Source organism: Sarcophilus harrisii, chromosome 1 (genome assembly GCF_902635505.1).
Source record: "Sarcophilus harrisii chromosome 1, mSarHar1.11, whole genome shotgun sequence".
Lineage (NCBI taxonomy): Eukaryota > Metazoa > Chordata > Mammalia > Dasyuromorphia > Dasyuridae > Sarcophilus > Sarcophilus harrisii.
In genome coordinates, this window is record NC_045426.1 from 464,149,276 (window position 1) to 464,437,633 (window position 288,358).

Genomic DNA, 288,358 nt, shown 5'->3' on the forward strand with positions numbered 1-288,358 from the left:
ATGGTGATCAATACTTTAAAAAAGTAGGGGTAGATTGCTTATGTCAGACTCAAAACACAGTTCTTATGCTCCTGATTGAGATTCCCCTACTTCTACACTCTCTGCCTCATCTTCCTGAACAGACTAGTCTTTTGCACTTTTCCTTTATTCATGAACTTCACATCTATTCATGTGTCCTTAGATCACTACTTCTGCTGTGTCCTTCTACTTGTTTTGAATGCCACCTTGGCTATTTCTATAATTGGACCAACTAATTCAGACTGATTCTTTGCATTGCTTTCTGATTTCAACAGATTTCCATGCAGATCTGACCATAATATTCTCTGATTCCTCATCATTTTTACATTAAAATATTTACATGTTCAGAATTTAAGGTCCTTTATAATCTGGCTCCAGATTATGCTCTTTATGCTTTAGCCAAACTGGCTTTCTTCCCTGTTTTTATATATCTGAAGCTATGTGGAATACCTGGAATGCTCTTTCTTCTCACTCCTTTGTGTTGAAACTCTAGTATTTGAGTTAATACTATTTCCTTCAGGAGATCTCTCCTAATTTCCCAGGTTAGTAATCTCTTTTCAATTCCAAACACACACACACACACACACACACACACACACATTTATATATTTGCATATAATCTAGATTTATCTGAGAACATTTTTAGCAGAATGGTTTTTGAAGGCAAGGACTATCTCACTTTTGGATTTGAATTCATAGCACTTAGTATAGTAGTACATGGAATGGAGGAAATAAATATTTATTGATTGAAAAGATTGCCCTTTCTATATGATTGACCACTTTCTTCTCAACTCTCTGTTGATATTGCATTTTCCATTATTTCTAACCAATTAGCCCAGTTACCAAAAGAGAAATGTGTGGTCTTACTTCTTTTTCTGGACATTGTTATAGGATTCAGCAGCAGTCTTCTGTTGTACTTCAATTATTCAAGTCTACAAACTGGAGATAGGTGACACCATGGGTGCACTGGACTTGGAGTCAGGAAGACTTGAGTTGAAATTCTGGTTCATATATATTTGCTAGTTATTTTATCTGAGTAGATAAATTAACCTCTTTCAGCCTCAGTTTTCTTATCTTGAAATTAGGGATAGTAACAACTTCCTTCCAGTGTTGTTGTAAGGATAAAATGACATATTTGAAAAGCACTTTCTAAAACTAAGAACTAGATAAATTCTATCTAAAAACTAAAATAAAACAATCTCATTTTTTTGTCATATAAAATATAGAAAAATGGGGAAAAGAGTTTACTTCCATTTTCACATCCAATCACCCACTGACAGCACTAGTAGATGAGAACAGAGGGTCATTGCAATTTAGGAATAAAAAGCATTGTGGACAGTCTGAGGGTCATCATTTAGCTACTACTGCTTTTCTGACATGAGAAAAGAGTTGGCTTATGGCTTTGACAAACTGGCATTTCAAATAGTTCAAAAATTGATCAGAGGATGCTTTCCTTATCAACCATATTGCAAATTTTCATTTCTTCCCTAGTGAGAATTTTTTTTTAATGTATTCATTTGCTTCTAGTTCTTATTAGCTGAGCTTTGGACTATCTGTATTGCTCTAAGCCCTGACTTGTAGTAGTTTCCTGATGCGGAAAATAACTCTAAGATCACTTTAGATAATACAATATTAACTTTCCTTCTGGTCCCATTCCACTTTTTTTTTTGTTGCATATCACAAAGTGAAATATGTGTTCAGATCCCAATTCTATGTATACACTGTGTGACATTAGGCACATCACTTAACCCCTCTGATCCCCAATTTTATCATCTGTAAAATGAGAAGGCTGGATTATGTGACCTGTAAGATCTCCTACTGTTCTAAATTCATATCTCATCTACTTTTGTAACTATCCTCTCATTCACTTATTATTAATCTGTATTCAACATACAGCTTTCAGTGACTTGAAGGAATGAGTGCAAGTATTAGATGTTGTATTTTGAAATTAATGAAAGGAGTTCCTTTCTCTCCATTTTGTAGGGATAATCCATATTTAGTTCATAATAGTGATAGATATTTTTTTCAAAGTATATACTTGTTATTTTAAAGAAGAAATTATTCTCTGGGCAAACTTTATTAACGTATTTATAACAAAATAGGAGGAGGGAAAAGGAATAGGACTTAAAGTAGCAGCACAATCACCTTCATCACTCATTTAGAGATTTCATTTCCAGAAAGGGGGATCAAGACCTGATTCCCAGGGATTGTATGATCAACATTCAGAAAGAGTGGGAAAATGGAGTACATTCTTGTTCTCCCCACAATAGCCCATCACAGGGTTTGTCTCCAACCCTGTCATACCTGCACTTATGCATCATGTTCTCCTATTATGTCTTGTTTCTCCTCTTTGTAAGCTCCAAACTTCCTTCTACTGATCTGAGCATTGGCTGCATAAAACAATTATAATCTACCCATTTCCTGGACATCTGTGTAAACAGAGGAGGTGTCATGAAAGTGCCATCTGCCCCACCCCCATCCCTTTTCATTATTTGTGCAACAGAGAAATTCAGAAGGAGCAGTCAGAGATGGCTTTTGATTTTTATTCCTGATTTTATCATCTTTTCTCTTTCAAACTTCTCTGTAATTCTTGAAGGCACCCCATCATCCTTCCCTTTACTCAAGATCAAAAAAACTTTGGTGTTATTTTTGACTTTTCATTCCACATTTACCCACTCCCCCCGACCATCAAACCCCATGGCCAATTGGTTGTCAAATCTTATAATTATTATCTTTTCATCTCTTGCCCAAACCATAAGTAATCTTATGTTTCTCCCCTTTCCAATCTATCTTTTCAGTTGCCAAAGTGATTTCCTGAAGTGCATGTCTAACTATGAAACTGCTCTACTCAAGAATCTTCAAGTGACTCCTGATAGCATTGGATGCTATCTTATCATTTAATATTTTTAAAATAAAAATATATTTAAAATTTTAAAATATTTTTAAAATTTAAAAAAATTTAAAAATTTAATATTTAAAAATATTTTTGTACAGTATGTATAATTATTATTGCAGTAGTATATCATTTATAAATAAGCAAATATGCATATATTAGGGGTATTGATGAGAGCAAGCTAAAGAAGTGTTTGGAGACCCATGATTTGGACAAGAAAGAAAAGACCAAAAAAAAAAAAAAAGAGCTAGTAAATATCTTAGAACCTTTCTGAATCATGAAAACTATTAATTCGGATCTTCCTAATTTTTCTCTTCATCAGTTTAGAGTCTGGTTTTACATTATGCCTTTTTGGATGTATGGTATGTCTTTAATTATATGTACTACTAGACGGAAGAAAAAAGATATAGATCAGAGAAGTAATATAATAGCATTGATCTATTGTTAATTAAACTAGAAAAATCTGATCCTTGTTGAGGTAAATTAAGTCATTCTTTGATTCTAATCCTATATTACTATTTCAAAAAAAAATTACAGGTATCCATCAACTTTTATTTTTTTGTTGGACATGATGAGAACATGGGACTTTGACTGAATAGTCACTACCTCTTCCTCTCCACCCTCCCTTCCTACCCAGAGCTCAAATAAATACTCCTTTACCATCCCACAGAGCACTGACATGATTTGTCAACTATGGCAGTAATTTGAAAAGTAAATTGACCTTTGGCCTCTTTTCTAGCTCAAACGAGCAATAGTATTATTCTTGCTTATCCAACACATCCATCGTCTTCCTTTACTGGAACAATTATTTGTGCACTTTCCAAAAGATGTTAGGACAGAGTAAAATGAACAAAGACAGAACCAAAACTTTTAAAGTCAGTCTATACTTGGCTGGAAGCAGATCTCATTTTGTCAGTCTCTGGATTTCAATTTGGAATATGAAAGTAATATATTGTTTATTTTTGAAGAATTATTTTTCTCATCTCCATTCTTCTAAGGGTTGGGTTGCTGCAATAAAATAATCCCTTAGCAAAAATAAACTTGATCTAAGATAAATTGCCCATGAGTTAATTTTATAGGATCTGTCACTACACATGCTTATTATCTAAGGATTTAGTGTATTTGGTCACTAATATGGTATTTTACACCTTCTAAAAGGATGGACATAGTATGATTAGACGTTGCAAGTCTAATCAACCCTCAAATTGTATCATCCTCACCATAACATTAAGGACATGTAGAATGACATAGAAGAGTCATCCAGAGGCAGCTGTGTAGTACAGCATATGGACACTTAGAAATGGACTTAAGAGAATGAGTTCAAATCCAACCTCAGACAATAGTTGTGTGACTCTAGGTGAATCATTTAACTTCTGTTGGTATCAATTCCCTGTGCTGTAAAATGGGGATAAAAATAGCATTTATTTCTCAAGGTTGTTGTAAGGACAAAATGAAATAAAATTTGGAAAGCACTTTGGAGTGCTATATAAATAATAGTCATTACTAGCAAGTCATTACAATGGGAAATGAGCAGAATTAGATTTTCTTTCTCCCCATATTATGATCAAATTTGACCTAAAATTTAGACAGTGTTCTTCATGCCTGAAATTGGGGAAGAATAGTTTCCAAAATTCAAGGACGTCTCACTTTTCCTTCTTTTAAGCACCACCTTAATTTACTTTGTTCCAAATCAAGCATTTGTGAACTGAGAATATTGGAGAAGAATCTGTTTCTTTAAGGTGGTGTATGTGTGTAATGTGTGAATGACATAGCTGAATAAGCTATGACAGAAAGGAAACAGGAGATAAAATGGTGCTCTTAGAGTGAGCTTGGTTTGACTTAGATGTCTGGCACATTTATCATGTACAAGCCATTGCTGAGGATATGCTATAATGTTTACCTGCAAACACTATTGGGCAACTGATGGTATGGTGGATAGTATGTTGGACCTTGTTAAGAAGATTTTATTCAATTCTTATTTATTACATATTAGCTCTGGGACCCTGGAGGAGTCATCTGATCTCTTATTGACAGTTTCCTCATCTGTCAAATAGTGATAATAATAGCTTTGTTCTCTCAGGATTGTGAGGACTAAATAAGATAATTGTAAAGCACTTACTACAGTGATACATAGAAAATACAATATAAATTTAGCTATTACTATTATTATTATTATGTTTTTGTTGCACTTTGGCTCCTTTGCAAGTTTTGTGCTTCTGAGAATATGGTTCCATGAGTACAAGCCATATACTATCACTAGAAATATCAGTGTTGAGAGAGATTTTGTAGTATTTAATGAAAATGCAGCGGCATTCATCTAATATCTTTTCAATTCTGGGCCCAGGTTATAATACACAACCATATCCAAGATATTTATCATTGGAAGTAATTGGGAATGGTTAGACTAGAGAAAATATTTCAAGGATGGGAGCAGGGAAAGAAAAGGGAAATAAATCTTCCTTGTCTTCAGGTATGTGGAGGACAGAAGGAAAGATTTGATTTGTTCTCTTTGGTCCCAGAGGGTAGGAGAAGATGCAAATTGAGTATGATGTTAGGAAAAACTTCTTAATAATTCAATTATCCAAGAATGAAAAGGATTGCATTTAGGAGTTGTAGGTTTCCCCTCCCTTAAGGAATTCAAACAGATTACCACTTATTAAATATATTAGAGTGGACACTTTCTTCAAATGTCTGGGCTGTATTAGACAGCCCCTAAAGATCTTTTGAACTCTGAAACTTGGTTATTTTTACTAATGGACTTCAATCAATTGCCAGTTCAAATTCAAATTAATATTTAGGCAACATATATTACAGTGAGGCATGAATTAAGGAAAAATACAAGGCAGCAGCATTTAGTATCAATTTAAGTATTTGTTGAATTAATAATTATAGACAAATTTCTTTTTATTTCAAAGGGAAAGATATAGTATCTTTAAAGCAATCATGGGATCATCTCTAAGTAAACAAAGTTGACTCAATTCTCTTTCCCTGTGTGTTCTATTAAGTACTTTGTTTCTTACTGAATGAGTACTCTCCTACCAAATATGTATGCCCTTTATGGAAGGAAAAAAAAATACTGCAGTGAATTGTGTTGAAATGATCCTGATTGAATGTCTTGTCAAAATGTACCCTGATTTTTGAATTCCTGCCAAACATATTTGCCTTCACAGTGTTATCCTTGAAATGTCCTTGATCAATGAAATGAGGTATATCTTTTAAATTGCAGCCTGCACAATTGCCTCATCTCTTTGAACTCAGTGGGATAGATTGATCATAATGGAGCAATTTCAAGTATGTGCTCCTTTGTGTTCTAAGATTACTATCTGCAAATTAACTGAAATGATTAGTTTCTGATTGGCTGATACCCCATCATTTATGCAGATATTCAAGGTGGCATCTGACCCTTGTTTGGAAAAATCAAATGACAGGCAGCAAGTAGGACTTTAAAAAATACTCAAAGACCTGCTCAGTAAGGTGATTGGAATTCAGTCATTCTCAATAGAGCTATACCAAAATTATCACACTCACCATACACTAATGGAAATATATGTCCAGAATTTTTAAAATGACTTTCCTTCAGGTTAGTGCGGGACAGTGTGTCACAGTAGGTAATCTTGGAGGCTGGAAGCCTTGAATTCAACTCCAGCCACTGAAACATGCTATTGGTGTGAACATGGACAAGTCCCTTCAAGTCAGGTCATTTCATATCTTGTCCCAGGGAAGCTCTCTAAGGCTAAGTTACAGAGGAACTGCTGCTTTGCATTGATAGAGGGAGTGTCCGTATTGGGAATTTCTTACATTAGTGAAATTATAGAGTTGATGCAATAATAGAGTAAAAAAAAAAAAAAAAAAAAAAAAAAAAAAAAAAAAAAAAAAAAAAAAAAAAAAAAAAAAAAAAGCCCAAAATCATCATTAACAACTACCACTATCTTCTATTTATGCTTTTTAATTTATAAGGAATACTAGAAATTCATAAATTCTCTCTAGCAGAATATGTCTATGGAAGTAGGTACTTTTACCCATTTTTCTTTGTAAACCCAGTTCCTAATACAATGCCTGGCACATAATAAGCATGTAAATGTTTGTTAAATTGAATTGACTTAAGCCTTGAAAAAGTCACAACTGTATTCAATTTATCTAGGGTTTATTAATGGATCAGTTTGCAAAAATGGTTTCCAAATTGTGTTTTTTTATCAGTTTGAGAATTTAATGATAATCATTCCAAATGTATAATACTTAAATATACTGGAAAACAAAAGCCCATCAAGTACTACAATAGAACAGGGATGAATTTCTCCAAAAATGTCCTCATTCATACAAAGAAGGTAATATAAAGTTTCCTTTCCATACTTTCCAGATTTATTTTGGATACAACTTAACTTTGAAGGAGTGAAATAAGCATTTATTGTCTACTATGTATTAGGCACTGTGACAAGAGCTTAACAAATATCTCATTTGATCCTCCCAATAACTAAGGGACAGGTGCTATTAAGATCTCTGTTTTACAGATGAGAAACCTGAGGCAGACAAATTAAGTGACTTGCCCAGTATCATACAACTAGAAAGTATATTAATTTGAACTCAGGTCTCCCTGACGAAAATCCCAGCCACCTAGCTGCTTTTGAGAAAAGGGCACTACAAAACACCTAACTTTTAGCCTCAAAGCACTAACCAAGAGAAATTATGTAGTATTGGCAAGAAGATGGACTTGAACTCTAGAATATAAGGGTTTGAATTCTTCCTCACACTCTGTGAGAAAGGGTTTGAATTCTGCCTCAGACCCTGCAAGTCACTTAACTTCTTTCTGAACAGAAATCTCAGTTTCCTTATTGGTAAAATGGGGAAAATGTAACCTGTAGTATTGTAGCTCATTATTTTGTGTTTTTAAAGAATAAATAATATAATGTCTATAAAGCACTTAAGGTTCTTGATTATTAATACTTATCAATTATTAATACTTATTACTTGTTATTAATATGTATTTGGTGCAAACCATTAGAGATCTCTGAAAAAAAAGTTGGCTAAAATAATCAGAGTTAAGAGTAAAATTTAATTTAGAAATTATTTTAGTTGTTTATAAAGTGAAGGGATTGGACTAAATAGTCTATTTAAGGTCCCTTCCTGCTTTAAATTTATGGTCTTATGATGTTATTCTTTTAAAAAGTGCTTTTATCTCACCTATTTAAAATAGACCTTACAATAAAAAAAAAAACAACTTAGTGAAAAGTTTAAATTGAATACAGAGATATAAATACTACTTACATTTCTTTATCCCCAGTTTCAGAAGGGTGGAGAGTGAAATGAACCAATGGTTAGAAGTCTCTGCTGATTTCTGAAAGTCTATGTGAAAGATAAAACCTCATAGCCTAATGAGTGGGTTTACACCATAATATTTACTTTTTCAATTATTTTCATCAAATGGATGAACATTCAATTTTCAGGAAGAGGGAGAGAATTCCTACACTGGACACTGAATAAGTCATACCTTCCCTGGGATTTAGTTTTCTCAGGACTAGAGAGCCTTTATAGTCCCTCCCAGTTATAAATCTCAGATCATTAGTTTCCTTTTTAAAATTTTGTTATTTTTGGTGAGGCCACAGGGAATAGAGAAGGTGAAGATTCCATTTGTAAACAAAGCAGTTACAACACCATATTATTATTTTTTTAAAATACAAAACCTATGCAAACACATAAACACCCATGCCTACTGTCCTATTTCCCTCCAACTCAGGAATGGCTGGGTTCAATGACGCTAGAAAGAATAACACCTAACATAACTGAAATCTCTCCTAAAATGGAAATGTGAAAACTGCAGATAATTTCAGTGTTAACAGTGTTAGATTTCTTCAAATAAAAAGACTAGCTATTTTGAAATAATGCCTTTCCTGTAAAAACATATAAATATTTACTACTGATGAGTCATGTGAAAGACTTGCAAGAGATGTCAGAAATAGAAGCTCAAGACAAGAAAAAACCCAATCCTGTCAGGTAAGTGTGAAATAAGCAAAGAAGTAGAAAGCTATTTGGGGAGTCTGGATGAACGTCTTCTAGACCGGCAGGAAGATGTTGCTATAGCTACAATTAAAAATACTGATGCTCAGAATAATGAGAATTTAGTAGAAATTCATTGCAGCAGAGTTTAATCCAGACTTCTTCCAATAACTTAGATGTTGTGAGGTAGGAGGTTAAAAGATAAAGAGAAAACACCATCAAGAAATGGCTGCACCAGGAGCAATTTATTAGCATAACACTTTTTTTTTTCAAGATTTCATAACAACTGAAGTATGTACAAAGTCTTACAGCATTTACACCATAAAAAAGTTTCTTATTAGCTGATGAAGTATATAAGGTAGGGATGCGATGTACTTCAAAGCATGAATATGATAATAATGAAGCAGGCCACTGTACTTTCAACTTTTTTGCTACCACACCACAACTGTCTGCTGAATGACAGTTCATTAAATCATTGGGAAGACACAAGATTGTCTTGAAAGGAGACTGGGAGTGGGGAAGGAACAGGTCTATGTGTTGCACTAACAACCATAAGGAGAAGGGAAAAGAAAAAAAAAATCTACATACTGTTGTGTTTCTACATTTTCCTAGAGCTGTAACGGACGTTCACAGCCTGAGATATAACATATGCAAGACAACATAATCACACCTTTTCAGATATAGTTCAGCTACTGAATGTCTTTACTTTTGAATAGGAGGCTTTATGCTAATATGGCTGTGTGTTTCCATTTTTTTGTTCATGAACTCTTCAAATAGGTCTAACCCCACCAGCCCACCCTTCCCCTCACAAAAGAAAAAAAATTAAATATGGAAGGATGTATTTGATAATTTTTTTTTTTTTTTAAGGGAGAAAAAGGCATTTAGTATCAGCTTTAGGGTCCAGCCATTCCTGTCAAAAGTTTAAGACTGGGAATCTTTGAATGATCAACAAAACGTTGCTCCACCTCTCTACCCCCTCCATAGCAAATATCCTTCTAACCACCACCTCCTCACTTTATTCATCTGCTAATGTAAAGGCTCATTTTTTCTTGGGATCAGGCTATGTAGACCCAGAGGTATTTCTGTACTGACTCAAATTCAAGGCTTGGCTAAATTATTTCTCATAAAAGAAATGCTGAATGGTTTGTGCCTCCGTTCTACAGTTCCAGGATATGGCATGAAAATTTCAGGCAGAAATGGATAAGTATCTTACTTTCCATTCTATTCCTCCAGAAATTCCCTTCACCCTTGCATAGGCCAATGCATCATTTTTGAGATGAAATCCACTTCCTCCCTCACCCCATTCACTTGTAGGCTAAGTGGGCATTATTTTAAAAAATAATTACTTAAAAAAAAAAAAAAAAAGATTCCATTCCCAACTCAAAAGCCGGTAATGTAGGTTGACAAATTTTAATTAAGACAAATAAAGGTGGGCTATAAAAACACAACAACTACATAAATATTGAAGAAGTCATTATGCCATTTTCATGTAAACAGTTCTGAATAGAATGAAGCCCTAACTAGATTCTGGTCTTAAACTTTTGGCAGATAATGTATATTATGCTCAGCCAGGCTCTGCGGTTATTGTTCAAGTGGAAGCCAGATCAGTTCACATGTTGACAGGCATGCAACTTGAAAACATTGCACAACGGGCAACACAAAGAGATTGGAGAAGTTTACGCAACTTCAAGTAGACTTCACAACCCTTCACAACGGACTATTCACAGACAAAAGATCCGGTCCTTCCTCATCTTAGAGCGTGGAGTCCGCCTCCCCCCTTCTCTCACACGTGAGACACTTTCTGGGACTCTCTTGCTTGCTTGATGCTGTACAACCACTTGATGATGCGGGCATTTCTCTCGATTGCAGAAATGCCATAGGGCACACGGTCATTGGCACTGTCATCGTTTCTAAGGTCGCTGTTGCTATCCTGAGACTGTTCACAGTCTGAGCTGATCATGCTGGCACTGCGAAAGTTGAGGGATATGATATCGGAGTTAGCCCTTGCAAAGTTTTCCATGCCCAGGTTTTCCAGCTCTTCTGGATCCAAGCCGCAGTAGTTAAAGAATCTCTCCACGTCCGCGTCGACTCGGAAGTACCTGTCGCTTAAGTCTGATTTGGACCGCTGCAGGGAGGGCCTGCGGCTGACGCCGCCGCTGGACTCCACCGTGTCCATTTCGGGAGATTTCATGGCGGCAATGGCCGCCACCTTGGGTTTGGGGGGCAGCGGGGGCGCGGAGCTACTGCAAGGTATTGCTTTTAAAGGTTTCACGCTGGTCACTTTGCGAATGTCCGATGAGCTATGGGAAACGTGCAGGAAGGACTCCGCTGAGTGTTCCAGCAGCCTTCTGCTGACGTTGGAGTTGCTCTCCTGGGGGCTGCCGCGGCCTTGGGTGGGGTAAACCCTCAGCGATTCCGCGAATGAGTGTCGGTTTAGTTCTGCTGAATCCGACCTGTGGGGGGGCCAGTTTCTGGCACTGTGTTTGTGACCTGAGCCTGAGCTGGAGCCCTCAGAACTGTTAATAATGTTTTTTAGTATCTCCAGTTTTAAGTTCTCCCTTTGCACGCCGCTCTCAGTCTTTGCATTGTTGTTAAACACTTTCAAGGTAGGGCTGCCCAAGGCTCGCTTCGCGGCGGGGCAGACAGGTGGCTTGGCGAGCACAGCGGGCTTTACAGGCTCCTGTTTGGCATTAATGACTTCTTGGCTCTTGACATATTTTGCCTTATCGGCTTCTAGTCGTTCCACTGCGCTAAGTCTTTTGGGATTAGGCTCCGCTTGCCGGCGAAAATAGTCCGGTCCTTTGTTCAAGATGCGGAGTGGGACCGCCGAGGTGAACGTCACGGCTGGGCTGACAGGTTTCACCATGCTACCTGTCTGAAGGGTCTCTGTAGGCATGTTGGGTGGTCTTTCCCCCGCAGCCGTTTTGGATTCTCTTCTGGGCTCTGCTGAACGGACTTTGTAGAAACATATACATTAAGCACGAGGAATAGTGGATGAATCTTTGGAATCTGAGTGTTAGCAGTGCCTCATCTCACCGAGTTCATTAAATGCTACTGTGTTTCTCTCTCTCTCTCTCTCTCTCTCTCTCTCTTAAAGGCAGGCTCGTGTGCGAAGGGCCACCAGACACAAGTCCGTTTAAATCTGCTCTGCTGATTCCTTTCTTCTCACTGAAGCATGTGGGAGTCTCTCTTCCGAGGGCTTTGTGCTCAGCGACAGTCAGGGATCTGAAAAACAAAATAACCAACCACGGGTTAGGATCGGGGTGTGACATCATAGCTATAGCAACAGAGAAACTCTGTAGACTCCTTTAGTCACTGGCTGAATTACAGCCCCAGGCGATGCAGTCAAAGCGGAAGCATTAGTACCATCACACCTTGGGATAGTGTGCATCAGCTTCAAACTCGGGATTAAGGGATGAGTGCACATATGCATCTGAGCCAGCCCCTGATTTAATCAATTCTACATTGACAGGCTGAAAGGAACAGTGGCTCAATCAAAACTAAGCAGCGATTCCAGCTGTTTCTCCAGAAGCAAAGAGCTTCCTCTGGGCTGGCGAACAAAGACGCTATGGATGGCCACTGGAGTCCCAGTGGTATCTCATCTCATAACTTTTTAAATGTCGCTCTGTTTCTGAAGGAAATCTTAATTTGGTCTGGATTGCCCTTTTCATTGCCTATAATCCATTCTTTTTTCAGTGGAAAGAATGATCCCTCTCACTGACCACTACCAATTTCTTTATCACACATAAAAGTAATCACTTCCTTTTCAAGTCTCTCAAAAGCAGAAATAATATGTCAGAGATTCAGACAGGAGGGAAAGATAGAGTGTATTAAAGCATCTCCTTGTTATCCACACACATTCTATTTCAGCTCTGAGCATTTTCTCTGGCTGTCCCCCATCTTTGTAATGTTCTGGCTCCTGGCTTCTTTCAAGCGCCAGCTAAAATCTCATTTAAAAAAAGTCTGTCTCAACTTCCCCTGAATTCCAGTACTTTCCTTCTTTTTCTTCCTGCTTATGCTAAATAGAGCTTGTCTCTATTTATTTGTTAGTTGTCTCACAATTAGTTTGTGAGGTCCTTGGAGGCACCTAATGGTACTAAAAATTAGTAATAGTAGCAGTATAGTGCCTCTCACTTAAGTTGACACTTACATACATGAATCAGCATGGTGTCCATTTAGGGTAGAGAGCTGGCCCTGGAGTCTAGACGACCTGAATTCAAATTCTATCTCTCATATACACTGGTAGTATGATCTTAAACTTTCAGTGGCCAAAGAAAATATTTAAATAAAGGAGTTGGTAATCTCTTTTAGTGGGAGAAAACTTTAGATAGGAAATTCTCTAAACTGATGAAATCAATCCATCAAGGATTCTTTATTAAGGTTCTACAACTTTCCATGCATTGGCGCTACTGAATACTGTACTTGTACATGTACTTTTGCTCCAGTACATATACTGGAGAGTACAAAGACAAAATTATGATAGTTCCTGCCCTCAAGAAAATTACAAGAACATAATTTCTATGCAATGTATAATTTCAATACACTATCTCTGTGGGGTTTTTAGATTTTCAATGAAAACAAGTGTCCAAACTTATTCACTTGCCCAATCTAAACTAGTCCTTTCCCTTGAAAAGCAAGATTATATCTTAATTTTAGTCCATCAAATATTACAAACTGTTTTCTTTAAATATTTTTTGGACAAGAAATTTAGACTGATTAAAATGTCAGTTATAAAGAGAAACATTTTCCTACTTGGAACAATTGCAAATATGTGGACCAACTCTTTCCTTATTAATAGAGGATGATTAATTACTATGTTGTTCCTTCCCACAGCACTTGAGGCTTTTGGGATCTCTGAAACACCCCTCTTCCATGAGGGCCCTTTATTTGTGAGTTCTTTTGGGGGTTGTGCCTAGAATGGCCATGCCATATTCTTTCTCTAGATGAGCTTCTGACTCTATGGACTTTGCCTTGATGTCCCTGTATGGGTACCTTTATATACCCTCTCCTTCTCCCCACTCCACTCCAGAACTGTTTTCTCTCATTAGAATATAAACCCATTGAAGGCAGGGATTGTCTTTTTTATTTGTATTTGCATCACCTATGCTTAGCACAGTGCCAGGTATACCACAAATGCATGATAAATGTTTACTGCTTGCCTGCTAACACCAATCTAAAAGCAACATTTGCTTTATATACTTAAATTTCAAAACTCCCTACATTATGATGATCAAAATCTTAAAATATCAATCAAGTATTCCTTGTTTTCAACTTGGGTAAGATTGAAGGATATCTACTTATGGGAATAGCATGTAGCTTCCTCAATAATGTGTTATTAAAAAAAAAAAAAAACAACAATAACCCCATAACTACAAAATGTAACAATTAGCAACAACCCAGCATAAAATTGCTGTGAAAGGCATCTTAACATTTAAGTTAATACACAATGCCCTGAAACTTATCTTTCTCAGCTGGATGGCTTCATTACCTATCTCTAGGGTTGGAGGGTACATGAAAAAGAATCTGTATTCCAAAGCAACTGGTTTCATTTTCAATGTAATAAAAATGGTTGCTTTGGCAAAAGAAAAAAAAAGTCCATTCTCTTCTCTAACCCCTCCCTAGGGTTTTCTAGATTTGAGTTACTTTGATCTTATATTTTCCCAAGATACAGAATCAGTGACTCTTATCTTCCTAAGAAAGTTGATTGCTATCACCTTAATGCAGGGTTATAATTAGGGAACTAAAATTTAGAAGATTGAGGCATTGAACCAAAATGTCAAGTAACTGTTTACCTACTCAAGTAAATACAGTGATATTCATTTCACATAAAAATGCTCCATTTCCATAGTAAGGAAAGAAAAAAAATGCTTATTACTATTAGCAAAATTAGAAACAACTGATTTCTCTCCTTGAAGTCTTCTGAAATACATTCTCTAAATACAAACCATCATTTTTACTTTGATGATAAACTAGACACGATTTCAGTAATCTGCTCAGGGGCCTGCTACACTAAAAACATTTTCCTATTCAGGGTCTAAGGAGCCCCAAGGCAACTTCTGCATAAATGATTTCCCCTGAATTTGCAATTCCACATTGACATTTTAGTTCAGTTTAAAAAGAAACCTCTCCTCATTAAGCTCAGAATGTTGTTTGTTGGAACAGATTTGCAATGAAACTTAGAAAGCAAAAAAGAAATTCTCCCCCAGAGAGTCAGCCATCAAGTCACTATGTTGTATTTTAGTTTCACCTGGAAAAGTTGTGCCCCATCTTAATATTTCATGATACTGAAGAGATTCCAACTTTTCTTGAGGAAAAAAAGAGAAAGATGACAACAGTAAGCTACTGTGAGAATGAAAGACCATCGTTACCACAAAGGGAGCTGCAAACCTGGATATAGAAGGACACAGGAAGATGGAATGCTGAACAATGTGGCTATTCTCTTGCCCAACCACTAGGCTGTTATAGCAAGGTACCATGAAGGGATGGTAAAGAGACTGACATGATTAGTGCTCTCCAATTAACCTGCTTTGAGGAGAAAATATTAAAATCCATTGAAATTTATCAGTATTCATTCTAGTTTTATTTGATGATCATCCATACATGGTGGGATGAAAAAATTCTTCACTCTACAATCAATCTACTATGATTCTCTTTCCAAATTTAGTTGGGCTGTCTTTGGACAGTAGATAAGTTATGAAATTTGAAGTAGCTTTGCAAATCTGGACCAATCTGCCAGAACTTATCCTCCAAATGGAATATTATATGACAATCTAGAGTTACCCCTATGCTATAAGATGGCACCAGAGGACAACTGTTTGTGGACTATATTTAAAAAATAAAAAATTACAAAAAGGCCTGTCATTAATGATTTTACTTTTTTTCTTCTTCTCTTGTTCTGGTTATTTCATTGGTTTAATCAGAAAACCCTGATTGTGATTTAATATTTGGACCATAAGAATAGGAATAGTATGGCCTTCAACTTCAGAACAATAATGTAGTGTCAGAATGCTCATTTCTCAGTTGCTTCTCTTTTCAAAGATAACATTTACCCACTTATGCAGATTACAGAAATGTTATAAGGATTAATAATAATTCAGAAAGAGATTGGAACTCTGGTGTTGCAGAGAAAATGAGTTTTTCCTCTCTTGTTTTGTTTTTGTTAGTAATAGTTACTCTCCTTCTCTATAGTAGACTGAATTTGTAAGGGGTCATAAAGTGTACAGATGAGAAGAGTGACACAGAAGAAAAGCATGCTATAGAATTATGAAACAGAATCCCCGATGCCTGGTTTGTTTAATGCTTCATGTTTTAGGAATGATTTAGTGAACAAAATTAGAATAGTTACTATGTTTAGTCCAGTTCTAGGTGCTGAGGGCAATTAAATAAAAAAGAGAATCCTTAAATCTTTAAGGAGCTTATATTATATTGAGGAGATACAACATATACATGGAAGAAAAAGCCATGAGTGGACATTGCAGAGAGCTAGATTAAGATTTGATAAAAAGAAAATCTTTTTTTACCATTCAAACTATTCAAAACTGGATCAGGAGACAGTGGTTACCTCACTAGAAGTATTCCAGCAAAGGCTGGATGACCACTTGTGGCTGTGTTTCATTATAATTTGGATTAGATGTCCCTTGAACTGTGGCATTTTAATTTTCATATCTCCACAACCTAGCACAGTGACTTATTCAGGCACGGTAAATGTTTAACTGAATTGCAAGGAAATCTCCTTGGCTTCAGGGGAGACAACAGGTGGCTACATTCTGAAGTGATCAAGGAAAATTTCATTACCCTTAAGATGGCCCCTGAGGGATGGGGTGGATAAGATTTTTAGACAGAGAGGAAAGAGAATTCTCTGCATGCTAGGGAGCAAATCAACAAGCAGATGAAAATTAAATAAAACGAAACAAACTTCCAAACAATTGAAAAGGACAATGCTCTTCCTCTGGAAGTAGGAGAACTATTAATTCCTCATTACTGGAGATCTTCAAGCAAATGTCAAATACTTATAAATATTTCTATTCAAGCCTGAGTTAGATTAGAAGATTTCCTCCAGCTGGTTTCTTCCAGCCATGCCTTTTGTGTTCAATTTTTTTTCAGGCTAGCACCTCCACTTACCATCTAAGAATGGACTCCATCCACAGAGTGACCTCCTGGACTTTAACAAGCTAGTTTTGACTTTACTTCAATGAATTTCAGGCATCCTTTGTACTTCTGGGACATCTCCAGAAATATTACCATGTCCATATACATATTCTTCCTACTTTCAGGTTCCAGTTATGTGTAGTTTCTACTTCTTAAAGTGTAAGGTCATTGAGGGCAGGGACTTTCTTGCTTCCTTTCATTGGTATCTCTAGCATTTAGGGCAGGCTGGCACAATATAGATGTTAATCCATTATTTATTTATAGCTACCTCCTAAATTCTGTCCAATGCTGAGATTCTACTGCAGAAGCAATTCAAAGCATCCACCACTGCCTGGTGACAATTGTAGGACACAGCCTCAGATCCAGGTGAAAAAGACATTGAATGGCTACACTCGTTTAATTCAACACCCCAAGGTACAATCTGAATTGTGAGCCTACTAAAATTCTGATCACTACCTCAAATTTCTAGTATAACTGAATGTCAAGCACAATTTACATTTATATAATTGGGATGGCTATTTCATTTTGAGGTAATTTCACAGAATTTTAGGGCTTGAATGGACTTTAAAGAGTATTTAGTCTGTCTCGTTTTCTAAATGAGTAAAAGGAACCCAGAAAGCTTAATGAATTTATCCAAAAATCAAATAATGTTGAACTGTTATTTGCTTATTAATAGTTCATTAATTTGCTTGTTAATAATTAAATTTTGGCATAATCGTCTAACTTGCTAGACGCCAATCCCTTCTATCTATCTATATTCTTTGTTGTTCCAGTTTAGACAAACAGATCCAAAATCTTCATATTATAAGCAAAGATAGTACTCAAAGTTATTAGTTGAACATTTAAAAACAAACATTTGAATTACTCTAAAATTAAAAAAAAAAAAAAAGGACAAGAATGTTCCATTCTACAACTTAGGGGTCCTATTTAAAATAACCACGAAAAAAACAGCCTATGTTTATTGAATACTTAATAGACAGAAACACCATGCTGGATGTAGCAAGCAAGAAGGATAGGGTATTCTTTCAGGTGATCTGAAAGAATTTATAATCTATATAGGGAAATAAAACACATGGATTTAAAAAGCTAACTAAAGAAACAAAGCCGTGCATTGGTGCCAAATGAAAGAGCCAGATAATAAGTGCCTCTGAAGTTTGGAGATGGATGAGAATGTCATATTCTGAGGTGGTCAGGGAAAGTTTCATTACCTTAAGAAAGCCCCTAAGGGATGGATAACATTTTAAATAGAAAGGAAAGAGAACCAACTACCTGCATTCTGGGGATGGATGCTGGTTTGAGCAAGTTAATTAAGCAACCAACCAATCAAGAAACATTTATTAAACACTAATAGTATCCTAGATGTCTTAGTGCAATTTAAAGCATTAAAACTTCCAAAATAGAAATACTACAAAATTACAAAAGAACATAATTTAAAAGTCTGATTATTAGAAATGTAAAAATATTCATTTTATTATTAAAATTCAGCATAGCCACCATATTTGTGCTATATACATCACTCAAGTTGATTTTTGAACTTTGTAAAAACTGTCATCAATTGCTGCTCTGTGAAGGAAAGTATTGCATTTGTAATTTTAGCCTTATGATCATCCAAAGATTGATAATTTGATACAAACATGACTGTTTGTACATGACCCCACAAGAAAAGGGCTAACAAAGATAGATCAGGTGACCAAGGTAGTTAAGCAAGAGCATATTCTGTACTGATCCATCAGTCTGAAAAAGTGTCATCTAGAGAGTGGTGCACAATCAAAATGCTCCATCTTGTTAAAGTAAAAAAAAATTTTCAAATTCACAGAATCATGGAAGTACTTTTAAATACTAGCTTTTTTAAAAAAAAGTTTCAAACATACTTCTAAAGTTACTGAAGCTTTAAAATTTCATTCATTCTTATGGGACATTCTATATAGCCCTGGCCGAGGACTAGGTCAAAGTATGACAATCTAAACAAAAAAGGGACATTGTCTATGATCATCATGCAAACTGAAGTCATGTTCAAAAACTAAGTTTTCTGGGATGTGATTTACTTTGTTAATAATGACTCTGAGAACTTTGAGGAATCTATAGAACCATTTCACCTTACATGAGCAAATCAATCCATTCATGATTTAGAAGAAAATAGGAATGGAGAAGTTTAATGACAGAACCCGGTTCTTCCTAAAGCCAAGTCCAGGAGTACTCTGTTTATACCACTCTTATTCTACATTCTATCACTAACCTTTATAAATAGTATTTGCTTCTTTCTCAAAGCCATGGATTCATCCTTGACTTTTCTCCTTCCACTTCCACATGCAAAATCTTCCATTAACCCAAATATATAATTTTTTACAGCCATATTTGAATACAACTTCGTAGACAATATTCCTCTTTTATTTTCATCATCATATTTTTTCTTTGTCATTTCTTTTTTTCCTATCAGTTGATATTTGGCCTATTACATTAGCATTCCTATTTAAATTCTCCTTTCCCAGTTAAAAGGTATTTTTAGACTTACGATTTTATTTTATAAATGCCATTCTTTTGTAGAAAATTTCTTTTTTCTCTCATAGGATAAAATCCCTATTTCTTAATCTAATATTTAAGCATTCTCCCAATATGGCTCCTGCTTAGTTTTCCAAACTGTTCCCCTTGAATATCCTATTCTTGGTCAATGTCCAAAGAATATTCTAATTTTTGGTCCAGCTCAGCTGGTTTAACTATATACTATAACTATATATATAAATTATATATAATATATGTATACTTCATCTATACCTCTCTTTAGTTAGAAGACATGATATAAGTTGAGAAAAGTTTAAAATACCACCTTTTGCATTAAACTACTAGTGAAAGGGCATATGATGCACTACTTCATTTTATCAATGATGCATGTTTGCCATTAGCTATGCTAGTCATGAAATCACAGACCTCTGAAAACTTAAAATATTTTATTCTCTGGTGCTTCCAACCCTCCCCATGGAATCTTTCACTTTCATTTAATTCCACAGCTATTGCCTACTATGTTAAATGATGCCTATTTTGGAATAAATACCCATTCTGTTAATATTGGATTATTTGAATTATATTTCCTTAACATCAAAGTGAAATACTTATGAAAGTTAATAAAGAATTATTCTGATCAAAGTATGACAATTCATTTTGCTGAAGAGAATATTAAATAGTGTATCCAACAGAATTAATGGAAATCAATTACATTTTCTCTGTATCTTCATATAACTTACTACATATGCACACTATAGACCTATTCCTCATGTCACTTTGTATGCCTAGATATAGCCTGGAATTTCCTTACTATTAAATTTTTATACTTAAAACTATTAAAAAAAAGTAATATAGCATTGCATAAAATTTCTAGCTGGGGAACTTTTGACAAACTGTTAATAATATTCTGGTTATCACAAAAAGAATAAACTCGCATTTCAAAGCAAAATATACCTAAAATTTACTGGCCAAAGAAAATAAATGTCATCCCTTTTGGGAAATTTTCACTTATCTATTCTAATTAACAGAAGGTTTCTTCTATCCTCAGTATCTCCCCTTGCATTTTAAAAACATTCCCCTCTTCCTACTGGCACACAATCAACAAGAGTAACTTGTAAATTCCATTTGCAGTTGAAGAATAACTTGCAAGGAATGCAAAAGGGAAAGAGAACAAAAGTCAAGAAAAAATGGAAAAAGGACAATAAACCATAAGCTAAAATGGGAATGGATTTAAATTCACACTCTGTAAACTGAACAGAAGCTACAAAGCCACAAGGCCAATCAACTGGAAACAGTAAGTCAAAGCCACCATCCTTTTCATGACCTTAACTTTTTTTTTCAAATACTAAATGATAAGTATCTTCTTCTTTCTCATCTCCATGGCAAAATCCCTCATCCATGTTGCAATCATCTACTATTCTGATAACTAAAACTTCTCCTTACTGACCTTCCTAACCTTCCCCTTGGCAATTCAATTTGAAGTCACAAGTAAAATAATGTCCCTTTCTTCCTACTACTATCTCTGTGTTCCCTTTGCATCTGGTAGATTAATATTATTTTCCTAAAATCATTTAAAGCTCTTGTGTGTCTTTAAATTTGGCACTACTAAGCTCTTTTTGTGGTAGCAAAGAATTGGAAAAAGAGAGGCTACCTATCAACTGGGGAATGGCTGAATAAGCTGTAGTACACAAAGGTAATGGAATATTATTATTTTATAAAAAACGATGAACAAACTGATTATAAAAAGGCCTGTAAAGATTTACACGAACTGATGCTGAGTGAAACAAGCAGAATCAGGAACACATTGTACACAATAACAGCAAGAATGTGCGATGATCACCTATGAAAGGCTTGGTTCTTCTCAGGGGTTTGGTGATCAGAAGCAATTCCAATAAACTTTGGACAAAAAATGCCATTTGCATCCAGAGAAAGAATTAAGGAGACTGAATGTAAATCAACACATGCCATGTTCACTTCTTTTTTCTGTTTTTTTTTTTTTAATTTTTCCCATAGTTTTTCCCTTCTGCTGATTTTTCTCTCCCAACATGATTCATAAAGCAATGTGTATTAAAATAAACTTAGTATAATAATAAAAAAAAAACCCAAATTGCTTCATTTAAAAAAAATGGCACTACTAGACACTCAGCTTGGGAACTTCCATCCTGAAGCCATGCTGTCTTGACTGGAAAGACAGAGCAGAAGCACATGGCCTACTGTCTCCAGCTTGCTCAAGACACCAAATCAAGACACTTCCTAATCACCTATCACGGATATTGTGTTGTCAATCCCTTGTCATCTCTGCAGCTGAGAGAACTCTGGTCTCTTGGGACTAACTCTTAGAAATTCAGCTTTCTTGCAAATTGACTTTTATTCTTTTGCTGGACACTTGGTCTCCGAATGATAAACTACCTACTCATCTGTACCAAGACTGATTCCTGGCTCTGACTCTTACCCATGGGTTTGCTCCATCGACGATTCATCAGGCACGCTGATGCCTTTTGACTTATCACAATCTCCCAATCTCAGACATCTGATATGGATCTATCACCTGCTGTCCTGGTACCAACAATCACCTGCATTAGCATTTGGTTTCAGACCAGCATTTGGTTCATTGTACAATCAGAGCATCATCAGCTTAGAACTGGAAGGCACGTTAGAAATAATTTAGTCCAACCCTCTCATTTTAGAGATGAGGAAATGGAGACCCAGACATGAAGTGGCTTGTTACAGGTCATAAAGGAAATTGGTGGTAAAGTGGGACCAGAATTCAAAGCTCATAACTCCAGTGCTCTTTCTTATAAACCACACCAATCCTCTATATTTTAATTATTCCATTACTGTCAAATGACAGTGCTCATACTAATTCACATAAAAGTGAGAGGTTACTGCTGGGCCATTTTGACTGAAAAGTTACCTTCACATGACCCCATTTTGTATTGTGCCTGCATTTCAATTGCATTGGAAATACAGGGCTTCTGAGATTAAAGTCAGTAAAATGTCCCATGTAAAAAAGTAAAATCAATTCTGAAACCAGGTAACTAGAAATAACAAGCCACATTCCTACATATAATAACCATTAAATACATGTTCATCTTTATAATTTTTCTACTATTGTCATCTTATATCAGGAGATTAATTTTCTCTTCTTTCTTTGTTTCTTCTCTTTCTTTCTTGGCAAGCATTTTGTCCTAAGTTGTGGATTTGGGAATAATTTAAATGAAGATGTTTGTTGTTAGATATTGAAAATGAGATGAAAATTCAGAAAAATTACCCTCTGTTTTGAATTTAACTTTTTTTCTCAGGCATAAGGTGAAAATACTCTGCCATTTCCAAATGACAGTGTCATAAAACCGACAGAAATGGCCAAATAGCTTCCTTTTAACCTATAATTACAGAAATAAAAACTGCAATGTAGCTAGAGCCAAATGCCATTTAGAAATATTAGAGGAACACAATGAGCTTCTTAATGAAAACTACTACATATAATTAAGAAGCAGGAGTGCTAGAATTCTTAATGAAAATCCAACGAGTAGCTATATCTGGACAAACATAAAAAAGGCCATTGCTGCCAGGCATATTGCCATTCTATGCCCAGCTCTGTGATATTTTGTTTGTCAAATTTTTCCCATCAAGTAGGTCTTATTATTTCTTGAATATATAATGAAAGTCTAAAGATCCTTTAGGCAAATATTATTTGAGAAAGGTATTCATCATTCTCATGTGAGCTTATGTCTACCTCATTAATTGATTTGTCATTAATCTTATTGTTTTTGTCCTTCATTCTCAAAGAGGACCAAGACATCAGGGAGGGGATGCCAAGGTATGCAAGTGAATTGGATTTAAGTGAGGGAGGGCTATGCAAGGTCACCTGCCTCACTTTTTCTTCCAGAGCCATCTCGGTCCACTGGTCAGATATAAACCAAGATGACTAGAATGTTCTTTGCTCAATATATTATTTAAGTACAACTCATCATGGAATTGTAACAATTGAAAAGGTTTTTGTTTTGAAGAGTCTTTTTCTATGCTGGGTCATTTTAGTCGAGTCTGAATCTCTGTGACTACATTTGTGGTTTACCTGCAAGGTACTGGTTTGCCATTTTCTTTTCCAGTTCATAGATAGAGAGCTGAGGCAAACAGGGTTAAATGACTTAGATAGGTTAACCCAGTTAGTAAATGTCTGAGACAAGATTTGAACTCATCAAGATGAATCTTCCCGATTCCAAGCCCAGTGTTCTTTCCTCTGCATCACTTAGCTGCTCCTTTCAATGGTGTAATAATGTTTGCAAAGACCTTTACAAATATTATCTCATTTTATCTTCATAACGAGTCTGAAGGTAAGTGTTATTATTATTTCCATTTTATACATGAGGAAATTGGGGAAAATAAAGCTTAAGTGGAATGTTTACATGACTAAATAAGTATGTGAGGATGAATTTGAACATGGGTCCTCCTGTTTAAGGGCTGGTGCTTTATCCACTGTACTACTTACTGTACTATCTTTTCTATACAAAACCCAAAAACCCTTGATTTGCATGATCACAATATATAAATTCCTACAACACACATTCTCTTATTTCTCATATCCTTTATCTCTCTTGTCATTTGCATAGTGTTTTTTAAAATTTTTATTTATTTTACTTTTTATTAACTGCATTTCCCAGAATGTCCAAATTCTGTAATAGGCTAAAAAAATCACCCTTTGCGCAGAAAGTCAACGTTGCAGCTTATATAAGCTCATTTTAAAAAGATATGGTTCACTATACTCAAGTCCTTCGCTCTTCTTGTCCTATTAGGATGAAGTGAGAATCCTTGGTCTTTCAAGACTATTCCAACAGACTTGCAAACCCTGAAGGCTCCTACCACTCAAGGAAGCCTTTATATATGGATATCTGTTCTCTTAGAACAGTCTTGTTAAATCTGGAGAGACTTATCACCAATCTGGTCACAGGAGATGCATTTTTTGGCAAAAATAAAAGAAAAATATCAGCTAGGTTATAGAGGAGACCAGAATCTATTTTGTAGAGAGATTATCCCCACCCAAGGAGCTTACTGACCATTGAAATACACAAATAAATTTTCTGGCAGGATGGATTTCAGTAACCCAATTTTACCATTCTCAAGAGATAAAATTAAGCATTACAAATTCTATTCTAGGATATTCTTATTCTTTCTCTTCTCTTCAATCAGGAAACATTCCTTTTGCTTTAGTTATTTTCAAGTGAGCCAGCAGTATTCACCTCTCACTCTTCTTTCTTAGCTTCAACGCTCCTCCCTGGGAAACCACTTAAAAAGTAGTTCTGATTCTAAAAGTTAACTTCCACCTTAATTGAAGAAGAATTTCACAATATCTTGCAGTATTTAGATTATAAGTGCTGCTGTAGGGCACCACCATTTCCAAACTAGTGACTAGGCCTCATGTTTATAGAATTACTTTAACTATCTGAAATCCTTAGTTATATGGGCAACTGAAGGATATTCTACAATGCTTACAATAACTAATACACAAAATCTTTAAAAAGATTTTCAAGTTTCTAATAAATAAAGGCAAAGAATGAAATGTGCTTGAGACAGATAAATGAGTTACAAGGAAAGTGTGATATGCTTATATTTGAGGGGAAAAAAGTAAGGCAGCTTTTTATAGGTAGGACAGTAGTTCACAATGGACAGTTTAGAGAAATGAATCAAAATAGTTACTATATTATAAAATAATAGACACTTGTTAATATATATAATATTTCACTTGTCCTCAAATGGTACAAATTTGATTTATTCAAGTCACAGTTTGTAGACAACTCTAATACCTTTAAAAAAAACAACTTTTAATATCTAACTTTTGGATATTTCTTTGATCACAAGCCCCTATATCAGCCTAAAGGAATGGGAAGGAAATGTAAGTCAAATCAGAAAACCATATCACTTGCTAAAAACTAAAAATACAGTGACAAAGATAGTAAAAAAAAAAAAAAGAAAAGAAAAAAAAAAAAGAAATCTATTATCTTCCAATTTCCTTTCTCTGAATTATCTCTATCACTTTTTATTATGCATATCTTATTATTCTGCTACAGACCCTAACACACAACCCTGCCCCAACAATTCCCTCGTTCCCCCAAAACAATACGTGTCTTTATTGGTATGCAATGTAAAGTTCAACACAAGAATTTATTACATCCCTCTTAGATTGCTAATGTTTATCCATTTGAAACACTGAGTATACACACATACACACACACACACACACATATACAAAATTTTTCCTCTTTGGAGAATAGTATGTGAATATCCAGGAACTGCTTATTTACAATTTTGCTAATGCATCAAAACCACATTGTGCTTAAAGATGAACAGAGAAGAAAGTACAAATCAATAAAAGATTGGATTTTAGAGCAGAACCAATAGGATTACTATGGAGTGTAACTGATACTTGTTTAGTTCTTTTGCCAGTCAACACTAAAGATTCTTTTTGCGTGTCTTGGACTGCTGTAAGCAAGCACATAAGTGGCTATTAGAACAACCAGTGCTTTTCTGGAATGTATTATGAAAACAGAGGATACCCTTTCCAATGAGAACATGTGAACTGGGTTTTAGGATAAGAACTGAATGAAAAGGGGAAAAAAAATCAATGAAAAAATTTGCAGATGTTTAAGAAGATGGAAACACCCACCTTATTTTATGGGAAGGCTTAGCTATAAGGAAGCTAGGTAATACAGTAGAAAGAATTCTGGACTTGAAGTTAGGAAGGCCTAAAATCCAGCATCAGGAACTTACTTCATTGTGCCAGGAAAGTCGCTTAACATTTCCAGGCTATATTTTCCTTTTCTGCAAAGGAAGGTATTGGATTCAAATGACATTTAAAGTCCTATTTATCTCTTAAGTGTGAGAACTCTAACTCCAAGTCCAGCATTCTTATTCCCAATAACAATAATTTGAAAGTGTATGAAAAGGTGATGTTTATACTTATTATATCTTCACCTTTAAGTTTTAGTTTTTTGGATTCAAACATCTTTGGTCAAAAAGAAAAGCAAATCAGAATCACTGCTATGCTTGTATAGGTACTAATGAGGAGGCAGATGTAGAAAAAAAAGGTAAAAAGCAATTAACATAGAGTAGAACATTGGGTGGTGATTAATTCTCCTTTGTATGGCTACCCTATGGCAATCATCTCTTCTGCCAAAGATCATTTTGCTTAAAGAGACCTTAATCACCAGTTATTGCTATTTCCAGAAAGGGAAAAAAAAGGATATTTAGAATGGTGGGGAAAATATTTGTCAAAAGGGGTAGGAGAGGAAGATCAATATGAACTGAAAAAAATACTGTAAAGTTCAGTATACAGAAAAAAAATTTTTTGGCAATTCTTCTAATCATACGTTGTTTGTTTTATGAGATTTTCCTAAAGGCTCCAAGATATTTACTAAATTTTTAATGGAAAATAATTTTTCTTCTATCCTTGGAAAGAAATTAAATGCCTTCTAAGTAACAGAAAAAATAATAACTTAGACATCACCCAATCCGGTAAAAATATGACACAATGCTTACAGGGCCTGAAGAGAGAATAAAAATGGCATGTTAATTGAAATTGTGATAAATTAACTCTTTCATGTCATTAGAGACATGAACAGTTAATAGAACATGGAAAAATACTCCAGCTGTTCAATAGTAAAATCACATTTCTGGAAAGCATTGAAAGGATTAAGGTTTATATATTTCTGAAAGGAACATTATCTAGGTAAGCCAACAGGAGGAAGAAAACAAAGAGTTCACAGTAATTCTCAGCAGAAGGCAATAGGAATGAGGCTAAGAAACTACTTATAGTCTTAAATGTATCTTTTGGACTGTTATAAAAACAGTCTAGTACAAATGACACTGTAAGGATAATAAAGTAAACTTGAAATTTTGTACAAAGTTAAAAATGGCCTCTTGGATAACAATTAAGACTTAGCAGGGAAGATTAATGACTAGAAAAGAGCAATAGAAATATGTATATATGTATATACACACAATACATATATATGTATGTCTATGTGTGTCTTGTTCAAGAGAAATAGCTCTAGAAGAAAATAGTGGAAAGTAACATAGTATATTAACAAAGCAAGCTCCTATATGTGAATATATGAACCTAGGGAAACAGTGAAAAGTATTTGTGTAAAGATAAAAGGAAAAAAGAAACAGATATATTATTATGGGAGCATATGATAACTCTCCTCTCTAGATGAAATATATAGTATTTATATATGTATGTGTGTATATATATCTATATCTATATAAATGGATAGATATAGATATATTTCAAGTTTGGCAAAGAGTCAAGATATAACAACTACTTGGAGTTCAATATCTGCTAGAAACTCATTCTTCTGAAAGGAGAGAATCTGACAAATTCTGGGCTTGTCTTGTTAGTTATTTCATTTCTTAGAAAATGAAAGAAGAAACAAAAGAAATCTTATGCATTAGTCTCAATTTATACCAACTTTGCTTAAGATGTATAGAAATCTTAGGACAAAGTAGCTTTGCAATCCTGGACTTTTTAAATAGTCAAAGAGTGCTGGATATAATTAGGCATATTTTAGAGTTTAAGGAAGTGCATTTTTTTATAAGTTCACAAAAAATACAGATATTATCTTTTCTTAGGCAGATTAAAAAAAAATCATAGACAAACTGAGTGTGGTAGCAGCCCTCTGTAATTCCTGCTATTGAGGAGGCTGAGAGCTGTCTTGAGCTCAGGACTGCAAAGCTTCAGTGGGCTAAACCAACTGGGCTTCTGCACTAAGATCTGTATCAACATGTTGTCTAAAGAGAAGTACATAGACTTATGACTGAAATAGAAAGTTAAACCCCCCATGTTGATTAGGAGTGTGATCAGGTCAGTGACTGGCTGCTACACTTCCATCCCTGGTGAGATGGAAAGACCAAGACTATATTAACTATACCAGAATAACTTTAGTTTTTAAAAGATGATCCTTTATTTACATGGAAAGCTTGGGAAAGAGAGCATCATTAAAAGAAATTTGAAATTTCCTAAAGAAAGTTCATTCCATTCCCTTTCTTTTGTCTGTTTATCTAATTTATACTTATTAATAGAAAGGCCCTATAGGTTTTCCTGCTAAATTCATACCACCACCTGGGCAAAAGATACTGATCTTCTTCCATCTATCTGATCTTTCCTGCAGTCCAGGCCAAACTCTTATGAGTTGTTCAAGATCTCTTCCAGAAAAGTTTGCAATAGGTTGATGCAACTAGCACATTGTCACCTGTAGCTAGGAACATCTGGGGAACATCAGCATTCACAAAGAAGTCATTTTTTTTTTTTTTTTTGACAGGGGAGACTCATGCCATAGTGTGAAAAAGCCTATAGTGAAGAGGTATCTTATACAATGTGAACAAAATGATGAGCTTGCTATTCACACTGCAATTAAGCCTTCCCAACATGATCCAAGTATGGTCATCTATCTTTAGCTGTACCCTAAGGATTTCCAGGACATCCTATTTTCCTGCAGCTGAATCTTTCTGATGTGTTATCTCCTTCCATTATGGTGTAAGTTCCTGGAGAACAAGGATTGTCATTATTTCCTATCTGTACCCAGAGTGCTTAGCATGGTGTTTGGTACATTAGTAAATTCTTAAATTTATTTTCTTTTTTTCATGCTAAGAAAACTGGAAAGAGGTCTGGCAGAAATTAGGTCAACATTCTATGCTATATTCCACAATGATTTCAAAATGAATAAAGGACTGAAGTACTAAAATTTATACCATAAAAATATCAAAAGAGAAGTAGATCATAAATCTTTCACTGCTATCAGTAAAAGATGGATTCTTAAACAAATAAAAAATAGCGGGAACTACAAAAGATAAAATAAAAATCCTGGTTACCTAAATTGAAAGACTTTGGTACAATCAAAATTAATATATCAAGGACAAAAAAGGAAGCAGTCAAATCCAAAATCAAAATCTCCACATCAAATTTTTTTGGATAAAGGTTTGGTATTCAAGATACATGGACAACTAAGAGAAAGCCATAAGATGAGAAGCTTCTTTCTTTCTTATACTCTCAGTAAGGATATCCTCAATTTGTGCAACGATAACTTGAACTAAGACTTTGTATAGGTCGGAGAATAGGCTCAAGTAGATAGAGCACTGGACTTGAAGAAAGAAAAACTTGCATTGAAATCCAGCTTCAGATACTAGCTATGTAACAATGGACAAAGAAATTAATCTCCTTTTGTCTTAGTTTTCTCATCTATAAAAATGACAATAATAACAGCACCTACTTTGCAGGATTGTTGTGAGAATAAAATGAGATAATTGTAAAATTTAGTAAAGTGCCTGGCACTGTAAATGTTTTATATATGTATTATTATTATTATTATTATCAGAAAGCAGCATATTGGATAACATTGGAACTTATAGTGAGAAAATTAGCATTCAAATACCACATGTAGACCACCATGTGCAAGTTATTAAAGCTCTATGAAATTCAGATTAATTTTTAAAACAGGGACAATTTTATACTTTTAGAATTTACTTCATAGGTCACTATGAGTGGGGTTTAAATGAAATCATGTAATATATCCTTTGTAATTAAAAGTGATATATAAATTTTGGGTCATATTATAATTTGTTGCCAGTACAAAACTGAGTAATACTGACTTTAACATGATAGCATCCATATGATTTACTAATTTCATGATCTCTTCTGACCTTAATTTCTGTGTATAATATGTATTATAAATTTAATCATTATAACTACAATTATAGTCCTTGTATATATTGTCCTTTTGGTTTTATGTTCCTTGCTATGCTTCTCCTATTCCTTTGATTCCTCGATATATGTTTTTTAATGGCATATTAATATTCTATTATATTAATACTCAATAATTTTTAAGTAATTCTCTAATTACTAGAGACCTAACTTACTATTATTAAAATAATCTTGCTAGGAATGTTTTCGTAGAGATATGTTTGTTCTTATCAATAATTTTCTTGAGCACTCTTCTCTAGTGTGTAATTATAAGGTCTAAAGGCATGCATAATTCCATAATATTGCTAAAAATGTTGGAACAATTCATGAATCTACCAGTAACTAAAAAGTATGCCACAGGCATGACTGGCAAAGATTTTAGTTTATTATATATAAAATAAAAATTTTAGAAATGTAAAAATTGTATTATTATTTATTGTTAAAAATAATTTTTTATTATCTTTGATATTTTGTGAGTATTAAATGATTCTCAAAAATTCTCAGAATCTTAATAATCTGCATTTCTTAGATAAGAGATTTTGAACTTTTTTTTTAATGTGGTTATTGAAAATGTATATTTCTTTCTAAGACTGCTTGTCCATATCTTTTAACCATTTATCTGTTGAAGAATGGGAGCTCAGACTTTTAAAGGACATATGAAAAAAGATGGAAGAAAGAGTACATAAACAAGGGCAGAAACAGAGGAGGGGCACAGAGAGTGCCAGGAAAGCTAAAATCCAACATGAGTGGAGGCTTGTGAAAAACACTAACTCCAATAAAAGGGCTTTTTTGGTCGAGTTGGGGGGTAGTGAGGGGTTGTCATGGTGAAGGGAACAAGAAAAAGGATCAGACCAGTTACTTTGTATGGATGGGAAGATTATACAGGAGAATGGAAAGAAGGCAAAACTATTCAATGCTTACTTGTTTCTGATTCTTTTCCACTCAGGGGAATGATCTTTAGATAGGGAAATGACAAAACAAAAAATAATTAACAGGGATTTAAAAAGCCAGATAAGCAAGAAAGATTGAGTTCAGAGGTTCTAGACCTGGGGACGAGGATATCTACAGGTAGATTTCAGGGGGAGGGGTCTGTGAATTTGGATGGGAAAGAAAGTATATTATTTTCATTAACAGTTTATTAAAATTTATCATTTCCCTTAATTATTTAAAAATATTCTGAGAAGGGGGCATATGCTTTATTAGACCGCCAAATGGGTTCATGATACCAAAAAAAGTTAGCAATGGCCAATGTAGATGTTATGGTGATTTCATTGAGTTTTGATGAATTGCATTTTTTATAAATAACAAAAATAACTTAATTTATAGTACTTTATAGTTTACATAGTTTATTTGATCCTTACAGCAATCTTATGATATAAGATCAGATAAAGAAACAGATTCTCTGAGAAATTAAGAATTGTAGAAGGGGCAGCACTGTGACTCCAATTTAGGCCTTCTTTTTCAAAATTTAGCAATTTGAAATAATTTGGAAATGTGGTTGCTGAATAAACCAGTGGAAAACCAAAGAGGCTCCAATGGACGGGAAATGGACAAAAGTCTCAGTTTCCAAGAAAAGGAATAAAGGTTCATTCTCTGATCAAAAAGTTGAGAGCAGTGATTCTGACCTTAATTCTTGGAAAAAATCTGAAGCACATTATTAAAGTAATAGTTTGTGAGGACTTGGAAAAAGGAGTTGCTAATTACTAAGAAAAATCATGATTTAATAACAAGAAATGCCAGACTGACAACCCCATTTATAATCTGAAGGTCTTCCTGTACTAGTAACAAGATCAAGGGAATGGCCTGGATGTTCTAATATTATTTAGATTTTAGGTAGGAAATGAGAATGGCTAAAATGTAAGAGAAGATACTAAGAACATAACTATAAGAACTTAAACCAGACCTTGGATAAATAAGCTATTCATAGTGAAAATGGGAAATGGAAAGTGGATTACAATTATCATAATTGCAAAATCTATTTCAAGTTAAAAAAAATCTTTTTTTTTCTTTTTTTTGGAGAAAGCACAATGAAGGTCTAGGACCTCAGAATGGATTCAGAGAATGTTCTATCTGTCAATATTAGCAGGGAAAATGAAAAACTATTAAATTGATGTTTTTCTTAGACTTTATCAACCATGAGTATGAATCTTTAACCTGGAAAAGATAGTAATAACAATGTTAACAGGAAACCGAAGTCCAAAAGAAGAAATAGAGAGCCCCAATTTATTTTTTAATTAGTGTAAATCTCCAGGTCCAGTTTAATTAGATCACAGTGTTCTTGCTGATTAAAAAAAAAAAAGTTTGTAGGTAAACTCTAAGAAATTATTATAATAGAGGGTAGTTTCAGAAAGCTAGGGAAAGGGCAAATTCTATCCTAAATTTCAAAAAGAGGAAGAAGATGAATTCTAAAAACTAATGATAACAAATAATTTTATATTAATATTTGGTAAAATTCTGAAATGATCACTAAAAGCCAACAAGAGTTTCCTAAGAATTATGAGCCATGACCAAAATTATCCTAACACATAAAACTTGGCCAGTGGATTTCCTTTCTAGTTAGGTTACTAGGCTCGTAGAGAACTATAGATATAGTTTATCTTGATTTTAATAAGGCATTTAATAATTTCTCATTATGCCCTTGACAAGATGGAAGAATGTATATAGGAAAATGCAAGTACAATCAGTAGCTGGTTGAATACAAAGGGCATATGTAATATAATATAATATGTAATTATATTATCTCTAAGACATACTGCAGAATTCTGTACTTCACTCTGTCTTATTCACCATTTTTGTTAATCACCCATATGATGACATCAAAATTATGCCCATCAAATCAGTGGGAAATACAAATCTGGAATGGATAGCTATCACCTTATGTGAAAGAAATAATATTTTAGAGGAGTGAGTTTTTATGAAATGATCAAAATAAGATAAAATTTAATAGTGACAAATTTAATTTTCCACATTTAAGGTAAAAAATATATGTAGAAGATTTGACTTTAAAACAATTTAACTGAAAAAGAAATGGGGACATTCTTGACTATAACAATACACATGGATAGATGGTTTTTAAAAACCTATTTATGTACCATTTAAAATTTTATCAATATATTATTAATGCATTAATTGCTAATATATTAATTATTATTATAATATGAAAATTCATTTCTATAGAATTTTAAGATTTATTCACTACTTTTCCTCCTGTGAGGCAGGTAATCATACAAGGATCCTCTCAATTTTCTAGATGAGATATCAGGCTCAGACTAATGAAACAATTTGTTCAAAGTCATATAAGCTTGTAGTGGAATTGAGACTTCATCCACCCAGTTCTTTGAAGAACAAGGTATGTAACTATTCCAATACACCATTGCTGCCTGGGGTAAGATTTCGTACCAGGCAGATCACATGTAGAGTATTATGTTCCATTACTGATCCGTAATTTATCATAGACATTTAAAACCAGAGTAAGTAAAGAGAGTAACTTAAATTGTGAAAGGTCTGGAAAGCACATCAAATGAACAGTAGAATAATTCTTTCTACTATTTCTACTTCGGATATGCTATCTGGACGTTTTCTTTATATGTGGGGAAAGAGACTCCTTTCTTGTTGCTCCCCAGAACAGAATCAAGACTAATGAAAAGGAAAAGTAAACTTAATAAAGAATAATTCTGAGAGTCATTAAAACATTGGAATGGGTAGCCTTAACAAGTAGTAAGCTCACTGTCACTGCAGATATTTAAGCAGAGGTTGGATAACCATCTATTAAGGATATAATAATGTAGACTAAATGATCTTTAAGCTGTGATAAACCATCCAGCTATAGCATTCTTTTAGTCTATACATCCTGCATTGAAGAAGTTAGACTAAACTTTGATATTCTGTTCTAGTAACTCTAAGATTCTGATCTATCAATTGGCCATGGTCAGACCACCTTTCATTTTTTTACTAGTACATTTCCATAAATATTTCTGGAACGCTATTTAATATCCCTTTAAATCCTGAGATTCTATGATACTTTAAATGTTCTATGATACTTAAGATGGTACCAGTAAATCTAAAGTTCTATGTTTATCATTAAATTGGCACTAATAAAGCTAGATCATGTTAGCTGAGATTTCACTTCTGCTTAGTGCATGAGAGGCTCCCCATCCCAGACAGAATTTCAGGACATGGTCAGAAAATGTCACATACTGAATGAAATTGAATCTAAAAAATCAACATAAAAAAGATATGATTGGTCTTCTGTACAAATAACTTCTGAGATGTAGTTTATAAAGATATTGCTTATGAGATTACTTCCCCAATCTCCCAAAAACCATTAAAATGACTAGAATGCAATCAGTGCAAGAGGAGATGTGATCTAATTAACTGCAACATAACTGAGCTAATCCAAGAGAAGATGGTGGTCAAACGGAGTACAGAAAGGAAACAACAAATAGAAATGTGTTATGGGTATCCTTCCATCACTGGGCAAGAAGAGGATGCTTATTCTAATCACTTAAACAAAAATATTCCTATTATGGAATACCATTATGGCTCCCACACAATCACAAAACTCTTATTCTTTTGGTATTTATTATCTGATTGACAACCTTTTGATCTAGAATTTAATATTATTGCATGGACATATCAATTGAGAAGAAATATCCTGGAAATATATGTGGAACCAATTATCTTTCATAGAATTATAGATCCTCAGAGTTGAATGGGACTTCATAAATCTTTTGTCCTTAGATAAACTGAAGTAAAGTACAGAAAACCAAACCAGAAGGACAACATATGCAGTGACTATAGTAACAAATGAAAACAAACTCAGATTAGCTCCAGTGACTAATCTTGGACCTGGAGAACCTATGATGAAATATGTTTCCTTCACCCAGGCATAGAGGTAAGGGGCTATGGCTGTAATCTCCTGAATACACTGTCAAGACATGATTTTGTTCAAGTTGATTTTCTTCGATTTCTTTTGTAATGATCAATGATAAGGAACTTACTGCTTTAGGACTTGACTTTATTTTTTTTTTAAATAACTATTCATACCCAAAATTTTCAGGGTTCTCTCTTGCTCTTATTCTCTTTCTACATTCTCTTGAAGCATGAATTCAGCTCTCATGGATTCAACTATCATCTTGAGAAAGATAATTCAAAATTATATACATCCATCTTTCCTCTCTTTCTTGAGTTAACCTAATCAACTTTTGACTCTTGAACATCACCCATTCCACATACTGAATCAATTATCATATATTATGGATCCCATCTTCACAACATCTCATATGTTTTTTTTTTTTTTTTTCCTGCTCACATAGCAATCACTCTAATTTAGGCCTTTATCACCAGTTGGTTAGTTTATTGCAATAGCTTCTTAATTAGCCTCCCCGAATCCAAGCTTCTTTCTTCCTTTAATTCCCATTTCTACATGGTTGCCAAATGGATGGCTTTAAAGTACAGATCTGTTCGTGACATTTGTTATTCAAGAAGCTTCATAAACTTCTTATCACCTCTAAGATAAAGACAAAACTTTCCATTTGGCACTTAAATGTCCCTCACATCTAATGCCAACTTGTTTCCAAGATGCTGTCAATCTATGATTATATTTTACTTCCTCTCCCACATGATGCATCCTATCTCAACTGCTTTATTTACCATTCTCCAAACGTGACATTCTATATTCTCTCTGCATTTTCACAGGTTGTTTCTCATGCCTGTAAGAGATTCCATTTTCACTACTCCCTCTGAATCTTTAGCTTCGTTCAGACTCAGTTCACCTAAGAAATCAATCAACAAGCATTTAAGAGTCTATTATGCACCGTGCTTCATGTTAAATACTACTGTAATAAAAGCAAAAATGAAATAGTACGTGTTCTCAGAAAACTTGTTCTCAATGGCGTAGAGGAAAGGGATAGCACATACATATAAATATGCTCAGAATAAATCCTAAAACAATAGATTATGAAAAGTAGCTACTAACAGTTGGGAGATGAATCATCAGCAAAGTCCTTATGAAGAAGGTAATTCTTGAGCATAATGTCCTTCAAGATTTGCCTCCTCCATTCCTGATTCACTCAGTTGTGATTTTAACTCCTGGACTAGAAATCCAAATTCTCTTTTCTGACAATCTCCCCAAACTACCTGAACCAAATTGAATTGTTTAAAGAATCAATAGAAGGGTTAGAAAGATCACCTTACAGTTTTTAGTTGCTTGTCCAGGGAACTTGTCTCCAACTCTACTGAAAGTATTGGTTTGTTCCCACAAAAATTACATTAAGTGAGCATTAGGTCTTTTGGCATGTTTGGAAAGATGGGATAGTCATGGTTGGGAGTGTGGGAGGAATGGCTTACCTGTCTTCCCTATGACTAATTTCCATCTTCTCTGTGAGAGCATGGAAAGCCTATCTCTATTCCCAATGGGAAGAGCTCCCATTAAAACCGTGCAGATTTGCCAGCACATATACTACAGTAATGGTCTCTAAAAATATAGTTTTGCTACACAACTCCATTACCAGAAGTTCTTCTTCTTGATTTTTCTTTATCACATTCTTCCATCCTCCAACTTCTTGACACAAGTTAAGGTTCCCTATGGCTCTTCAGATTCTTTTCCCTCTTTGTATTCCTCTAGAAGCCCTTTTTCAAGTCTTTCTACAAACTTCATTCTCCCTAATGAGCCACAGTAGACAAGTACTCCTCTAGTTCAGTTCTTTCCCTCTTTTAGCAAGTATGAGATATATACATATTTTGTGCTAGATATATCCAAACTATAAAATAATCAATTGAAAATCTGTCTTAGAAATTTACTTCTTTGAGAGTTCAGTCAGTGTGAATCAATTTCCATAATGTTGATCCTTTGAGTAAACTAATAAAAATAAAATTTCTGAATCTGGAAATTTAATGCATGGCAACCTCACTAAGATAACACATAACCTAAAAAGCTTAGCTTTAATAGTCAAAGAGTCTTCAACTCATCTTTCTTTCTTTGTCTCTGTCCTTCCTTCCCTTCCCCTTCTCCCATATTTCCTCATGAACTTGAGAGCATAAGTGATGATTGCAAACTGTTAGAGTTAAGAGTCTGACTTCAATTTCTTGTCACTAAGGTGCATAAAAAAGTTAAAATTGATTTGGTAGGTATGCATAGAGTTCATTTTATGTTTAAGATCATTTCTCCATTGAAAAAACATTCAGAAAACATTTAGTTAGCAATTGTAGTTGATAATAAGTCAATTAAATTATGCAATCCTTGCCTAGGAACCATGAAAGGAAGGTAGGGGGTCATTAGCTTAGCAGGGGAGTAAAATGCCAGCCACAATTTTATCTTGGAATGTCCCCCTCTAACATCACATCTTTTAGATTTATGAATTTTCCCCTCCATTAGCTGAGAATAAATCTAACTCTTCTGTGACATTCTCCTTTCTTCATTGATTTCTAGAGAAGATATTGGCTCTTTGCTTTTATTTAATGGCCTTAAAGGCAGACAACAGTTTGCTTTTAAAACTTTTAACTACTTTTTTTCATGAAACATTCTCTATATCACTTCAACTAGATGAAGTATACCAAGAAATTCAAAAAGGTTGTTTTTCCTTCTGAATACATTAATGGACAAATATTTAAACTGATAACACAACTATGAATACGAAATTACTTCCGCTTACTGACTCTTCATAATGGTTTGTTACTGATAGTCCTATGAAATTTAGGCTTACAGACAGAATGAAAAGGCTTTGCCTGAAAATTGTCCGCCTCTCTGATGAAATTACTTTTCAATAATGATATATCTTAAAGTATTTGACAAAGAACCACTTAACATTCATTTTATTTTTCCTCAGTGCCAGATACTTCTTCAAACACTATAAGAAAGCATGAAGTAACCCAACTGCTCTATCTCTTTTGAAGAAAAGTGGCCCATAATTCCTAATCCATTTCCCTGACCAATGAAAGGAAAAAAAAAAAAAAAAAAAAAGAAATGTTATCTCCCACAGAAGGGAAGAAATCTACTCAGCAATTTTAAATGGACAATGAAAATTGACTATTAAATATTGCCCTTATTCCTAGGATGAGAACTAGAACCTATACTTATTTCTTCATGAAAATAAAGGACTAGATGAAGAAGAAATATGGAGATGCTAAGCGATTATTTTTTAGGGTTAGACAGCCAGCAAATGTCAGAGCTTTATTCTTCTGATTGTAAATTTACAGTTCTCTACCTATACCATGTTTGCTTTTAAAAGATCTTTTCCCCCAGGATGGTCACTGGATTTGTTCTTATATGTCTGTCTTTTATTGCCTAGTTTTTGTTAAAAACCAAACATATACTAGTAGGATCAGTAAGGGGTAGGGTTTGTGGCCTTGAAAAACAGAATGTATCAAAAGACCCACTTGCTAATAAAGTTCAAGATTTTGGTCTCACAATCACTTTTCTTTAACTCATATATTTTTTTTTTCAATGTCTATTTCAATATGGGGCACACCAAAGAAAATACTCTGCCCTTTTACTATATTCTCAGTCTATTTATCTAATATATTATCTATCCATTTATACACCTGCCCCCAAAGTTAAATGTAGGTAATAAAAGTTATGTGGACACAAATTTTGAACTAAATTTATAAACTTAAAAAAAAAAAACCCAACTTTTTTTTTTCCTTTAAAAGAATGCTTAGACTCCCAAACCTAGAAACCTACCTACTTAGTTGAACTATACTAGGACAGATAGTGCCCCTGTAGAAAAGGAAGGAGGATGTCTAAATATTTAGAATACACTGTGAGAAAGATAATTTACTTGGTCAATAATGGTTCTTACCTAGAAATAATAGTAGCCACTGTAGCAAACAAGTACTACCCAACCTAAGAACTTTTAACTTATAAAAAGACTGGAAAGGCTAATGAGCCCAAAACTTAGCTTACCTACAGCATGAAGGAATTCACATAATGGAATGGAAGGAATAGTGAATTTAGAGAAAGAGGATGTGATTTCAATTCTAGCTTTTCTACTTAGCAGGCAATTTTACCTCCCTTATCTTTGGTTCCCCATCTGTAAAAATTAGAGGGTTGATCCACATGACCTACGATTATAGCAATTGTATAGTTTGAGGATTCTATCTTCCCTCAGGTACCATAATCTCTTCACAATTTGGGGCAAAGGAAACATTATAGACCAATTAACTGAACTATATCCTTCCATTCTCACCCCGTACCACAAAAAACACCCTTTCAATGTGAACTCTTAACAAGGAATAGCCACTTAAACTGGCATACTAATTGTCCTGCTATCTGGGGACTGTGGGTTAAATGTACTTTTGTGGGCTTACCTGGAAAGCCAAACACCAATTGTAAGATTGTTTTCATAGAAAAATGTGTTCCATGTTGCATAGTCAAAAGTGAATGTGGTAGCACAAAGAGGGATTTCTCCTGTCTTATCTCTCCGTCACTGAACTTATAGTGACCACAGACAGACTGACCAAGAGCAAGAAGCATCATGGTAATAGTTTTCTGAGCACTCTAGGGAACTTGTCACCTCTTCCCCTACTGCAGCAAGGCCATCCATGAATATAGAATATCATTCCAATTAGTCTAAGACTGTTATGGAACATCTAAACCCATCTCTGCCAGCACTGACACCACTAGTCTTAGATGCTGCTTTAATTTGGCTACAGGTACGTTCCTCCTGTGCTTTTGACATTGTGCTGAAGTTTGGGTCTTGGATACATTTTTTTAGCTTCTAGTTATTTCACTCTAATACCCCTGAAAAACCTTACTGTCTTCTCCCCTTCTTCATACTCCTGGGGTTGGGAATGAAGATGGACTAGAGGGAATGGCTGATCCCTGATGATCAGTCATTGGATTTTATATCTCTCCTTGAATGTGAAATGGAGGATTTTATTTGCAGGGATTTTATCCTGAAAACTCTGGCTAGGCTGTATACAGACAGAATGAAACTTATATGGGAGAGTGTGTTGTGAAAAGGGATGGGAGGATGGTAGAGATACAATAAAGGGCTCAGTCACTGTCTTGGGTTCAAATGATGCCCTCTTAACAGGCCTTTTTCAAAGATTTTTCTAAGATGCTAAATTTTCAAGATTCCCATAAATAGGTTCCACCCAACTTTCTCAGATTTTATCTCCCGTTTTTTACTCTCTTATGTACTCTTGTCAAACAGGATGATCTCTTTCTCCAGTTATTCACTAAGCTTATTAGAGAATAGACTCTAATCATAGTACCTTAATTGCCTTTCTTTCCCTTCTTTACTTGTAAAGCACAACTCAAAGGCCATTGCCTCTACAAAGCCTTCCAGATTGCCTGATTTAGGAATAATCCTCCTCCCAGAAATTCCACTTAACTTTGTATTGTAAAAATATGTGCATTCATCACGTAATACACAAAACACACAGATATTTAAGGCAGTTATCTTCTGATTTAATTGAAAGTTCCATAAGGGAAAGGGTTCAGTGTCATATCTAGACTTAATCTCCTTCCCAACCCCAAGGGACACAAAACAATAGATGCATCATCATCATCATTATCATTAATCTCCACTATCACAAAAACAATAAATTATTACCTAACATTTATATAGCTCTTACTATGTGCCAGGAATTTTATAATGATTATTTCATTTAATCTTCACAAGAACCCTAGAAGGCAGGTGTTATTATTATCCCCACTTCTACATATGAGAAAACTGAGGCAAACATAGATTAGGTGATCTTACTAGGGTCCATGCTGCTAAAAAGTGTCTGAGACTGGATTTGAATTCACATTTCCTGACTGCAGGCTTGATGCTCGATCCATTATGCCATCTAGATACTGCTAAATAAATATTTATCTATTGCATTTATGTTCCATTAAAGAAAAATAGCCCCTGACTGTGCATGTTTAAAGCCCAAACTTTTGCCTAAACCTATGAGTTTGCTTGGTCTTTTGGTTCTAGACTTGTATAGAAAGACCTATCTCACCACCATAAAACATACATATATATATTTACACACAGACATACACATATACAGATAAATATCCATTTATCTTTCTACCATATGTAGAACTAGGTCATACAATGGATAGAGCACAAGGTCTGGAGTCAGGATGATCGAAGTGCAACCTCAGACATTAGCTGTATGATCCTAGGCAAGCTACTTAACCCCATTTACCTCAGTTCTTTATCTCTAAAATGAAGAAGGAAATAAAAAATCACTCCAGTATCTTTACCAAGAAAAACCTCAAATAGGATAATGAAATCATTGAATAATAATAATACTATCTCTCCACTATGGCTACTGTTATGTTCTAGCCTCTAGGCTAAAACAACAACAACAACAAAAATAAAAACAAAAATGACTGGCAGAGTAATGAAACCTGAGAAAAAATATAGTTTAGTGTGTCTTGACATACTAATGTATAAAACTGGCACTACTTTGGGAATATAGTTTAAAATAAACTGACATGACCAGTAATGGGGACACAGGCTTATAAATCCATCATCTCACCAAAGGGAGCAATTCCTCCAATCACATACATTGCAATCCATCCCAACTTTGTGACCCCGATTCTCTAAAAAATGCTCTATATCAGAGCTACCCAACATCTTGAGAGCTCAAATCTAGACCTCTTGACACCACATATATTATTTAATTTTTGCTCAACTTTTGTTATTGTTTGGTCATTTTAGATATGTCTGACTCTTCATGACCTCATTTCAGGTTTTCTTAGCAAAGATACTGGAGTGGCTTGACATTTCCTTCTCCAGATCATTTTACAGATGAGGAAACTGAGGCAAATGGGATTAAGTGACTCACCCAGGGTCACATAGATGGTGTCCAATGCCATATTTGAACTCAGGAAGATGAGTCTTCTTGACTCCAGGCCAAGGATTTTATTCACTGCAACACCCAGAGACTGTCTCTATAAGACTACTTTCTCCAAGAGTATTCTTTATGCTACTTCTATACAAGTCTCATGTTGCTGAGTAACTTTTCATTGTTCTTTAGGTAACCCACAATTACAAGTCTGGTAAATTTAGTACTCCATGATTTGCAGAAACGTTAATACCACAAGAAAAATATTGAAATTAAAAATATCAGGGCAGCTAGGTAGTGCGGTGGATAGATCATAGGTCTTGGAGTCAGAATGATCTGAATTCAACTCCGACCTCAGACATTTAACACTTACTAGTTGTGTCATCCCAAGCAAGTTACTTAGCCCCAATTGCCTCGCAAATTAAAAAAGAAAAAAATAATAAAAAAATTTAAAAATTATTTTAGGAAAATAAGGTCTTTAAAGTACTAAACCAATATAATTCATCTCAATGTTCTCCACCTGTTTAATTCTGGGCCCAGAGTATAACATACATTATGTTAATTTTCCTTTTTCATGATTATATTTAAAGTTAAATTTTTACATAGAGAGCTTATGATGAATTTAAGCATTTGAATAAGTGATCTTTCTACATTCTTAAATAGATAACACTAAAAACAAGTTGGGCAATCTGTTAATAAAGCACTGTAGAGTGAGAAAATTATTCAATGTCTATAGGCCAGAAATACATATATACAGATTATTAAAGATGGTTCCCCATTCCCCAATTCTATAATGGTTATAGGGCACAGGCAGTGCTGTATAAAATTTCTTTTTTCCCCCCTCTCTCTATCTCTTTCCTTCTTCTTTCCTTATGTCTTCTCCTTTTATTTTCTTGGTATGTATGGAGTGTCAGCACAAGAAAGCTAAAGAATTCTGGCTACAAAATTTCAAATATATGCAGGTAGTGAAAGACAAAGAAAGGGTAATTTAATCAGTTTGGATCATGAACAACAGCCTACGGCAGGACTATAAACCAAACTCAATGGCTGATTTTCTGAAATTATTTTGGTAGTATTCCTTCCCTGCCATTTTAATCAACTAAAACAGCTGTGTAATGAATGCATTGTTTCTCTGAAAATGCTCTGATAGCTGAATGAAAAAGGTTTGTTTAAATTGAGCTCAAGATCTTTGTTAAAACTAAGAAATCAGGCAGCAAACCAAAAAAGAAAGTATTTAAATAACAAAATCATCTCCAATATAGCAGTAAGACCAGAAAAATTAAAATGTAAATTTTAAAAATGCATATTGAACAATTAGGTTTTCTCCCCTCAATGCTATTCTTAAAATGAGTCAACCTGAAGAATTTTTTAAAAAGATATTTTAGAAGTTGCTTTAAACACCAGGAGCAATTTTAAAAAAAAGATTACTATTTCCATATTGTTTTCAATTTCCAAGTACTCTTGTTATATGATTATAGGGACAATGAATCATTTTTGTATTATGTTATTTCTTGGAGGCAGCTAGGTGGCATCTGGAAGACTGAGTTCAGATCTCGCCTCAAATACTAGCTGTGTAACCTTGGGTAGAACTTAACTTCTGTTCGCCTCAGTGTCCTCATCTATCAGTACCTTCCACAGTTGTTGTGAGAATCAAATGATATAATAATTGCAAAGTGCCTGGTACATAGTACTTATGATATAAAAGTTAGCTATTATTATTCTTAGCATCTCTAATATCTACTTATAAGAATTCAGATTAAAATCTAAAGGTACTACATATTAGCAATTCATCAGTACTAACACATTCGTTTTAATTCTCAAATGTCTATATTTTAGTCCAAACATCCTTAATTTGATTGGCAAAATTAACAGCATGTATGCTATTACACTAGTTCATCAAGTGAAGAACTGCAGAATTCCAAACGTTCTACAATAGGAATTAGACAAATGTAACTTTCCCTATGCTATTGCATGCCATTCATTCAAAAAAAAAAAAAAAATCAACACACAAAACAAACCTAAAAACTGAACAAAATCAACCCTTAATTAGACTGAAGATGAGCCACTAATATTTTTCTTAACTCTCAATAAGACAGGATAGGACATTATTTTTTTTCTTTTACTTCATTTAGATGGGAGTTAGGTTACAGTGTTTTTAATAAGGGGAGTACTACAAGGAAAGACAGGTATGGGGAAACAACCAGATTGATGACTAAACAAAACAACAATAATGGAAAAGACTATTACAAGAGCAGTAACGTGTATGGTGTTTTATGATATGAATGTGTCTGCTAACAGACCACTAGACCTATTCAAATTTTTTTCTAACTGTAGTGGCAGGTTCAATTCAAGACAATAATAGTCAAGAGATTATCCTTAGAACCATTAAAAGAGAGCATAATTTTGAAATATAGAATCACAGAATAGTAAGGCTGGAAGAAATTTATAGATCAGGTGGTATAACCATATGGTCAAAATGATCAAATTTCTGGCAATCTGGTTCATTATTCACAAGAAAACAAAATAAAAATACTATTATGGTGTTTTTATTTTGTGCAGGATAGGTCAATTTAGGGTGGCAATAGGTTCAGTAAAACATTGTAAAAGCAATGAAATGACATCAAAACAATAAGTCAAAAAGACTCCTTGAACAGATGCTGAAAACCCAGAAAATTAACACTTGAAATTTAAGCAAATTTTTGTAAGCCAACCCCCCCCAAAACCAAAAAACCCAAGCCCCCACTATATTCAATAGAATCCATTTAATTGAATAAATAAATGTTTAATAAATAAGTGAATAAAAAGCATTTATGAAGTGCTTACTATGTATCAAAACACTAGCTGTCTTGAAGCTATCTTAAAAAACATGTTCCATTATCTTTTAGCCCCCAAATGCACCCAAGTTTGCAACTCCAGAGTCATCCTTGATTCCTCTTTGTCATTTACTCTGGCAATCCAGCTTGTTGTCCAGTCTTTTCATTTCTATGTCTATGAAATTTCTAATATATACTCATCCTTCCTTCCACTCAAGTAGGTGGAATATTGAGTTTGAATCCAGCCTCAGACTTGTCCAAGCTGTTTGACATATGCAAAGTTATTCAACATCTCTCAAATTCATCTGGAAAATGGGGATAAAAATAGAACCCATCTTTCAGGGTCATTGTGAAGTTTACATTTAGAAGCAAAGTAATTTATTTGTAAAGTGCTTTATAACTTTAAAGTGCTATATAAATAGTAGTTCTTGTGGTCAACAGTGAAGCAATAGCTTTCTAACTGTTCTCTCTGACTTAAGCTTCTGATCTATCAGCTGCTAAAAGGCTTTTTCTAAAACACAGGTCTGATTATGTTACCCTTCTACTCAATAAACTTCAGTGGTTTTCTATTAATTCTAGAATCAAATATGATTTTTTTTTATGTTTGGCAATCAAAACTCTTCACAAATTGGTCACTTTATAATCTTACATAGTACTTTCCTCCACACATTCTAGGCTCTAGTCAATCTTGCTATTCTTAGTCTATCATTCACTCCATCTTCTTTCTCCACACTATTGCACTGTCTGTGGCTCATTCCTAAAAAGTTCTCACTTTCACCCCTAAGAATACCTGGATTTCTTTAAGACTTAGCTCAATTGCCAAATTTGGTGGGAGAGCTTTCCTGGTTCTTACTAGTTCCTCCAGCAACTAGTGCTCATTCCTGAGCTTAATTTATATTTATTTTGTGTTTATATTATATACATATATTATATATATATATATATGTATTATATTATTTGTATTTGTGTTACTATATTTGTATACATATTATTTTGTATTTATATGTAGACAAATATAGAATGTGTGCACATATGAATGTATATATAAACTCTTTATATATTTCACCTTCGCCTTTGTATGTTCACCACTAAGCACTGTGCCTGGCAAAAGAAATTGTTGAGAATTAGCAAAGCGTATAATGACATAAAGGTAGGCTGAATCAAGATTGTGGTATCATTGAGACCAGGAGTTTATACTGTATGCATTAGCCAAAAGCTTTTTTGAATAGAGGAAAAGAGATAAAGCTTTGAAAACAGGTAGGTGCAGTAGAGCTGGGGAAAAGGGAAGAATATGGGAGACAAAACCACTAGGATTTGGGCAAGCAATTGGATTTATGGGCTGAGGAAGAGAACAACTCCAAGTTATTTTAAATTTCTGAGAAAGTTTTTGCTGGGAGGATGATGGTATCAACAGATAAAGATGGTAAGAGAAAGCTTAGGCTTCACTCATAAAATATAAGAAGTGAAAGGGACCTCAGAGGCCATCTAGTTCCTCTGAACCTGAAAAACAATGCCTTTGACTTTCCCTTAAACAATGGCTATTTCTACAATTGTTTAAATCTGATTTTATATGTATAAAAAGTGCTTTTTTTATAATTTTGTTAATGTAGGTCCTGGGTTTGTTTAAGAAAAATACTACACAACTTTATTATATCTTTAAAAGGAATAGCAAGTAATCCTTAACAGACTTGCAATTTTATGTATGATCATATTCTTCCCTATTCTACTGTGTTTTGGAAATTTTTTTTATTTCTTAAGTTGCAAATAAAATAATTAAATTTTTAAAAGATATTTTCCACCACAGGAGGTTTTTTTGGAGGGATGGAGGTGTCTTCGAGAGTCCTTTGCCATTTATAAATGAATAAAAATACAAAGAATGACAAAGAAACCAATAGTATTAAAATGCAATTATAAAAATATTTTTTAAAAATAAGCTTATGTTTCAGATGAAGAAACTAAAGCCACTTCTAGCCATATGAAAAATTCTCTAAATTACTACTGATCAGAGAAATGCAAATTAAGACAACTCTGAGGTACCACTTCTCACCTTTCAGATTGGCTAAGATAACAGGAAAAGATAATGATAAATGTTGGAGGGAATGTGGGAAAACTGGGCACTAATACAACTGTTGGTAGAGTTGTGAAGTGATCAACCATTCTGGAGAGCAATTTGGAACTATGCCCAAAGGGCTATTAAACTGTGCTATCCTTTGATGTAGCAGTGCCACAACTCTGTGTCTTGAAGACATCATAAAAAAAAGGAAAAGGACCCACATGTGCAAAGTGTTTGTAGCAGCCCTTTTCGTAGTGACAAGAAAATGGAAATTTCAGTGGATGCGCCTCAGCTGGGGAATGGTTGGATAAGTTATGGTATATGAATGTAATGGAATATAATTGTTCTACAAGAAATGATCAGCAGGCTCATTTCAGAAAGGCCTGGAGAGACCTGCATGAACTGCTGCTGAGTGAAGTGAGCAGAACCAATAGAACACTGTGTGAGGATCAATTGCGATGGAATTGGTTTTTTCCAACAATGAGATGACTCAAGGCAGTTCCAATACACTTGTGATGGAAAGCCATCCACATCCATAGAAACTATGGAAATTGAATGTGGATTGAAGCAGAGTATGTTCATCTTTTTTTTTTTTTTTTTTTTTTTTTTTGGTGCTATTGTTTGTTTTCTTGTTTCTTTTCTTATTTTTTTCCCCCTTTTGATCTGATTTTTCTTATGTAGCATTACAAATATGGAAATGTGTTTAGAAGAACTGCACACATTTAACTATAGTGGATTGCTTGCTGTCCAGGGGAAGATGGAAGGGAGAAAAAATTGGAACACAAAGTTTTGCAAAGGTGAATGATGAAAACTATCTTTGCATGTATTTGGAAAAATAAAAAGCTATCATTAAGAAAAAAAAAAGCTGATGAATCCCAGATTACCAATACAGCCAATAATAGGTGGTCTTATCTTTTGCACAGAAATTTTTAATTAGGGGAAACTCACTTAAAAGTAGCCTGTTCCAGTTACTGGTGGTTTTAATTCTTAGGAAGTTTTTCATAACATCAAATCTAATTCCACTGAAGAGCCCATTGAGTTTTGGATATGTTGAGTTTTAAGCAGCAGAGGATGATTTTCATAAAGATTTCCAGCAGGCAATTAGAAATACTGATTTGGAACCCTGGGAAATGATTGGTTTTTGAAATATAGATTTAGGAATCATTTGTATAAAGTCTGATAGTGAAAGGGAAAAGATGACTGGGGCAATAGTTTGAAGTAGTATTAGAATTACAAAAGTTCATCCAAATAATTCTACCATTGCATGCCCACACACAGAAAATGAAAAACTTTGAAATGACATCAGAATTAGACCTGAATAGCTCCTCACATCTAAACATCCTTACTTTAAAAAAATAGATTAGGAAATTGAGATCAAGAGAGGTTCAGGGACTCATAAGGTATACAGGTGGTTAATATCAGCTGTGGTATTTCAATGAAAGGTCTTCAACTTCAACTCCAGTGCTCTTTCCATCGTATCACTGCTTTTAATCTTAATTCCACAAATCAAGCTTAAATCAGAAGACATTTTTACAAAATATATGAGTGAAATAAAATTCAAGCATTTGAGTTTATATGCATTTAAAATAGATTTATTAAAAAAGGATCTCCAAAAAATCCTCTTTTGTCTATACAATCTTAAAGAAATTCTTGTATATATCCACTTATATTCTGACATTCTCCAGACCTTGGAGGATAGTTTTCAGCCAATCCCATTATCTAACTTGGTAAATTTTACATATCCTGAAGGGATAGTCTTGAAATGCCAGATACTTAATCATACAGCTCTTATATAACATAAAAAAATCTCAAAAATATTGCTCTTGCCCTCTTTTTAGCACTAAAGCACTTATCCTTATCTATAAATGAAATGCTGCCACTTCTGGGATAGAATCCAAGTAGTTACCACAGCAAGAGCCCTGATTTGGTACTAAATTAAAGAAAAGATATTCACCTGTTGAACTGCTTAAAGCACTTTGTAAAGCTGTCTGGATTGATTCTTGGTAGGTGGTACTTGAAAGTAGTGGGGAGTACTCTCCTATCCTTTTTAGGACTTAAAATCTGAAGAAAGCATCTTTCAATGTGTTATAGTTTATTGGATAAGATAAGCAATAAAAGCAAGATTAGAAAAAACCAAAAGGAACACATAGTTTAAATAAAACATTTAATTATTTTCCATTTTTCTACAGTAAAATCTTGCCAATGAGAAACAGTATGTCACACTTATTTTTAGGGTGTCATAAAATATTTACATACAAACATAATTTTTCTTACTGCTATAAATATATTCATCTTATCTTCCTTTCATCTCACCATTCCTTCTTCAAAGAATTTTTAATCAAATATGGGATATCTGGTGGGTAGAATCATTCTAGAAGTCTGGAATTAAGGCTTTTAGATTTGCCTTTCTTACCTTCTTACTCGTCTAATGAATGCCACTTAATTTCTCTGTTTTGTAGATCAGTTGTACAGTTTCAAGTTCTACAACCTGCGTGGCTTTCAATTTGGGTTTTAATACTGCTGCACAGAACCAAGACCACTTCTAGTTTCAACTTATAAGTTTCTTGAGGATAGGGGACTGTTATGATTCTTGGCACAGAGTAGGTGTTTAATAAAAGTTCAAAAGTTACAAAAGTAATTGCCAAATAGTATATTTTTATAAGGACATCTGTCTAGGTGGTTCAGTGGAAAGAGTGCTTGGGTTGGAATCAGGAAGTTCAAACCTAGCCTCAGACACTTATTAGCTGTGTGATCCTGAATAGGTCACTTAATCCTTTTTGCCTTAATGTCTTCAACCGTAAAAGGGGCTAGAGAGGGAAAGAGCAAGCTATTCCAATATCTTTGTCAAGAAAACCCTAAATGGAATCGTAAAGAGCCGGACAATAGTATTTATAGTGTGTAATGAGCCATTTACAAATTAATCTTCCGATTTTCCTGACAATCACACAAACTAAGACATAAACAGAGATTGTTTAATTGTCATGATTACAATGTCAAACTGAATATTGGGAATGATCATTTTGAAATGAATGAAATCTCCCATTGACTTCCCTAAATGTATAACAAAAGAGATTGCTAGCTAAGTAACTTTTAATGGAGTGTTTCTTCTTGGCTGTATCAACCTGTTACTGCCTTGTCTAGCTGGTATTGGCATTTCCATAATGACAGTGTACACTCATTCATCAAAGGGGCACAGGAAATTGACTTAGAATACATAGTAATTAAAGAGATGGGGAAATAGAGAAGAAAAATACTGAATTAAATGACTTGGTGTATAGGCAATCTTATCAAGCTAAAGATTTAGTGAAAACTAAGCAGACATTTAAAACAAGTTAAAAGGCACAGTTTTTACATGTTTAATATGTAATTCTTCAAAGATCATGACTAGTATATGCACATAGAATTCTTACTAAAACATTTTTTCTATATCCATTAACTTTTTTTACTATATTGTATAATTGCTTCTTATGAACAGATGATTTTTATTTTCATTAGAGAAGGGAATACCTATTCATATGGCACCTACGAAATGCCAGGCATTGTGTTAAGCACTTTACAACTCATTTGATCCTCACAACTCTTCGAGTTAGGTAGTTATTATCTCCATTTTATAGATAAGAAAACTGAGGTAAACAGAAGTTAAACAGCTTGAAATAAATGACCACCTGTAGATAATCTCTTTAGTATACTAAAAGACTTTGGGGTTAACTAAAGAAATTTAAAAAATATGAATCTTTTCCAATTCAAAAGATCTCTTTAACATTAGAACTAAAATCTAGTCTGACTGATGTTCTAAAAGCTTCCAAAAATGATTCTTCTGAAATTATCACTTTAACTATCAACAAATCAAATTAACAAGCATGTATTAAGGGCCTATGTGCCAGAAACTGTGCTGGCAGACACTTTCAGAATATTCATGATATTCTTCTCATGGAAAAATAACTAGTCAGTGGATTACCCAAAATTCTGAACGATTCTTCAGAGATCTCATATGTCTGATATTTACTCAAGCACTTAAAAAACTGAGGTCTCTTGTGAGTGATGAGACTAAGAAAAATGTTGAGAATGAAATCTTACAGACTTACTACCTGGGAAAAAAGACTACATCTCTGTTTTCTTTTGTTCCATTCCTGGGAGTTGGGGCCCGTTCTTATGCCATTAGGGAGTGAGTTTAAAGAATCAACTCCACTCTATTCTCAAATCTATGTCCAGTTACCACCAACTGAAAGGATGATAATGCTTTTGATATAGGCCAGCTCATTTATTTCACTGAGGTTCTGAGTATCTATTTCACTTAAGAGTTTCTAATTGGTTTATCTGCTATTGATTTTTCTCCTTTTTGCTTTAAGGGATTCTAACCAGAATGGCATAAAAATGCTATAAAACAAACCTGCCAAAATAAAGGATCTTTTCTTTAAGTCATCCTATTGGGGACACAGGAAAACACAACAATAACAAAGTATTAGTTTGTTCACTTTGTTTTCTTCAAATACTGTAGGAAAATAAAGCTTTAATAGAGTAGCATTTTTAAAAAGTTTTAAGTGAACTTTATGAATATAATGAATGCAAAGATTTTTCTTCTATAATTAACTCCACCATCCATATTTTATGTGTAGATTTCTTCTCCAATTCTAGAACTGGGAAGTTATCAGCTTAAAAATGAACTAAGTTCTTGAAAAGAATACATTAGGTAGCAAATTTCTGTTGCTCAATAAGAAGTCAATTAAACACTTGACAAATCTTGTTTCCTTTATTTCAGCTCAAGTAGATTGCAGAATTACCCTGGGAAAGGGTGTCCAGGAACCACAGTGTTACCAAAGGCAACAGAAATAAAGAATTGGATTGTCCACAAAAAGTAGGATCTTTTGCTCTTAGGAATAATAGTCTGACCATTTCCCTTGTGATCTTACAGAGCTGATGAAAAACCAAAGAACCTATTACAGAGATTTAGAAACAAATTCTGGGCAATGAGCCAATTCTTTGACGCATCTCCTCCCAGTTATAACTTTTGTTCAAAGAATACATGTTATATCTGCTCAAGGACTCCTGAGAAAGTGAACTTATACTGGCAATGATAAAAGATTATACTTTTTTTTCCCTTTCCTTCTTCCTCAAAGATGAACCAGAAGGGCAGATTGAGGTGTTTTTCATCTAATAGTTTCCACTACTATCTCTTGCTTGGACAATAATGGCTATCATGGCATGTTTAGAAGGATACAACTTCTCTTAAAAAACAAATAAATAAATAACAACAGCAATAAAACTCAAGGAATTCGATTTGCCTTCTCCTTTTACAAATCCCACAGGGAGAACCAATTTATATATTATTTGTTAGTTTATTTATATGACAGGCAATGGCAAAGACAGGCTGACAATCATAGAAGCTAAGAAGGAAAAAAACATGATGAAACAGCCATCATCACCACTACTACCAATTAGGCTGGGTAGTGGTACACTCTGGGAACCCTTGCCTGAAGAAGATTGTTGGTGGATTTCTTGGGCTCAGGAGCACCAACGGAGTGAACCCCGAGGAGCAGATAGCCATCACATTGTCTAGAAATAGATGAACTGGACAGAAAAATGAAGGTTAAAATTTCCAAGTTCAACAACATTGGGATTGGGTCTTAGGAATGGCTGCAGAACTTCCAGCTTCAACAAGCTGATTTGCTTTACTATCCTATGGCAATTTCACAGTATGACATAATCTTGTGGTCTGAAGGGACTTTGAAGGCCATTTACTCTAATATCTAACCAAAAATTCTCTTTTTGACACCCCAAACCAAGGAGTATCCAGTCTTTGTCTGAAGACCTCCATCAGTGGGAAACCTATGACTCTCAAGATAATCCTTTTAACTCTGTGGAGGATGGTTATTGTCTCCTTGTGTTAAGGCCAAATTTATTACTGTGATTTCTACCTGCTGCACACTCACAGCTATACCTTCTAGTTCCAAGCAGAACCAGTGTAAGCCCTGATTTCATTAGGGAGTCCTTAAAAAGGCTGTTATGTTCTCTCTAAATCTTCTCTTCTTTCTAAATAATGGGTATATTTCTTCAATCAAGTCTCATATGGCATGAATTATAGACTCCACCTTTGTGGTTGCCTGTTTCTAACACACTCTCTAGTTATCAATCTCCTTTTTAAAATATAGCGTCAAAAATGAACACAGTGTTCTGGATGTGTTTTGGCCCAGGCAGAGTACAACATTTCTATTCTTTCCTTAATCCTGAGTGATATAACTCTCAATGCAACCTACAATTATTTTGGTTTTGGGGCTGCCATATCACACTGACTCATATTAAGCTTGTGCAGGAAAACCTCCAGACTCTTCTTTATCATTTTTTCTCTCTTTTCTTTCTCACCCCCACATCTCTCCTACCTTGTATTTGTGAAGTTGATTTTTTTTATATAAATCTAAGATTTTACATTTTCCTAATTGAAATTCATCTTAGGGGAATTCTTTCAATATGCTGGCCTGTCAAGCATTTTTTGAATATTGATGTCATCCTGTTATCATTTTGTTAATATATGTATATTATTAGTTAATCTTCCTACTTTTCTGCTAATAAGTATTATCCATAATTACAATATTAAGTAGCATAAGGCCAAGTATAAATGACTGGAGACCTTTCAGGTTAACATCAAACCAGAAATAACTTCTTTTTTGGATTTTCTTATTCAAACTAACATATCCACTTAACTATACCTCTCCATGTTATTTACAAAGAAAGCATGAGAAATTTTGTCAAGTACTCAAAGAAGCCTAGTTATAAAATAGTTTTCAGCTTCACTTTGACCTATCAGTCTAGTAACTTTGTCAAATATGTCAATAAAATTAATCTCATATGGCCTTTTCTTGAGGAAGCCACATTGGATCTTTGTGCTCATTGCTTCCTTTAATTCTTTCCATATATTACAGACGTTAGCTATTAAGATTCATGTAAAGGCAAGTGAATAACATGGGAGAAAAAATTTAAAAGTGATAAGATTCAAAAAGCATATAAAATAGAACATCAGTTAAGTTTAAGAATTTCCAAACCTGAGTGGTGGAATAGATTTGTATATAACCCTGTAAACATCCTTTTATTACTGATATAATTTAGAAAATATTAGGGTGTGGAATGAGAAGGACTTAGGTTCAGATATATAATCATACAAATATCTTTTTTAAAGAAAAAAATGGTATAATTTAAAAAATGCTGAGCTTGGAGCGAGGAGAGCCTAGCTTCACATCTCACCTCTGACCCACACTTATATAAAAAATAATTAACTTATGCAGAACCATATATCTCAAATATCTATAATAGTGTGGTCTAGTTTTGGTGCTTACTACCTGAAAAAAAATCACTAAGCTGTCTAGACCTTAGTTTCCTTATTTGTAGAATGATTAGACTAGATTCCAACCAACACTTCTACCTTCTCTAAATCTATGATCCTATGTTCATGGATAGACTGTGATCTTTGTGCTTAAGAGAGAACCCACACCATATGTTCCCCCTACTGAGGAAATCACAGCTCTTGTGTATTTTTGCAAGTTACAGATATGTGATCTTTTACAAAGAAAGCTTTTAACTACATGAATAAATGGATCCCAAAGTATTCATTGGATATACAATATAATAAAAGAATGACTACACAGTATGGACAATTGAAGGCCAGGAATTTAATCAGATTAGGGTCAGAGTAAAAGTTCCATGGTGTACTGTTACTAACATGGGACATATTGAGGCATCAGATACCATACTCTTTACTGCAGGAGTCCCTGGTCTGACTAAATCATTCATATATAAATGAGGCTAGTTTTTTCCTAGAGAAACTAGTAGAGTACTCCCAGAATTTCCGGGTATATGATTTGCATTCATAGAGCATTCAATTTTCTTGTCCCAGGAATGGAAGTAAACAAATTAACAATTAAAGTAGCCTTTAAAAAGCTGGGGGAAGACAAGTGGATGAATCACAAAATGACTTTGTAAAAAATGTTATCCTTAGGATGAATCATCGGTTGAGACAAAATTAGAGATCTGTGATTTATTCAAACTTTGCTAAATTCTTATTTTTAAAAAAATTTTCCCATTATAGGGGAGGATTCCTCATTAGAAAATATGATGGTTTAAAATGTCTTTGTGTTCTTATAGGTAGAAAGCTATTTATAAATGCCTCAGGTTCAAATATTGTCTGTCTCCCATTTAATTTCAGGTTGCTAGGTTTTATTACCTGTGCAATGTTGGGCAACTAGTAATTACTTAAATTCTTCTTTTTAAATTACTTAAATTCTTGCTGATTAATTGATTAACCTCATTGGACACGTTTCTCCATCTGTAAGATGAGAGAGATGGGCTACAAGATGTCTAAAATCTATAATCTTATTTATTTATTTATTTTGCTGAGGCAGTTGGGGTTAAGTGACTTGCCCAGGATCACACAATTAGGAGGTGTTAAGTGTCCAAAATCACATTTGAACTCAGGTCCTCCTGACTTTAGGGCTGGTGCTCTATGTACTGTACCACCTAGCTGCCCAAAATCTACAATATTATAAACTAGATGTACTGGCATGTTTCTCTCCCAAGATTCAAATACAATGAGAGACTTTTTCTGGTTCCACCTTTCTGGCTCTCACAGAAGTTGATGTAATATTCTGAAACTTAAACTTCTTATAGCATTTTACTGTCTGGTTAAATTGTTGGAGTGGGGAAAAGGGGACAGAGGGCTGAGTCATAATAAACATAGTTTTAATATATTTAATATGTTTAAAAAGTAATTTTAGAAAATATCTAAAACTACAGTTACTCATAGAAAATTATTTTTTTTGGGGGGGCCTAAAATATATATTTATGATAACTAGAATTTAGTTCCTAGGAATCAAAGCTATTGTATGTAATGTTTTAATATACATATTTTAATGAATATTTACAAATGTACATTTTAAGCATATACCTATTAGGCTTAATGCTGTCTGTTGAATAAGACCAACCAACAATAAGTAAGACCTCTACAACCAATCTCACTTCACAGAGGCAATCCATCTTAAATTTGGCAAGACTTTTGATTATGTTTAACATTACACTGATAAACTGAGAAAAAAGACAATTAGTCTTAGTATATTAATGTCATAAAGGCTACAATTTTCATTAATGATGAAAAAGAGCAAATTCATTAAGTTGGCAGATGACATTGAAATGCACCAAAGCAAAGTCCTTTAAAATTCTAGAAAAAGAAAGCAAAGAAAATAGGAGTAGACAGGAGGTGATGAAATAACATGACCTTGTACTCCCCCTGTCACATTTTAATGTATTTGAAATATTGGTGGTTTACAGTTCTCAATTGATGGTTTCCTCTCCTTTGTATTTATTACTGAATCTCCAATTATGCAGTAATTATTGGCATGAAGACAAAAATAAATTATGATACACAAAAAATTAAGTCGGTATTCAGTAGGAACTCAAATTCTTGATCACTACTACTAGGCTGAGTGAGAACAGTTTTTTGTTTTTTTTTTTTTTTTAATTTTATAACTGAGTGAAATATTTGCCTGAAAGTTACAACCCTAGAATGATATTTTCTATAACAATGTGTTTGGCAACATTAATTTTAAAAAGTAATTCCTGACTTTGAACTGTAATTAGTACTATAGCAAAAAAGGATAGGGACTGGTAGAAAATACTATTCCTAAAGAGTAATTTCATTAAAATATAACTTGGGAAATTTAAAAAAAAAAAAGATACAGCTATAGCTGTTGGGAAAAATTTCCAAATACCCAGCTATCACTGCCAAAACGATTTTGGAATCAATGCTAGAAGTACAAAATATGAGTATCCAAGTCTTAAGAATCTAGCCTTGGAAAGGTAGACATAATGTCTCATGCCTTCAATTTTTTTTGTATAAAATCAAGCTATATATTACCTGCAAAAATTAATGAAGAAATGTCTGCCAACAGAGACATTAACTAAAAAATTTTAAGTGCTTCCCTACTGTTCTAAAATTCATTTTCCAAATAGATTTTTATAAGTTCTTGGACATAATAAGTACTTAATAAATGTTGGTTGAATTGAATTATATTGTACAATTCGTATTCTGCAATACCTGGATCATCTGGTCCTGTCAGGAATGATGAAATTTTCTGTGATTCTTCCCTCTCCATTCTCCCCCTACCCAATATGTGAACTTTCAGGATAACTGAAACCTGGTAAATGGTAAAGCTTTATCATCTGTACCATTTCTGATATTTCCCTGAATTCTTAAACAGATATTAAATTTAGTCTTTTATTGAACAAGAAAAATTTATTATTATCAATTTCAATTCCTATTAGTACATAATATACAAGTATATCTGCTCTTATGGTTTTCTGTGCTCTCCCTCATCATTTGGGGCTATTATTCTTTTCCCTATTATCACTGTGCCCACATATCATGAATTCCATCCCAAATAACTTTCAGTTTGTTGTAGCTGATCAGGAAAACAAATAACCAAGTCTGGTATTACCTATTGAATACATGATAGTAAAGTTTTGAGTAAAGAAGTAAATGAAGTACATGACTACAGTATAGGAGAATGTGATAGATAAAAGTTCTAGTATTTGGAGGTCTTTTGCATTTCTTTTCAGTGTCAGAGTTGTGTCAGAGGATTGAGAAGTAAAATGTTACGGGGTGTAAATGTGTGTGTATGTGTGTGTGTCCTCACGTAAGAGAATACTAAATACTATGTGAAACACAGAATGTAGTGAGGAAAGGAGATAGTATTATTATAAGAATTATGTTTGTTCATTGCGCAAAAGTCCAAAATTTGTAAATTTTGCCCTAGGAGGAACTGCTACAGCCAAGTTATAGTGACCAATAAAATTTTAGAGGAAAAAAGCAGAAATGATACCTCTTCTGAATAATTGTGTTGATATGACCCTAACTCTAAGAAACTTATATGCTGTTTACTGCAAAATAGAGTCTGTCCCTACAAGAATATACTTCATTTCTATTTATAGTGATAACCTTTTATTTGGAAAGCAATTATCAGCAGTCTCTCCTCGCCTTAAAGTGTTTGGCACAATTTTACAGTTATTGTTCAAATGGCATTTTAGCTGCCAAATATATAATCAACTTTCTGATGTAATTTTTTATTTTAAAATGGACAATGATAAGGTTTTTTTTTCCTTCTTCTTTCACCTAATTTGATACCCCCTGTTAAATTTTAGTCAAAAACATGAGCTAATCATCATGTTTAAGTACCAATACATTTCAAGATAGGTTCTGAAATAATTAGACTTCAGAACTCTAAATTCTTTATGAACTAAAATAGAGTAGAAAGAGATTTTAGATTATTATGATGGGAGCTCTGTCAAATGAAATGCAATTTATTTTAAAATATTAAGCTACCTATATTTATAATGAAATTAAATTTTAATTTTGCATGAGTAAATTCAACTTGGGACTTGGAGCAAGAATGGATTTTGAAAATGTAGCCAAATGTTCTTAAGTTACAGATGATAAACTGAGGTACTGAGAGGCAAGGTGACGAAACCTATGTTTCACAGGTAGCAAAACATTATAATTGAGATCTCTGGATACTTCCAAATATATAGTACATTTGGAACATTTTACAAAATCCTAGGCCCTCCAAAAATTTCAATTATATTTTAATAAGCATCATTAAGCTGTATCTCAATCCTATTCATTTTGGAGGTCTCTAGAATAATTGTTAAAAGGCATATTTCCCAAAATAGAAATGTTTTAAAGGTTTTTTGTTTTTTTTCTATTTATACTTGTATTCTCTCTTTAGTTCCTAATTATAGGTTTATCCTGTTCTCTGCTCTGAACAAATTATTTCACCACCGCTTGATTTTCACCAAATAAATATAAAAGTATCATTATCACCTACTTCAACAGTTATTTGTGGATTAATGTTCCCAAGCAGCAAATATGCAAAATAAATGCCTAGGAAAATATAAAGGACATAATCCTTTCTAGTATCAAATCAGATAAGAGGAAAGATTACTCCTTTGGAAGAAGACTCTTGTGAAAATTCCCATTCTGGCAAAACTGGGACTTCTTTGATTTTTTTTCTTCCTAGATGGCATTCTAAATATCTCTAGGTCCTCTAATCCCACCCTAACTGCAACACCCACTCAAGATCCATAACATGTCATTTTCAGGACCTGTGTTTCCTCATTTGTGTCTACCTCAACTTTAATAGCAGAAAACTTAGTGAGTTGCAGTTTACATGACAATCCGTGGCAGACAGCAATATGATGAAGTGCCCTCTCTATTTCCCTGAAATTTCCTTGCCAGTCCCATAGCCTAAATATACCTTCTGTAGAAATAAGAACCATAAAAGATCACTAATGTTTCATTTAATATATCACTGGTAAGTCCTACTAAATAATAGAAGAAAGTAGTTCATCAATACAGCAATGTATCTTTCCTGATACCTGAAAGTGAATTAGGTGTGAATAACTTTCAATATAAATACTGGCAGATAATTCAAATACAGGATACCCCAAGACAACATTGGGATGAACATTTTAAAGTAGAGAAGAAAGTTGTATATTTCATGTTAATTTTCTAGAATTTTGCATCTCTACTTCTGTTTGCTACCATTCTTGCTAGATATTTTTAAATACTTGGAAGGCACGAGGAAGTTTAACCTAGGCTTGTACTCTTCTGGATTCCCAATGCATACTAGAGAATATAGGACAGCTTGATCAATCAGTCAACATTTAAAAAATACCCACTATATGTCAAGTGCCATGATTATTTACTTCTACTTCTTGGGATTTATGTAATCTTAAATGGAGACTTACATTCCAGGTCTTTTCCTACAGTCTCATTCCCAATTGCAAAATACAGAAACAAACAAAAAAACCCTATTGTCTCTTTGATCACTGAAAGCCACAGAGGACCCTATCAAATTTCATTCTGGTCCAAGATTATTTTTTTTCTTTTTCTTTTCTTCCTGAATTCTGTTTCTGCATGTAGCTAAAGTCATATTAAGGAAGAGGGCTTTATTACTGCAAGGGACCTCAATGTTAGTAATATTTTCCCCATCATAATATCTATCTTCTTATTGCCCCTTTCCTTTTATGAGTCAGTACTTTTCAAGGCAGGAGAAATTTAATCTATTTCATGAGAGTTTCATTTAGGGAGACTGTCGATACCCTAGGACTACTGCCTTTCATATGGTTCAATAACTATAATTTACACATAGATGTTACTTCTTCATTTAAGAGAATAATATACCATGAACTTGGAAAAATTAACTAGTTTTATTGCTGGGATGCTGTTAAGTAAACTGCTCAGAAAACATTTGAAAAATACTTTCTCCAGATTTAACATGAGAACCCATGTCCATTAGAATGCAAATTCCCTGTAAAGTAGGGAACATTTGTTCTTTGTACTTATTTCCACAGTACCTGGTGTATTTGCTATCGTTTTTCAGTCATGCCTGATTCTTTGTGATCTCTTTTTGGTTTGTTTGGTGTTTTTGTTGTTTGTTTCTTTGCTTGTTTTGGCAAAGATATTGCTTTGCCATTTTCTTCTCTAGCTCATTTTACAGATGAAGAAATTGAAATAAACAGGTTACATGGATTGCCCAGAGTTACACAAGCTAGTTAAGTGTCAGATTTCAACTCAGGAAGATGAGTCTTCCTAACTACAGGTCCGAGCGCTCTATCCATTGTGCCTGACTGACACATAACAGGTACTTCAGAAATGACTGGAGTTTGAATGAATGATTCATCAGCAGGTAATGCTCCTAAGTTTTCTTAGAAACTCACATGCCCAAAAAAGAATTAACCCTGAAAGTTACCCAAAAGGTAATGGAGAAGCCTGCAGGGTAGGCTGTAAGCTATCACCAATGATCATTATGCACCTGCTCAAAAGTAAAAGAAAACTAAAAGGGGTGGGGAAGCATTATATAAGAAGAAAAGATAAGGTATACTCCATGAAAAAATCTACAAAATTAGAGAAGAACATATAGTGGAGAAAATTTGGAAGACAACTAAGGGCAAAGCAATTCTGTCATCATGATATACTACAGACCACATAAAAAAAAAGGAAATAAATCACAAACTTGGTACAGAAGTAAAATAAGTGATGGGAAATTTCACTTGTCCAGATACTTGTGAAAGATCTCTGATAATACAGAGCAGCCCATAACTTTTTGACTAAAACTTTTTGAGTAAATATTATTCTGGAACCAGTTCTCACTAACAAAGAGAGACTCATTCCCGAATTAGACGTGGTAGGAACTGGGAGGTTCTCTCTTACCTAGCATTTGTGAGAAAGGAATATAAATCTGGGGATAGTCTGGCATGCAACACACATTTCAGGGGGAGTAAGGCAGATTTCATACAATTCAGAGAAATGATTGGAAGGGCAACATAGACTAAAATTTTACAGAGCTGTTACCCCTGAGAAGGATGGGAAATTCTTAAGAACAAAATGCTCAGGATCTAGGGAGAAACAAGTCCAAGAAGTAAGAAAATGGAAAATGATGTGGGTTCAACATGGAACTCACAGAAGGTAAGTCAAAGAGAAGACAAGGAGTAAAACAGGAAAAATACAATAGTGTTTCTTGATATAGGAAGACTGTTGTCAAAAGTGCTAAATTTCAGAATAAGATGAGGGCAAGGAAGAAAGCTAAACATAATATTTTGTTCCTATAGGTGGAAAAAGGAGGATCAAGGAAGGAATGAATCATGGTCCCGGGATTATATGTATACATGCATACATATGTATATATGTATATATACATACATATCTGTAACAGAAAACACATGGAAGGCAGAACTCCTATTTTTATTTTGCTTCAGTTTTCACTAACAAGATGGATGGATTTTTGGAAGGGAAGAGATGATCAATAAAAAAACAGAAGTCAATATGAAAATGAAAGCCTAGACAACTTAGAATTATGGAGGTGACAAGCTTTCATTGTTTACTATCCTGATTAGATCATGGCTAGAACATTGTTTTCAGTTCTGAATGCCACAGTTTAGGAAGGACATTGATAAATTGGTGAACATCCAGAGGGAAACAAGGAGAGTAAAGTGAAAGATCTTGAATTTAAGTAAGTCACAAGAGAAGAACTTGAAGGCACTGGGGATTTTTAGCCTGGAGGAGACATATTTCAGACAAGACTTGATAGCAGTGTTAAAATATCTGAAAGGATTTTATTTGGGGTTAGAATTAATTTTGTTTCATTTGTCCCAAAGGGTTGTATCAGAGCAACGCCCAGAAGCTGCAAAGAAGCAAATTTAAACGATATCAGTTAAAACTTCCTAGCAGTATGGATAGTTCTAAGTGGAACAGGTTGTGATAAAGATTCTGCATTCCCCCTCACTATAAGTCTTTCAACAGAGACTAAAAAGGCCTTTTTTGATCACTTGTTGAATGTATCATAATGAGATTCCTCCTCAGATATAGGTTGGACCAGACAATCACTGTGGCCTCTTCCAACTTTAAATTCTATGATTCCACAAATGCAAATCATGCATTTGATATATACCAGCTAAGTGACCACATCTCATGCCTCAGGTAACTCTCTAAGAGGCACAAATGTTTGCTGGAATTAGTTTCCATATCAAGGAGATCTTTTACATTGATAATATCAGAGGTGGACGCCCACTCCTATTAAAATGATTTTTTAAAAAACCACATACTGTCAATTTGACTTCTAAATTTAAAAAGTTCATCAAAGTTAAACCACCACTGCACCTATAAGAAGTGACAACTGATGGCTTAGATAAACAGATAGTTGTTGAATTGGTGGCATGAGTTACAGAAAATTTATATGCCTTTAAAAACATTTTTCCTATGGTCCAACTCTTTTGGCACAAAGATATTCAAAAAAGAAAGAATGCTTTATTGAAACTTGATTCAGTGTTTTATTTGCCATATGGAACATGTATTTGTTAAGACCATTTTCTAATAATGAAAATAATAACTTGTTTAAGTTCTGAGTCTGAATGGATAAATATTGTTTTCTTCAGTTTTCTTCAATTGAAAGAAAATCATGATTGGTAAAATTGGTGAAATGTTGTTTGACTATAAAATGAGACAAGAAACACTCAAGCATAATGGCCCATCATTAGAAAATTGTATCTACTTAAAACTCTTTATAATTATCTTATTTACTTTAATATGTCCCCATCTACAAATTGAGAATATTATTTTTAAAAGGTACTTCCCAAATTTAATCTCCCATTTGTTCTTTCTCTTCTATATCACCTCACCCCAGAATTAGGAATTACAATGATGGCATAGTATGAAAGATTAGTGGTGATAAAATTACAGAAACCTATGGAATATACCAGCATTTGGGAAAGAATGTCACAGTTTTAAGAAGGAAAACAATTACATGATGTGCAGAAAATACTATTTCATCTCTTTCTCTCCCCTCCATTCCCTCCTTCCTCTATCTTGTCTGTGCCTCTCTTTTCTTGATCCCCATAAATAAGGGTACAAAGAATCAGAGAAGTTAAGTGAAAGTTCATAGAGCTAAGAAGTGGTAAAATCTGCCCAACAGAAAGCACACAAATGGAGTTCAAGAGCATGCTCTACAATATGAACATTACAGTAAATGACTACCTTTTTGCCTCAATTTCCTGATGTTTTAAAAGAGGGGAATGAAGTGATGGTTACATGGGGGCCATGAAGAAGTGCCAGTGGTATAAGTAGATATATATTCAAATTTTGCTTCTGCTATTTTTTGTGTAATCCTGGACAAGTTCATCTGAGCTTCTGGACTTCAGTTTGTTCATTTATACAACACTGAACGAAATCATCTCCCATCCTTTCCTGCTCTACTTCTAAAATTTCTGTTTTCTTTTTTATAAAAAACGTTTAAAATTATATAATATGATTCTCTAAAATGAAATAACTTTGTTATTCTTGGGAAAGACGAACAGCTTTAATTTAAAAGAGAAGTAGAATACTTGTTTTGGAAGATTGTTAGGTGGTGCAGTACAGAGAGTACTGGGCCTGGAGTTCAAATTTTGCCTAATAAATTTAATAGTTGTATGACCATGGGAAAATCACTTCACCCTGTTTGCTTCAGTTTCCTCATCTATAAAATGAAGTAAAGAAGGATATGCAACCCACTTTAGTACCTCTGCCAAGAAAAATCCCAAAAGGGGTCACGTAGAGACAAGACTGACGAATAAAATGAATGTTTCTTGCTCTAGCATTAAAAATAAAGGAAAGCAAATTTGTTCTCATTCTTCTACCCCAGATCAACTTGTTTTACCCTCATCCTTCCTTACCACCGTGACACCTTTCTAACTCCTCTGGGTTAGGAGTACAGAATTATCATTACTGTGATGTACTTTCCAATCTTATAGGGATGTGCTAGAAATAAATTGTGGGATATAGCTGCTGCCAGGTCTTTTCTTTCCTAGAATGACAAGGGTTGAAGACACAAACTTGTAAGGAGAAAGTAAATTTTATATATCTAATACCACATTTTCATTTTATCTAATACCAATTTTCATTTCTGTGCAGATGACCTTTTTATCATTTGCAAAGCCCATCTTCCTTTTGTTTTTAATTATGAGGGACTGCTAGCAGCAAAAGGGGCAGGTCATCTGTTTTTCAACTGGACTTGTCACTGACTACTTTATGAGTTACAAGTAATTTTCTGATTTAGTTTAAGTGACTTAGTGAATCATTTTGTGGAATTCAATAAATAATGATGGCTACAAGGGACAGTATCAGCCGGATATTGAATGTTTACATAGTTTCCTTTTACCATTCTTCTTGTTCTTCAAGTGAGGATAACATGAAAAAAGATAGTTTTTTGATCTAAATTATATTTTCGAAAGCACTTGTTTTCATGGGTCATAAATCCAACATACATTATTTTAAGAAGAAATAACATTTCCATAGGTTTGTTTCCAAAGTAAACATTGTCAGTTTTATATAATTTACGTGCTGATTTATTTCATAAAGAAACAAGGAATTATCCTATTTGGCTCACTTCTATAGAAACTAAGGTGTTAATTTTTTTCCTAATCTAAATGATGGTAATATATGTTTTACAAATTAAGACAAGGAAAAGAGAATGGGAAGAAGGAGAAACTACAAAGTTATTTTAAGTATAGAAATAAACATAACAGTTTTTTGCTAATTTTCCTATATTCTAAAAAAAAGTATAAATTGAACATGATGGAATCACATAGACTGAAAGCATAAATACATAAATATCACTATTACAACATTATGATGCCCACTTGCATAATTATCTTCTTTGATACTAATTGGCAAAAAGAATCACTTATTTTTGATAAGGACAGCAAAATCTACTTTACTTGTCTGGAAGAATGGAAAAGGGGTGCCTGTAAAGTGGCTTATGACAAAGCTCACCATGTCACTTACCTGCTCAAGATTCCTCAGTGGTTCCCTATTACTTTTAGTATCCCAAACAAGTGTTCTTTTTGGAATTTAAAGACCCTCATGACCTGATCTCAGTTTAATCTTCCAAATCTATCATATGCTTATTGGATTTAACATATATTTCTACCATGTTTAACATATATTGGACTACTTGCCACCTAGGGAGTGGAAGAAGGGAAGGAAATTGGAATACAGGGTTTTGCAAGGGCTAATACTGAAGAATTGTTCACGCATATGTTTTGAAAAATAAAAAGTTTTAATAAAGAAAAAAAACCAAATTTATCATATGCCAATTCTCATCAAGCCTTCTACAATACAATCAAACTGGCCTACTTAATGTCTCTCCCATATAACATTCCATCCTCCTCTATCCCCCTTGGCCCATGCTGAGCCCAAAGCTTAGAATGCATTCCCTTTTGTCTCCTCTTGACTTCTAAGAATTCTAACCTTCTTCAAATTACAGCCTTAAGTACTTTTTCCTATCCCCCATCCACCCAAGCTGTAGCTAATACTTTCCCCTCACAAGTTATCTTTTGTATATTTTCATATTTACTCAGATGTGTATCTACTGTGTCCTCTGATTATTGCAAACTCCTTGAACAAAAGGACTGATTTATTTTTGCTTTAGATCCCCAGGACTAGCATAGTGCTTATAACACAATAAACATTTATTAAATGTTTACTAATTGGAACTCAAAGTCTTCAAATGTGAATATGGAAAACTATCTTTACATGTAATTGGAAAAATAAAATACAATTGAGGAAAAATAAAAGGAAAAAATGCTTATTGATTGATTTCCAGTGCTTCTTATTGAATTTCAACTGCTAATGACAGAGTACCTATTATTATGGGCCAAATATCAAAATGTCAGTATAAGTTTACAGATTGACATTAAGGGGGAAAAGGCATGATTCATTTATTAGAAACTTTGTATTCAAAGAAACTGCTGTAGTTAGACTTACACTGTATTTTGGAAAAACAAAATGAAACAAAGCATGACTGTACTTTGAACCCTTTTCTTTGTAACTTTATACTCCATAAGTATTGTTTCTTGTTTATCACACTATATCCAAGGAGTGTTCTTTCTCTAGTCTATTTCCCTAAGAAGCAATCTTCCCCAGTTAGACTCATGCTTAACTTTGAATACTTTATCTGATAATCCAAATCTGGTTTCAATTTGCCATACTTTGTTATTGAAATGTATTTTACTATGGTAGAGATAAGTAACAGTACAAATCTGTAGTTCTGCATTAGTGTATTTAGGTTAGTAATTTTTGGTGAAATGGGAACAGGAAAAAAAAAAATCTGTATTTTTAGAAACATTTGAAGTTTTATTTAGGCAAGCAATCTCTCCACTAATGCAGTTTGTAGCCTATTTAAAACTTCTCATCTCACAGAATTCTTTTTCGTTTTCTCCTTAAAATTCTCCACAGAAAAGCTATACAATGTGATAGACATTCTTCCCCTCCCCCCTTAATATATCAAAAAAGAGAATATTAAGAAACCCTATATGTTATGTCCATTACTTGTGGTCAGATATTTTCTCCTTCAGTGAATTTGACGAGCTCTCATAGTATCAATTTTCATCTTTAAGCCAATAACTACCATATCTATATAACCAGACCTAAGCTCTCTCCTGAATTCCAGTTTCAAGGTGTCAGCCAGCTATCTGCTACTTATCTCTACTTCTGCATCCCATCAGAATCACAAACTGAACATCATCATCTACCTCACTAAACCTATTCCACAACAGACATTTCAATTTTGGTTGCAGTTGCTGCCATCTTTCCTAGAAACCCAGACTTACAACTCCAGCGCCATATTTGACTGCTCCCTTTACTTCCAATTATCTGTAAAGTCTAGTTTGCTGTATCTTGACAATATTCCTTCAAATCCATCCTCTTCTATACTCACATTGCTACCATTTTAGTTCAGGACTTCAATAATTCTTGAGCTACTGTAACAGCCTCTAGAGGCTTCTGTTCTTCATACAAATTTCAAATGAAAGCACAGATCCAACCATGTCTCTTTCCTCCTAAACACACAAAACACATGCACACACACACACTTTTTGTCCAGGAAGAACCAAGTTCAAACCAGCTTCAAGATACTCATTAGCTTTGTAATCCTAGTCAAGCCACTCAACCTGCTTGTCTTGGGTTCTTCAACTAGAATGGGGATACTAATAGCACATAACTCACAGTGCTGTTGGGAGGATTATGAGATAGCGTTTATTCATTTGACACATAGTAGATATTATATAAATGCTAATTTGCTTTCCTTCCCATTTTCCCACAAAATAATAAGATATATAACTTAGATATAATATACTACAAAATAATAATACATACTATTTATTTAAAGTTCTCATCCATCTGACTGAGATTTAACTTTTAACTTTTTTTTAGGTTTTAGTCTTAGTTCACATTCCTCTCCTTACATCATTTCAGCAAGATGGATACGTAACTGTTTTTGATATCATCCCATTCTCTTCTGCATGGGTGTCCCACTCTCTTCCCCTACCTTCCCCCATGTCTAGTATATATTTCTTCTTTATCTCTTGCTTACAGATAACCTTCTCCTTTACTTCAATAGTGAGACACCATTTCCTCCATGAGACCTAGCATGGTCCCACCACCATTGATGTGAACTGAATCTCTTTCTCTGTCAAGAAGAAGCCCTTCTGGAAATTTAACCAATTCTATACCTATTGGTGTAGAGTGATTATGAGGATGGAACTTTTTAATCTATCTCTCAAACCTTGGTGCATCTTTAAACAATTTTTGAGATACTGATCCGCATATCTTTTTAAAAAAGTAATCTTTTTATTTTCAAAATACATGCAAAGATAATTTTCAGCATTCACTCTTGCAAAACCTTGTGTTCCAAATTTTTTCTCCCTTCCTTCTTAACTTCCTTCTTAACACCCCACTCACCTAGACGGCAAGTAATCCAACACTGCACAAGAAAAATCAGATCAAAAAAAGGAAAAAATAAGGAAAAAAAAGGAAGCCAACAACACAAAAAGGTTGTATACTATGTTGTAATCCACACTCAATCCCCATAGTCCTCTCTCTGGATTCAGATGTTAGAATTCTATTTGCAATTCACCTGAATCACTTCATTGTTGAAAACAACCAAGTCTATCAGAATTGAACATCACATAATCTTCTTGTTGATCAGCATATCTTTAGACAGGTCTGAAATCTGGTCTGCTAGGTATATTCCTTGGGCTCCTGGAGCCCTCCTTTTTGAGTTCATGCCTTTATTTCTCTAGTCTCCATGAGAAGCCCTTCTGGCTTAGTCCTGAAGAGAACTTAGTAAAGATCTTATTCATAACCAGATATTTTTAGAGGAGTCCTCCCTTCTCATAGTGCCTTTTCCTTGCTTAGCCTTCCCATTTCCTCTATGAATCTAACCTACTAATCATTGGCTTACTCCCACCTCATGGAGTATTTCCTTTCTCTTAGTTAATTGTGAATTCCCCTAGGGAACTTGTCTTTTTCCTTGCTAACGATATGTTCTCCCAAGTCTATTTCATATTTGCCACTCCTGGTGCCTATTTTATCTCTTATTTTGAGTGTAAACTCTTCTCTTAAATAAACCTTCCTCTTTGCAAAAAAAAAAAAAAAAAAAAGGCCACTGTGAATTTTTCACATATTTACTTTGAATAAGGTGTTGCTACTTTGACCTCATGAAACTTATTACTTTGGAATTTGTAGGATGTAGGTTAGAGACTCAATATTTTGCAAATATCACGCAACTCAGGATATCCTTAGAACAAAGATTTTAAACACAAACTAAAATACATAGGAATATAAACAAAGCCACTTATATTGAAATACAGTTGATAACAAGTGAAGAAGCCACTAAGATACTAATTTTTAAAATCTGTGAATCCCAGGTTAAGAACCTCTAAAACAGAAATATATCCATACTTAAGAAGAAGTTCAGAACTTAAACAATTTACAAAAGTAGTTTATCCTGAAAATTAGTCTTAAAGGCTCTATCAGTAGCATAAGAGAAGCAAAGAGCTCAGAACAGCAGGAATGGGAATTTTCCAGTGACCTGAAGACATCATCACATTGTGTTTGTGTTTATGTCTCTTGCCAGGCCAAGTAATAGTCCCAAGTACACAAAATGCAGGTTGATTTCCATATGAAAAGAGAAGAGGGCAGTGCTGGTAAAATGTCTTTCTGTCCTCTAAGTCATCAGATATATAAAGTGAAAAGATTAGATTAGGATTATCTCAATGATATCTGCCTAAATGCCTTTCAGTATTTTAAGAATCACTTCTATTTAAATTATTTGCGCAGAAATCTACTTGATTAGCCAAGAGCAGTCATTTGGGAGGTGGGGCAGGTAGGAAGCTAGCAATAAGTAGCCTAGAAAATGGTTATGGTTACTCTATGATATTAGTCTGCCATCAAAGTTAGCCATGAGAACTACCAAAAAGCATTTTAATGTATTGAGGGATCATATGGAAACAATAAGGGAAAAACATTTTATAATGATTTTAAAAGATTGGCTATCAATGAAAACAAAGGTCCAGTCCAAAATAACAAATATATTTTCTTTCTTTTTTTTCTTCTTGTATAATAATGTCCATCAGAGAAGGACAAAAGGGGGAAATATTAATTACTGTTAGTAACATTTTTCTCTTATCAAAATTGCTAAGTGGGGAGTTTTTTCTTTCTTTCTACCATATCATAGTCCAATTTATTCTTTAGTCTTCATGGATCTCTGCATGAGAGCCATTAGTTAGTTGGACTAAACTATTGAAGATCTGCTCTTGACAAGTAAAATATAAAGAGCGAAGATTTGGTTAAGTTGTACTTAATGGGAAACATCAGAAGGTACTCAAAAGCACAGAAGTCTTTTTGCAGTGCAAAAAAAAAAAAAAAAAAAAATCACTAAGAGCATAAGTACTTCCAATTAAAACAAAAAAAAAAAAATCTGTTAGGTTAGAAAGTTTGATTAATTAACACACTCAGTAAGAAGACAAAGGAATACTAACAATTTCATAAAGACAAAAAAACTGGTAATTAAACTGGATTTTGTCTACCTGAAAGAAGTTCAGCTCTTCTATTTCTGTCTTTTGCAACTCTCCCCCTCCCCCCCAACTCCCTCTTCATGTAATAAATTTAAATGGTCACCACAAATTATTTGGCTTTAAATGACTATTTAGATAAAGAAATGAATAAAATTCTTATTAATGTAGGAAATAAATTCAAGGAAAGAAGCATCACCAATCTAATTAGAATCATCTTTACCATTTTGTTGTAGCTCCATTAAGCACAAATGATCAGAATTCTATATTCATTTCTTTGGGGCTCAAATTTCCCATTTCCTTATTTGCCTACAGTGAGATCCACTTGCATGCCTGGAGGAAATTAGAACTGAATATAAGAGTAGTAAGACTTTTTCTAGCAGATATTTTTGAAGAAATGAAATAAATGTGATTCATTTGGCATGGTCTGGTGATAAAGGAAAATATTTAGCAATGCGATCTATTTATACAACATTTGGGAAGCAAGAGACTTGCTGAGGTAGGAACAAAGAAAGATGTCATGAAAATACTGAAGAGAGTCATGAAAACTGAAGAGAATGAGTTACCAAGCTTCAAATCTGAATTTTAAACCCACAGAAAAGGAACAATTTCCATCTCAAATAGGAAAGCCTGACTTAGATTATGGAACTCAAGTTTCATGGCTTAAAGTTATTCATTTGAGGAATAAAGTAAGGCTAATGGAGGAAAAAAGAGGAAGAGGTATTCCTCCTCCTCCCCCCTAAAGAATTTCTGGTCTAGGAAACTATAAACCTGACATGCTGTGTCAGTAATATGAATAGACTAAAGGAAAGTCAGAAGATTGAGTTGAAATGAAATATATATCCCCAGGAGGCAATGGGCTTTTGGTTTCTCCACTGACAAATGGCATTTTTATAGTTGGATAAATCACTGACCCAAGTCATTTAAAAAACATTTCAAAATGGTGCTTGATATGAGGCCATTTTGTTCTTATTGTTCATGGTGTCATTTAAAAACCCAGGGTCATAAATATTTAAGTTTGGCATTGATAATAAAAGATGACCTGATTATTTTTGAGGAAAGAAAGATATTAAAAATTTTTTAAAACTATAAAGAATATTTATTTATATCTCTTTCAAATTGCCTTAGAAGTTCCTACACAAAAATTTACTTGAACTCTTAAAAAAAAGAATTGGGAAAGACATGAGATGATGAGCACAGAATATAAATCATGGGGAGTAGCATATTAAAAAGTCTTAAGAGTCAGGAAATCTGGATTTTAGTTAGGTTCTGCTGTTAACAAAGAGTGTTATCGTTATCACTGATTCAATTAGTTTGGGGAAGGCTATTTGGGATAGAAGAAAAAACTAGAATAAGACTCAAAAAACTGGATTTCAATTCTAACTCTAAAGCACCAACTGTTCAAATTCTATTATTCTAGATAAAGTATACAAGTGCAAACATCTTTAGATTTTAACAATAACGTATAAGCAACTGGAGCATATTATACTAATCCAATCCTATGACAATATCCAAACTTAGCCAAAATCTCCAATTTTTTTTCAAGTCCTGTCAATTAGATATGGGAAGATAATATCTTTTTATGAAAAGAGTGTGTGTAAGGGATAGAAAGAGCTATAATTGTTTATATAGAAGATCCCTACATCTGGAGAAACATAGGGAGTTTTTCTCCAACTCTTAAGATTCTGGGATTAAATTTCTTTTTTCTACTTTTGCAGTTTCTTGAATCATAAAAAATTGTAGATGAAGATGTACTTATATTTCGTACTAAAAGTATAATACGTTTGAAGGACACTAACTGATCAGCTATTATAAAAATATATCTAATATATGGTATAGCTAAGTCAATTCTATGACTTTTGCCACTGAATGTTATCAAACTTTCATTCACTTTGAGAACTAGTTTTACCCAATATAACTTTGCTCAACAAAGATAAGAAACATGGAGAAACCTGTAACTTAAGAATTTGGTTTCATAAATTTGAAACTATGTCCCAAAGGTTATAGAACTGTACATACACTTTGATGCAGCAGTATCTCTAATGAGTCTATATCCCAAAGAGATTTTAAAAGAGGAGAAAGGACTCACATGTGTGAAAATGATTGTAGTAGCCCTTTTTGTAGTGGCAAGAAACTAGAAACTGAGCAGATGCCCATCAGTTGGGGAATGACCAAATGAGTTAAAAATATATGAATGTTATGTAATATTATTATTCTATAAGAAATGATGAGCAGAATGATTTCAGAAAAGCCTAGAAAGACTTACATGAACTGAAGTTTAATGAAATGAGCAGAACATTGTACTCAGTAACAAGATTATGTGATGACCAACTGTGATGGACTTGGCTCTTTCCAACAATGAGTGATTCAAGGCAATTCCAATATACATATGATGGAAAGTGCCATAAACATCCACATAGAACTATGAAGAGTGAATGTAGATCAAAGTACTGTATTTTGTTGTTGTTGTTGTTGTTTGTTTGTTTGATATGTTTTTCCCTTGTAATCTGATTTTATTTTTTGCTCAGTATGATGAATATGGAAATATGTTTAGAAGAATTATATGTGTTTAACCTATATTGGATTGCTTGCTAACTTGGGAAGTGGGGGGAGAAAGGGAGAAAAATTGGGAATATAAGCTTTGGCAAAGGCGAATGTTGAAAATTATCTTTGCATGTATTTGGAAATAAAATATTACTGAAATTAAAAAAAAAAAGAATTTCATCTCATATTTCTAGTTTTGCCTAAGGTGAACCACATACTCACAGTAGTAGAATGAGTGGCATTTTTATGGGAATTGCTACCCAGAGATATTGAAGAATAAGACTAAAAGTTTGCATTATTGTACCTTATCTGATTATTGTTATATATTCTAATTGGCAGCATGAGAAAATTCAGCTTAAATCTGACTTTGCTTTTTAAATGGTAACTCATTTAATTCTTCATCTAAAAGCAGGAAAAGACAAAAACTTAGACAAAGATCTTTTTGCTTTGACATGTCAATCACAAAATCTATATAGAAAACAAGGGACAAGACGACATAGACTTAAGGTTAAAAGAAAACTTAGTGATCACTTGGACCAACCTTTTCATCTTAAAAAAGAAGAAAAGGAAACTCAGAGGGTAAATGATTTACTCGAGATCATATAAGTAATAAGATTCCAATTCTAATCCTCCAACTATAAGTCTGATGCTTCTCTTCTCCACACTACAAAGTTTGTCTATCCCTCAATTGAAAACAACAATTTCTCTGTTTCACTTTTGCTTGGTCTTGCAATGACAAAATATAAGTTTCCTGGCAAATAGTTGAAAAATCTCAGAATATATTTAATTATTGAAATTGTGGGAGGAAAAAAAAAGAATTATCTTTTGAATTCAAGTGAAACTAGTTTATTTCTGCAAATAATATGATTAATTATATAGAAATCCCTGCAAAAATAATTTCATTAGCATAACAACTATGTTGTAGTACACTAATTAATTAAACTTTAAAATATATACTATTTATGTTAATTTACAAACATCCAGAAGTCAAAATTAGAGCTAAATAATATTAATTTTACAAAATGCTTAATTATGTAAAAAGTGGTGATAACTTAAAAATTATACTAACAAAAAAAGATTCATATTAACATAAACATGTCATGGTTACAAAACATCTTATCTGTGATTATATATATAAATTTTAAAAATTTCTTCAGGGCTTAATTCCTGATCTGTAGAATGAAGGGGTTGGATTAAATGATCTCTAAAGTCTCTTGTCTTCATAGTGATTAATATATGAATCATTCTTTATAACTACCTGAAGTAGATAATACTATTATCACCATTTTATAGATGAGGAAATGGGCCTTATAAGTATTAATGGATTTAGGATCATAAATTTAGAGCTGAAAAGACAGTTAATAAGCATTTATTAAGCACTTACTATGTCCAGGCACTGTGATAAATGCTGGGGATATTTTTTAAAAATGGGGAGGGGCAGCTAGGTGGCCCAGCTCTGAAGTCAGGAGGACCCGAGTTCAAATCTGCCCTCAGACATCTAACACTTCCCAGCTGTGTGACCCTGGGCAAGTTACTTAACCCCAATTGCCTCTGCCAAAAAAAAAAAAAAGGCAAAAAACAGTCCCTACATTCAAAAAGCTCATAATCGAATTGTGATAGGAGAACTCATCTATCCAACTCCTTTTTGCATAAATAAATGACAAACTTAGGATTCTAGGGGTGAGTCAGTTGCCAAAGATCACTGAAATTTGAATTTACATCACCGAGTATACTTAGAATTAATGGTATTTCTATTACCTTCTTAAACAAATGTCACAACTTAGACTCAGGCTTTGAATGAGTTCAGGATATTTTCCATTCAAACAGGATGCATCCCATTTCAAGCAATCAAGACTAGAGGCCCAGTGATATTAAAATCATGGAGATTTAAATTTGCAAATGCCAAAGGTAGAATTGGAACTCAGGTCCTGTGACTCTAAATATAGTGGTCTTTTAATTGAACCACAATACTGTATACAAACCATGTCAAGACAAGCTGGAAGCCACAGTTGCACCAGAACCAGCTCTTGGGGAGACTGGGAGGAAATTCAAGTAAGAAATAAGAGGGGAAACAGAAGATGATTCTCTTTCCTTAACTCTATTGGTTCCCTACTAAAGTGCTTTAAATTAAACATGACTTTATTATATTATAGGATATAATCACATAGAGCTTTTAATTCTTGAAATATGTAAAATGTTAGCTTTGAAAAGTCATTTTATCTAAACCTGAATAAAGATGACTCTAATGTAGACTATGGTTAATTTAGAGTTATAAGTCTGATTTATTGGACAAGTAAACAAAGATCCAGTTTTGAATCTGAAAGAACATACCAATTGATGAAAAGGTTAAAAATGACATTTAGGTATTTCATTGCCATCTGGCAATAACAACAAATTCTGGCAGCAAGTTCAGAGACAATTAATATATTTTAAAATGAGATTCATAGACTTCTATTAATAACAAATAAAACATCCAGGTGCATGAACAATTAAATTCATGACAGCCATAGCAGGAATGCTGAACATGATGTATAATATGCATCTAAGACTTTAGGGAAATAAACTCCAAAAAGTTCAGAAAGAATACATGCATAATCTCATAGCCTGAAACTCTAAAAGGGAAAGTGGCTCAAGAAGGAAGAGTAACTTTCAAGATAACATTTTGACTACATTGCCAAAGTAATTTTGATTAGAAAGAAAGAAGGCTCCATATTAGAAATAAGAAAAATGTAAATCACAACAGTCCTGAGGTTTTACTTCACACTTTAAAAATTACCAAAGATAAGAAAAGATGGGGATGGTTAATATTGGAGGGATTGTGAGAAGACAGGCCATCACTGCTGGTGGAGTTGTGAATCAGAACCACCATTTTGAAATTATGCAAATAAAATGACTAAACTAACAGAAATTCTATCACTAAAATATATATATATTTGGTTTATATAAACAAAATAACTATGGCAGTACATTTTATAATATCAAAGATTGAAAAAAAAGATGTTCTTTGATAGGGGTACAAATGGGGTTAGCAGTTAAAAAAATATAGTATACAAATGCAGTGGATAGTATTGTGCTGTGAGAAAAGACAAATGGGATGCATACAGAGGAGTATGAAAAGCTCCACATGACCTGATGTAGGATGAAGTAAGGAGAGCCAAGAACTCAATATAAATGACTACAACAATGTAAACATAATGAACAACCACACAAAAGAAATCAAAAATGAATGTGAAATGTAAATTCAAGCACAGCCTGAAAAAAGAGATATGGGGAGATACTTCTACTCTACCTCTACTTCTTTGTACAGATCGAAACTTTACAAATACTATACATATTTTCAGAAATTTTTATGTATTGGTCAATTTTATGTTTTTTTTTTTCTCTCTCCTTTTCTTTTTGTAATATGGAATGGCTCTCTAGCAGCGATAGGAGGAGATATATTGAGGGAAACTACAATGATATAAAAAAAAAATCAACAAAAACATAAAAAATAAGCAAATTCAGAGAAAAAAAGAAGAAATGGGGCAATATCTCAAGATTCCATTGAGGCCACATAAGAAGTTCTTCAATGAGCACTGATTTTAAAAATGGATAGGTTCAAAATATGCAACCAAATATAATATAATCTTTCTAAGAGCAGGAACAGTTTAATTTTTTGACTCCGTTATTACTAGGACTGTACAGAGTACATAGTCACAATAAATACATGGTTGTTGATTAAGTGAGTGATTAATTAAAGTAGGGGAGGGTAAAAGGAGCAATACATAAGAATGACAGGACTCCATAAGAATAATGTTAAGAAAATTAAAGCTCAACATAAGAGAGTCTTGCAAAATTCTCTCAAGACAGAAAAAAAGGGGCTTAAAAATGTTAAGCTGCTGTGGGAAAAAGGAAGACCAAAGAAGGTACAGGACTTTAAAATAATAACTTTTGGTAAAGGGCAATAAAACTTAAAAATCAACAACAGAGAGGAAAAATGAGGTAGATGAGAAGATGTTGTAAGGTGGTATTATATAATAGGAAGATCCTTGGACGTACAGTCTGAAGATCTGATTTGAGTTTCTTCTCTGCTAATTATTAGCTAGTTACTTCTCTAAACCTTAGATTCCTCATTCAAGAAATGAGGTATTTTCATCCAGCTTTAAAATCTCAGATCTCTTGGTTCTACTTAAGTAACATGAGTTATGTAGCTAGGATGAACAACATCTCCAAGATTATAAATAGGATTATGGAACCACTATGAAAGATTTTAATGATATCATGGAGAATAGGAAAGGTATAATAATTTAAAATAATAAAAATTAATTATATATATACACACACACACACACACACACACACACACATATATATATAATTAAATAATTTAAACCAATGGGATTGGCAACCTGTTCTAGTTGAATGAGACATCATGAAAGAATAAGCTAACAGAAGGGGAGAAAATGTAGATTTATGCAAATATAAAAGGCAGTTGTAGGAAAGAAACATTTATATAGGGACCATTATGTGTTGGGCAATGTGTGAAGCTTTTTTTTTTCTCTACAAATATGATTTCATTTCATCTTCACAAGAACCCTGCAAAACAAGTGCTATTATTATCATTTTTTAAAAACACGTTAAGAAGATAAATAGAGGCTAAGTGACTTGCTCAGGATCACACAGCTAGCAAGTGTCTGAGGCTGGATTTGAATTCATTTCTTCCTGACTCTAGGCCCAGCACTCTATCAATTGTGCCATTAACTGCGTAGTAGAACAAGAAAAGAAATATAGTTATTTAAAAAAGAGAAGACATGCAAAGTTTATAATTAGAGCCCTGTTGAATTTAGAGGTAATTAATGTATTAAGAGGAAAGTCAGACAACTAGAAGTCAATAAGGTGAGAATATTTGATGCACAATATATATCAAGTTCCATTTTCTTTGGGAGAGGGGGTACTAGGCAAGAAAGAAAAAATTGCTGCCTATTCTGAGTATTTTTTTTAAAAATGGTACAGGACGGGCACAATTATGCAGATTGCCACATGCAATATAATTTTTAAAGAAAAAATAAAGTACATATGAAGAATGAAATATCCTCAAATAAAAACATATTCCTAAGAGAACTAATTTTATGTCAAAGGCAATTTATTATCAGAACAAAAGTTGATGGAAATCTGGTGTCGGTTCATAAGAGCCAACTTATCTGCCTCATGCTTCTGTAAATGAAGTTTCCTCATATCCCCAACCTTTATATTTCTGTTTTCTCACAATTGCTTTAACCATTTAAAAGTTATTGAGATTTTGAGTCTTGGATTTTTGTTTTGTATACTGGTACAGAGTTCATGTTCTTAGAAGTAGCCTGAAGGGTTTCTAAACTAGTAAGTGTGTTTCCATGGTTACAGACTGAATTAATGAGTGAAATCCTTTCACACATTCCAGGTAACCCAATGACCAGGCAATAGGTTAAAAAAAAATGCTCCAGGTAAGATTTTGGCTTTACAGTATCTTCCCATTCAACTCAACATTTATTACATAAGAATACTGTGCATTATTACAGATGATTTTCAAATGTTATTTTGGGATGGTAGCAGCTTTTGTCTCAAAGAATAACTAGACAGTTATGTATTTATGTTCTCAAGTTCTCTGGGTTCTCTGGGACTCATTCTTATTTTCCTCCCCTATCATCACATTCATATGCTTTGTCTGTTTTAGCAATGATATGGTGCTAAAGAAACCCATCCACAGATTCTACCTTAATTCCATTTGAAGAGTTACACTAGATGAGAATATAATGTGCCAATCTGAAATCCTTGGCTGAAAAAATGAGACAAAACTTGGAGTGGAGAGACTCTAATGAACAATCTTCAACAAAGCCAGTGAAATTGACTATGCTTTGTAAAAAAACAGGCACTTAAGATTTTAAAAATGAAATAATATCTACATGGATAAGCTTAAGTGAATTGGAAGTGTCTACAAAAACTTCAAGACTGGGGAGGATCTAGCACGATGAAGTGGAAAGAGCACTTAATTTGGAGCAGAGAACCTGGATTTAAATCTTACTTAGACAATCCAGCTTTCATCTTGCTGTCTTTACTTAGGGGCTGTCCTCTTTACCTGAAATGCGCTCTCTTCTTACATCTGCCTCCTGGAATCCCTGGGTGACCTTTAAGATCCAGCTTAAATGAAAAATTTTACATGAAACCTTTCTTGATCCCATGAGGCTACTTATAAAATATATGTGTATGCATATATACATACACACAAATACATTTATATAACACAATAAATACAAATATTGTATGTAAACAAATATCATCTATAAACATGTATAAAATATAACATAAGTGTTTTATATACACATGCACATACACAGATACAGATATATATACATACCCTCTAAATATCTTTGTCATCAGGGACTGTTTTGCTTTGGTCTTTTTATAGCCAGATCTTAGCTCAATGGTTGGAATAGAGTAAGTGCTTAATAAAGATTTACTGATTAATTTTTGATTGACTAATTGATTGATAGTCAAGTCACAGAATTTCTAAAGTCTCAAGTTCTTCATCAGTAAAAAGAGGGAACATTAGGTAGATTATCAATGGAAGGGATCCTAAGTTATCTAGTACAAACCCCTCACTTAACAGATGACACCCCAAGAAGTTCACTGCATTGAGAAGCCAATGAGAGTCTTTTGGGAAAATATTAAAAACTCTTCAGCTAAATCTATGCTATTATGATGCAATAAATGAAGGATATGAATGGGTTTCCTTTAAGAATTTTAAAAGGAAAAGGTCAAGTATATGTTTTTTTTCTTGTCATTTTAAGCAACAGTTATGTCTGGAGGTATGAGAATTACTTCCCTTGTTATATTATAAGAAGGTACATTTTTTTTAAAGCTTCATTAACTTTCCAACCTGTTAGGGGACTATGTGGTGTGCTGGAAGTATAGCATTCATAAACAGTCTTAGGTAAAGATCTAAGAATGCTAAGACTCATCAGTCAAATCGACATAAACAGTCTTAGGTAAGGACCTAAGAATGCTAAGACTCATCAGTAAAATCTTTAAAACCAACAATTCTTGTCTGCTCACTAGCAACATTTAGACTGTGACAGATATTTCAGGAAAGCTAATTATTTCATTTTAAATTAGACTTCATATCGTAATGAGTCTTGTGGGAAAACAAACAAGTTAATCTTCCTCTGTGACAAAATAAGACTCTTAAGATTCTCAATGGAACATTCTAAAAAATGTGATGATGACTTAGGTTTTATTTTTATTATAATAGGCCAAGTGGGGTCTGTTGCCAAGAAATAAACCTAAGAAATAAATTTGAACTCAAACCTTTTTCACTCTATTCTGACTCTTATCTACTGTACCAGCTCTTTAATAGAGTCCTTTACCCAAAACAATGCTATGAAGGGAATAGTACAATTATTTTATATCCATTTGCCAGATGAGAATACTGGAACTCAGAAATGTTCACACAAAGAACAAATATGAGTCAAATTTGATTGTGGGTCTTAACTAATTAGTTCTCATTCTACCTAAGCTACTTCTCAAATAAAATAGTTTATAAATATCTAAAAAATGTAAGAAGTTCCCTATATTAATATGAAAATCTGAAATAATTCATAATCTAAAGGCTTTCTAGTAATTGGTAATTATGCTTGCTAGAGATTGCTTTTATTCAAGTAGCATCCATAATTTACAGTAATTATGGCAAAATATTTTTCTTGGAAGAACTTCATCCAATTGTCTTAAAGTTCTTTGTTACCATAATGTTGATGCTCTTTGGAGGATTAACCAGTTTATAAGAGTTAGGTACATTTTTCTTTATTCTAATAATAATAAGAATTTTCTACAATGCCCATAAGAACTAAAGAACACCCGTGTGTATTAATAGCTTAGTATACTTTGTCTATTAGAATTCTAAAACTTAAGTTTCCTATTATATATATATATATATATATATATATATATATATATATATATATATAAATAAAATCCTCAAATGAACAAAGTTTCTCCTTTGTTAATTTTAATTTTGGTTCCAGTTATCACAGAAGATAAGGATTTTTATATCAAAGGCAGTGTGGTAGACTGGAATGAACAAGAGATTTATAGTTAGAGGGCCTTGATTTGAATCCTAGCTCTATTACCTACTCTCTGAGTATAAATTATTTAAGTTTTCTGAAACTCATTTATCTCATCTGTAAAATGGTCAGGGAGAGGGGAGCTGGAATAGATTTCCTCCAAAGTTCCTTCCAATTTTAATTCTATTATCTTATGTGAGATTAATACAAATTGTTGCAGCAGAAAAAAAAAATCTCACAACGAAGAACTTTCATCTGAGCATTAACAAGAGTTTAAAAAAGGAAAACGAGCATTCATAATAACAAAAATGAATAGTTTTCTATTCTGATACTATTTGTTGCCTTTCTAAAAGAAAAATAACAGTTGTCAAACTAAGGCACTAAAATGGAAATCATTTCCTAACTAAATAAAGGCCTCCTCAGATAATGTTTAAATGTTCAAACTATAGAATATAATTCATTTCAAGCAACAATATTCTAAAAATAGATTTATGCTGTAGATCACAATGTCTGGATAATAGGAGTTTGTGATATGCCTTTTATCAGAATGGAAGGACTTTATTTCAAAGATAGCAAGTTTGCCAAAAAAAAGAAATTATCTACAATCCTGATCTCAGAATTTCTGATGCCCTGGCATACTGCATATAGGAACATCAGATGTTTTATTATTAGGAAGGAAGACTCCTTTTTTAACTTAAAGGAAAAGATATCAGTTGCAATAAATAAATAATTTTAATTTCTATCTGCCCCTTGTCCATAGTAAGCTCATCTGATTGCCATCTTTAAAACTTGAAAATTTTACTGCAGACTTTTCACCAGTAACCAAAAGAATATTCAAGACCTGCTCTCTTATCTTGTCAAAGGTAATATTTATATACATGAGAATTTAAAACTCCTCTAACAAGATAAAATGTCACAAATTTATAAGGGATGAGATTTATAAGGGAACAAAGTTGATGCACACTGGCACCACCTTGTAAGCCCTCTGATTAAAAAAAAAGGGATGCTAAAGGAGGAAAAAAAAAGATCTTGATGGCTTTTGGAGAAAATATTATTTCACCTTGCTATAGCACTCATAACTCCTTCGCCCTTCTTTTCCACTCCAAGGACATCACTGCATCAAGGATGAAGGCATAATTTTGAATTGTTGTTCAGTTTTCTAGTAACCTCCATAAAAAATTCTAGTGTACTCAATCAATACTGTGCCATAAACCTCTCTGAAGTTTAGAAAGTGAGAAAATATAATTTGGTTTGTTAAAAAATATTCTTATTCATAGCAATCCATAAAAAGTAACTACCCACATACACAAATCATTTCATTTTGACAAGCTACTCATGTCTGCCAAAAAGAAAGTGAAAATAAAATAGAAATCTTGTTGCAGTAAAAGAGAATAGAATTCTGTACCCAATGGAAGGTTAAGTTCACAGGGTAGAGAATTCTATGTGGAAATGTCTGTTTATGTTCTTACTTCTCAATATAATTTGTGGATTACCAGGGAAAAGGATCTTTCTTTTTAATCTTGATGCTGCTGCTATTGGGCAATTATTAAATCAATCAATTAGCCAAGAGCTGGATGAGGAGGTTGTACTATGTGGCAGACACAAAAAAGCCTGGTTCTGATAATGAACTCCCAATGTTCTTACTATTCCTTCAAAATTGGCTGTAATAGTTATAATTCTGACAAATTAAAAGGCATCTGAATTGGATGTCTTGCATTTCTTTTCCTGGAGAGTTCACTAGCATTGACAAAAATATCATATGATTCACATGTGCATGCCTTTGATTTCATTAGCATAGGGAAATCTAGATAAAGAAAGTGACTTGATCAGTATAGATCTCGACCTACTTTGAAACTAATTAATCATCAAGAATTTATTAAGCACATACAAAAAATGGCATTGTTCTAGGGGCAGAAGAAAGAGAAAAAAAAAATGCAAAAGACCCTGGCCTTCAGGTGCTTATATATTTTATTAAGGGAAATAATCCACAGTGTGTTGACATACATACATATATGCATATTTATAGACAAATCTAAAAATAAAAGTATATTCAACATATAAGGTAATTTGGAGAGTACTAGGAGTTGAGAAGGTAATGCTTGAACAATTTTGAAGGAAATGAGGTTCTAAAAAGTACAGATGATATAGTCCTTCAGAATTTCCTTGGCTCAAGATGAAAATTTAGATGGCTTGCTTGGGTCACACAACTAGTAGACTTGAACTTGCATCTTCCTACCTCCAGGTTTCTCTCTATCCATGCTATCCACTCTGCCTCTAATTTACATACAACAAATATGATTATGAAAATATACAATTTCAATTAAAAGCATATCTTTAATTATTATCTTCAGAGATGCTCATCTGCATTTCTAACTTGGTTTCTGTAGGTAATGCTTTCAAAGGCACTATTTTTGGGAACTAGACTCTTTCAGAATCTACACTGGAATTCACAGGATCCTAGACTTAAGAGTTAGATCACACCTTAGAGGTCACTGAATCCAAGTCATATCTTTACAGGTGAGGAAGCTGAAGCATATAAAGTTTAAGTGAATCATCTAGCTTGGAAGCCTTTGAGATAGGATTTGAACTCAGGTCTTCTCAATTCTAAGTCCAGCAACTCTACCCACTATACCATTCCACATTTTTTGTTTTGTTTTGTTTTTTAATTTTTTTTTTTGATTTTTTAAATTTTGATATTAATTTTTAATTTTAATTGTGATTTCTTCCTCCAGTACCCAACTTGGAATCTTTGCTACTAGCAGAGGTATGCTGGAGCCAGCATGAAGTAGAGAGCTAACTTACATTTTCTTATGAATATTTACACTTTGGAAATTGGTTCATGCAATGTATAAATCAGGGCTGGATTTGCTGTTTTGATGATTGTTTAGATGGACTCAAGAAAGTGATGGAGAAAATGTTAAAACAGATTAAACTTAAAAGTGCATCTTGTATTTTTTTTCCAGGAGAGCATATCAGCATAAACAAACAATTATACTCACAAAATATAAAATTAAAAAGACCTAGGGGAACTTCTAATCCAAATTCTTCAATTTGTAACTAACACTAAGTAACTTATCCAAGATTATAAAGCTAGTTAATAGTGGGCAAAGACTCATTTGAAATCCAGCTATTTTGACTTCCAGACCTGTGTACCTTTTACTACTATAGTTCTTAAATATAATTTAAGTGGTCTTTCTTAAAGGAATCCCAAAGCATATGATTTTGTAAAGAAAAATTAATTTGTAAAGCAAGTGATCAAATTTCTCATTTTGTGAGCATATGCCTTTATAGCTGGGTCTTTACTATTAGAGATATATTTTTTTTTAAAAATCTGTCACCTCTGTGATAGCAGGGACAGTATTTGGTATCTCCTCCAGAGTAGAGGCCTGAAACTCTGAAAAGGTGTGATTGAATCAGACAACAGAGCACTTATGGCTAATTACCCATTCGATGTGAGATAATGGCTCTCTCTATATATATATTTAGATGAGATGGTGATGTGATAGCTCTCCTCACCATTGGTGCTTGCTGAATGTTTGGTGGTGAGGTAATGGTAGGCAAGGACTGGAGAGCTGAAGGAGAGAGGTCAGAGGCATTGTGCTACAGGATGAGGAGGAGAGAGGCTGGAGACTCTGGACTCCAGAATCCAGGATACATCTTTGGCAAGCTGCATGGCAGCTTGCCTGCCTCCTTCACTTTCTCTAAAGACCAAGAACTTTGATTGATCCTGACTCTGGCTGACCCTGAGGCCCCCCAGGGAGCTAGCTAGCCTGGACATTATATTCCAGTATCCAACACAATCTGTTGTACATATCATGTTCCTAACAAATGTTTGCTGAATATCCAAACCTCCCAAAGAATCTAAAAAATCTAAAAAAAAATTGTACTTTAATGATGTTACTATTACTTTAAAAACAAACAAAACAGAGATATATTTTGATAAAATTTGCATAAATAAAGGCAAATATAATTTAGAAGTGTTTCACCTATTATCAAAACCTACCATGAAATAAAACATGGAAGCTCTTTCAAATAATACAATAATATTGCACAACCATTTAAGACAGAAATATGTCTCCTCTGTGGAACATCACAAGATTTTACAGTTTTCCTACTTATGTATTAGGATAATTACTATTAAAGTGGAAACTTATTAATTTAAGAAGTACAAGAGTCCTTGTCAGAACTTCAAAACTAGGAACTATTCAATAGCCTTGAAAATAAATCTATCAACATGAGACATAATATATGATGTGCATAATAACACTATGATACACATCGATTTTTCATCCAGAGCTCTAAAATACTTGGCAATATATTTTTATTTTTACACATCATTTTATTTCAATTAGAAATGAGCCACTGTGAATATTCTTGAACTTTAGTAAGTGGAAAACTCTTTCAGGCCTGAGAATAATTTTTTATAGTAAATATCTATAGAACTGCTTCCTTGTTTAGAAACAAGTTGTCAGTGATAATTCTTCCCAGAATGACTGACCTGCAAGTTAATCAGCTTTCTCCTGACATATCACAGAATTTAGATTTATCACTCAATATAAACATTTGAAAAATATTGTCCTTGTATCTAAGGATTTGTACATGGTAGGGCAAAGGGATCTTTGGTTGGTATCAAATAGAAGCAGTCAAAATTCCATATTAGTAAGTCACTTAGTTTTCCAGGATCAGGAACTATATAGAGAAATAGAAAAGGGGATGGAAAAATATGGCCCCAATCTCCTTTAGAAATAAACTGCTAGGGTGGTTTCAGATAGGTCTGGAGAAACTTACATGAACTGATGCTAAGTGAAATGAGCAGAAGTAGGAGATCATTATACAGGGCAACAACAACAAGATTCTATAATGATCAATTCTGATGGACGTGGCTCTTTTCAACAATGAGATGATTCAGACTGGTTCCAATGATCTTGTGATGAAGAGAGCCACATACACCCAAAGAGCGAGGTCTATAGGAACTGATTGTGGACCACGATATAGCATTTTCACTCTTTTTGTTGTTGTTTGCTTGCATTTTATTTACTTTCTCATTTTTTTTTTCTTTTTGATCTGATTTTTCTTGTGCAACAAGATAATTACATAAATATGTATGCATATATTGGATCTAACATATTTTATCATGTTTAACATATGTTGGATTACTTGCAATCTAGGGGAAAGAGTGGGGGAAAGTGAGGGAAAACTGGAACACAATGTTTTGCAAGGGGCAATGTTGAAAAATTATCCATGCATATGTTTTGAAAATAAAAAAGCTTTAATAATAATAATAAAAAAAGAGAAACTGCTTATCTTGAAATCAGTTGCTTGGTAGGAATATGGCATAGCTCACAATGCTCCAAAGGGAACACAGAAGAAACTGGTTAAAAATGTATAATTTATCTGGTCAAAGAATCACCAGTTCCTCAGGAGAGACTATTACCTGAAGGAAATACTGAATTTTTCTTAAAAATTAATGTATGTGATATTAAACTAAAAGTAAATCTTAGGAAATAATAGAGAAGGAAGCAAATGATTCTTGAAACATAATGCTCAAGTGCTACATTAAAAAATATTTCTAGTGGAGTTAAGCACATGACGCAGTAAGATGACGGGAAAGCTGAGATAATGACTTAATTGCCAACTCTGTTTTAATAGAGACCACTCCATGAGGCTCAATAATGATGCTGACACTCTTTATAGCAATACTGTGGTAAAGATAACTCTTGGAAAATTTATGTGTATGTCCTACAGCAAGAAATAGGGGCTTGACTATCCTTGACTGAATAAAAACTGGATTACTTAGAAATTGAATGCCATTTTAAATTACCTCAACAGTGGCTCAGGAATTCTCTAGTGCACTCTGACTGCTGCTTCTTGAAAAGATTCACATTAATAAGAGAACACAAAAACTCTGATAATTTAGCCTAATTGGAGGGTTAAAATGGGAATGTCAGGAAAAGGGACAAAGAGGAAAGGTCAATATGACTGGGAAAAATATGCATAAACACATTAGTAACAGGATTGGGGAAAGTTTGATGTCTTTAGATATTCTTTTAAGTGCTTAATTAACAATGAGAATTCATTACAGAATAAAGTGGTGTTTGAAGAGACTGCTGGCCTTCACTCAGAGTATTTCTGCTTTCTTAATAAGACTCATTGTTTATCTCCCATCTCTAACTCCTAGTAACATCACACATACATATACATATAAAGGATACACTTTTGACTTTATGGCCAAATAACCACAAATTATGAATTAGTATAAACTGAATTAATGAAGTTTCACTGTACTGAAATTCAAAATTTCACCTGTGAAAATTAAAATAATTAAAAAATAATAATAATAAAGCTCCACCTGTGGAGCTTTCCTTGTGAATGACGGCAAGAATGCCATACAAAACAAGACAACAAATTTAAGTTGTACTAAATAATGGATATAAAGAGAAATTTTGTAGAAATACCCCTAGATAAGGGGGTAACTAGTAGATAGAGTACTGGATTTGGAATCAGGAAGATTCATTCTCATGAGTTGAAATCCTTCCTCAGACATTTACTAGTTGTGTGATCCCAGCAAGTCACTTAACCCTGTATGCTTCAATTTCCACATCGGTAAAATGAACTGGAGATGGAAATGGCACACCACACTAGAATCTCTGCCAAGAAAACCCCAAATGGATCATAAAGAGTCAAACATGACTGGAATGACTCAATAACAAAAAGTAGAGGTGACCTTTCATTAAGAAGAGTGTTCTAGGGAAATTCACATAAACTTCTAAGTTTAAGCATTTAAAAGAAAAAAGTCAAATTCACTGAATTTAGATTAGAATATGTTTTGAGATGATTGGGAATGGGGCTCCAGAAAATTTGAACAAGTGGATGCAACTGAAGATGAAATTAGAAAAGCATTATTTTTCCTTGAAAAAGGGAATTTCAAGAGAAAAACAAACACTATTAGAATTGGCCTCTGTAACTGACTGACCTAAAAATTTGGCTTATTAGCTGAAAGCAGATAGAAATTTAGATCAACTTTCAATCTGGAGAAGGCACTGTTTCCAGTTCAAAATTTCACAATGTAATTGTTTTATGTGATATACACAAAAAAGGGTATTTCAATTTCATGGAACAAACATTTATGTTATTTTAAGCAACAGATGTGTACCTGAAAAACTATATACAAACACAATTTTTTTTGAAAAGAGGAAATCTGATCTTAGTTTGGAAAAATAGCATGGAAGTTCAATATTTAGAGTAGAAGAATAATTTGATGAATGAAGAATCCTTTCATAATGGAATTACTCTTTAAATTCATATTTTGGAGAAAAACTTTATTAGATTCAGATATAATTTCCTAAATACTATTAAGATAAATCATATTTTTACAGCTACCTTTAGGAGAAAAATTTTTTATGTTTTCACATAATACAAATAATCCAACCCAATTTTTACTTTATTTATTTCTGCTCATCCTTCTTTTACTTTCCTAATTCTATATTACTTCCTTTTTTACTTTTCACTGAAACAACCATACTAGTTCTAAATAACATCACTGACTTCCAAATCTAAAGAAGTTTTTGCTGCCTAAAGTGATATTTTCCTTATGGGTAGTGGTGTTTATTGAAAGTCTAAGGAACCATTTGCACATTCCTTACTTCACAATCATAAACACAGTTCTTTGGTTTACAACTTTAGTTGGATTTATAAAATAGAATATGAGCTTCTTGAGAGAAGGGACAGTTTTCATTTCTGCCTTTGCATCTTAAGCACTTTGCACAATGCCTTGCACATATGTAGTAGGTGCTTAGTATATGTTTCTTAAATGTTGAGTGACTAACTTGCTTCCTTTCCCTCATGGGTTATATTCATTCATTCACCTAATATTTTCCCTCAAAGATGCCATTCATCTCTTGGTGCAGCACAAATGGTTTTATTTGTTACAATCCTATTTCCCAGAGGTCCAAAACCAGGTTACGTGGCATCTTGCCCAAATCTTTACATTCATACTATATCAGATCACTATAGGTAACTAGCTTTTTTTTTTCATTCTTTATTCCTCTTGGGAGACCTGTATTGCATTAAGTATAACTTCTCAGTTGTAAATTCACTTATTCTATACCTCAATGACACATTTTTATAGGATATTAGAGTTATTTTATAAAAAATGCTTGTAGGATCGGAGGTCATGCTACTGAAACTTCCTAGAAGATATACATGAACATGATGTTTATGGTAGATCTAAGTTATGTATTAATCATGTCAAGATTGGTCCTTTTCTATTCATATGGTACCAGGATTACCAAAGCCATTAACAATGGCTTTACATGCTATATTATCAATTAAATCTTGATTCCATGGTTGGTTACCCTGGTTCATACAATAATTTTACTTCTTTTGGGGGAAAGTATGCTCAGGCCATAGAACTGTGCTGTCACTAACTATATCATGTGATCATTCATTTTTATGTTTCCCAGGATACTACATTCTTTTATAGAATATGTCAGGATACAGAGAATCCTGAATTATTTAATGATAAAAAAAATTTCACTTTTTTCAGAGAGCGTTTCCTAAAAGTGTGAGATTTCAGAGTTCTATAATGAGGAAATGAAAAAGAGGACAACACAGTTTTTGCCCTAAAAAGTACTTATAATCCATTTGGGGAGGCAAAGTAAATTGCCATTCACAAATAAATAGGAAAAGCCACATACTAAGAATTAGCATTTCTATGGTGCTTTAAGGTTTATGAAGTGCTTTACAAATATTTTCTCATTTGATCGGCATGACAACTCAGAGAGGTAGGTAGCTTTTTACAGATGAAGAAACTGATGCAGACAGATTCAGTAACTTGCCTTTGGCCAGTTCATAAGTATCTGAGTCAGTCAATAAATATCTGCTTTATTGGCTGAGCCACGTAGTTAGTTACTTCAAAGCATATTGATAATTAGGAAGGAAATCTAAAACAAGAGAACTATCAGAAAGCAGGTTTTTCTCATTTGATCTTCATGACAACTCTGAGAGGTAAGTGCTATTATTCTCCCTCTTTTACAGATGAGAAAAATGAGGCAGACAGATTCAGTAACTTGCCGATGGCCAGTTAATATGTATCTGAGGCAGTTAATAAGTATCTGAGGCCAAGTTTGATTTCAGGTCTTCCTAGCCTAAAATCTAATGCTTTACTGACCAGTTACTTTAAAGCATATTGATGATTAGGAAGGAAATCTAAAACAAAGGAATTATCAGAAAGCAGGTTTTTTCTTTTCTTTTTCTTTTTTTTAAAGCAATAGAATTTCCAAAAAAAAAAAAAAAAAAAAAAAAAAAAAGAGAAAGAGAGAGAGAGAGAGAGAGAGAGAGAGAGAGAGAGAGAGAGAGAGAGAAATGGATGTTATCTGAGCTTTACAGACAAAAACCGCACAAGTACTTAAGTGGGCATGAGCAATATATATATATGCAGAGGATATTAAGACGGATGGTGTGAAACAGAAAAGGCAGTCAATAGCTGAATAATATGACTCATAAGACAATCGGCTTATGGGAGCTAGGTTAGAGAGAACCTTAACTATTTGGCTTTTTAGACTGAATCTTATATAATTATTGTGTTTGAGACAGACTACCCTGAGAGCTACTTGAATTGAAGGCAAGAAGACCACTTTATATGTGATTAAGTTAAGCCAGGGAAGAGATAGTGATTGGGGAAAGGAGAGTAAATATGAAATCTGAAACAATATAGAAAGAATCTGCATGACTAAGCAGTTGAATAGAGATTAGGGGGAAAGGAGTGAGGATCCTTTAAAGGAAAAATAAAAGATATCTGATATTTAGAGATAATAAAGTCAGAAAGATATTGTCATTGACATTCATAGAGATAATTGAGAAATTGTACCTATTAATGAGAAAGGATGAAGCTAAGTTAAATTGTCAAACTGTCTTAAGGACAAAGGAAGGCAACATAGAGATTTAGAAGTTATCTATGCAAAAGTAGTAACTAGATATATAAAAGTAGATAAACTTTCAATGAAAGTCCCTTAATCTCATGAGTTTTCTGAAGGATGAGAAGGGAAGTCTAGCAAGAATTTTCCTGTTTCACCTGCATCCTTGAGAATAGTCACAGAAAAATAGAACAGAAAAAGAGCAAACATTTCCCAGAATTCTTTCCTACTCTATTAGTAATTATTAGATTGAAGGGTATACTGTTAAATATTATCATTAGCATCAGTATAAATTTACCCAGTAATCTACATTATAATAGCCTGAACACAGATTTTTTACAGGGTCAAAAAATGCAGATTGATCAAAACAACTTAAAAGATTTAAATCTCCATTATATCAGCTTTAAATCTATACTTCCATCTCTTGTTTTTAACTTTTCTCACTTTTTTGCTCATTGAATTGTTTTGCTTGGTTATTTAACTACCTCTTCTGACTTGTCTCCTTGGAAGACTTAATTGAAGTGTATCATAACTCTCATCTGTTGAGCCTGACATCTCCCTTAAAATCCACATATTCCAAATAGCTGGAATGTCACTTTTCCTATTCTTTGCCTCTTTTCTCACTACCTACATTCCATTTTTGCCCCTATCACTTATATGAAATTATTTAAAAGACTGAAATAACTAAAATAAATTTTAAAAAATCTGTAGGTTTCTTATGTTATTTCTTCCCTCTCCCTCTCCTATTAAAAATAACTTTTTGAAGATTTAAAAAAAAAAATCCAAACACTTTAAACATGCTAAATAATACTGGCCAATTTAGCAATTTATAAAATAGTAAATAAATTTAACCAATCAATCTCATTCTATTCGATAATAACAGTACTTTAGTATGAATTTTTCTTTGAGGAGTAGTTTTCTGTGGTAATTTCATTGGGTTGATTCATCCTCTTTCTGCCATTTTGCTAGATACCTAGAAAACCAACGTCTTTTCTTAACTAAAGAGAAGAAAGACCCTAAAATTCTTGTTCCTCACCCCCAAACCTGCCCCACCAGAATTTTCACCCTTTTTTCTAAAAACAAACATGGAGAAATGCCTGGCTCAGCAGGAGCCTCTCATTAACATGGCCAACTTCCCTTTCTTGCAGGGAACTCCCCTAGTCAGAGCCAACTGTGAGCACTGCAGGGGAGCCTGTACCTGACTCTACTGAAGGAGGCTCAGCTTTAAATCACTCCCCTGCCAAACAGCTGCCAAACAAAGAGGCAAAGTCTCAGCTGCTAGAAGGGAGAGGTAGATGAGTCACAGAAAAGTTACTTAGGGTACAGACTGCCTTTGGCAGCCATTAAAACATCCTGAGAGAAGGAAGGACCAGCTTTAAGAAGCAAAGTAAAATATAGAGAAAAGAAAAAAAAAGTATCCCTGGGAAACCACAATTTAATTTTGCCCAGGACCATTTAAACAAAATCTACAAATGTTGTTCTTTCTTGGATGTTTCCTAGGGAACTAGCTCATACTGCATAAAAGATTAAATTCATCCCCGAATTTCTCAAAAGAAAAATACTGTATCTAAGAGTTTGACTAAGATTGCATAAAATGCTTAAAAAGAACCTTTAAATATAATGGGTGAATAAAAATATAAGAAATATTTATGTGTCATTATGTTCAAATCTTGTCTCTTATATTGTTGTTCCAGTCATGTCTGAGTCTTTGTGATTCCATACAGGGTTTTCTTGGCAAAGGTACTGGTGTCATTTTGTTTTCCAGCTTATTTTATAGATAAGGCAACTGAGACAAACATGATTGAGTGACTTGTCCAGGGTCACATAGCTAGAGTCTTAAATGCATAAACCAGAAAAGGTGGGCATCTTTTATAGCTGGATAAAAACATCACCCCCCCCCCCAAAAAAAAAAAAAAACCAACATAATTTCATTAAAGATGTTCATTTGTTCTTCGGCATCTTCAAGTTAGTTTTTATTCAGAAAAGCCCCCTCTAATGCTTCTAAAAATAAAAATCATATTGGGTGTAGTTCTTTTTTTCTGTTTGTCTTTCTCTGTCCCTGTGTCTGTCTCTGTCTCTGTCTCTCTCTTTTTGTCTCTGTCTTTCTGAGACTTCTGATTTCACTGAAGGGAATTTTGAATAAAAAAAAAATCTCTACAAATAGAGAAAGACTTTTTTGCAACTGCCTCAAAGAGATGCTTGGGGCAATTAGATACTAGGAACTTATACAGATAGAGTCACTTAGCTAGCAAGATCCCTCTTGAAGAGTATAGGAAACTTGAACTTAATATACCTATTAGCAATTACATTCAATCAATGAAGGACCTGTAATTTATAAAGCATGGAGTACTTCCTCCACCAAAGCAGAGCTCAACTCAACTATTATTTAGTAGTCCTTCCTAGCAAAGAATCCCCAGTTAATAAGCAAATAAGTGTGAGAGACAGGGCAGTGGATAGAGTGCTGGTCTTGAAGTCTGGAAGAGTTCACATATAGCCTCTGACTCTAGCTGTGTGACCCTGGACAAGTCAAGTCACTCGATCATGTTTGTCTCAGTTACCTTATCTGTAAAATAAGCTGGAAAATGAAATTTCTTTGCCAAGCAAACCCTGAATAGAATCACAAAGACTCAAACATGAACTGGAAGAGACAAGATTTGAACTTAGGCTCTTGGCCTAATGTTTACTAAACTACTTTCTGTATAATAGAAATAATAAGTAATACTCCTACAGCTATATGTTTGTGTATACATACATAGCTGTATACATGCACATACATCATGTATATGTGTATATATATATATATATATATATATATATATATATATATATATATATACTCTTTTTGGACTTTATTCTTAGCATTACCGGAAAGTAATTTAGACACCTATGGAAGCAACACTAAGTGGTATGTATACTAACAGCCTTAAAGGAGTTAATACATCTTCCTAAATGCCTAATTGACTAAAAGAGGGTAATAGAAGCAGCAGGAGAAACAAAGCTCATGAATTCTCAATAGTATCCTTTTGAGATTACAAACTAATGTTTTTATTTCCATCCTATATAAGGGGGCAAACATATGTGTAAGTTATCAAAGTAATTTTCTAATTACTTCATACTTTTATGCCACAGATAGATGGGAATCAAGTTTCTATAACCTCTATAAAATATTTTATTCTCCTAAAATTATTTTTACACTTGTGCCTCTTAGGAATATGCAAAAATATATACTGTTACAAATGCTTAGGTCCATTCAAAAGCAGACTATATATATTCGATCCAGTGTCTAGTGTAAACAGAGGGGTAAGAAGGACAGAGCAAATTAATATACCAAAGAAGTATATTCAAATCTTTCTTCTTCAGTATTTGACTATATATAGAACATTGTGCTATGTAGATAAGGCACAGATCCTTGCTATCAGGCTTCACAATCAAATGGAAAGATAAAAAATATTTAATTTTTATGATTGTATCCATAGAAGTCCACTTAGTAATAATAATAATGTTAAACAATAAATAAGAAAAGAGCATGGCTCAGCGCAAAGAACAGATTCTTCTTTTGTTGTTGTTGCTGAGGCAATGGGTGTTAAGTGACTTGCCCAGAATCACACAGCTAGGAAGTATTAAGTGTCTGAGGCCAGATTTGAACTGAGGTCCTCCTGATTTCAGGGCTGATGCTCTATCCATTCTGCCATCTAGATGCCCCAGAACATTAATTCTTAAAGTTAGATATCCTGGGTTCAAATTGTGTCTCTGATGTTTACTTTTTGTGTAACCTTATGCAGGTCAAATCATGTTACTTCTGAGTTTCAGTTTCCTCCTTTGCAAAAGTGAGAGGGTTGAATCAAATGCCACTAAAGTCAAGTCAAATAAATAAGAATATGTTAAGTACCTACTAGGTGCTAACTGAGGATACAAAGAAATGCAAATATGATTCCTTCTTTTCTAAAGCTACTTTACACTACTAAATCTTCAAATTGTCCTAAGACTGTTGGAATAATACATAGACAATGTGCTAACAATTATAAAATATATATAGAATAAATTGGAGATGATCAATAACAAGGAAGGCACAACATTAAGGAGAACCCAGAAAGGCTTCCTGTAGAAAAAATGTTAGCTGTGACAAGATGGAAAACCAGATTTGAACAAACCCAATAAAACTAGGAGGTGAAGAGGAAAAAAAAATCCAGGCAAGGAGACAGCCACTCAAAAATATAAAAAGTTGGGAGTCTGTTTCTTTTAGCTTTAAATCTACTATTCTTTAATACTGGGATTTATATGACACTTTAAGGTTTGCAAGGCTTTTAAAATATATTATCTCATGATCATCACAATGACTCTGTTAGATCCCATAGACAGCAATCTCCCCATTTTACACATAAGAAAATAGACTCAGAGTAAAGTGATTTGCCCACAGTCAAGCATGGAGGAAATGCCTGAGGCAAGTGGTTTTATGAATGTGATATGAATATCAGATGATTTTTTAATTTAGTACTTACATAAGACAACACATCCATGAATGTTTACTTCTTTCGTGTTATACTGTTTTAATCTGCAGTTAGAATCTAGAAAGTCTATTTTTTTTCCCATTAAATTTTATTTTTTCCCATTCAAGAAATATTTTCTATGCCTGTATTATTGTGGGGGTAGAAAGAGAGAAGAGAGAGAACCTTTGTAACAAATTTGTATAGTCGAGCAAAACAAATTGCTATAAAAACCTATGTCCAAAAAATGTCTCCTTCTGCATTTAGTCTATCATCTCTTTGTCAAGAATTGTACAACATGGTTCATCATCAAGTCTTTGGAATCAAGGTTAGTCATTGCATTGATCTGCTAAACTCTTTCAAAGTTGCTTATTTTTACAGTGCTGCTGTTATCGCATAAATTGTATTGTTCTACTTCCCTCTGCATCAGTTCATTTCTTATGAAATCTATTCTTAGTCTGTCTGTCCTCAATGCAGCTGAAACCCTGATGAGTGAGAATTTCCATTTAGCCTAACTATATGGGCATGGTTTCTCCATTTGTTCCTTTCATACATTTTTGTTAATTATCCTTATTTCTTGCATGTTGGCTAAGTTTAATCAGTTAATAATCAGTCAATAAACATTTGTTACATTCCTACTATATGCTGGACATGGTACTAAGCTGTAGTTATTACAATTACTAAGCAGGAAAAGTCATCTGACAATAATTTAATACAAATAATTATACAGCAATATAATGCAAACAATATAATACAAAGTAATAACACATTAAATATGGGCATGACATGAAAGTATGTTACAGCAAAGCTCAGTAAATTTTTGAGAAAAACTGCCAATTAAATTAGAATATTCTGTAGTCAGCTGACAAGCAGCTGAGCGCAAGAAAGAAAAATGAATGGGTCTGAGCTGAGCATTTATTACTTTTTTCTTCATCTACGCTACTAAAGATACGAATAACACCACCCAAGATCTTCTGATTGTATGAGAGTGAGTAAAAATGCCCACAAATGAACTGGAGAAACCTGGAATCTATGGTCTATAGGTGACCACTTTTGATCAGTTTCCTCAGCCCAGGTGGAAGGGAGTCATTAATTATAAAATGACAATCTACGTTAGAGTTACAGGAAGGTAATATAGAATGGAAAATAACCACATCTAGTACAAATCAGTCTCCTCCCTTATCGTGTCTGTTTCCCCTCCCCACAACAGCCTCTTTATCCTCTCACACTGTGGATATCTATCCGTGGGGTTGAGCCATTGTTCAAGGATTTCATCCTACCTGGAACGAAGCATTTCTCTCTCCTCTCAGGCTATCTGAATCCCTTATGATCTTGTTCAAGTACCACTTCTTCTATGAAGCCTTCCTCAATAACTGTTCCCACCGTCTCCCTCCTCAGAACTCCTACTACATGGCACAGCTTCACATAGCATGACATACCATACTGTTTCCCAATTATAAATTTAGTCTGCTCAATAAGCTTGGGGCAAGAATGAGGCTTTATGCTTTACTATATTATATGTTAAATCAACCAAGTACTGCCACTTATTTTGTGTGTGCATTATGCACATAAGTTAAGTGGCAGGACTTTGTTGATTTATACATTTTTAAGAAAAGGATTATCTTTAAACACTGAGGTTTTGTTAACAACTATAAAAATCAAGGAGATCCTAGAAAGTTACATGCCAATGTTATGAATATTACCAGTGATAACCAGATTGCTTAAGGAAGGGAATGGATGTACTGCTTAAATATCAGAGGAAAAGGGGTATAACGTATTCTTGTTTTTAGGTATTAATGATATCAGTGTTGGAAGGAAATCAATATTCCTGCTTCAAAAAAACAGAAAATCTTAAGACAAACATACAACATGAATAATGATATTTACCTGCAATGAAAAAGTTAATGGCAACCAGATGTAATGGAAATTCTTCTCATTGAAATATGCTTTTGAGAGCTATATCTGAAACAAAGAAACAAAAAGAACTGATATTACTTTTGGTTTATTAAAATATGTACACATTTGGCAAAATAAACTAACATTCAAAATTTGCCAGAACTATGGAGGGTATTTTGTATATTAACAAATAAGCAAAAAGAATGGCTTTCTTCTTTATCATTTGATTTTCTACCCAGATGCCTCAGTAGCCAAAGTGTATTTTTCTGTGTGTGTTTTTTTTTTAACTGGTTGGCCCTAATTGTGCTTTTTTGGAGTCAAGCAAGTTGAATTTCTCTTCAATAAGATAATGATCGCTCAAAAATTGAATATGAGAAGACCTTCAATAAGAAAATTAATGGAAAAGTAGGTTGGATGGTGATGTAGCAAAATCAAAGGATCACATATGAGTAGCCCATTCATTCCAATGTGAGGAGATATAGAAGGAGGCAGCAAATGCAGTGTTCTGTGGAACAAGAAATGCGAAGCTCTGGAAGGAACAATCCATACCACTGGTATACAACAGTGCTATCTCACAAAGATGAGATCACAGTAACAGAGAATTTGGAGACTATCATGTTCCCCTTAAATCTTCTCAAGGCTAAACATAGCCAGTTTCTTTCATCAATCCACACATGGCATGGTTTAAAATTCCTTCACTATCCTGGTTACCCTCCTGCAAATTAATTCTAACTCATCAGTGTAAACACCTTTAGAATTAGATATGGTACTCCATTGGTGGGTTAACCAATACAGGAAGGCATTCACACTCTTTATTGTATTCATTATACTTCTGTTGATAGAGTCACAGAACTCTTCTAATCTCTTAAAAGCAGCACAATACCTTGTAGTTAGTAGACACTTAATAAAATTCTTGTTGAGTTTTAAGGGAAAAATCAATGTGAAAAGGCTGGCATTTGAGGTCTTCTACAACCTAGTAGAAATGACCTCACATACTAGGGGCTTGTACTTCTCTGATATATTTACTACAAAATATGTTCATATTTTTATCTATTAAAATTTAATCTGGCTATTTGACTGTAAGCCATGGTTCCTTGTTAGATTATAAGTTCCATGAGAGACAGGCCATATTATCTAAACTTTATATCCTTAATATCTTTATAAATGTGAAGGGCACTTTATTTAATATCGACTACAAAAGTTTTGGGGACACTTAGGGGGGAAAAGAAATAATTATAAATAGTTACTAAGTAATAAGGGCAAGTGGGATGGGGTAAGGTTATCCCAGGACTTTTCTGCTCAGGCCAGAGAAAGAAATAAATGATAACTGAATATACCGATATCAAAGTAGGCACATAAGCCAGCATTAATTCAGGCCTAATTCTTATACTCTACCCTCATCTATCTCTCTGTTCAGTCAAACTGGTCTACTAGGTTCCTTACATATGACATTTCACTTCCCAAGATTTTGCAATGGATATTGCCCACTATGTATTCTCTTCTCACCTGAATCTTAGGATCCCTGGTTTCCTTCAAAAGGGATAACACAAGTGATATATAAGGGAAAGTGCTAGACCTGGATTATGAAACCCTCAGTTCAAATCCAGTCTGACACTTAATAGCTGTATAATTCTGGACTAATAACTCTGTCTCAGTTTCCTCATGTGTAAAATGGGAATAATAACAGTATATGGGATTATAAAGAGGATAAAATGAGATCATATTTGTAAAGCACTTTTCAAATCTTAAAGTATTTTATGAATGCTAGCTATTATTGCTAATTCAGAGCTTAGAGACTTTCTACATGAAAACTCTCAAAATTCTTTTCCTCCCAGCTGCTAGTTCACTAACTCTCAAAATTACCTTCTATTCATCAGGTATATTTTAAATGCACATTTTTTAAGTAGAGATATTGTCTCTCTTATGTAACTTTTCTTAGGGTGAGGACCTAATTTTGTCTTTGTATCCCCAGAGCTTAACAGAATCTGATACTACATGCTTCATAAATATTTATTAAGTCAATTATTGATTGAATATATAAGACCAGGAACCATTAAACAATAGACAAATGGTCAAAAGATATGGGCAAAACAATTCTCAAAAGAATTGAAAAGTAAAAACAATCATATGGAAGCTTGTTTCTAATCACTCTTAAGTGAAATCTAAATCAAAATAAATCTAAAGTTTCACTTCATGCTCAAAAAATTAGCAAAGATTACAATGATGAGACTAGTCAATAATGAAGAGGTGCTCAAAACAAAACACTTCAACCAATCAAACAAAAAGCCCAAAGCATATGTTTTTACTGTTCCAGCTGTGAATTAGTCCAAGCATTCTGAAAATCCATTTGGAGTCATGCTAACAAAGTGACTCAAATGTCTACCAACATTGACCTAGAGGTCCAATTGCTAGGAATACACCCCAAGGAGAGCCATGACAAAAATAAAGCCTTCACATACACTAGTAATAGCACTGTATTAGCAGAGAATTGAAAACAAAGTAGATGCCCATTGACTCGAAAATAACTAAAGAAATTATAGTTCTTAGTAATATGTGAAGCCAACTATTAAGAATTAAGGGAAGAATGAAAAATCATTCATTAAGTTTTTAACCATGTTCTAAAAACTATGCTAAGTACTAAAAACACAAAGAGAAAGGAACAAGAAACTGATATAAACAAAAGAACAAACCAGCAATCCCTTCTCTCAAACAGCTCATATTTTCTAATGGGGAAGACAACCCAGAAAAGAAAAATCAGCTGAAGGGTCTATGTAAAGACTTGGAAATCTGTATGACTGCTCAGCAACAGAGCAGAAAGCAAGGTTCGCTGATCCTGAGGTAACATCAGTAAGTCTTATGACAGTTTTTGGTGGGGAGGGGTCTCAAGAGAAGAAAAGTAGGGCAGATGGTAAGCCTACAGGACCTTAAGAGTATGTGGTAGTACCATGATCAATTCTAATGGACGTGGCTTTCCAACAATGAGATGATAACAGTTCCAATGATCTTGTGATGAAGAGAGCCATTTACACAAGAGACAGGACTATGGAAATTGAATGTGGTTCACAACATAGTATTCTCACTCTTTTTGTTGTTGTTTACTTGCATTTTATTCTCTTTCTCATTTTTTTCCTGTTTGATCTGATTTTTCTTGTGCAGCAAAATAATTGTATAAATATATAAAGATATATGGGATTGAGTATATATATATATATATATATCTACCATGCTTAATATATATTGGATTACTTGCCATCTAGGAAGGGGATGAGAGAAGAAGAGGAAAATTGCAACACAAAGTTTTGCAAGGGTTAATGTTGAAAAATTACCCATGGTTCATGACCTAGGCATAAAGAATGAAATTATTAATAAATTAGAAAAACACAGGATAGTTTACCTCTCAGACCTGTGGAAGGGGAAGGAATTTATGACCAAAGAAGAACTAGAGATCATTACTGATCACAAAATAAAAAATTTCGACTATACCAAACTGAAAAGTTTTTGTACAAACAAAACTAATGCAGACAAGATTAGAAGGGAAGCAATAAACTGGGAAAATATTTTTACAGTCAAAGGTTCTGATAAAGAATTAACTTTAATTTATAAAAAATCAAACCATTCTCCAATTGAAAAATGGTCAAAGGATATGAACAGACAATTCTCAGATGAAGAAAATGAAACTATTTCTAGTCATATGAAAAGATGCTCCAAGTCATTATTAATCAGAGAAATGCAAATTAAGACAACTCTAAGATACCACTTCACACCTGTCAGATTAGCTAAGATGACAGGAAAAAATAATGATGATTGTTGGAGGGGATGCGGGAAAACTGGGACATTGATGCATTGTTGGTGGAGTTGTGAACGAATCCAACCATTCTGGAGAGTAGTTTGGAACTATGCTCAAAAGGTTATCAAACTGTGCATACCCTTTGATCCAGCAGTGTTACTACTGGGCTTATATCCCAAAGAGATCATAAAGAAGGGAAAGAGACCTGTATGTGCACGAATGTTTGTGGCAGCCCTCTTTGTAGTGGCCAGAAACTGGAAACTGAATGGATGCCCATCAGTTGGAGAATGGCTGAATAAATTGTGGTATATGAATATTATGGAATATTATTGTTTGGTAAGAAATGACCAACAGGGATTTCAGAAAGGCCTGGAGAGACTTACACGAACTGATGCTGAGTGAAATGAGCAGGACCAGGAGATCATTATATACTTCAACAACAATACTATATGATGACCAGTTCTGATGGACCTGGCCATCCTCAGCAACGAGATCAACCAAATCATTTCCAATGGAGCAGTAATGAACTAAACCAGCTACGCCCAGAGAAAGAACTCTGGGAAATGACTAAAAACCATTACATTGAATTCCCAATCCCCATATTTATGCCCACCTGCATTTTTTATTTCCTTCCCAAGCTAATTGTACAATATTTCAGAGTCTGATTCTTTTTGTACAGCAAAATAATGGTTTGGTCATGTATACTTATTGTTTATCTAATTTATATTTAAATATATTTAACATCTACTGGTCATCCTGCCATCTGGGGGAAGGGGTGGGGCGGGGGGTAAGAGGTGAAAAATTGGAGCAAGAGGTTTGGCAATTGTTAATGCTGTAAAGTTACCCATACATATAACCTGTAATAAAAGGCTATTAAATAAAATAAAATAGAAAAAAAAAAGGAAAAAAAAAAAGAAAAATTACCCATGAATATGTTTTGAAAATAAAAACCCTTAATAATAAAAAAAATATATATGGTAGGGAAGAGTGACAGATTCACCAAAAGGAATAGAATTAATGAATCCAATCTCATTGAAGTCATGTGAGACAATTAAGCATGCCTATGTATTTTGGGTGGCAGGGATAGAATGAGATAAGAAGGTATGGGAAGCTTCAGATTTTTAAGAATTAAAAAATGAAATACGCAGAAAAAGGGGGGTAAGATAATGTCTGTAATAATGTAAGTGGAAGAATAATGTAAATGGATTTATATGCAATCACTTGCATGTCATGACATCACCTCCTCATGGCCATCTTCAAGAAGGAAGGACAAACAACAAGGAGGAATAATAATAATATCCCCAAACTGATTACTATATAAGTATTAATGATCAAGACAGATGCAGGAGAACACATGAGAAAATGTATCACTTTACCCTGCCTTAAATGGAAGAAATATGGGAATGAAACATTCCATCTACAGTCAAACTTGGTCAATATGCTGTTAGTTTTGCTAAACTGCTTTTTTCCCCATCAAACCTTGATTTTCAATTCTTTTGTTATAAGTTGATGGCTCTCTGGACAATGGCGGGAGAAGAACATTCAGAATCAAAGATAAAAAAAAAAAAAAAAAAAAAGATAGGGTTATGGCCTAGACCAAAGAAAACAAACAACTAAAAATTCTAATTCCTCTGTGAATCCAAGGTGGAAAGAAAAACACAAAGATTTACTAGCTAAAAAGTAGAAGAGAATTCTGTTCCATATAAAGTTGAGGGGAGGTGAAGAACTATTTAATCTTGATCTTGTTAAATGAAATTGAACAAACTGGTTAAATTTTAAAAGGGGGTTAGAAATGGAGCAAGAAGTCAAGTATGAGATATGCACTGGAAAAATGGAAAAAAAAAAGTTTGGTTTTGGTTTTCACATATTAACCATGGTGGCAAAGACAGTCACTAGTTAAAAGTAATATTTTTTTTCCTTCAAATAGAGATTTAAAACTAAATAGAAGTGGCAAACAAGCCAAACAATACTTTTCCCACTTTATCAATAGCCGGTTTCATTTCATACTGCTAGAATAGCTAAACATTTATATATTCTTCCATAATTCAAAGAAATAGTTTGTGGTTTTCAAAGTAGGTATAACACTTCTACATCACAATTCAAAAATACTACTTCAGGTGCTCATTTTTCAACTGACCCACAAATAACAGTTAAGTCAGGGTTCATTACTATGACCTCCCATCCATGTAACAGCACAATGCTCACTTAATGAGAGCATCAACAAACAGTAATGGCTCATTATGGAGCTATTGTAGTGTTCACTAGACAGAATAACTCTCTTAATGACTAGTATACCCTTAGCTACTTTAAAAAAGAAAATAAGGAAAGTAATCTAGGATCTTCTAATAATTATTACTATACTTTACTATTCTTTGAAAAAAAAATACGGAGCAACTAAGTCATTAAATCACAATAGCTTAAGTAAGGGCAAGAGGAGGGAGGTAGAAATGCAACAAAATTTGCATCTTTATATAAAAGCTGCTAGGTGGTACAACAGAGGATTGAATATGAAATCAGGGTAACCTGAGTTCAAATCCAGCTTCCAAGGCTAAATCTTATTGCCCCAGTATGTCTCGGTTCCTTTTCTGCTAAATAGGAATCATAGCCATCTATTTTTTATTTATTTAGATTATTTGGACTAGGTAAAAGAGGAGATTCTTTGCCTTAATTGCTACCTAGTCTAAATCACTAAATGGATGCAGCCTCAGTCAAACTGAGCCTTATTAAAGAAATTAATTTAAAAGGGTCAAGGTCTTCCATTGCATAGAGGGCCATCTCTAGTCATCTCGATCTATATCCTGTCACTGGATTCAGGTGACTCAGGAAGGGAAAGTGAGGCTAGTGACCTTGCACAACCCTTCCTCATTTATATGCAATCACTTACATGTCATGACATCACCTCCTCATGGTCATCTTCAAGAAGGAAGGACAAACAACAAGGAGGAATAATAATAATATTAACTACTGCCCAGGGCTACTGTTAAGGCAAAAAGGAAATGTTTGTAAAACACTTTGTGAAGTCATATAAAGCACTATATAAATACCAGCTACAAAACAATAGCTATTATTATTATTATTGATAATCTCAAGTACAATGTATGAGGGGAAAAATACAGCATCGTACATTAAGATTTCTTCCTGTTGCAAAGTCAAACTTAACCTCTTTGTAACTTGCAAAATCAGAAAAATAAAAAAAAAGAGGGAAGGAAGAGGGAGCAAGGAGTTATAAAATTATCTGATCATATAATTAAAATTGATAGGAAAATAAAATTAAAATTTCACTTTTTATAAAAGAATAACTCACATTTATATCTAAAATATATATACACACACATATATATATATATATGTATATATATATATATATAAACATTTAAATTCAATAAGACAAATATTTACTATGTGCAAAGAATTGAACAAGTTAGGTCCTGTATATAAGAAAAAATAATGCTTGCATTCTAGAAAGGATAAAAAATGTACACAAATAAATAAATACAAGGAATTTGATAGGCTAAGTGCTGACAGTGAATGAGGAGTCAGTCTTAGAATCAGGAGAACCCGAAAACCGCAATTCAATTTCACCATTCACACATTCTGGATGTGTGACTTTGGGCAAATTACTCTCACTAATTCAAGAGCATAAAGTTCTAAGCCTTCGAGAAAGAGATATAATATTAAGTACTGTTGTATAGTATAGTATAGTATAGTATAGTATAGTATAGTATAGTAAAAAAGGATGATTGCATATGAAACTGCAAATCTATTATATACAACTTGCTATTCCTTTTAAATATAAAAGTTATCACACAAATACATTCTTTTTCCTTTTTTTCTTCTTTCCTACTACCTTAGAGATGGATACCATTAGACAAAGATGTATATACATACAAAATGTTTTTATATTTATATATATGCATATGTATAAAAATTATTTTATCTGTATTTTGGTTTCATGAATTTTTAAATATTTTGAGAAGATGTGTGTGAACTTCACTGGAATGTCCCCCAAAATTCATGTCCTTTCAAAAAGGGTTAAGAACCCTTGGATTAGATAATTCCTTAGATACCTTCTTTTTCTTTGATGTTGTGGCCATAAAGGCCTGAATTAGGATGCTAGTCTTAGGAAAAGGAGACAAATGAGAATGCTTGGAAAGTAAAATGCATGAGGTTAGCAATGGACAAAATTGGAGGGTACAAGGAAGATGAATGCAAAAAAAAAAAAAAAAGATAGAAAAAAGAAGAATAAAACATTATTTGGGATTTAAAAATTAGTTAAAAAAGAAGGCCTTAACAGAAATAGTTATTTGAAAAGATGTTGGGCAGAATAGAAAATAATAAACTCCATAACAGGCATGTTGGATCCCAAATAGCAAAAGGACATCTAAGTAATAACTGGCAAATAGCTAGTCTGATTTCCTCACAACAACCCTGTGCCATAAGAATTATGCTCATTTTATTTCCTGAGGAAACTGACATTCAGAAATAACTGAAGTAGCCACAGCTACTTGGGACATAAGTTTTAGATAGGGGATTTTAACAAATGTGCTCTGAATTCAAGTCCGGTGTCCTTTGGCTATACAATTACCACTCTAACTTTTTATGCTCATCTAGTCTATATTAAGTCAGAAGTCATGACAGACATTCTTATTACATATCCCACAGTAATTTTGTATGATTCTTAATTTTTTTACATGAATCCTTTCAGTATTAATAAATGTTAGAACAAACTGATGTTTTAGTCCTAAAATTAACTGCTACTTTAAATTTGGTGGTTTTAACTATATCTAAATTCAACTAATAGCTTTAACAAAACAGAGCATCTTAATCAAAGTTTGAATATTCTGCTATAATTGCTACTGATTTCCTAAGTCTTATTGAATTTTTAATGAGAAGCTATAAAACAGTACATTAAAAAATCAAATACAGAACCAAACTTTAAATGTTACTTACAGGAAACTTGAATAGTTTTAAAAAAGATTAACTACATAAGGAAACATCTTCAATACAACAAATATTTTAAAAAATGCTTTGTGTTCTCTTTGCCAAAGATATATCTCAATTGATGGATAATGAAAATATCTCCAATCTCCATGTATCTTCTCTTTAATTTTAACTCTATCAGTATTGAATATATCCTTATTCATTGTGTTCTGGGAAGCCTGCACAAGTAGCATTTCTTATAGAAGAAGTAGAATAGTAGTAGGGAATCATGGATGGACTACTGCATGCTGGAGTCAGAAGATACCAGGGCTCACATCCCACCTGGAACAAGTTTAACTTCTCAGTTTCCAATTCTTCATCTGTAAGAAGGAAATAATAGCTGGAGCACTTTACTTCATGAGGTGTCTTTGAGGAAACATATATAAAGTGCTTTGCAAACCTAAAGGCAGGTTATATAAAAATCAGATATTATTATGTATAAGAAAACATACAATTTTCAAGGTTTAGACCAAAAACAAATCAGCAAAAATACAAATCAACTGAAAAACATTTATTAAGCACCTACTGCAGATACAATGTAAACATTAGGATGAGAAATATACCAAAATGAGATTGTCCCTCCATATTCCCTTCAAGGAACTTATGTTTTCCTGGAAAGATACAACAGTTAAGCAAATAAAGATACAATTAGATAGCTAGATGGATGGATGGATGGATAGACAGATAATTAGACAGACAGAAAGACAATTTTGGGAGAAAGGAGGCACTGTCAGATACTGAGAGGTTTCTTGAAGAAAATGTTACATGAACTTTGCAAGTTTACTCTGAATGAAACAAGGGTTCTATAAAGCAGTGGAGGGAAGGGAGAATATTCCAAGCATGAGCATGAGCAAGGTCCAAATAGAAGCAAAAGATGAAATGTTGCTTGTAAGGAACAGCAAGCAGGTCAATCTTGCTGGGAAGTAACCAGAAGAGAAAAATAAAGTCAGATGAGGAATTCCAAAGTTTATCCATTAAAGGTAGTGGAGGGCCAATAAAGCTTCAGTGGAGGGCCAAATGGTTGCATTTGGAATTTTAGGATATGAAATTTTGAAACAATGTAGAAGAAGATATATTTGAGAGGGAAGAGACTGGATTTAGGAAGACTAATTATAAGGTTATTATAGCTGGCTAGTTGAAAGGTAATAAAGATATAGGGTGATGGTTGTGGGAACAGAGTAAAAGGGATAGATAGATATGAGAAATGTGAAGGAAGTGGAATTGCCATAAATTAAATTTCATATTATTATTTACTTTATTACAATAGCTTATCAAGATTCTTTTCCCATTCCGTTTATTCATTATGTTAATTCTCTCTCAGTTTTATGTCATATATGCCCCCTCCTCTATTTCATTATTAAAAATTCTGAACAGCACAGGACCATGGACAGATCCCTGAGGACAGTCTACTGGAGATCTCCCTCAAAGTTCTTATTGCCTTATTAATGTTTAGTTAATTAGTTCTGAACAAACAAAATTATATTATTAATTACTTAATCTCTTTCTTTTTTGAGTTTAATATAATTATATTTTATATACTGATGTTCACTAATATTGCTATATTTGCTCAAAACATTTTCATTTCACAAATACACTTTTATCTTTCTTGCATGAACATTGTGAAGCATAGAGAAACGATTCAGCATGTTTAAGAGGTTTATTTTCTATAGCCCTGTTTATGAAATGCAAAAAAAGATTCCAGTAAAGAAAAAATATAGTTTATACGTCATACTTCTAATACTTTTGAGTCTAAGAGTAATCAAAATGTTTATCTTTGCTATTTTTGAGAGACAATATTTTACTAATGACAATCCTCTAGAACTATGTTCCTTTATGAGGTTAATTAGTTTTAAAAGATATTTTTGTGCATTATACTTTCAAGTCGCTGTAATATGAAGTCAATTTTACATTCTTTAACCATATAACACTTTATGAAATGGAAAAATACCCTAATACATGGAAATTTCCATATCAATTAGTACTGATTTGGGGATCTCAAGCATACTTAATTCAATACTGATATGCCCTCAAAAGCAGAGAAATTTGCTTTTGAGTAATCTAAAGTATTCTGCACAGTTTAAGTTTAGATTTGATATTGTGCAGCAGGGGAGAAAATTGTTGACGATTTTCTTTTAAACCAGGCTACTTCTTACAGTAATCAGAAGACGACGATTAAGTAGCTACTTCAGAAGACAAAGGAAATAGAGAAAGATGACTGAGGTATCGATACTGTTCTCTTCATTACTACCCATTTCAAACTGTTGATACACAGAAAGTTTGCCAGCCAAGTATAAAGAAGTAAAGCATCTCATGGCAAGAACAAAAGGCACAAAACATAAGAACACCAGGAAGCAACTATCATCACAATTTCTATGCCATCATCCATGCAGCCATGTAATCTTATTAAATCACAGAAAAGCACAGTCTTTTAATCAATTATGCTGAAATGGTAACTGAGTGCCATTACTAGAGTTACACTTCTAATTTTTACATCGATCATACTTGACATGATGAAACTAAAAAAATTCATTTTTAATGTCATATAAAATGCTCAATTATGATAATTTTCAGTGAAACTTAGTAATTTTAAGATCTTTTTTCTCAAATGTGTTAAATATGAAAAAAAAACCCCACCAAACTATGACATATAATCTATTAGACAAATATGGACTTTCAAAGAAATGAATATTTGGAGAGGGAGGGTATCACAGAAAATGTTAACATGGAGTTTTTAAATACAACAAAAGATATTTTGGAAAGTACATATATTTTAAACGGAGTTTATTAAGCAGTTATTTAGAAAGTTCAATTACTTTGTCGCTAAAGAAAAAGGGAAAAAAAAATTCCTTACACCTTTTGGATTTTAGCAAAGCTTTTCACCGTTACCAGACGCATGGTGGCAGACAGCCAGCTGAATGACTGGTGACTCAAGTTTCTGTGGACTCCACAGTCTGATAAAGACAAGGGCATCAATTTTAAGTTGTGACAGCCAGCTGTAGCTGTAATCTATTTTTATATAAAACTGGCAAACATGTAGGGAAGATAAGGTTTCAGGCAAATACACAGTTTATCAATTGTTTCTTTTCTCCCCGTATTGTAAATTAAATATGTTGCCTTTAAATACGACATTTTTAATCTAAGGAGTAAGGCCATTTAAAAATGCAGTCTAAGAACAAAACTGAAATTCAATAATAAATTAAAATAAAAAAAATGTATGGAAAATGTTTGAAACATTATTCAAAGTGAGTGACAGGAACCCCACCTTCCTACTCTCTCATTCCAACTCTAAAGGCAATGTCTGTCCATATCAAAACAAGCCCACGAGCCAAAATTTGGCTCTTGGAAATAATATACACAATGAACCTTTTCTCCTCTAGATTGGGATATGCAGAAACTCACTATTTAATTTTTTTTAAAGAGCCTCTTAATGGAAAATACAAAAAAGATGAAACAAAGAAACAATCCAAAATGAAGGCTGAGAGCATCTCTGAAAATATAACAACAGCACATTACTTCCCATTCTTCAGTTTCTTAGGATAGTTACTGCCTTATGTGTCTCATTAGAAAACATTTCACAAATTTCCTCTGACCCGTTGTTATTCAGAGCAATCTTATCTCAATATAAACAGAAGCAACCAGAGATGGACATGAAGCGGCAAAGATACCTGAATCCATGAAATTACTAGGATTACCAAAACAAAAGAGGACCAATAAGAATTCCTCACATGCACATGCACCCTAGAATTCATGTAAAAACAATGTTCCCACATGAATATACTCGATATTTTCTCAAGTATTTTTTTTCCTGGGGGAACATGTTTAGTATCAGAAGCTGTACTACACATGCGATTAACAAAAGCAAGATCAAATTAAACAGATGACATGATTAACAGTATTCATTTCATGCACGGCTGTGCTTTATGGCATAGATAAAGACTGAAAGTAATTACCATGAACTGAAACTCCTCCACTGACCCTGCTTGCTGCTAGCAGCCGTTCACTAGTGATGTTTTACAACAAAGACCAATGCCTTTCTTCCATCAGTGGCTTTCTCCTTCTTTTATGCTACAAGCTAAGCACCTCTACCGTTGCAAGAACACAGTACAGTACCTCTGTATCTATGTCTCTAATGCAGCATAAAGATTACTGTGGAAACCTATCAAACTGGCAAGCAGCAATGTTAACAGCCAATAGGAAAAAGGCACATGTAGAATCTAGCACATGCTCTCTGAGGCTCAGATACTGTCACCACGGCTTAGCAGCCTGTAATCTAATTATAGCCATTTGCTAGCACAGTGCTATTGGAGCAAAGCACATGAGCAAATTAAATTTTAATAAATTAGACCTCACAGACAAAACAATCATGATTGTGTCATTTGGAGGGCTGTCTCACCTTACAATCTATCAGTGATTTTAAAGTGCTTCTGCCCCCCCCCCCCCCACACACAATGTAAAGAAACAAAGTGATTAAAACACATGCAATCTAACACCAGCGTGGTCAAATTTAATCTATTCCCATGTTGAAACTCAAATATAAAAATCCATATTGTATATATACAGTCATTAATGCAATAAAATCATATTTGGATTCAATTTACCTTGATTAGCAATTTGATGATCATTTGCACAAGTACAAATCAATTTTCCTTCTACATTGTTTGAAATGTCATGCAAATTTCTGCCACATTGGAAAAGTCAGAATTCTGACTTTGAAATTCTGAAAACTTAAATCATGGACTTTTATATCTTATTTCAGAGAATTTTAAAGATAGGTAGGTGCTTGGAGATCTTCCAGTTCCTCTTATAGATGATGATGAAACTGAGACAGAGGGAGGTGAAATAGCTACGGAGGCAACATTCAAATCCCAAGTCTTTTCATTCTTAGGCAACTCATTCTCTCACTATTTATTAAGCATCTACTCTATGTAACCATTATTTTTTTTTTCTAATATACCAAGAAGACTGACTTGAACAGTCCTGTAACAAAATATTTTTCTAACAAGCATAAGTAAGCAAAAATTCATTAGGAGTTAAGATAAAATCAAAACTTTTTTTTCCCTTTAATAAGGCATTATACAATTTCCTGATATTGGACCTGTTCTTTGTAGAACTTAAATAATTAAAAGGTAAGGAGTGTTTTAGTTAATGAAAAATTTTAAATTCATTAAATTACTTTTAAAACACTTATAAAAATAGCCATTAATTTTTACTAGATTCTATGTTCACTCAAGTTTACCAAATTAAAAATCTAAGATCAAACAAAAAGAGTATCTTGTGCAGATCAGGAATTTCTTACTTTGAATAAAGATTACTCAGTATTATGGCAGTTTTTTTTTTTTTAAGATTCTTTATCAATCGTATCCAGTAATATTAAAAACATTTCTGTTGTCATGTTACATTTTTCAATGATAGGAGCAATCAATTTGTTATTCCTTATAAGACTTGGTCATGAGAACCTTTTTGTTTTTTACTCTATCAGTTAGATTCAAATTTATTGGTAAAATTAAAATGTCTAAGCAAGTTATCATGTTCAACAAGACATTATTTGGTCTATGAAACACTCAATCATCAAATTAGCAAGCATTTGGAAAATCCTTATTATATGAAAACACTACCACTAAATAAGGTTACAAATACAACCAAATCTTTATGCTCAAGAAGTTTACGTTGCATAGGGAGAGACAATATAAACCTATAAGAATACCCAAAATATATGCAAAGTAATTTTCTCCTTTTGAAGAGATGGAGAGGGAGATACTAGATGCTGTACGGATTAAAAAAAAAAAAAAAAAGAAACTTCATATCAAAGGGGTTGCTTGATCAAAACTTTGAAGGAATTCTCAGAAGCATGGATGAAGAGGGTATACATTCCAAAAATGGGGGACTCAGGCAATGCAAACTCTCAGAGACAAGAGGTTGATTATAAGGAATAGCAAAAAGGTTAGTGCGACTGGACCAGATCACCAAAATAGGGAATTTTGTATTTGATTCTACTTGATGGTCATTGAATATATTATTTTTTGAAAATCACTTTGGCAACTGTGTGGTAGATGGATTGGAGGGAAAAAAAAATCACTCACAGCAAATAGACAAATTAAGGGGCATTAATTTAGTCAAAAAGTGAGGAAAGTTGAAAGTAAAGAACAATTCTGTGAGTAGAGGGAAGATTATACAAGAAATGCCATGGAAGTAAAATCAAAACTTGCAACTGACTGAATGTGAAGTGAGGGAATGAGCTTTTCCTACCTTTATGATTAGAGTTGTAGACAAGTAGACAATGAGGAATGCTGACTCTGCTGCATTCCATCCCTCTCTTAAAACTTGTACATTAAAAACTATTCTGGAAACCATCAGTAATAGAAGCAGCATGGTCCCTGAACTCTGTGAAAAACTATTAAAAAATACAGGTTATAAACTCTAGCATGAAAAAAATGCATAAGAATGCAGTCAAACTAAAAAATATAATTGAGACAAATCTATAAAAAGAAATTCTGTTCTGTTACTATGGAGTACTCATCTATGGAAATTATCAAAGAATAGTCATCAGGAGGAAAAAATCCAAAAGGAATTGACGTCAGTAATTTTGGCCTAAGGCACAACTCAATCAAGGCTTCCAGTATATAGACTAGTAAAACTCCTAGGCATTCATGTAGAAAATATCTAACAATTCTGCTTTTCCCTTGAGTTAAAAAAAATTGCCAACCTGAAAAGACACCATAAAAGCTATCTTGGCAAATATATCAAACCTGTGTTTCATGAGACACTCTGAAGCAACTTTCCAAAAGAACAGAGTCTGTTCTTAGGTCAAATCTTTAAACATGTCAAGATCACCAACTTTTGTTTAACAAAAATACTGAAAAAATGCTTTTATCTATCTCTACTTTCACCCACTCTGCTCTCATACTAGTCAGGTTCCCATAGTTTTCCTTAATTTTTATCAATGAATCATAGGATCAAAAGTTTCTAATTGCAAATGACCACTAATGCCATCCAGTTCAACCTAAAGTCCAACCTAAAATGTTGCCTAAAAAAATCGCAGGAGTTTGACTGCTATACTTTCCCCCATTTTCTTGTGACTGTAATTCTCTCTTATTTATTTCTTTCACATCCAAATCATTAAACATTTTGGCATATTTGGCAATAAGATGTGTACACATACAGACAATTCCTAACTTAGAGCATAAAATATTATCAGCGATTTAAAGCTAGAAGCAACTTTAGGAACTATCTAATCCTCTCTTCAAATTATAGCTGGAGACATTAAGGCCCAGAGAGATTAAGTGATTGCCCAGAATTAAAGAGGTGATATATAATGGTGGCAAAATTTGAACATAGGGCCTCTAACTCTAAAGCCAGTGCTTTATTTATTTATTTATTTAGCACTTTGTTTAGAACTCAGAATTATTTTTCCTATGTAAATGATGGCCAGTCTATAAACTGTATTTAGACATAACACTAAACATAAACAAAAACATAAACTAAATAAACACATAACACTAAAATTATTCTTTATCTTTTTGTGTGTCACTACAGCTTTTGGTAGTCTGGTGAAGCCTGTGCAAAATTTCTCAGAATAAAATGTTTTTAAATGCATAACATGAAATGTATAGGATTACAAAATAAAACAATTATATTGGAATAAAGTTATCTAAATACTAAAAAAGAAAAAAACCAAATTTATGGACTCCAGATTAGGAATTTCTGATTTAAAAAAAAATAGGTTTTATGAGTAAAGGGACTATGTATTTCATCAAAATTTTGTATCATTACTGGACCCACAAATTATTTAGCATTTATTTTAAACATATTTAGTATATAATTTACATGTTGCCTCCTCTAGAGAATGCAAACTTCTCAAAAGCAGGGGCAGTTTCCTTTGTCTTTGAATCCCCATTTCCTAGCATATATAACAGGCACTTAATAAGTGTTTGGAGACTGATCTTATAACACTTTGATTTCTAGGCATATTTTGGATAAAGCTTTTAGAGGCAACCTCATAATTGAACTTAACTATTTAATTTAATTCTAAGTTCAAAAGATTTGACTTGTGAGTTAGAGATCTCTATCAGTAGAAGGAATTTCTACAGAGAAAGCTACTTTACAAAGATGAAATCACAAGACCAAAATGAAACATTTTAGAAGGATAAGATAAGAGATCAACAGGTGACACAAATAACAGGTAAATGAGTCAAATCATAAAAATTCTTCAGTGAAAGTAATCTCACCATTTTCTGCTTTTAAAATTCTCTGTCCCTCCCTCTCTCTCTTTCTGCCTCCCCTTCTCTTAGGCCCCACTACTGAAACACCACAAATAAACAATGCAAAGAAAATGTTACCTTTCATCACACAGAGATATCCAATCACAGTTTGCAATTTTATTTATTATTTGTGTTTATTTCTTATATCTCTTTCTGAACTGTAAGCTACCTAAGCAGGGACATTACCTTCTATTTCATTTATAAGTTCTATACGGCTCAGTGCAATGACCTAGGCAACAGGGAAACTCAAGAAATGTTTGATGAATGAGAGAACAAATTAAAACCTATGCAAATGAGTCTCCACTTCTTATTTATTCATATAAACATAGATAATTCATCAGGTCCAAGACTATAAATTCCACAGGGCAAAGCTTATATTTGCTTAGTTCACTTTATTGCATCTAATACAGTACTTAATGAGGTACAAAAAAGGACTCTTAACAGGAAAAAAAAAATCAAACTACTAAGTATGAAGCAGTCACCTGTTACATTTCTCCATCTAGTCTAATCCCTTACTTGGGTCACCATGCATTTCTTCTCAGATCTGAGTAAATTCTATTTTTAAAGACAGTTGTGAGACTGCTTTTAAAAGCAGCCAAAACATACCTAGGGATTGGGGGGGGGGGGGGGGGGGGGGGGGGGGGGGGGCGGTGCTATAGGAGCCATTGTCAAACACTTGTTAAGTGCTATATATATATATATATATCAAAACAAAAAGTGGAATTCAAAATCTTACAAAAATAAATGTTGAAAACTATCTTTACATGTCAATGGAAACATACTATTGAGAAATATAAAGATAAAAAAAAAGAAGACTGCATTCTGGAGGGGGAGGCATCATATAAAGCACACTATAGTGTTCCTGAAAAGTGGGAATTGGATAATGGGAAAGGCATTAATATGGAACATTCCTTAGAATATAAAACAATAACCACAAAAAGGAGACCAAAAGAACTCCAAATTTATAAATCACAACAGCAGAAGAGAGAAGATAATGACATTTTCACCTGATCAAAAAAATGAAGAGCAGTACTTGCAAAAGCTTGGTGTGAGATCCAATTAATTACACCAGACCATTCCAAAAAGCTCCAGCCAAGAAGGAAACTGGAAGCAAAGAAACAACCCAAAAAGAACTATAAATCTATTAGTGTTTGTCTGACAAACTATTTTCATCATTAATGACCTCGGGTTCACTAAATTTAGGCTCTGACATCTTTTATTTGAAGAAATGGAAATAGTAACAAAGCAAACCAACATGGAAAGTACAGCTGCAATAGACCAAGTATGCATGGGGGAAAAACAGCCATACTAGAAATTACAGTTTTGAAAACATCGATGAATCAACTTTTAAGATATCTGAAAGAAGCAAAGATATTGAACAAATGGGGAAATTATGGCCACTGTGGCTATAGAAAAAACGTGTTTGAATCATTTCTCAAATTACCAACCTATATGCCAACTTTTCTTATAAACTCTGTGAAAGTAAGATCTACTCATATATTTCAACCTAAATGAAAATGAGAAGACAAATGGTTGAACTATAGTAAAAAGTAGATCTAGTTCTATAATAATTTTAAACTGATAATTTTAAACTATTTTACTTGAGAGGATAAAAGATTCTTTTTTAATAGACGCCTCAGCATGCATGTTTTGAGATCTACAACAATTGTTGACAGAACAGATAATTTTTTCATTGATTTTCTTATTAATTCAATTGATTAAGAATTTATTATGTATCAATTATGTGCCAAGCACTGTGGTAAGCACTAGAAAAAATTTTAAAGACATAAACAAAATAGTACCCCATCCTTAAGAAGTTTACATACTACTGGAAGAAAAAAATAAAAGACCACTGGAGATGGGGAGGGTAACACAAATGGTAGAAAGAAGCCAAGAAGTTTCAGTTTAGCCTCAGAAACAAGCTTCTAAAAGAATTCTGGAGTGACACAATCCAGAAAAAAAGACAGAGTGAAACAAATTTCTAGTGCAAGAAAGTTTTCAGGAAAGATCTGACTCACTTAGATAAAAGGGAAGTATAGCGCAATACAGGCAGTGTCTGGACAAGGTAGCAGGAGGCTCTGAGTCACAGCACAAATCAGCAACCAAGGCCCCTTACTTTGGTCCTGGTGATCTGTAAGAACTCCAGCTCCAGAGCAACAAGCAAATTGCCAGCCTAGGATCCCTGGGCACAATGGATGCAACTATACCAGGCCAGCCCAGTGCAGTAGGCAAGTTGCCAATGCCTCAAACCACAGAGCTAAAAGCCAGTGACCAGGCCCTCTGCCCCCAGTGCAAGAAGGTTGGGACAATGTCCTTTCTGCTGCAAGAGCAGAGTAAACTTAAAAATGAGCCAAAAATTGAAAAGAGCCTGACCATAAAAAGGTGAAAGAGAAAATGCAAACACAAATTCAGAAAAGATCAAACTACCTACGTGTGTGTGATACCCCAAAGGAAAATATAAATTGGTCTCAAGTACAAAAACCAGTCTTAGGCAAGCTCAACAATCAAGTAATAGAGGTAGAAGAAAAACTGAAAAAAGAAATGGTATGTATACAAGAAAGAGTAAGAGACTTGGAAAAGGAAGGGCAAAAATGGACAAAAGAAAACAATTCCTTAAGAAAAATACAATTAGTGAAATGTAAAAATACTTCACTGAAGAAAACAACTCCTTAAAAAAGGAGAATTAGCCAAACAGAAAAAGAGGAATAAAAGTTAATTAAAAAATAATTCCTTAAAAATTAGAATGGGACAAATGGAAGCTAATAATGACTCTCTAAGACATCAAGAATCAGTCAAACAAAATCAAAAGAATGAAAAAATTGAAGAAAATGTAAAATGCCTCATTGGAAAAATGAGTGATCTGGAAAACAGATCTAAGAGTGAGAAATTTAAGAATTACTATGCTTTCAAAAAAAAAAAAAATCCCAATAGCATTTGTCACTTTAGTCATCAAGAAAAACTGCTCTGATATCCTACCAGTGGTTCTCAAACTTTTGTTTTCAGTATCTTTATCCTATTAAAAATTATTGAGGATCTCTCCAAAGCATTTTTGCTTAACTGGGTTATATTTATAGATATTTACCATATTGGAAATAAATACTATTTTTGAATTTGTAGACCCTCTACAAGGGTTTCAGAGATCCCCAGGATTCTCCAGATCATACTTTGAGACCCACTATAGACCATGAAAGAATTCATTGATCATTACCTTAAAAAAAAAAAAAAAAGATCCCAAAATGAAAATTCCAAAGAATATTATGGCAAAATTCCAGAATTATCAGATCGAGGAGAATTTATTGCAAGCAACCTGAAAAAAAAAAAAAAAAAACAATTTAACTATTAAAGAAGCTATAATCAGAATTACATAGGATTTAGTGGCTTCCACATTGAACTGGAAGGCTTAGAATCTGATATTCCAGGAGACAAAAAGAGCTTAGATTGTAAGCAAGAACCAAGTACCAAGCAAAATAAAACAATCTTTCTGAGAAAAAGTAGACAATGAAATAGAGAATTTTTAAACTTTCCTGATGAAAAGGCTAAAGCTGAAAAGAAAATTCAACTTTCAAATAAGACTCAAGAGAAGCAAAAACGTAAACAGAAAAGAAACAAAACAAAATATATTATTCATTTGGGTTATGTTGTTTACATCCCTATGTAGGAAGATAACACTTATAACTTGAGAACTGTATCTCTATTATGTCAGTTAGAAACAATGTACATAGTCAGAGGCTGTAGATACAAGTTGATTTGATGTGATAATATAAAAACAATTAAGAGATGAAAAAAAAAGTATATGGGGGGGGAAAAGGAAAAGGGAAGGAAGAATGGGGTAAATTACATTACATGAAGAGGAACAAAAGACCTATTACATTAGAGGGAACGAAGTGAGGGAATGAGCATTATCTGAACCGTACTTTCATTGGATTTGGCTGAAGAGGGAATAACACACACACACACAGTTGGCTATAGAAATTTATCCTACCCTATAGGGAAATAGGAGGGGGAAGGAAAAAGAAAAGGTGTGATTATAAAAGGGTGATTATAAAACAAGGGCAGACCAAAAGAGGTGGTAATTAGAAACAAAATACTGGTAATAAGACACAGGTTGAAAAAAGAGTATAAACATGGAGAAAATAAAACAGAGGAAAATACGAAGTTAGCAAGCATAACTAAATGTGAGTACCCATAAAATAGAAGTGGACAGAGAAGTGAATCCTACAATATGTTATTTACAAGAAACATATTTATAGAAAATAAATACACATAGAATAAAGTTAAAAGGATGGAGAAATAAATATTTCAGCTGAAATATAAAAAAATAGCAAAATGCAATCCTGATCTCAAGATAAAACAAAAGCAAAAATAGGTCAAATTAAAAGAGTTAAGGAAACTACATTCTGCTAAAAAATACTATAGATAATGAAGTAATATCATTAACATATATGCACTAAGTATTCAAATTCTCAGAGAAGTTAAGTGAGTTACAGAAAGAAATAGACAGTTCAAGTTTATTTCCATTCCAACTTGGTATATTCTTAGTGAAGGAAGATTAATAATAAAACCAATATCTCACATTTATATTTTTCAAATTGTTTTCTATTTTCCTCATAATAATCCTATGAGGAAATGTAAATATTATTATACTCTTCCTGTGTGTGGTGAAGTGAAGCATATAATTGTTTAGTGATTTGTACAGAATCATGGTTAATAAGTGGTAGGGCTAGCTCTCTAATCCAATCTACCATTCCAAATGCACTTTTCTATCCAGTAAAGCATCCAAGATGGATAGTTTATTTTGTATCCAATATACAATAATTCCATATGAAAAGAATATAAGATTTCATTTTTCTTAAATAAACAAAAAGAAATTTATTAGATGCCAAACATGCTAGGCACTAGGAATACAAGTAGAGAAAAAAAAAAGACAATGTTGACTCACAACAAACTCAAACCTTTATTGGGGAGGACAATAAATCAAAGAAAGTTGGGCAGCAATGAAGATGGAAAGTAACAGAAGGCCTAAAGATTCAGTAGGGAGACTGATGGCAAAGCCCAGTTCTTAAGAGTGTATATCAGTAGGTCAGATAATAGACAGCAAGGGTCCAGTGAGTATTGAAGTAGGACAAATGGTAAAGCTCATTAGATCTCAGTGGCGGGGCAGACCTTCATACTAGAAAACATAATACTAGTTATTCCCATTTCATCCAAGTTATATGACCTGGCAAACATTATTGATGGATTCCAGGAAAGTGAGGGTCAGAGAGAAAGGAAAGTGGGACTGACAATCCCACCTCATCATTCTCATCTCCCTGAATGAGTTCTAAGCTAGGTCTCAAGAAGAGAACTGGTCAGAGTAAGGATAAGGATTAAGATTAATGTTGAAATGGGGAAAAAAAGAAAAAAAAAAGAACATGTAATAAGAGAAATGTATTACTTTATAAACCAAATAATTAGAGATTTTGATGCAAAGATTTATGCAGAAGATGGTTTATTTCATTTCACTTTTAAAGTATAATGAATGCTTCATACCAAGTAAAATATTCATTAAAGTAATTGGCTTAGTTCAACCTCTCAAGGCTACAAATTGGAAATGTACACATTACTCTCTTTAGAAAAGCATATTTTTGATTTACATGTCCTCCAAGGCAGCTCAATTTTATTCAAAGAACAGGTTTTTTTCCCTACTGTAAAGCTGAACAGTCTTTCATAGATACTTCATGCAATCACTCTTAAATCTGAATGTGTTATCTGGTATAAATACTTTCCTCCCTGTACATTTAAAAAAGTTTTCTCCCGCAGTGGGAGATATGTTCTTCTGAAAATCAGAGTTGGACTTATTCATATAATTTAGTTTGCTTAGGCTAATTTCACAAATCTAGAAGTGCCTATTAGTTTATATATATTTGAAATGCACAAGGAAAACTGATCATCTAGTCTGGGATTAACTATGTTGGACTAGAAGTTACCAAAACACTTGTTTTCATGTTCTGGAAAAACCATGCAAAGCATAATTTTTTCATTCAGAATTAAATATGAAAATTGCCTGAAGGTACCTAGATTTCATTTGAGCTTCACATGCTTAGCCTTGTCCTTCTCCAAAGTAACAGGTGAGTAGTGAGCTTTATAAGATATTCCATCTGGCAGAATGAGGAAGAAATCAAGACCAAGAAGGAAAAAATATTCGAAGTATGAAAACTGAGGGAGAAGAACTATGTCACATTACTCTGCTATTGTGCTATCTGTCAAAGAGGGAGATAGAATTAGAAAGCAGAAATAAAACCTTGTTTACATTCTTTGTACCTATATAGTGCCAAAAGAAGCAGCCGATTCATTTAAACACTGGCCTTTATACTGATTAAAATGTTAAGCTGTATCTTAGATGAAAACTATAGATGATATGCTTATCAAAATCTGCAGGTTACAGAAAGTGATACCAAGATGAAAAAGCAAAAGCCCACTGAAGGAGTCCAAAAATGGACTGAGAACAATAGTCTAAATCTAACACGAAATTTCAGAGATAAAAAGAAGCATGATATGGGCTATAACTTTAAGTTCCATTAATAGCAAAGTTAAAGACAGGGTAAAAGTGCCTGGGTTTTTCGCCTAAGGTGCAAAAGTTTAAAGGATAGAGATAATATTCTTCCTCCTACCGCTCCCAGCAGCTTCACCCTAGATCATATCTTCCCCAACCAACCTCACCCTTGATGAAAACAGCCTCTTCTTACTGCTATTAACACTCTTTGGCAGCAGATACCCTAGCATCCACATCCCCATATTGGCTAGTCTTCTGCACCATAGAAACTTTGAAGCTTCCCAGACCCACATCTTGCACTATTCCCCTTATCCTAGGAGATAAAACCCAAAACTCAAGTGGCACTTATTGCTCTGATTAGCACCTTAATCAGAACTAAGGAGATAATATAGTTCCCCTGTATTTTTTACTAGTACAACATATTTGGAATATTGCATTCCACCATGAGCATTAAATTTTAATAGTCATTGACTAACCAGAGAGAAACCAAAGAAGAGTAACCAGCATGTTAAGGCAATTCATAAACTTATCATATAGTATAAGGAATAGATGAAAGAACCATGGATATTTATCCCTAAAAAAGACTTGGTGAGGGATTGGGGGAAATGATAAACGTCTTCATATAGTTGAAGAACTGTTAAGTGAAAAAGAATTAGACTTATTCTGTATAATATTTAAAAGCAATAGAAACACTGGATGTAAGGATGGAAGTTCCAGGAAGGTAAATGATAGTTCAATGTATAAGAGAGTGGTCCAAAAATATAATATATAGTTTTATAAAGCAATGAGTTCAAGATTAGAAATACTGAGGCAAAGGTTCATTAGGCAGACTAACAATTTTCAAAATTAATCTACAATTTTACCTTCAGATTTAGATTAACATTAGATTTTTGACAAGATAGAGGGAAAATAGCAAAATTAAGACTTTTGACTGATTTTTTTAGTATTAGCATAAACTTCTGTTTCTGCTAAGAGGTTGCAGGAGTGTAAAAAAAAAAAAAAAGAAAGAAAGAAAACTGGCCGAAAGCCTTAAATTTGCCACTTGGGAAATTATAACATCTTATTTTGATCAAAGTGATTCATTTTAAATAACAGAAAAATATCTGGTTTTGGTTATAGCTAAGTAGTGGACTTTTGGAAATACTACCTACACACACACACACACACACACACACACACTTTCTCAGTTCTTTCAACTGTGTCTGACTTGCTGTGCCATATTTGAGGTTTCTTAATAAAGAAAGTGGATTGGTTTGATATTTCTTTCTCCAGTTCGTTATTTTTTTTTTTAATAGATGAGGAATTGAGGCAAATAGAGTTAAATGACTTTTCTAGGGTCATACAGTTAGTAAATGTCTGAGGACAGATTTGAACTCGAGAAGGTGACTCTTCAGACCTCAGGCCTGGTGCTCAATCCACCGTACCATCTAGTTAGCCTTCCCCACTTCTGCCATACATATCCATGGGCTTACATAGGTATATATTTGATAATGTGTGTGTGTGTGTGTGTGTTGTGTGTGTGTGTGTGTGTGTGTGTGTGTGTGTGTGAAAAAGTACTTCTATTTCAATAATATTTGACATTTTCTGTGGTCCTGGTCCTTTCTGTAACAAACTTGATTGTCTCACAGTCCTTTCCACTTCCCCCCCAAAAAACAAAAACAAAACAAAACAAAAAAAAACAAGATTGGGGGTTAGAAGATATATTCTGAGAAAATATTAAATGAGCACAATGCAAAGGAATCCTAAAAGCATTATACACATAAATCCACATTGAAAACCTTGAGTAATAAATAGCATAAATTTTATTCATACAAATTGCTAGATCTTTGAACAAAATGGATACCTCAGTAATGACTATTTCAGATCATCATTCATTATGAAATCAATTTGGAGTCTTTTTGAATCCTAAGGGTTTAGTGCCTGCTCCAAGTAATTTGGAGTCACACTTAAGGACTCTCAATCTTCAGAGTACCCCTTGCTATTGTATGCCAAGACAGTCTAACAGGAGAGAAAATGCGCACTTGCTACCAATAATTAATTATCTTTCCCTTTCTGGCAAAAGAAATAATTATTCAAAAGGCAATATATTTTTTAAATGTAGGAAAGTAAAACATGCAAATAGAATTAATATATACAATGTAAAACTTATAGCCAGAATTGATATAGTGGTTTTAAATTTCTGAAATACTTTACCAATATTATCATATTTGATCCACTTTACAGATGAGGAAACTGAGGCAGGCAATAATTAAATGACTTTCTCAAGGTCACATTATAAGTATCTGAGTTCCAATTAAGTCTTCCTGATTCTAGGTCTATTGGTCTCTCCACTATGCTACCTTTCTGCCTATATAAAACTAGAATTGTGGCTGGGAAAAAAAATCCAAACCTTTAAGGGAAAGCACTTCCATGTTGAAACATGAATTTGTTGGTTAATTCATTGTCTGAATAAAGTTAGTGCCTTACTAATGGGCCACAGAAAGCAGATAAGGGATTGGCAGATTCTCTGCTAGGCATCTACTTCCAAGAAATACAATAAGTTGCAGACACAATATTTAGACACATATTTTTTGAAGTCAGAAGACTTACTGGGCAGCATAACTTAAAAAGGTATTCAGTGAAGATGAACTGGCACAATTCATTTCATTTCACAAACCATATAGAGTCAAAGGGTGATACTGGAGAAATCAATGAAAGTATATATTAATAAATACTAGAAAGAAGGTAAAATTTGGTGAATTCAAAAGATAAATTAATGTTAATTTTTAAAAACTGCACAGTGGTACAATTAAATAATCTTTCTGAGAAATGTAATGTATTATTTTCTAGTTTTCTTTTGTTTCAGTTCATTTGATTTCCTATGAATTCTATTTTCCTACAGATGGAAAAAGGTCATCTTGAGTACTTAGTTTAATGGGAAAATAAAAACCATGTGGACTGGAAAAATGAAAAGACCAAGAATGAAATTTTGAAAAATGTCATGACATACAAAAAGAAAATTAAAAATTAAAAAAGGTACAGTGTGATGACCGCATATTTTAAAATCAGCTGGAGTCAGGAATTCAGGTTAAGGGAAAATCTTCAATCTTTATTCTCAGTAGAGGTGAAGAAGGATCGGAGGTGAAGGAGGGATCACAATAGCAATGTGTGCAGCTGCGTCAAGAAGCCAGCCAGACCAGAAGCCAGCCAGCCTTCTCTTTCCGCTCCTCTTTCCACCCCTCTGCCTCCACCCACCAAAATCGTCATTTCCTATACAACACATCAGGACTTGCACAAAGAGTGGGCGGGGGCCATTCTTTCTCCAAGCATATATATTAATAGAGTATGGTCCAATTACTATTTAGCCTCACATGCTTGGGACCTCAGTGCATCAACTCGAGCTTCAGCCCATTACAGTACAGTATAGACTAAAAAGAATCTTCTTACTTCCATACTATCAAATATATCAGTATCTCTATGGCTCACTCACCAGTTCCTTGATTTTGTCATATTTGCATTCTACAAACCCCTAAGCCACCACTTGAAACCTATCGATAAAATATAGGTATCTTAACCAATTGATGGTAGACTTTACAGGAGAAATTTCATATTCAATTCTTCGTGCTAAAGTATTTCATAATTCCTGAAAAAGAGAATTTATCCATTGTTGATAAATAATGTTGAAAATTATATTTTTGGCTCTTTTCAACAATTCACTGATTCAAGGCAATTACAAGAGACTTGTGATGGAAAATGCCATCTGCATCCAGAGGATTATGGAGACTGAATATGGATCAAAATTAATATTTTCCCTTTTTTCTTTGTTGTTGTTGTTTGTTAGTTAATTTGTTTGTCTTTTCTTTTTCATGTTTTTTCCTCCTTTCATATGATTTTTCTTGTACAACATGAGAAATGTGGAAATATGTTTAAAAGAATAGAACATATTTAACCTATATCAGAATGCATGCTTGGAGAGGGAGAAGGTAAGAAAAGAGGGAGGAAGAAAAATTTGGAACATGCAGTTCTATAAATATGAATGTTGAAAACTACATGTATTTGGGGAAAAATAAAATATTAAAGTTCTACTTATGGTATTTTAAAGTTTTCAAAGCACATATATAAAAGTTCTTGGAGATTCCTAACAATCCCGTGAAATCAATACTTCAGGTATTATCCCCATTTTACAGAAAAGGAAGCTGAGGCACAAAAATGGCAAGTATCACAAGATTAGTCCCACAGCTACTAAATATCAGAAATAGGATTTAAATCTAGGTCTTTCTTATTGTAAGCTCATCTTTCTCTCTATTAGTCAAACTTCTCAAGAAAATAAAACATCTCTCCTTCATCCTAATTTAGCAATTTGAGCTTCAGAAACTTTAAAATCCAAGAAAAATAGTCTGGTATAGGGAGCTTTTTTAGGAAAATAGAATTTTTGACAATTACTCTTTTCTATCTGAGAGAAACAGATTAAACCTTTTTTTAAAAAGCTTCTCCAAAGATCTAAAATGTAAGGATGTAATCAAGACATCAGGTGCACAATTCATGCTCCCACCATCAAGACTACCAAGGATTGGGTAGTAAATGCTTCCCCTCCCCCCCACTAATGCAATAGCTACTTAGTGCCATTTACTCTTATTACAGAATATTTCAGTGACATTAATTTAAAAGCTTTCCATAAAATTCAACCCACAAACCAGTTGTGTAGGTTGGATTCGAAATTTATGGGGGAAAAACACCAAAAAACATCATGTTCTGTCTCCTATAAAGTGGAATTTAAAGCCCCTCTTAATTAAAGAGCCTGTCTGCAGTACTATTCAAATAGTATTACCCAAAATGAAAGCATTGATTTGGCAAAGATCACGAAGGAGCCATTCAAGAAGAATGTATTCTAACACCTAAAATTTAAATCATCTTGTGATCTGACTTTCAACATAAAATAAAATACAAATTCTGGGAAGTTTCATTAAGGTGGATAATGTTCTTCAAATTACATTCAACTTTAAAACTAATACACAAGATCAAAATGAAATCAGAGGATATACCCCCCCCCCCACCTTCATACTGTGTCTGTTATCACTTATTTCTTATTTAGAGAGAAAAAGTGCCTTAAGTAAAATGAATATCTGCAAAAATGATCTTTGAATGTTAAAAAAGGCATTCCTAGAACATTCTAAAGTGAATTTTTAAAGACAACCATACTGTGATTTGTCTGTAACACATTGATCCTGAAACTGCATTATTTTGTTGGGTAGAGATATTATGGAGATGCAGAGGGGATCAGTGCATAAGAGAACCAGAAAACATGACTTTAAGGTCTGCCTGTGACCCAGGCAGACTGTGACCAAAAGCAAGGCAACTGACCTCTCAGTGTCAGACAATTCTTTAAGCAGATAAGCTGTTGAAGGGACTGACAGGCGTTGCTCACGGAGAGCTCCCTATACCAATGAAATCATAAGCCCATGACAAGAAAATGTTAAATGCAAATAAAGCTGTTGGTAAGTGACAGGAATATACATATATTTGTATCTTGAAACTCTTCTGACATTTTCATTTTCAGGAGTTTTAATTCCCTGTTCTTCTAATGATAGAAAACTTTCTAGCAACATGACTTTTGTTATGGTAAAGTAAATATCATATTACAAATAGTGATATTTTCAGCAATTCATTCATTATAAATAATAGCACTGACACTAGAGTTAGGAAGACATAAGTTCAAATCCAGAATCAGATGTGTACTAAGTTAGTCACTTAACTGCCAATTTCCTTAATTTTAAAATAAGATGATAACACCACCTATCTTACAGGGCAATTGTGGGGCTCATATGCAGTAATGTTTGTAAAATACTTAGTCTGATTCCTGGCACATGGTAGGTGCTTAATAAATGTGTATTTCTTCTTCTTCCATTCTCATCATGGTCTACCCTAACCTAACAATTTAACAACTGATTTTCCCCTCTCCAGGAACTCCTTTCCTTGCATCCTTTTTGCATTATTGCTCATCTTTTTGAGTAACAACTTTAAAAAATATCTATTAATTTTGCTTATACTAGTTTAATCTATTGGGTTCCCAGTGTCTTGACTGGAAACTAATGCACTATTTCTAAAAAATTCGAGGAATTCTCCATTTCACTGTCTTCCTCAGCACTTTTACCCAACTGTGATATTTGTATCATTTTCTCCCCTGCTCCTAATCCTCTCTTGCTTTGGTGCTATGACTAAATTGATTCAGCCTTTGCTCCTAGAAAAGATATATCAATCTATTTCTATTCGGTCCCATTTTCTTGACCAGAGTACCAGTCTTGAGCCACTAATGCCCTATGTGTTCTGCCTCCCCCATTAGAATTTAAGTTCCTTAAAAGCAGGGGCTGTCTTTGCTTTATATACATTTGATTATCTATCTATCTATATATATATTTATCTATATCTCCCAATGTTTGGTACTAGTAACTACTTAATGAATGCTTATTCATTAAGTGGCTACCATTATCTAACACTAGTCCAAACTGCTTGGTCTAGTAATAATGTGCCCTTACAGTCTAGCTCTGGTCCAATTTCTTTTCAAATTTAGCTCAAACTATTCCTATATAGAACATACATTCCAACTAAACAGAACTATCCACAATCCCCTTAACATATTCCATACTTTCCTACCTCCATATTTTTAAGCATGAAATTCTCAACCACTATGCTGTCACTTGAAATTCTAATCATTCTGTTAAAACTTAATTCAAATGTCAACTTCTCCCAAATCCTCCTCATTTCCCCACCTGTAAGCTCTACAAGGAGAAATTTAATATTATTTGTCTTTCTTTGTCTCCTTAGAGGTTAGTACAGTGTTTCGTATACAGCAAGTATGTAATAAAGGCTCATTGATTTCCTGAAAAAGATTAATAAGAGCTATTGGAATTCACTGAGGAAGATGACATGGACAGGTCTACACTTTTAAAAATTAGTCAACTTGGAAGGTGAGTGAAAGGGGGAGCATCTTGATGTGAGAAGACTAGTTAGAAGGCCTGCTGCCGTAGTCAAGGTGAGCAGTGATTAGGACCTTAACTATAGTAAGTAAACATATTACACGTTTTGAAAGAAGAAATGACAAGATCTGGAAAATCATGAAATCTTGAGAAAGTCAAAGGTGATACTGAGGTTGAAGATTTGTGTGTATGGGGGAGATGGTGGTACTCTCAGAAAAATAAGGAAGTCTGAAGAGAAAAGGGTTTGGGGTTAAAAGATAATGAAAGCATGGTGAGACTGAGATGTCTACAAAACATATAGAAGGCAACTAGTGATCCAGAACTGTGTAGCTTGTCTAAGAGACTAGGGATGTATATGCAAGATTTGAAAGTCATAGGCACGTGGATGGTAATGGAACTCATGGTAACTGATGAGCACATTATGTGGGACAGTCTGGAGCAAAAAGACAAGAAAGTCTATGTCAGAGCTTTGCTGATAGGAGCTAAATGGATGGAGAAACAATAAAGGAGACTGAAAAAGCCTGGTGAATAATCAATCATTAAAAATGCCTTGAATGTGCTTGTCAAGGACATCATCTAAGTCATGAGACCAGGTGATTGGGAGGATGGTGTTGCCTTTGACAACTTTATGTTAGCTAGGAGGGATCATGAGAGAACAATGCCATGAAACCCTAAGAAGGAGAGAGAATCCAGGAGAAAAAAAATCTTGCAGAAAGGATAAAAAGATCAGAGTATATAGAAGTGATGGCTTTGGCAAGGAGAAGGGAGAAATACAGGAAGATCTTAAGCATAAAGAGTGGCTCCCTTGTGACAAATTTTGGGAGGAAATGGCCTAGGCTCACAGTATGAGCAAATATGGATGGGTTTCAATTTATGGCATTGAAGCAAAATTCCTGAATCATTTAGAGTATAGATTCATTTAAGTATTGAAGTATGACAAACAACCATATGTAATATGCTATATTAAGTGCTAGAAAGTAATAAAATTAGATTAATGGAAATGAAAATTTAAAAGAAAAATATCTCTGGTCTGGTAAAGATCGTGGCATCCCCCAATCTTCACAAGTGATTGGCTTGTGATTTACCCAAAGAAAGTGGCTCCCCACTGTAAAGGGCTGAAACTCTTGAGTTGATGCACTGAGGTTGGACAACTGAGCACTTAAGGCTAATTACCGATTGGACAATACTCTATAATCATATGCTTGGAAAATGGCCCTTCCCACTATGCTGTGCTGGCTCGATAATTGCTACATACAGAGAATTGTAGGAGGGACTAGAAGGTGGAGTAACACTGGCCAGAGGCACTTTTGGGAGGGAGACAAGGGGAGAGGTCCTAGAGATCCTGCATCCATCCAATTCACTTCTACCTTTAAAGACCAAGAATAAAGACCAAGGACTTTTGCTTATCCTGACTCTGGCTAATTCTAAGGTATCCAGGGTGCTAATGCAGTCATCGCACCCCACCTTTTTTTCCCCCTGTAGAAGTGCCTCTTGTTATATAGTAGACATTAATTTCCTCTAAGTTTTCGAAAGAAGTGGTTAAGGAGGGATATGAGGTGGAAATTAAGTGACTATTCTGGAATATTAACCTCAAGCTATACCTTTTCTTTGTTTAAGAGTCCTACAAATATGACCTGAAATTACCTAGGAGCAGTAAAATTTGCAGACAATGGAGTTAAGATGTCAATTTGGACATCTTATTTCTAACCTAGAAATGCCTAATTTAAAAAAATATTTCTTGGCAGAGTATGGAACATTTTTTCACTTTGACGACACTTAACAGGTGCTCAATACTTGTTGGATTGAACTGAAATAATGTTCCTTTAAATAATAAACAAACATCTGGGGGCCTATTATGAGCCAGATACAAACACAAGACCTACTTTGAGTTCTGACATAATAAAAGAAGTGGGAGAGCACTGTCAAATTATTTTTAAAAGATAACAAATTAGCAAGATAGATAATTTAATGACAATCTAAAATAGCATTTGCCTAGATATTTTAGGATAGATAAAAGGCATATTTCCTTTTATTTTATGACAATTAAAATGCTTTTTAAATAAAGTGATCATAAAATCAAATGATAACATGTAACAAAGCATGTGTCATGTTTCCTAACAATTATGTACTTTAGAATGGCAGAGTTTTTTTTTTTTTCCTTTTTTTTTGGATGAGGGAGGAAAAAAGAGGGACTAAACCTGAAATTTTATTGGCACTAGAAACATCTCATGAGGAAACTTCTCCCAATACAACTAATCTGCAATTTATAGAGCCAGAGAAATGTCCAAGGCATTGAGGAGTTATGTGACTTGCTCACAAAATAATTCATCAAAGTGAATTCCACAAAAAAAATCACAATGTTCTAGTCCTGTGAAACTTACCAAGTTCATGAACTAAATGTAACATGCAAATAATTTATAATTTCTAACTCACTTAAAGGGTAGTCATATTCTATATTTAAATAAAAAAATTCATTCACTCATCCCACAGGGGCTCAAATAGGACAACAATAATAATGCATGTAGCTGAACTATTATATATATAAAGAAATATAAAAAGAAAATAGTTTACTCCAAAATCAGGTGCTATGATAACAGGATATAGCTCCAAGAATAATTTTCCTCTAGGTAGAGCCTTTGAGATTCAGAATCTCACTCAAGGAAATGACTTCAGAGGTCAACCAATCAAACTGGTATCTAAGCAGGGACCTCTCTCTCTATAGCTTTTCTGAGAAGCAATCTGCCAGCTGCCTCCTGAAGACCTCTAGTGATGGGACTGCCATTATATCCTGCCGAGGTTGGCCACTCCACTTAGCACAGTTTGAAACGAGTTTCAAATGAATGCATCTTCCATATACTGTTGCTAGTTCTGGTCTCTGAGATTTAGCAGATAAAGCTAATCCTGCTTCCACATTCCAATCTACTGTTGTGGTTTGTCCTTCATTTCCAAAGAGGACAACCCTCTAAATACTTAAGGATAGTTATCATTTCCTTTAATCTTCATTTACCTAGGGAGAAAAAAATCCTCTAGTTCCTTCAAACTATTCTGGTTTGACATGCCTTGCCAAGATCCCCTCACTAGTCATTCAACCTCCATTATCAGAAAGGAACAATCATTTGTATGTTTCCTATGTGCCATACACTGTGCTAAGCACTTTTTGTTTTTTAAACAGAGTCTAAGTGATTTACCCAGAATCACACAACTAATTTGAACTGAGCTATTCAGATTCCTAATTGTAAAATGAGGAGAAAGATGGATGAAATGCATTCTGGCTCTAAATCCATAATCCTATAAGTTTTAATCCTCCATAAACATCTTTGCATTTGTCCCTACCCTTAAAATGTTATGCAAAAGACATCAGAACATCTCATTTCCCTTATTCTGGATGACAGACTTCTTTGGATGCAGCCTAAGACATCTTTGGCTGCCAAAACACACAGCTGATATACTGAATTTGCATTCCCCCAAAACTCCCAGGACTTTTTCAAAAGAACTACTATTGATCCAAACCTTCCCGATACATATAAATTATTGAGGTAATCACCAATTTGAATTTAAAAGAATTCCTGGTGGAGCAATAGAGGAGGATCTAAAACATGAGAAAACAAAGCAAAGCAAACCAGGAATTCAAATCCAACAAGATGAGTCTGGTAGGGTTGTGCCAGGAATGGAGCTGGGATTTCAAGCCAGGAAGGAATATAGGTCATCTGGAGATCATCTGTCAGAGCTGCCATAGAATTCTTTCACTTTATCTTAACTTAAAACGTTGCTATTTCTTGTAGGGCTTTGCCTCTTTTTGTTGTTGTTGTTGAGGCAACTGGGGTAAGTGACTTGCTCAGGATTATATAAGTAGCAAGTGTCTAAAGCTGGATTTGAAGTCTGGTTCTCCTGACTGCATGGCTCATACTCTATCCACTGTGTCACCAACTGCCCCTAGAGCTCTGCATTCTGTTGTGGGGAAAATTCCTTGACCACTCTGTGGGTGAAACCCACATATAATAATATGAATATGATATATAATAATAATATGAAATAAAGTATTATTATAAGTTATTATTGCATATTATGCAATTAACTCCTTTTGGAATAATGAGTGAAAATGATTTATTTTGGCCAGACAATTCACCTTAGGAATCATTTAAATCTAATATCCTTGTTTTACAGATAAAGAAAATGGAAGCTGAGATGTTAAGTGACTTGCCTGTTTTATAAGTCAGAGAATGAAATACTGTTGGCTCTCCAGTGTTCTCTCCAATATGTAACATTGAAGGTAAAACTCTTATTTCCTTCTTAAAATATAGGAGTAAAAATATCTGAGTAATTATTGTATATGACTGTAATTATTGTATTGACTGTGACTTCCAATTTAATTAAAAACTAAGTGTTGCTTTCTGATGATCAAGGGTAGCCCATCTAACTCACCAAACCCATGAAATCGGTCACTTAAGTGGTACAATGAGGACTATGCTGGACTTGGGAGTCAGGAACTCAAATCCTGCCTTAGTTTTCACTCTCTTATGTGTAAAATGGGAGTAATAATAGCACTTACCTTATACAGTTGTTCTGAAAATTAAGTGAGATGACATATGTAAAGTCCTCTGCATTCTTTAAATATGCAAAACATAAATGCTAGTTATGTCAGCTATGAATGAATTCAAACTTACTTTAAGGCAATATCAATTAATGTCCCCCTTTCCTATCAACCAAATCAACTCCAAATCCTTGCAGAAATCGTTATTTTGGAAAATTCCTACACATCATATTTCAAGCATCTTTCTTCAGTGAAAATCATTTTCCTGCTTATTTTTGCCTTTCCAAATTCTAAGTGATTTTTCAGAAATCAATTGCTAATAATTTATCCACTGAAGGACAAGAATTTCCAGGCCTAACAGCATGGATGAGAAGGCTAAATTTTAGGATGGAGATAGAGAAAAAGAAGAGTCAGGAAGAGGAATAGAACAGAGGTCTACCAAAGAAGCAAATATTTTATGTGGACCTTCAGTAAGAAGAACAACCCAAGATGGCATATGTTTGTTGCTGAAGCAAAAGGAATGGGGAGAAATCAGTAATTTGGTAATGTTGTCCCTCTGCTAATTATTTCCTATTTATCCTGTATTTAGCTTGCTATATATATATATATTTGCATAGTGTCTCTCTTAGTAAATTGTGAGCTCCTTGAGGGCAGGGACTGTATTTTACCTCTTTTTGTATCCTCAGCACTTAACACAGTGCCTGGCACATAGTAGGTAAAAGGTTCTCTGAAATTTATTGTAGTTGTTTGATCCCCACTTACAAAGGGAGAATAATAGTATCTATGCCCCATGGTTGTTGTAAGCACTACATAACTATAATTATCATTATTATTATTATTGTGGGGTAGAAGGAAATTTATTTCAAATTGACTTTGGAGAACAGAAGTGTTACTTTAGCTTGGTTAGAGGCAGACAAATCACAAAAGTAGAAAGGCTAGAGTCCCAGATATCTTTCATACCAATAATAACAATAACAACAGATATTTATATAGTGCTTACTACTTTACAATTAGTCTTTCAATTGAATTTCACAAAGTTGGGAAATAGATACTATCATTACCCCCATTGTACATATGAAGAAACTGAGGCAGGTTAGAAGTTAAATGACTTATCTAGCGTCCCACAACCAGTAAAGAATCTGAGGCTGGATTTCAACTCAGGCCTTGTGACTCCAGGCTCACCCTTCCATCCATTGCACCACCTAGATGAAGAAACTAAGAAGGTGAGATTTATTTTCTCTGCCTTCACCCTCCAAGAAGTTCTTACTTCTCCATGGGACTTAAACTGGTCCAAAGGGCAAAACCCACAAAAAATAAAAACAAAATTGCATAAAAGTGAACAGCTCTCTAAGTATAACAATGTCCATTATGGGTGCTCCCTGCTCACTCTTACTTGGCTGATTCAGATGGCCTTATACATCCATCAATTACTGTCTAGTCTCTCTGGATGCTTAATTGATCTTTTCCTCTTTGGTGGAAAATTAAGTGTAGTGAACCCTAGGGCCAGCAGAGGGCAATGACTGCTCTCCTCTGATAAAGTTTCTCTAAAGTTCCCAGGACATAGCAGGGAGCTGGGTTTGTTTTCATGGAAGTGAACTCACCCTTCAGACATTGTATAAATGTGGCTTTAAATCAAACTGTAATTAGATTTTGCTGCATTTAACAAAACCCCTCTGTTACTCTTCTTCCCAAGTCCAAGATAGGAAATAAAGGTATTGTATTTCTACCACTTCATCCCAATTTTATGCTTCTTCATTTTTAAGCATTCTGGTCTACCTTATACCTGTAATTTTTATAGGGGTAAACCCAAGGCTTGAAAGACAGTTACTATATTCACTTAGCAGTGGTTCCTAGATTATCTAAAAATTCCCTGCAGCTAAGTAGTGAAATGTCAAAGAAAATATAGGGGAGATTTTTTTTTCATCATATTAATAATGTATAACAAGATACAATGGGGAAATAAACAACAAATTATTATTTACTATAATAATAATAATACAACAAATTATTATTTACTATAACAATAATAATCTCACACACCTATTAGATATTTTAAAATCCATAATGTATTTTGCTCACAGCTCTAGAATAACAAATTTGCCTGTCAAAAGGGCAAAAAATCAGAAATCTGCTACAAACCTCAGGCAAACTATATTTTCAAGTAATTTCCCCCCTTGTTTTCATTCTCTATCCATGGATATTCAATATTACATAAGTCTTATTATGCCATTCACTTTGGAATTTCTGTCCTAAGTGAAAATACAATACAATACAATAAAATACTTTAAGTTTCAAGCATCTTCATTAATTATCTGTGATAATTTTAACTATAATTTTAATTTCTAGAAAGCTTTAATTAAAACCAGGAAAGGCATTTTTCAGAATTTGCTGATAACCGTCATGCCTTTGTTTTCTATACTGTTCTAAGCAAACTAAAACTCATGGGTAATCCATGGAAATTTATAAAAATATATGTATGTAGGTATATATAAGTATATGTAAGAATATATATATACAAATATAAATATGTGAAAAAATACATGAAAACTACTATTAATCTACAATAGACTATCTTCTAAAAACTATAAGTGAATAGTTTTAATATATTTGGAATAAGAACTAAGCCTGTAATTTCATGGGTAGGTAACTCCCAAGTAAGGAAATTCTCTTCCACGACAGGTCAGCTAAAGAGGATAGAACTCTGATTCTATAGTTTGGAAAATATGAGTTCAGATGTAGCCTCAGACTATGTGATCCTAGGCAAGACACTTAACTTCCATTTAGTCCAATTTCTTCAACTGTAAAATGTGGCTAATAATAGCATCTACTTGCCAGAATTGTTGTGAGGTTAAAATGAGATTATATTTTCAAGGTGCTGGACATATTGTAGATAAATGCTTACTTGCTTTCTTTTCTCTTTCCCTGTAACTTAGAGGCTTAAGTTGTGAATTGCCTGTGTTTGAGAGGTTCAAAGTAAAGACTGTTCCAGACTAAATTATAACTCAAACTATAAGATTCATAAAAGAATCACTAGCATACAGTTACTTTTGAGCAAGACAAAGCTATATAAATGGTCTATTGCATATTGTTGAATGGGAAATTCCTCTCCTATGAAGTTTCTGTCCTCAAACTGAGAATGTTATAGTGTTTATCCTTATTTGCAGTAATAGATATTAATGTTTTTAAGTCTAGAAACATGAGCATGCCTTATGTGTTGTTCTATAATAGCCACATGTAATGATCTACTTTCAGAGTCCTTCATTTGATTTGCACCTCAATTAGCCAAAAAGTATCTTTTAAAAAAATCACTTTGTATCACTTAAGAACACAATTGATTCCTTTCAATTCAAAAGACAGCAGAAAATATCATAGTCTTTTTTAAAAAATGCTAATAAAGAGTGAAATGCCAGGATGTATATCCTTCATATATTATATAGTTGCACTGGGAGCGCTAATCCCTAAATATGAAATAAAAAGTAATCTTTCAAATAAAAATAAGGAATAATTTCTTAAAAAAGAAATAAAGAAAATAAAACTACAACAAAAATAACAAATGTGAAAGAAAGCATTTGAAATGAGGAAGATTAAAACTATTTGATTTCTTCAAAACCCAAAGGTTATGCAGATAACTCCCAGAACCAACTCTCCAGTCCTATGACTGCCCTGAGCTATTGTGATGCATTACCATTTACTTTTTGGATGCCAATAAACAGATATACCAATGCCATTTCAAACTCAAATAAATATAAAACTGAATCAATTTTCTTTCTCCCTCAAAACTCTTTTCTGAACTTCTCTATTACTCTTGGATATGCTGCCATCTGGCCAGTTATTCAAAACCACAACAACTTAGTATCATCCTCAACTATTTGCTCTTACCCTACATATTGAATCCATTACCCAATTTTATTTCTATCTTCACAACATCTCTATTATATGTCCCTCCTCTTCCCATTCACACAGCTACCAAATTAATTCAGAACTATTGCTAAAGCCTTCTCATCGGTCTCCCTGCCTTATATTCTTTCCCCAAGATAATCCTCCTTTTCAGTTGCCAAGGTGATTTTTTCTAAAGTGCTGGTCAGATCATGTCACCCCATCTGCTCTGTGAGCTCCAGTAGCTCCCAATTATTTCCAGGATCAAATTTAAAATCCTCTATTTGTTTTTTTTAAAGTCCTTCCAACCAGGCCCCTTCCTACCTTCTTATACATGACCACCTCCTACTACAATTCAGTAATACTAACCCTGTTGTTGTTTCTGGAACAAGATATTCTATCACCACCACCATGACTTTTCACTGGATATCCCCTCATGAATAGAAGGCTCTCTCTTCTCATTTCCAATTTCTGGCTTCTTTAAATACTCAGCTCAAATCCTACTTTTTTAAAAGACATTTTTCTAATTGCCTCCACTCCTCAGAGTTCACCTCTCATTTATACTGCTTATATTTTGTATGCATAGTTGTTTGCACATTGTCTCCCACATGTGAATGTGAGCTTCTCGAGAATAGGAATCCTGTTTTTTTGACTTTCTTTGCATCCTTAGTGCTTGGCATAGTGCCTGGCACATAACTGTGCTTAATAAATGCTTACTGACTCACAGAGAGAAAATGAAAATAAAATAGAACAGTTTAAAAAAAAAAACATTTTTCAGAGCAATTAGATGGGGTAGTGGAGAGAACACTGGTGCTGATGTCAGGAGGACCCGAGTTCAAATCCAGACTGATACTTAATACTTATTAGCTGCACAAGTCACTTAACCCTAATTGCCTTTCTTTAAAAAAAAAAAGACAAAAAAACTTATCTCTAGTCAAGTTGGCTCCCTGATCTATTTGCTAGATCATCCAGTTCTCAGACATTTATTTACTCTAGCGAAATGTTAAAGTTCATATTGTTTTAATAATGTTCAAAAGATCCAATATGAAACACTATTTAACTTAAAATTTAATTTAAAAAGTTAAGTGATTTTTTTCTACCCCCAAAATGCACAAAATGTTAGCCAGGAATCCAATAGAAAATTCCTCATTCTTTTCCCCTCGTAAAGTCAGAGTCCCCTTGCAGTCAGAGACACCAAGGACAAGGATACCATAGCAAGTCTATGATAGGAGGCATCAAGTATGCAAGGCAATTCCTCAGGAAAACCACCAAGGTATCCAGAATGCCCAAGAGTAGGGACACTTGGAGGTTCTCTGATGCAAAATCTAATAATCTTCCTTATACACAATTTAGTAATTTTCCTAATGATAAAGATGTGTTTATTTATACAACCTATAGTTGTATGCATGTATCTAGTCAATTCTCAAATCAAGCTTTAGGTAATCCTGGTAAATTTTTATGTGTATTTATCTACTGTTTGCTAAAATAAGAGAAATAACATGCATATAATATACTTCAAGATTTATAAAGATTTTGCACATATGCTCATTTGATTCTCAAAAATTGTATGAGATACATGCTATTATTATTGTCTCCATTTTACAGATTAGAACTCTGAGACTGAGATATGTTAAGAGACCTTCCCAGGATTTATATGAGGCAAATTTTTCATTCATGTTTTTCTGACTCCAAATATTAAGTTCTATTCATGACCCTACCTCAATTAAATATTGTCTTGGCTTCTACTTAGATTTCTTATGATGACATAGAGGTGACTGTAGATTCCTAAGAATAAGGTTCAATGGGTTCCAAAATGCTAAAAAATCTTCAAGTCTGGCACAAAGCCATGCTTGAATACACAATCTGTTAGTCAAAAACCAGTTTTGGTGAAGGTTGGATAGTCATTACCAGTAGGTTAATCACTAGGTGATTAGTTAATTAATGGTGGCAAATCTTGGAATAAAGGAAAATACAACCTGGTCCTCAGTCTTTTGTAACTCACTTTCACTTCTACAACAACTGAATGGCAGAAAAAGGCAGGAGAGAACATAAACCATCACACCATTTTTACTCAAAAATATTAACTTAGATCTTGGGTACTTTAAAGGTGAGAGCCTTGACTAATGCCCAAGATTGCGCATACTAATGGAAATCATGTAAAATTTACATCTTCAAACTAAATGAAATTGGAAGATCCAAAAATGGAAAAATGTGCTTCATTGTACTTAAGGGAGGCTTGGCTAGTTTGAACAAGCATTCAAAGGCGAAAAGAAGGACTATTAAGAGGGATATTTGGTGATCTCACAATGAAGTATTTTTGATGAGTTTTTCTAAAAATACTATGAAAATAATTGCAACTTAAATGCCATTTGTTGCAGAGGATAAAAGAGTAGGTAATTTTATGAAAAAATGAGTAAGACCATCAAAATTAAAGCAATATTATTTTATTATTTGATGGCCTCAATGGAAAGGTAGACATGGGAAGGATAGCAAAAAAAAAAAGGCACAAAATATGGCCCATGATCAAGATTTGAGAGAAGACAAAGATTTATAATAAATACAGAAGTCTTATTCCATATAATATGGGCAAATTCTCAAAACATACCAAATTGAAAATGATGACAAAGTATTTTGAGGCATTATACCTTAAAAGACATAAGACAAACAATGGGGGAAAGAATTCTGGAAAGAGGCAGAATAAGTTGATAAATTTTAAACTCTCCAGATTTCCCCCACAAATAGAACAAATTTGCACCTCAGGGAGAACAGAAACTGGTGAAAAATCAAGAAGATTTGGGGCAGACCAGGGGTCTTCCAAGTACAAACTAATAAGATCTGAAGAAAGACCACAGGCCAGGATTAACCCATATAAAGTGCAAATACCTCCAGGCTAGCTCCTCAGAAATATCAAGTGGGAACCCTTTGGATTAACTGGGTATGACTAAAACCTCAGCAAGAACCACAAACTTTCATCTCCTGTACACTTGTGGAGTCCATGTCTTCAGTCCCAGAAGACAGAGTAAAACTTGGCTGACTGGGAACCCAGGCCCAGCTGTGCTGCAAGGATGGGGTCCTGGGTCAGAAGGAACCATCACCCTTTGAGTGCAGAAGCAACAGGGCAGGGACGCTGGTTATATGCACTTATAAGAGGGTGGAGCTCCTGGTTTGGGAACCAGGGGAGGGGAGAACTGAAGGGAAGCTTGAGGCACCATCCCTCCCCACCCCACTATTGGAAATGCTTAAACTAATACCTCTTATTTTTAAAAAAAATGAACTAACAACGAAGAACCCCATCATAAAAACCCACTACAGGAACAGGGAAGACCAGGATTCATCTTCACAGAAATACACTAAAGTAAAAAAAAGTTTCTTTTGCCTCATGGTACTCTTACCATGAAATGGCTCCCTGCACAGAAAATTTGTGGAACTCAAAAAAGAATTTAAAAATCAAATGGAAGACATGTAAGAAAATGTAAAAATACAAGAAAAACAAGATTATTAAAAAAAAATTAACCAACTAGTAAAGGAGATAGAGTCTCAAAGATTAAAATAATTCTTTGAAAATTAGAATTAGGCAGTGAAATTATGAGAAACCAAGAAATAACAAAACAGACTGTAAAGAATGAGAAAATAGAACAGAATGTGAAATATCTTATAAGAAAAACAGGTCAAGAAGAGAAAATATAAGAATAATTGGACTGCCAGAAAGTTGTGACCAAAAAAAAGAATCTTGACACAATAATGCAGAAAATAATCCAAGAAAATTATACTGGAATGATAGAAGATGAGGTGAAAGTAGAAATAGAAAGAAATTCACAAATCAACCCCTCAATGAGATTCTTTATGGAAAACACACAGGAATATTATTGTAAAATTTTGAAACCCCCCCAAAGAACAAATTTTGCAACAAGAAAAAAACAATTCAGATATGCTGGAGCTACAATTAGAGTTATACAGGACTTAGCAATATCTACCAACAATCAAAAGAAATAGACCTATGGCCAAAAATATCATATCCAGCAAAATTATCCATAATATTGAATGAGAAAAATGGACATTCAATGAACTTGCAGATTTTCAGGAAGTTCAGATTTTCAACCAAACCAGAACATAATAGAAAATTTAACATACAAGAGCCAATATCAAAGATCAATTTCAAAGAATTTGAACATATGTTCAAACATGGAACATGGATAAATGAAGTTAATGTTTTTTTTTTTTTAAACATGGGAAATGTACAGTATATGTTTAAGAGTCATCTCAATAATAGGTAGCCCAAAATTTTTGAAAGATTGCCAGAGTTAAGGTACAATAGTACTACTCACATAGGAAATGGGTTTAATAAACAACATTAAATATATACCATGAAGATAGCATCTTCCAAAATCTATTAAGTAATAAAGTGGGGGGGTGAGGGGGAGAGACGAATAGGTAGATGGGGAAGCAAAAATTGTGGGGAAAAGATAAGGGAGGGATCCATGGGTGGAGGAGATTAAATAATAGCAAGGCCAGTTAGGAGCAGAATTAAAAGTCAGCACGAATTTAAGTCAGCAGGGATAGGAATGGGATGGGTAGGGGTAGGTGTGTGTGTGTGTGTGTGTGTGTACATAATACATCTTTTTCTTAACTATAGCTTGCTTGGAGGTGGGGGCGATGAAAGGGGGAAAAAGAATAAAGTAAATAACGTGTACAGCAGAGAACAAAAGAACAATTTACAAAGAAATAAAGAAAAAATGGTCATTTATGAATAGATTTTCTTCTAATATATATATTTTCTTGATCTGGTAATTTGTCATTATATATTTTGAATCCTCTCTGATGTTCTGCTGGGTACAAGATGATCTCTTTTGTTTTGTTTTGTATTCCTTTATTATTTTCTTTTTCTTATAGCTTTTTTTTTTTAAATAAAATAAGATTTTAAAAAAGACAAAAAATTGGTTACCCAAAGCTCAGCACAACACTTCTCACATAATAGAAATTTAATGTTTACTGAATTTAATTAAAATAGAAATCATGTCTGAATCAACTGGGTGTATAGTCATACCACTAACTTTTTAGAATTAGAGCAAAGTTTGAAATCAATATCAAATTAAAAAAATAAATAAAAATAAGAAGATATAATATGCAATTTGCTTTTATTTTAAATGTTTTATGGATATCTTTTGTGTGAACATCATAGTTTTTTCAATCTCCAACCCCATTGAGTATTTCCTTTTGGCAAAGAAAAAGAATTAAGCAGAACTATTTAATATGATAACACACCTGACAATCTCTAGGATAGTACTACTAGTAGTAGTAGTTTTGCTACCATGATGAGAGAAGCAAATTTCATAATCTACCTCTAAATAACTTGCAGAATCTTTTAGTGATTATTTAATTTACATTATTATAACCCATTTTAAGGTAACTAGCAAGTGGAGTATAATATCAAGAAATTTCATCTTTATGAGTTCAAATCTGGCCTTGGACACATACTGGCTGTGTGACCCTGGGCAAGTCACTTAACCCTGTTGTCTCAATTTTCTTATCTGTCAAAAAAGCTACTGAAGAAAATGCAAACCATTCCCACATTTTTGTAAAGAAAATCCTGAAAATAGGGACAGAAAGAATTGGATATGACTGGAACAACTGAATAACAAAAGTACATTTTAAATGTTGTTCTCTTGAAGCACAATCACATTCCATAACAATATTTTTTTTTTTTTTAAAATACACTTAGTTTCTGGTCCTTTGCTATCATTAAGAGGTGCCAATTCTGAGAATTTTTTGGTATGCGTTTATTGTTTTACTTTTTGTTCTACTTTTAATAAAATCAGAATTTATACCCAGTAGTAACTTAAGACAAAGTATATGGATAATTTTGTAACTTATCTTGCACAATTCTGAACTCTTCCTTGGATTCAATTATCTCTATGTTGACAATTCTCAAATCAACTTATCTAGTCCCAACTTCCCCCATTATTAAATTTTTTAAAAAAAGCTAAAAACATAAAATAGAATTGTAAGACTGCCAAAAGTGATAATTTTCATGAAGAATGTATAACAGATATTCCAAATGGAAAAGGGGTTTTTCTATTGATGGTGAAATCCTTCAAAAGCTTTCTTGTCAACAAGCCACAGAGTATTGAAGGACTTCAAAATGAGACCCATAATAACCAAAAAGAGATTTACCCTATCCCACACCCTAACCCACAAAGCAAAGTAGGGAGAAATAACAATCATACCCATTATGAAATAGTATGAATGAGAACTTCAGGCATCTTATTCACTTGTTTCTTTTGGCTCTTGTGAGCACTGGTTTCTTCCAATACCTATGAGAGCAAGAAGTAGTAAAATATTGGTTGAAAAACAATTACTGAGTCTAACAGAATAACTCTGAGTGTGTGTGCTTGCGTGTGTTTATGTTTACCTGTATATTTAATAATAAAGATCAAAATGAAAAAAGGAAGAAATTATAATGGTTAGCGATTAATAATAGTAACTGAAATGTATATAGTTTTAAAGTTCATAAAGCACTGTGTGAACGTGTATATATACATATATATATATATATATATATATATATTTACATACACACATATACATATGTATATGTATACACACACACACATATATATATGTATATACATATACATATATATATATAAATCTCATTTAATTCTCATTACAACCTCAGGAGGTATGGTATTCAATTTTTTTTTTCGTTTCACAGTATTTTGTTTTTTTCCAGTTATAATAAAGACAATTTTTAGCATTCATTTTCACAAAATTTTGAGTTCCAAAAGTTTCTCCCTCTCTTCTGAAATCAGTAAGCATTTTGATATAGGATGCATGTTGTGTGCAATCATGTTTTACAGGTATTATTATTCCTATTTTAAAGATGAGAAAACCAATTCTAATAATCCCACAACTTAACTAGTACAGGGTGACAGTACTGGAAGTCGGGATTTATCTGATTTCTACTCCAGAGCTCTTCCCGATACAAGATTAACAATATATGAGGAAATGTAGTCAAAACTTAAAATGAAAATGTGGCAGATGGTTTTTTAAATCCTTTCAAACGCAGACTAAGTATTATCGATAATCACTTTTCTCTCCTGGTCGAAAATTATTTTCACTACATTTTGCTTCCTCATTTCCAAACTTCAACTGAAATACTCATGTAAGCTTCTTACATGATCTGTTTATATTTTCAAATAACCTAAACCAATTTAATTTTTTAAAAAATAGAAAAAAAATTAAAGTGAATATCAAATGTTGAATGAAAGCTTCTAATACAAACCACCCATATAAAAGGAGCAATGAAAGAGGAGGTGATCTCTTCCTTTATTGTGCAGATGTTTACAATTGAAAAAATCTGGATCTCAAGCATCTTCTGCAATGCCACTGTTAGTTTGGAATTTCTACAAAGAAAAATGGACTTCAGGCTGTTACAGCACCATTGCATCATGTTTTGGTTAGTGGTAGATGATAAATTGAATGTTTTCCCCTTCCATGGTAAAGGAACTATACAGTTTTGTTTTTATTTCAAGTACCATTTCAAGAATGGAAAACTTTATTCAACTATGTGGCAAGATTTCTATGTTTAATATTTGGAAAGCAGCAATTTATACTTATGTGAAAACAGATGTGTCCACTTTGCAGTTTCAAAGCTTACAGATGATTTCTGTGTTTTGTTTTGTTTTGTTTTTTCAATTTCTAAAACTCTTCAAACTCTAGAAGAAATAGGAAGTAAAACCAAAACCCCCTCTGGGGATAGAGGCCACAGGAAAATAATGAACTTGTGAGTAGCATAATGATGAGAACAAAGAAAATCATGATATTTGCAAGCTGTGAAGATTATTACTGGAAGTCACAAATATCACTGGAAGCAATTAATGAAAAAATGTTTTTTTGGTTTATCTCATTTAAAGCAAATGCTACAGTCACTGTAGGAAGGAAAGAATACAAATTTTACATCATTAGTGGAATATTAAACATCTATATATTTGGTAAGTATTTTGTCTAGTATGCTTCCAGTTGGATATTTTTAATGATAAAGAAAACAAATCGATTTTTAGTTAAAATCCTATTTATACCAGTGGCAAGTAAGTCTTCATTTTTTCACTCACTGATGGCTTCAAAAATTTTTGATGAATCCTGAAATTATCCTATCTAGTACTCTAAGAATTTCTAAGATTCAGCAGATACCCCAAGGATCAAAACAATTCTGTCATAATCTCATATTCATTCTCTCCCTCCCTCCCTCCTTCTCTCCCTCTTTGTCTCTCTTCCCCGCCACCTCTGTCTTCCTTCCTCTCTCAGTTTCAGTCTCTCTCAGAGTGTCTCTGTCTCTCTCTCTCTCTCTCTCTCTCCATTTCTCTCTCTCTCTCTCCATCTCTCTCTCTCTCACTCTCTTTCTGTATCTCTGTCTCTGTCTGTCCTTCCTCTGTCTTTCTGTTTCTCCTTCTCTCGTGTGTGTGTCTCCTTCCCCTCCCTTCTCCTGTGTGTCTCTCTCTCCTTCTCTTATGTGTATTTCTCTCTCTCCTCCTGAGTGTCTTCTGTCTCTCTCTGCCCCTTTTTGTCCCTCCCTTTCCCCCTAGAAGAATTTTAAAAGACTCATTTTTCCACTTGGTACTAGCTAAGAGATAGAGTAATGGATCAGTGGAATAGATTAGGTTCACAAGGCACAATAGCCAATGACTATAGTAATCTAGAGTTTGATAAACTCAAAGACCTCAGCTATTGGGTCAAGAACTCATTATTTGACAAAAAAAAATTATTGGGAAAATTGGAAAATAGTATGGCAGAAGCTAGGGATGACCAACAACTAATACCCCATACCAAAATAAAGTTGAAATGGGTTTATGAGTTAAACATAAAAGGGTGATACCATAAGCAAATTAGGAGAACAAGTGATAGTTTACCTCAGATACATGGAGAAGGAAGGAATTTATAGCCAAAGAAGAACTAAAGAAGATTATAAAATGTAAAATGGACAATTTCAATTATAATAAATGTAAAAAGTTTTTGTACAACAAAACCAGTGCATCCAAAATTAGAAGGGAAACAGAAGACTGGGATAATATTTTTACCTCCAATGATTCTGTTAAAGGCCTCATTTCTAAAATATATAGAGAATTGATTTAAATTTCTAAGAATGCAAGCCATTCTCTAATTGATAAATGGTCAAAAGATATGAACAAACAATTTTTGGATTAAGAGATTAAAACCATTTCCAATCATATAAAAAAAAACTAAATTTATTGATTAGAAAAATACAAATTCAGATAATTCTGAGGAACCACTTCACACCTCTTATATTGGCTAAGATGACAGGAAAAGATGTTGGAGGGATTGGGAGAAAACTGGGATATCAATACATTGTTGGTGGAGTTGTGATCTGATCCAACCATTCTGGAGAGCAATCTGGAACTATGTCCAGGCTATCAAACTGTGCAGACTCTTTCTTTGATCCAGCAGTATCACTAATGGATCTGTATTCCAAATAGGTCATTAAAAAGGAAAAAGGATAAAAAAAAAAAAAATGTAGCAGGCCTTTTTGTATCGACAAAGATCTAGAAAATGAATGGTAAAGACTTACATAAACTGATGCCAAGTGAAGTGATCAGAACCAAAAGAACATTGTACACAGAAATAATGAGATTATGTGATGATCAATTTATGATGAACTTGGCTCTTTTCAACAATGAGGTGATTCAGGCCAATTCCAATAGACTTGTCATGGAAAGAAATATCTGCATCCAGAGAGAGGACTATAAAGACTGAATGTGGATCACAACATAGTATTTACATCTTTTTCTTTGTTGTTGTCGTTTGCTTGCTTGTTTTTTTCTCTCATTTTTTTCCTTTTTTGATCTGATTTTTTCTTGAGCAGCATGATAAATGTAGAAATATGTTTAGAAGAAGTGCACATATTTAACATACTGGATTGTTGTCCAAGGGAGGGGAGAAGAGGAGAAAAAAGGAGAAAAATAGGAAACACAAGGTTTTGCAAGGGAGAATATTGAAAACTAATTTTGCATTTATTTTGAAAATAAAAAGCTATTATCAAAAAAAAAAAAGGCTATTATTAAAAAAAGAAACACTAGAGGAAAAAAAGAGTTATTTTAAAATTATTTATTTGAGTACACCAAATTACTCATATCAGTTCCAAACAATTTGGGATAGCCAAAAACTGGGAGGGGGGGAGGAGAGGGAGGGGGAATTGATGCCATTTTTAAACAAAATAAATTAGCTAATGAATAGCTAAACTAATTGTTGTACATAAATATAATGGAATATTACAACATAGTAAGCCATGACGAATTCAGACAAGCTTGGAAAGACATGAATTTATGCAGAGTAAAGTAGATGGAATCTGAAATATAACAACGTAAATGGAAGGAAGGAAGGGAGGGAGAGAGAAAGAGAGGGAAGGAAGGAAAGAGGCAAGGAGGGAGAGAGGGAGAGAAGAAGAAAGGAGAAAAGAGGGAGAGAAGAGATAGAGGGGAGGGAGTGGTTAGAGGGAGGAAGGAAGAGGGGGAAGAAGGAGGAAGGAGGAGAAAGGAAGGAATTCACTGCATAAATTCATGTCTTCTCTAGGAAGGAGGAGGGGAGGGAAGAAAAGACAAAGAATTCTACTTAGTCATACTGGCCAAGTTTGGGCCATAAGAAATGAGAAAATAATTTCTCTCTTTTCTTTATAAAGTGGGACATTTTGGATTTAGAATACCATATATACTCGAGATTCAGCTAATATGTTAATTTTACGGAATATCACTGCCTTCCCCTCTTTTTTTTTTTTAATTATAGGAAATGATTCTCTGTTTACTGAAAAAGGAGAAATATACATGAAAATTAAGGTATAGAAACAAAATAAATTTAAATGTAAGATTTTTAAAGAGAAAAATCATTCAGTCCAACTTTCTCAGTAGATTAAATAGTGATTAGATAGAGTCAAAAGTAAAATACACAGACAGCTAGAATAGAGTGCTAGACTAGGAATCTGGAAGAACTGAGTTCAAATTTTAAGATAATTATTAGCTGTGTAACCTTAGACAAATAATTTGAATTCTGTTTGCCTCAATTTCCTTAACTGTTTCAAAAGGGATGATAATAGCACTTAACATCTGTACTTTGTAAACAATAAAATGATATATAAATGTTATTATTACTCACCTCATGTTTCCTAATCCAGTGTACTTTGCACTAGAAGCTGTTACCTATCCTTGCCATTGACTTTTATAGTATTATTGGTGATTCCTTTGTATTATTATATAATGAAACTATAGGTATGAGAGAAAACGGAGGAAAGAAATTTACCATGATGCTGCTATTCATTTTTGTAACTTGACTTGCATACAATAACTCACAATAGTAGATGTTTAATGTTCTTACACATACTGAATACTTAAAAATAATGACCATGACCTCCATTATCCCACCACCAATCTCCCCCCAAACTGTTATTCATACTTAAACTACTTAACTGGTTTTTCTGTTTCTTCCTTTCTTTGCAATGATCATAGGTTCATAGATCATAGATCCAAATCTGAAAAGTATTCGACAGATTATCTTGTCATTAATTTTCCTATATAATTTCTCATATTATATCATGCCTTTTATGAGTTCCCTCACTTATAAATATGAGAGGGGGGTATAGTCATGAATGCTAAATCTCCCTATTGCTTATAATACCAGTCTTACATTCTTTTGTCTAGAAGCATTAATTAGCTCACCAAAACTATCCAATTCCGTATCTCTAGTGAATATTCTTTGATCCAATCATGTCAGATTGTGAAAGCCTTTAAAGCCATATAGAGAATACTACTACTTAAGGGATTTCCAGCCAAGAGAATATTACTTATTGTAGAGGCAATAGGGAACCATTAGGAATTTATTTAGTAGGGGCAAGGAGTAATGTGGTCAAGTGTATACAGGAGGAATATTCTTTTGGCAATTGGATGGAAGTTAGAATGGGGAAAGATTTAAGGTAAGGAGACTGACCAGAAGGCTATTAACAATAGTTTGGTGTAAGATGATTAAGGAGTTTCATTAAGGAGGCAGTCATCTAAGTGGAGAAAGGAGAATGTATTTGAGAGATGTTAAGAGAGTAAAAAAATTTGGCATCTGATTAAATAAGAAGAAAGGTCTGTGAGTGCCTGGGTGACTGGGAAGATGATGATGTCTTCAACAGTAAATGGGAAAGCAGAAAGAAAGGAGGATTTGACAGAAAAGATAATGGGTTATATTTTGGATATGTCATTGGAGATGCTTATGAGCGAAGTAGTTCATGTCATCCAGGAACTGGATCAGGAGATCAAGAGAGACAGGCTGGATAAATATATCTGGGAATCATATGCATAGAGACAACAATTAAACCCATGGGATTAAGATCATTAAGTGAGTTAATATAGAAGAAGAGGGCCAAGGATAGAGCTTTGGGTGATATCATGTTTCAACAATATGATATACTGGAAAGAAAAATGGGTCTGAAGTTAAATCACACAGAGTGCTGGCTACTTTGTAATCAATGTGTTCTTAGGGAAATCCCTTTAACTCTAGCCCTCAGTCTTCATCTATAAAATGAGGAGATGGAGCCAAATGAATCCGAGACTAAGTGCTTTTCAGTTCTAAATCTATCAACCATTTATTTCCTGAGGGGTCCTTGGCACCCCATTTCACCTTTCTAAGCCTTACTTTTACCCATCTATAAAATGAGGGGTCTAACTTTCCAGCTGAGAAACTTGAGACATTAAAGAAGTGATTTTTTTCAGTATCACACAGCTATTATGTATCAATAATCAGCAATTAAATGTTTTTCTTCCCTATTTTAAGGCTAGCCCTCTTTCCCAAAATCACATTGCCCCTCTCAAAGAATGCCATTATGAAAAGAAAGAATAAAGGGGAAAGTCTGAACTACAGCAGATGAAATTAAATCTATTTGCATATACCCCAGGATGGCACATGCAATACATAGTTTTTGTAGATGAAGAAATGGACAGTAGAAAGTTATATGGCCAGAGTAAAGCCATAATATATTACAAATGAATTGATATATAAAGATATTTAAGAAATATGCCATAAAAGACAGGTTAATTAATATTTATGATCAGAAGAGACAAGAATAAAAGACAACCCAAGGATTTCACTGGCATCTACCAAAAAAAAAATTTTTTTTAATATTAGCACTTACAGAATCTGGAGTCAAATAAATACTCTGATGCCCATTACTTTTGTGACACTGGGTAATTCACTTCATATCCATGAATCTGTTTCTTTATCTGTAAATCAAAGGACTTAAAACTTCTGAGGCTCCATTTAACTTTGGATGAAATTTTATGCATTAGCAAGAAGGCCTCAAGGACATTGGCTAAACCCTTTGTGAAGGATTTGGAGATAATCAGTCACATTTCACCCAGGTTTCTTATACCAAGACCCAAGTGAGGTTGCAATTTATGTCGCAGGAAGGAATAGACTCATGGATAAAATAATTCAAATACTTAAGACATTAGCAATATAAAAGAATGTGAATGATTCATGTGGCCTTATTTTGTAATATAATTTCATATGTAACATTACAGAAAGTATAGATATAAAAATGTTCTGACAGAGCTTATATTCACATAGAATGGACTACTATGGTGCAAGAACAAAGTTTGAAAATAATGACTCAAAGGTCTCAGAACTGACATGCTAGATTTGTAAGAAATAGCTCTTTCCCACAATCAGGATTGGAAGCGAGGACTTCTAATGTATTTTTACAGACTATTATGGTCATAGCTACTTGTTTCACATAAAATGCTGAAACTTGTGATGCATTTTCCTTTCTTTAAAAAAATACCCTTTGGATACCTGTAATCAATGACCTGTCAACCAAAGTACACATTATTTCGTGAAAGTAGCTCTTGGGTTTAAGTCATGATACAAATTTACATACATAAATAGATTTATATGTATATTATTTAAAAATAACAAATTCATTAAAAAGCAAAAAGTGTAATGTCCTGGTTAGTTTTCTGGAGGTCTTTGGACCAGCCTTCATTTCAGTTGAAAAAATCGCCATGAGGGGGGCGGAGCCAAGATGGCGGAGAAGACACACGCGTCTTTCTAAGCTCTTCTCTTACCCTCTTTATCAATATTATATCGAGCCTCAAAAATAGTCTTGACTGCTACAATTCGTAAAGATAAGTAGAACAACTCACCAGCCGAAAAAAATCTGCAGTCTCGCCAAAAAAAGGTTGGTTCCGGGGCCAGGGGGGAGATCGGCGCAGACAGGGAGAGAAATTAGGTTCCGAGGAGAGTCTCAAACCGAGGGTGAAGGCACAGATCTCATCACAAGCGCGCAGCCCCAACCCGCAGTAAGGGGCTTTTCCTTGGGGCAGTTGTGATCCTGCACGGCAGGAGGACGCAGCCCGGGGTTAGCCTCCAATCTGCGCAGGGGGGAGCTTGGCTTGGGGCCATAGAGCTTTTCCAGGGCCGATTTGCATCAGGCAGAGACACTGGGCAGAGTTTGTGGCTGTCTGCTTTCTGCGGTCTGGTCTACGCTCAGCTGCTAATACTCACAGTCCCACAAGAGGCTCCGGCCTGGGCGGTGACACTTTCACCACTTAGTCTCTAGCCTAGGGCAATCGATAATCCACTCAGCCCTACTAAGCAGTTTGATAGGTCGGCCAGTGCTGAATCCACCTCCTGTTGGGGGAAGGGAAAACTCTCACACAGAGCACTCCCATACCTTGGAGCCGGAAATCGGTTTACATCTTTCCCTGCTCTGCAGAGGAAGCTGGTAACCCCCTTGCCTAGGAGACCTACCCTAAAGGCTTTAAAACATGAATAAAAAGATGAAAAGAACGATCGACAGCTTCTATGCAGAAAAAGAGCAGGTCAGCAAACCTGAAGAGACCTCAAACAGCAAAAATGCATCAGACTGTCCTCCTTTACATAATGCTCTCATAGAAGAGACCATTAAAAGTCTCAAAAGAGAGTTAGAAGATAAATGGGGAAAGGAAAGAGAAGCCTTACAAGAGAGCAACAACTTCCTGAAATACGAATTGGAAAAAGTAAAAAAATCTCAGGAAGTGCAAATTGGTGAATTGGAAAAATAAAGAACTCTTGCAAGAAAGTCAGGATCTGTGAATTGAAAAAGAAAATAATCTCACTAAAAAAATTAGTGAAATGGAAAAAATCTCCACAGACCAAAACAATACATCTAAAAACTAATTGACATATACAGAAAGAAGTGAAAAAGCTATTGAAGAAAATAATTCTTTAAAAATTAGAACTGAACAAATTGAAACTAATGATTCATTGAGACAGCAAGAACTGAAGTCAGCAAAACAAAAATGACAAACTGAAAACTACACTGAATTATCTACTTGCAAAACAACAGATCTTGGAAAATAGATCTAGAGAGATAATCTGAGGATTATTGGACTCTGAAAACCTATGATGAAAAAGAGCCTAGATACTATTTTACAAGAAATCATCAAAGAGAACTGCCCAGATGAAATAAGAACTCAGAAGGTAAAATAGGCATTGAAAGAATTACACTAACACCTTCTGAAAGAAACCCAAAATAAAACCCCAAGGAATATTGTGCAAAATTTCAGAACTATAAGATTAAGGAAAAATTTACAAGCAGCCAAAACCATTTAAATACCGAGGATGCCACAAAAGGATCACCCAAGATCTGGCTGCCTTCTCACATTAAAGGAAAGAAGGGCCTGGAATATGATATCTCAAAGGCACAAGAACTTGAGATGGCCAAGAATCAACTACCCAGCTAAGCTGAGCATTTTCTTCCAGGGAAGAAGATGGACATTTAATGAAACAAATGAATTCCATTTGTTTCTGAAGAAAAAACCAGAACTAAACAAAAAATTTGATCTCCAAGAATAGAACTCAAGAGATGCAGAAAAGGTAAAAATAACTCTTGAGAATTGTATTTCTGTTGTGGATATACAAAAAGAATACATGTATAATTTGATTGTACTGATATAACATAAAAAAGGGAAGTAGATATGGAAAAGGGATGATGGCAGAATAAGGTGGGAAGGAGGGATAAAAAGAGGGAAACCACATCCCACAAAGAGGCTAAGGAAACTTATCATATCTGAGGGAATTTAGAGAGGGGAGGAACATTTGTGAATCTTACTCCATCAGAGTCTGGTCCAAAGAAAAAATAATTGACATTTGATTGTTAGAGAAAATTCTCTCCCTCATTAAAACGTGGAGAGGAAAAAGGAAAAGAAAAAGAGTAATAAGGGAAGGGAAGGGGGAAAGACTCAAAGGGGAGGGAGGGATTATAAAGAGGATAAGTATCGTGACACAAGAGGGTAATAAGTTTAAAAGGGGGAAAGAGGGTTGGGGAGGCAAAGAAAAATAGAAGCACAATCTAGTTATTAGGATGGCAGGAAATACAGATTTAGTAATTCTAACGTAAATGTGAATGGGATGAACTCCCCCATAAAGAGGAGGCAGATAGCAGACTGGATCAAAAGTCAGAACCCTACAATATGTTGTTTACAAGAAACACATTTAAAGCAGGGGGATACATATAGAGTAAAGGTAAAAGGCTGGAGCAAAATCTATTATGCTTCAGGTGAAGTCAAAAAAGCAGGGGTAGCCATCCTTATCTCAGATCAAGCAAAAGTAAAAATTGATCTAATTAAAAGAGATAAGGAAGGAAACTACATCCTGCTAAAGGGTAGCATAAACAACGAAGCAATATCAATATTAAACATATATGCACCAAGTGGTATGGCACTCAACTTCCTAAAGGAGAAGTTAAGAGAGTTGCAAGAAGAAATAGACAACAAAACTGTAATAGTAGGAGATCTCAACCTTGCACTCTCAGAATTAGACAAATCAAACCACAAAACAAATAAGAAAGAAATTAAAGAAGTAAATAGAATATTAGAAAAATTAGGTATGTTGGATCTTTGGAGAAAATTGAATGGAGATAGAAGGGAATATACTTTCTTCTCAGCAGTTCATGGAACCTATTCAAAAATTGACCATATATTAGGACATAAAGACCTCAAAATTAAATGCAAGAAAGCAGAAATAGTAAATGCTTTCTTTTCAGATCATGATGCAATAAAAACTACATTCAACAAAAAGTTAGGGGGAAATAGACCAAAAAGTAATTGGAAACTAAACAATCTCATCTTAAAGAATGATTGGGTGAAGCAGCAAATTATAGATACAATTAATAATTTCACTCAAGATAATGACAATGATGAGACATCATACCAAAATTTGTGGGATGCAGCCAAAGCGGTAATAAGAGGGAATTTTATATCCTTAGAGGCTTACTTGAATAAAACAGAGAAAGAAAAGATTAATGAATTGGGCTTGCAACTAAAAAAACTAAAAAAAGACCAAATTAAAAACCCCCAATCAAATACTAAATTGGAAATTCTAAAATTAAAAGGAGAAATTAAAAATATTGAAAGTAAAAAAACTATTGAACTAATTAATAAAACTAAGAGTTGGTTCTATGAAAAAGCCAATAAAATAGATAAGCCTTTGGTAAATCTGATTAGAAAAAGGAGGGAGGAAAATGAAATTAGTAGTCTTAAAAATGAAAAGGGAGAACTTTCCACCAATGAAGAGGAAATTAGAGAAATAATAAGGAGTTATTTTGCTCAACTTTATGCCAATAAATTTGATAACCTAAGTGAAATGGATGACTACCTCCAAAAATATAGACTTCCCAGACTAACAGAGGAGGAAGTAAATTGCTTGAATAGTCCCATTTCAGAAAAAGAAATAGAACAGGCAATTAAACAACTCCCTAAGAAAAAATCCCCAGGACCAGATGGATTTACATGTGAATTTTACCAAACATTTAAAGAACAATTGGCCCCAATGCTATATAAATTATTTGATAAAATAGGGAATGAAGGAGTCCTACCAAATTCCTTCTATGACACAGACATGGTACTGATACCTAAACCAGGTAGGCTGAAAACAGAGAAAGAAAATTATAGACCAATCTCCCTAATGAATATTGATGCTAAAATCTTAAATAAGATATTAGCAAAAAGACTACAGAAAATCATCTCCAAGATAATACACTATGATCAAGTAGGATTTATACCAGGAATGCAGGGCTGGTTCAATATTAGGAAAACTATCAATATAATTGGCCATGTTAATAACCAAATTAACAAAAACCATATGATCATCTCAATAGATGCAGAAAAAGCATTTGATAAAATCCAACATCCATTCCTATTAAAAACACTTGAGAGTATAGGAATAAATGGACTTTTCCTTAAAATAATCAGCAGCATCTATTTAAAACCATCAGTAAGCATCATATGTAATGGAGACAAACTGCAACCATTCCCAATAAGATCTGGAGTGAAACAAGGTTGCCCACTATCACCGTTACTATTTAATATTGTATTAGAAACGCTAGCTATAGCAATAAGAGCTGAGAAAGAGATTAAAGGAATAAGAATAGGCAATGAGGAAGCCAAATTATCACTCTTTGCCGATGACATGATGGTATACTTAGAGAACCCCAGAGATTCTGCTAAAAAGTTATTAGAAATAATCCACAACTTTAGCAAAGTTGCTGGTTATAAAATAAACCCACATAAGTCATCAGCATTCTTATATATCACTAACAAAATCCAACAGTCAGAGTTACAAAGAGAAATTCCATTTAAAGTAACTACTGATAATATAAAATATTTAGGAATCTATCTGCCAAGGGAAAATCAGAAACTTTATGAGCAAAATTACAGACCACTTTTCACACAAATTAAGTCTGATCTAACCAATTGGAAAAATATTAAATGCTCTTGGATAGGGCGAGCAAATATAATAAAGATGACAATATTACCTAAACTAATCTATTTATTTAGCGCTATACCAATCAGACTCCCAAAAAACTATTTTAATGACCTAGAAAAAATAACAACAAAGTTCATATGGAAAAACAAAAGGTCAAGAATTTCAAGGGAATTAATGAAAAAAAAATCAAATGATGGTGGCTTAGCTGTACCAGATCTAAAATTATATTATAGAGCAGCAGTTACCAAAACTATTTGGTATTGGCTAAGGAATAGATTAGTTGATCAGTGGAATAGATTAGGTTCAAGGGATAAAACAGTCAACAAATATAGCAACCTAGTCTTTGACAAACCCAAAGATCCCAGCTTTTGGGATAAGAACTTACTGTTTGATAAAAATTGCTGGGAAAATTGGAAACTAATATGGCAGAAACTAGGCATTGATCCATACTTAACGCCGTACACCAAGATAAGGTCAAAATGGGTTCATGACCTAGGCATAAAGAATGAAATTATTAATAAATTAGAGGAACATAGGATAGTTTACCTCTCAGACCTGTGGAAGGGGAAGGTCTTTATGACCAAAGCAGAACTAGAGATCATTACTGATCACAAAATAGAAAATTTCGATTATACCAAACTGAAAAGTTTTTGTACAAACAAAACTAATGCAGACAAGATTAGAAGGGAAGCAATAAACTGGGAAAATATTTTTACAGTCAAAGGTTCTGATAAAGGCCTCATTTCCAAAATATATAGAGAATTAACTCTAATTTATAAAAAATCAAGCCATTCTCCAATTGAAAAATGGTCAAAGGATATGAACAGACAATTCTCAGATGAAGAAATTGAAACTATTTCTAGTCATATGAAAAGATGCTCCAAGTCATTATTAATCAGAGAAATGCAAATTAAGACAACTCTAAGATACCACTACACACCTGTCAGATTGGCTAAGATGACAGGAAAAAATAATGATGATTGTTGGAGGGGATGCGGGAAAACTGGGACATTGATGCATTGTTGGTGGAGTTGTGAACGAATCCAACCATTTTGGAGAGTAGTTTGGAACTATGCTCAAAAAGTTATCAAACTGTGCATACCCTTTGATCCAGCAGTGTTACTACTGGGATTATATCCCAAAGAGATTATAAAGAAGGGAAAGGGACCTGTATGTGCACGAATGTTTGTGGCAGCCCTTTTTGTAGTGGCTAGAAACTGGAAACTGAATGGATGTCCATCAGTTGGAGAATGGCTGAATAAATTGTGGTATATGAAAATTATGGAATATTACTGTTCTGTAAGAAATGACCAACAGGATGATTTCAGAAAGGCCTGGAGAGACTTACACGAACTGATGCTGAGTGAAATGAGCAGGACCAGGAGATCATTATATACTTCAACAACAATACTAGATGATGACCAGTTCTGATGGATCAGGCCATCCTCAGCAACGAGATCAACCAAATCATTTCTAATGGAGCAGTAATGAACTGAACTAGCTATACCCAGAAAAAGAACTCTGGGAGATGACTAAAAACCATTACATTGAATTCCCAATCCCTATATTTATGCACACCTGCATCTTTGATTTCCTTCACAAGCTAATTGTACAATAATTCAGAGTCTGATTCTTTTTGTACAGCAAAATAATGTTTTGGTCATGTATACTTATTGTGTATCTAAGTTATATTTTAATATATTTAACATCTACTGGTCATCCTGCCATTTAGGGGAGCGGGGGGGGGGTAAGAGGTGAAAAATTGGAACAAGAGGTTTGGCAATTGTTAATGCTGTAAAGTTACCCATGTATATATCCTGTAAATTAAAGGCTATTAAATAAAAAATAAAATAAATAAATAAATAAATAAATACCTCCTGGAAAAAAAAAAAAAAAAAAGAAAAGAAAAAATCGCCATGAGAATAGCCAGAGATAAAATCCAAATTCTTTATTATCTCCTCAAAGTCTTGTTTCGTTGTCTGGGGCTCAGCTAGCTTTCTAAAGGTTCTCTGGAACATGTCTTGGTTTGTGTAGGGGAGGCAGGAGGAACACCATGATAGTCTCTGTCTTGTCTCCTTGAGTCTAGGAGCTTGTGCTCCAGCCCGCAGTCTTCTGTCTTCCGCTAATCTGTCTCTTAGCCCTCTCCAGGTCTGACTCTGGTCTCTTAAATACTCTATTACAATTAAATCCATTCATCATACTGAGTTTAAGCCAATCATTATATCATTACAGGAAACCATTATTTGTGGTAAGATTAATTCAATCACACTGAATTAGAAAAGTATTAATCACCATGCTAACCTAGATAACCATTGTCTTATCAATTCCACTTAGCTAATACCTAGTAAAAAATCCTGATATCAGTTCTGGCCCATTACAAAAGAACACTTCTATTCACTTTTCTATGATTCTTAACTTAGCACCAAATATGAATGAATATTACATTAAATTGCTTATGACCATTGATAAAGATCATAGGATCTTGGGCTTATAGCTGAAAGGGGTATTAGAAGCCATCAATTCTAATAAATTCCTCATTTAAAAGATGAAGAAATTGGAACCCAGAGAAGTTAAGTGTCTTGATGAGGACCATGTAGCTAATATCTGAGAGCAGAGCACAATTTGAACTTTGGTCTTCATGACTCCAAGTTTAGCACTCTACTATATCTTGCTTATTCTTCTCACTAAAAGAATAACTAGCTTAATCAAACAATGAACACTTAAAACAATTATGATGCTCCAGGCACTGGGAGTCATTTCCCTTCTCCCCAGCAAAAAAAGTTCCTGTCCAAAAAAAACTTTGTGTGTGTGTGTGTGTGTGTGTGTATGTGTATAATCCACATATATATTATTACATCACTATACATGTATGTATATATATATATATATTTCATATATATTTATGTACTTGTATATGTTTAGATGTTTTATATATATATTTATGTATTGTGATATATGTATGTGTGTACACACACACACACACACAGAGTAATATCTGAGGGTAGAAAGACATTTGTGCTGGGGGCTATGAAGACAAGGAGGGAAAGGAAATTTCTATAAGAAATAGGAGATGCACTGATAGTTTAAGAAGAGAAATGCTAGCATGGTTTTAACTTATTTGTTTATACACCTAATAAACATAGATAAGTTTTACTAAGCCATTTTTTTCAACTGGAACCTAATGCATTAAAAACAGATTGGCAATTTGTTCTGGGTTCAAGAACTGGTGATTTAATCTAGAGTTAAAAAAAATAATCCCTTTATTTTCAGTCTGGCACTATTTATTTTTACAAACAGAAAATAGACCGAGAGCACTTAAGTAACTTGCCAAGGGTCACAGAGATAGTAAAAACCTGAGACAGAATTTGAATTCAGGTCTTCCTGACTAAATTCAGTTCTCAATATATTATATCACTTATAGTCTCACCTTAATTAAGTGAAACATGGAATTTAAAATTTTTTCTAATGTGCTTTCACTATTAGGATTTATTATAATAATGTCCTACTAAGGGGTATTTTGTTGGGTTTTTTAAATTGTGATTTTGTACCCCCAATCCCTTGGACATAGAATGTTCTTAATGAATGTGAGCTAAATTGAATTAATTTTCAGGTAGTTCAGACTACTTGTCCCTTTCTGATTGCCTATGGTGATTTCTGAGACATGTCTCCTCTCTGCCAAATGTACATTTCTACTGGTTAAACAACTCTACCAAACAAGTGACATCCACTCTGACTTTCAAAATTTGAGAGAAAACTATGCTTGAAAAGCTCATGGGTGTTGCTTTGGCAAAGCCTGTGCTGTTTTAATTTTTAAACATTGGCAAGTTCTAATGAACTATTCTCTAATCGAAAGCATGTTTAAAGGAACTGAAAATGTCATACTGTTAATATATGACTGACTGAAAGGGTCCAGGCTGATCCACATTATTTGAAGTGCTGTATCTGATGATCAGAATAAACATAGTCCTTTGCATGCTATCTGGTGAAGTCTTTTCTTCTAATCCTGGAATCCTACTCTGAGCACAGAAGATTTTTTTTTTTTTAATGGCAGCACTGGTTTTGTCACAGACTGAAGTTTTTAGAGAGCACAGAATTAGAAACTTTTGATGATGGCATAGTCAGTTCTGCAACAACCTGACATATTCCCAAAAAGCACTTTTTTTTTTTTGCAAAAGCACTAAAAGCACAGGAATTATGGGGAAAACAGGATTAGGAGCGTAATACTAAAAAAATTAAGTTCATCAGTGACACATAAAAAAGACAAAAAACTAATTAAAATAGTAGTACAGTTTTATACATATTAAATAATTAAGAAATTCATAAATATCATATTAAATAGTGGTAGCATCAGTGACTCAAGCTGATGGTTGGCCTATACCCTAGTTCCCATAGGAACAAGGCTGGTACTATCTGAAAGTTAGGCCTCAGACCATTGCCTAAGTGAGAGTTAAGGAAAACTGTAGACAAGTCCTCCTTTTCCCATAGCTCCTACTACACCAGAAAAGAGAAAATTAATATATGGTACTTTACCTTGAAAAAGCCTTGGTTTGCTTGTGGAATTGAGTGTCAGAAAGGTTGCAGCTTGTGAGTTACTGTGAAATATTTCAGTTTTCTTCATTCTTTTTCTACAGGAAGAAATTGAGAATATTCGAACAGCATGCTCAAATTATTCCCTAATATGAGCAAAACTACAAAACACTTCCCACATAGATACAGTCATATCTAAACAATTGGGAAAATATTAAGTGCTCTTGGATAGGTCAAGCAAATATGATAAAGATGACAATACTACCTAAACTAATCTATTTATTTAGTGATATACCAATCAAACTCCCAAGAAACTATCTTACTTACCTAGAAAAATAACAATAAAATTCATCTGGAAGAACAAAAGGTCAAGAATTTCAAGGGAACTTATGAAAAAAAAATCAAATGAAGGTAGCCTAGCTGTACCTGATCTAAAACTATATTATAAAGCAGCAGTCACCAGAACCATTTGGTACTGGCTAAGAAATAGACTAGTTGATCAGTGGAATAGGTTAGGTTCACAGGACAAAATAGTCAATAACAATAGCAATCTAATATTTTACAAACCCAAAGACCCCAGCCTTTGGGATAAGAATTCATATTTGACAAAAATTTCTGGGAAAATTGGAAATTAGTATGGCAGAAACTAGGCATTGACCCATACTTAACAACATACACCAAAATAAGCTCAAAATGGGTTCATGATCTAGGCATAAATAATTAGATTATAAATGATTAGAAGAACATAGGATCATTTACCTCTCAGATCTGTGGAGGAGGAAGGAATTTGTGACCAAAAAAGAACTAGAGGTCATTATTGATCACAAAACAGAAACTTTCAATTATATTAAGTTAAAAAGCTTTTGTACAAATAAAAACTAATGTGGACAGGATTACAAGGGAAGCAATAAACTGGGAAAACATTTTTACAGCTAATGGTTCTGATAAAGGCCTCATCTCCAAAATACATAGAGAATTGACTCTAATTTATAAGAAATCAAGCCATTCTCCAATGGATAAATGGTCAAAGGATATGAACAAACAATTTTCAGATGAAGAAATTGAAACTATTTCTAGTCATATGTAAAGGTGCTCCAAATCACTACTGATCAGAGAAATGCAAATTAAGACAGCTCTGAGATACCACTACACACCTCTCAGATTGGCTAAAATGACAGGAAAAGATAGTGATGATTGTTGGAGGGGATGTGGGAAAACTAGGACACTGATGCATTGTTGGTGGAATTGTGAATGGATCCAATCATTCTGGAGAACAATATGTAACTCTGCTCAAAAAGTTATCAAAATGTGCATATCCTTTGATCCAGCAGTGTTACTACTACTACTGTTATATCCCGAAGAGATACTAAAGAAGGGAAAGGGGCCTGTATGTGCAAAAATGTTTGTGGCAGCTCTTTGTAATGGCAAGAAATTGGAAACTGAATGAATGGCTGAATAAATCGTGGTATGTGAATGTTATTGAATATTGTTCTGTAAGAAACAACCAGCCGGATGATTTCAGAGAGACCTGGAGAGATTTACATGAACTGATGCTGAGTGAAATAAGCAGAACCAGGAGATCATTATACATGGCAACAAGACTATATGATGATCAACTCTGATGGACGTGGCTCTCTTCAGCAATGAGATGATTCAAACCAGTTCCAATTGTTCAGTGATGAAGAGAATCAGCTACACCCAGAGAGAGCACTGTGGGAAATGAGTTATTGGACTACCTGCCATCCAGGGGAGGGGGGAGGAGGGAAGGAGGGAAAAAGTTGGAACAGAAGGTTTTACAAGGATTAATGTTGAAAAATTGCCTTTTTTAACATTATAACTTTTTATTTACAAAACATATGCATGGGTAATTTTTCAACATTGATGTTCTCTTGATTTGTATAAAATAAGCACAGATTATTTAATTATTGTTATGGGTCACATTTAATTCAATCTTCAGGAACACTCACTCCTTACCCTAGAAAAACTTAATATATGACAATGTAGCAAGATACTGGGCACAAAAGGAGAAAAAATGGGCAAAAATCAAGGGATGTGTCTCTGACCCTTTCTCCATTGTATTAGCAGCTTTTCACCAGCCCCTTTCCCAGGAAAGGGGTCAGAAAGATCTCACCATGTGAACTGAAAGTTTGTATTTTAAAAATCTGGACAAACTAGAGATGTATCAATCTGTCAGAACTGTCTGTGATAAGGTACTGTACAATCTTATCAGAAAAAAAAGCATAAAATGCAACTTTGAATGATGCTAAGGGCACTGGACTTGGGGTAAGGAAATGTGGTGTTTAAATCCCAGCTTTCACATTTACCAGCTGTGGGTCCTTTAGTGGCTAGTAATCAGTTAATGTTTCTAAGCCTCATTTCACTCATCTGTGAAATACTTGTCCTCCCCGGCTCACAGGGCTGTTGGGAGTGAAGTGCTCTGTAATTGTTAAAAAGGATTGTATAAATGAAGGCTATAGTACATTATCACGACTAGTGTCATTTATCCCTGAATATCTAAAAGAGAAGTCCCTCACCCAACCCTCTTCCTATGTCTATTCTATCCTTAACTTGCATACTTTTAGAAATTTTAAGTTTCATTTTCAAAAAAAAAGTGTGCAAATATATGAGTTCTTTATTGTTACTGCAAGCAGTAGATCCTTTAAAATTGCTTGTTAAATTGAATTGAATGATCTGAGGAAAGTTTAGCATAAACCATGTAAGTAAAAACATAATTCACATAAAACTTTTAGGAGAGGAGGCAAATCAAAGAATCACAGCCCATTTTTAGGTCTGGAACGGCCCTTAGTGAACATCTTTAGTCAATCCACTCACCTTATTTACAGATGAGGAGTCTTAAGGCCAAAGAGAAGACAAGTGACTCGTTTTCCAAGACTCCAGAGAGGGGATTGAAGTAAGTTTTCAAAGGTCCTGATCCCAAATTCCCAGAACCTCTACTTTCCCATTATCTAGCCCAATGTCTTACAAACAGAAGAGAAATTTTCAGTTTGTAAGAGTAACCCAAGCTCAGTGACGTCAAATATTTGGAGAGCAAACAACAGGCAACTTGATTAAAGGACTACTTTGTTCAAGACTTTGGGATCATAAACCTAAAATGAAACACCCAATCGATGATAAGCATACATTCTATTAGGGGAAACAAAGTGTATAAGAAGTATAAATAAAAACAAATTTTATACAAAGTAAGGGATAGGAACTAGACCCGATATTGATGCCTGGAAGACTATTTTAATAGATAAGTAACACTTTAATGTTATTATGAAACTAATTTTAATTCCTTGAATAGGGTCACATCACATTGAGAACTATTTTATTACATGTATTGAATCTTGTATTCAAGAACAACTCTACCCATTGTACCACATTACTCCAAAGCCAAAGTAAAAAATAGTAGTTACTAACATTTCAACAGGCTGCCCCAAGTATCCTAATGTAGTTTTAAGCTAAAACTAATAAGTTAAAACTACTCTGACATTTTTGGGTTATTGTGTATAGTGCTTGAAAGCTTTTCTTTGTTTAAATGATTTATATGTAATCACCTCACATGCTCCTCACAACAGTTCTGGGATGGAAATACTTCTATTGTGCCCATTTTACAGATGGGGAAACTTTGACAGAAGTTAAGTACTATGCTGGGGTCACAAGCCAACATGTACCTGAAGTATGATTCTCACTCAGGTTTAAAAACTCTACAATTATTTCAGGTCGTCTTGATGTCAAAGTAAATAAAAGAAAAATAGCCACCTACGTGACAGCTATTAAAGCAGCTGGGTCATAGAGTGGATAGAATGCCAGACCTGGAATTGGAAATTCCCCATTTTAAATAAGTTCAAACCCAACTTCAGATACTTACTAGCGGGCAAGTCACTTAATCTTATTTGCCTCAGTTTCCTCATCTGTAAAATAAGCTGAAGAAGGAAATGGCAAACCACTCTAGTATCTTGGACAAGAAAATCCCAAAAGGGGATCATAAAGAGTCAGACTTGGCTGAACAATAACCAATACTGTCATTGCTATTATTAACTACTATTAGGGGAAGAAGTTTAAGGGGAAAAGAATGATGAAAAATCTGATATAGGAGGTTCTCATTTAGATGAGCTTTAAAGGAACTCTGAAGTTCTTAGAGACAGAAGGAAAGAAGGGAAGGCATGGGGCTCAGCCTATACAAAAGTCTAGGCATAGAAAATGGAATGTCACCATATTCTTCACTTAATTGCTGGATTCCCCATGTGTGGGAAGGAAAGAGAATAGGAGCAAAAGAAGGGAAAACAGTAGCCCAGTCAGGGAAAAGACTGAAGCTTCCAGATTCACTAATATAATGTTAGGCCTTCTGACTTACCTCTCTACCATTCAGAGCAGAATAGCAGTAATTTCAGTTTATTCCATTCATCCAATTTATTAAGCAATGACTTTTTAAAAAAGAACACTGTGTGAAGTAAAGGGGAAGAAAGAATTTTTTAAATAAGAAATAATCTCTTCCTTCCTAAAGTTTGTAATCTGATTGTCAGGGGAAAGGGAGAGAATTTGGCACACAGATAACAAAATACAAAATTATACATAATGTGCATTTTTGTCAATGCCCCAAATGTGCAGATGATCACATGTGTTATGATGACACACTGGAAAGAATACTGCTTCTGAAATCTGAGGACCTGAATTCAAATACCAACACTGTCACTTACTATTTATATGAGCATGAATAAATGATTTTCTTGTTACAGAAACAATTTCCTTGTTTATAGAAAACCAGCCAGTTTTCTAATATGTAAAATGAGGAAGGTAGACTAGATATTCTCTGAGATCCCTTAGAGTTCTAAAGATACTTAAGTTCTAGGACAATATTAACTACATTGCCCTTGAGGTATAAGTTTTAACAAAAGTCTAATTTTGTTCTTATTCTTCTTTCATTACCATGATCAACAGGTCAAACAAATTTCTAAAGGAACAGATATCCAATGAAGAAAATGGAACTATCAGGACTTTAAAGAAGGATTCAACATAAACCCCAAATCTCTGTCATTCTGGAACATCCAATCTGTGTTGAACTCATAACAACTCAATTGAATAAACATTTATTGATTGAGGACCATGAATATGATATTGTGCAAGATGGAGGTTGAGAAAGAAGGGCCAAGTCAAAGATGAAATGGGAAGAAGGGAGGGAATAAGCACTATATATAGTGCTTATTAAGTTCCAGATAACTGTGTTAAGCTCTTTTTCCAAGTATAATTTCATTTTATTTCCACAACAACCTTAGAAAGTAGGTACTTTATTCCCATTTCACAGCTGAGAAAACGGAGGCGCACAAAAGTGACCTACCCAGAGTTACACAATGTCTGCAGCAGATTTGAACACAATTCTTTCTGATTCCAGATCCCACACTATGACAGTACTGCATATTATGCACTGTGACACCTCCTTGCCCCTAGCTAAGTACTTCAATATACAGGGAATCAAATCTAGAAATAAGAAAATAAGAATTAAGAAAATAATAGAAGAAAAAATAAGATACATTTAAATTACAAAAGGTTGGAGACAGGTTATAGACAACTTGAATGCAAACTAAGTTGGTTAAATCTTATTGGGAAAACAAAGTCCTTGAGTGTTTTTGATCAGAAAAGTAATCTGATCACACCTGGACAGCAAGACCAAGATGTGGTCAGTAATGTATAAAATAAAGTAGACTAAAAATAGGGATAGAGAGCAAGTTAGGAACCTAGAGCAATACTTTAGGGAAAATGTAAGGAGGACTTAAAAGAAGGTGGCCAACAGAAAGTAGAGAAAAGACTTTAGAAAAAGAAAAGCAATAACTATGATGAATCAATAGGATCTTTAATGGCTCAGTGGGACTCAATGGGAGAAGAGAGAGGAAATTTTAAACTTAAAGTAAGCTTGGCCAGAAAATTGCAATGTCATTAACAGAAATTGGGAACACAAGAAGAGAAAGTAAGTTTGAGAGAGAAAATAAATTTCATCTTAACTATAATAAGTTCAGAGTATTGATGAAATGTCTAAGAGACATTCAGAATCATAGAGCTTGGATTTAAACCCAAAATTTTTAAACTTCAAAACCTGGATGCTTTCATAAAAATAGTATTTATTATCAGTACCAATAACAACAAATAACATATATATATAGTACTACATGTGCTATGCACTGTGCTTTGCAATTATTATCTCCTTTGATTTTCACAACTATCCTGAGAGGTAGGTGCTATTATTCTCATTTTGAAGATCAGGAAATTGAGGCAAAAAAAGGTTAAATGACTTATGTAGAATCACACAGCTAATAAGTGTCAGAAACTAGGTCTGAACTCACATCTCCCTGATACCAGGCCTGACACTCTGTCTACTATATCCAAATATATCCCATTCTATCCCAGTTTATCCAAGTCCTAATGCTTCCCCAGGTGGGTCTGCTATAACTGGTCTCAGGCATACACTGGTGTTCACGTAGCAAAAATGAAAAATACAGCAGAGAAATTACTTAAATTTCCCACTTAGCAAAGAGTTAAACGTTTAATCCTAAAATAAAAGATTTGGGAGTCATCTGCACAAAAGCAAAAGCTGAAATTAGGGAAACAGATGAGATGAAGGATAAATGAAGAGACTATAAACATAAGAAGCTATTAAATACTCTAATAATTATTTGGCAATTAATCTTTTGATTAATAAAGAAAGCTATAGAAGTGTATGTATAAATATGTAGATATACATGCATGTGTGTGCGTGCATGCGTGTGTGTGTGCATGTGTGTGTGTGTGTGTGTGTGTGTATCCAAATACACACACACATAAAATATCTGGGCCCTTGCAGGTTAAAGGGTAGGAAAATCAGAAATTAATGTAGTTAAAAACAAAAAGTGCCAATAAAATAATATTTTAAATGTGTTACACCAACTAGAAAATAAGCATCAATGTTTAGTAAACAAGAAAGGTATAATTTTATAATAAGACATTTCAGTGGCAGAAGAGGAGAGGCAGGCTAGAGAAGGCAGTGCTTTTAGAAGAAAGGATCTTGGTTCATTTTCTTATTGGAATACATTGTTCTATTCAATGTTTACTTGCTAGGTAACTTCAGTATAGTCTACCCTGGCAATTCATAACTTTGCAATGTTTTATTCTCCTGTCAGAAAGCATTTGTGCATTAGCAATTTTCATTTATTTTATCATTAACCTTTATACACTAACAGAGTTGTTGAAATAGGAATGGCAAGAAATGGAAAGACGGCCTAAAAGAATACTTTTAAGCTCTAAGTATGTTGTGATTCCACTGTTCTGGTATGAAATATATACTGGTACTCCCCTTCCCAATTCCTCTCTCCATTCATCTTACACAATGAAGTCTCTCTAGATTTCCTAGTTAGGGAAATAAAACACATAGAAAAATAAATGCTAATGAAAGGAGAAATATGAGGGCTTTAAACTGCATAAAAATAGGTATAGCTTCTTTGATAGTTTTGTATCTGTACTTAATACAACTAATCTAACCAAGAACTCTAACTGATTATTGGCTATTTCTACCCGTGACCCCATCCCTACAACAAGCTATTCTACCCTGTATTTCTGATTTGATGCTTTACTTCTAGGCCTTTGAATGCTTATATCAAGATGATGAACTATATAGTCAATCAGTTCTCAGCTCCTATTGATTCTCTATCAACTCTACTAATAGTGGAACCACTCCAGTTTAGACTTTTACTGAGTTCTTATCTAAGCCTATATATATCCACCTACCAATTCTCAACTTAAAAAAACTTCAGTGAAAGGGAAGCTGTGATTACTAATCACTAAGTATAGGTTCACCTAGATTGTCCTACCACACTAACTTCTCATTTACATTTTATATCAAACTAATGGCCTGACAGATGAAGAGGACAAGGGAAAGTATATCTGAATTTCAGCAAAGTTTTGACAAAGTCTCATCTATGTCGGATAAGATGAAGGGTTATGAAATATATGACCAGTATATAGATGAGGCAGATTCAAAATTAAATGAAGGCTAAACTCACAAAATACTGAGAAATATACAATAGTGTGTCCTAGGGATATTGTTCTTGGTTTTTGTGCTATAGGAAAACTACTCTTATTTCTAAGGCAAGTCAGTTCAAACTGAATCCACTTGATGGAAATCGGGCAGTATTGTAGGATATAAAGAGATTGGAATTTGAAGTTAAAAAAGAGGGATAAAATCTTAGCTGTCACTTAATTGGCTCTATAACTTGGTGTGCAAATCATTTTCTTCCTGTTTCATCTGTAAAATTATTTTGATAACTAGAAAATATTTTAATGACTGGATTTCAACTGGATTTCTTTGTAATCCTATGTATTTTATGCTTTGAAAGATATTATTCTGAGAAGAGGTTCCTAGTTTGAACAGATTGCCAGAAGGATTCATGATATTAAAAAAAAAAAAGTTAACTCATGGATTAGATGGTCTCTAGTCTCTACCAGTTCTAAATCCTTTGACCTTATAATCCATTCCAAAAGCCAGACTAACACCAAGTTCCCCCAGAGCTGTACAGCCATCAACAGAAATCCAAGTAATTTTAAATTGGCAGTGACTGATCATTAGTCACAAAGTTCCCTAAAAGAATTAAATTCACCCTTCTACATGTCTGACCATTCAGAAAGGATCTGATGCATCATCATTATGCCCTGACAATGGTGGGTCTATCCTCAGGTTTTACCCATCCTATATTCACTGACACTTTCCCCCCACCTCCATACACAAAGTAAATACAAAATAAAGACTCTTATAAATTGTTGGTGATTTATTGGAAAAAATCTAGAAAGAACAATTTCAATGTTTCTTCTTTCATCATACAGTGCTTTCTTCTTTCTCCTCATTAACTGTAGAATGCAAAGAGCAGTTCAGGTGTGCTCCATTTTAATCAAACCCAATAGAAAAAAAAACCCTAATTTAAAGATGCATTTAGAGAGGGATTCTTAAATTTGAGAAAAGAATTCTTGGATGCTCTTTAGCATTTGAAAGAGGATTTGATTTACAGACCACTTTTCATAGCTCTGCCACAGCAGGTTCTTGATTTTCTCTCCATCAGGCTTGCAGGAACTTCAACAACCTACAAGAACACATCAGCTCTGGTACTCACATTTCATTAATATCTTCTGCCCCAGGAACCCACTCGAATTGAGGATGGAGAGCTCTTCCCAGAGCCTCCATTTAATGAAGGTTCCTAGGCCAGCTCTTTCTTCATTTCCCACCTGCTCAAATTCCATCATGTCCTTCCTTCCCTCACCTTTCCTTCTTTCCCTCTACCTTTTCCAACTTCCTTTAATGAATTCTCTTTCCCCAATAGATTGCAAGTTACTTAAAAGCAGGGCCTGTTTTGCTTGTTTAAAAAAAAAAAATTTCCTGGCACTTAATATTTATTGATTGACTAACAATAACTTCCTCACAGGAAGCACTTAATGAATATATGTTAAGTTTAATTTTAAGGAACATTGCTATTGCATAATATAAGATAAACACCACGCATACAAAAGGTAAACTTTAAGAAGTTTATAACCCAGTAAATAAAGGGAGAAAAAAAGCAGATGAGGCAACTCTAGAGCAATTCCAAAACATTTTAACATTCAACAAACAGTTAACCAGCTACAGCCATTTTCCTACCTCACAACATTTATTTGGTATTTACTTATGCATACAATGCTTTCTCCTTTAAATGAATATGTTTCCTGAAGGGAGGAACTCTTTTTTTTTTTTTTTTGGGGGGGGGAGGTCTATCTTCAGCCCCTAGCCCAAAGTTAGTTAGTGAATGAATGACAGATTGACTGAAGCTGGAAGAACCCTTAGAGATCATCTATTTCACCATGTCATTTTGCTCATAAGAAGTAAGTGGCACAAGGATAAATAAGTAACAGTCTGAATTTGAACATAGAACCTTTAAATCCAAAACCAATATTCTCTTCAGTACTGCTCACTAGATAAATTCTGAGGTCATGGAATACAAGGAATAAATAACTAGAAGGGAAGATGAAAGGGAAGAGAGGCAATGTCAAAATGTTAACTTATTAAAAGTACAGAATCCCAAATTCTTTGTTATCTTAGAGTGCTAAATTTATCAAACTCAAAAATTTATTTAAAGGATTTTTAATCCATCCATGAACAATAAACAATTGCTGAGGAGGATATACTTTTTTCCAATAGAAACAATTACCCTCCTACTAGATTCTTTTGAAGATGCAAAACCAAATAACAAAAACATAAAAATGGGTCTAGCTACTAGGTCAGAACAATCTTGAATTCATTTCGTCCACTACAAGCTTCATTTCCAATCCAGACAGTCTCCAGCTTGTGTCACTGTATAGTGATGCCTATCTGCCAGTTGACAGACTCCAAAGAGAGAAAAGTAGCCTCTGAAATGAAATGGTAATTACAGTGGGTGGAGGGAGAGAAGAAGAATCAAGATAGCAAGGTCTGCTAGCCCTGAACAACAAAGGGAAAAGGGAAAAAAAAAGCTCTATTATCCAGTTCTAACTAACTCACAAAACAAGTCAGAGAACACTGCACCAAGGACAGTAGGCTATTACAAAGAGCCAGCATCAAAAAGATAAAAAAGGGAATGAAAAATAGCACACAGCATTAAAATTTTAAAATCATGATTGTTGGAGTTAACATAGTTTTTTAATTCTAGCTAGCTCAGAATTTGTCAGAAAATATATTAATAATTAGCAAATTTTCAGTTTTGCATGGTGCACAAAGTTTTAGAAAATGAAAAATTTTATTTTTAAAGAGCAAAAAAAAATGACAGAATCTTAAAGAATAATAAAAATGAAGATAAAGATGACAAATAATTATCAATAAGTATTTATTAATTGCTAAGCATGTGCTAATCACTAGTAATTTAAAAAAGGACAAAAAGAAGGCAATTCCTGCTTTCAAAGAGCTCACAACCTAATGAGAGAGACAACAGGCACATAATTAATTATATACAAACAAGATACATAGGTGAAAAATTGGGGATAATCAAAGGAGGGACTAGACTAGATATTAATTTGACCAACAAATTTTCCAGATGTAAGTGTGAATAACTACTTCAAAAAAAGAAGTGTTGCTGTTTAGTCAGATCCAACTTGTAGTGACAATCATGGTCCATGGTTTTGTTTTTTTTTTTTTTTTGGCAAAGATAATGGAATCATTTGCCTTTTCCTTCTCCAATGGATGCTTTTTGTCAGATTAAGTGTCCTGTCCAGGGTTACAGAGTTAAAAAGTATCTGAGGCTGGATTTGAACTTAGTCTTTTTGATTGTAGGCCCAATACACTATCAAATGAGCTACCAGCTGCTTCTGAAATGAAGGAAATCTTTATCAAACAAGCTTGCAGGCAGTGGAGTACAAGGGCTAAAATACTGACTTGGAGTTAAGGAAAAATAAGATAGAATTTCAGACCTGACACTGTGACCCTCCAAACCATCCCTTTTTTCATATGTAAAATAATTATACTATAAATAATAACTAGCTTGTTATAAGATTGTGTCAAAACAGATATGGAAATGGCCTTCAAATCAGGAAGAGATGAATCCAAATCCTGCCTCTGACACTTGGAGACCCTAAACCTGGCATTTAACCTCCAAGTTCTTTGGCTGAGAGAGTATCAACCTTCATCAAAACAGGGTATATTATCACTTGGGAGTTCCCCAAAATCAGTGTAACCACATATTCAGTCTTTACCCTTAGTAACAAGTTGGGATAAAGATCCCATTCCACAAAAATAAATTAGGCACCTACCCTACAGATAAGTCCTGTTTCAGGTGCTGAAAACATAAAGACAAAAATGAAAGTCTATTCCTAAAAAAGTTTGCAGGTACACCCTAAAGAAAAACCACTATGTGATTAAGTCATTAAGATATATACACAGTTATAAAGTAAATACATATGTGAATACGTACAAAGTGAAATGGGCAGAACTAGGAAAAAAGATATGTTAAAACAACATCAGTGTGAAGGAAAAAAGTCAATTGAAACAAAACTTTAAAATGCTGAGCAAGGCAGCTGCTGATACAATAGATGGAGAGCCAGGCCTGGAGTAAAAAAAAAATCTGAGTTCAAATCTTTCCTCCCACACTTCCGGGGCTCAACAGCCCTAGGCAAGTTACTTCTGTGCTTGCTTCAATTTTCTCAACTGTCAAATAGCAATAAAAATAGCACCTATATAACAACGTTATTGTCAACATTAAATGAGATAATATTTGTAAACAATTTAATATATTAAAAATGTGCTTAATGTCAATTTCCTTTCCTTACCTGGTACCCCCCCCCATCTCTATATAATTTTAATGGCCAATTTTTGCACCAGCGAAATTGAGAATATGAACCTTTTCTTTTTTTATTATACATGCAGAAGACGATGGTTGTGGAATATTTTATGTAACACAAGAAATAGCTGATGTTTTGGTTGGTTTTGCCAAATCTCTCCCTTACCCCATCCTTTCTTTAAAATCTTGTTACCATAGAGCTGAGTCATTATTAGGCTATACTGATTAAACCTCTCTAGATCTGTTTCTTCAATTATAAAACAAGGGGATTGGATTACCTATGTCCCTTCCCACTTCAGATCCATGATCCCATGAGAAAGAATAGGAGAGAAGTGGGGGAATTTTAAAAAATAGTAATAAATACATTTATATAGCACATTAACGTTTGCTAAGTACTTTTATATGCCATCTCATTCAATGTTTCCAATAGCAATGTAAAGTTTTGTTGTTTGTTATCCACATTTTACGAAATGAAAATGGTTAAGTGACTTGAAAATACCAAAAAAAAAAAAAAAAAAAAAAAAAAAAAAAAGGTAGGATGATAGGTGAGAGGGAAGCTTATATAGGAAAAGAGCCGATGTAGGAGGTAGCATTCCAGCTGAGCCCTGAAGGAATCCAGGGATTCCAAGACGTGGAGACAAGGGGTAATGAATTCCAGGCATAAGGGAGGGTTCAACACAAAGTCACAGAAATGGGACATTGAATGTATCCAGAGAATAGCAAGATGCCCAGTTTTACTGGAATGTAGAATATGTGAAGGGGAGCATGAAGGTCTAGAAAGATAGGCTGGAGCCAAATTTGTGAATGGCCATCTCTCACCCCTCCACATCTAATCTGTTGCCAAAGCCTATTTCACCTTTGCAATGTCTCTTGAATATGCTTCCTTCCCTCCTCCACCACTCACACTTACCACTTATCACCCAGCTTATTACAATAGCCTTTTAGTGAATCTGCTTGCCTCAACTCTCCCCTCCCTCCAGTCCATTCTCCATTCAGACAATAAAGTGTCTAAAAGTACAGATCCAATTACATTCCCCTCCTACCCAATAAAACCTAGTGGCTTTCTGTTGCCTCTAGGACTGAATATAAAATTCTATATTTGGCATCAAAGCCTTTCAACGTTGCCCCACCTTCTACTTTTCCAATCTTCTTACACCTTATTTTCCATCACATATACTTTGATCCAGGGACATTAATTTCCTTGCTGTTCCATGAATAAGATACACTATCTTTTGGCTCTGGGCATTTTCTTCAGCTGTTTCCCATACTCAGAATGTTCTACCACTTCATTCCCTAATTTCCTTTAAGTTCCAACTAAAATCAGATCATCTACAAGAAACTTTTCCCAACCTCTTATTTTTAATGCCTCTCTTCTCTTAATTATTTCCTATTTATCCTGTAATATTCCTTGTTTGTATGTTTGTTTTCTTGTGGTCTCCCCCATTAAACTATTAGCCACTTAAGGATATGGTCTGTCTTTCATCTCTTTTTGTATCCTCAGTGTTTAGCATAGTGCCTGGCACCTATTAGATATTTAATAAATATTTACTGACTGACAGACTATAAGTATTCTTTTTTTTTTTTTTCCTGGAGGCAATTAAGAGTCAAATAAGTTTCTAGGGAAGGGATAGATGGGATCAAATCTACTGTAAGAATATCAATATGGTGACCCTAGGCAAGCCACTTAACTCCAATTGCCTCAGCAAAACAAAAACAAAAAAACCCAAATTTTTAAAAAAGCAAAGCAAGAATACCAATATGGCAACTGTAAGGAAGGAAAAAATGGAGAAGGGGAAAAATGTAAAACAGACAATTAAAAAGGCTATTTCATTGATTTAGGAAGAGATAAGAGCCTGAATTAGGATGTAGCCATGTTTGACAATTAATAAGATTAAGCAACTGATTAGACAAGAGAGAGGAGATACAGTGAAGTATATGGATGATGATAAAGTTACAAATATGAGTCTGGAAGGATTGTTATCATTGGCAAGAACAGGAAAGATGGGGACAGGGACAGTTTTCAGATGTCAGAAAATGAATTATCTTTTTGGAAATGCTGATTTGGGATGCCCGTGGAGCATGCAGTTGGACATATGAGATTAGTGGTTGTGATCAGGGCTGGATGAATAGATTAAGATTCATCTGCATAGAGATAATTCAGCTAAAGGAGCTTCCAGAGGAAATAGACAGAAAAGAGAGGATCTAGGACAAAGCCTTGGAGCCAGCAAAGGAAACTAAGAAGGAACAGAAATGTAGGAGAACCAGAAGAAAATACTGGCACAGAAACTTAGGACAGAGAAAGGACTACCCAGGAAGAGGGGATATTCAATAGCAGAGTGGTCAAGGAGGATAAAGGCCAGGAAAGGGACACTGGAATTAGGAAATATGAAATTCTGTGTTCTTATATTTACAGCTAAAATGCACTTTAGAGATGGAGTACAACTATCTTATTTTACAGTTGACAAAACAGAAGTGCAGAGTGTTGAACTGACTTGCCTAAGGTCATATCGTTAGAGTTATGCATAAAAGGCACCAATGAATTCATTCTTCTAGAGATTCTATGTCCAGGGCTACCACACAGGCTCAGTTGACTTTGGACAGAGTGTTTGGGAAAAAAGCCAGCGTACATAGTATTAAGAAATAAGTAGATATAGGGAAGTACAAACAACAAATGAAGGAGACAATACAAGGTGAGAGTTTGAGGAACTGGCTGGTCAAGTGAAGGTTTTTAAGGATGAGAGAGAGACCTGGGCATGTTTATAAAGAGCAAAAAAGAAGCCATTGGAAAATAAAGAAAAATGGAAGGTTAGAAAGGGAGAGGATGACTGAAAGGGCAGGGTCCCAGAGGAATCACTAGGGCACAAGTTCAGGGGCTATCCTTGACAAGGAAAAGAAAGATGTTCTCCTCTGAGACTGGAGCAAAGGAGGAGAGAAGTGAGGGATAACAAATGATAGATAAAGGGAAGAATCTATAAAATGCGCTTTATAAACTATAAAGACCTATATGTCTATTTTTATTATTTAAAAATCTATACATTTAAAGGTTTACTTGGGGGTGAAGAGATATAAGGAAAAGTCTTAATAATATAAAAACAAAAAGATAAAAAAATTTATTGAGAAAATCACATCTATCATGTGTCCATTTAGTAAAAAAAAATCCAAAAAAAAAACAAAAACAAAAACAAAAAATCTTTACTTCCTTGAAGACTCAATTCAGAAGCTACTTCTTAAAAGAAGTATTTCCTTGAATGATTACTGCTCTCTCCCTCCTTAAATGATTCTGTATTTACTTATTTGTATATTTATTACATTTTCCCAAAAGAATGTAATCTCCTTGAAGGCAGGATCTATTTAAAGGAAGCTAGATAGGTCAGTAGATGGAGAGAGCATTCACCCTGAAATCAGGAAGACCTTAGTTCAACTTTAGCCTTAATAACATATGACCCTTGGCAAATCACTTAAATTTAGTTTGCCTCAGTTTCCTCATGGGGATAATAATGACACTGATCTCCTACTGTTGTGAGGATCAAATGAGATAATTCTAAAGGCCTTAGCTCTGGGCCTGGAAATTCTAGGTGCTATACAAATGTTAGCTATTGTCATTGTTACTGTTATTGTTGTTTGCGTCTTTCTAACTTCATTGTATGGTACAGTATCTTGCAAGGTTACAGACTTTTAATAGATGTTTGCTGACTTAAATTTATTTTTCTAAAAGTTTAAAAATGCATATTGGTAAACATCTCATAAATCACACCATAATTTCAGTTAGCAGGTCTTGACTAAGTTCTGCAAAAGGTGTAGGTGGATTTTTTTTTAAAGGAAAAGTGCTATTAGATTTGCAAAATAATTATGACAATCCAGATAACTAACTTTATTAGAAGAATTCATTGTTCAATACTTTCAAAAGAAGAAATCCAAATACTTAAGAGGGATTAAAGAACTATTAAACCATACACGATGACTACATGTTAAAATAAACTCTTGTTTTAAGTGCTTTCCTGCTCCTACAGGCTGTTTGGATTAATGTGGAAAGCAAATAAGCCAAAAAAAGAGTTCAAATCAAAGATCACTCTAGGATATCACTAAAAACACTTGCAGAATGGATATAGTATACTGCTACCTGAAATCCATGAATTTATTCCTGGTTGTGTAATACAGGAATGCCTGTTTGATTTCTAGAAGAACCCATAAACTTAAAGCAAACATAAAGAAAAAAAAAAAAGGCAAACAGCCAAATCCTGCAGCCTTATTTTTGTATACTTCATACTTATTCTCCAGGTCCAGTGTAACTGGCAACTTTCCTTACAAAACACATAAACACAAATAATCATTCTGAAAATTCCTTGTCACATTCAGTATAAGAAAAAACCACATTTAAACCATAATCGTCTTTTATGGCTTATTTTTTATGTAAAAAATGAACCATAAAATTAAAACTCACACTGGATTACAAATTCTGCCACTTATGAACTTTAACTTTTAGTTTGGCTACAATAAAATTAACACCTGTGATTTTTCAGTACACTCTTAAAATTAACATTTCTGCTTTAGGCAATCACAAATAAGTTGAGAAAGATTTTTCCATGACTTACTCCATACCTAATTTTCATTTAATTAATCTCACCCTTGGTTAATAGCATTGTAGTTTTGATAAAACCACAATTTTAATGAAAATCTCTTAAAATTACTAATTATATAACATATGGATATAGATGAATTTAATAAGGTAAATAGATTATATTTATGTTAAAACTAAAGACTGACTAGAAGTTAATGTCTATAACAGTAAAGGGCAATTAAGAAATTTATAAATCAATATTTGATTTAGGTGCCTACTATAGGAGATAATTGCCAGGTTAAGCAAAACTAGGTCAATTATAAGCAGAAGTATGTAAAAATGACTAAATTGCATTCTCTTTTGCACAGTGGAAGCATAAATTGTAGAAATTCAAACATTATTTTTGAGGTAGGTAGATGGATTAGTGAATAGATAGCCTTTAAAAGAAAATATGAGTTCAAATTTAGCCTCTACAATGAACTGTGTAACCCTGGACAAGTAATTTAATCTCAATCCACCACAGTTTATTCATTTGTAAAAGGGGAATAATAATAGTTTGCTTTACAGAATTGTTATGAAGTTCAAATGAGATCCTATTTGTAAAACATGTTAAAAATTATTCTGTAAAAAAAAAAAATTTAGAAATTTATTATGAAGATAACGCCAAATAAAATGAAGATTTCCACATACGTAGAACAGAAAAGGAATTGATTACATATGAAAATTTAAATTTTTATTATAAAGCCAGATTTTTAAAAAATCTGATAAAAGTAAATAAATTAGTCACATTCTTCAAAGTTGCTCTGTTTTTCTGTGATTATTTCTAGTCTTACTTCTGCTTTTTGCGTTTAATTTTTGCCTTTAAATTTTTTTTCAATCTGCAAAAAAATCCACATATTCTCCCTCATACTTTCTCTCCTCTAAAGGAGAAGAGGGGAAGGAAAGAAGCATTTATTAAATATAATATAAATATAATGTCAGATATTGTGCTAATTACTTTACAAATGTTTCATTTGATCCTCACAACAACCCTGCAAGATGGGTGCTATTACTATCTCCATTTTACAGCCAGGGGAAGTAAGGCAAATAGAAATAGTGACTTGCCCAGGATCACAAAGATAGTATCTACACCTGGATTTGGATTCAATTCTTCCTAACTCCATGCCCAACATCCTATTCAATAAGCCACCTCACTTTTTTGTGTCACATTGGACAGAGTATTGCACCCCCCAGTGATAAACAGAGATAGTCAAGCAAATCGATGTCTGCTTTGGCCAAGTCAATAAAAGTTTCTTTTGCCTCTGTCACATGAGTAGCATGTTTCATCATTAGTCCTTTGTTATCACATTGATTAGAGTTCCTAAATCTTTCATAGTTATCTTAACAATACTGTTGTCACTGATGAATTTTTCTCCTGATTCTGTTCACTTCACTTTACAAGGAAATACTAAATTGCACTAAATGGGTAATAATTCCACCCCACACAGGACTCTACTATTAGGATAATCTCCTTGTAAAGGAGATTTGCCATTTTAACTTTCCTTTAATGACCTCTTCAGTGTTACTGAACTCAACTATGAAACAACATGGGCAAACCATGACAGACTACTCATAATACAGATAACAATATCAATACATCATCCTTGGATACAGTTGGCAAATGAAGTAAGGAATCAGGACAGCTGTACAATAAATTGCTGTGGCATAATTCAAAAATTTTTTTTATGTTCTCTAGTGTGAGGGAAAAAAAATCATAATATTCCATTCAGTATACCTAGCTCTCAAAGTCTTCAGTTCAAATTCCACATGTGCAAAATAGCCCAGAGATCTCAGGATCATAGACTTAGAGATGAAAAGAACCCCAGAGTTTATCTTGTCCATAACTTTCATTTAGGACCTGAAGGACATTAGGTTATTCACCCAAGGTCACCCAAGAAGTGGCACATGAATTATCCTAAGAAGCTTAAATTAGAGGCTCTTCTAAGGCTTGCTCTCATTCTAACACTGTATAATTGGGTAAAAACCCCAAAGTTTAAACCTTCCAGATCCTTAGTGTCCACCTCCCACTGGGGGAAAAAAAAAATAGTGTAAAGCTTTTGGATAAATGCTGAATATAAAATGTCATCTGGACATCTGGCAATAAAAAACAAAATAGTATGATGGCAAAATGAACAATCTTCTAGGCAAGCATCTGTTTTAAACCCTAATGTCATAAATCGAGATAACTGCATCTTTGTTTACTTGGAAGTGGGAGGTGGCAAGCAGTGGAAGAAAAATGTTCAGACTAAAACGGATATTTGTCATAGGAGATTTTCAATGTATTTTTACATTGTTGCAAGAACAGCCAATGGTAAAACACTTTAAGAAGGCCTTTGGGACTTCGGTAAATAATGGCTAAGAACCAGTTCATTAATTTCAGTGACAATTACCCCAACATTTTCTTTAAAAAAAAAAAAAATCTTTTTGTGGCTATGAGTAGTGAATAAAATCTTAAATGTTATTAATAAAATAAGGCTGCAAATTTCAACCTATAATTTACATAGTTTTAGATGAAGAACTCTGAATTTTTCTATTTAAATACCAACTAGAATTGATACTTCCCCTCTCTCACATTTAAAACTTTCAAAACAATATTCGCTCTCCGCCAAACTTGGCCTGAGATAAGCAGCACATAAAGTACAAACTAATATATGATTAAAATAGAAACTTCGATTTCAACTTCGGGTAATTTGCCTGCTGAGATAACTGCTTGAAGACTTACACAGGTATTCAAATTATTAAATGTGGTTTAATAAACTTTGGCAAAAAACGAGTTCTCCAAAATATAAAGAATAAATTCAGTGTCTTTGAAACTGGCCTTTTAAGATAGTCTAAAAATCAGAACTTTGTACTTATTTTCTTCTTAGATTTTTCTAAAGGCATTTAAAAAAGTCTTTTATCTTTAAATTAGTTAATTAATTTAATTAAGCAGACTAAAAGAAGTGAAAGAAATATAATTTATTAAAATAGGGAAATGCTGAGGAAATTAACTTCTTACTTGCAAGGACTAGAAATATAAAAAACGCCAGACAAAATATAATGCTATGATCAGGATGAAGATGTACTATAACCAAAAAGAGCTTTGCTATCTCTGTATAATATTGCTTGGTCAAAGTGAAATTATCTTAAAAATTTTTAATTTAATCTTTTAAATGCACATAAATAATTAAGAACTTGGTTGAGTTTTTGTTGTTTTTTCTGAGGTGCAAAAGCTGCTTAGTGTACATTTTCCTACCATGAACATTAAGATACTTAACAGTGTAGAAAATATATGAATTTGAGGATGGGAAGAAAAAGAAAGAAGGAAAGTATTTGCACAGAGATCAAAAGAAGAAAAACAATGATATAGTGATGGGATTTAGGGCTCAGACCTGCTGAGACAAATGGACAAAATCTGGACAGAAAACAGAGGCAGAATGTTTTATTTTTGTTTTTCATGAAACTGGGTCTCTCTATCTTGCCAAGGCTGAAGTACAGTGGCCACCCATTGACATGATACTACTCATCAGCATGGAAACTTGATTATTCAATTCAGTTTGCTTCTTCTTAGGTACTCTGGCAGTCCTGTTCCTGGAGCATTTTTCCGACCACTGACAGACTTGGTGTGAATGTCCAATCAGCTTTAGCCCTTACCTACTGCAGCTCAGAACAAATAAGAAATCTACCAGTCTCAGCTTCCCTGTGAGTGGAAGCCCAAATATGTGCTATCTGGACATCTGTTGGATTTCTTTCTATATAAAGAAAAGCATCAGAGAAATTCTTAACTTATAAAAGGTTAAATTATCTGCAATATAAGGTATAAAGAACACCAAGAAGTAAGTACTGCTGTTGGTAAAGGAAAAATTACAGGAATTTTGGAAGGGAGTGACCACACCATTTTAGAATTCAGAATCAATGAGGTAGGTAATACCAGAAGACTCCTACTACTATGCCCTTATGTCTGCATCTTTTGATCTGCATCCAAGTGCTCTCCATTCAGCCCCCCTTTCCAGGTTCATGAATGCACATCATACCATTCTATAAAAGCAAATTTCAAAGAATTTAGAGATAAAAGAGTTTAGATCTCACGGGCTATAATTTGAAAAGAGAAGTCAGCTCAAGTGGTGAATTTGAAGGACAAAATTTTGATAACATTTGCAAGTGATTCAGACTATGTAGGTAAGGAGGTATATTTAAAGAAACTTGTGTTGTTTGAACTAACTTGCTTTCTTTGATCAAATGAGATTTCAAAAGAAGACATACAAGAGCACATGGAAGTGAAGGCTGATGATTTAGGATGAATACAAAAGAAAGGTAAGGGCTTATAACCTTCAATAAATGCTAAAGACAATGAAAAAAAGGTATATTTAACTACTAATGGCAAGATGATCAAACAGATGATAGGATCTCTGATTATCAATGATGAGAAGGTAATAAAATACAATGATGAAATAGAACTATTTAACCTTGATTTTGCTTTTTTTTTTCTTTTCCCCAAAGAGAACAGTTCATCTTTTTCACTCTTACCACTCCCATATATAGTCATGAATCCACAATTAGAAAAGTTTTTTGAAAGTAAATACTGCACATTTACCTAGCTATATTATTATACCAGAATCCATTCAGTGAGATTACTGTATATTGATTTCAAAAATGGAGGTATTTTAAACTACAAGATAATTGATAGATTTCTGGAAAATTTTTAGAATATATTGCTAAAGAGATAACCTGCAGGCAATGATGGGAAATGATGATTAGCACAGGTTCATGAATACATGTGTGCATGAATAAATTTTCAAAAAATTATTAATTATAAGCAAAATATTGTGCTAAGTTCTAAGGACAAATACAGAAAAGAACAAAAGTACCTGCTTTCAAGACACTCACATTCTAATACATGGAGATACCCTGCTTGAAGTGCAAATTTAGGTCAGACAGAAAGGCACACTGGGACTTAGGATCTAGCAAAAGGACAGATGTCAATGTATGAAGGTAAAAATGCCATGTCTAGGCCCAATTGTCCTAGACCCTTCTGTATCTCCTACCTTCCCTCTTATTATGGAGGGCAATACCATCCTCCTAGAACCTCAAGATCCCACTTAGGGGTCATCCTGGTCACTTCCCACTGTTAATATTACCAAAATATCCACAATACATCCTCTTCTCTCTGACATTGCCAGCAAGCCCTAAATACCTCACACCTCAATGACTGCAATAACAGCTGGGGGTTTACTTGCCTTAAGTCTCTTCCCACTCCAGTCCATCCTACATTCTGCTATTTAAAGTGATGTTCCCAAAGCTTAAATCTGATCATGTCACACATACAGTACTTCCCGTACCCCCTTAACCTCCTTTGGCTTATAGTTCTCCAGGAGCAAATGCAAGCTGTTTGGCATTGTCTGTTAGGCATTCAAAATCCTCCTTCCTTTCCACCTTACACTTTAATTCCCACCATCCAGAGCTAGTGATACCTCAGGCTTTCTACCTGTTTCACAAATAAGATACTTAATATCTCTCAGCTCTAGGCGTTTTCTGTGACTGTCCTCCATGCTTGGAATGTTCTCTTTTGGAATGACCTTCTTGGATTCCTTAAAATCCCAAATAAAATCCCATCTTTTACTAGAAGACTTCTCCAATCCCTCTTAATTCCAGTGTCTTTCTTTTGTTAACTATTTACTGTTAATCCTACATAGCTTGCTTTATATGTATGTATATGTGTGTGTAGACACACACACACACACACACAGACACACACACACACATATATGTTTATATGTTGTCTTTCTCATAAGTTTACCCCAAGATAAGCTCCTTAAAGAAAGGACCTATCTTTTGCCTCTTTTTGTATATACAATACATTAGCACCACAATTGGAATGTGGTAGCACATAGTAGCTACCTAAGTGGAACTTAAAAAATATTTACTGACTGATTTACTTATGTGCATAAGAGTTTCACATCATGCAATCAGAGAAATATTATGTTTTACAAAAGTATTCATATTTACATCTTAAGGAATCAATTAAAAATTTACCACATTTATAAATGCTTTAAAAAAATAGATATGTTAGCTAAGGGACTCGGGAACCACTTATATAGTAATTTTCAGGAGTTAATGATTATTAAATAAACAAAGAAGAATCTAGTTACTTGGCATTTACCTATACAAGGCACACTTAGAAAGGATTGTAAAGGTTAGAAAGCATAAATGAGTGATAATAAAGTGATTGCTCAAAATACAATGAAGTAGCTAGAATAACTCCTTATTTTCATGAATATGATAAGTAAAAATGATTTCTAAAACACTGTAGCAAATTTGGCAAAAAAAAAAAATTAAGGCTGTCTCTCTTGAGAAAGTTGCTTTATTTAGGAAAAAATACAAAGATGCCTCCAGTTTATTTTGTATTTAGTAAAAGAATTCCCTTCAACATTAAAGTCTCCAAATCAAAGAACTTTTTTGTTTAAAGTTATAGAACCTGGCTAGAAAAAAAAAAAAAAAAAAAAAAAAAACAGAAGCCACAACATAAAATCCAACTTCTTAAACCATAGTTTGGAACCCAATATGGGTAACAATTGAATGTGGGGGTTGCAAATTTATACTTTATCATCACACAAATGTTTGATTTGTATACCTATTTTATATGCCTATATACCTAGAGTCCTGTAAAAGTTTCTCAGGTGAAAAGGGGTTGCAAATGGAAAAAGTTTAAGAAGTCCTGACTAAAAATGGTTTTTGTTTTGTTTTGTTTTGTTTTTTTAGCTTAAATCAGAAGAAAGTTTACAGGAAACATATGTTTTGTAACTATCTAAAATCTTTACACAATGGATGCTCTATTACTATTACTTTATGTAATAGCCTTTAAAAAACACAGTCATAAGGAAATCACCAACATCAATTGGTCCGATGGCATGAAAATGACAATTTTAGTATTTCACATTTTATTTTTGTGGTTAATTTAAAGAGAAATAAAATTAAAGGGGCATCAAAGCAATTAGGGGAGAAGGGAAAGGATAGAAAAGAAAAAGAAAATTATAAATTGAGAGGATGTGGAAAAATACATTGGTTGGTAGAACTGTGAACTGATCCAACCATTTTGGAGAGCAATCTGGAATCATGCCCAAAGAGTTATAAAACTGTGTATACCCTTTAACCCAGCAATACCATTACTAAGTCTGTTTTCCAAAGTGATAAAGGAAAAAGGAAAAGAATCTCCATGTTCTAAAATATTTATATAAGCTCTTTGTGCTGGCAAAGAGCTAGAAATTAAAGGCAAATGCTATTATTTGGGGAATGGCTAAACTAGCTGTGGTATATTTCATGAAATAAGGAAGAATAAAGCAAGCAGAACCAAAAAGAAAATGTATACAGTCACAGCAATATTGTTCTAAGAATAGTTGTGAATGATTAAGTTATTCTGAGTATTTTAAATATTCAAATCAACTAGAAAGGAGTCATGAAGATCAGGGAAACAACCAAATGAAGAAAGTTTGCACAGTATAGTTTTACAAATATACATATATAGATATACATATTTGTGTGTACATCTACATACATCTACATGTATATACAAATGGTTAAATGATGCCATTCTCTACTGTGGATAAGGAGGAGACAGTTTGGAACTTAAAATGTAACAAATATAACAAAAATTAAAATTAAATTAAGTTTGATTTAATTTAAAAAGTTTAAAAATAATAATAGAAGTCATATAACTGTACAATATGATGCCAAGAAATGTAAGTCTGGCATTGTTTTGTCATGCTCTATTTGGTACAACTATCATAAAGTGGCAATTTTCTGCTTTCTTCACTTCAGTATCCTCTATACCAAACCAAGAAGAGACTGATTAACACCCTCCAAGAGAAGTCACCACAAAATACTGAGAATTTAAATCTTTTGAACAAAAAAGTATCTTTAAAGCTTTTGAAAGAAGAGTGTGCACATTATAAATCAAATTAAAATGGTCTCTTCATTCTTCCAGTTCCTCAAGAAACCCCCAGTCAATTGTCCATCAACAACTGAGATTACAGAGCCATCTCTTCTGAGGGTAAAAAGGTCAATGGATTTCACTTTGAGTGAGTCCCCTAAACAAAATGGCAGTGACTGTATTACCAAGATATCCTTTGTTTATCCTCTAACAAGGATTTTCATTCCCCAGATAAACAGAAAGAAGATGCACTGAATTTAGAACAATAATATCCACAAGATTTATTTTTCATGCTTAACAGAAAAATGTTTTAGCATAATGCTAGCAAAATATACTGCAAACTTCTGGGTCCTTCTTGTGATTCATTTCATATTATTACATCTTAGCTTTCAAAACAAAGAGAAAAAAATGAAGCCAGATTTTTTTTTTTACCATTAAAGCAAATCTGTATATTTTATATTTCGCTGTTCATAAAAGAAGCTTACAGTACTAACACGATCCTGAACGTAGACCTTCTCTACTCCTAGCTATTTTACATCTTAGTACTTTACATTTAGCCCAGTGTTAAGTCTTCCTCAGTGGAGAAGCACCCTAACTAGTCATATCAAGCAGAGCTTAGACAACATAGACTGCAGAGATTCGCCCTTTTTCCTTCAATATTTGAGAATGTGCATGAAATCATTAAACACAGATAGTACTGGCCAGACTAACTAGAGTGGTTAGAAAATCTTGTTTATCACTCTCTGAGTGTACCACAAATATAAGTTGTATTTCTAGATTCAGAAACTTCCCATAATTTCTTCTGTCTTCATTACTTTCATAATACTTCCACCAGTGGTGCTTACCACAGGGAAAACACTTATGGAATGAGTAAGCAGTGGGAAGAAAAAAAATTAATATTTTTTTCCTTTCACAGAAGATGTTTTTGTGAAGGATTTGACATACTTTGAATCTGCAAGGGGCATGGTATTTTTTAAAAAATGATGTTTAAACATGTTTCTGAGCAAAATCTAGATGCAACTGCAACTTGTGATATTTATTTATTTTTTTTAACACTTTACTAATGGAATATTGTTAGCAGCTTTCTTTAAACAATGACTTTTATCTCAACTATAGATGACCATGGGTCATTTAAAAATATCACTAAATTGTTGAAATAAGGATGTAAAATACCCTGATTATGGGGGCTCAAACGCTCCCTAGAGTTATTCCTCTATAAGATATGTCTTCTAAAAGCTCTTTAATAAGTCAGAGGCTGGTTGTTTACAAGAAACACATTTAAAGCAGGGAGATACATATAGAGTAAAGGTAAAAGGCTGGAGCAAAATCTATTATGCTTCAGGTGAAGTCAAAAAAGCAGGGGTAGCCATCCTTATCTAAGATCAAGCAAAAGTAAAAATTGATCTAATTAAAAGAGATAAGGAAGAAAACTACATCCTGCTAAAGGGTAGCATAAACAACGAAGCAATATCAATATTAAACATATATGCCAAGTGGTATGGCACTCAACTTCCTAAAGGAGAAGTTAAGAGAGTTGCAAGAAGAAATAGACAACAAAACTGTAATAGTAGGAGATCTCAACCTTGCACTCTCAGAATTAGACAAATCAAACCACAAAACAAATAAGAAAGAAATTAAAGAAGTAAATAGAATATTAGAAAAATTAGGTATGTTGGATCTTTGGAGAAAATTGAATGGAGATAGAAGGGAATATACTTTCTTCTCAGCAGTTCATGGAACCTATTCAAAAATTGACCATATATTAGGACATAAAGACCTCAAAATTAAATGCAAGAAAGCAGAAATAGTAAATGCTTTCTTTTCAGATCATGATGCAATAAAAACTACATTCAACAAAAAGTTAGGGGGAAATAGACCAAAAAGTAATTGGAAACTAAACAATCTCATCTTAAAGAATGATTGGGTGAAGCAGCAAATTATAGATACAATTAATAATTTCACTCAAGATAATGACAATGATGAGACATCATACCAAAATTTGTGGGATGCAGCCAAAGCGGTAATAAGAGGGAATTTTATATCCTTAGAGGCTTACTTGAATAAAACAGAGAAAGAAAAGATTAATGAATTGGGCTTGCAACTAAAAAAACTAAAAAAAGACCAAATTAAAAACCCCCAATCAAATACTAAATTGGAAATTCTAAAATTAAAAGGAGAAATTAAAAATATTGAAAGTAAAAAAACTATTGAACTAATTAATAAAACTAAGAGTTGGTTCTATGAAAAAGCCAATAAAATAGATAAGCCTTTGGTAAATCTGATTAGAAAAAGGAGGGAGGAAAATGAAATTAGTAGTCTTAAAAATGAAAAGGGAGAACTTTCCACCAATGAAGAGGAAATTAGAGAAATAATAAGGAGTTATTTTGCTCAACTTTATGCCAATAAATTTGATAACCTAAGTGAAATGGATGACTACCTCCAAAAATATAGACTTCCCAGACTAACAGAGGAGGAAGTAAATTGCTTGAATAGTCCCATTTCAGAAAAAGAAATAGAACAGGCAATTAAACAACTCCCTAAGAAAAAATCCCCAGGACCAGATGGATTTGCATGTGAATTTTACCAAACATGTAAAGAACAATTGGCCCCAATGCTATATAAATTATTTGATAAAATAGGGAATGAAGGAGTCCTACCAAATTCCTTCTATGACACAGACATGGTACTGATACCTAAACCAGGTAGGCTGAAAACAGAGAAAGAAAATTATAGACCAATCTCCCTAATGAATATTGATGCTAAAATCTTAAATAAGATATTAGCAAAAAGACTACAGAAAATCATCTCCAAGATAATACACTATGATCAAGTAGGATTTATACCAGGAATGCAGGGCTGGTTCAATATTAGGAAAACTATCAATATAATTGGCCATGTTAATAACCAAATTAACAAAAACCATATGATCATCTCAATAGATGCAGAAAAAGCATTTGATAAAATCCAACATCCATTCCTATTAAAAACACTTGAGAGTATAGGAATAAATGGACTTTTCCTTAAAATAATCAGCAGCATCTATTTAAAACCATCAGTAAGCATCATATGTAATGGAGACAAACTGCAACCATTCCCAATAAGATCTGGAGTGAAACAAGGTTGCCCACTATCACCGTTACTATTTAATATTGTATTAGAAACGCTAGCTATAGCAATAAGAGCTGAGAAAGAGATTAAAGGAATAAGAATAGGCAATGAGGAAGCCAAATTATCACTCTTTGCCGATGACATGATGGTATACTTAGAGAACCCCAGAGATTCTGCTAAAAAGTTATTAGAAATAATCCACAACTTTAGCAAAGTTGCTGGTTATAAAATAAACCCACATAAGTCATCAGCATTCTTATATATCACTAACAAAATCCAACAGTCAGAGTTACAAAGAGAAATTCCATTTAAAGTAACTACTGATAATATAAAATATTTAGGAATCTATCTGCCAAGGGAAAATCAGAAACTTTATGAGCAAAATTACAGACCACTTTTCACACAAATTAAGTCTGATCTAACCAATTGGAAAAATATTAAATGCTCTTGGATAGGGCGAGCAAATATAATAAAGATGACAATATTACCTAAACTAATCTATTTATTTAGCGCTATACCAATCAGACTCCCAAAAAACTATTTTAATGACCTAGAAAAAATAACAACAAAGTTCATATGGAAAAACAAAAGGTCAAGAATTTCAAGGGAATTAATGAAAAAAAAATCAAATGAAGGTGGCTTAGCTGTACCAGATCTAAAATTATATTATAGAGCAGCAGTTACCAAAACTATTTGGTATTGGCTAAGGAATAGATTAGTTGATCAGTGGAATAGATTAGGTTCAAGGGATAAAACAGTCAACAAATATAGCAACCTAGTCTTTGACAAACCCAAAGATCCCAGCTTTTGGGATAAGAACTTACTGTTTGATAAAAATTGCTGGGAAAATTGGAAACTAATATGGCAGAAACTAGGCATTGATCCATACTTAACGCCGTACACCAAGATAAGGTCAAAATGGGTTCATGACCTAGGCATAAAGAATGAAATTATTAATAAATTAGAGGAACATAGGATAGTTTACCTCTCAGACCTGTGGAAGGGGAAGGTCTTTATGACCAAAGCAGAACTAGAGATCATTACTGATCACAAAATAGAAAATTTCGATTATACCAAACTGAAAAGTTTTTGTACAAACAAAACTAATGCAGACAAGATTAGAAGGGAAGCAATAAACTGGGAAAATATTTTTACAGTCAAAGGTTCTGATAAAGGCCTCATTTCCAAAATATATAGAGAATTAACTCTAATTTATAAAAAATCAAGCCATTCTCCAATTGAAAAATGGTCAAAGGATATGAACAGACAATTCTCAGATGAAGAAATTGAAACTATTTCTAGTCATATGAAAAGATGCTCCAAGTCATTATTAATCAGAGAAATGCAAATTAAGACAACTCTAAGATACCACTACACACCTGTCAGATTGGCTAAGATGACAGGAAAAAATAATGATGATTGTTGGAGGGGATGCGGGAAAACTGGGACATTGATGCATTGTTGGTGGAGTTGTGAACGAATCCAACCATTTTGGAGAGTAGTTTGGAACTATGCTCAAAAAGTTATCAAACTGTGCATACCCTTTGATCCAGCAGTGTTACTACTGGGATTATATCCCAAAGAGATTATAAAGAAGGGAAAGGGACCTGTATGTGCACGAATGTTTGTGGCAGCCCTTTTTGTAGTGGCTAGAAACTGGAAACTGAATGGATGTCCATCAGTTGGAGAATGGCTGAATAAATTGTGGTATATGAAAATTATGGAATATTACTGTTCTGTAAGAAATGACCAACAGGATGATTTCAGAAAGGCCTGGAGAGACTTACACGAACTGATGCTGAGTGAAATGAGCAGGACCAGGAGATCATTATATACTTCAACAACAATACTAGATGATGACCAGTTCTGATGGATCAGGCCATCCTCAGCAACGAGATCAACCAAATCATTTCTAATGGAGCAGTAATGAACTGAACTAGCTATGCCCAGAAAAAGAACTCTGGGAGATGACTGAAAACCATTACATTGAATTCCCAATCCCTATATTTATGCACACCTGCATTTTTGATTTCCTTCACAAGCTAATTGTACAATATTTCAGAGTCTGATTCTTTTTTGTACAGCAAAATAACATTTTGGTCATGTATACTTATTGTGTATCTAATTTATATTTTAATATATTTAACATCTACTGGTCATCCTGCCATCTAGGGGAGGGCATGGGGGGGTAAGAGGTGAAAAATTGGAACAAGAGGTTTGGCAATTGTTAATGCTGTAAAGTTACCCATGTATATATCCTGTAAATAAAAGGCTATTAAATTAAAAAAAAAAAAAATAAGTCAGAGGCTGGTCTCTCAAAGGGTTTTTTAATTTCCTTTTAAAAGAAGGTATATAATTTCAGTCAGGCTAAATGTCCCTGATTTCCTAAACACTTGGAGGTAATATAACCTGCTCTTTTAATTTAAAAAAAAAATGCTCCCTTTTCTTCCTTACAACTTGAAATAAAACAATGACTTTTAATATTAAACCAGTATAATGTTCAAAGTACTGACAACATATATTGTGAACAAGAAATCTTACTGGCTGAAATCACTCAATGCCTCCATGTATACACTTCATGCAGAGAAAGGACTACATTATAGATCTCAAATAATCAGCTTATGGCACACAACACTCCAGAGTTCCTGAAGCAGGATAAAAAGTAATAGGAAACATTTAACAAAATTAACAAAAATACAATAAAACACAAATAATACAAAGTTTTATAAGGCAGTATGGGTGTCTACTTTAATGGTCCTCATTTTTATTTCAGTTTGATTTCACTGGACTAAATCATCTTTAATATGCTGAAAAAGACTAGCCTAATATAGCTACTAAAATGTTTGAAAGCTCAATGGTTTATGGCTTCCCTGAAGAAGATAAATATTATCTTAAAAAAAAAAAACCCTCCCCTCTAAGCTTATCCTAAACTAGATAAATCCATTTATGTCAATAATGTTTTAAATCCAGAGTATGCCACAAGACCAGTAAGAATCTGAAAACAACTTACTGGGAATATTTCACAATGCAGAAAAACATCTGATAGTAAACAAATATATTTACTTAATAATTGCTCTGGCTTTATACCTGCATTCTTTCCATCAGATAATACTTGTAGAAGCAAAGGGGGACAGTTTGATAGCAATAAATGATGATCCTCTACTCATCAATGTACCTTCTTGCGTCTTCTTAGGCCATTATACCCTGATATTATACTTACCTCTATATATGTCATTATTGCTTCTTTGTAAGGGACAAGTAGGTGATGCAGTGGATGGAATTCTGGGAAAACCTAAATTCAAATTCAGCTTCAGATACTAACTGTATGGCCCTGGGAAACCCAGTTATCCCTATTTGCCTCAGTTTCCTCATCTGTCAAATGAGCTAGAGAAGAAAACGACAGATTTTGCCAAGCAAAACCCAAATGGGGTTACTAAAAGTCAAACATGACTATACAACAATACAACATTTCAAGTTTCTTGAGAATAAGAACCATTTCTTTGTAGTTCTATATTTCTGCAAAGGCACAGGAGAATGGATTATTCATAGCAAGCTCCAGATAATGGTTTGTTTAAAGAATTAAAATATGAAGCATTCAGGTTCTCCAAAGCCTGGCCAACAACAGCTTATATTATCCACAGTAGCTTGAGAAGTACTAATCTTTTCTCTCAAACCGAGAGAGTAACCTAGGCTTCTCAGAAATGGCTAAATATATGGTTAAGAAAAAGAAAGAGAAAATAAAGCCAAAACAGGACTAGGATTGAGTAAATCCTAGTGATTTACTAATAGATTTGAAAGTACACCAAACATTGAAGAGCAGGTTCCAGAGCATTAGGCCATGGGAGAGGAAAAAAGACAGAATGATCAAAGAGGGGAATTTCTCAGTACAGGTGAGTAAGACCTTCCCTACAGAAACTGAGCTCAAGTGGTAGAAGGTTATGAGAGTTGGGAGGGGAGTGGGAATGTTGAGAAACTTGGAGGGCTATCAATGTAAATATTAAAGTAACCTAGGATAATGACAGGGGTTGGAATGAAAAGGAAGGAATTTAACCAGGTGCTGAAATCACTAAAGAAGGTTGGAATGTGACCTGAAGGTTGGAAAATGGCTGCTACAAGAATCCAGACAAGGGATATAATCAGATTGTTTAAACTTCAAAGGAGGAGAAGTTACTGAGTGATATCTAGAAGTTAAGCCAGGGATATGGACTTCTCTGGGGGTGGGATAGAGGTGTGGTGCAGAAGGAGGTAAGAAATCTCAATATGGAGGCTTGAGAGAAGGAGTTGCCAGTACTACAGGAGGTGACAAGGAATGTGGTATCTTCAGTGGGAAGTCACCTTTCTTCTTAAACTCTTACACCCCCAAATAAACCTCTGTAAAATGTAAACAGTACTGGACTTTGAGGTAGTAGCTCTGACCCTTATTATAGCTACAAGTCACTTAGCTCCCATGAAACTGAACCTGTTTCCTAATCTATAAAATGGGGATAATACCTACAATAGTAATTTTTAAGATCAAGTGATGTAGATAATGTATATAATGTATACAAATACATACATACATATGGATATAAATAATATAAAGCATTTCTTCTATTTTAAAGTGACACATAAACCAGTTATTTTTTTTAAAGGACCCAAAGCATATATATTTTAGCTTCCTCTAGTCATGTTCACCTAAAAATGAAATTCTTTCATCACTAAAAGAAAAAAAAATAAAACAACTTTATATATAATACGAGTTCAGTATCCCATAAAAACAGCAACATTTTCTTCTAGAAAGATGGATTCACTTTAATTATAGCTTGCAGATTTTACTAGATTTCACTTACCCCTTCTTCATATCTTTTCAGAAAGATATGATCAGTTCACTTAATGGTTATTATTTAGTTTGTGACCTAAAATTAAATTGGTTTTAGAAATTATTATTTTCATTATCTTCCAAATTCAATCATGATAATAGTGACCACATCTGTTTTCATCAATTTGAAAAATACACTCTCTATAATATAACTTTTGTATGTCTTGGCAACAAAAAAAGAGCAAAGTTATTTGAGAAGACAATAAAATTGCTGGATTTAAAGACTGAGGATAACCTAAGATTCCTAAGAAAAGTAAACAGTGCAAAGAATGCATGTTTTTAAGAAACTAAACCTTAAATAAATAAAATATCCTACATCTTTTCAAGGCCTAAATTAATAAGGTTACCACAGTTCCTAATATTTAACTGGCACCTGAGTTAAGGCAATACATTTTCCAAGTAGTATTAAATATCCATTTCTCCTTTGTTTTAATGGGGGGAGGAAGAGAAAAAGAAAGAAGAAAAGGGCTCTGAACCTGTAATTGTAGAAGTAGGAAGTACTTACAGTGTAGAAATTCACCTCAACACATCAGAAAATCATTTGCGATTTGTAGTTTTTGAAGATTTGCTGGGGAACTGACTTCTACAATCACACAGATAATATGGACTAAAGGCAAGACTTGAACCCTACCCTCTATCCAGTATACAGTCCTAAAAATACAGGTTATGCACCAAATTCAAAATGCCATCCCAATTTACTTTCCATTATACTGTTGTATATTCCTACTATTTCCTCTGAAAGCTTCATCCCTATCCAGATCATTCCTATTCTTCCTTAAGCTCACTTTAACCTGGGTTTGGACTTCTTATTGGCCTATTCCATTCTGCCCTTGAGAACCCCTAAATGATGCTTAACAAACTCCCCTAAATTCTCTAACTTTTCTTCCAAACTACACTGATGAATTCACTTTAATTGAAACTTGACTTCCCCCTGAAGACATTTCATACAATTTTCTCCATTTTAATTCCTATTCCCATTCACATAGTCAGGGAGTAGGATGCTTCTCCCATCCTATGCCATTTTCATACTACTCACTAGTTAAAATAACAGTAACATTGGGCTTAGAAAATAACTGGGTTCAAATCCCAGTTCTGCCACTTATTCTGGGTTGTGTCTTAGTTTCCTCCTCCGTAAAAATGAAGAAGTTTTAATGATCTCTAACGGCCTTCCCGGTCCTAAATCCTATAATTCATGACCATTTCTTCTTTTAGCTACATAAAATTTGTTGATGTCATCCCCTTCCCCTCTCTATTCTTGTCTCACCATTTATTGACCTTCAAGACTCTCAACTTTCTGACTTTAGCATCAGACTCATCCATTCCTCAGTCAAAAGCCTCAAGGACTTGGGTATTCATGATCACAGCCCTCATCTTATTCTGACCACACATCTCAATAAATCTCTTCAACTTCAATTTGGTTCTGGAGAGAAATTCCTTCCACTCTCAGACTGATGCTTCAACTAATACCTAACCTTTAATTACTGAATAGACATTGCCTTAGACAGAGACCTGGGAAAGACCAACCTTGGAAATACCAACATCTCCCACTGCACCCTGAGCCATCACCAGCCAGTTTGGCCTATGTCTTGCCCCTAGACTCTGATGCTTCTAGAGGAGAGGTGACTTTGCACAGCTCTCCCTCACTTAAACCCAATTCACTTACCAGTTCTGATGTCCTACAACAATCAACTTCAACAAGAAATCTTTTGGTTGATCTCACGCCCTAGTTTCTCCCCACTCCAATCCATGTTCCATTCAACTGTCAAATGTATCTTCCCAAAACATGGATTTAACCATGTCACCCTCTTCCATCCAAGAAAAATTTTGTGGCTTCCCAGTTCCTCTTGAATGAAATATAACATCCATGGTTGGGCTTTCCTTCCTTTCCATTCATCCTTCTCTCTTCTCCCCTCTCAGTACTCTTTGTTATAACAGTACAGGCTTTCTTGCTGTTCCTTGCACAAATAACACTTGTCCAGAAGACAAGAATTTTTATGAGCTGTCCCTTATACCAAGCACTCTCTCTCCTTCCTCATCTTTATCTGACTTCCTTTACGTCTCAGCTAATATCCCTCTTTCTGCAAGATATTTCCCAGTATTCTTTAACTTTAAAGCCTCCCTTTTGAGATTATCTCCAACTTATCTGGTATATATCTTATTTTTTACATAGCTGTTTATGTGTTGTCTCTCCCATTTGTTGCTGAACTCCATGAGATTGGGGTTCAGCTTCTTTATATCTTAGCACTTATTAGCACAGTGTTTGGCACATTACAGCCACTCAATAAATGCTGTTCCATTTGTGCCACATTTCTTTTGACTTCTAATTTTGAATATGTACTCCCTGGGATTTATCCCTGCCAATGAATTGGTTTATCTAGTCCAAAAAAAAAAAAAAGAAAAGAAAAGAAAAGAAAAAAATTAATCCATATTCAAGCTAACAGAGCTCCCAAAAGACTATTCTAGGTAAGCAAAAAAGTCCTGACAGATCCTCTTAAAATGGATACACTTCAAATGTAGGCCTAGTAGCTGCTTAACTCTTGAATAAGCACCAGTCTAGCTAAGGTCAGAGAAGCACATCATCAGACTAACTGATGAGTTGTGAATTTTTCAGTCAGTATAATTCTGAAAGCTCACCCAAGTCATGGAAGAGGACCAGACAGGTACCTGAAAAGCTAAGGCTAAATAATTACTCAAAACACCCACCACAGTAACAATAACTAACTTATGTAGAGCTTTTAAAGTTTACCAAGTACATTCCTTGACAACAGCTTTGAGAAGTGGAAATTATTATTATTACTTTACTAATGGGAAAACTGAGGTTCAGTGAGGTGAAGTGAACCATGAAGAAGCAGTTAAATGTCAATTGTGGAATGTCAAATGTCAAAAGTGGAATTTACACAGTTTCCTGACTTCAAGTCCAACTTTTCCCCAAAATTAACACAATTCACTAGAAAGAATCCAATAATACATTATTTTGTCCAGTCTGAAAATCACTTCATAATTTGTAAAGGTTAACGTCATGAAAATGAATTCACTTAAAATAAAGTAAATCTATTCTCCTCCTCAAGCAAATTTAATATATTGTAACAAATGTAGTGTGGAAGATTAAAAAAAAAAAAAAAAGAAAAGAAAAAACATTCCTATCTGTTTTTGGCACTTTAGTAGCAAGCATTTATCAGGCTGTTCCCCTGCTGAAGAGAGTTGACCTTATTTTCAAACCCTTTGTCCCTAAGAAATTGCCCTGAATAGGCTGTTAAGTCTTCCATGAAACGAAGTCTCGCTGCTTCTAAGGTACAGGGAACTGGTTTCACAATAGGGAGAAAAAAAGATATTTAATGTTAGGAATGAAGGAGAGTGGGTAAAAAGTGGTCCTCAGAATTAGGAAGGCTTAATTTCAAGTTGTACCCCTAAGACATACTTAACCTAAGTAAGTTACTTAAGAAATTGGTGCACCCAGGAACTGATCATAAAGTGAAGAACTGGTTACTATCTGCAGTGGTAAAGGAGTGTTTAGTTCCCTATGTCAGAGAAACATAAATTTGATTCAAAAAGGAAAAAAAAAATTATAAGGAGCATTCAGTGACAATAGGTAAAAAAAGTATTTGCCCCATAATGAAATTACAGCATTGAATTATAGCACTCCCGTGTAAGACAGAAACTTTTGTTGTTAAGCAGTTTCAGTCATGTTTAACTCTTTGTGACCCTGTTTGGGGTTTTCTTGGCAAAGATATTGGAGTTGTTTGCCATATCCTTCTCTGGCTCATTTTCCCAATTTAGAATTTGAAGCAAATAGGATTAAGTGATTTGCCCAGGGTCTGATGCTAGATTTGAACTCTGGTCCTTCTGACTCCCAGGCCAGTGCTCTATCTACTCTATAATCTCTCTGCTCTAAGAAGAAAACTTGGAGGTCATTTAATCAAACTCTTCTAATTCAATCTATCTTATACAGTTAAGTCATTTGGAGAAGAGGTTGCAATAATGAACCAGCATCCCCAAATATTATTTTATTTTCAAAAGGTAAACCAATAAAATAATGAACAATGTGAACTTCTTCAATATGAACCTTCCTTCCCAGCTCTAACCTTGACTTTTAGAGTTTAAAACCATATCTCAACTGAACCAGCTACACCCAGTGAAAGAACTCTGGGAGATGACTAAGAACCATTACATTTAATTCCCAATCCCTATATTTTTGCCTGCCGGCATTTTGGATTTCCTACACAGGCTAATTATACAATATTTCAGAGTCCGATTCTTTTTGTACAGCAAAATAACGGTTTGGTCATGTATACTTATTTTGTATTTAATTTATACTTTAATATATTTAACATCTACTGGTCATCCTGCCATCTAGGGGAGGGGGTGGGGGGAAGGAGGGTAAAAAATGGAACAAAAGGTTTGGCAATTGTCAATGATGTAAAATTACCATGCACATAACTTATAAATAAAAAGCTATTTAAAAAAAAACCCAAACATATCTCAGTTCCTGTTTCATCCTGAATTTCCCTCAATACCAGGACACTCCTTGTCCTGAAACTTCTAACCAGTCCTGCATCCTTGTCACTGGAATACCCTTCTACCAGGCCACCACACCCCCCAATTATTCCCCTGGTGAGCTCCTCCTGGGGCTTCCCTTTTTGGAGAACCAACAAACTTTTATTCCCCATCTGGTTCTGATCTTGAATGTATTCCCCTTAAATTTTTCAAGGGATTCCATATTTTCTTTATACACTGAGAATATGCCAATGGAACATGGTCTGCCAATTATTCCTCTGTCTTACTAACTCACTTTCTTTTCAATCAGATATTTCTTTAGATCAGAAATTTCTACTGTCTCTTTTAGGCTCTGACATTAGATTAAAGCAAGACAAAGGTGACTCAGTCATCCAGTTTCTCTGCTTGAACATTATTCATAATAGAGAAGTTATTAATTAATGTAACTCTTCCACTGTCTCATAGCTCTAACTGTTAAACTATTCTTTGGTTAGTCAGAGCCAAAATCTGTCTTCATACAGCATCTGTGGCTTGGTAGAGGATACCCAACAACTGAAGCTACACAGAAAATAAAACTCTTTCCTTTTAAACTTTTAAAATATATGACCACTCATCCTCCTCTTCCCTCTCTCCAATCCCATTTTTTCCTTCCTAAGTCTATTCTAGTTCCTTCAGTAGTTCCTCATATTCAATACTATTTTGGCTCCATTCCAGGGTATTAATGTTTCTCTTAAAACATGGCACTGAGATTGAAAACAATACTTCAGACATAAGCTAGCCACTTCTAGGTATGCATAACATCTCCCTTGTTCTGTTTATTATATTAATATAACCCCAAAAGGTCAAAGCACATTACTTAGACAATTAAGCAAAAACTTGAGGTCTTTAATTTGCAAGAAATACTATTTATCTACATCTTTCCAAATCTATATTTATAGACTTGATTTTTTTCTACCTATGTCTTAGACTTCATAATTATCTTTATTAAATTTCATTTTACTGCCTTCAGCATATTATACACTCTATTAAGATCTGTTAGGCATACTGATACTGTCATCCAAATATCAATACTGTCATAAGTGTTTCATGTTATTCCCATATTTGATAAATATGCCACTAATGTCTTCAATCACAACATTGAATTAAAAAAAAAAATCCAAAACAAAAAAATGAGCTGAAACCAATTGAATGAAATACAGAGCCCCCAAAGAATATAGCAGCAAGGATTATCCTCCAAGCTAATATTAATATATTATTCAATGTATTAATTAATGTTAGATAGGCTTAGCCAGCTATGAAACCATTTAATTATAGTATAATTTAGCCACATTTTTTTACCCTGTCCTTAAAGATATCAGAAGAAATTTTTGTTTAAATCAAGATAGATAAAACTCTATGATTATGTCATGGTTCCTATCTCTCTGGTAAAGTTATCACAAAAAAGGTAAGCTTAAGTGTGGAATGTTCTTTGTGAACTTAAACTAACTCCTAGAGATCACTTTATTTTATAAATACCCCCTATAATTAATGATCCATTTAAAATATTTTGTGGCTCGCTGGTCTGCAGAGGCAGCAAGGTGCAGAGTAGGGAAAGACAAACACTATGGATTTGGAGTACTCTGTATTGAATTCTTATTAGCTGCCTTACTTTAGGCTAATCACTGAACTGCATGAACTGAACCCTAAGTTCCTTTTCTATAATACAGGCAGGTTAGAACATATGGTCTATAAAGTCCCTTCTAGCTCTAGATTCTAAGAATCTATTTTTTAATTGAAAAAGTAATTGGTTCATTTTTAGCTTTATGACCCATCTACAAATCTTTATGATTTTTCAGTGGTTATCTCTAATGGCTCAACTGTCACATCTATTTGGTTTTTTCTCTATACTGTCACATTTAATTTATCTGGGCCAGAAGACTTAGGGTTATAGACTTAGAATAAAAGGGGGCTGCAGAAATCTTGTTCACTTTGAGCAAGAGAAAACAAACTTTGAAGTGATCTAGCCAAGATCTCAAAAACAGTAAGGAAGCCAAAAATCTAAATGAAGTCTTGCCTGACTCCAAATCTAGTACTACTCAAACTCTATCACACTGCAAAGAGGTGGGATAAAAATGAAATAACATGTAAATAAATGTTCAGAGAAATAAACTAGATAATTGAGAGCAAATAACTCTTTGACAAATCTCTAAGTTAGAAAAAGAGGCATGGAAAGGAGGGTAGAAATGGAAAGGTGGAAGGGGAAGAGGGAGAGAAAAAAAAAGAGGAGGGGGAGAAAGAGAGACAGAGATAGAGAGACAGAAAGAACACCTGTGTCCTAATTTTAAATTGGACTTCCTCCCAAGCTGCATCAATTCATATTTAAATGGGTCTATGATCTCATCCATGTAGTTATTCTTTTCAACAACTCACATAACAATACATCCATTTCTGCTCATCCTGCAGTACTCTTGACAACTGTTCTCTTGTCCATGTCTCCCCATAATTTTGCCACTAGGAGTACACTCAAAATGCTGAGTGCCTTTCACACTTTCTCTTGACATCCTCAGGATATGGGTATGTAAATTCAACCTTGGGTATCCCTAGTTCTCTCCGTGTCTAAAATGAAATGTGTGGCAGCTTACTCAAGCCCATAATGGCCTTTTAGATAACATTCAATTTCATCGTTTTAAGAGACCATAATATTCCAGGACATGCAGTTATCCAACACCACTATAATAATACTGACACTTCAGGAGATAGGCTTTTGTTTCAGGGAGAAGCTTGGGGCCGTTAAAAAAAAGAATTTCACATTTTTTCAAAAGCAATCTTAGCCTTTTATACCATATTATCAATGCCTCTCCCCACAAAAAGGTGACTGAAAAGTCATCAATAAGGATTAATCTCCTAACTCTTCTTTCTCATCTATATAAAAATACTTATGAGTAATTTACATTAACATTATGAGTACTTATATTTACATCTGAGAGCATTCTTGATGAAATGTGAGACAGAAATAGGCTTTCAAGTATAAAATTTCATAACAGAACATTCCTCAAGAATGATAAAATTGTTCAGAAAGAGATTATTATTTGGTAATGTATGTTTCCTATGTATATGTCAAACTTATAAATGGATCCTCAAAGTGCCTAACAGAAATAACTTTGTTCAAAGACATCCTCCCCACTCAATAATTAATATCAAGGATGGCATGGGTATTGTAAGGCTTAATGGTGTTTACCATTGATAGAAGGAGATTCGGAATTCAATTCCCTAAATTCACAGAATAATTCAATCCCCTAAAGATGGTGAGACCTCTAGATGTTGTATTTTTGGATGACATTGTGCTGATTGTATAATGCCCCGGAAACATCATAGCACATCCTCTAATGAGATTCACAGTCTCTCAAAAAAAAGTTTGTTCTAAATATCCATACAGAATAAATGGAAAAAAAATGGATGAAGAAAGCTTATTGTTTAGATTATGACATGCAATTAAACAGTAAGCCTGTAAAGTCATCCATCAGAATATATCTTGGACTATATATGTATACACACACACACACACACACATTTATTTATTTGTTTGTTTATTTGTTTGTTTAGTGAACAATGAGTTAAGCCCAGAACTGAATAGGGAAATGAAAATGAAGATTCATATGGGCCTAAATTGCTACATACAGTATGTTATTAGACAGCATAAGCCCTGATTTTGTATGCATGTAGTTAATATATACATATACATATATACATAATATACATAAAATACATATATACATAATATATACATATACATATATATGTGTGTGTGTGAATATATATATGTGTATATATATATATATATATATATATATATATAAAATCATGAGCAAGTCACTTTACTTTTAGATTGATAGAGCATTTATTGAGCATTTACAATATACCAGAAAATGTTTACAATGTGTCAGACACTGTGTTAAATGCTAGGGATGTAAGAAAACTAGATGATCCCTTCAGTCAAGACCTTATATTCTAATAGTATAAGATGAATGATAAAGGAAAGCTAGAAAATAGGATCAGGGAGAAGTGGGAATTCAGCTTCTGGTGAAGAGGTGAGGTAGTCAGGAGAGTGAGTTTAGCCAGGAGTTAAGTAATCATGCCCGAAGCAACAATCCTATTCAGGAACTTACCAATTAGGAGAGCAGGTGCCAGAATGGTTGTATCTCAAGAGTGGGCAAGACAGCTGGGGATGATGTGGAACAGTTCAGAGAGTGATTCGAGCTTCTATTTCCTCACATGGAGAAAATAATACCTATAGCATCTATCTCATGGAATGTGGATGACAATAAAATATTATGTACATAAAGTACCTTGTAAACCTTAAAGTATAGAATAAGTATTCATTATTATTTATATTATTACACTAAAGATTAATTATAGCTATTTAAAGTTAATGAACTTCTAATAAAAACAATATTGGTGCCTTTATCATAGATACAACAAATATATACATATGTACATAATAATGTATTTATATTTGTATGTAAATGTCATACATATATACACAAACTATTTTGAAATTCTCACTAAGATATTAGTAAATCTTTTATGAGCTTTAATATCATGGAATCCTTTAAGAATTGCCAACATCAGGAATATGATGAACACCCAACTTACAAACTAGCCAAACCATGACAGTAATAACCTAGCATGTTCAATAATAGAGATTTTGGCTCAACTAGAATAAAAAAAGCATTGCAATAATTAGCACAATTGGAAAAAAAAAAAAAAAACCTCTAAAAAGTTGCTTTGAGAAGTATTAAAGCTCTCAAAGTATAGACGATCACCTGCTGGTGATAATGAAGGAGATTCATACATCAGGTAGAATGATGGCAGAGATGATCTCTAAGATTTCTCCTAGCTTTAAGATTTCATGTACCTATGAGGTTTTTTTGAGGGGAGAGGGAAATCAAGAAGACCTAGACAATTACTAATTTAGTCCTGCCTGCCAGCAATCCTACGTGACTTTCACTTAATTTATTTACATAAAATAGTTAATGTTCAGAGGAAAGGTTTGTAATTCTAGAAGTAAGAAAATGAAAAATCTGAGAAATGAGAAATTAGGCCAGGTTTAAAAAAGAGATATCCATAAAAATTCAAGATATTTTTCTTATATAATCAGTTTACCAGTGATCCATGACATCAAATGCATTAACACTCAGTTATTTGTTAGAAAAGGTAATAAAGGTTCCAAAGGGTAACTCTTAAAACTTTTCTTGATGCCTGATTACAACATAATTTAATGGTATTTATAAAAGGTAATAAGTCAAAATCCACCTCCGGGTTATATGCTTATGATAGGAGCTTTGTAAACTTTAAAGCACAATACACATGTGCTTTATTATTTGTTACCATTATTGTACTAGGGCTAAAATAGCTAAATATCCACTAGTCCACATTGTTCACTATTTTAATTATTTGAAAAGAATATTGAGGCATAATATTGGGGCATTTAAACATCTCCCTAAGGGCTTTAGAAAGATTAAAACATCTTCTTCCACCCAATTGCCTCCCCCCCCCCCCCCCAATAGTCTGATGACTTTCATGCCTCTACGTGTTGGACTCAGTATTATGCAATACAGATATGTAACACTAGAAAGCCATTTTATTGCATTCTTAAGCTACATTAAGAAAGGCATAACATTCTGAACTGGGGTGGTGAGTGTAAGAAGGGAAGGTAGACAGCGATGGTCTTGTTAAATTCTATCCTAGTTAAGACACCTAGAATATTCAGTTCTAGGCAGCACTTTATTAAAAAAAAAAAAGTCACTGATAAGCTGGAAAATAACCCTATAATAGGGCTTCCAAGGGCTTCCATTAAAGAAAGTGGAGATGTGGGCATATTTAATCTACAGAAAATTCTGGGAGTAAAGACCTATTAACAAATTCTGGAACATTAATTCTGTGAGGCAGTAAGTGGAAAGGGAAATCAAGATTTGAGAGAATTAGAGTAGCATAGCCAATGCTATCAAACTTTTGTATGTTCATTTTTTTGGCATTAATTGGGCAATAAACATTAAGTGCCTACTATGTGTCAGGCACTGTGCTAAACAATGTAGATTTTTTAAAAAAGAGAGAAGTAAAAGAAAAGACACTGCCTTTAAGAAACTCACAATCTAATGAAAGGGCAATATATCATGGTCTATGGGTTATCCATCTCTATTGTTCATCATGCTTCTTAGATAGAGGTCTAATATTTACTAATAAGGACTTACCTCCAATTTTTTTTTTCTCTTCAATTCTGTACTTGAGCATCATTCAACAAACTATTAGCACCCAAACACAGAATTCAATCCCTGTCTATAATACAGCACTCTACTGCCTTAAAAGAAATGTCGGTCAATACTGAGCATCATTTCTTCTTAATGAGATTAAACTAGGTGTTAGTCTTACCTTAGGTGGTGCAGAAAAAAAAATCTTTCCTGTGCCAGTAAGCTTTTCATGGTTCTGAGTCTTCTTTCATGAGACTATAAGGTGACAAATTATCTATTTTAAAAATCTATTAGCACAGATAAAAGTTGTCTTGTCTGTTACAAGGTTTGCTCTTTGAAGCTTTGGAATTGAGCTCCTTTCTGACAAAGAACAGCTTTTCCCATAGGAATCTTATGATTTTACACAACAAATGCAAAAAAAAACCAAACCAAACCAAAAAAAAAAAAAAAAAAAAACCAAAGAAACTTTTATTACTTTATTAACCAAAAAGGGGCCAAGAAAATAAAAAAGGGAAAATGACACTGAAAATCCCACCATCAAGCAAAACAAAAGCTAGCAAACCCTCTTTTTTCTCTCTTTAATAGGCATTCTCTGTTACATTAACATTGCACCACTGATCTCAAATAGGCAATAGTGAGCCGTACCTCCTTTATGTTAACAAGCTGTGCAGAGAATGTACACAATGGACACAGCACTTTGAGGCCATGTCTACACCCGGTAAATGACATTTCAAAGAATAATCAGCATGGTTTAAGGTGCATGATACACTTACACCATCAGCAGCTTGATGTTATATGCAATAGAGGAATGGAGTCAGGACCAAGAGAGTGGACTCCTGGGCATGTGGTCCTAATCCTTTTTTTCACAGAACTGAGGGGATGCATGCAGGGAGACACGTGGCGGTCATGTCTGGAAGAAGGCAGGAGTGTTCTGTGTTGCTCATCACAGTTCATATCAAAAAGCACCGAATCCTAGCACTTGGTACAGGAAGGATAGGACAATTCACTCAATTATGGGTACTAGTCTCCCAATATGGAAAGGAAGCTGTTCCCGGAAGGCATTCCAGCTCAGTCTGGTTGACTTCAAGATGAAGTTTTCTGCCAGAATTGTAAAGACTGTCAAAACAATCCATTAGAGACGGCTTCAACTTCATACACACCCATTTTTTTTTAACAACCCAGTTGGACATACAAAGCCCAAATTCCCAGCCACTGGAGCTTATACTCTGGCCATCATCTTCAATTTCTTCATTCCTTCTCCTACCAAAATAATGGCTTCTAATGAATGAGTCTTTTGTTTTATCTTATCTGGAATCAAGCCTCCACATCACTTCCTATCCATTTCCAAACATGCTTTCACACATGTACTCCATCCCTTTCCAGCCTTCCTTTATGTGTTATCTTCCCCCCACTAAAATGCATATGCTTTGATGGGAGGGATTTTTATGTATTTGTTTGCATGTTGTCTCTCCCATTAGACTGTAAACCCCTTGGAAACAGGAACTGTCTTTTGCCTCTTCTTATATCCCTAGTGCCGGCTGTATAGTGGATGCTTAATGAATATATGATGAATAAATTAATGCCTACCTCTTATATATGTCTACTTTGAATTATAGAGATGCCTAATGCTCTGAAAATTCACAACACTTCCAACTGTCATCATCAGGAAAGCAGTCAGGAACATAGAGCAGTCATTCCCTGTAAGAGCATAAGGACAGGGAGGTACAACTTATCAGCATAAATGTCACTTGGAAAACAGCTGGTTTATATAGTGCTTTAAGTTTTTCATAGGGAAGTACAACTTATAAGCACAAAAGGCACTAATAACAGCTGACATTTATACAATGCTTTAAGTTTTTCATAGGATGTACAAATTATAAGCATCAAAAGACACTAAAAAATCACATCTAACTTTTATATAGTGCTTTAAGTTTTTTTTTAATAGTTATATTATTTAATACTCTCAGCATATTTAATTAGAAACTCCATTTTAACAGAAGAGGAAACCAAGTGCCAGAGAGATTGTGACCTCCCTAAAGTAATGTAATTACTAAGTGTCAAAGACAAAATTCTAAAGCAATCAGATCTAATAGGTATTTAAAAAGGCTCTGTAGACACTAGTAATATAAAGACAAAATTTTTTTTTAAAAAAGGTCCCTACCTTCAAGAAGCCAAGATTCTTTTAGGGAAATAACACATTATCTACTATCTGAGAAAGGAGAGAACACAAATTACTTTAGGGTCCAAAAGGGTTTCTCCTGAAAGGGGATTCTTGAGATGAAAGTTGAATGAGAATATGGATTTTAATAAATGGGGGCATAAGGGTTGCAAACATTCCAGACATGGCGGACAGCCTGTAAAAAGCCAAGGAGGAAGGAAATGGAATGTTGAGTTCAGGGAACAGCAGTTGGACCAGTTTGAATGGAATGCAGAGCACCTAAAGTGCTATTATGTTAAATGAGTAAGGAAAGGTAAGCTAGAGAAGGACTAGGAAAAAGTAAACCAAGCTGAGGCATTTGAATTTTATCATGAAAGCAATATGGAAGCACTGAAGTTCCAGTAAGGGAATGGTCAAATTTGTGTCATATTACTTTGATATCAATGTGGAAGATTGATTAAAGTAGACAAAGAGTCAATCAATTAGAAAGCTGTTGTAATATTGCAGTCAAGAGGTAATGGGGCTGAGAATTAAGGCTGTGGCCATGTGAATGGAAAGCAAGGGACAGGTCTGACATAAATTATAAAGGTAAAATCAATAGGACCTGACAAGCCATTGGACATGAGGAATGATGGAGAAGAGATATAAGACAAGAGCTTAATAGGATGCATAGTAAAGTCAAATGAAAGTTCATTAAGGATGGGAAAGACCTGAGTAAGTTTGTAAAGCCACAGAAAAGGGAGAAATTGAAGATCAAATTAAAATAGAGAAGGAAGGTCCAAGAGACAATTTCCAGAAAATGAGTTGGAATCCTTATATATAACGACTGTTCCGGGACAAGAAGTACCTTTTTGACAGGGAATGGAATAAGAAGTAAAGAATAGAAGATAATATAGAAGGGTTCTGAGATATATATAGGAGAAGAAGGGAGTTTAGGACAGAAGGCTTTTATTTTCTTGGCAGATCAAGCAATAAGGTTCTTTACTGAGAATGAGGGTGGAAGAAGTTCATTTCAGAGTTGTTTATATTCATTTTAAATTAATTTTACTTAGACAATATGAATAAAATGAAAAATAATATAAAATATGTAAAGTTATTTGTATATGTATTTAGTAAAGAATTTTATTCAGTGTTAATAAATATGCATTTCCCCAGTTGAAAGGGATTTTCAGTGTGTACTTCTATGAAATCGATGGCTACTTGTGTGTGTGTGTGTGTGTGTGTGTGTGTCCTCAAATCTTGAATCAAGAGTTTCAAGGTTTAAGAATAGACACTGTGGGAAGTGTGATAGATAGACAGTCATTTAGGGATGAATAAAAGAATAATCACACAGAAGTAAAGACTAATTGAGGGCTGTGTTGTACATCCAGAGATCAAACAAAATATAACTGGAGTTGGAGAGGGGAAGTGGAATTGTGGGTTTTAAAGTGGGGTTTGGTTTTAATGTGTTAATGATATTATTATGTAATAATACTAGTAAGGGCAAACATATGCAGAATGTGCCTATAAAATAATTTAGTTGATGCTAAGGAACAGCTGGCCTGTTTAGTAATAATTTGACTGTATTACAGAAATTATATGACTGAATGAAAAATAGAAGTTAAAACAAGAAGAGTGTTTTAGGTCTTTGGGACATTAAACAACAAGATATGAGGTAGTACACTATTTAAAAAAAAAACCCAACAACTTTTGAATTCTGCTTTATTGTTAATCCACAGATCTGTGGGAAATGACCAGAGCGAAGCATGTGCTTCTCATCACAATATCTGTTTTGAACTGAGGCTTTACTGTCAGAATCCTTCACGTTAGAATGACTCTGGAAAAGTCATTTGGAAATATCAACAAGGGATTATTAGCCTAGGCTGTTCACTTCAGTGCTGGTGAGTTAAAAAAGAAAAAAAGGTGTCGGATAGCTAGGAGGCATCATCTTCCCAAAATAGGACACACAAGTAGCCATCGATTTCACAGAAGTGCACACTGAAAATCATTTCCAACTGGGGAAATGCATATATTTATTTATTAACACTGAATAAAATGAATCTTTACTAAACACATACAAATCATTTACATATTTTACATTATTTTTCATTGTATCCATATTAAGTAAAATTCATTTAAAATTGATATAATTTCCAAATAAGCTTATCTTATATATATACTACTTAATAAGTGCTTATTGATTGATTAATTTATCTTTACAACACAACTGGACATTAAGTACAGGCATACCTCTCATATGTTTCAGGTTCAATTCTAGACCAACACAACAAAACAAATATCACAATAAATCAAGTCACATGAGTTTTTTGGGTTTTGTATCTGTTATGTTTATGCCATGCTACAGTCTATTAAATATGCAACAATATGTCTAAACAAAATCTAAATACCTTGATTTAAAAATTATTTATTGCTAAAAATGCTAATCATCATCTCATGTTTAAGTGAGTCTTAATCTTTTTGGAGAAGGATCCTACCTCAATGCTGAAGGCTCCTGACTGATCAGGGTGGTGTGTAGTAAAAGTTGGACAGCTGTGGCATTTTTATTAAGTAAGACAACAATGTCATAGATTGACTCTTCCTTTCACTTGAACACTAAGAGGTCTTTGCAGGGTTATTAATTGGCTCGATTTCAATATTATTGTGTCTCAAGGAAGAGGGAAGCCTGAGGAGAGGGAGATAGAGCAAACAGCTGGTCATTGAAGTAATCAGAACACACACACACACACACACACACACACACATGACATTATAAGGGTGTGGTTTGTGGTACTCCAAAACAATTAAATAATAGCATGAAAAATCATAGATCACCATTAATAGATTTGCTAATAATGAAAAAGCCTGAAATATCGTAATACTTACTAAAATGTTCCATAAGAGACACAATGTGAGTAGATGATATTGGAAAAAAATGGCATTGATAGACTTGACAGGCTTGTGACAAATCTTCACTTTGAAAAAACAAAACAAAACAAACAAACAAAAAAACAATCCTCAGTATCTATGAAGAACAATGAGACATTCCTGTATTCCTTGGTATGGTCCAAAAAAATAGTTTGGATTATAGCATCTATTAGATTCTAACTTTTCTCCAAATACATAGTTATAATTGCAAATTATAACTGTGACTTCCTTTAATAGGCACTTTAAAGCTATTATCCAAAAATCCCAGAGGCTAAGCCAATAAAACTCCCTGGAACACACACACTCAAAAAGTTCCAACATTTGACACTGGATTTTCAGTTAATTAACATATAGCTTATCCCTCAAAAGAGGTTAATTTGTCTGGTCGGTGCCCCATGCCCACTCACAATCTAATTTCCTAGGCCAAAATGCAACAAAGAGAAACTGTGACCTCCTACTAACAAAAAATCATTTCTTCTCTCTCCATATAGTCACTGAATAAGAATAGATCTTGATGGAAAGAAAAACATGTCTGATACTTAATAATCTCAACATTCCAATCATTGAACATTCAATGAGTACAAACCAAGGAGTAGATTAAAAGGATCAAACATCTTCACGTAACAAAAAGTTATACATAACAACAACATAGAATCAAAAAATTAGAGATATGAAGCTGGAAGAGACATTGTAGATTATCTAATGCACCTCCCTCACTTTATGAATGAGAAAACAAAAATTATTTGCCCAGGTCACATAGGGAAAAGTAAAAAAGCTAGGATATGAAGCCAGATCCTTCCTCACCTAAGCTAGCATTTTTGCCATATCAAAGTATGCCTAATTCATCATTTTGCAATTTGCCAAGTCATTATGTGACTCCATGGTGATCGTTCCTTTTTCCTCTCTCCTATTTTAAACTTTACAATTTTCCTTACCGATTTTGTACTAAGAAATAATGGAAATGGCAAGGGAGGATAGTTAATACATTTCTGTGTATGCATGGCTATCTGAATTTATCTTTATCTATCAATTATATTGTTGCTTATGAATCAGCATAGTTTAAGAGACAGTGACTTGGTCCTGGAGCCAGGAAGATCGAACTTCAGGTTTCACTGCAGATATATTCTGGCTAGAAGGTCATTTAAAATGCATTAGAATGGGGAGAGACTTCAGGAGGGCAGACCCACTAGCATGCTATTAAAGGTATGCCTATGGTAGATAACATAGTGATGAAGATGAGGACCATGATTGAAAACTGGCATTTATATAGTATTTATTATATACCAGGCATTGTTCTAAACACTTTACAATCTTTATCTCTTGAAATTCTCACATGAACCCTGAGAGATAAGTTTTATCAATGTGTAACAGGAATACCAAATGTCTCATCAAGAATAAATGTATTCATTTATTTATCCAACAAATATTTCTTAAATGTCTACTACATGCAAGGCAATGTACTATTGAAATTATAATGGTGATCCATGTTGAAGTACATTCATGAAAATACACAAAGTGTCTTAAACTAAGGTGGTATCTGAAAATATAATTCAGTAAGAACTAAAGAGAAAGACAGATACCAAAATAATTTCCAGGGCTCTGCCCAGCCAGACTTCATCCAGCAGTGTAGTTCTGTCAAGTTGCCAACAATGTCCTATATTCCAGTCCAACATTTGGCAGAACATGTTGCCTTTATCATTTGGGGTGCAAAACCTTAAAATCATTAGTTGTTTTTAGAGACTTCCTTATATTGTCCAAAGTGTTTATTAACAAGTTAGTTATGATTAAGCAATTCCAAACAACAGTATCTCATAACATTAATTCAATTCACCCAAACAAATATTTATTCATTAAATTCAAACAAAATTATCCCGTACTATGTGATCTCTACAAATGTCCCATTACAATGCTTCATAAACATCCAGAGGTGATTTCAAGTTTTTAAAGACATTACGAATTAGTCTAGTGAACAAACTCTGAACAGTTTAGTCTACGATCCAGGAAAAGTATTGAGAGGCTTATAATCACAACGTTGGCCACTATATTATGAACAAAACTTTGGAGGTCCATTTCTCCCAAGATGCCTCCGTAGGAGGCAAAAAAGACAAAAGCTAAGTCAAAGATTAACAAAGAGTTAAAAGGTATACATAGGAACAAAATGAAGAAAATCCAATATAGACCAGCTTCTGGAGACCTCCCTCACTTTGGTTTCACAGAAAGCTCAGAAAAATGAATCTGATCATTTTGCAATCATTTGAGTCTGAAGAAGACTGAAGACATCATCCAGATAAAAGCCAATAAATATCAATAAAGAAATTCTATGACATTGATGAAGCCAAGTTCAATGTAGTGCTCATGACTAAGAGAGGAGGCATATATCCCACTTGCCTTCAAACTAAGATACTTTGAACCTTGCCAACAAAACTGAAATCGTCTATGATAATCCAGCTACCCTATTCACAGTCAATAAATATTTCCATGTAAATATTTTAAAAATTAGAATAGATGGCTATGAAACTGGCCAAGCTACAAAGCAGCCCTCAATTTTGTAGTTGCCCTCTTCTTTTGCAGTAGGAGAAACTGAGGCAGAGGATGTTAAGAATCTCATACTTTTGAGGTCTACTTAATTGTTGGGAATCTGAATACAGGTCTGTTCTTTTCCCCAACAATTCACAAGCTGACACCTCTAGAAATACTCAACAATTCCATTCATACTGACGTTTTTGTTATACAAGAAACTAGAAGTCCCATATCCTTAAAAAACAAGGTGGCTCATCATGTGGCAAAGACTCAGAGATAATACATAGCCACTAAGTAATGTTAGGGTATTGGAGACACTAAAATAAATGGAAAGAAGCATATCCCCTTCAGAGGATTTACAGAAAACCTGGAGGGATTTCAATCTGCACCAGTGGAAGGAATAGCAACATTGATTGAGATCTCAGATCCATGTAGATATCTTCTAGGTGGAAGATTCTTAAGTTAAGTGCTGGAAGATATTGCCCCCACCCTCACTCAAGGAATTTTTAAGCATGGGAGGAGAGGGATTAGTATAGGTTCCAAATGAAATGAAATATAAAACATGGAAATGTTCTCTTAAAATATATGATCAAAACAATAGAAAAGCTGTAATATCCTAAAGAAACTTAAATTGCTTATTATTCCATTATCTACTTAATAGTAAACACCATGCAATCTGCAACTTGTCAGACCTAAGATAAATGAACTTTGTTTAGAAGGATAGATAGTGCCAATCTGTTTTTGTTCTATTTGATTATTAATTTGAAGAAACCCAGCTCCGTGTCTGGCTCTGTTGCCACTAGCCTTCTCCACTATCTTACTGGCACCCTTAGGGACATTGTAAAATCCCAAAGAGAATGGTAAGAATAGGAGCAGCCTGCTTAACCATCTGCTTGCCAACTGTGAAGTATGAGCCCTGAGACTACCATAGTGCCTTCCCTTAGCAATTTTCTTCCTTATAATCACAGAGGAAAATGGAATATGAATAAGTGAAGCTTTACTTCAGCTTCACTAGCTAGAGGAAGACTAGGAACAAAAACAACACGTATGGTTTGGGATAACTGAGTAGGACTATGTATGCAATTAGAGGTATATAAAAATGTTTATGTAGAGGAAAGTGTGTGGCATCTGTATGGATTCTGCAGGTCACGAAAAATTATGGGGTAAAAGGGAGAGTAAGACTCCAGAATGAGAGGAGTTAGATTTAAGTCATAATACTTAAAACTTATGGACAAATAACCACTCAGAGCTTCAGTTTCCTTATCTGTAAGATGAAGTGGCTATTATCTATTAGCCTCTGAGGTACCTTCCAGAAAAATGAATCTAAGTATAGGACAAAATGTCTGGTCCTCCCCTCCCCCCCCCTACATTTTTTAAATTAAATTCAGCAGACTTTTTATTTTTTGAATTCCCTTGAGACAGGTAGTTTCAATAAATTAACTTCTTGAGATTCTAATTCTAAAAACCTATTCATGATTTGGATAAGAAAAAAAAATCACAACAAAAAGATAAAAGATGAACTCTTTTCTTTTTGATCATTACTCTTTACAATAAAACTCCAATCAATTTAGTAAAACTGACACCAAGAATAAAAAATCTTGAAGCATACTATAATTCTTCCTGAAAAGAAGACTATTAAAAATATGAAACATAAATTCTGTATATGATATCTGAAACAAAACTCTGCATTAGTACATAACCTTTTTAAAGAGTTTCCATATGCCTGTGTATTTTTTAAAAGCCTTATCTGGAATAGCCCAATTCTGAAACCCATTGATCTTGCCTTGATGCATAAAACATACTGAGGGATTCTTAACTAATTCTTCCAAAAACCTGTCTGCCAAATAACTTATCGTTTCCTCTAGCTTAGGTAGTCACCTTTGAACTTTTCTCTAAAGTATTTACAATTTTTGAATCACAGCTTGATATCAGTTTCAAATTGTTTAATTATCCACATGTTCCCTATTTTAGCACAAAACATGTGGAAAAAAGGAAGTAATTTGTTTTACTTATTGAAGCTTGCCAATAGAAAAGATCATGTCTTGGAAACTTTTAATTCTTGTGTGACTTTCCTAGCAAAATTGAAACTTTTTTTTTAAACAATAACAACAAAAAACCCTTAGTACTTTCTAAGAATTTTAAAGAAATGATCAGATTAATACATGTTGCTAAATCAAGTATGTATTTTTTAGTTTCTTCTCATAACCAGAAGGAAGAAAATGTAAGGTACTAGATATTCCTGATTTAAACTTTGCTCATTTCCTACCACAAGGAAGAAAATCACTGAAGAGGACAAGCAAAATAGTTTTTCAGAAACTCATTCATGTGGTTTAAAGGCTGACTGGAAAAGGACATTACAGGATTTAGTAATCCTTATCTCTATCTAAACTATAGTTAATAATGTGTCATCTCCAATTAATCTTTAAAAGATTAAAGTCCACTCTTCCCCCAAAAGTCTCCAATTTATTCTATAACTGATGCTTTTAAAGGACCAATGTTAAGGTTTTTCTCTTCGTAAATGAATTACAACCTTATTTGAAAAAAATCCAAAATTATCTCTCAATTTTTCAAAAATGTTGCTTCAAAATATCCTTGTTAGAAAAAAATTTCGAAATACTTTTAACATTAACTTGGTTCTGAAAGTTATGAAGTTAAAGCATTAGGGAAGGATTTGAACCAATAATCTTAAGTTCTCTGTGGATGGGAAGATGATTATAATTAAAAATACCATTTTATACAAGCAAAATCAAGAGATCAAAAAAAAAAAAGATAAAGCTTTCTCTAGATCAAATAACTGAAGGACTCAAGAAAGTAGGCTCTAAAATGCAAATTGTTTCTCTGAGGTATTAATTCACACCCTTCACATTGGTTAAGATGACAGGAAAAGATAATGATAAATGTTGGAGGGGATGTGGGGAAACTGGGACATTAATACATTGTTGGTAGAGTTGTGAACTGATCCAACCATTCTAGAAAACAATTTGGAATTATGTCCAAAGGGCTATCAAACTATAAATACCCTTTGATCCAGCAGTGTCTCTGCTGGGTCTGTATCCCAAAAAAAGATCACAAAAAAGGGTAAAGGACCCACATGTGCAAAAATGTTTATAATAGCCCTTTTTTTAATGGCAAGGAACTTGAAACTGAGTGGATATGGAATATTTTAGTTCTATAAGAAATGATCCGCAAAAAACCTGGAGGCTTACATCATGAACTGATGCTGAGAGAAGTGAGTAGAACCAAGAGAACACTGAGCACAAAAACAAGATTAGGCAATGATCAACTTTGTTGGATGTAGCTCTTTTCAACAGTGTGGTGATTCAGACCAATTCCAAAAGACTTGTGATGGAGAGAGCCATCTCCACCCAGAAAAAGGACTATGGGGATTGAATGTGGATCACAGCATTTCCACTTTTTTATTGTTGTTTGCTTGGGTTTTTTCTCTCTTTTTTTTTCTTTTTGCTCTGATTTTTCTTGTGCAGCATTATAAATGTGAAAATATGTTCTGAAGAATTTCAGTTTTAACCTATATTGAATTACTTGCTGTCTAAGGGTGGAGGTGGAGAGAGAAAAAAAAAAAATACGGCACACAAGTTTTGCAAGGGTGAGTGTTGAAAACTATCTTTGCATGTATTTTAAAAAATAAAAACTATTATAAAAAAGAAAGAAGGCTCTAGATGGTCATGTTTTCATTTGTCCATACACAGTTCATAAGATCATATATTTACAAACTGGAATAATGTTTAGAAGTCATCAGTTCTAAACTTCCCATTCTACAGAAGAAGAAAGTGATAGGAAAAAAGGGTCATATATTTTAAGAATAAAAGAAGACAAAACAACAACAAAAGAGATAATATTAATTCTTCAGAATTAAATGATTTCTTTAGAAAGTCTATAACACCTTAATTTTTCTCCCTTAAGAGTTTTTAGGGTTAAATAATTCTGCAGTAACTTCAATGAAAAAGGTGGATAACTTTGACTCCAGAATAAAAGAAAAACAAAATGAGTAGAGCAAAACCTGAGTTAACTAAAATGATTGGGGGTATATGTGACCCCATCTGGGGTTTTCTTGGCAAAAATACTGGAGTAATTTGCCATTTCCTCCTCTAGCCATTTTTACAGATGAGGAAACTGAGGCAAGGGTGAAGTGAGTTGTCCAGGATCACACAGATGCACTTGAATTCAGGGCCAGTACTTTGTTCACTGGACTATCTTGAGACTTTAGAGATTCATTAGATATAATATCTTAAATGATTCAAGAACTTGTGCTTTATATTATCAATGTGAATCAATGTTATATATTCATACCCATTCTCAATATGTGGCACTGTAGCTAAAGAAAAAATAGAGAAAGAATGGAGGAAAAATTGGGCTGAATAAGTAACCCCAGAATGCACTCTGGAAATTGATTTTTTAAAATATATTCATTCCTGCTAAGAATGTTTTCCTGCTATTTCTTTCTTTCTGCTAAAAGTGGCAAAGAAAATCAAAATTGATTAAAAGTTTCTCTTATTCAGGCTCCACTAAAAATACTCTACTGAATTAAGAGAATGGAAAGAAAGAGAGGAGCTCTTTCATCTAATTATACTTAATAATCACAGGAAGCATTTGTCTAACACTTTAGTTTTTCTAGTAAAGTCCAAAAGCATGAAAGGCTAATAGAAGCAAACATTTAGAAAATTTCATAACGTAAACTCACTATATCTTTAGAATATGGGTTAAGGCAGCTAGTTGGTACAATGGTTATAACACTGGATCTGGAATCATGAAGACCTGAATTCAAATATGGTCTTAAACAAGTACTATCAGTGTGACTGTGTCACTTAACTTGTTTGTCTCAGTTTCCTCTTCTGTGAAAAGGGGACAATAATAGCATCAATCTCCCAGAGTTATTGTGAAAATTAAATGAAATAATAATTGTAAAGCTTTTATCATAGTGTCTGGCATTCAAGAGGCCCTAAATAAATGATAGCCATTATGATTGTTATTATTGTTGAAGCAAGGACAGTTAAAAACAGAGAGCCAACTAGAACAATCTACCAATGAGGAAAGTGCCTAAAGAAATAAAATGACTTGTCTAAGGTCATACTTCTGATTAAAGTCAGGGGACATCTCTATTGCCAATTCAAGGCTTTTCCCAGGATTAACCGATATCCAACTTTCTCAATAAATGTGTTACAGTCTGCTACTCTACATAGTACCATCTACTGCCTCTGCACTATCTTTGTTTCCAAGATCCAATAATGTTCTTTTCTTAGTTACTAAGTTATTCAAGACTGGAAAGAGGAACTTTTCACAAGTAGCATATGAACCTGAAAAAAAAAGTTTACTTTTTTGAAAAAAATTAAATAAGAAACTTCTTTGAGAAAACTAGCCTAGTTTTCCTTTAATCAAACACTTTAGAAGAAAAAAATTTCTTCATTATCCATATAATTAGACAGCTATTACATTCTAGCAGTTTTAACATAAAGATAGGAATAAAGCTGCTATAGTTTTAATTTTTATTCACTTAAATACAGTATGATACTATAGGCAAGTCACTTAATCTTTTTGTGACAAATCCTTTTTGACTGGAAATATTACTATCAACCTACATAAGAAAAATATTCTAAGAAAGGGTTTAAACTTATAAGCAATAATGCAACTCACTAAAGCCTTCAGGATCATAGGCAAGAGAAATATTGTCTAGCTAGATTCTTTCCAATTTCTGGAACCCTTTATACTGTTAGGTGCCTAGGGAGGCTCTGTCTATTAACTCTTTTATGATGCTACACTTAGATACTAGGGCAGTATATTGCTATAGTACTGCTTCTTTAGACATTGGGTAGTTGATCCAACTTTGCCAGCCAGTAAGAAGTACAAATCAATATTTCAATTTAAAAAAGCAACCCACAATATCATTAATTCTGATGTTAACCACAAACTTACTTGGGGGCATAGCTAAATGGATTTGGCACAAACAACAAATTTGCAAATACCTCAAATATATTTCAGCTGCTAAAGTTTACTCACTATTCATTGATTACAAAGAAATTTTTAAAAATTACTCCTATCCAAGTCATTTTTATTCCTAATTTCATCCTGGTGTCATATATTTGGTTCAAACCACTATCAGTTCTAATATACTGAGATTTCATCAAAGCAGAAATACAGCTTGTCAATTAGGTAAACCTTAATAATAAAGTTAATACTGTTTGATAACATATTTGCCTGACCACAGGATTCGATGCCATATATTAAACAAAATGAACAGAATCACAAAAGTGAAGAAAACAGTTAAATAAAAACAAATTAAACCCAAGATCTTTGCTATCCACAGAAGGAAATCTTTTGAATTGAAAACTCTTTAATCTTACTGTCACAGTCCCTTCTGAAAATAGACCGCTCAGTAGCCCTTTCAAAGTCATCCACTGAAAGAGTTAGTCTCATGTAATGTTGTGACAGATGTGTGCCAGATTTTGCATAGGACATAAGTTTGGCCCCAAGGAAAAGCCCAGAGCATGCCTACATTACAGGCAGAATGGAAAATGAGCACATTTATCACGAGGCTTACTCAAGCTGAGCAACAACCTGAAAGGGTTAACCAGCAGAGTCCTCCAATTCTCCCTTGCACCAGGTGTTTTCTCTCCACTTTACGGAGGAATTAAAGGACACCGCAACGATCTCTTCCTTCCCCATAAAGCTGCTTAAGGGGTGGGGGATGGGGGGTGGGGAGGGGAAGGGTTAAGGGAAGGCGTCCCAGTTCTTTGCACTATCTACGTCTGTAGTAATAACAATTATAGGACAGAAATCCAATGCTCAGGCAGCAAACATCAGGGGCTTCCCACAGCATGGATATGTTTTATTGCCTAGTTACTGAACTCTACTGAGCGATCTGGGGCACTAGTGAACCAAAGATAATTTAATTCTCCTTCAAATTTGTGTGCTTTCAAAGAAAGCATAGACATTTGAGACCATGATGGGAGGAGGAAGGGGGACAACTTCCAGAGCCCCAGGATTTACAGTCGCTGCAACCTCCCAAATAGGAAAGGAAAGACAAAGCAAGCTTATTATCATTGATGTAGCTGCCCCAGAAGTATTTAGCATAAACGATTAGATTTTCTTTTAAGGAACAACCGCAGAAATCAGACACGAAAAGTAGGTCTGAAGCTCTGGCTACATGATGATCCCTTCCCCCTCCAGGATTAACTTCTAAAGCTACAACTTCAAGATCTGAGGGGCTTTCTAAGCATGTAAGTCACACACACACACACACACACACACACACACACTTCAAAAAGCAGCAGTTTTCTCCTCCTCCTTACTGAAAGCTGGAAACTTTAGTTGCCTGACCTAATAACCGCTACTGCTTTCTCCGAAACTAAATCAAGCAAAACCAATAAAGGCACCACAGAGGTGTAAAGAAAGGGAGGTGTGAGGGACTAAGCACATCCCAGAGAGAGACCTGAGGGTGTTCCGCATTGTTGCCACCAGCAGATGGGGTCTGGATGCTCTCCGGGAGCCGGTACGGTCCGAGTCGTAGAAGGGGTACGCGGAGACGGGATGGAGAGGGCGGACCCGGGGGGAGGGGGCAGGATCTCGCTGGCTTTTGCCCTGTATCCCGGGCAGCGGCTCTGCCACCACTGGAAAGGCACTCGCCGCGGCGGCCGAGCGGAGGCAGCTGGGCAGCTGTGCGCTCCCCCACCATCCCCAGCTCCCAGCCTCGCCAGCTTACACGTTCGCTGGCTCGGACGGCTAGCAGCCCAGCGTCGGCGGCGCGCATCCCCAACCCCCCAAGATTCTCCGGGCAAGCCTCACCTTCAGCCTCGGCACACTCGTCCCGGGCAGCCTCCCGGGAAACGCCGACTAAGGAACCTCGAAGGCAGAAGTGGAGCGAGAGTCCTCGGAGGAGCCGCCGCCGCCGCCACCTCCAGTGCACGAACCGCTTCCTTTAGACCCTGAATGAAACTCGCTGGAGCTGGAGCCGCCGCTGGCAGAGGAAAGAAGAGCTCGGCAGCACCGGGCCCTGCCCACTAACCCCCGCACCCACGGGGGAGTGTGGCAGGGAGCTGCTGCCGGCCCCCGCCTGATCCTGTGCCCCAACTTGCAGGGGAGACCGGCGGTGAACAAAGTCAGGTCCGGCCAGGTTCTGGGCTGGATCTGCAAGCTTGCAAAGCTCCAGGCGTGAGAGAGAGCGATGTTGGTCTTATGGCCTCCTTAGCTTGTGGCGGCAATGGTTTGGTCCACACCAAAGTGGGAGGGCTTAAGGGATGTTTAACTGTGCAATCGAGGGAGGGAACTTAGTTTGAGTTGGGGCTGTGGCGTGTGAAAGCTTGTGTGTGCACACTTTGGTCAAGCGTATTATTATTTACTATTAGTTCAAAGCTGGACCACGGGGAGTCAAAATTTAAAGCCCCTAAAACACAGCACACAAAACCACCGAAATGACAAAAGGTAAAATTCTAAGGGCTGGGGTAGCCCATCCCAATTCAATCAATCAAATTAACCAGTTAGTGAATTAGCACATACAAAGCACCCACTGGTGCCACGGATTGTGCTAAACGCTGGGAATACTCAAGAAAATGTAAAACGGTCCTTAACTCCCTAGGAGCTCTCACTCTAATGGGGGGGGAAGGGGGGCGGGAGCCAGGAGAGACAAGATGCAAACAAGATAGACACAGGATAAATTATAAATAATCGAGAGAGGGAAGACACTACTAATCATAGGAGATCGGAAAAGGTTTCTGTAGAAAGTGGGACTTTGCCTGGGACTTGACGTAAAGTAGGAGGCATAGATGAGAAGAGAGCATTTCAGGAAAGCTGACAGCTAGTGAACGTGCTCTGAGATAGAATCTAATTGGAGAAATTGTGAGGACAGTGTCAGTGAGGCTCTGAGTGGAGGGGAGGTAGGATTGGAAGTGGGGTGGGGCTAGGCATTAAGATGCAAAAAGAATGGAAAAATAGACAGGGTAGGTTTTGAAAGGCTTTGAAACCCCAAAAGGATTTTGTTTGATCCCGAAGATGTTAAGAAGTCAGCTGTGTTCATTGAAGTAGGAGTAAAAAGGGACAAGGGTGTACTGTTGAAGGCATCACCCTGGGTCAACTGTCCTCAGCATTGTGACTGGTTATATGAAGACCTTTTGCATTTTCTAAATTTTATGTTGTTCAGTATAACCTTTTTTTAAAAGAATTTTTTTTTTTAGTTTTAATTTTTCTTGAGGCATTTTAGCCCTCAAAAAAATTTTTTGAGGCAATTGGGGTTAAGTGACTTGCCCAGATATTAAAGTTTGTGTTTGAAGTTGGAATTGAACTCAGAACATATGCTCTCCCCACTATTTCATTTAGCTGCCCCAACCCTAAAAAAAACATTTTAAGGAATTATGAAGAACAAAATAAAAAAGGAAATATTTAATTATAATAAATTATGTAATCTCTCCCCTATACTACCAATTCTCATAATTGTCTATTATTCCTAAAATGCAGCCCCAACCATGCCCCTCTTCTGGTCTGGAAGCTTTAATAGTTCCCTATTACCTGGAGGACAAAATTCACATTTAAATTTGGAATTTTAAAGTCTTTGTTCTGGCTCTAAGTACTGTGCTTATAGGTCAATTATACCTTATTTTCTTTTATACTCTGTTCATACAGAACTCTACTTTGCTCTACTTGCTTCTTCCTGTTAAAAGATACTCCCATCTCCCAATTGGGTGCCTTTGAACAACTTGTTTCCCATGTATGGAATATTCTCTTTTTTCTTTGCAGCTTCTCAGAGTTCCTTCCTCCCATCAAAGTTCATTTCAAGTGCCACCTCCTCTGAAAGATGAGATTTCAGTCTTTGGGGTTTCCACAATAATTAGTGTCTTGGGACCTGTATTTATTTTGTTATATATCCTGCATTTGTTTTTTTGTGAACATCCCCTCAGTCCAGAATTTTTTAACTTGTTTTGTACTATCTACCCCAAATTAAGAATCTAAAATTTTCAAGGGTTAGATGCTGCCTTACTTTACTTTGTATCCCCAGTACCTGGAATATACTATGTCAGTTCCTGGTACAATAACTGCTTATTGATTGATTCATTGATAAAGTTTCTATAATGTGACCCCCCCCAAGTCTACTTTCAAATTAACTAAAAAAAGTTGAAGCACTCATAATTACTCCTTTTATTCTTAACTATATATGTCATCATCATTTTCCTTCAAAATTCTGAATTTTGTAATAACTAAAACTTTAAGGATTAATCAAATGAAATCTAAACTGATATAAGCATTTATTATGTTAGCTAAAAGTATACAGTTTAAACAGACATATTAAAAATCAGTTCAACACAAGTTCATTTGCAAAAGAATTATTCACTTAAAAAGGATTCATCATGGAATTATTAATGGTAAAGCCTCCAACTGCAATTTAAACTATGATTCAATTAATATATAACTTTTTATGGAGGGATATATTCTCTAAGAAGGCTATGCCTATGTTTGAATTTTCTGGAAAATGCTTAGGTGGCAAAGGTCAAAAATTTTTCTCAGCTCAACTCAGAAATGACTACATGTATTTAACTCTCATAATACATTTTTTGCTGCTAAAAATAGTTATATTTTAAGAAGGATAACATGAAAAATAGGTTTTAAATAGAACTTCCCTTTGACATGCTAATGTCAGCACTATAATAATAGATTATATCAATGTTATTCTCTCATATTAATTTTTTTCAACTGACACGTATAAGCGACTCTTATTTGAACTTCACAACAACTTTTTGAGGATAGATACCATAGTTACTGTTATTCTTATTTTACAGATGAAATTGAGACAAATATATGGTAACTTGCCCACAGTCACTTCGATAGGAATGCACAAAAGGTAGAATCTGAACCCATCCCTTCCTGATCCTACATTTAGCTCTCTATCCATAAAGCTTGTCGTAGTAATAGAAAGAATATATAACAATAGAGAAATACTACTTTTCAATACTCATATGGTAAGAAGAATCAAATTCTCCCATTCTTTCTTTATCCCTCTGATCCTTTTAATCTATAAGTTTGAAGACATAGGTTTTTATAGGTTTGTTCTATAGGTTGCTCTAGCATTGCCTCAGCATTCTGATAATAATGAGGAGGAGGAGGATATGCATTCAGAGATAGGAAAATAATGAAATGTTCAAGCCAAAATGTTCCAGTAATTTTTTTTCTTACCAATTATTATGAAAAAACTAGGCCTCATCCTCCCATTTGTTTGAAAATAAAAATAAAATCCTACAGTAGTAACTTCCAAGGCGTTATCCAAATTCTTTTGTTCTACTGGAATTTTCTTGCATAGAATATCACTCAAAAGAACTGAGTTATCCATCAGCCTAGACTTAGAAATCTTTTGTTTTAGAGTTCATGTTGTTGTTATTACTGCTATGAAAGAAATAGCAGAATGTGAGCATTCATTTCTTATTCAACATTTTACTGAGACATTTTTCACAGAACATTACAAACATTTAAAGTATTTGTTGCATAGCAAATGCATTGCTCTCTGTTTTATAGGTGATAGGTCAAGCAAACACCAAGAATTACCCCAGGGATGCAGTTTCTAGAGTCATTTAATGTGGGAAAATATTACTATTTGTACAGTATTACATTTTGTAAAATGAGAACATAGCCCAGTCAACAATCGGCATGATTTGTTTTGCAAACTCCTACTTACTAAATTTTAATATATCATAAGAATATATAATAAGATCAAGAGAAACAGACAAGAAATCAGGAAGAAGGCACAGTCTTTTTCAACAAGGTAAGATAATTAAATGGAGATAGGGAAACAAAGTTGATTAATACTGATGGCTGGTTTCTTTTGTGATCCTAAGTCTGTTCAGTTTAACTCAATATTTTATGGATGGATTTCCAGTAAAGGCAAGAAAAGTCATAGAGGAGCCCAAATCTCCCATGATATCTCTATGAACAATCTAAAAAAGTACCAGATCATGAAATGATTAAGAAATTCAAAGAGAAACCTCTATAAGCCATTTCATGCAGGGCAAGATTACACAAAAAAAATAACCAGATGCCCATGGTAGCACCATATTTAGTGGTGTCCCAGAAGAATATAAGACTGCCACAGCATCCCTATTGGGAATGTCCTTAAAGGTCAAGAATTTCCAACTGACCTCCAACGAGAGTGACTGGGAAAAATAGAAGACAATAGCAGTACCTTAACTAAGAATTCTCCAAAGGGAGGAGGAGAGTGAGACAAAAGGTCATAAAACTTATTGGAGACACTGAAACCTATCAGAGTTCTATGCAAAGACACACCAAGAGAGATGAAAGTCATTGCCTGAAGCTCAAGAAATTAAGCTCATGACCAAAGAGGACTTGACCATCCCATTCATGAGTATCAGAAAGAGAGAATCTTAGCATAAAATCCAAAATAAGGACCTTGGACTACAACTATAAGTAAAAAGATGTTAACCTATGAAAAACTTACTGGATCAAGAGATGCACAGAAAGTAAACTCAGAAGAAGAACATAAAATCAAAAAAATTATAGGCAAAACTCAGTGGAAAAAGATAATTTGGCCCAAGTATGGCAAGAATACCTGGGGGAGTGGGAGGGGGGAGAGAAACATATAAAGACAACTGAAAGTGAAATAAGAGCTCTTTAGGGAAAAAATTGGAGGAGAAATAAATGGCTTAAAACAGAATGGAAAACCTTTCTCAGAAAGTAGACTGAAAATCATATTGGAACAAATTGACTTCAATGTCTCATGAGACAACAGTAAACACTGGAATAAAATAAAGATTTCTTTTACAAAGTAGGAGGTATAATATGTCTACTATCAAAAATACCAATTTAGAAAGTATGCTGAGAAATAATAGACTCCTTGAAAGCTACAACCCAAAACAATGTAAAAAAAATACTATATTTTAAGAAATTATAAGTGAAAGTTGTTCACATATATTAGAACTAGAGGTCCATGTTAAAAGTTAAAAGAATTTACTAATTACCTCCCCCAAGAAATCTAAAGTGAAAACTCCCAAGAACATCATAGTTGAGATCTAAACCTTCTAGTTCAAAGAAAAAATTATGCAAGCAGCCAAAATGAAAATGCTTAAGTCACAAGAACCAGTCAGTGCCACATAAAACCTGACAGCAACTATTATAAAGCAGATAACAATCTTGAAATATGATATTCCAAAAGGCAAAAGGTGACAGATTATACCTTGTACAAGAAAACTGAATATAATCCTACTGAAGGTGGGGGTGGGAATGAACATTTAATAGAATAATGGACTTTAAAGTAACCTTGATTTAAAAACAAAATACTAGAATGCACAGAAACTTTGAAATGAAAATGCAGGAGTCAAGAGAGACCCAGGAAGGAGGAAAAAATGTCTTCAGAGTCCTCCTATTTTCTTTTCCTTCCTTCCTTCCTTCCTTCCTTCCTTCCTTCCTTCCTTCCTTCCTTCCTTCCTTCCTTCCTTCTTTTCTTTCTTTCTTTCTCTGAGGCAATTGAGCTTAAGTGACTTGCCTAGGATCATACAAGCCTTCCTATTTTCAAGGGACACAGATGAAAAGATATAAGGCACAGAGTCTGTGCGGTGGTTTTAATTCCATTTTAATGGTCTCAAGAGAGAAAAAAAAATTCAGTTCCTTGATCTTTCTGGCTTACTCTGTGGTGAAGGACTCATTCACTTACAGCAAGAGTACTATGCAGGAATTTTGAGGCAAGTACTCAAAACCCTCTTTCCTTTCCCTTGGCCATGAGAGATGGGCTTAGGGTTTTGCTTCTTTTATTTGTTCTTTTCAGTTCCAGGTGCAGGGAATAGAGTTTCTAATCTAGGAATTCAATCCATGGGGACTTGGGAATTCATTATTCCAGGATGGATGTTATAGTCAATCTAGCAAGGAACTCCTGAGAAGCCAGGATTTGGGGATGCAAACACAAAGATCACTTTGATTTTGGAACTTGATGGGACTAATATTATGTAGGAATTGCATTAAATTGTGAATCAAATGTGATTTTTCTCACCTCCACAAGGATAGAGGTGAAGTAGGGAGATTCTGAGAATTAGGGAAATTTTCTAAGTTTGTTTTTGCTGTTTTGCCTTTGAAGTAATTGTTCCTTTATAAAATACCTTGTAAACCACCACCACTACCCATACACACACACCTAATCTGACTATGGTGGTTAAATGTAATTGAGGTGCCTGGATCCCAAATATTGAATTAGGGGAGCATATTGGTGGGAGTTTGAAACAGTGATAAAAATGACAGACCTTTCAACTCTCTAAAGAAGATATGGAGAACTCTGAAGTAAAATTAGAAATGTAATAAACTCATCATATAGTTAATAGGTGCAAGAGAATCACTGTTACAAATTATATACTTTAAAAACCCCAAACTCTATAAATAATAGGAATTAATATCTTGTTATACAATGCTATTATATCTTCATTGTATGTGAACATATTTATATCCATGGGTGTTTGACAAGTTTGGAATAATACAAAATTAAACATTTACAAAAAGAAAATTTCAATAGATTGATGATGTCACTAATTTTTACTCTCTTTTGGTATAGGTTGTAATCCAAACATGTTTTCTCATTTTATGACATTCTTTGATTTTACTTAACATACATTTTCCATGAATTATAATGATAGAGTACTAAAGACAGTTCTCCTGCTATATAGACATAATGCTGCCCTTGAACTCTGTATTTGCTATCTCTTTCTCCCTTTGTGAACAGCCTTCCTCCTTTTCAAGTCTCATATATACCTGCTTAATGTGTATTATGCCACCTTTACAGCATTATTCATCATTAATAATCTGTAGTAGTCTATTATACTTAGATGAAATTGAGCCCTTTGAGGACTATGTAATATTGGGTTAAACATAATGTGATTTTCAGTCAACTACCCAGTGTTAGAAAATAGCTGGATGTTTGGTGTCAGATGATTCTAGGCTAGTAATTCTTTGTTCATAAAAATATAATTTTAATAATACTCCAGTTACCCAGCTTTCAGATTTCCCATAAATTTCACCAAATTTTAGAACATAATTTTGAATCCAAAAATGAAAGAAGCCGCTGTACTTTAAAGAAAATACTTGTTACCAACTCTAGATAGTAGGATGTTCCAAAATAGCAAAAAATGACTTTAACCCAGCAACCCAGAACAATGCTTTGGATATAATAGGTGTCCACTAATTATTTGTTGAATTTTAGTGCACATTATGTACAACACATTGCTTGTCATTAATTATGGAAATAAGGATCAGCAGTGACTAAGCAAGGGGGAAAAAATCCACAAATTACACTCTAATCTCTTTCCAATTTCCCTTTGAAAAAATCTCCTGAAGTAGAAAAATTATCTCACCTGTGTTTTGCTTTTCCTTCTTCCTTTCCTTTCCTTTCCTTTCCTTTCCTTTCCTTTCCTTTCCTTTCCTTTCCTTTCCTTTCCTTTCCTTTCCTTTCCTTTCCTTTCCTTTCCTTTCCTTTCCTTTCCTTTCCTTTCCTTTCCTTTCCTTTCCTTTCCTTTCCTTTCCTTTCCTTTCCTTTCCTTTCCTTTCCTTTCCTTTCCTTTCCTTTCCTTTCCTTTCCTTTCCTTTCCTTTCCTTTCCTTTCCTTTCCTTTCCTTTCCTTTCCTTTCCTTTCCTTTCCTTTCCTTTCCTTTCCTTTCCTTTCCTTTCCTTTCCTTTCCTTTCCTTTCCTTTCCTTTCCTTTCCTTTCCTTTCCTTTCCTTTCCTTTCCTTTCCTTTCCTTTCCTTTCCTTTCCTTTCCTTTCCTTTCCTTTCCTTTCCTTTCCTTTCCTTTCCTTTCCTTTCCTTTCCTTTCCTTTCCTTTCCTTTCCTTTCCTTTCCTTTCCTTTCCTTTCCTTTCCTTTCCTTTCCTTTCCTTTCCTTTCCTTTCCTTTCCTTTCCTTTCCTTTCCTTTCCTTTCCTTTCCTTTCCTTTCCTTTCCTTTCCTTTCCTTTCCTTTCCTTTCCTTTCCTTTCCTTTCCTTTCCTTTCCTTTCCTTTCCTTTCCTTTCCTTTCCTTTCCTTTCCTTTCCTTTCCTTTCCTTTCCTTTCCTTTCCTTTCCTTTCCTTTCCTTTCCTTTCCTTTCCTTTCCTTTCCTTTCCTTTCCTTTCCTTTCCTTTCCTTTCCTTTCCTTTCCTTTCCTTTCCTTTCCTTTCCTTTCCTTTCCTTTCCTTTCCTTTCCTTTCCTTTCCTTTCCTTTCCTTTCCTTTCCTTTCCTTTCCTTTCCTTTCCTTTCCTTTCCTTTCCTTTCCTTTCCTTTCCTTTCCTTTCCTTTCCTTTCCTTTCCTTTCCTTTCCTTTCCTTTCCTTTCCTTTCCTTTCCTTTCCTTTCCTTTCCTTTCCTTTCCTTTCCTTTCCTTTCCTTTCCTTTCCTTTCCTTTCCTTTCCTTTCCTTTCCTTTCCTTTCCTTTCCTTTCCTTTCCTTTCCTTTCCTTTCCTTTCCTTTCCTTTCCTTTCCTTTCCTTTCCTTTCCTTTCCTTTCCTTTCCTTTCCTTTCCTTTCCTTTCCTTTCCTTTCCTTTCCTTTCCTTTCCTTTCCTTTCCTTTCCTTTCCTTTCCTTTCCTTTCCTTTCCTTTCCTTTCCTTTCCTTTCCTTTCCTTTCCTTTCCTTTCCTTTCCTTTCCTTTCCTTTCCTTTCCTTTCCTTTCCTTTCCTTTCCTTTCCTTTCCTTTCCTTTCCTTTCCTTTCCTTTCCTTTCCTTTCCTTTCCTTTCCTTTCCTTTCCTTTCCTTTCCTTTCCTTTCCTTTCCTTTCCTTTCCTTTCCTTTCCTTTCCTTGGAAATGTCAATGAACAATGGAATAATAGCTGGAAAATGCCAGAGAAAGGAATAGGAGGAAAAGTAAATAATCATTGTTTAAATAATTAAAATCTGAGTATTCATACAATTTTGTTTTATGGTTTGAAAATGACTTTTAGTGTTTGCAGACAGATTATACAGAATTTGTTGAATTGAATCGGCAGGAAAGAAGAGAATTTTCTCCCTGGACATTTAAATGATGTGCTATAATTCCTAATGTCTTTGTGAAAATAAAATAAAATAAGTAAAAAAAAAAAAAAAACCCGCTAAAATGTTTAGTAGAAAAACCATTAGAGATTAGCTTTGGAAACTGATGATCTGGGTTTCCTGGCTGTATCTGTCACTACCAATAAAACCACTTCATCTCTCTTGGCCTCAGACAGTTGACAAACATTTATTAAGCATCTTCTGAAAGTTGTGCTAAACTCTAAGGATACCAAAAGGAAGGCTTTTCCTGCCCTCCTGGATCTCATAATCTAATGGAGGAAGCAAGCAAATAAAAATATTCAAAGAAGCTATAAGCAGGATATATAAGAAATAATTAAAAAAGGGAAGGTGTTGTGGGCCAGGACTCTGGACTTAAGGATTCTTAAAGGTACTAAGTCAGTGGAATTGGTAGAGACAATAGTTATCTAATTTAGCATGTTTCAGTATGATTGATTTATCCTACAAGGAGATGTTATGGGCCAGAACTTGAAACAAGGTACTAAGTGGAATTGAGGAGACAATGGTTAAATCTAATTTAGCATTGATTTAATCCTACAACAAATAACGGTTTCCTAGTGATATAATGATTGGCGTATACTCAGTGTGGGACATATAAGGAGAAGCTCTTAGGGCCAGAAAGGACAAGATCACTAGAAGCTCTCAGAGGCTGAGACAGATTCATTCCATTGTCTATCTCTGTGGTGGCTGGAGGCTGAAGAACAAGCCCTTGGAAGTCAGGGAAATTCAGAAGCCAGAATCAGAACTAGTGAAGACAGAGACCATGGTGGCAGCCCTCTTGCCTCCCGCACAGAAACCAAGACGCATTCAAGAGGACCTCAAGAAGCTGGCAGAAGTAGAGAAGGACTGGCGGCAGGAGCTTAAGCTCTTGGAACCAAGGAGAGAGATAGGTCCCTAAGAAAGCTAACCCAGCCCCAGGAAAAGAGACAAGACTTGGAAAGAGACAATAAAGGATTTGGACTTTAATCCCTGGCTGTACTTGTGGTGATTACTGAAGTGAAACAAAGGCTGCTCCCAGAGACCCAAGAAAATCTCAACAGAGAACATTACATTTTAGAGAGAATATTACAAGAAGGCACTAGAATCATGAGAGGTTTGGGAAAGTTTCCTGTATTAGATGGGATTTTGAGACTTAAAGGAAGCCCTGGAAGCCAGTAGATGATGATGAGGGAAAGCATTTAAACATTGGGAAGATCCAGAGACAATCATTTTCCTCAGCAATATCCTAATGAGGCAGTGTCCTCATCTGTAAAATGAGAGTTTTATTATGTAACTACTACATTTCCTAGCTTTAAATTTGTGATTCCATGATTTCCCCATTGTATAGTATTACTCTAAATGATAAATAATAGTATGTTTCAAAAAATGTAGCAAATTACAAAGAGAAATTATATCATGATGCAAGTCATGATCCTACAGATATGAATTTTAGCACATTATCCACCTTTCTCTCATTTCATCATTCTGCCACGTTATTATGCCCACCTCATTGTAGCCCATTCATATGCTTTTTAATCTGTTTGTAGATTCTTAAATGTCCCAGTTAATTGCCTAACTGTACAATTCAATTCAAAAACACTTATTTCTACCCATGAACACTTTCCTCTTTTCTAGGTTATGTTTGCATTAGAATGAGTTGTATTTGTCAGTTTCTCAAAACTCAGCTAAATTAAATACTTGACCAACATTTTTGCTTAACCTAGAATTTATTTTTCTATGTATTTGTAGATTTCCCCTCTGCTCAAAAGTAAAGCTTCAAAAAATACAGGACAAGGTCTCACTAATTAATGTACTTTGTATAATTGGATTTTTCAGAGTCTGGCCTGAAGAGGGCAGAGTAGAAAGAAAAGATGGTAAAAAGAGAGGAAAAAAAGAGAGAAATCAAAGAAAGAAATCAAGGAGAATTTGGGGAGAGAGAAAGAAGCAGCTTATCATTAGAGTGCATATATGTATATGCATATAATGAACACATGTATATATATATGCCCATAATAGAAGGTATATGATTATGTAAGTATATATGTTACAAGCACATATTATCCCTGTACACACATGTCTTCATGTACAGTTATTTTTATTGTATACATGTATATACATGTTAAACACTCACATATATTTGGGTTTGGTTCAGATCTATGATGTCTTTGGTCCAGGATATTCCAGGTAAAGAAACTTTCTCTGTCGTTTAAAATGGTATTATTTTACAACTTATAGTCTTAGACAGTTGTCTGAAAACTTAAAAGATTAAATGACTGGTCCAGATTTTCCTCATTCCTGAGGAGGGTTCTCCATGCACCATGCCAGTAATTCTCAAACATTTTGTCTCAGGATCCCCTTGCATTCTGAAAAAGTATTGAGGACCTCTAAAAATTTTTTGTTTATGTGGGTTTTATCTACTGATATTCCTGTATGAGAAATTAAAACATCTTTTTATTATTACAAAAGATAGTTTTGACTTCATGGATGCTCTGAAAGCACCAGTAAGGGTTCTGAATCATTTTATAAACCCCTGCACCAAGCTATGCTTACTCTTTCACAGCTTACATAAAGAATACTAAATCTATATTATAATAAAATCTTTTAAAACCAGGAAAATTCAGATTATAAATACTTTTTTTGGTTCTATGAATGTAATACAATCATGTACATATGCTCTATAGCTATAAGTATCACCAAGAAACAAAAATTAAACATCAGCATATGCTCCTAATGCATCATACTATTTGAGAGAAAGACTTTTGCATCCCAATCTAGGATTTTATAAACAAAATGTAAATAAGGAAAAAAATTACATTTCTTTTCCTAATATGATAAGATATATATAAAGTAATTTTTATATTTATAAAATAATAAAATAAGATATTCATAATAACATATGAATTATGGAAGAACTATATTCTCAAACACTTAAAATTTTTATCTTGTGCTAAAGGATTTCTTATGGTAACTCATTTAGTCTCATCCTTTTCTAAATTCCACCTGTGCTATCGTCTATGCCCCACAGTTTAGTGATTAATTATATGGCATTTAGTATTGTTTGCTATCAGAATCTTAAGAGATGTGCAGCATGACATTTGTGGAAATATGTATAGAAGAATTGAACATGTTTAACATATATTGGATCACTTGCCATCTAGGGTAGGAAGAAAAGAGGGAAAAATTAGAACACAAAGTTTTGTAAGGGTAAATGTTGAAAATTATCCATATATATATATATATATTGAAAATAAAACTTTAAAACAAATGAAAAAAATAATTTTAAAAGACTTTAAAAATAATCTACTTTAGTTCTCTCTACCACTCCCCCATTCTATACCCAGATGCAAGGGGGTAGCAGAGGCAGGTGGGTATGTGGATAAAACTCAGTGCCCAAGAGTTAAGAAAACCCAAGTATCTATATGGCTTATATGCCTCCTAGTATGGTTACAAGCAAAATCATATTTCTATCTTAGTTTGCTCATCTATAAAATGGGGGTAATAATAGCACCTACTTTCCCATGTTGGTTTGAGGATATAATGAGATAATATTTGCAATGTTACAAAATACTTAATATAATATCTGGCACATAATAAAGGCTTAATAAATGTCTGTTTCTCTTCTTTTATTACATCAGTGAACAAATTAAGACCCTAAAGAGATTAAATGACTTAGCATAGTTAATTAGTGGGAGAATCAAGACTAAAAACCCTAAGGTCTCTTTACATTGCTTTTACCTTTTTGGGTATTGTCTTGTCTAATGGAATGATTTTAAGCACCTTGAGGGACAGACACACATCTAATGTTATGTAGTAGCATTTTTCTGATTTCTTACTCTGTATTATTAAATCTTTGTTCATTAATAAAATCTATTAAATCAGGTTCAGAACTATAGCTTTCAATTCATAGGGACCTGAGGGCTTCTTAGGAAGAATGCTCTTTGGCTTTTGCCAAAATACAGAACTTTCTCTGGAACACAATAATTTGGCTTTTGTTTAGGTCAAAAAATGGAAAAGGGACCTCAGCTCCCATGCAAGTACTCAAACAGAAAATTTAATGTAAGTCATTTATTTAACTTAACAAAAATACGCAATACCATTACTGGGCCCATACTCTTATTTGCTTCTTAAACTTTTACAATCCAGCTTCTGATCCCATTACCTTATCATTCCACCAAAACTGCTTTCTCCAAACCTGCCAGTGATCTCTTCTTAGTTTCTAAATTCAATAGCATTTCTTTTATCTTCTCTGAATTCTCATCAGTTTTTGACACTATTGATCAACCTTTTCTTGATTCTTCTTTCTAGATTTTCAGGATACCATTCTCTTCTGGTTCTCTTTCTTTATATCAGACCAATATTTCTTAGTTTTCTTTGCTGGGTCTTCATCCAGATCATACCCTGTAATTGTAGATGTCCCACAGAATTCTATTCTGGGGCCTTTTTTCTTTTTCTATTCTATTTCACTTGGTGATCACTTCAGCTCCTGTGGATTTAATTACCATTTTAAAGCAAATGCATTCTGTACAAGCTCTCATTGTTTCACATCTTAATAGTTATGATAACCTGCTAGTTAGTCTGCCTGCCTCAGTTCTCTCCATTCCAATCAATTCACCATTCAGCTACCCAAATCATTGTTTGAAAGTGGAGGCCTGACTATATCACCTTCCCCCAAACCCCAACCCAATAAACTCTAGTGGCATCTTATTGCCAGCAGGATAACATACAAATGCTATTTGACATTTAAAGCCCTTTGTAAAATAATCTCCTACTTCTTTATATATATACACATATATACATATATAATAATTATATATATATATATTTCTAATATTCTTTTCTACTTTTCTAATCTTCCTACACTTCTTGCCGTATACTTTTCAATCCAATTCAGTGACACTGGCCCCTTCATTGTTTCACGATCAAAACACTCCATCTCGGTGCTCTGGGGAATTTTCCCCAGCCATTTCTCATGCCTGAAATACTCTCCCTTGTCATTTCCACCAATTACCTTCCCTAAATTCCTTAAATCCCAATTAAAATCTAATCAAAGAAGCCTTTCCTAAACCCTTTTATTTCTTATTCCTCCCCTCTCTTAATTCTTTCCTATTTATTCTTTATAGTGTTTATTTGTATATATTTAGTTTCTTGTTATTCTTTCCCTCACTAGATTGTGAGCTTCTTGAAGATATGGGCCATTTTTTATTTCTTTCCTATTCTGTGCTTAGCACAAGGTCTGGCCCTTAGTAGGTGCTTAACAAATACTTATTGACTGATTGACTTAGTTCTTTACATTTTTTGTGTATCATTTGATTGCTGGTGAAACCTTTGGAGTCTTGCTCAGAATACTGTTTTTATATGCTTAAGATAAAATACATAGAATTACAGAGACAATCAAGCCTATAGAAATAAAGATGCAATTTTTTTTTTTTATTAAGATTCATAGGCCTCCTGGAATTTATATAAGAATCAGACCCCAGCATCTAAAGATAACTTAGGACTCTTGAGAGACATCCCACAGTAGATAATTAATGCCTTCTTGTTATAGTTTAGAGTTATTAATTCCTTCAATAATACATTTATTTTATGCCTAAATTGTAATTTATTTGACCCAGATGGCAATACAGTAGACTTTTATATAGAAATACTAATATTAATAAAGATTCATTTTTTCTCATGTTAGGATATATGGCTATGAAAATTTTATAAATCTTCATAATGGATTTAAACAACATACATATAAAACAGCAGTAAAAAGCTAAGAAATTTGTTATAATTTGTCCCTTAAATTATTTTGAAGTGTATTCTAAATGTTGTAATACTTGTGCCTTAAATTTTCCCTTTAAGTCTTTGTGACATGTTTGTATTTACTACAGCAAATATTTATATTTGCTGTATTAAATTATAGAAACATGTATTTTATTTATAAGGTTTTTTCTATTGTAATTTATCTCCATTTCCTTCTGAATCATCTGTGATTTCTAAGTATGTGTAACTGTAGTATCTATGATTTCTTCAATGTGAAGAATTAGTATGGGACCTCCTTTCACCAATGAAGGTGGCATTTTTTCATAATTTAGTAAATAAATCCTAAGCTCATAGAGTTTAAATGCTTTACTTATTGTACCCATCTTCCTACTTTAGTTCTGTAACTGTCCGATACATCATACTGCCTCAGTTTTCTTCTAAAGAGTGAAACTTTCTTAGTCTGTTAGCCCAAGTGATAAAAAAATACCAAAACAAATAAAATGATGATATTAAAACTCTAGCTGAGGAGGGGTACTAGAATTCTAAATGTCATAACATACTACAATATACTGTATTTGATCTACATACTAAAGATTTTTCTTATGGCTTTTCAGGGTTTTTTTTTTCAGACTTGAATTTTCTCATTAGTAACTATGGAAACAATAATGTTTTCATACCTCATACATGAGGTATGAATCTTTTAAGTAATCATTTGACTTTACAGTATAGTATCTGAAATAAATTGTGATATTTATAAACTTTTATGCTTGTGAATACATTTCCTTTTGATGCCTATACATATATCCATATGTATAGATGTATAGATTATATGATTTTTAAGGAGAAAAAATTTTTTTCTGGTGACAATAAATGGAAAACAAAAGCTTGTTTAAAAATAGGTGATTTTATTTTAAACCATACTAGTCTGCTCCACATTACTAAATGATTTTTCATATTATCATTTCTACATTTTAGTACTTGGTATCCTACCCCAGGAAGTTTTCACTTAATTGTCCTAAATGGAGGTAATCTTTACCTATGTGAATTTCCAATAACATTCTGTTTATGCTGCCTTTATATACAATTATGTAATTCTAATTTGTGTGTAATCATATTATCTTATCTTTGAAAAGTAGCATGATATAATGGATAGAGAGCCAGCTTTAAAGTCAGGAAGAAAGTAGGTTTAAGTTCCATTTTCAACACTAGGCTTTGTGACCTTAGGAAAGATATTTAAACTTTCGGGACCCTAGGCAACTCTCAAGACTATAAAATTACCAATACTCTCAGGAAGAAGCACTTTTGGGGGGTAAGAATTAAAGAAGAATATCTTGCTCTCATTTACCAACTCACTCCTTTTTGAAGAGAAGAGTATTTTGTGAACTTTAGAGGGCAGAGGATTGGGACTTCCCATCCCAGTCTTAGCAATGTCCCTGGAGCAGTAGCTGATAGAGAAACTACATTGCAAGCTGAAAACAAAGTAGATACCCCAAGGAAAGACAAGTTTATGATTCTACAGAAATCATAGCAGAAAAGCTTCAACATGTTTAAGGGAAACAACTTAAGGATTCTAGAAAAATGATTTCCATAAGTTGTAAATTAGCTCCTTTATTACAGAGATGCCCAAACTTTCATCACTTTCCCCTGGACTTTGTGTCCAGGGTCATAAGAAGTGAATGCATTTGTTGGTCTGTTATGTACCAAACTTTCTTATTATAGTCTCTTAGTAAATATCCCTTTTTGAAACTTAATGAAGTTTGGATAACTAATTGATATCAAACAGTAATCATAGGCTTGAGGGAACTCATCAAAGGAAGCCAGATACCTACTCCCAACCTTTCAGGGTTCTAGAAAATTACAAGGAGAGAAGGATCAGTCTTGTTCTGAAGACCCAAAATACTGAACCAAGGGCCAGTTGGGAGGAATATAAGCACCAAAGCCTTTGCTACTGCATTGCTGGGGGTTTTGTTTATTTATTTGTTTTTGTTTTGACCCACTACTTCTTGCACTTCTGTGCAAATGCCTCTTTTATTTCTCTCTTTTCTCTGTTTCATAACATCACCAAAATAATCTTTTTTTTAAAATCCAGATTTGGACAAATTACTACTTTGCTCTAAAATCTTAAAAGTCTCCATATTATTAAACAATTTGAAATAAAAAATGTCCATCTTATCAAACAACTTAAAATAATCTACCCTTCTACCCCCTCAGCATTTCAGGTCTTTCCACAACTTAGCACTGCCTTATTTTTCCAGGCTTATTTCATATTACTCACCTCCATATAATCCATGCTACAGGCAAAAATGAATTGTTTTCCACTCAGGAAACAAATCCTGTGTATTCTCACCTTCCTGATTATAATTGATATATATATATATATATATATATATATATATATATATTTTTTTTTTTTTTTTAACTAGGAAGATACAATGCAACTTAGTTTGAACAGGACTTTTAAAAATATTTTTAAATGGTCAGTGCTCATGAAGGCCTCTAACAATTTGGGAACCAGGAAAAGTTGTTTGAGAAAAGAAGATATTTCATTCAAGGGGAATAGGCTATATAAAGTAAAGTAGATAGAAAATGGAGCATCAAGTATAGGGTATAGTAAGCTTTGTAAGTTAGTTTGGCTTACTCTTGGTAAGTGTGAACCTGCATTGTGAAAGCAGGTTGGAAAGTTGAATCTTGCTTTTTTCTTTACAAATTCTAGTTTGCCTTGTGGATAACCTGCATTTTTCTCTAAGGTTTTGCCTATAAATATTGTAATTCTTTTCTTGTTGGTTTGTGTCATCTAGCATCTGTGCCTCAGCACTATTTTATTTTGTTATGTGTCTTGTTCCTCGTCCTGTTAGAAATATGGACAACCACTGGTTCCATCTCCGTCCCTTTATTGGAAATTATATATGGGTTCTTCTGTAGGACCTCCTCTTTAATGTCCAAAAATGTCTGGAAATCTCCTTGTGATGATCTGAACTAGAAAAGTGATACACTGTAGCTTTTTCTCCTAATTATTTGTCACTTTTTGGTGTGTTGGTATTCCTTGATTTTTTTGGAAGTAGTTCTAGGAAAAGCTGGATTATATTGCTTCCTTGTACTCCATCATTTTTGCTGCTCTTGTGCAAGAAGAAATTAGAGCTGACTGAGGACTCAGGAGAGATAAGGATGACATGGACAGGTATTAGGGAGTGAAAAATAGTGACCAATAAAAGAAACTTTGTTTTGTAAGTATTCTACCACAGAATCACAGGGATTCTAAATGGAGCCACAGATCAATAAATTGACATACCAGAAACCAGAAACAATGACCAGAAACAATGGTAATGTTGATGTGATTTTATCAAGGACCTTTAATCCAGATTTGGATTAAGGAATAATTTAAGGAATAACTGGAAAAGGAGAGAGATGGCATGCATAGGAGAAAAAGCATTTGGCATTTGGCAAGAAACCCACATCTAGTTCTGGTGTGCAGGTAGTGTGAAGTTTGGAATGGAGCTTACTAGATACAAAGGATGGAACTACAGTTTCACTTTCTCTCTAAATTGCCTCAATGTATGTATAACCTAAAATTCAGTGGACTAACTATCAGGGTAGGGTAAATGTCTTTGGAGATCCAGATTGTTCTATTCTTGGTGATAAGGGTCATAAGAAAGATAAGCCATACTCACATGTCTCTAATTCCAAGAAGAATGGGACAAGAGGCATAAGTAGTACAAAGTGTTGTAAATATTCAGAAGGATATAGAATATTACTGCTGTAGTGGACTCATTATATGTGATCATTCACTTTGGATTGTTGTATATTATAAAAGAAAATGGATGTCTTCCTTTGAGTCAACTTTCCAATGATATATTCAAAGAGTTCTACTTTTCTTTAATCTAATCTTTTATGACCATATCATCCATTAATTTTATCTAAAGCCTTTTTGAGCTAAGTCAATCCTTCATTATTTTGTAGACCTTAATAATATATCCTCTTAATCTTCATCATCTCATGATAAAATTCCCAAAACTCTGCCTCTACAGTTAGAAAACTTGGATTCAAAAAACTGCTTCAGTCATTTACTATCTGTGATGCATTGGACAACTTTCTCAAGAACCTCTCTGATATAAGTTTCCTCATTTTTAAAATGAGGAAGCTGGATTAGTTAACCTTTAAGATTCTAGCTCTAGATTTCAGAACTTATGTTTCTAACACTTATAAGGTCTCATCTTTTTCATTTGGTTTAATTCAGTGGATTCTCTGTCCTCCTGAAGACTATAGTTTCCCTTCTCTAGCTCTTATTTTAGGCAATTATGAGAAATGAAAATATTAAATGAATGTCTGATTACTGAACTCTCTGATGATGATCTCATGACAAGTAAGTAAAATCTAGTAAAGACAGTTTGTAAGAGGTGGCATTTAATCTAGGCCTTTGAAATGCAAAAGATTTCAAGAAGTAAAAATTTTAACTAGGGGTAATTAATTGAATGAGCAAAAACACAGAGGTGGGAACCTTGAACAATCCACTTTTGCTAGAATATAGATTATATGGATAAAATATAAGAGCACTTTAAAGTGAGCCTAGAAAGGTGGGGTTTAAAAGCAGATTATGAATGGCCTTGAATTCCAAACTAAGAAGGCTGGATTTTAATTGATAATCAACAGAGAGCTATTGAGTTCCTAGTAAGGAAGAAGAGAAGGCTTCTTGAGACCCATGAAGCAATTTAGGAGTCCAGATTAAAACCACTGATTTCATCCCAGGCAGTTTCTAAATAGCTTTTTAAAAATACTAGTTAGTGAAACTAAAGTTATTAGACAATTATCTTTTGCCTTAATGAAAGATGTGATATTATTGCATGTCAACTTTGACCTCTTTGTTTCGCAACAAAGTTGAATTATAAAATGAGCCGCTTTTAATGTATAAATAAAAATAGGAATGTCTGAAATTTGCAGTAATGAGAACCATAATTATATGGTTATTTCTAACAAATTTCTGAACCAAACAGATGGTTTCAAAACATGTAGAAAACAATTGTGTAGTCTTTGTGGTGGCAAAAAATAATTCTATTCTATGTGTCCAAAATTGCTTTTCAATAGTATTTTCATGAAGATTTATTCTGAGCAATATAGCAAAGTTATGGAGTTATGGAGAGTGAAAAAGTAACTTTAAAGTTTCATGCACTTTTGGTCTATTTTAAACTAAAAAAAGTACATCTTTTTATAAAACTAATCAAAGAACATTTAGTTTTAGAAACAGAACTATATGATATTTTCTATGAAAAGCCAAATATTACAATATCTCCATCCAGAAGATTCATCAATACCTTTACCTCAATATACCCCAAACTGAATTGATCATCTTTATTCTCAAATATGCCCATCTTTCAATTTCAACTCTCTGTTGATGGTATCTTCACAGTCATTAAAGTTCAAAACTATGAAAACATCTTTAAATCTTTACTTTTCCTTTTTCATAATCTAATAAATCAATTAGAATAGTTGCTTCACTTTTGGCAATATCTTTCATATCTGTTTCTTTCCACTCCCACTGCTGCCATCCCTATCTAGATACTTTTCACTATCCACTTTCCTTATTGTGGAGGAATTCTGTTTTGATTTCATTCTTTTTTTCCTCTTCTCCAATTCATCATCTGCAAGTTTGCTAAAACTATTTTCTTGGTGTACAATTATATTCATGACATCTTCTAATCAAGGCATTTCAGTAGTTCTCAAATTCTAAAAAGAAAAATACAAATTCCTTATTTAACTTAATTCCATTCAGCAAAGCTTAAGCACCTTTAACAGACATAATAATATATGAGGTCCTGGGAGAAATGAAAAATTTAGTCCCCATGGAATTTATAGTCCACAATAATGTGCTTATTCTGATATTTGAGTTTCTTCACAGTCTAACTCCAACTTTATTTTCTCAGTCACATTTTACATAAATCTCTTTTGTGTTATCTGCCAAAATGGACTATTCACTGTTCAATGACCTGGTACTATCCTCTCTTGCTTTTCTGTCTTTAAAAAATGATCTCTATCAAAAACAAACATATCACTTCCCAAGATGATCCATTTCACTTTTGGATAACTGTCATTTCTAGCAAATGTTTCCTAATAGTAAAAAATGTCTAAATCTGTTTCTTGAAAATATCTACTCCTTTTTCTTTTCTCTTAGACCAAGCAGAATAAATCTAATCTATTTCCCACAAGACAGCTTTCAAATACTTGAATTGCATCCTGTCCTCCTAAGGGTTCTTTTTTCCAGGCTAAACATGCTAGATTTCTCCAACCAATCTTCATAATTGCATTATTTATAGGCTTCCTACTACATGCTTTTCAGTTTATCAATGCCCTTTCAACAATGTGCATCCTAGAACTAGACAGGATACTCTAGATGTGTTCCAAAGAGACCATCAATTTCCTTTTTTGTGGAATACTATATTTCTATTTATGTGGCCTAAGCTTACATCAGGGTTTAATATATATATATATGTTTGCATGTGTATGTTTTCCTATCCCATAATTGTATAACAATGCTTCATAATTAATGACATTTGCCAGAGCATTTGACTTTAAAATAACTATTATGATGTTATATGTCACAGTGTTTCTTAACAGTTTTGTTGTATATTATTGAAATGATATCACAAGACTGTAATTGTACATTTCAATTTTTGAGTTGTCATAGATGCTCAGTTACTACAAAACTGTTTTTCTTTGGTAGGTCTTAACTATGATTGTTTTGGAGGAAACTAATGACTATGATTGATGAAAGTATTAAAATACTTGACAAACTCTTCAGAAACAGTAGGGAAATAGATGTTTTTATGGTAAAAAGAGATGATGATGAAATGATAGCCATATCATTTATGTAAGCTGTTTGAAGAAGTAGTGTACTTCAGCATTATCAAAGAGATAAGTATTAAGAGAGTTTATATGGAAAACTGTTATTAAACCCCTATTGTTAAATCATCTGCTAGTATGGTGAAAACTTTTAAAGTCTTCTTGAGAAATAAAGATTGATTGAAGACAATAAGCATGTACTTTGGGTGAGGAGGGGAGCAGAAAATACAGTGCTTATTCATCAGAAATCGGGTGCCCATTCCTTCCTTCAAAAATAGTTATTATGTATTAATAATTATTCATGGGAGACAAACTATCAGCCTAGCAGCTCCCTTATAGAGGACCTATTAAGTGGAGGGAAAAGACTCTCAAATGTTCTGATACAATCACATGGCAAGTAAAAGACCCTACAGAGAATGTTGAGGTAACAATAAGTGGCTCTTCAGGGTTCCAAGTGGTTCCAGGGACTAATGTTCACTATTCCAAGAATAGTGAAAAGTATCTAGATAGGGATGGGAGCAGTGGGAGTGAAAAGAAACAGATATGAAAGATATTGCCAAAACATATTTAAAATTCCACTTTAAATATGGGCTATAGGGACTCAAGAAGTGGCTGGTTTTATGGATACATTTGTGGTCCAAGACAGATATTATGTCAAAGTTTAGAGCTGTTCCTTTCAGAAGGACACAGAGGCTCTGAAACTGAGACAGGACACTCAGTGGTTGAGCTAGAGCAAAACCAAAGGTATATGTTGCTACCAATTTGCTGAATTCCAAGGGAATTTCAGGGAATAGATATGAGTTAAATTGTGTTATTGAAAGTGTTATCTATGCCTTCAGCTTTGTGCCATAAACATAATTGATATGTCTTCATCCACATTGATAAAAATATTAATCAATCCAGGACCTACTCAACCCCCAGAGAACTGATTCTTACTTTTGAAGCCTATCCTGCATTTTGTAGTAACCCCATGTAAACAATGAAAGGAAGATTGAAGAAACAGGCTGTGGAACATCAATAGATGAAAAATAAATACACTAGAGAAAACAAAAAAATCAGAAGAATGTGGAAACAAGATAAATAATTATGCTACTAGTGAATGCAATAAGTATTTCTTTTAAAAAATAGATTGTTTAAAGGTTTTGCAAAGGTCAATGCTGAACAATTACCCATGCATATATCTTGTAAATAAAAAGTATAAAAATTAAAAAATAGACTGTTTAATGCATAATCTCTTATACAATCTTTATGTTTGTGTATTTAAATGTTTTTTGTCTATGACTTTTCCATGCTTTCAAAAAGAAAAATAGAGTGTTCTGCTCTATTCAACAGTGACTTTCTGATGACAATTATATTCTAGGCATTTCATAATGATTATTTACAGATGCTGCATCTCTAACCTATGAAGGAATTTAATCTCTATTGCCTATGAAGACCCATACTTGGATTATATCAGAGAGAATTTGAAGCTCACAGCTATCAGTGTGAAATCAGACATCATGACCCTTGGTATACCAGGATTCAGCAAACATCTTTGATATGTCAACACATATTGCACTAAACTATTACGAGAGTGGCAAAAGTTGAAGCTATAAAATGAATTATTGTGCTGAACCCAAACTGATCCAAAACAAGATATGGTTGTTAGCACTTGTCCCCAAGTTATACTGTTCCATGACCATGAAAGTGATACATGGTGATTTTGGATACTTGGACAAAAAAAAGAATTGTGAAGATGTATATAAAAGAAGTGTGAGACTTATGTTCATTGTTTTCAAAAGAAAATCATACTGACTCATATTGTTTCTCTGCAGGGAATACATACCAGTAGCTCCTGAGCTTATGCATATATATTTCCCCCCTCCCCCCATCTTTGGAAGGAAACAGGAGGAATAGAAGCAATATCCTGGTGATGACAAGTCATTTCCCTTGGTATGTACAGACATATCCAACCCCAAACAAAAAGGTTTCACCATCCATTATTATGGGAGAAATATTGCTTGATGTATGGCTTGCCTGTCAGTATCTATCTATTATGATGACAGTTGAGATTTTGACAGCAAGCTTTTCAATGAAATATTAGCATCACCAGGAATCAAGCAGCATATCACTATGCTATGGTCATCCTCAAAGAGATCTGTAATCAGCATTTTAATTACTCACTAATGAACATGCTAGAGCTTCTCAGGCTAGAACAGAAGGCTTATTGAGGTCAGCACATGGTAATTGTAGTACACATATACAATATTATCAAGAATGCCACTAAAATTTTTACTCTGTTCATTTTGATGTTTGTGAAAGAGCCATAACCTATTCACTTGTGTTTTGGGTTTTGGATTGAGAAAACATGATGAATTAAAATTAGAACACATCTTGGCCAAGAAACCAATGTAAGATCTAGCCTACCTATAACATCAGTGCAGAAAAGCTCAGAGAAGAGCTTCTGTTGTTTAAATTTATTATCAGGAGCTCCAGCTAGGGAATGGAACTCTGCAAAGAAATCTTTGGGTTCAGAGAAATCACATTATCATAGGATCACAGATTGAAAGCTGAAAGGAAGCTTTGAGTTCATCAAGTCCAACTCTGGCATTTTGTAAATGAAAAAATTGAGACTCAGAAATATTGAGAAATCTCTCCAGGCCACATAGTATCGGAAATAGGATTAGGATGTAAGCTTTTTGTGAATAAGAATTTTTTTTCATTCTTTGTATTTTTAGTGACTAATAGTGTTGGATCCCAAACAGATGTATTAAAAACACCTGTTGAATGGCTGACTGACTGATTTGAACTCAGGTTTTCCTGACTCAAATTCATTGCTTTAGCTATTATTCTACTCTATTTCTTAGTGAACTGATAGTCACTTCATATAAGGAGCTAAAAGACTGGAAAATCTGCCACCCTATTAAATGACCCCAGAAAATTGTTAAGATCTTAGAAAGAAAATATATTGTAAAAAGTTCCCACCCATTGGGAAGTTTGTTGGACTCCCTGACAATTTGGAGGAGAGATCTTACGGATAGTCATTAATATAGGATTTAATAAGGGCTCATCCATTCACAGCAGATGGAATATTGGAATCAAATGATTTCAAATCAGAAAAGGACATTGATCATAAGTCATTTGAAGGAGAAATTGCATGACTCTCTTAAGGGCCAATGAAGTCCGAAACAAGACTACCAAAACCTGAGAAGAACCTCTGATTGGGCATAAGAAGGTTTGAATCTAGAAATGGATCTTTTCATATCTAATGCTCTAGTATTACGAGGTCCAAGTAAATAGATGACATCTGGAGGGCCTAACTTAATGGGTTTTGAGAACAATGATAATCAATCTAGATTATTAGTGGGAATGATGAAGAAACTGGAATCTCAAAGAAACACGCTGCAAATCATCCCCTTTTATTGGGATTTTACTCAGGACTTAGTATTCAGGGAAATTCTGTGAGTCATGGAGCTTGAAGAGGTCTCTGGGAAATAGAAGGTACTTTACAAAGGAAGAACTTAAAAAAAAAAAAAAAAGGAAGGACTCATTTTATTTTCTACAAGCTTAGGCAAAACTTTCTATGTTCTTTGTATTTCTATGTTCTTTGTATCACTAAAACCTATTCTTTTTTATGTCTTATTAGACTGAATGCTTGCTAGAGAGTTTAGAGAAAAATGATCTAGGTGCTGAAGTTTTCAGGATTCTCTTGAGTAGGAAAAAATGATCCTAAGAAAAGTAAGAAGTTCCCAAAGTTGCTCAGGAATCCTTTTGTTTAGAAGGATTTTTGCCCATCAAAAGAGTTACTTTTAGGGGGCTTATCTGGAAAGTGGCTTAAAAAAATAAGTTAACATTTATATAGCGCTTTTTATATGCCAAGCATTGTACTAAGTTCTTTACAATCATTATCTCATTTGATCTTCACAGCAAAGTTGGGAGATAAATGCTATTATTATTCCCATTTAAGTAACTTCCCCAGAGACACACAATTAGTAATTTTCTAATTCCAGTCCTAGTTCTCTCTCTACTGTAGCACCTACCTGCTCCCTAGTACAGTTCTCCTTTTATTAGTATTTGAGTCAAAGCTGACTCAAGGTTCTATGAACACCAGTGAAGGTGAATGTCTAAGGGTCATTGTATAACTTCACATTATTGTGAATTTAGGAGAATTAATGACTGCTAAAGATTCCCAGTTCTTAAAGATCTGCTTTATAAGTATGGATGTCGATCCTCAGAAAAGACTCTTGATTTTGGGGGTATTATTTAAAGGAATTTTGAGGTTGCTGTGGACTCTTGAGTGATTAGAATAAAATACTGGGTGAAGATATTTGGAAAGATGATGAAAGTGCAGCTTTGTAGGAGATCTCAACCTTGCACTCTCAGAATTAGACAAATCAAACCACAAAACAAATAAGAAAGAAATTAAAGAAGTAAATAGAATATTAGAAAAATTAGGTATGTTGGATCTTTGGAGAAAATTGAATGGAGATAGAAGGGAATATACTTTCTTCTCAGCAGTTCATGGAACCTATTCAAAAATTGACCATATATTAGGACATAAAGACCTCAAAATTAAATGCAAGAAAGCAGAAATAGTAAATGCTTTCTTTTCAGATCATGATGCAATAAAACTACATTCAACAAAAAGTTAGGGGAAATAGACCAAAAGTAATTGAAACTAAACAATCTCATCTTAAAGAATGATTGGGTGAAGCAGCAAATTATAGATACAATTAATAATTTCACTCAAGATAATGACAATGATGAGACATCATACCAAAATCTGTGGGATGCAGCCAAAGCGGTAATAAGAGGGAATTTTATATCCTTAGAGGCTTACTTGAATAAAACAGAGAAAGAAAAGATTAATGAATTGGCTTGCAACTAAAAAACTAAAAAGACCAAATTAAAACCCCAATCAAATACTAAATTGGAAATTTAAAATTAAAAGGAGAAATTAAAATATTGAAAGTAAAAAACTATTGAACTAATTAACAAAACTAAGAGTTGGTTCTATGAAAAAGCCAATAAAATAGATAAGCCTTTGGTAAATCTGATTAGAAAAGGAGGGAGGAAAATGAAATTAGTAGTCTTAAAATGAAAAGGAGAACTTTCCACCAATGAAGAGGAAATTAGAGAAATAATAAGGAGTTATTTTGCTCAACTTTATGCCAATAAATTTGATAACCTAAGTGAAATGGATGACTACCTCCAAAAATACAGACTTCCCAGACTAACAGAGGAAGAAGTAAATTGTTGAATAGTCCCATTTCAGAAAAAGAAATAGAACAGGCAATTAAACAACTCCCTAAGAAAAAATCCCCAGGACCAGATGGATTTACATGTGAATTTTACCAAACATTTAAAGAACAATTGGCCCCAATGCTATATAAATTATTTGATAAAATAGGGAATGAAGGAGTCCTACCAAATTCCTTCTATGCCACAGACATGGTACTGATACCTAAACCAGGTAGGCTGAAAACAGAGAAAGAAAATTATAGACCAATCTCCCTAATGAATATTGATGCTAAAATCTTAAATAAGATATTAGCAAAAGACTACAGAAAATCATCTCCAAGATAATACACTATGATCAAGTAGGATTTATACCAGGAATGCAGGGCTGGTTCAATATTAGGAAAACTATCAATATAATTGGCCATGTCAATAACCAAATTAACAAAAACCATATGATCATCTCAATAGATGCAGAAAAAGCATTTGATAAAATCCAACATCCATTCCTATTAAAAACACTTGAGAGTATAGGAATAAATGGACTTTTCCTTAAAATAATCAGCAGCATCTATTTAAAACCATCAGTAAGCATCATATGTAATGGAGACAAACTGCAACCATTCCCAATAAGATCTGAGGAAACAAGGTTGCCCACTATCACCGTACTATTTAATATTGTATTAGAAACGCTAGCTATAGCAATAAGAGCTGAGAAAGAGATTAAAGGAATAAGAATAGGCAATGAGGAAGCCAAATTATCACTCTTTGCCGATGACATGATGGTATACTTAGAGAACCCCAGAGATTCTGCTAAAAGTTATTAGAAATAATCCACAACTTTAGCAAAGTTGCTGGTTATAAAATAAACCCACATAAGTCATCAGCATTCTTATATATCACTAACAAAATCCAACAGTCAGAGTTACAAAGAGAAATTCCATTTAAAGTAACTACTGATAATATAAAATATTTAGGAATCTATCTGCCAAGGGAAAATCAGAAACTTTATGAGCAAAATTACAGACCACTTTTCACACAAATTAAGTCTGATCTAACCAATTGGAAAAATATTAAATGCTCTTGGATAGGGCGAGCAAATATAATAAAGATGACAATATTACCTAAACTAATCTATTTATTTAGCGCTATACCAATCAGACTCCCAAAAAACTATTTTAATGACCTAGAAAAAATAACAACAAAGTTCATATGGAAAACAAAAGGTCAAGAATTTCAAGGGAATTAATGAAAAAAAAATCAAATGATGATGGCTTAGTTGTACCAGATCTAAAACTATATTATAGAGCAGCAGTTACCAAAACTATTTGGTATTGGCTAAGGAATAGATTAGTTGATCAGTGGAATAGATTAGGTTCAAGGGATAAAACAGTCAACAAATATAGCAACCTAGTCTTTGACAAACCAAAAGATCCCAGCTTTTGGGATAAGAACTTACTGTTTGATAAAAATTGCTGGGAAAATTGGAAACTAATATGGCAGAAACTAGGCATTGATCCATACTTAACGCCATACACCAAGATAAGGTCAAAATGGGTTCATGACCTAGGCATAAAGAATGAAATTATTAATAAATTAGAGGAACATAGGATAGTTTACCTCTCAGACCTGTGGAAGGGGAAGGTTTTATGACCAAAGCAGAACTAGAGATCATTACTGATCACAAAATAGAAAATTTCGATTATACCAAACTGAAAAGTTTTTGTACAAACAAAACTAATGCAGACAAGATTAGAAGGGAAGCAATAAACTGGGAAAATATTTTTACAGTCAAAGGTTCTGATAAAGGCCTCATTTCCAAAATATATAGAGAATTAACTCTAATTTATAAAAAATCAAGCCATTCTCTAATTGAAAAATGGTCAAAGGATATGAACAGACAATTCTCAGATGAAGAAATTGAAACTATTTCTAGTCATATGAAAAGATGCTCCAAGTCATTATTAATCAGAGAAATGCAAATTAAGACAACTCTAAGATACCACTACACACCTGTCAGATTGGCTAAGATGACAGGAAAAATAATGATGATTGTTGGAGGGGATGTGGGAAAACTGGGACATTGATTCATTGTTGGTGGAGTTGTGAACGAATCCAACCATTTTGGAGAGTAGTTTGAACTATGCTCAAAGTTATCAAACAGTGCATACCCTTTGATCCAGCACTGTTACTACTGGGATTATATCCCAAAGAGATTATAAAGAAGGGAAAGGGACCTGTATGTGCACGAATGTTTGTGGCGCCTTTTGTAGTGGCTAGAAACTGAAACTGAATGGATGTCCATCAGTTGGAGAATGGCTGAATAAATTGTGGTATATGAAAATTATGGAATATTACTGTTCTGTAAGAAATGACCAACAGGATGATTTCAGAAAGGCCTGGAGAGACTTACACGAACTGATGCTGAGTGAAATGAGCAGGACCAGGAGATCATTATATACTTCAACAACAATACTAGAAGATGACCAGTTCTGATGGATCAGGCCATCCTCAGCAACGAGATCAACCAAATCATTTCTAATGGAGCAGTAATGAACTGAACTAGCTATACCCAGAAAAAGAACTCTGGGAGATGACTAAAAACCATTACATTGAATTCCTCAATCCCTATATTTATGCACACCTGCATCTTTGATTTCCTTCACAAGCTAATTGTACAATAATTCAGAGTCTGATTCTTTTGTACAGCAAAATAATGTTTTGGTCATGTATACTTGTTGTGTATCTAAGTTATATTTTAATATATTTAACATCTACTGGTCATCCTGCCATTTAGGGGAGGGGATGGGGGGGGGTAAGAGATGAAAAATTGGAACAAGAGGTTTGGCAATTGTTAATGCTGTAAAGTTACCCATGTATATATCCTGTAAATAAAAGGCTATTAAATAAAATAAATAAATAAATAAATAAATAAATATATCAGCCTTAAAAAAAAAAAAAAAAAGAAAGTGCAGCTTTACATAAGCCATCTAAAATTAGGGAGCCTTCCAGGATATAATAGCTAGCATTTGTATAGCTCAACGTTATCCCGTAGTATTGTCACAACAGCCCTAATAGTTAGATGATATTGTTATACTCAGTTTACCTATGAGGAAACAGAAGCAGACCAGGATCATACAGCTAGTAAGTTTGTCAGTATTTGAACTCACTTCTTCCTGATTCCAGCTCCAGTGCTCAGATAAACTAATTATTAAACCCTTTTCTCCTGGGAAGCTATTGCTAATAAAGATGAAATCCATGGAAGAAAAGCAAAGATATAGACTGGAACATTATGTAACCGGTTCCATATCAGCTAAGTCTTTAGTAAATAGTAGGAGATTTTTGAATCCATGTAGAAACATTCAAAAAGAATTAATTATCAAAATAGTGACTATTTTCTTTTTTAAGCATTGTTTTGACTTGATTGTCAAAAGTGTATTCTGATCACCATATAAGCTAGCTGACCAAAACCAGTCACAAAATATCTGTGTAGGTTCCAGTGTCTCTCCAAGACACTTTCTTTACTTGTAACCACAATTCTCCTGGAAGCAGGTTTCCTGGGCTGTCCATGTGAGGAGATATTGCCAAAAGTGTTCTGTACATGTGCCAGATAGACCCCTCTTACAGATTAACCATAGAATATGTGATGGGATCACAAGGGATTGAGATATCTTCCTTTTCAATTCATGATCTAATCCAAACAAAGACGTAGACTCATCTTGCAGTAAAATCCTTAAGCAAACAGTTTAGCCAGAGGCCATCTACTAGGTCATTACAGAGATTTCCACAAGACCGCTATTCAATAACCTGGAGAGGAAATCTTTGAACCATGACTAGAATTCACCAGAGGATGTTTTCAGACTTAAAGAGATATGGTGCAGAAAAAATATAGTATAACTTTGATGTCCTGTTCACCTTAAAGATGAAATGCATCTATAATACTATGTTTACAAGGGATAGTTAATGAATTTGATAGCAAGAGCACAGTGGGCACTTATGTTAATTTCCCCAACTTGTCAAGGAAGAGCTTTAGCTTTCTGCAAAAAGCAAAGATATAGCAATAACAGAATGAAGGCACCACATTAGAGTATCCTATATTTCCAGAGCATTCTTTGATGATAATCTTACTTTCAGCTGTTTTAGCAAATGATTTGCTTTTATTTCTCCTTACCACCCTCACCTTATCACTATTCTCACTATATTGTATTGCTTTTAATTAAAACAAAACAAAACAAAAACCCCAAACCTACAATTAAGAATGTGCTAGAGCTGAGCAGGCCTCTAAAATATGATCAAAATAAGATTTTTAATATTTTCTTATTAGCATTTATAGTTTAATAGAAAGTAGCATGGGATGACTCATTCTCATCACCACTACACATAAATAAAACTCATTTAAAGCAAAAGTTGAAAAGTTAATAGAAAAGTTGATATGTTTTGTGATATTTTTTGTTTTGGAGATTGAAGATACAAAATTTGGTTATAGACTTATTGTTAAAGTATACTTTAAGTAGAGAGAGTCATTTTTGAAGAAGTAATTTTCTTTTTTGTTTTTAAAGAAAGTATTTTATTCCACACTTAACTACTTATTCAAAATAATTTCCATATACTTTGTGAACATAGAAAGAGGATTCTATGTGAAATTATGAATCTCCATTTCACCCCATTTACTTTTGAAAAAAAGTATATAATAACTTTTACTCATTATTTTCAATACTGCCCTTCTTATTCATACTTTTTTTCTGAGATTATGTTTTCACTATTGTCAGTCATTCTCTTCTACCTCCATTATATTAAGAGTAAGACAGGGAAGAAAAGTCTTTCTCTCTTTTTATTTTCCCCCTGAGGTCATTGGGGTTAAGTGACTTGCCCAGGGTCACACAGCTAGACAGTATTAGGTGCCTGAGGTCTGATTTGAACTCAGGTCCTCCTGACTTCAGGGCTGGTGCTCTATCCATTGTGCCACCTAACTGCCCTAAAAAGTCTCTTTTAAGGAGTAAGGATACAATCAAAAAACAATAACATACAGTGACCATATTAAAAAATGTGTATATCTTTGCATGCATGTATATTACCTCTCAGGAAATAGGAAATTTGCTTTATCATAGGTTCTTTAAAGATATGATTGATCATTGTTTAAATCATTGTTCTGAAGTCTTTCAAAATTGTTTTTCTTAAACCTCTTGTATAAATTGTTCTCCTGTATCTATTCACTTTACTTTCTATCAGTTCATCCTAAGCATTCTTTGAAATTTTCTTTTTCATCATTTCTTATGGAAAAATACGAGTCCATTACAATCCTATAGCACAATTTTCCAGTCCTTCCCCAGTTGTCTTAGATATACTCTAAGGCAATTATTTCAGATTCTAGTTCTGTTTCTCTTTTTTTCTCCTTAACTCCATCCTTAGAATTAAGAAATTGTTTGATTGTGACTCCATTTCCAATATTATCCTTCCTCTTAATAGCATCCCACAGATTCTTGAAATTTTCTTTTTGATCTGACATTTTTTTTGTCATTAAACTATGTGTTCAATTCTCCTTTTTCAGTATAATGAAAGGTTAGCTGATAACCCCTTGCCCTACCCATTCTTCTATGTTTGTGCATTCTTCTCACACATTTCAATTATGAGAAATAGTAAATTCCAGTCTTTTCATCTACCTTTCTACTCTAATGTTCCTTTTTTTTTTTAACTTTCCCATAACTCTCTCCTCTTAAAACTATTAGAACTGAATCAATTCCTACTGCCTCCCCCCAATCTAACATTTTCCTTATTGAACTCTCTCAACACTCTTTAATGATGTTAAATCTCTGAAAGGAAATTTATTTCTTCTTTCCTTATTAAAATATTAGCATGATTTGATTTCTATTAGTTTCTCAGATAAAATTACCTTTCTAGGTTATTCTGGCCTCTGGTATTTATATTTCAAAGATCTTAATCAGTTTTACTCTTTGCATCAGAAATACTTGTAAGCCCTCTATTCTAGTAAAGATCCAACTTTTCTCTTTTTCTAAAATTATATTGAACCTTGCAGGGCTATTCTTGGTTATGACTCTCTTTTGAACTCTGGATTACTATGTTTAAAAATGTTCTCTGATTTTTAGTAGAAATGATCAGGTCTTGGGCAGCTAGGTGGTTCAGTGAATAGAGTACCAGCCCTGAAGTCAGGAGAACCTGAATTCAAATCTTATCTCAGACATTTAACACTTCCTAGCTGTGTGACCTTAGGCAAGTCACTTAACCCCAATTGCTTCAGCAAAAAAATAAAAAGAAAGAAAGAAAGAAAGAAAGAGAAAAGAAATTACCAGATCTTGTGTGACATTAGTTTATTGGTGATTTCCCAATATTTTTCTCTGATGATCTCTAGATTTTGACTATGACCTTCCTAGGATTTTTTTTTAAAGTAGGTTGTTGAATTCTTGCTTGTTTTACTTTGCCTCCTAGTTCTATACAACTTGGAAACTTTCATTCATGATTTCTTGATATATATTGTCTAGGCTTTTATTTTTGTGTATCATACTTCTCAATTGGTTATAGTATTCTTCTTGTTTGACAGTTTTCCAGGTCAGCTATTTTTTCATATTATTTATCTTAGTTCATTCTATCTTTTTCATTCTTTTGATTTAAAAAAAATATTTCTTATTATATCATGAAGCCCTTGATTTAAGTTTGATCTATTTCAGTGTTCAGAGATTACATTTCTTGGGTAGAATTTGCTATTTTTTCTTCTGACAGTTTATTAATCTGCTAATTCCTTACTGCAGCAACTGGAATTAATGAGTAAGGGGACAGAAGAATGACATGATACGATCCTAATGTTAGGAAAAGCATTGTAGTGGTTGAATAGAGGATGGTTTGGAGTGAGGAGAGAATTGAGGTATGCACCAGAGTGGTGACAGTATCAGAGAAAAGAGGGTATATTTGAGAGATGTTGCATAAGTGAAATCAGCAGGCCTTGATAACAGAATGGATATGAGGGATCCAGAATATTTCCTGGGTTGTGAGTTTGAGGGACTGGGGGAATGATGTTGTCTTCTAAATAATAAGGAAGATACTAGTGTTGGGGTAGGCTTCAAGGGAAAAGATAATAAATTATGTTTTTGACATACTGAGCATAAAGATGTTTGCTGGATATCCAATTTGAGATAGCTGAAAGGCAGTTGGAAATGGAAGATTGGAGTCAGTAGAAAGATGGTGGCAGGGAAGGTATATTTGAAAATCATTATCTTGAGAGATGGTAATTAAATCCTTTGGAGCAAATGAAATCACCAGATGAAGCAGTATAGAGAAAGAAGTGAAGGAAAATAGAATAGAATCCTAAAGGACACCTGAAATTAAATAATATGATCTGGAAGTGGATCCAAAGAAAAAGAGGAGTGATCAAATATGAAGGAGTTGAATGAGGAGTGAGTGCTATCTCAAAAGACCTAAAGTAGCACTGAGCTGGTCTCTGCCTGGTCTTCTTAGTGCTTCCAAGGTCTCCCCACATTTTGACTTTCTGACTACTCTGGGACTTTTTCAAGGGAAAGCATGTTTTTATTCTGGGTACAATCTGTCCACTCTCTGGTTGAGCTGTCACTCACTTTACTTCAGGGACACTTTTTCCTACTGCCCTGTAGCTTCTAGTTGAATCTTTTGTTTAATTTGGGCTAAAAGATGTCACTATAATTTCTCATTGGATTTTTTGACTGAGATTTGATATGATGTGAACTACAGGGTTTTGCGGGTATAGGTGTTGGGCAGTTGTGTGGCCTCCTGCCAGTTTAGGCAACTATTTTCAGGAAGCATTTTTGATGTATTTTTTGATATATGTTATAAAGTATTGGCAAAATCTGAATAAAATAAGTAAGAAATAAGATATAGTAACAGAATACCATGCAATAAAGCACTTACTATGATTTTCCATAAGCTTGTGTAAGCCGCATGATGCAGATGTGGTGAAATAAATATATGCCACAAGTATGTTGATATATATATTTGTTTTAAATTTCTTTTAATTTAATAATCTTGCTTTCCTTTCTCTAGAATGGTAATGAAGATTTCTTTTTTCTTTCTTTTTTTGTTGAGGCAATTGGGGTTAAGTAACTTGCCCAAGGTCACACAGCTAGGAAGTGTTAAGTGTTTGAGGTAAGATTTGAACCAGTCCTCCTGACTTCAGGACTGGGGCTCTATCTACTGCACCACTTAGCTGCCCTGATAAGGGATAAGGAAGATTTCTACTTTCACATGTTTTATAAAAGGCAACTTAGAAGGAAAAGATTTGTAAATGTACTTCTTCCCTCTTACTTGATTAAACTTGAATTCGGCAATAAAATGGTAAAATATTTGTGGTTCTGTACCAAATCAATCAAAAACTTTCTTTTGTTTAAGTTTTTATTTATGTATATTATTTTTACATTGCATTTACAGATTATTCCAATTTATGAAAATTTCTTACAAGAAAATAAAACTAAAAATAGGGTGACCTCATCTAAAAGGATGTGTAATATTTCCCATATGTAAGTCTACTTCTGCTTTTCTATTTTAAAAAATGGACAGAAATTTATTAATTTATTTTCTTTCTATCTCCTTCCCCTTATGTGTTGGAAAAAAAATTGTTTGTAACAAATATGCATAGTAAAGTAAAACTTCAATGTCTGCATAGTGTACAGCACGAAATTAGGCAATATAGGCAATAAAAACCTTGTTCAATAAGATTTACCTATCCAAACAACCATGATGAAAAGAGCTATGAGAAGTCATCCTAGAGTCCAACTCAAATTGTCAACATTGCTGTATTTGAAAAATGATACAATGTGAGAAACTCAAATTGGAAAGGTTGTTATTTTGCAAATGCTAAAATGTTTCTACCTATGAATTATTTTAGCTAAGAATAAGATTTCCTATAGTTGAAGTAAAAGGCTTCTGTGGATATTAATAATGGTTATGCAAAAAAAAAAAAAAAAAAAAAGAGAGATTTCTAGTTGAAGGTATCAAAAATAGCAAAGTTCTTGCAATAATTTAGCTGACACATGCCATTTTTAAAATGCAGACTTCAAATACTAAGCAAGATAAAAGAAGATTGGTGTGGCCTGAGAATCTGTGATGTATGACCTCTAAGCTTCTGTTTCCAGGCTCTTTTTGGTCTGGAATTATGATTTCTTTGCTAAGAGCTTCCTGGTAAGAGAACATTATCTATCTTTGGTAATTGGTAACTAGCTGTCACAATATAATCTCAGACACAAATATGTATGTATACACACACACACACACACACACACACATATGTAAAATCATTTTATATATCCTTCTCTTTATTAGTTCTTTCTCTGGGTGCAGATAGTGCCTTCCTTCTTATGTCCTTTATGTCTAATGGTAGCCATGTCTAGGGCTGGGGGTGGGGGAAGGGACAGAGATAAGGAAAAAAATAGAAAAGAAGTTTACATGATAACTATTATATTTTTAAAAGGAATATCAAGTTGTACATAATCAATTTGCAGATTCATGTGCAATCATCTTTTTTATTCTACTATGTTATGAAAAAGTTTGTTTTATTTCATAAATTAAAAATGAAATAAGTAAAATAATTTTAAAAAACTATTATCTTAGAGAGCTATCTGGTGGTACTTCTCTTTCCCAGAATCAGCAGAGAAACTATTTGAGGAAATTATTGGCTTCACTAAAAAACAGGATAAAAATATACCCACTCCTTCTCCTATCAAAAACAACAAAAACATTTCTATATAATAATAACAAAATCCATTGGAAATAAAAGAAAAGACTCAAAAAATGAAAAGAATATCTGGTAGTCACATTCAAGATGTGTAAAAACAACTATAAAATATTCTTTTGAGAGGGTTGTCTGAAGATATTTGGTCTGGGTCCCAGAGGCAGCCTGTATTAGATATAGGCCTGAGTTTCTTTTTTTTTTTTTAATTAAAATATAAATTAGATACACAATAAGTATACATGACCAAACCATTATTTTGCTGTACAAAAAGAATTGGACTCTGAAGTATTGTACAATTAGCCTGTGAAGGAAATCCAAAATGCAGGTGGGCAAAAATATAGGGATTGGGAATTCAATGTAATGGTTTTTAGTCATCTTCCAGAGTTCTTTCGCTAGGTGTAGCTGGTTCAGTTCATTACTACTCCATTGGAACTGATTTGCTTCATCTTATTGCTGAGGATGGCCAGGTCCATCAGAATTGGTCATCATATAGTATTGTTGTTGAAGTATATAATGATCTCTTAGGCCTGAGTTTTAGTGTTTCCTAACTGAGGTCTGATTTCTATTCACTGACCCCAGGCGCCTTTTCAGCAAAGAAAAAGTCCCTCTTGGCTACCAACATGCTCATATCTTGCCTAAAAAAAAGAAAAAAAGAAAAAAAAAAAAAAGAAAGCTCTTCACATGATTTTTGTCATTCTTTCAAGCTGTTGTTTTAAATCCCTCTTAGAAAGAAAATTGGCTCCATTTTCTCCACTATTCTCTCATTTCCCTTGTACTCTGGCTCTTGGGTCCTTAATTTCAACTTCCAAATCTCATGAATTTGTGTAATTCTTCAGAAGCTGATCTCCAGTGATCTCTGAACTGCTAAAATTAGAATCTTTTTCTCCATGAGTATCTTTCTGGACTTCTTGCCTACTCTAGATAACATTCACTGTTTCTGCTTCTGGATACTGTCTCCTCCCTCAGATTCTCTAAATTTTCTCTTTTAAGTCTTCTTCTAATTATATATTTCTTTTTAGTTTCTTTTACTAAATCATAATTCATCTCATGTTCCATAAAGATGGGAGTTCTCCAAGGTTCTGTTTTGGGCTCTTTTTCTTTCTCTTTCTAAATTATCTCTCTTGAAGAGCTTACTGGGTAAGGTATCATAACTACAGAGATTATTTTTAGATCTATATATCTGCCATTGATCCTCACCCTGAATTCCCAATATTATGTCTCCAACTGTTTTCTGGACAATTGGGTATCTTATCATTCCCCTTAAATGCAAATTTTACAAACAAGAAATTAACATGTTTCATCTAATGTTCCCCTCCATCCAAAATTTTTATTTAGGCTACCAAAACTCCAGAATTGGGAAGGACTTCAATGGCCATTTAGATGAACCCATATGTGAAGAGAATCCTTAAAACATGACAAGTGGCCTCTGCTTGAAAGTTTCCAAGAAGGTGGAACTCATTATTTTTTGAGATATCCCATTCCACTTTGAATAGCTCTAATTATTAGGAATTTTTTTTTCTGATATTAAGCTTACATTTGCCTCTTTTGAAATTTCATTAATTGTTTTACTTTATACTCTGGGCCCAATTGGACCAATACTAATCCCTCTTGGACAGACTTACTCTTGAAAAATGTGAATAAAGCTACCATATTGCCTTTAGGCATTTTTATTTTGTAAGATAAATGCCCTAATCTGGTATATAATATAGACTTTAGGCCTTTAGCCAATCTTTGGATTTTTTTCAGTTTATCAAACTGAATCCATATTCAGAATTAAACCCAGTCTTCCAGATGAGGTCAGTTGAAGATGGAGTACAGATAACTTATTACCTTACCTAGAAATCTTGCATCACTTATCATAGCCTATAGTTCTAATAGTTTTTTTTTTTGTTTTTTTTTTTTTTTTGGTCTATTATGTTCTACTGATGCCTTGAATTGAATTTGTAGTCCACTAAAATTCTGAGCTCTTCTTTAAACAAACTTTGGATCAGCCATTGTTATGGACAGAACTTGAAAGAAGGTGCTAAGTCAGTGGAATTGATAGAAACAATAGTTATCTAATTTTGCATGGTTTAGTATGATTGATTTAATCCTATAAGGAGATGTTATGGGCCAGAAGTTGAAACAAGGTACTAAGTGGAATTGAGGAGACAATGGTTAAATCTAGTTTAGCATTGATTTTGGGGAGATTCAGAAGCCAGAGAAGGCAGGTGGGGCTTAAGCTCTTGGAACCAAGACTACAGAAGGCCTCTAAGAAAAACTAGCTGAGCCCCAAGTGAAGGAGACAAGACTTTGAAAGAGACAATAAAGGATTTAGAGTTTAATACCTGGCTGCATTTGGGGTGATTACTGACTGAAACTAAGGCTGTCTCCAGAAGCTCCCAAGAAACCTGCTCCCAGAGAACATTACATTTTAGAGGATATTACAATCCATGCCTCCTAGTCTTTTGTTTGTGAATGAAGCTATGCAGTTTATTTTTTTTTGCACCCAAGTATGAGACTATATTTATACATTTTAAGTTTAACTATATAACATTTACTGTGCTTTGTCTTAGATGTGTCAAATACATGGACCAAGAGGCAACATGATCTGCACTACTCCCCAACATGGTGGAACCAGATTAAAATGTAATCGATACATATTTAACAAAATAATTTATAATAAAGCATAACTAAAGTAAATTTGTGGTTTTCTAAGTCAATATGTGCAGTATCATCACAAAATAGTGAAAAATAATGAAAAAAATAAAACTGAAGAAATCTTGCTATCATACTCATCTAAACCAGATTATCCCAGTGACATTTATCAATGAAATTGAAAGAACAACAAATGATGTCAAAGTAGAACAGTTGTGCCAATGTTCTTATTCTGATTGATTGTAATGATCAATGACAAATACAACTATGACATATTTATATTCAGTCTGCTATATGAGTAAAAGACGTTGAAGAAGATGAAGTCAAGCAGAAAGTCAGACCAAGTATACACAGTATAAAGTCTCTGATGGGGATGATATAATTTTAAAAGCCCTGATTGATTTTTAAATTATCTTATGTAGGAGAAGTTGCCAAAAGAATGAGAAAAATCATCATTAACATTATTATCCAAAATGAGCAACTGAGAAGGCACCAATAAGTTAATTGATCCCTGGAATCCTCATTTTTTAACTTTATGAGAATATATTATGTTTCTATTGATGGTATCTTTGATGAAAACATGAGAAAGGAAGTGGTCGGCTTTCAGATATGACTTTCTATAGCTGATGATGTCTTTTCATTTTATATAATTGGCTAAGAGTTGTAGGAAATATGAAATACTGCTGTGTTTATGGTTTGGTCATTACAAAAGAACACCTGACTTGGTAGTTAAATATAGCCTGAAAAGCAATGCTTTTTCTACAAATTGTGGCTTGCATATATATCAAGAACATATATGATTCCTTGATCAATGGCATCAGAAAAATTGATGATCACATTATTAGTAACAAAAAAGTAAACAACATGGAGATTATTCTTACTACTGTCATAGATGATGTCCCTTTGTAAAATCAAAGCAATGTTACAGTTAAATGATTCTGGAGCTTAACAAGAAGTTGGGGAAATGTATCAGAAGTAGAACTTTGGAGAAAGATTTCCCTGACCCCTCAGGGTTATCCTAAAACTCTGAGAGGGTGGAACAGTCAACTTTGTTCTGGGATACTGAGTCCAGAGTTCTGCCACACATGAAATGCTCCTTATACTGAATATGTCCTTATACAATTAAATTGAAGTACCTACTATGTGCAATATAATTAGGTGACATAGACTATTGAAGTTTGCAAGGGATATGTTAACAAGTGCCTATGCTACAAGGTAGATTGGAATAAATTCGTGGGACAGTTCAGCAAGTTGTTAAACGCCATTTGAGGAAAATGCTTCATGTTAAAATGTAAAAATGTTACCTGGTGTAACAGAGACTTCAACAGTTGGAAATGTTTCAAGAGTATATTACTAGCATATGGTCATGGTACAAGAAAAAAAAAATTTAGACACTAGGTAATGAAGATAAAAATGAGAAATAATATTTCAGTTTGGCTGGGATGCAGAGAACATGAATGTTGGTATGAGATACCAACAAATTGTGGATAGCCTTGAATACTAAGAATATAAGGTTATATTTTATTTGGAAAGCTATGGGGAAACACTGAATAGTCTTGAAGGAAAAAAGAAGAGTGACATGATCAAGTGATACAGAGGAATATTACTTCCAACTTTTCATTAACATTGTTAAAGTGCCTGTAACATCATGGGTGTTTAACAAATATTTATTGATTGATTATTGACTTAAATAGTTATGTGAATGATGGACTGGAGAAGAGTTATACTATCTATTACAAGAGTATAAGTGAAAGTTAATAAGAGCCTGAACAAAAGTGATTTCATTAGAAGTAGAAAACTGGTTTATATTTGAAAGAAATCGTCGAAATACAATGGACAGCTACTTGACACATACTGTGTGACCTTGAGTGAATTATATAATTGTTCTATCCCTTATTTTCCTCATTTGAAAAATAAGAGGTTTGTGCTGGATATCCTTGAAGGTTTCTTCAGCTATAAAAATTCTATAATTCTATTCTATTTCTCTGGCATATAGTTACATGAATGTGGGAGTAGATCAGTAGAGAGGTATTCATATATCTTGGTTTTTATCTACATGTTATTACCTAATTTTAGAAAAGAAACACTTATATTGAATGTTGGATTTATAAATGAAAGATTTTGTTATTGTTAAAGTTACCATAATAAATAAATTCAGTAAGATTCTGTAGTCTAAATTTATCACATTGTTCATAAGTCTTTAAGTGAAATTGGGTGTGTAGATATTAATTAATAATTTAAATAAAACTATTAGTAATACATACTTTAATCTGATGTCCGTGCAGCTACATTAAGTAGTAATTAAATTCTGGTCTCCAAAATGAAAACGTCTTTGCAGACCTTTAAAATAATTACAGACAAATTTACAAGGACATTTGGAGTATAAATTTAAATTGGCTCTGTAGTATTTTTAGCTATTATAGTTACATGACTTAAAATTATACTGTACCTTGCTGATGTTTTACAAAACTATTTTAAATATGATTTATTTATAAAAGAAAGTGAGAAAACTGTACTACTAATCCGCATGATTCAGTCATAAAGCTTTACTATTTTGCAATAAAACATATTTCTAATAATGTTGAATGTATTTTCCACTGCATTTTATTCTCTTGGGATTTAACCACTCTAAGTTCTTAAGATGATGATCTATGCCCCAGAATGAAACAGATGTTTATTTAGCCTCTGACATGAAAGTTCTTTGTAAAATTTATAAAGAGTTGATATCTCTTGAGGGATTAATTTTTCAACCCTTATAAATGCCACAAGGATGATTTTTTAAAAATATGGATTAAGAATTTTCTTTTTTTGAGAGCATAATGTTGTACAATATGGCCAGTGGATATCTAGTCCCCCTGATAAGAGACTTCTTGTGACTTTTCCTGTAGCAACAGGCAGCAATGTTTATTAACATCTGTAATTTTTCCCTGATGTTGAATATTTAAAATCAACATATAGATTCCAAAGGAATCATGGCATAATGGGCAGGATTCAAGAAAGCCTTGCTTTAAGTTCAGGCTCTGATTCTTGATTAGTGGAGTGTGATTGTGGACAAAATCTTGCACCTTAATTTTGCATTGGCATCTTTTCCTCCACACAGTTGTTTAGAAAGCACTTTATGAGTAAGAATTATTAATTCAATAAAAGAGAAATATTCTCTACTTTCAAACTCTTCTGGTTGAGACAGGATAACATATTCAGGAAAACATTAATAATAATAAAATAGTAACAACATCTAGCATTTATATAGCATTATAGGATTTGTAAGTAATAGTGGTACAATAGTTGACATTTATATAGTATAGCATTTTAAGGTTTCGGAAAATATATTTATCTCATTTATTGCCCAAATTAAAAACCAATATATCAAGTGGTTACCAAGATTTAGATTCCTTAAGGATTTAAAAAATAATCAATAGAACAAATGCATCCTCATGAAAATATCTCAATTATTAATTATTGGCAAATTCAATTTAAGATTGTATTCGTTTGTCTAGTATAAAGAACAATGACAAATGTTGAATACTTTTTTCTTTATATATGTATACATACATATATACACATAAATATGACATAGTGGTACATAATATATTACATATCATTACACAAGTGAACAATCTTCATTCTGTGATGAGTAGGCTACTGGGAGAGAGAAGTTGTGGAAATCTTTGTCCACCTCTGTATATCAGCTCAGCCATTTTTTAAAGAGACTCCGAAGCTTGAAAAATATCCTCTTTGCTTCATCTTTTAACTAATGAGCGGGTTATTGCCAATATCACTGATTAAAGTTGTGTTTTTTTTTTTTTAATACTTAGAGAAGTTCTGGGTTTTTAACCACAGTTTAAGACATGCACATTTTAAAAATATGTCCCATGAGGTTAACTTAGTATATATGACATACTGGTCAAAAGTGTGTTATAATGGTTTATTGTTCTTAAGCTTTTTAAGGATATTTATTTATTTAAGAGATACTTGACCAGAGAAAGAAAAAGGGTGGTCATATAACAAGAGTGAGTGATAACAAATAAATAATATACATGCTACGCCAGTATCCATGTTATGTTAAAAGACTCACAACATTGATCATTGATTTAGAGCTGAGAGAGAACTCATATAATCTGATTCAATCTACCTTATAACAAATGAGGAAATGGAACCAGCTAGTTTATGTAGTTTATCCAAGCTCATAAAGCTTGTAAGCAACAGAGCTAGAATTCTACCTCAGATTCCCAGTCCCCAAATCCAAAATAATCATCACTGCACAAGCTATGGACAATATAAAGGAGGACTTGGTGAGAATCATCAAAGATGAGCAAATATGGCTATACTGAAATCTATGCAATTATATATATATGCTTATATATTTATATATACATATATTTAAATATATAAAACCATACATATTTAAATATATATTTTATATACATATAGATGTAATATATATTAGATGTATATTCTAACAATTTAGAACAATCTGAAATCATTTGATGTAATTCATCTAACTTAGTGACAGTTTTGCCTAATTAAGGATCAGATTCTGCCAGATAGTACAAGCATTGTTTTAAGCTACTCCACTCTGAATGTCAGCTTGAAGTTCAATCTAAATCAAAACTTGAAAAAAATGACGGTAGTAGAATTATCTCATAGGACTTATTTTTAAATATTCACATCTTGAGTTGTGATTAAAAAAAAAAAACACACATTCCATAATACACATTTCCAAAAGATTATATTCTTTTATTAACAATACTCCTCAAATTAGCTAGTGAAATAAAACCAGTTCTTCCCAGAATTAAATTATGTAAGCAGATACATATATCTTTTAAAACCACTATGATATCAGCATCTGCTTTAAAATAGCTTGCCCATTAGTTAAAAGATGAAGTTAGTGGTCTATTTTTCCAAGTCTGGTAATGTCTCAAAAAACATCATCCACAGTTATACAAAGATCTCCACTATTAACCTCTCCCATACTCATGTCATCACTGAATAAAGTGAATGACAAGTAGCCCCAACCGAACTGAGTGGATATAGTAATGGAGGAAACTCACATGCTGTGAATGCAGCATTAAACTTCCAGTACAACTATATTAACATATCTGTTCTCCTGTGGATGCCTATAACACACTAACCATATGGTGTGTTCTACATTTTAAAGTTTTTAACCTTTACACATTTTTGACATTGACTTCATAAACAGTTATCTGAATTTTAATAATACATATTTCCAAAAGATTATATTCTTTTATTAACAATATTCCTTAAATTAGCTAGTGAAATAAAACCAGTTCTTCCCAGAATTAAATTCACCAAGGAATAAACTTGAATATGAAAAATTTGTAGGTTGACTCAAGTTCCAATTTCTTTTGATTATATAATGTGTATTTGTATTAAATTTATTCTTCCCTTTCTCATAAATCAACCTTTTATGTTTAACCATGATTTTTACAGATTATTTTTTACACATGGAGTCTAATACGTAATTGGTTTTTGTTGATAATGACAATGGTTGATCCAAATAGTTTTTTTTAAACCTAATCAGTAAAGAAGATGTTGTTTTCTTGGACATGTAAAGAGTCCTGATACTTGAACATATAAATCTTTATTTTATTTTTAATTTATGGGATAAAGCAAGCATTTCTATAACATTGTACAAGAAAAAGAGATGATTGTATATGAAGCTATAAATCTACTATGTACAACTTGATTTTTTTTCAAATATACGACAAAATTATCATGTAAATTTATTTTTTTTCTTTCTGCCCTCACCCCTTTCCAATTACCACAAGACACAAATAAGTATAAATTTGTAAAATTATTCCATACATATTTCTATTTATCATTTGTTTCTCTGGATTCAGATGGTGTCTTTAAAAAGCAAGGAATAATTGTGCTATTAATCAAAAATGTAATTAAAAACAGATATTTTTAATTTAACATTTAAAATATATATATAGTTCCAAATATGCTAGGTATTTCTGGATCAAAGGGCATGCTCAGTTTTATAGCTCTTTGGATCTAGTCCCAAATGGAATTTGAAATCTGGTCCAGAATGGTTGGACCAGTTCACAACTCCACTAGCAGTTCATTAATGTACTTATTTTTTTATTCTTTCTACTATTTGTCATTTCTTATAGTTATGTACTATAATCCATGAGTTGCTGCAATTAGCATTTTTTTCCATGGGATTAGTGATAGATTTGTTTTTTTTCTTCTGAAGACTGCCTGTGTATATCCTTTGACCATTTATCAATTTGTAAATCATTTTTATTTTAACAAATTTGGCTCAGTTGCCTATACATTTGAAAAATTAGGTTTTTATCAGAGAAACTTGCAATAAAAATTTTCTCTCCCCCCATTCCTGTCTTTCTTCACATTTTGAAGGCATTAGTTTATTTGTGAAAAGACTTTTTTTTTAAATTTAATGTAACCAGAATTATCTATTTTACTTTCTGTGATCCTTTCTATTTCTTGTTTGGTCATAAACACTTCCATTTTTATAGATCTGGCAAAGGGAGGTACATTTTCCCATGCTTTGATATTTTATATATAACTTATATAATATATATATATATATATAAAACATATAATGATAATTATATAATTTCTCTTTATTAGAGGAACATGGGAAAATGTACTCTTTATTTTAAATCATTTATCCATTTTCATCTTAATTTAATATATGAAGTGAGATGTTATTCTTTGCCTATTTTCTTCCAAATTGCATTTCCATTTTCCCAGTAATTTTTGTCAAATATTGAGGTTTTACTCTAAAGCTTGGATCTTTGAGGTTAACAAACATTTGATTATTACAGTCACTTATTTCTATGTATCATGTACTTAATATAGTCTTTAGTTTGTCATTGGTTGACTATTTTTTTAAAGCCAGTAACAGATTGTTTTTAAAATTACCATTTTGTAATGCAGTTTGAAACCTGGTACTGCTAGGTTGTCTTCCTCCGCTTTTTTCCCCCATTAATTACCTCAGTATTCAAAATCTATAAAATAATTATTTGTAGTTCATTGGCTGTGACACTGAATGAATAAGTAAATTAACAGGTTAGAATATTCATTTTTATTATATTGGACCAGCCTACCCAAGAATAATGATTATTTCTCAAATTTTTTAGATTTGTACTTATTTGTGAGAAAAAACATTTTATAACTATGTTTCTCATAATCCCCAGGTTTGTCTTGGTATGTAGACTCTCAAGCATTCTTATGGTCTGTAGTTATTTTAATGGAATTTCTCTATTTATTTCTGCTAGGTTTTGTTGATAGTATATAGAAATGCTGATGATTTGTATGTTTATTTTATATCCTGTAACTTTGCTGAAGTTATTGTTTCAACTAATTTTAATTGATTCTCTAAGGTTTTCCAAGAATACCATCATATCATTTGCAAAGAGAGATAGTTTTGTTTCCTTACTCCTTATTTGTATTTCTTCAATTTCTTTTTCTTGTCATATTGCTAGAGATAGTATCACTAATCTGATATTGAATAATAATGATGATAATGAATATCCTTGCTTTACCCTGATCCTATTGGGAAGACATCAAGTTTATTGTTATTATAGAAAATGCTCATTTTTAGTTTTAGATAAATTCTACTTATCACTTTTAAAAAAGTTCCATTGATTCTTATAGTTTCTAGTATTTTCAAACAGGAATGAGTGTTATATCTTATCAAAAGCTTTTTAAATGTCTATTGATATAATTATATAAACATTTTTGTTGTTTTTGTTATTGATATGGTCAATTATATTTATATTTTCCCAAATACTGAACCACCCTTCATTCTTGGTATAAATTCCACCTAATTAGAATGTATTATCATTTATGATCTTTGTGTTATAAGGCTGTAATCTCCTTGCTAATATTTTATTAACAATTTTTACATTGATTTTTATTAATGAAATTGGCCTGTTTTTTCTTTGTTTTTGTTTTCTGTGTATATATTAAAACTATTTGTATCATAGAAAGAATTTGATAAAACTTCATTTTTCTTTATCTTTTTGAAAGGTTTTTATTATATTAGGATTAATTTCCTATTAAAGATTTGGTAGAATTCAGTTGTAAACATATCTAGTCCTGAGGATTTTCTCTTAGATAGCTCTATTTCTTCTTCTAAGATTATTCTACTTCCTCTTCTTTTAATTTGGGCAATTTATATTTTTGTAAATAGTCATCCATTTCACTTCCTTTGTCAGTTTTACTGAAAAACAATTCACTGGCAAGATAATGTTTAATCATTATTTTAATTTCATTTTCATTGGTGACATATTCACCTTTTCATTTTTGATACGGAATTTTGTTTCCTTCTTTTTAAATACAAATTAACAAATGGTGTGTGTGTGTATGTGTGTGTGTTTGTTATATTTGTGTGTATTTCCCCCCTTCTCCCATAAAACCAAATCCTAATTTTATTTGTTAGTTCAATGGATACATATATATATATATATATATTACTTTTAATTTTATTAATTGCTCTTCTGATGTTCAGGATTTCAATTTTGGTATTTAGTTGGATATTTTAAATTATTTTTCTTCTTTTTTTTTTTATGAGGGGTTGTATAACCAATGAATTTATCTTCTCCTTCCCTCTTTTATTGATGATTGCATTTGGAAATATAAAATTTCCCCTAAGTACTAGTTTGCCTGCATCCCTCAAATTTGGTAGGTTGTTTCATTGTTGTCATCTTTAATTACATTATTGATGGTTTCCATAATTTGTTCTTTGACCCACTCAGTTTTTAGATTTGGATTAGTTGGTTTTCGATTACTTTTTAATCTGTGCTTCCACAGCCTTTTATTGAATGTAATTTTTCATTGCATTATGATCTGGAAAAGATTGCATTTACTATTGCTCCTTTTCTGATTTTGGTTATGAAGTTTTTATGCCTTAATGCATGGCCAGTTTTTGTGAAGAAACCTTGTACAATTGAGTTCTTTTTTCACTTGAAAGATTATATTCAGTTTTTCTGGGTAGGTTATTCTTAGTTGTAATCCTAGCTCCTCTGCCTTCTATAATATCATATTCCTTTGCTTCCTTACTATGGTAGCTGCTAGGTTTTATGTATTCCTAAGGGTCACTCCAGGGTTATTAATGGTTTCTTTTTGGCTTCCTGAATTATTTCTCTTTTACCTGAGAGCTCTGCAATTTGGTCATAATATTCCTAGCTTTTTTCATTTGGGTATTTTTTTTTTTATAAGAGATGGTCTGTAATTCTTTCAATTTCCATTTTGCCTTCTGGCTATAAGTTATTAGTACAAGTTTCCTTTATTACTTCTTAAAATGTAATGTCTTTGCTCTTTATTTGATCATGGCTTTCAGGTATTCCAATAATTCTTAAATTATCTTGCCTTGAACTGTTTTTCAAGTCATTTTTTCCTCATGAGGTATCTCAGATTTGTTTCTATTTTTCCATTCTTTTAACTTTGTTTTACAGTCTCTTGAAGTCTCTTCAAGTTATTAATTTCTACTAGTCCATTTCTAATCTTCCAATAATTACTTTCTTCAGTGAAGTTTTCTACCTCTTATTCCATTTAGCCAATATAAGGAGTTATATTCTTTATATTGTTGGGGCCTCTTACCATGTTATTAATTCTCTTTTCATACTTTTCTTGTATCCCTCTCATTTCTTTACCCAATTTTCCCCCTTACAATTCTTATTTGATTTTGAAAATCATTTTTTAGCTCTTTCAGGAATTCTTAGCTTTTGTCATTTTGTCTCTGTCTCTGTCTCTGTTTTTCATATTCACACATATCTTTTTCCTTTGAGGTTTAGAATGTAGATGTTTTGACATGATTTTCTTCTAAATTTGTGTCTTTAGTAGCTTTTAGTGGTCAGGTTTTATTTTCATTGTTTTCTCATTTTCTACACTATTTCTTGACTTTGAACTTTGTTAAAATTGGCTTCTATTCCTGGAGTGGTGGTAAAAGTATTATCCCAAATCTCAGACTTTTTTCTTTTTAAATTTCTGTTTCTATGGCTAATTCTGGGACTTAGGAAGATTTTGGTACTTCCAGAGTGATGTGATTTTGAAAGAGATGTGATCACTGCTATCCTAGTCTGAGCTCAGGTTCTTACCTAGGAAGGATCTCTCATAGCTTTGCAGTTGTAAGTGCTCTTCAGGCCCCCTGCTCTTTGTGACTGAAAGCAATACTGTTCTCAGGATTTCTGATCCCAGAATCATATTGGGTCTGACAATGGAAACTGCATATTGAAGAATATACAAGTCAGAAGTTCCAACTGTCATTTGTAGAGTTTGTAGTATTCCTAAACATACACTTGCTGTCTCTCTCATTAGAATTTGAGCTCCTTACAAGTAGAGATTATTTCTTCATTCTTTGTATTTGTATTCCTAGCATCTAGCACAATGCTTGGTGCATAGTAGGTACTTCATACATGCTTCTTAATAGATTTAATTGTTAATTAATAGATTGATACTGTATTAAAAATCAGCAAATAATTAATTACACTTTTCATTAAAATAAAAAATCCATATAGCATAGAAGTTAGAATCAATTTTTAATTTTAAATAATTCATGTATCTGATGGCACCATTTTAAATTATTTTTTCAACCCCAAACTTATGAAACTTATTTTTGAATGAAAATTATATACATTTTGATTATTGAGGAGGGGTAGATGGAGGAAGAGGGAAATTCTGTCAAATTACTTGATCTTGCTGGTTGATGAAGTACTGGAATCCTCATACCTCCTCTAGAAGTAAGGATTCTATTAATCCTCAGAGGGAGTTCTGAGGAAATGGCTTTTTATACTATTGGTTATCGTTATTCTTTAGTTTTTCTCTTTCGTTGGCAGTATGTGTGTGCATGTATGTGTGTATACATGTATTTATATGTTTGTATATCTAATCATACTCTGACATTGTCATGGTTCCACATCTGGAACTATTAACCATTGCATGAATGAGTTCAGATAACCAATTTCTTCATTAAAACATATCTAACAATCTCCATGTAAAAGCAGTCTCCAATGCAGTAGTAAGCAAGACAGGAAGACAAAGAGGTAAAAGCCCCTATAAAGGAATTCAAAAGCAATCTGCAGGGAAGTTGCTTGCCAAAATTCTAAAACCTTTTAGAAAAAAATCTTTTTATATCTTCTTATCCAAAGACATCATAAGCTGATCAAGCCATGTGAGGCCAAAGTTAACTCAAAGTGTTGTAGGGTCTTGGCTCACAATAGGTTGGTTGGAAATAGAAGGGTTACTTTGATCCAGCAGTGTTACTACTGGGATTATATCCCAAAGAGATTATAAAGAAGGGAAAGGGACCTGTATGTGCACGAATGTTTGTGGCAGCCCTTTTTGTAGTGGCTAGAAACTGGAAACTGAATGGATGTCCATCAGTTGGAGAATGGCTGAATAAATTGTGGTATATGAAAATTATGGAATATTACTGTTCTGTAAGAAATGACCAACAGGATGATTTCAGAAAGGCCTGGAGAGACTTACACGAACTGATGCTGAGTGAAATGAGCAGGACCAGGAGATCATTATATACTTCAACAACAATACTAGATGATGACCAGTTCTGATGGATCAGGCCATCCTCAGCAACAAGATCAACCAAATCATTTCTAATGGAGCAGTAATGAACTGAACCAGCTATACCCAGAAAAAGAACTCTGGGGGATGACTAAAAACCATTACATTGAATTCCCAATCCCTATATTTATGCACACCTGCATTTTTGATTTCCTTCACAAGCTAATTGTACAATAATTCAGAGTCTGATTCTTTTTGTACAGCAAAATAATGTTTTGGTCATGTACTTATTATGTATCTAAGTTATATTTTAATATATTTAACATCTACTGGTCATCCTGCCATTTAGGGGAGGGGGTGGGGGGGTAAGAGGTGAAAAATTGGAACAAGAGGTTTGGCAATTGTTAATGCTGTAAAGTTACCCATGTATATATCCTGTAAATAAAAGGCTATTAAATTAAAAAAAAAAAAAAAAAAAAAAAAAGGAAATAGAAGGGTTAACTCAAGCTTCCTTAGTTCCACTTGCATCCTGGATCACCACTGACTCTTAGTTTAGCTCAGCTTTGGTCACTGGGAGAAAACTCCACCTTCCACTCTTGTTGCATTTCACTGGATTTCAATCATAAGCAGAGAACAGTCATGAATCACAGAAGCATTGCTTAATTATATGTATTTCTTTACTAATAACCATAGAAAGAAAAAGCATACAAATGGAATAAATTAAAAGAACTATTGAATAGACGGCATTCCTGAAGCTTCTTCTAAACCAAAGATCCTTAGCTTTTGTTTTTTTGCAAAAAACAAACAAACAAACAAACAAAAAAAAACCCTAGAAGCATTCTTCAGAAACTTACTAGTTGTGTGAACTTGGGTAAGCCACAAGTTGTGTCTACTTTATTTTCCTCACTATAAAATGGGGATAATAATAAACTAACCCAGTTAGGTTGGGTGAGAATCAAATGAAATGTTATTTGTAAAAAAAAAAAAAAATGCCTAGAATAATGCCTGATACAGCATGGGAACTAAATAAATGCTTATACTTTCCCTTCCTCATGGACCATATTGGCAGACTGGAGAAGCTAATATGTACTATTATAGATCCTTTCTAAGAAATAAAAAAAATAATGAATAAAATAAAATACATACTATTACAAAGATAGCAAATTCTATTGAAATTATAATCAAAATGCCCAACAAAACAAGCTCCAAACCCAAGTAGCTTAAAACATATAGGCCTCTTCATATATACCAAGTCCACCAGTTTCAGAGAGACATAATTTATATTCTTAGATTCAAACCTTTCAATTTCTTCTAAAGTAAGCAGGAGGAAAAGCTATCTATCAAGTCACAGAATCCAAACAGCTAGGTAGGAACTCCTCACCAGCTTCGATGGTGGCCCTCCTTTATTTCCTTGCACACTAATGTCCAATATGGCTGGCCAGGTGCTCTAACTCTTCAAGGGCTCCCACACCTGTTGGTTTGAGTTTCAAGTTTTCAATTTGAATGGTTGAAAGAATAACAGGTATCCAGAGGAATAATTAACCCTATCCTCTTACTTCTAGCTCAGCTTCTGGGGAGACATACTTGCCAGGATATTTATACCTGTATGTGGAGAGTATAATTTACATGCATACTGGAGCTTCCTGAATTTGACATTACCCTTTGTACTCTTTTCTGCCCTTGCTCCTTCTCTAGTTGGATGGCCAAACAAGTGCTAGGTGACTTCCTTCCTGGGCATTTTTATACTGTTTCACTTTTTTCAGGTAGAAACAATCTGAAGACTACTTGCTTTCTTTTCTCCTGCTTCTGGAGCAGGAGAAAGAGGTCAGGCTTACACACTCAATTCACTATAATCAGTGTCAATTAATGGTCAGTTTTTATGGACAACTTTATGCTCTAGTTGTGGTGTGCTTTAAATGAATGAATTGAATAATGAAGGTCTAGTATAGGAAGAGCATTGATTGCTAAGTATTAGGACTCCAAGGCTATTTTTCTGCTAATATAGAAAGTGTATTCTGTTCTCAGTATACCAATAATCATGAAGTTAATAATAGTTGACATTTTTATAGCCTTTTAACTAGTAGAAAGTACTTTTTATATATCATCTTATTTGATCTTCTCAACAGCCCTCTGAGGTAGGTAGTAGGAGTATAATTGTCTCCACAGTGCCAATAAGGGAATTTAGATTCAGATTGCCCATGATAACATAATTTATCAGAGGTGGGCTTTGATCCAACTCCTAACTTTAGGACAGCAAAGTAGTACAGTGGCTAGAGAACTGGTGCTGAAAGTCGGTTCAAATCTGGCCTCAGACACTTAGATATAGGGAATTTTAATTTCTTCATTTTCCTTCCTCGGCTCTGTCACTTTGTAGCACCTTTGTACCTATGCTATGGATTTATTTATCTCAGTCTAAATGCATTATTATTATTTAATTACATTTCCCTTTTCTGCATCTATAATGTAAGTTCCTTAAGGGCAAGGGACCTATACTTAATTCATCCTCCTTCAACACTTGGCGCAGTGTTTGATGCTGTCAAATTGACAAACTCTGTTGAATTTGGTAACTTTTAAACAATTATTTATGTTATATACTGAAGTGTGAGTTTAGATAAATAACCAAAGGAATATAGCATTTGATTTTGAAGGGAATATAACGTCTTCCTTTTCTTATGTAGCCATCTAGCTGTACTACTGTTAAGCAGGGCACCTCAGGTCAGTTAATTTTACAATTTTTTCCCCTTTTTTCTCAACCCTTAACACACACATCCTCTTCCCACTCAGTTACATAAAATCTAGATAATACATAGATGTTTGGCTGCTACCTAATAACTGTGCTCTGACACAGGGATGAAAGTAATTTCCATTTTAATGTGCAATGGTGGAAGCTTCAGGAAGGCATTGGAGCTATCTGAGAATCAAGCTTTGGAGTCCTGAAGATAACAGTAATGATTAATTTATACCATTAGTTTATAGCATAAGAAATGTGATTAAATAATTTAACTGTTATTCTTTAGTAAATATAGAAGCTTAGTAGACAGTCAGCTAAATGTTCTTGAGATCAGCCTTAGAATCTTTGGTCCCATCAATACATATCAGCTACACTGAGTATAAACAGTATTTCTAAATTAATATAAGATTGTGTCATATTCTCTTTATATTCCTAATGCTTGGGATAATATTTTGTATTTAGGAAGTTCTTAATAAATTATCTCATTAATTAATTAGTTAACTTGCTATTATTTTAAATAATGGTGAAGATATTCTAAAATTCTTACAGTTAGCATTCTTGAATTCAATGTCAACATTTCTTGTTTAATAACAATCAGAGTGGTTCAGTTGCAAGAGTGCTAGATTTGGGATCAGAGAATTTGGTTCCAAATCTTGCATATCAAAACTTCTATTTAGATGATCTTGGGTATATCACTTAATCTCATGGGACTCAATTTCCTAATATATAAAAGGAGGAGATTGAATAAGATGGTTTTAAATTTTCTTTCTAGTTTTTAAATCTTGTTTCTATGAAATGGATAAGTTAAAAACAACTTATGATTATATATTATATAAGTGTATAGTATACTAATTCAGGTCAGGTTGAAAATTTACATAACCTAATAAATGTGATTTCCCCCTCCCTCCCCACCATGTGTCTATTACAGTCAGATTTTTAGAGTTTTGGAAGACATCATTTGAGAACTAAGTATTTAAAAGGACAGGGCAAAGATGGATAATCACTAGAAGGTTGCATGAAGAGATTTAAGAATATTGGTGCTGGAAAATTCTCTTGTTTTTTCAACTTTTGACAAATTTTTTCACTTCCTTTTTTTTTTTTCACTGAGGATATACAAGAATGAATTACAGGAACAGCTTTTCCAGTAACCTTTACAGCCCAACAGGAAATAAAAAAGTATTAGAAACTTTATTTGAAAGGACTTTGCCCTTAGACTCTGTCTATAAGCTTAGCTATTGTCTGTTTAGACCATACATTTTATGAAATATTAGGGAGAGAATAATCTAGTCCTGATGACACTACACTAAGTGTGCTACATTGCAATATTTACCTTCACTTAACACTGTACTATAATTTTTCACGGTATCAAAGTTATCCTTTTATTTATTCTAAGATACAGTTCCTTAATTTATTTTTAAATTGCAATATTCTTCCAACAACTTCTGAGCTGGTGGGTTAGAAAGTTTTGAACTTCAAGATAGCCCATTACATTGAAATGGCACCTAATAGGGGGAGGGAAGGGAATAAGCTCTTGTATAGTTCTGATATATGCCAGATATTGTTCCAAGCACCTTTATAAATAACAAATATTATCTTATTTGATCTTCACAATAGCTTTTTGAGGTAGACATTATTATTATCAACATTTTCTAGTTGACAAAATTTATGTATGTGACTTGCCTGGGTATCTAATAATCAGTATCTGAGGTCAATTTTGAACTCAGGTTTTCCAGATGCTAAACTCTTTTTTCTATGCATTGCATCAGCAATTGCCTCAAAATCAAAGTTTCTTTCAGAGATTACTGTGTACCAAATAAAAGCAATTACCACTTCAAGAAAGCCTTTCACAGTAGAAACTCAATTCACTTAGTTCTTTATCAGAAAAAGTTTTCTTGTTTAGTGATCTAGGATTTGACCACAACTAGAAGAATAAAATTTACTTTCTGAAGCTTTTCTGGTTAGGGCCGTTGCTATATCCAAAGATTAGTTTTGTACAGGTCAAGGTTTATAAGCTGCAGCATTGGTGATGATGATGAAAACTTTCTGAGACAAAGTACTTGTAGGGTCCAGTGGAGGGAAGAAGCTTCTTAAAGTTTCCAGAGAAAATTCCAGTTTAACAAATATATTAAGTATCTACTCTATGAAGGTACTCTACCGAACTACATGTATACAAAGACCAAAATGATAAACGTTTCTACACAGATGATAAATGCACAAAGAAAATACAGAAAGGATACCGATTAGGGGTTTGGAGGATAGTAGGGGAAAGCGTGGGCTGGTCCTTTAAGAGAGGCAGGAATTCTAAGAGAAATGAAGAGGGATTACATTTCACTATGTGGGTGGACTATACAAAGGAAAAGAGATGGGAAATGGAAGGCCAGATTTACATACTAGTAAGACAATTTGCCTAAAATAAAACTTGTGTAAAGATGAATATTCCAAAAGAAGACTGAAAAGGTAAATGATGCAGCTTGTGAGGGTCTTGAAATGCCAACATGAAAAGAACAAGCTCCTGGAAGAGATGAAAGAGAATAAAATGAAGAACATGATTAGAAGGATAACCCTACGTAAGCAGAAGTGTCACCACATCAGAGATTGCAACAGGGACTGAAGGATGTCAGTGTAGAAGGTTTTAGAGATATGGAATAGGAGAGAAGAGAAAGTTCATAATCAGTCACCTCTATTTTGTCAGTGAGATAATGTCCTCTGCTCAGAGGGAGCATGTTATGTGTATTAATTAAGAAGGAAAGAAAGATTCCAGAATATTCATCATGAGAAACATGACAATCAATTAAGAAAGATAAAAGGATTTATATGCAGCAGTGAGAACTAGTTGGGATTACAGAACATAAATTTGTAGTGAGCCAGACTGTAATGGGACTTCCTCCAATAGCATACAACTGTCCGTGATGAGGAACAGAGAAAGTAGAAGGTAGGAGTAACCCAAGGTTTGGTTTTGGCAAAGTAAATGCAACTAAAGAATAAAGAAACACGAGATTAAAGAAAGATTACAGTTGAACTGATAGCTATTGATCATGAAGGTGAGAATATGAGGCCAGTTAGTTAGATGGAGTGTGAGAATAGAAAGTATGGGAATAACTGGAGGTTGAAGTAATGATGAAGAACAGGTTTAGTAGGAAAGAATTATAAAGGGAAATGGAAAAGTAGAAACCTATGATCAGAGGGAGGAATTTTTTTTGGTTCCATTTTCAGTTCATGTTTGTAAAGTAATGGGCAACAGTGAAGAATCAGGGTATGGTTATCACTGTGGATAGTTCAGGTAGAGTGAAGCTGTAAATGATGGAAATTGGGGAAGTTGAAGAACAAGAAATATTCAAGGGGTCATTGAAATGAATATTGAAAACTTGACTATAAAGGTAGGGATTAGCTTGGATAAGATGACTAAACCAAAAAGACCAAGACTAGTGCATAATTTGAGAAAGAAAGGAGAATGAATGGGAGGATTGTACAGGAGTGCAACAAGGTTTTAGAAAGGCAGAATACAGTATATGTTATGGAGAGAGACTCAAGTATGGAAATGTTACTGAGCTAGGGTAATAGGGATAGAGCCTGGGAGCTGTAGGGAAGAATATTCAGTTAATCAGTCAATCAACAAGAATTTATTTAAATCTTTCCTATGTACTGGAAACTATGCTCAGGTGATACAAAGACAAAAAATAAAAAAAAAAATGAAAAGACAAATCCCCTGCTCTCAAGGAGTTTATATTCTATTTGCATTTACTTATAAATACTAGGTAGGTACAAAGTGATTTTTCAGTTGAGGAGTCAGGTAGGGCCTTATGTGTAAAAGCCAGAACTTTTAACAATCTTTTTTGGGGGGTGTAGCACTTTTTTATGCATCTTCAGGGCTTAGCCCAGTTCCTGACGTAGTAGATGCTTAATAACTTCATTTTGATTGACTGACTGTGTAGTTGAGCATTTGGGTCTCTAAAATATGGAGTGATCAGATCTGCAGGGGCCTGACACCCCCCAAAGGTAACACTTTGAAAGGAACTAAGGATTCTAAGAAGTGGACATCAGGAGGGCATGAATTCTAGTCCCGAGATTCAGCCTGTATAAAGAAATGGATATGGGAGATGAACTGACATAATCCATATTCCTCTTCCTAGGCACATTTGTGGGTGAGCAACCAAGGAGCACCTATTGTTGTTGTTGAGGATACATAGGGATACAATATCTTCAAGAAGAAGCCAGATTTCTATGAATGCAAAAATGTGAAAGAAAGAAATCTAGAATTCAATGAGTTCTATTAACTATGAAATGATGGCAGATAGAAGGGGATGAAAGAAAAAATAGGGATTCTACAAGAATATGAATGAAGTATTTCCTTCATGAGGCATGAGGGGCAGGGCATGAGAGAATAGGGAAGTGGTTTTCACTCCTGAACGTAACAGCATTGGATCTCTAGAATTAGAGCAGATGGAGATGGGATTTTGCTCCTTATACAATGGAGGAATGACCAGCTGATTAAGACTTTCATCTTCAATGATACTTTGGTGAAAATGACCAATGAAGGGGGTTGGATCAGCAGGGAAATTAATATTCTGGTAGGTTTCCATTACTTAAATCTTCGCCTATTTTTATTCCATTCTCAGCAGCAATTCCTAAAGCAACGATTTGCTCTTTTATTCAATAAACTCTCCTCCTTATTACTTCTATGATCATATAAAAATCTTCTATTTGGCCTTTACAAGTTTTTATAACCTAGCTTCTTTCTATTTTTCAAATCTTTTTCCTCCTAACTTCTGCCCACAGAATCTTCAATTCATGATACTATGACATTCTTCACTCCCACTCCTTTCTATTCCTTCCATAAGTCACTACATCTTCCAAATACTCCATACCAGGAATTCACCTCTTTTCTATCTCTATCTCCTTCTCTCTCTGGTTTCTTTCAAGCCTCATCTAAAATTCTACTTTCTACAGGGCAATCATAGAGAAACCAGTCTGGAAAGGGAAGATGTTTTAGCCAAGTACATTATGAAAACTAGTCTGGTCAGTTATGGCCCAATTTCTATAAAGGAATATTGCTGATATAATTTAAAGGAGAAGCTTAACTAATATTTTGAATCTGCTTTTCCAAGCAGCAAAAACTTACCAGAATTACTGTACTGAATCACACTTATTTCAATTAGAGTGGAGGTGGATTCTTTTTCTTTATTTTTTTTCTCTTATCTGTCAGTGTATTTCATAATGTCGATTGAAAAGGGATATTAACAGAGATAGACTCAGAAGTAACATAGTTTTCTCTGCACAAGAAAGGGCCTGAATGCTATCTTGTACTGAAGACCTTTGCAGTTACAGCAACAAACAGGAGGAGAGACTTATGTCAACTGAAGTAATAAAGAATCCTATAACTTTACTACTGAGAGGAATCTTCAAGACAATACTCTTTGTAAAGTATTGTTTATGGAGGATGTGCAAATGAAATTTAAACTAAAATGTAAGTTCCAAGAAGAGAGAGACTGATTTTTTTTCTTTTGTCTTTGTCTGTAAAAGGTACATAGTAAACGTTTGTTGAATTGAGAAGAATGAAACTCCTTGGAATTTCTGATGTTCTCCCTACCTCTGAACCTTTACAAAATGTAAATTCCAGATTCCAGATAAGGTTGGAAATTGTCAATTTAGTCCAAAGATTCTTTAGCCTTATTCCTATATTGAACTGCCAGTGCCAATCAATCTAAGAATAGCTACTTATTATATTCACTGAATGAAGGTTCACAAATTTGATGAAAATGAAAATTACTCATTGAACCTGTCATCACATCAAGCCAATTTATCTTGTTAGTTTAATGAACAAATTAAAATATTCTTCCAGTAATTTAAATGAAATATGCATTAAACATGATCTTAGAAAAACAATTTTTAGTCTTAATTCTTTGGGAAAGATACTAAGGGAGACCTTGTTATAGTCTCCTCCCTCCCCTACCCCTCCATATATAAGCAGATTCTTATTTAAATAATAAAACTGTTCAATTATACCCCTCCCCCCTTTTATTTTTTTTGGCCTATGCCTAAGTTATTTTAAAAAATCTTTTATTACAGTATCCGTTTCTGGATTTATATTTTAGAAAGATAGTCAATGACAGATTTCCAATTTTTAAAAAATTGAATTCCCTGTGTGACTGCCCAACTGAATCATTGAGAACACATTATTTACAAGTACTAACATAATTACAGAAAACAGCTTATTGATCAATGCTCTAAAATTTTGAATTGTTTCATTTCTAAAACATATGGTATTTTCTTCTCTTTTAAAATAATTTCTCTTTCTATTTTCATGGAGAGAGACAGTATGATACAGTAGAAGATGAGGCTAATTCTGGAGTCAGAAAGATGTGGATTCAAGTCCTGACAGATATAAACCAGTTGTATGACCAGGAATAAGTCACAGTAACGTCTTAGTGTCCCAGATAATTCTCAAAGATTACAAATCTTTGTAATTGAGCATCAAAATCAGTGAAGGACTCCCCAGTTTTTTGTCTTATTTGGGGAAAGCTTTTCTACAGGAATCCTACTTCATGCTGTTCTGGCACATTGGGATATTCTAAAATATGTCTCTTAAGTAAAATTAATTAATCTCCGGTGTCTGCATGAGTCCCAGTGATGCTAAGTTGCTCAAAGTATAACTTCATGCTTGCTCCTGGAGCAACCTGAGCAGCAGTCAACTGAGTCTAAAAATTCTGTCATCCAGAGTACTGCCTGGCCTGGAGTCAACACTGCCCGTGAGAGTGCTTTCCAATCATTGGGGGACAAAATTGCCCGTGACATTGTTCCAAGTTGTAACATAACAAAAGATGCTATGGGCCTATATTTATGAACTGAGTCCTTAAGCTGAGTTAGAGCTTTAAAGAGAAGTGGTTCATGTCTGCGTCTTCTCTGCCCTGGGTTAAAAGGGTCATCCTCCTCTATAACAGGATATAATTCTTCCCACCCCTCTGTGTCTTCTCTTTGATCTTTAGCCTATTGTAAAACTTTTGAAGTGAAGATAAAGAATATAACTGATTACCTTTTGCTTTTTGTCCATTGTGTTGCTGCAATCTTTGTTTTATATTTCTGATTCTGCTTTTCCTCAGTTCTTATTTCATTTTTAGGTTTTACATCAGGAGAGTCTTGAAAGGCTGTAGGTCAAGATAGATGCAAAAATAGGGTGGGGCCAAGGTGGTGAAGGTGGGGTGGGGGGAAGCCATTCTGTATCATCCTACTCAGGCTCAGGAGCAGGATATCTACTGCTAAGAGATGGGCCTGTCTGTGCTCTGACTGTAAATTTGCTGACCTTCTTTTCTGGTTCTGATTTCAGACTTTGTTTGATGAGATTATATACAGTAAAATGACTTTTTTTGTATTTCTCCTGGGCATTGGTTATCATAAGCGGTGAGCTCTTCACCAAAAATAATCCATCTATTACAGTTATAACAAACCTCCTCGGGTAACCATGGAGAAACTTTGTAAGCAATGTTTAGGAATTTCCTAATGTCTCCTAATTGAACTATGTACCCCTGCTCTATTATACATTTTTATATAGTTCTGACTATGTCTGAAGGGAGTAGGATGCTTATTTTCTGCTCCGTTATGTTACATAACCATCTCCACCACACTCTGCCTGGTGCAGAAACAGCACAGTTCGGTGGGCTCTCCCTCTGGAGACCTCTTGGAGGTTGTCTTGAGCACGTAGCAAAGCTTGACCATGAAGTGATTGTTTCAAGTCCCTGTTTGGGCGCCAGGTATTGTGACTATCTTAAGAGCTCAAAGCATATGGGCCCTTCAATCTCAGAGGTGAGATGAATAAGGAGGGAGACTCGGGGTGTGGAAAGAGCTCCAATTTATTATGCCATACAGCCTTGTTGATATACATTTTTGCAAGATTGATCAGTGAGTGAACAATAGGCAGGTCCCAATTCCCATTCAGAGAAGCAGTTTATGGGCTTTGTGTATACATGGCATCTGCCAATGGGAGGAGAGCCAATGGGAGGAGGGAGCAGCTCACTCACAGGCGAGAGGCCTTGTCAAGGCATCCCTGCTTAGGAACCACTGGCTGTGACCCTCAGGCTGAAATCCTTTCCCATGGTCACAAATCATTGCTCCTTACTCAACAAGAGCTTTTCTACAATGGGGCAGAAAACTTACCTCTGACATATTCTGGTTGTATTACTCTGGATAAATTATGAGACTTGGACCAGGATTTAGTTTCCACAGAATTAGGAAACTTAAATTAGAGAAATATAACTGAAACCCAAGTAATGAAACCTAAAGTTTAAGGGAAGGCCTAAGTTAGACTATGATACATGCTATTAGATGTAGAAAGGGGGTGTACACAGCAAATAAGATGACCATCAAGGGGAGATGTAATTATAGATAATCATGTGAAGGAATTAGGCTGTCTGGATAGGCTTGACTTCTGTAGTAACCAACCAGCCAATGGGAATTCAGGGAGGTAGGGAACTATATCCAAATAAAGTGAATGGCAGTGGAAGATGTAATGAGAATGGGGACTTGTTCTCACATGAGGGAATTAGGCTCTTCGGATAGGTTGGAACCTCTGGAATACCTAGCCAATGGGGGAAACAGAAGGTAGGGACTTGCATTTCTGGTCCGGGAATAAACGATTATGCTTTTTCCCTTCAAGGGTGTACCTATTCTTTTAGGCATTTAAGAATCAGAGAAGATTCTGACCTGAATTGGGAAAGGGAGTTTTCTCACTGTAATTTCTATGAAGACAGAGGATCATTTCATGGCCTAATTTAGATTATATATAAAGTCATAGGCAAAAAGTAGTTTGAATGTAACTGAGTGAATTCCTCAATTATTTCCATTTAATAATTTGCAAAGAGTAGATTTATGGGATCATGTGATTGAAGTAGACCCTGACTTTAAAGCCCTTTTACAAATAAAAGAGCATTAGTCAAAGAGAAAAGTAAATCACATAGTCAGAGGCTCAAACTTTCTCATTTATCACTTATTTAATTAGAATTAGGCCTGTGTATTTTGCTTTACTGAGAAAAGAAGAAACATGTTAACTGTAGACTCTGTTAACTCTGTAGATATAAAAGAAGAAATTTTTTTTTAAAGAGAAAGTATGAAAAGTAAAAGGCAGTACAGTTGTGGGGAAGAATTGTATTATTATCCACAGACATTGAACTGTATACAGTATAATGGATCAATTGTGTGGCATCCTTCTGTTAATTCTGTTGTTGAAAATACTCATTATCCAGTCATGTATAATGCACAGTTAAAGGACTAAAGAGTTTTTTCTCCACCCCCACTCCTGTTCTCAACTTATCTAATCATTTATAATAGTTCTTAAATATTGAATGACTACAAACCTACTAAAACTTGTAACCTTTCACACAATTTAGAACTTTCTCTTCTAATAAAATACAGTTTTATCCATTCCTCAAATAACCAAATTCTTTACCTTCTGTTCTATAGAATCATAGACTAAAAAATATTGCAGTTACCTAATGTAGTTGTCATATTCTTTTGTCTGAATAAACATTTAGAGTAAAGAGAGCATCATGATACAGTGGAAAGAATATTGAGCAAGGAAGCAGGCAAACTAGATTTTAATTCTTGTTTCCGAAACTGTGCCTAGGAGCAGATGCATCTTAGAAGCTGTGAGAACTGGGCATGTGATCAAACTAGCACATTACTGTGTAGTTTGGGTGCCAATTCTATCAGTTCTTGCATACGATTGTATTTTAGAAGATTGATTGACACCTTGTTAATTACTAAGAGCCACAGCAGGTAGGCAGTACAGTATGCTAGAAATTGGAGAACCAAGACAATATAAAAAAAAAAAAAACACACAATAAGATTTCTTAGGAATACAAACAAAAGGGAAAGAAAACCTTTGCATTTCTGGACTCATACAATATGTATAAGGCTTTGCCTGTGGAAGGTAAATCAGGGTATAAGGAAGTCAGCATTTGATGCTCAATGCAATGACAAAAATAACTAATGAGTATTGGAATATTAGTAGAATTTTGTTAATAATCATAGAAAGAATGAATGAATTATGGTGATTGTATTAAAATTATCTTTACTTTTTTTTTTCAGTCAGCAAAAATTTGCCCTCTTACCCTTCTATCTCAATGTCCCCAACTTGAGAACTAAAAAAAAGGCCAAAACTTGTTACAAACACAAGATTGACTAATCAAAACAAATTTCTACACTGGCCATATCTGAAAATTAAAACTGTCTCATTGAATCCTTGCCTGTCTCTTAAAAGGTGGTAGCATGTTTTATCATTAAACCTATGGAATCACAGTTGGTTATTATGCTGAAGCTTTCAAAGTTGTCTGCCTTTGCCATATTGTCACTATATAAACAGTTCTAGTTCTACTCACTGTATTCTGCATTAGTTCTTCCAAGTATTCCTATGGTTTCCTGAAAACATCACCTTTGTCAAATTTTACAACACTTATAATATTTCATTACACTGATATGCCATAATTTGTCCATTCCCCAATTTATGAGTACCCACTCAGATTCCCATTGTTTGACACCTCAAAAGAGCTATAAATTTATACATTTTTATTGGCAAGAGTGTTTCCTCAGAATAGGTCTGGGATCACCTTTTGCCCTGGTTCATAACCTCTTCTTGTGCTGTTCTACAGTGCTGCACCGAAGCATTAGCCCACACAGTCCCCAAAGTCAGCCGATCCTTCTCTTTTCCCAAGCTAAACTGAATTAGCTTACTGTGACTTTTTCAGATTATCTCCAGTAGAATATGGATTTCCTAGTTCTGTTTAGAGTATTTTTCTAGATAGAAGCTTTCTTCCTTTGTTTCCTATTACTCCACCATCTTGACTATTTTTCCTATGGTGACTCTATTGAGGGATATTTAGAGATTCTGTACAATTGGAGTGTAAGAATTAGAAAACTTGCTAAAGCTCAAATACATTGTTTATTCCTCACTTCTTTTGATTTTCTTGTAAATCAATGGCATAATCAGAAAAGAAAATGGAATATATCTATAATGATAACTCACTTAACTTAGTATCTTAGTAAAATAACTTAGTATTATAAATTTTACAGATTTTATGGAGATTAGGGAATTTTGGACTAGTCAGAATGTAGTTCAAAAAGGATCACTGGTTTTGTTGCTGCCAGATATCCTTATAATTGACGGGGAAAAATACCCTGATTACTTCCCTTAACATTCCTTCTTGATCCTAGCTTTACTTGCAGTCCAATATCAACAGGGAAATCTCTGTTTTTCCATCAAACCCTCAGCAATCTCATAAAGGAAAATCTTATCACTCTCTAGGATCCCATCAGCTTTGATTTTCTATCTCATCATTACCATCTACCCTGAAGCATAGAGCCCAAACCTCCATTTGAACTTGAAAATCTCTATTTGAAGAGAAAGCTCAACTCAGAACTTTTCATTTTTTCACTGGGTTGCATTACTCTGGGGCATTTCAGCTTTACTGTGGGAATCTCTGACTTCTCAACCAAGCCCTCTAAGTACTTTCCCCAGCTGGGCACCACCCCCTGCTTTTTAAGCTTTTTGTGTGTGTGGTTATCTCTCCTCTTTATTAGATTTCAAACTCCTTGAGGGCAAGAACTGTCTTTCTTTGTTATTCATATCTCTTTGCTGTTCCTTCCCCTCCCCCCGCCTTCCCTCTCCTCCCAATGCTTAGCACTATGCCTGGCATATAATAGCTGTTTTTTGTGTATTGACTATCACAGAAAATTTTTGTGAATGAGATAGGTCTAAACATGCCAAATTTTCAATAATTCTGAGTCTCTCTCTCTCTCTCTCTCTCTCTCTCTCTCTCTCTCTCTCTCTTTCTCTCTCTGATTGGGATTAGAATTCCAGAAATGGATTTTGAAGATACAGATTCACAATTGGGGATTCAACAAAGAGTTTATTATTCCCAACTCAGATAACTGTTTGGGTCCAATCACTTTGAATTGGGAAAGTTTCATCAATAGTAAATCTTTTCATTTTGAATTCTATGTGGGGCAACTTCCTTGACATTCTTGAACATCTTAGAGAAATAAATATCTCCATATTAAACTTTAATGCTGCATTAATAAGTTAGTGTCCTGATGAAGATTATAGTTCTACTCTAATCTCCATTAGTTAGGCTACATGTAGTTAGTTTTAGTTCTTGATGTCATATTTATTGACAAACTTGATAATATCCGGGTGATAGTGATCAGGAGGTGGTTGTTGTTTGTACTTTATTCTTTTTTTTTTAATTATAGCTTTTTTTTTTACAAGTTATATGCATGGGTAATTTTTCAGCATTGACAATTGCCAAACCTTTTGTTCCAATTTCCTCCCTCCTTTCCGCCATCCCTTCCTCTCCCCCCCCCACCCCCCCATGGCAGGTTGACCAATACATGTTAAGTATGTTAAAGTTTAAATTAAATGTTTGTACTTTATTCTTGAAGAGGACCATGGCATCAGGGAGATGATGCGTGATATGTAAATGAATTAGATTTAAATGAGGTAGGGCTGTACAAAGTCACCTACCTCACTTTTTCCTCCAGAGCATCTGGGTCCAATGGCCAGATAGAGATTAGTTTGACAGGAGATACTCCTGGCTACAGTAGGAGACTTTAGCCTTTTTAATGTTAAGTTGTTTAATAAGTCTCAGTTTGACTGAGGCAATATTCAATTAGGGATTAAGGCTATATAAGAAATGGGTGACCGGCAAATAAAAGATCTAGGAAGCAGACAGGAAAAATTAAAGGGAAAAAGAATGCTCAAGCTAGAAGGAAACATCATAGTTGATTTTAAATATTTGTAGGGCTATTATGAAGAATAAGAATTAGACTCACTCTATCTTGGCATAATGAATAGAATTAGGGCCAATGTGAAAAGTTATAAAGATTTAGGTATTAAATAATAATAATTCCTTAAATGGAACAACCCATCATATAAAGGAGTAGGCTTCCTGTAATTTGAACTCTTTAAGAAGCTAGTTCTTTATCAATCATAAATAATATTTAGAAGATATTGTGTGACAGAGAGTGGAACTCTAACTCCTTCCAACTCTAAAGTTCTATGTTTTTATGACTTTTTAAGTTTTTTTTGATGACTTCAAAATGAAGAAATATGGAAACAAAATGCACAGATAACCTAATATACAAAAAAGATAAATTGTGAACTTTATTTTCATTAATGATGAAAGAGGAAGAAGCTTTGAATTGCAGCAAAAGGATGGTCAGATTAAAAGAAATACTTTCTAATTATGAGAGTTTTAGATATTGATGCTGGAAAAATTTTTTACAAAAATAATTATCTGGAATGATATAGGTCAAGCACTTGGTATAGAGATGTGTACCTCACAGCAATGAAATAGAATTAATTCTCCATTTTCCATGTCTTAACTTTTCAAAGAACTTCAGAGACATTCCATAATAACCACAGTACCACTTCTTACAGCAAGTTTCTCTATTAGTGAGTCTTAGCTCAGCTAAGACATCTATTGGTGTGGATGTTTTTTTCTTTGTTTTTCCCAAAATCCATGAAAAATTTCCCACATTGACAAAAAACTTGAAGATTTCAGTGATAGAGCTAGAAAACCCCTTGGAAATCTCTTGTCTAACCCTTTCATCTTACAGATGAGAAATGAGATCTAGAAAAAGTAAATAACTTGTCCCCAAACTAGAAGGTAGAAGAAATGTAATTAGCTCCAAGCTTGGTCTACATCCAGGTTAAATGGTTCATTCTCTTTGAGAATGAAAAGCACTTCCTCCATTTATACATAGCTCTACTTATAAAACTGGGGCTAATTGAAAAATTTATTTTATTAACTTATAATTAGTAAATAAAATTTTACCCACTATCTAGGCAAACTGTTCATTATAATATGTGTATTATAAAACAAAACTTACACTTTGACGTTGAAATGGAGTTATTTCTCCCATTGATAAAATCCCATAGAAATCAGCTTTAGTTCTTCAGTTTATTTAGAAAACACTTCCATTTACATCTTTACTTTGAAATAAACATTCTGAATAGTGAAAAGAAATTCAGTGAGAATAATCAATGAACTGAATTATTATTATGAGAAATTTTATAGCAACATTAAGTTATTTTTAGGGTATTAACTTTCTTCAACTTTAGTCTTAAAAGTATTTATATTAAATGGAAAGAAGAAAATTATCCTATTATATGTTAGGTACTAGGCTAAGTGCTTTACAAATAAATCATTTGACACACAACAATCATGGGAGGTGGGTGCTATTATTATCTCTATTTTGCAAATGAAGTAATGGGCTGACTTGTCCAGGATCACACAGCTAATGATTTTATGACTGTAGACCCACTGCTCTATTTTTTGTATCATCTAACTACTCTATCTAACGTTGAAGATTTATATCAAATTCTGATGCTGATGGTCCATCTTGTACTTTGAAGCTATGCCAAAATATCAGATCAAGCAGTCCCACTGAAAAACTTGCCATATATTTTCCCTCAGGGAACTTCATATTTAGTATCTTGGCTGTTAGAGATAAAGTTTTTTGTCTAGAATAACTCATGGGGTACATAGAAGTGATTATAAGAAGTCCTTGGGGATATTCAAAGAAATATGATTGTTTTTGCTCTCAAGGGCACTTACAATGTCCTATGACAGGACTTCTTCAATTTTTTCCACTAGCAGTCCCTTTTCACCTGAGAAATTTTTGCATGAACCCGTCTGGAATCTGAACTAGATGTTTCTGGCAGCATTCATGCATGCACAGTGCAAAGTGCACAAGATGTGTGTTCATAACCAAGGCTGTAGTAAAGTCATGCAATGCAATGCAGGTAAGCTCTGGCAGAACACCTCAGACCCGAATTCATTACACATTTGATTTTTGAATGTATTTTTGGTCATTGGGTTTGTAAAACTTCTACAGTTATCAATTTCTTGTGACCCCCTCACATTCAGTTACATGACTCCATATGGGGTTTAAGAGGGTTTGCCCTAGAGGAGATGTTGTTGTTCAGTTATATTTAGTTGTGTCCAACTCTCCATGAACTCATTTGGGATTTTCTTGGCAAAGATACTTGGAGTGGTTTTTAGCTCATTTTACAGATAAATACACTGAGGTAAACAGGATTAAGTGACTTGTCCAGGTTCACACAACTAGTAAGAGTCAGATGCCAAATTTGAACTCAGGAAGATGTCTTTCTGACTCCAGGCCAGACTCTCTACCTACTGTTCCATCTGTTTGCCTTTGAGGAGATGACATATATACAGAAAAGACTACAATACATGACACATGATGACAAAGGCATAAGAAAAACATTCAGATATATTCTGATGGAAGTGGATTTCTTCGACAAAGAGAAGATCAAATTCAGTTCCAATTGATCAATGATGGATAGAAGTAGCTACACCCAGAGAAGGAACACTGGGAAATGAATGTGGACTACTCACATTTTTTTTTTCTTCCCAGGCTATTTTTACCTTCTAAATCTAATTCTTCTTGTGCAACAAGAGAACTGTTCAGTTCTGCACACATATATTGTATCTAGGATATACTGTGACATATTTAACATGTATAGGACTGCTTGCCATCTGGGGGAGGGGCTGGAGGGAGGGAAGGGAAAAGTCAGAACAGAAGTGAGTGCGGGGGATAATGTTGTAAAAAATTACCCATGCATATGTTCTGTCAATAAAAAACTTAAAAAAAAAAAAAAGAAAAACTTGCAGAGTGCTTCATCAGGGTCTATGGAAGCAAAGATCATTTCTAACTCAGTGATCAAGATATGGTTCATGGAACTGGCATTTAAAATGGACTTAAAGGACAGATAGGGGTTTTACTCATGAGATGGGAGATACTAGAGCATTCTAGATATAAGATAAGATAAGAAATATGTGGAAGTGGAATATGTGGCACAGGTTCAAGAGTTGGAGATGAAAATAGCTTATGGAATGCAGATGAGGAATAGTTTAAGTAATTTGTAAAAAAATGATTATTTTTTTTTTGGTTGATTATGACTTGCCTTGAATGCCTGCATGAGGAGGTTGAAAGTATTTGTTAGGAAATGGGGGCTTCGTTGAAGCCCTTTAATCAGAGATGTGATGTAATCAGATAAGATTTATTCACTAGGAAAATTAATTTGGCAGCAGTGTGAAGAATAATCTGAAATACTGAATAAGGCCTTAAGCTATTCATACATATCTATACTTATAAAACTGTGGCTAATTGGAAAAATTATTTGATTTAACTTATCATTTAGGAGATAAAATTTTACCCACTGTCTAGGCAAACTGTATTCATTATGCTACATGTATTCTAAAACAAAACTTACACTTTGATGTTGAAATGATTACTCTTATCTTCCCTTTTACTGATGCAATGCACATTAATCAAAGAAAAAAAAATGTGCCAGCAAAGGAATCCATAGTATTCTCTCAATCACTTTCTTGCTTTTTTTCATTTTCAAACACAA

The 288,358-nt window shown here is 33.9% G+C and overlaps 1 protein-coding gene across 5 annotated transcripts; it reads right to left on the bottom strand.

Annotated features, from left to right (window-relative positions):
- Positions 1 to 9,128: 9,128 nt before the first annotated feature.
- On the bottom strand, positions 9,129 to 218,434 carry FAM110B (family with sequence similarity 110 member B). Of its 5 annotated transcripts, XM_031946378.1 has the most exons (6): positions 159,505 to 159,675; positions 147,657 to 147,718; positions 147,346 to 147,452; positions 142,410 to 142,496; positions 97,260 to 97,334; positions 9,129 to 12,127 (listed from the first exon to the last, which is right to left on the bottom strand). In XM_031946378.1, the coding sequence occupies exon 6, from the start codon at positions 11,796 to 11,798 to the stop codon at positions 10,686 to 10,688; it is 1,113 nt and encodes a 370-aa protein (XP_031802238.1). In that variant the 5' UTR covers positions 11,799 to 12,127; positions 97,260 to 97,334; positions 142,410 to 142,496; positions 147,346 to 147,452; positions 147,657 to 147,718; positions 159,505 to 159,675; the 3' UTR covers positions 9,129 to 10,685. The 5 variants fall into 5 exon arrangements, with proteins under 5 accessions (XP_031802238.1, XP_023351770.1, XP_023351769.1 ...); XM_023496002.2 differs by lacking the exons at positions 147,346 to 147,452; positions 147,657 to 147,718; positions 159,505 to 159,675 and adding an exon at positions 218,367 to 218,425; XM_023496001.2 differs by lacking the exons at positions 147,346 to 147,452; positions 147,657 to 147,718.
- Between the last annotated feature and the right edge of the window lie 69,924 nt (positions 218,435 to 288,358).

What these genes read in the sequence shown, in the direction of transcription:
- FAM110B (XM_023496003.2), bottom strand. Translation starts at nt 11,798, where the DNA reads ATGCCTACAGAGACCCTTCAGACAGGTAGCATGGTGAAACCTGTCAGC.